The sequence below is a fragment of the Rhea pennata genome, chromosome Z (assembly GCF_028389875.1).
Source record: "Rhea pennata isolate bPtePen1 chromosome Z, bPtePen1.pri, whole genome shotgun sequence".
Lineage (NCBI taxonomy): Eukaryota > Metazoa > Chordata > Aves > Rheiformes > Rheidae > Rhea > Rhea pennata.
Genome location: NC_084702.1, coordinates 81,282,096 through 81,570,453, shown reverse-complemented (window position 1 = coordinate 81,570,453; position 288,358 = coordinate 81,282,096). Strand labels below are relative to the sequence as shown.

The 288,358-nt window shown below is 43.6% G+C and overlaps 2 protein-coding genes and 1 long non-coding RNA gene across 10 annotated transcripts; 2 read left to right on the top strand and 1 right to left on the bottom strand.

The window, feature by feature from the left end:
• Positions 1-75,018: 75,018 nt before the first annotated feature.
• WDR7 (WD repeat domain 7) lies at positions 75,019-229,749 on the bottom strand. Of its 5 annotated transcripts, XR_009961145.1 has the most exons (28): positions 229,591-229,749; positions 228,280-228,386; positions 227,145-227,223; positions 226,351-226,525; positions 224,663-224,739; positions 223,903-224,022; positions 223,313-223,458; positions 222,113-222,215; positions 220,797-220,938; positions 219,693-219,941; positions 217,910-218,130; positions 216,210-216,405; positions 214,857-215,071; positions 205,664-206,433; positions 204,985-205,073; positions 201,625-201,714; positions 199,658-199,776; positions 195,373-195,496; positions 182,909-183,022; positions 154,451-154,672; positions 135,188-135,374; positions 119,008-119,125; positions 117,538-117,687; positions 116,476-116,558; positions 109,587-109,686; positions 81,455-81,559; positions 75,873-77,947; positions 75,019-75,509 (listed from the first exon to the last, which is right to left on the bottom strand). XR_009961145.1 is itself a non-coding variant. In XM_062599366.1 (27 exons), the coding sequence occupies exons 1-27, from the start codon at positions 229,747-229,749 to the stop codon at positions 77,744-77,746; spliced, it is 4,464 nt and encodes a 1,487-aa protein (XP_062455350.1). In that variant the 3' UTR covers positions 75,019-77,743. The 5 variants fall into 5 exon arrangements, 4 of the variants coding, with proteins under 4 accessions (XP_062455350.1, XP_062455352.1, XP_062455351.1 ...); XM_062599366.1 differs by having other exon boundaries at positions 75,019-77,947; XM_062599368.1 differs by having other exon boundaries at positions 75,019-77,947; positions 217,910-218,025; positions 229,591-229,731.
• Positions 229,750-243,446: 13,697 nt separating this feature from the next.
• TXNL1 (thioredoxin like 1) lies at positions 243,447-264,507 on the top strand. Of its 3 annotated transcripts, XM_062600069.1 has the most exons (9): positions 243,447-243,635; positions 245,462-245,558; positions 246,524-246,697; positions 250,946-251,068; positions 251,442-251,511; positions 252,122-252,294; positions 256,865-256,969; positions 262,465-262,505; positions 264,250-264,507. In XM_062600069.1, exons 1-9 carry the CDS (start codon positions 243,538-243,540, stop codon positions 264,251-264,253), a joined length of 885 nt encoding a protein of 294 aa, XP_062456053.1. In that variant the 5' UTR covers positions 243,447-243,537; the 3' UTR covers positions 264,254-264,507. The 3 variants fall into 3 exon arrangements, with proteins under 3 accessions (XP_062456053.1, XP_062456054.1, XP_062456055.1); XM_062600070.1 differs by lacking the exon at positions 262,465-262,505; XM_062600071.1 differs by lacking the exons at positions 262,465-262,505; positions 264,250-264,507 and adding an exon at positions 261,360-261,463.
• A 2,857-nt stretch (positions 264,508-267,364) lies between these two features.
• LOC134153720 (uncharacterized) lies at positions 267,365-270,672 on the top strand. 2 transcript variants are annotated; one of them, XR_009961208.1, is made up of 3 exons: positions 267,365-267,563; positions 268,263-268,373; positions 270,307-270,672. It is a non-coding gene; the product is annotated as an uncharacterized LOC134153720 (long non-coding RNA). The 2 variants fall into 2 exon arrangements; XR_009961207.1 differs by lacking the exon at positions 270,307-270,672 and adding an exon at positions 269,424-269,864.
• The last annotated feature ends 17,686 nt before the right edge of the window (positions 270,673-288,358 follow it).

Sequence of the window (288,358 nt, the reverse complement as noted above, 5' to 3'; positions counted from 1 at the left end):
GAGTACATGCAGGTGTAAGAAGCTGCACAGAACAAGCCCTGTACCTGTATCAGTGCGTGGGGAAGAGGTCTGTGTGTGGGATTGGAGCTGGGAGGCATTCAGGCTGGGAGGTGAAGTTTGGTGCATACAGGAAGAACGCTGACTCAGAGACCTTGCAAAAATGGTTGCTTGACATCTTTGCTTCTCCAGCACCCAACTGCAAAAACTGCATTTAAACATCTGCACAGTGATTAAGACAACCCTGCTGAGCTGGTCTTGCTGGAGGAGTCCCTTCTCCACACCCTATGACACTGTGGGCACTGAAACAAAAATCAGATCATCACTGTGAAGCATTTACTTTCACACTCTTTCTAATATATGTAGGCCTATGCAGGATGGCCATAAACAAAATTTATTCCGTTGCAAGTAAGGAAATAACATTCAACATGTGCATGTAATAGGATTTTATTGATGCTAGAAAAGGTTGTTGATGGGAAGAGTTTCCGACTGAGCTGAGATAGGGACAAGGATTCAGCCAGAGAAGGCAAGAGGCAACAGCTTGTCAATGGAGGAAAAACGTTGGCATACTACATAAAAGAAACTGGGAAGATGGCTTTGAAGCTCTGTAGAGGAAACACCCAGTGGGCTGAGCATTCACTTAGGAAAGGTTCCCACATTTTGACTTATTCATAAAAATGGGACATGGCCTTTTTAACTCTGCAGGAAAACTGTACTTTGAAGATTTGTACCTACAGAAATGAACCTTTTCATTGCTAGCTTTTCTGTTTTCCTCTCCTTTGAAACTCATGTTTAGGGTCTTCAAGCAATAAGGGGGTCTTGGTCTGACTGACAGCACCCAAAATAGTTTTAGAATCTCTTTAAAAACAGTGAGTTGTTAGCCTGCTGGTGTGTGAAGCTCTATGAATTTGTTATCAGAAGCGTTCTGATTCCTCAGCCTTGTTTAGCTTTGACTACTGATTTGCAACATTTCTGCTTTTACTGAAAATACATTCCCCTGGGGAAGAAGGTAAAGAAAAAGCCACCTGCTACTCTAATAGTGGTATTTTATTAATAAAGGACCCACTCCTGAAGTCCTTCAGTATTAAAGCAGTTGCGTGAGCCAACTAGTAGTAAAGTAGTAAAGGCTACTAATGAACAGAGCTAAAAAGTTTGACTCACTGCCAACAAAACAGCACAGAGAGTGGCGGTCAAAGGCCTAACCCTCGCCCCAGTGGCATCATCCAGAGCTGTGCTTGTGACTGCAATGACAGGACATAGCTAGAGGCAACTCTTCTGCCATGCAGAGTGTGCTGGCATCTCAAGGGCTTTGCCATCTATACCAGGGTGGGAGGACACTGCGTAGACCATAGACCATGACAACAGGAGATAAAATATGAACAAAAGAATGCTATTTATTGACCACGTAGGCACCAGGACACTCTGAAGTGGGGAGCTGGGCAGGCATGGACAACCTCCTGTCTGTGGCAGATTTGTTGTATCCACCTCTCCTTTCCTACTTATTTCCATCCCTCCTTCCAGCCCCCTCTGAGTGTAGAAGCACCTAGCTGGACCCCTCATCCACCCAACATGGATGGCTGGCCTTGACTGTGTCCCTTGAGGGCTATGACGGGTTGTGATGGGCTGTGATGAAGTTCAAGGGCTGTGACGGGTTCTGGTGGTTTGTGACAGGTGGTGATTGTCTCTGACAAATCTGGGGTTTGAGGTTGTGAGGGCTGTCAGAGGCAGTAGCCCCCATTTTATGCCCCAGGAACCAAACCTGAAGTCCCTCATGGGAGCTGGGAGCCACGACTGGGTGCAGAGCTGCTGTTTGGCTTCGTGCAGCTGCACACGGAGGGACGGGCCATGGCATTGCCGTGCCAGAATGGCTCAGATTTCCCTGAGTCACTCTCTTGAGCATGGGCCCTGAATTTCCTGCTGATGCAGCTCTTTGGGTCTCTAAATGCTTTGTTGAACGTCTGCCCAAGTATGCGTAAGTGCTTTCAGGTTAGGTGGCTGCTGATTTGGGTTTCCTTAGATAATAATTTTGAACATAAGTACCTAAAGTCTTCTTCAGTTCCCTTTTAAGTGCCTAAGGTATTTTGTTTTAAAAATTTGGCTCTGTATCCTTATACTTGTGGTCAGAACAGCCCCAGATATGCATTTATTTTAATTATATTTGCAAAACACTTGTTGGAGGTAAAGGGCATGCATCTCTTTCTGACTTTAGCACATACAATGTTTTGTATTAGTCTTTCACTTTTGCTCTCCTTGCAGTCCCAAGGAGCCTACCTGCAGAGGTCTGGCTCAGCCCTGCAGAGTGCCCTGGCTAAGGGTAGGCCTGGCAGTCTTTCCCACTGCACCAGTATCCTATGTAAACACCATCCCATGCCTCTGCAGGAAGGAAAGTCACAAGAAATGAGCAATTCCAGTGGGTGAGTAAAACGAGAGCACTGCACAAGCAGTTATCTCTTCCACTCCTGATATAAGTGCAAGACAAAGGTTAATTAAGCAGGGCTTTACGAGCAGTAGGATTGCTTAGGAGGTGAGAGTTAAACACAGAAGTAAAATCGCTGCAATGGGAAGAAACACAAATGCTCAGGGGACATGAACAAAAATGCCCTTGCATTTAGACCAGTACATGCTCCAGACTCTCTAGCAGCAGAGCCAGGCTTTCCTGGAGGGGCTGTAGAGAGGCAATAACAGCTAAAGGACTTTCTTAAAGCCTTTTAGTTCCTGGAGTGATGATGCAAGTGGGGTTCGCTCTAAGTGTTTCTGCAACACATTAGCATGGTCCAGCACTGGCCTCTCTTATTTTTCAAGTGCAGTTAAGTCAAGTCATTCTGGTCACAGAATTCCATGTTGTAGATTATTTCTGCTGTTTCCTGTGATGCTCATCCTGCACCTTGCGCTTGGAGGTGGGGTGCCTTTGGTGTAGGACAGTTTTGGGAGCAGACATTGCACAGGTTGAGCTCCTCTGCAGGTTTTCCCTGAGCTCCTCAGCCACGAGCTCTGTCTATCCCTCCTGGAGCGACACCTCTGGAGCTTTACCTCCAAGGAGCTCTTGGGAATGCTTGTGGGCAATGCAGGCCCAGAGGAAGTGTCATCTCCCAGATCATTATTCAGACCTCATCTAAGTAAACTTTCAGGAATTTAATAAAGACTTCAGGATTTAAGCTAGTTATTTATCTTTTATTTATTTATTTTATTTTTATTTTATTTTTATTTATTTTTTTTAAGATCCTACCAAGCCAATTGGGGCACTCCATTAAAAGATTACCATGCTAATTAGCGCTCCATGCATCTTCCCCCCAAAGTAAATGAGTACGATCCCAGAGGAAACCATGCAAGCAGAGACTTGTCTCCAGAACAGGAAAAGATCACAAGAGCCCAGCCAGCCCTGCAGGCACTCTGCTGCACTGATTCCACGTGTAAAGGGCTCAGACACCGTGTTGACGGCCTGTATACATAGAGGCACCTGTCAGCCTGACATGGGAATGTGGCCCTTGAAGTACGCTGGTGATAGTGAGCGTTGTCCTGACCTTACCAAGGACAAACATTTCTGCTATAGAAAATGCAGCTGAAAGGGTTAGAGCTGGAAAGAGTGAAGGAGTGATTAGTAGTGTGCATAGTGTGCATGCAGCTGAGCTTCCCGCAGATTACTGGTATTTAAACCTAATCCTTTGCATTGAAAAAAACCCCCAAATCTCTTCATTTTTTTTATGGAGTGATTATCATAGACTCCTGAATGATTGTGTAAAAATTAATCTTGGGGGATGAGGGCGGCTTGAGAGCTGCAATGTGGCGGTGGGCAGACATCTAAGGAGCTGGTAAACAAATGTCTCTGAAAGCCGTGGCGTTAAGCTCTTGTCGGATATGCTTATTTCTACCGTGCCGTTGATGCTGATCTAAGTGCTTTGACCTGCACATTGAAGAAGCTGCTTCATGGGGTGGGATGGGGCTTCCTCCCCACCGCCAGGTTTCAGAAAGGGTTTTCGTACTATTTCCAAAGCTGAGCTGTGATGGGAGGCCAATGGGTTCCTGCAATGAAGAGTTTGCAAAGAAATCAGCAAAGTGACCCGAGGCATTTGCTGGGCATCTGCACGGGGGAGTGCACGCAGGGGGGAAAAAAAAGCTACACGGTGTGGATGCAGCAATGCCTCATCAGCCTCACCCCCTTGCAAGACCATTTGCAGCTGGAAAAGTCTGAGAAGCAACTTCAGTCAGAGGACTCTCCAGACTTGCCCGCATCCCCCCGGGGCACCTTGTGGCTGCTGCAGGCATTTCTGTCCTTTTCTACTGCTTTCCAGGCCAAACTATGTGGTCATCCTTAGGGCTCTGGTTCAAAAAGGTGCTTAAGGATAACATTAGGTGTGTGTGCTGTGCTGCTGACAAGGGTGATGGATTTGTAGCTATTCTGAAATGATCCATGAATATTGCATGTGGATCCACTTATTGGAGCCTTCGCTGGATGGATGCTTTGGTCTAGTTTAATGGGGGGGCTGTCAGGAAATGCAAGCAAGGAAGAATAGTTCAAGATAAGCCCTTTTTTTGCCAGCACTGGAGGGCTGTTAAGAGACAGTGAATAGCAGGTTAAGGGAAGGGACTGCAAGACTAGAGCATTACTGCCCTTCGCAGTGCAGCCTACGGGGCATGTTGGCAAGGGTGGGCATCGCTGACTGCAATAAAACCTTCTTTCCCCCCCGGTGTTCAGTGTCTAGCCTTGAAGGGAAGCCCCGCTGGTTTTGAGAGGGCTCCTGGCTCTCTGCACGCTGTTTGCTTGGACAAAAGCCATAAAGTCCAGCCTCTGTCAAACTCGATGGCAGAATTGCTGCTGATTTCTATAGAGGCAGGGTTTTATCCGAGCATCTTAATTCAGTTTGGTCCACCTTTCTTGGTGAGTACGAGGCACCTACAAGAGGAAAACAAGCAAGATCTTAACTGCACACATGAAAGCCACACAAGTTGGATTTTCTCCAATATTTACTCCGTGACATTTAGTCAGCAGCTGGAGATTATTCTTTGTTCTAATTTTATTCATTAACCAACAAGAGAGGGGAGCATTTTACTTATATGTAAATGGTCACAGTTCCTTGCTCATTTACACCTGTGCAGCTCTCCTGGTTTCATGTGGCTCAGCCAGGCACAAGTGAGAGCAGAGCTTGGCCCAGTTAATTAAGACAACTGTTGCTAAAGGCAGAACAATGGAAAATAATTATCCCTGTGCAAAAATATATGATGCTGAAAAGGAGAAATGCATAATTTAGGAATCAGGAGGCTGTTATGCAATATTAATTGCAGACAGCATGTCTGAACAGCACGACATGCCGAAAGTCTCACTGCTCATTACAAAGCTGCTGCAGAGGGATAGTTTGGGCTTGATGTTAAACGCAGAGCCCACAGGTCGTGTCCGCGTGGTGAGTGGTGGCGGAGGCTGGCGAGGGCATCCAGGCTCCACTGGAGATGAGCTCAGGAGCCAGGCTGTGTCACCAGCGTCCCACAGTACGAGGCATTTACTACTCGGTCCATGGGTCCTTGCTGGCCAGGGACAAGCATGCTGCCTCTGCCAGTGGAGGTTCAGCCAATTTCGTTAATTAAAGTTGTAATTGTGCTAAGGGAGTGTTGACCTCCTAGGAAGACCTCTGCCCTCCTCTGCACAGAAAATTGGATTATTTCTACCAGTGCTGATTGCTGGTGCCTTCTTTGTTGCTAAAATATTCTCTCTACTTCCTAATCAAATGGCTTAAAAAGGCCAAATATGGAACTTTCAACAGCAAATGCACATATTTATTCAAACAGACACAAGAAATAGCAACACAGAGATGATTTCTAGAGAAGGTCATATATGAAGGTAAACAGAAGGTCTGCTTGTCTTTGTTGATGCTTGCAGAGTTTGACACTGGATTTAACAGTTCCGTCAGTGCTTTATTTTAACACAAAAATGTTACTTAAGACCCACTGGCACAGCGCATGTCAGCACGTGGGGAGAGGACTCACCACCGAGGGGTGCCCAGGCCCTTCCATTGCACCGGACCTGAGGAAGCAAACCCGAACCGTGCTGTTACCTGAGCTGGCTCTGATAAATTCAGTCAGGTACAAGCCTACATAGCAGATGCTTGCCTGTAAACTCTCAAAATTTTGTGAAAATCCTTGTGATAATTGAATTTTTTCCTGACTTCTGTGATTATGCAGGACTCCTGGCTCCCACTGATGTCCTGCCCACAGAAAAAGGTTGAGGATGGGATGAGCATGGAAGAGCAGATAAACCAGTAAGAAAATTGCCATTTTAAAATCAGCAGGTTTCAGGGACCTGAATCAAGATTGCTGAGCAATTTAATTTGGTAACTCTGCACCTCTCAACTGCCTTGGGAAAAGGCAGCTTTCCCTTTTAGCCTAGGGAAAAAACATTGCCTTTCACGTAAACGCCAGCTGCAGAAGTTGGCCTCTATGTGGAGTCCCCCCTGGTTTATGTGTTTTTGGCATACAACAAAAGCTACCTTATTTTAAAATGATCCTTCAAGGTCATCTTTCCTCATCATGCTGCAGTGCTGGTGCGATGTTGTCCCAGGCACTGGAAGCAGGAGCACCCCAAGGAGATGGGTGACACACAGCCACGTAAAACCGGTGTCAGCAGCTAGTGACGATACAGTATGGAATAACTTCATTATGCAATTGCTTCTGTGAAGCTGTGACATGGAGTTTTCCTCCGCCAAGACCTCCTGTCACTGATAGCCTTCCTGCCGAAAGCTTTGAGGAGGCTACAATGACCTCATCAGCTGAAGCGTGTTGGGGCTGTTTAGCGACACGTAATGCCAGGGGATTTTGAACTTCACAGCGCCGAAGGCTCTGTGCAGACGTCTTTTGAGGCAATGGCCATTTCTGTGGGCTCTTGAAAGGCTTTCGGGATTGTTCCACACCTTTTTGTTGACATTTATAAATAGCAGGCCAAACTTCAACCAGATAGAGACGTGCCTGTACATTCAAACGTTACAAGTTATTATCTGCAAGTTTTAACAAATTATTTATGGTGGTTTTATAGCACAGGTAAGTGCAAAGGTGGGATAAAGCAAACGTTTTAGGGTTTTAGCGGCAGTGACTCACTGCAAGTCTCGCAGCTAAGGGAACTTTGGAACCGAGGCTCTGACTGTCTCGGCTGTCGTTAGTGCCTACGTAATTAGCGTAGCTGTCTTTTATATGTGAGCCATTATGTCTAAAATAGGCATAAGTTCAAGCCTACCTAGAAAAAGCTGCAGCGAGGCAGGCGTTTTTCCGCACGCCGATGCCTTTTGCTTTGCGTCCCCCTCGCTTTTCCTCTCGCTTCCCCGTGCAGCTGTCTCCAGGCAGATGACATGCACTTTGTCTATCCTGCAGCCTCCTTTTTTCAATCACTAAATCAAGGAATTATTTCTTAAATGACTATAATGTTATTTTCTAGCCCAAGCTAATGAGCTATTTGTGTAATGAATCATAAATTACTTAGAGCAAGACCTTTCTTTTACTTAAAATGGGTAAAAAATATGTGGCTTCTCTAGTCTGTGCTTCTGACTGTGCCACAAGGCAGTGGATTTTTCCAGCTTAGGCCTTAAATAAGCACAAGCCCTAATTTTGCAAATAAACCACTGCTATTTCATTAAATGAGTTTTGTACAGCATGTTTGTCTTAGTTATTTCCAGAAAAATTAATTCATAGAATTTAATCTGTTTAGCATCTGATTAATGGGATTTTTAATCACCCATAATAATAATAAAAGGCTTAAAGCAATAACAGAGGAATGGGGGTGTATTTGTCTTGCTATTCCCATCGTCCTCACAGTCATCAGTGCAGTACAATAATTCATGATATTTGGCATTGTTTCTTTCAGATCTATTGATCAGATGAAAAAAACAGATCTTGTTTGAATCTAATTCATTTAACCATTTTTGTAAAAATACCTATTATCAAGAGAGGTTGTTTTAAAGCAAGCATTTCAGTCTCCTTGAGTCAAGATACATCTGTACTGTTCACTCCTGTGACACAAATACCATTAAGCCCATGTCTCCAATAATTAAATGCCTGCTGCACGACACCTAAAATCATATTTGCTGTCAGATATGGCACCAGGTACAATAGTGATATATTATAGCAAAAAATTTAGTATAAAAGTAACCATGCTGCAGCAAAGAAATTTACCTTTAGAGTGTTATTCTGGTTGTACATTTGACTTTTTTGTTAACTATCTAAAAAATATATGTCATACAATTTGGCAAAGCAAACAATGCCTGCATTGTTAAAGGTTCTGCTCTGCAGTAAAACCGTACAGAGCAGTTAAAATCAAATACAATTAATTGAAGACAGGCCAGCTCCCATACTTTTCCTTTAACAGATTTAATACATTTACTAAATCCTACCTCTAATTCTATTGTGTTGTCAAATGCAAAAATCCATTACAGTAATCACTTTAAAGTGTCACCGTAGCAGAAGTTCTGCGAACAGCTTCTGAAGGGAATTTAAATACAACAGAAGATGTTTGCTGTGCTTTTCACAGTCCTCTCTCATTCTTCCCTCTTGGGATTGCCGTATTTGCAGGAACCGCCACCAAGAGCGAACCAAGCCGAAGGGCTCGCTCTGATCACTCTTCCCATCGAGCACAACGGGAATTCCGAATCTGAATGTTTTTTTACTCAGAAACTCATGAAACTCCTTCCATAAATAAGTCAGCAGCAAAATTTCCACAGACTTAATTGGGGCTCAGTTGCTATACATAGTATATAGAATAAGTAAGTACTGACCTAGTTCCTTCTCAGCCTCGATGAAGTCATGTTTAGCTGCGTAAGATGGGTATGGGATGCTATGAAACCAAAGCTCTTAAAGTACAAGCACTTGTGGGGTCTTGTCCAGGTTGCACAGATGAGAATGACTGGCCAACAAACATGCTTATTTTGTAATAGGAAAGCTGCTTTAGTACAATTAATGTTTTTCTTGCACTTACATGTAAATATTTCTTGTATTTCATTAGGAAAATGGAACAAAATATTTCATTTGCACCACAGTTGTCCATATCCAATCACTGTACCTGGATGAGCAGAACTGAGTTCCCTGCACACCAATGCAGCGTTTCTGCCTGCTGTGCCATTGCTTTATGGGTATTGTAGTTCACGTGCCTTTGCCAGACGACATCTCCCATGACACACTGTGCTCTCTCTTCTGATTCCATGCTTGGCTTGTCATGAGAGTTGGCTAGTTTGGGTTCCTGGGGGAGATGCAGGCTGATTAGGAAACCCCCTTGCAGGCGGCTGGGGAGAGACCCTGATCTAGAGCTGTGCAGCTTGTTGTGGCAGCCCTGAAGGAAGGAGTACAGTATCAAGGTGATGCAATGTTTTTAGAATCATCTTTCCACATTTTTTTATTTTGCAGTATTCTGAGCTTGCATGCCAAATTGCAAGAACTTCCATGGGATAAAAGTCTACGTTCTCAAAAGCTGATCCTCTGGGATGTCACTTTCTAATGACTGCTGTAATGACTGCTGTGCATTCTGCCAGGGTGACACATGTTAATGGTCAGGTCCATTTATACAGACGTGAGACCACGCATGTCCAATTTCACCTTTGCTTTCAGGTTTACCTACCTTCTTCAACTTCTTTCATGACCTTCTCTTCTCATTTCTTCTCTTTGCTTCCACTCTCGCCTCCATACTCTTTTCCTTGGCCTTCAATTCCGTTTTTCATAATACTGTTTCTCTCTCCACTTCTCACCTGCTTTCAGTTTAACTTCTTCCATGATGCTCTCTGGGAGGTCAGGATTGCTGTTGCCTCACAGTTTGATCGAGCATGCATTTTATTCATTTTCTTTTCAAAAGCACCGCCACAGGAAAGCATTTTACTTGAATATCCAGGTTTTCAGGTCCAAACAAATGCTCTAATTACCTACCATGTGGGATTCCAGCTGGGAAGTGGCATGTCCACACAATTACTGCTACTTCTCTGCAAGAACAAAAGAAATAACTAGAAAATAGCTTTGTTTTCTCTACCCTATGCTGATGTCCCCAAAGGTCTCCCCACCGTCAGTCCCGAAGCTGTCATGTTCACCTTTTCTGTTGAAATCCTCTCCCCTTTGCTGCTACTGCTCCTAGCCAGAATTAATGAGTGGTGGGTGGGAAGAGCCCATCTTTGAAGTGCTGACCTGCCCTGTCAATCACATTGCATTTGTATTGATCAGGTCCCTCTCCCCCAAACAAGAAGGCAATCACTGTGTCTTTGAACCACAAGCAGGCGACTGTGGACACTCAATGGTGAAATGCCCATTCCCAGCAGCAGCTGCACATGTGAGAGTGTGGAGGCTCTCCACGCTGCCTGCTCTGGCTGAGAATATCATCTCTCTCTCATTTGCAGTCCCACATGGACAAAGCATCAATAAAATGCTACTCTTCCTCAGTGAGAGAGAGGAGGGAGCTGGTCCTGCGGCACTGTCATGGCATAGCATGTTGAATGCCACTTTAAAGCTTTGCAGAACTCTCCAGGACAGGCTCCTCCTCAGAATGTCCACTGTGGCTTCTGCTTTAACCCCATGGTCAGTGGTTCAGCGTGAAGCTGGACAAGTCATTTCATTGCCTTGGTCCACAGTGTCCCATCTCTGACAGTGTTTTTTGGGCATGTCTCCTGTATTTACATAGCAAAGTGTGAGGTGAGCATCACTGCCAATGAGGTGCTCCCACTGCACCGATGTGGGGTACCCTGCACATGCCACTGGGCAGCCCTGAGTACGGCAGCACTCCCTGTTGAATGTCACCAGGAGAAGCAGGAATGTCACTGAAATACAGAAATGAAGGAAAGATGGGTGTCACCTGCGTTGCAGGCATTTGTGGCCACCTCCTGCTGTCCTGGGACCCCGGAGGGCTGGGTTGTGCAGCTGCGAGAGAAGGAGACGTGATGTGAGAGTGAGCTCTGCTTTATTCCTTTGGAGAGTTTTCACCTTTTGAGGGGGAGCTTCCCCGTGGAGAAACTGCATTTTTTCTGTCTTGCAGAAACTTGAAGTTGTGTGTTTTTTACTCTGGAAGGGTGAGTTGAAGGTCAGAGTGTAAACTCTGCCTGCCGCACCTTCTGCGAGAGGAATCAATACTCTCCTGACCATCCGCATTCACACACCCCTCGCAGGGAACATGCGCGCGATCGGTGGGGAGAAATACTGAAAGGCGTGTGCTGAGAGTGGTGAAAGGCATCCTCTGCCTTTCAGTGGATTCCTTCCTTCTCCCACTTGGAAATTGGAAAGAAATGGATCGATTTTTTACTCTTTTCGGGGAGAGGGGAAATTGCAGAATGAAGATGACTTGAAAGAATTAGATGGATGGGAGTAACTGAAGCTCATCCTCCACGGGGGAGAAAAATGCAGCGAAAATGACTGTGTTAGCTATCCATCCTTCAGTCAATGTTTTTATATGGAGGTCCATCACAGAAGTACCTTAGCACCAGGATTAATGTAAGCTGTGCTAATTTAGATGACTGTGCAACTTTAATAATTCATCATCAACTAATATTCACAAATGGTAAAAAATCTAAAATCACCACCGAATTGTCCTGGGAAGCAGGTTAACTATTTCTCAGACCCTTGACTACTCCATGACATGTTTGTATTTGTGACAATGATGTAAGCAAAGTAGCAAAATGATACTGAGTTGTAGCGCGATTTTGTAAGGATTCATTTTCATAAGGGGCTGCAAATGAAGGTGTCAAAGACTTATGATTCAGTCTTTTGCTGAAGTGCATGGAAGTGCTGCAAGAAATATTATAATTGGCCTATGCTTTGGCCACTTGTGGCTTAAAGCATCTGTAGTCTTTGCAATGTGTCATGTGGGTCTCACTGCTTTGTCAGGAGTGAGTTTCAGTAAATGCAATCAATCAGCCATAATCATCATTTTTCCTTCCCCAACTGAGAAAGTGCAGAACCGGACAAGACATGCATTTGTTAAACGTAGGATTTCCCTGGAGAAATTCTTGGGGCATGTTTGGCTGCCTGACTGTTTTGCGTGGACACCCCCTTTCTGCACAGGCAAGGAAACACCAGAAAAATGGTACTGTTTCCGTGGGGCAATGCAGACTCTGTGCATTTTTGTGCAGGTTTTTGGTGGCTGTGTGGGAAGGGCAGCAGCCTGGTTTTGGTGCTCGCAGTCGCCCCGCATGGCCTTCATGACCATTTCTGCTCGGGGATGGCTGTGGCCTCCCACTGCATGTGATGTGTCCTGCAGCAGTGGTTGGACCTGGGCATTGGTCTTTCCTGAGACTCCTCTCAACCACAAACGTATCATTCTGCAAACTCTTCTCCGCTGGAAGAGGGTGGCCTTGTGAAGCCTTAGGAGTTACACAGAGGACTCTCACATGCATTTTTTCCCCATTTCTTTTCTACCATGGAATTACTTTTTACCCATTAGTGATCAGAAGATATATTCTTCAATGAGATGCTTCAGCAGCATTGCCAGCAGTTGTTAGTAGGTCCACCTCCTTTTTCAGAGTTGAAGCATCATGGGAGGGAGCCTGGAGACGCACGGACAAGTCATGAGAGCAAATGACCCTCTGAGCTGCTTGCTGCTGAAAAATGCTTGCCCTGGAAATTTGGGGGGTTGAGTGGAGCTGAGAGGGCTGAGCAGCACCTGTGTCACTTCTGCAGGGTTGCCCATATGTGGGATGTCCCATCCGTGAGGTGTCCCATCTCCCAAGGCCACCTGGCATCTCGTTGCATCCTGGCCTCCATTTCAGTCCCTGCATCTCCTGCTGACAGGACTTGAAACAAGAGACAACCTTTCCTCTGCAGAACAGTTATAAATTCACAGCTTAGCAGATTTCGAGCTGATTGCCTTTTCTCATGTTGTCCCTCTGTAAATGAGGCTTTTCACCGATGACAGATAGAGCTTCTCCTCCAAAGCATAAATTCTCAGCTAACTCAAAGTACCACGGCAAACTGCTTAACAATTTTGCTTTCCAGCCAGCCCAAGTTCAGGTCCTTTGGATGATACAGTCAACTTGATGATAATTCTTAATCAATTATGCTTGTCTCCAGAGCCGAAGTCCCCCTCTATAATATTTTGTTATAAAGTCGCCCTGGCTTTGGGCTGGTCACTAAACTCAGCTCCTGAATGAACATCATTGCCAAAGGTCACTCGTCTCTTTCTTTGGTCAATCCTATACGAGCCCAAACAAGAGGATGAATTTCCATTAATCTCTGTAACCTTAAATGCATTTTTCCCTTGTCTTCCGGTTTTCCAGGAGAGCTTGTCACCCGTCTTCCATATTCCCTTCCAGGGATGTCACCAGTGCAGTCATATGCATTTCTGGGGCACTGGCGTCCCCTTCCTGAAGCACCGCGGTGCCCGCTCCTGGAGCACCGATGTCCCTTTCCCGGAGCTCCCTGTTGCCCACTCTCCTGGAGCACCAGCGTCCCCTTCCCAGAGCACCGTGTCCCCTTCTGCAGGGGCTCCCCGATGGCCCCTTGGTTTCGGGCAGCCTCTGACCCTTGCTGCTTTTGGCCCGTTTCTGCATTTTGAACGAGGGTCTCTCTCCCCGACTGCCGCCGCAGCTCCAGGCCCAATGCTCCCCAACTCCTGTATTTTTAATGACTTTGAAAATACCCCTGGCTTAGGGAAGGCTTGGAAGCTAATGACTGCCAGCCCTGCTCCACAGAGCACCTGCAGCTTTGCAGCCTAAGCAGGACATTAAGCTCTATATTTCTTCACATTATAATTTACTGCCATAATTTATACAAGTTTCATCTTTTATTTATTATTTGCGTGTGTTTCCTCCAGAGGGTTTCAGGGTACTTTTAGTCTCAAGGCCTATTTTTGCAGGCTTTCCAAGAGCTTTTCCTATGTTATTGGCCTCATTTATTATCTTCGCTTCTTCTATTGGCAGACATAGATTTTCCCCGGGGTTTCAAAATCAGCTGCTAGATGAGAAATCTCCGGTGCAAGCACCGAGATTGGCTTGTTGAGCACATGCATGGCTTGTGTAGAGCAGCCTACGCACTCCACACACAGACAAGCTCTGCATAGGTGTATTCCCGAATTACATGTCACCTTAAACTGCCAGTTCATGCATTTAAATCCACCATGTCCTATGCCATACAAAGCCTGATAAGACCAAGGTGTAAAAGCTTTGTAATTGTTCTATAGTGGAAAAGTGGACTGATTTCACTTTGTCTTTGAGAATCAAACCATTTCCATTAAATAAAGGTACACAGCAAGAGACCTGAAACCTGGGGCTTTGTGGCACCTTGAAGAGGACGAGATGCATCCACAGCAGTGGGAGACATCTCCCTCCTGCTGTGTTAATGGATTTATCCCCAGTGAGGGCATGAGCAGGGTGGCACTAAAGGGCCAAATCCCCCGGCAAAGCCCATTCCCGCATTACACCTTGCATCGTGGTCCCACATCGATATAAAACCCTGGGCAGGACATGCAGCATGGCCCGGTCCCTCCTCACGCTGGTGCAGGACGGGAGCAGCTCTAACGAAGTACGAGCTGGAGAGGGCAAGTCCTGCAATTCCCCCGGTGGTTCAGCATACTGCTTTCTCCAGAACTGTGTCACAAGCAAAGTTTGCAAAGGAAGACAAACACGCATGGAATAATGTCCGCTTTCAGACACGAGCTGGTTATTAACCTGTTCGAGAAGAGGCTTGTGTTCCTGCCGAGGCCGGGAGACGTGGGCTGATGCTCGTTACGCTGCTCCCAGATGAACAGTAAGTCTCTGGAACGGTACTTACAGCCTGTAATAATATTACTGCTCGGGCGGCTACATGGTCCCTCAGTCATTTTTTCAATTAAAAAAGGACCAATGCTCTATTAACCTTTTGCCTGCTACTCCATTCTTCATACAGCCGTTGGACTGAGATTGCAAGCCGTGTATTAAAAAAAGCATATATTACTGTAAACCATCTCCAAGTTTTTTGTCATTAGAAAGACGAAGTATCATTTTTTCGTTTAAAAATATGAGACAGTTTATCAAATTCATAACCTCTGAACTCGCAATAAAATCTCTTTGTTACATGTGAAACACAAGGTGGCTCCTATAAACTCGGCTTTTAAAGTGCGGTGGAGACCACAACAGGCTTCTTCATGCTGGTGTGAACCGCTGCGGAAAGGCGACGGCGTTTGTGTTTGGGACGATGGGTTATCGATATTCTGACAGCCAGTCCGATATGGAAAGACATATTCTGCTTACAAAATGCTCTGGCAGGGAATGACAACAGCTCAAGTAAATAAATAAATACATCTATTTTAATCAAGAAAAGATACGGATTCTGGGGCCGTTGCTAATTGAGAGCGGCGGCGTTTCTCGTCCTGGCTCTTCCCGCCATGGGAGCAGCTGGGCGCGCTGCGGGGGCAGTGGGCACGGCATTCTGCACTCCCGCCCCACAGCTCGGGCGAGCAGCGGCCGCTCCGTGTGGCCGGCGGGGCAGGACCCCCTCGCCCGGCTGCTGCTGGGAGCCTGATACCCGAGCGGGGGTGCGGCCGCGTCGCCAGCCCTGCGCCTGGCCCCGCTGCCGGCCCGGCCCGGGGCGAAGGCAGCCGCAGTCGTGCTTTGAGGCTGATTTGTTGCTTTTATTCCTTTTCTCCAGGCACCAGCCGCTGGCGGAGGCTGCAGAGGCCCGTTGACAACTGCTCATCCGTAACAGTCCGAAACACCACCAGAGCTGATACATCACTGCCCTGAACCAGCGTCATATGCCCGCAGGGCAGTCTCGCCAGCGGCGCAGCACAGCGGGCGGCTCGCGCGCGAGGGGCCGCTCCTGCCCGCGGTGCGCGGAGCCCGCCGGGGAACAGCCCTGCCTCTGCGCTAAATCCTGGCGGGTGCAGCAGCAGCCTGAATTCAGGCTTTGCTCTTCCGAAGTACTAAAAAGTACTGAGCTAATTGTTGAAACTGATCATTAATTCTGCACAAAATACAAAATCTGGTTCAGAGCATGCAGCCTACAAGACTGGATTTTTTTACTTAACAGATCGTAAATGTTTTATATACTTACCATGACATTTTGTTTGATTACTTAATATTTTCCATGGCAAAGTATGTAAATTAATTGTAAAACTTCAGAGAAGAGAATTTTTTCCCTACTGAAACAGGGAACGTAAAACTGTACGAATTCCTGATTTGTGCTTTGTCTTTTTGCTGACACCATTATACCTATGTTTTCACCCTGTATTTTATTGCTTGTCCTTTTTGTTGCCATAAATTTCTGCTGGCCTCCTCCATGTTGATTTGCAGCGTGAGGAAATGAATGTGTTTTAAGCAATGCAGTTTAGCCCTATGACTATTATCTTCTCCTTTAACAATGTGTGCTTAATTTTTGAATGACTGTGTGTACTTAGAGATGTAAGTTCATGTGTATTGGCCATATACACTTTCTGCCCCACCGCCTCCTCCAGCAGTGACCATTCCCTTCCAAATTTTCTTTTTCCTTTTGATCTCTTCAAGCCTTTTGACTGACAAATTTCCGGATGCCCTTTAAGTCTTGTGTGATAAGTCGTGTTTGGTTTTCATTCCATCCCTGCCTTCTCTCTGCATTCATGGTTTTATAGTCCTCTATGGATACCCACTCTTACCCCATTTCTTTTCCAAGCTGAGTATTTGTTGCAAATCTTTGAGCTGTGGCTAAAACACTTCTGAAATCCACTCTCATTAACATGTTTTCTTTCTTTTTTAGAGGAGCCACTGGAAAAGAGAGAAACACTGACCTGCAGTTTAAGGCACCTGGGTGAGAACGAGGGGCAGAGGCCCCGATGCTTCCCGAGGACCCTGCCTCTGCTGCGGCTCGCGTGCTGGCTTGGAACGTGGGCAGTGCCAGGGTTGTGCTGCTGACCGGCGAGGCAGCCTGCTGGGCCATCACCATCGTGGTGGAGGAGATGGCCGCAGTGGCAGTGATGGAGGTTGTAGTGGTGTGGCAGTGATGGTGGTGGCTATAGTGGTGGTGGTGGTTGTGCCAGTTGTGGCAGTGGTGATTGTGGTAGCAGTGATGGTAGTGTGGTGGTGGCAATGGCAGTGCCAGTGGTGGCCAGAGTGCTGGTGATGGTGGTGGTGGTGGCAGCGTGATTTTGGTGGCAGTGACGGTGGTGGTGGCGGCGCAGGTGATGACCGTGGCAGTGATGGTGGTGGTGACGGCGGCAGCGGTGGTTGCGGTGATGGTGACGGTGGCAGTGGTGATCGCAATGGTGGTGGCAGTCAAGGTGGGGTGCCGCGGGCAGGCATGCAGCCCCCGGGCATGCAGCCCCCCACCGCTCCCACGGCCCATATGGTTGTGGCTGCTGGAGGAGAGCCATCCCCACCAGCCTCCCGCAATGCCACGTTGCCCGCAGGGCAATTTGGCACCTCCACCCGCAGCCGGGGACCAGTTTTCATTCCATTCTCTCTTTCTCCGTCTACACCCCTAAGCCCAGCATTCAAAATAAAACGCTCATCACTGTGTTTTTGTATCACCTTCATTCTTTCAAATTATGTGTCCGTGGCTCCCTTCGCCGAGCGGTGGTGGAAGCGGCCCCATCTAGCAGGTGAGACGGTGCCAGCAAGCCGTGTGCAGCAAACCGTGCAGCTGCGGGAGGCGGAAACATCAGGACAAGCCCCTGCTTCAAATTAAATGCACCATGAGACCTCTCGTGCCCGTAGGTGTCCGGCAGCGCTTTCTTTACAGCGTGGCCCAGCCCCGCGAGGGGCGGTGGGGTGGCCGGGGGCTGTCCGGGCGCCGGCTGACGCGGCCCATCCGTCCGCGCCGCCGCACGAGCGGAGCTGACCCGCTTCTAATGGGATTTGAACCCGGCGCCCCCCGCTCCTGCGCGTGACGGGACCATTAGGAGCCTGATGGATGGATGCTTCGGACCGCCGCCCTCCCCGCGCCGCCCCCCGGTTAGCGCTCGGCTCCCTCTCAGCCCTCGCGCCTGCGGTTCTGCCGAGCGCCAGGGTGCGGGACGTGGCGGGGCTGGACGGGAGGACGAAGCAGGGAAAGCAGAGGCGGGTGTCTCGCACGCGCACCGCAAACGCTCGTCAGCAGGCCTCCCTCTGGGCAGCTCCTGCAGACTGCATCAGCTGTAACTGACCCGGGAAACTTGCTAGATGTGTTTAGAGAAGAATATTGCAAGGGATAAATGATAATATAGGGGATATAATATAAGGGATAAATGATAATAGTTCTTTGCTCTGAACTCAGCCAGCAGGTTGCATATCAGAAAAACTGAAGGGGTGGGCACAGCAGGCAGTTCCTGGTCCGTAAGGGCAAGAGGAGACCTCACCCACCGTACCTGAAGATAAAATCACCTCCCCAGCCAGGACCAGCTTCATTTGCGAACCTTCCGGGGATGGGGACCCCGAGCAGCCGTGCTGGTGGTTAGGGCTGGCCTGGCTGCCTGGACTCGCCAAGCACAGAGCAGCTGGAGAGTCAAACACTTCGTTACCACCCTGCCGTGATAGGACACCTCCTGAATAAAGACCAGAGTGACCCTGTCTCACATTATTTATGACCGAGGCTCTGCTGAAGGAGCGAGCGCTCTCGTGGTGCTGTTGCCTTGGAGCCGGTACCGCGGCCCATCCAATTAGCCTGCTAACGGGGAAGCAGGGGTGCAGGGACAGCTTGGCGTTTGGCTTGGCCAAGCAGGGCAGAATCGTTCTGAAGGCACAAGGAAGACCCGCAAAGGTTTCACAGCTCCTTCCACGTGAGCAGGGAAAGCTACTTCATGCAAATAACGGCAGTACTGGAGAGACTCAGAGGTGCTTTCCCCTCTTTTATTTCCAACGATAAACTAAGGAGCAAACGCTAACAAAGGAAGGATGCATTTGTCTTATGGTAATCCACAAAGCCCTTATAAGTGAATATGTTGCATCAAGAGAAACATGTAAGTGGGGACCCTGATCTCCATCTGCCTTTTACCCCTTTCTTTCCTCTCCAGTGGAAAGTGCACAAAGCTGAACAAAATTAGCGCATGGAAAGCCAGCTTCGGACACACAATACAGACGCACATGTTGCGGGAAGGGCCGTGACTTGTTCGTGCCATTTTTCCTGGCCTATCGCCAGGGCTCTTTTAATTTTGCCTCACGCTCCCTTCACTGCCTGTCAAGGCAGTATAACCCTAATAAACCAGCAGGCCAATTGCTGCACACACTCACCCTAGTTGTACCGTAATAAATATTATGTGATCCACTTGACACTCACTGCATGTTCAGTAATGACATTGATTATTGCAGGGTGACCAAGGCTCAGGGGCTGCCTCTGCAAATCTCCTTCAAGCACCGCTGCCGCACAGCTCCCGCACCTGGTTGTGGGGACATGTGGCCATACGGCTCTGCGGCTCCCCGGCGCAGCTCACACCCCACACGCACGCCCTTGCCCCCATTTGCATTTCAATACAGGTTGCGTGCCATTTATTCACCCTCTTCCTGACACATAGATAATGATTAAAATCCCAATGTATGGTGCAGGCAGTGGGTAATTACACCCAGAAGACTGTTTTTAAGAGATTTTTCTTCCCTTGCCTCATCTCCCCTCACCTCTTGCTGCTGGGCTTTAGCATGGCTGCCCACCCATGTCGGAAGTGGAACCGTGTGAAGCTGATGTAACCAAAATCCAACTTTCTTCCTCAGACCTCTGCAAGGGCAAGTCCCGGTATAGTCTCTTTTTTTCTCCAGAATCCTGTGAAAGCCATCCCTCCCTCACGGACTGCTTGTGCACATGGGTAGAGTGGCCCTGACCATGGCTAGCAGGGATGTCCCAGTGAAGGTTTTCACATTCATACAACGCTCTTTCGGAAGAAGGGACTGGAAACATTTTCCACAGCCTCTGGGGTGGAGGGAGAATGAACTCAGATGGAGGGGGAGTTCCCAGATGGCAGTTACTTGGCCAAGTACAGACAGACACTTCTGAGCTAGTCTAGTCAGAGGAAGAGACCTTAATGTGCCTGCTCCTCTCTTGGGCTCTAGCTGGTCACTGGCACCTGTGTGGACATCTCAATGGCAGATATCTAAAGTTGGAAGAGACAAATCCAAGAGCAACAATCCCACCGCCACAGTGGACCATGGGGTCATGCTCCATCAGGACATCTCTCGTGACTGCCTGGACGTCCATCCCACTGCTCTTGCACTGCAGAGAGCAACCAGCGACAGGTGGAACTGGTGGTACTGGCGGTCCTCAACAGCCAGGAGCACCACTCAGGATGGGGACAGCAGAGCCAAGGGGAGAAAGCGATGTGGGAGAGGAAGCTCTGGGGTCCCCCGGGGCCTTGTGTGTGCCCAGCCTCTGGCACAATGGAAGGATTTACTCCTGTAATTAAGAGTAGCACAGAAGAAAGCGGGACTGTAAGAGTTCAGGTTTGGATTAAACAGCAGCTCAGGGGCAAAGTGGAGATATCCCTTTTGCACTTCTCCAAGGGACTTGCTTGATTCTTCCAGCCCTCTCAGTCTACACCATGCTGCACTGAGGATAAACGGTGAAGAGGGACCCTTCCAAGTCCACTATCCTCTTCATCCTCTGGATCCAGAACTCATGTGAGGGACTGGATATCCCCAAGTGACTGCCTTTCTGCCTTGCTATCAGCACTCCCTGGTCAGAGGGAAGGAGGAGAGTGGGACCTGCAGTCCTCAGTGATATCTCAGCAGTGCTTGCCTGGCCTCTGCCCTGTCCTGATGAGTAGTCAGGCACTCAACAGTCCTCTCACCTCCCTTCCTCCTATGTTGACCTCTCTTCCTGCTCTGCTAGCCCTCCTCCTGCTTCTCCTGTGAACTTCTCCTCTGAGAACTACCTCCACATCTCTGTCCCATGTGAAAAGCTATGCTGCTGGTTGCTGCCATCATAATTTTCACTGTTGGGACAGTATCACTTCTTTTTATGACTATTTTGTCAAGTTCGGCTGCTAGTTGTCAAGACCGATGCCACAGATGACTGTGATTTGGTGCTCTCTGGTGCAACAGGCCCCATTCCTATGCGCCTCTTGGGCACTACTGCAGTAAATGCCACCACTCAGGGACCAGGAACAAAGCCAAGCTTTTTAGTAGCTGCAGTAGGAATGATTTGGGAGGGGAAACTTAACCAAATAAAAGATGTAATCGATTCTTAATCTCTGATCTGCAGACCAGTGGCTCATAAGAGGGTCTCCTGAAAAATATACTTTGGAAATATAAAATATACTTTGTGGGTTCTAGGAAGAGAGGTGTCCCTCAGCAGGGCTTTTCTTTAGCCAAAGGTTTGGCAGGGCCTGCCCGTCCTGCCCCCCATGGCTATGGGTCAGTCCCGCAGAGGGGTGGGTTTTTCAGTGCCCCCTGTGCTCTGCATTGCCCACAATCAGTAAACCTGAATTCTGGAGATGCCCCCAGGGACATCTACCATTCAGCTCTGGAGCCTCCTATGGATTTCAAGGGGTTCAAAGCCAGGAACGATTCAGACGTGGAGTTTTGCTGGGGATCCCTCCAGATGAAGAAGTAGGAAGGAGAGGTGGGTACATGGCTTTGGCACTGCTTGGAGCCTGGTGCCTCAGTTACTGGCTCACAGAAAATGGAGGACGAATGTTTTATTTTCAGCTAGGGGTTATCTGCCAGGTCGTTCGTGCTTCGTGCCGCTGTTTCTGATGCCCCCAGAGCATCTCAGTAAAACAACAGCCCTGATTAAGGGCCTTCGTTTCATCTCTGCGTGGCCTTCTTGTTCCCTCCCAATTCCATTTTCAGACAAATAAAGCAAAGCATTCGTGCACCAAAAGAGCAAAGCGATATGCTCTAACAGTGACTAGCTTCTTGTTACTAGAGTCTTCTCTTAAATAAGCATGTACTAGAGAGACCTGGATGCTTCAGTTCGATTTTCAGGACCCACAAATAATGGTTTACAATACATTGTTTGCTAGAAATTACCCGAAGCTCAGCTCTTCTGAGATCGTTCTGCCGTACAGAAAAGAGACCCTGTTGCAATCAATAGGTTTTCCATGGTCTCTGACTGTCCACTGGCTATTATTTTGCTGGTTTTATTTTGCTTACAGTCCCAGCTGCATCAATACAAGCATTCAAACTGTTTCTGGGTTTAATTGCAGTAGAAGTGATCAGGGAGGTTTCTTGTTTGTTTCTTTGTTTTTAGGGTCTAAAACTCTCTCTGGCAAGGTTGCAGTTCCTTGATCTAGGGGGGAGGAGACAGGGAAATACAAGGAATGAGAAACTAATTCCCTGCATTTTGTCCCAATTCACATGAGTTTCATAGCTCCTGGGAACTGTTCACCTCCTGCCATGCAGCTCCCCCTCACCGTGTCTGCTCTGCTCCCACTGTGTTGTCCAGTCCCTTGGAGTAATGAAGGACACATGGGAATGAACAAGTTGAGGATATTTTGAAATGATTGTGCCCATACAGTACTGCTTTCTAATGATTAAGCTATTATGTGGCAAAATAATAGCATCTCAGAGATGGAGAGTGCAAAAGGACAGATGATATGCAGCATAATCTCAAATTTAGGTAATTTTTACATACATATTCTTCCCAAGAATATACGAAATGACTCAGATTAAATTTGAATCAAGCCAGTCAGTCTTAAGCACTATAAACTGGAAGATAACTCAGTAGGAATATTGCTATTGAGCTTTCATACTGCAACACCATATTGAAGCTCATTTATAAAAGGTCTTTGAATTTCACTCATTTTTCCCACATTGTGCCCAATAGCTGGTATCTATCTGAAAGGTCCATTTCAGAAAGGCATCCTGCCTTTGTAGAAGACACCAAATCTGTTGCTCCCTTGGGTAGTTTGTTTCTATGGAGCCCTTTTTTTCCATAGGTTTTTTCTAGTTCTGCTTTCTCTAGCGGATTAAAGATGTCTTAGTATCCCACACCTGCAGAAGTTCTCAACATCTTGCGATAAGGACATCTTTCATTCCTTTCTCAATAAGCTCAACAACTTAGGTTCTTTTAGTCTGTTTCTGTGCTGTATATTTTTGGCTTGCAAGTAATTTTTATGGCTATTTTCTGTTCCCTCCCCAGGTTCTCAACATCCTTTTGAGCTGTAAGTATCACAACAGGCTATGGCACTGCAATATCTGTCTACGTGTGCCACATACTGAGATAGGAGCAGCTCACCACCTTCTCGTCCCTGGCTCTTACATTTAGCCAGGGCTTCCATTAGCCCATTTTTCCACGGTAGCTTTTTGTGTATCATGTTCAGTTATTTATTCTAGGATAAATACATAAAAGCTAGATGTTTTTCAGAGTTGCTGTTCCACAGAATAGTCTCCCATGTGGCACGCTCCAATGTGACATCGTTTGCCCGAGACTATGTTAAAATGCATTGGTTTGAGCAACCTTGCATTAACAAGAGATCCAAGCTTTTACATATCTTCAGTTTTTTCATTACATTTCTTACCAAGCCACTGATAAAAATACCATAGTCCAGCCAAAACTAACTCTAAACCTTGTCTTCAAGGACAATTCCTTCCCAACACCTACTTACTGTTCTTTTTTTTTTTTTTTTTTTTTTTTCTGAAGCTATCTGTTTTCCATTTAATAGTGTTTTATTGATATTGCATTATCCTGGTATTTTAGTCAGTGTCATGTGGGACTAAGGAAAACGCTTTGTAAAAAGTCTGACCCGAGAGTGCTCGTTAGCGCTGTTGGCTCTCGCGGCTCCGGGGACATGGATGTGTGTCCTCCAGGGCGCGAGGGAAGCTGCGGTGTCACGTCCCAGCCAGCCTGGCAGAGCTCCTCCCTCCCAGGTCGTCTGAAATGCGGATGGTTTGGGTATGTTTTCCTCGATCCCGTGCGTGCCTTCCTGGCATTTCACAGCTCCACATCTGATGCCTTCTGGCTTCATTGGTGCAGAGAGGTCCCACAGAGCCCAGCCCCATGTCCGGGGGGAGCACTGGCAGGGCGCAGAGGGACACGGGCTTGCTCCCGTATGCGCTGCCACGCACCGGGAGCCAGCCCGCTGAAACCTGTGCAATTAGACCAGCACGATGCTTGTGTAAGACAAAAAACCAGGTCAACAGCATCCAAGGAGAGGGACCGAGGTAACCTGCCTGCCGCACAGCTGGACGGGCGTTGATTGCTGCCTTCACGTGGAGGAGCAGTTCCCGGCTCCTGCGCCAGCCGAGACCTGGGAGATGGGGCTCCGGCGGTGCAGGGTGCCGGCCAGCTGCCCGGTGGCCCACGGCAGGTCCCTGTCTGCGGCCCCACGGCTGGGGGCCTGGTGGCTGGCAGCTCCAGTCCTGCTCCGGGAGCAGAGCCCGGCCCTGCTGCCGGTTTCCCGGGAAGCGGCTGCTGGGGCTGAGGGCTGCACCCGACGCCCTGCTTGCTTGCTGATAAGGGTCTCTGAGCACCCATAAATATTTAATGGCATTTAGCACTTATTTTTATCTTCAGGTCTTATTGTTTCCCTTTCGACCCTCTGACTCTCTCCCTTCTTTTCCTCCTGCTGCCAGCCGGGAAGGGCGAATTCGCTGATGCTTGTGGGAAAGGGGTGCTGGACCCTGCTGCCCGGGGTAAGCTAAAGCACAACCCCACCAATTCACCGTTTCACCTGCAGGCTGGGGGTGTGCGTGTGCCTTTTTTAATTTTCCTAAGTTCTTGCTGTAACTATCAGGTGGCTCGCCATGAAGATCAATATGCCTGAAGGAAATTTTATTTACTTTTCCTCCTGCACGGGGAGATGCTGTAGCCAATATCCCCAGCAATAAATTTAATTCAGGTGCTTGCAAGGACTAACAGCGCTCCTGAGAGGAGCAGCTCACAGTGTGAGCGCTCAAAGGGTTTCTTTTAACTTTCTCCACTTGACAGCAGATTGCATCATGGCATTTTACATCACAGCGTGCTGGAAATCAGCATGACACGGAGCAAGGCAACCAAAGAGCGCGCAGGAGCACACAAAATCTTTGTTAAAAGAAAGGCCCCTTTCAGGAGTTGGCATCAGTTCAGTCCTTTTCTGCAGCTTCCATTTCCCTGCGGCTGTCATCTGCCAGCTCCCCTCTGCCTCCCTTTAAAGCGAAGCCCTTTTCCCAGCCCCTGCAATTATTCCTTTTCTGCTGCGGCCGCGGCGCTGCGCCGGGAGCAGCCCCGATGCTCGGCGGCCGTCAGTGGCCGATTCCCGGCAGGGTCACCTGGGCTGCACCTGGAGCCCACCGGGCGCTGCGGACCCGCACGCCCCTTCGCCCCCGTCCCTTCCCCAGCCCAGCGCCAAGGGCCCCAGGGCGCTCCTCGCCTCCCGATTTTAGTGGTATATCCCATTTCTTTCATGGCCTCTTCTCTTTCGGGGAGATTATTTGGATTACAGGTCCTGCAAACCTCCTTGATCCCTAAACGACTTCCCTAAGGAGTTTGAGCCCACCTTTTGCAGCCCGGCTTTATACCTTTTACCCTCAGGACGCGCTACCTCCTGCGCCCCTCGCAGGCAGCCGTGCCGCGCCGACCGCTGCCGGGGCTCCCGCGTGGGCGCGGGGGCCGCCGGCCTCCCCCTCGCCCGGCCCCGTGCTCCAGCTGAAACCCCTCCTCCCGCCTCCTCGCTCCTAGATTTATTATTCTACAGTGATTGTGTTGAATTGCATTTGAAATCAATTAGCACAGGTACTCAAAGATGAATGTTCATGCTCTGAAAAAAGGTGATGAAAACATAGCATTTAAATAGAAATCAATTTCCCTTTCATGTATTTCTTCCTAGCTGCTGCCCCAAAATTAATAGTTTTTAGATATTTGTGTGCAAAGAGGAGACTTCTCTCTCATAAACCACTTTCCTCTCCTCCTCCTGCCTACTTGGCCTTACCAGGCGTAATCCACCGCAGCAGCCTTTTATATCACAAACAGAAAACGAGGATGTTTTGTTTGACTAAGCAAGAATAGCTAGGTCAGGAACGGGTAAAATTGCCTCCTCCCTCCTCATATTTTAGTGACATCATTAGCCATTTCTCCATGGGAAACTATTTAATTCTAGCAATAATAAACACAGGAACTGCAGCAAATGAACCCCAGGCAGCTATAGTATTTGCCATTACCCGGTGGGCTTGATCTTTATCATAAACCTCAATGTACCAATTAGACTAACAATGAACAGAGATCCAAAAAGGAGAACAAGAGATGGATTAAGCCGTTGTGCCACTGGATCTCAGGGGCACTCCGAACATTTCCAAATTCTGCATGCAAAATCACGGTTGAGTTACAGAGATCACAGGAGTCCCACCAGATTTTCACTACAGTCCAGAGACATTTCTGAAAATTAATCTTAAAGATTTGGGTCTATGTTCCTACACTGGATTTAACTTTGATGACAGGCAATGTCACTCAGACCATTTCCAGACCCAAATCTCACCACAAAACCAATCAAAATCCATATTCAGACTAATCCATATTCAGACTACCTCAGAATTGCAGGGTCAGGTTAGTGCCACAAATCTAGGGTCAACTGAGCAGTGATTTCCTATGGCACAACTACCTCAACAAGCCAGTTGCTTTTGGTAAAGGTCTGGGTGTTGAACCATAGATCTGATTATTTCCCACCTATTCTTCATGTCTTGGGCAATCTCTGTCCTCCCTGTGGTGAAAACCACAGCAAGAATTGGCAGGAAGAAATCACTGAACCCCCTCACAAGCTTCACTCAGGCAGCAGACAGGCTCCAGGTCAGCTGGACAGTGTTGGCCACCCACCAGCTTTCCAGTGGCAGTCTGGATTTTGGCATGATGCAACTGCCTTTGGACTTGGGCTACAGCCAGCCACTGCCAAAGTGAGCCCAGTGCTCAGCTAGACAAGGAAAGTGTCACATCAAAAGTGCTTAGACTTTTTCTTTTGTGCCTTGCTTTTCTTTCACAAAGTATAACCTGGGAGCTCTGCTGGAGCACCTTCAGGAGAAGGGGACATGGAGCAAGGGCTGTGGGGAACAGAAGAGCAGCCAAATGCAGTCTAGGACCATCTTTTCTCTGCCTGCGTGCATGAAGCTGGAAGGCAAGGTATGGCTGGAGATAACTGAAGGTCCAGCTTTGGCGGCCCGGTAAGAACACATGCCCTGTCTAAGCACAGGTGGGGAGCTGGCCAGAAGAGTGAGGCCAAGAGGCGCTGGGGAGGGAAGGAAGCTGGCAGTGCCCTGAGACCCAGGCAGTTTCCACTATTGATTATGAGGCCCAAGAGCATCTGCACACTCCTCTCTTTCCAAGATGTGCTCATTATCGCCATCCTGCTGGGATAAAATGCGAAATGGCACGGGGAGGAGATGGACACTCCCGAACCACACCACATTGCAGCATTTCAGCTGCAAGGCAACAGATTTCTACTGCTGCTTAAATGAGCCTGACTCCTACAAACAACGTTTCTTTTTCCACTTACAAAACAAGGGCATTCAATTATAAAGTCCTTCGTTAATGTAGGGTTGAGGTTATCCTGTGGCATCTCATGCCCTTCCAGAATACCAAGTTCAGTAAAATACAAACCACTGGAAATGACGAGTTAGGATATGTTGTATATCCACATAGCCTACCTAAACTCGGCTTTACTCAGGTCAGGTCTCCACAAGGCCACTGCGCATGGTCTCTGCCTTTGGTTGCACCTGTAAGATGTTCTTGTATCTGTCTTGCAATCACGTACTTTGTCCCATTAAAATGACATAATATTTACTAAAGGCTAAAGTCCAAATACTGTAAAAGTTAGATAAAAAGAAGAAAAAAATGTATATTGTGCTAACATTTCCTGGAAAACTGTGACCAAAGGATTCTCTTTGGATCACACAGGAACCTTTTAGAAAAGAATTGCCTCTTCCTGTTTATTCTTATTTATTATTTTATTTGCAAAGGTCTTCCTATACTGCCTGTCAACTGGAAGACTAACATTTTAATACTGTAATCATTCCACTTATTATCTTCTATAGGCTATGAAATCTAATCCCCAAATTTAAGCAAGCATCTGTCCTCTTCATTTAGTACAGAGACATCAAATTATTGTCCAGCCCCTCTGTTATGTCCTGATCCCTTCGATCTAGTTTTCTCTCAGTATTATTATTAATCTCCTCCCATCATTTTTTTCTTACCATCTGTTTTACAGCAGGAGTCCTGTGCTTAAACTGGTTCAGGCGTGGGACCCGGTGCCATGAGGCTCCCGGCCCTAATCCAGGTGGTGCCACCAAGATGCTTGCCGGCGCTGAGCAAACCGGTCCCCGACCTCCTCGGTGCTGCTTGCGCCCAGATGAAGCCGACATGAAAGTAGGACAGCACTGAAAACATGGCACTGCATTTGTGCTAAGCTCTCTTGCACAAATAGAGTGCAAGGGAGATTTAGGTTAGTTTTTTTAGGAAATGTGGGGAATTTTTCTAATGGTAAGGATGGTTAGGCACTGGCATAAGCTGCCTGGAGATGCTGTGGCATCCCGTAGCCGGAGGGTTTGGGAACCTGCCACCAGTGAGTGGTGATCTCCTGAGATCCTTCCAAGCCCCATTTCATGTGATTTAAAGACAGAAATCTCCTTCTTCCAGAACATTTTTTCAAGAGTTTATCTGAATCCTGCTGCACCTAACTTGTACTTGGTGTTTTATTAATTCTCTAGCCATATTAATATTCTAGCTTAAACAAATATTTGTAGAAACAGCTGCATGCTGCAAAGTACAGATTCAGCTATGCGTGTCCTCCCATCTCAGTATTATTTGTGTTCAAGTTTTCCTTGACTTTTCTGCCACCTGCTTAATGAGACCAGATGGCAAAATCCAGCCCAGTACCTGCCTCCGGCGAGGGCAAAGAGCAGCCAGCTAAGGGAGCGCAGAGAGTGGGGCAGACGGAAAGCACTGTTAGCTCGCTGCCGTTTGAGGGAGTTCTGAGCAAAGACGGGGTCTCAGCCTTTGTATACGGCACTCCTTGGTGGATTTTGTTTCCCTGAATTTGTCCAACCCCTTCCTGAACACCAGTGAAGTGTTTAGTGCTTACAGCACCCAGTAACAAGTTGTGCACTTCTTTACTGCACACTTAATACGTGCCTTAACTGCACGCTGTGTGAAGATGCATCTCCTTCTGGTTTGATTCTTCCCCCCACTAGTTTCATTTGATGCCCCCAGGTCTTATGGTGGAAGAGGGGGGAGAACAAGTTTTCCAGATCCACCATCCCTAGTGCCCCTCAGGGTTTCATGTGCCTGCAGGCTAGTGATGATGAACCAACCACATGCACACCACAACCACCGTCTCTTGGCATCGCTCCTTTACGCCATCGCTCCTACAATGCCCAGATCATTTCAGGGGGAGCTTACGGCCAAAGTGAAGCCAGCCTGGGTGTGCTGTGGAAGGAGATACCTCTGCTGGACCCGTAAGGACCCATGTGCTGCAGAGGATCCTCCTCCTGCTGCCAGATGGGTAGATGGCAGAGCCAAGGATTAGCTGGGAGCCTGCAGGACCAGTGCACTTATCTCACTGACCTCGAGATTTACACGATACTTTTCTGTCTTGTCTTGGGAACTGGCTACAGCATGTGAAAAGTTTTTGCTGGGATATATTTTTCACCACTTCTATCTTTCATCTCTACCTCTTCTGTGGTATCACCTACATCTCCACCATATTATTATAAATATCCATCCATATTTCAAATGCCCCTTCCTATTGGCCAGAAAGAACCATCTTTATTGAGTGAATAAAAGGGGTTTTGAGTGTATATGAGTGAATGCATTAGGAGGATAAGAGCAAGGAACATTTATGTATGTGGGGAAGGAAGACCATGGCCAAGAAGAGATAAGTCTTTGCTTACTCCTTTAAATATTTTTTCTGTTTTTTAAAGGAAAAGGGAAAATAAATGCTTTCTTGTTTTCATATCTGTTTACACCAAATGTGGGTCAGTTCCGTGCTGTGTTTTCCTGCGTGCCCACAGCTCATGTCGGCATCCCCTAGTGCTGCAGCTCACAGATTCCACACTGGGGTTAAGTGAACAAGGTTTTCCTGATTAACTGCTGGAAATGGGAACCTCATCCAGGCTTGCGGAAGGGCCGTGCTGGTGTCCTTCCCCCACCAGTACAGGCACCCTGTGCCCTGTGGCATGTGCTCTTTGGGGACCATACCTGGCTCGTTAACCAACCAGACAGACAGTGGGACACGTCCTTGGGGCAAACAGACCCCAGGGACCTCTGTCTCAAGGCTGCCAGAAAGAACAACTTGGGAGCGCTAAACTCACCTGAAAGATGTTGCAGTCAATGCCCTCATTTAAATCCATTTCGTTTTTTCACTTTCATTATACTTTCTCTCTTAAAAAAAAATAGGTCTGCAGTGCAGGCGCCTTGCTGCATAGATCAGTAATAAAAATTGTTTGCAATTCTCTTTCCGTTTCTTTTCTCCAGGTATGGATCATCTCTCCCCTCTTTCCCGTTCTCTGCTTCATCCGTGTCCCGGGGTATTTTCGGCTGATGCTCCTCCCGAAGCCTTCGGCCAGGCGTCTGCCGCCCGGCAGCGCAGCCTCCCCCCTGCAGACCCCTCGGGCGCCCGGCCGGGCCCCGAGCGCCCGCGGGGCGGCTGGCGCTGCGGCTCGCTCCGACCTGCTCCGCCCGCGCAGCGCGCCTTCCCACCGCGCCCTGCCGGAGTATCTCAATCCCGGCATCGTCTGTTAAAGCTTTCCCTCACGCGCCAGCCTTTCTAACGCCTTAGTATCTTTACTACCTGCCAGACTTGCAGCCCCCTTTTATTTTTATAGGTAGATGTTTTCAAAATGTGTGGACCTTCACCTTAGACTTTCACACGGGCTGGTAACCACTGTTGGTTTTGGGTCGGACCACAAAAACCCAGCTGGGAAGCTTCTCTGCAAGAGCGGTACCATGTTAAAGGATATTTCTGGGTAATCACTGGGGTAATGTCTGTTTATTGGAGTTTTCTCATAAAGCTGAAAGATAACAGAGGCTGTGACTATATAACCAGACCAACGACAGTTTGTTACGCTGTGACATATTAATAAAATTCTCAAATGCAATGTATTTTTTGATGGCAAGTACCCTCTGTCTTGGTTAGGAGTAAGCGGTAAACCGGTACCTAAATATCTATTTGTCCTCTGTCTGTTTTGCTGAGTCTGTGCTTGATGCATTTGTTTTCCCGTGACTGCAATCTCCTCTTTTGATTTCCTAATTTTTCCTTCTCTTCTTTGTGTTATTTGTTACCATCTCTGGCCGAACGCAGGCTAGTATACTCAGAAATCAATTCAGCGCTGGAGTTTCAGTCTCAGAAGAGCTATACGGGAAAGGCCTGCCACCTTCCCGGGATAGCCTGTGACAGAAGATAAATCATAGCAGATTTTTTGCCAACATACCATATTTCAAACTCATAATCAGTCCGCTATCATCCCTAGGTTTCCTTCATGGCTATGCTATCCCGTTCCCGCTGCGTGTGATTTATGTTCCCAGGTACTGACACCAATTGTACATTTCTAATCCTCCCTTGTATAATTTCTCTTTGCTGCATTTCCTTAATTACCCTCTTTCTGACCTTCCTTTTCCTTTCTTATTCCTCCTCCCAGCTTGCTCTGGGGCTCCTTTGCCCTCCATTGACTCATTCTCTCAATTTATGGCGCGAGGACGACGCTCCCGCCCGGGCCTTCACCCGGGAAGCATTTGTAAACGCCGCGGGGCCGGGCGAGCGCCCTGGGAAGCTCCCAGGACGCGGCCTGGAGCCCCTCAAGGGTGCTCAGAGCGTCTCAGAGCAGGGAGAGCACCATGGCCGGGCCACTCCGCAGGGAAGCGGTGGCTGCTATAAACCATATATTTACTCTGTGTAAACCGGAGAGAGGGGAAGACAACAATAACATAAATTGCTGTTCCTGGTGTTGACGATTCTCAGCAGCAGAAGCCATGGAGACATCGAGTTTGCTGGTGTGTAGGTAGCTTGGGCCAAAGCGCCCAGCTGTTCCCAGCACCGTGGGGACACATCTAAGCCCGCAGCAGGCACCTGGGCATAGTTTTTGGCTCCTAAATCAAGGATCACATGTTTGATGCGTATTAAAAGAGTTGTGGCTGGTATTATGGGAGGGAAACAACATTATGGCCCTTTTTGACTACCTGAAATGAGAGGTTGGAGTGTCCTGTTGCCATGGAAACATGCATGGCAGGGAGTGAAATGCAGAAATGTTTGGGAGAAAGCAGGCATTTTTTGAAACAGCAAGTTTTCTCTCTTTTTTTTTAATTTCTTTTTTCTTTTGGTAAAAGCTTTTCACGAGAATTGAGCATCTTGTTTTGTTTTTGATGCCTCGTGCTCCCAGCCTGCTCTTGCATTTGGCCAAGTGGCCAGAGCAGCTCTCCCAGGACGCCCGCAGCTTCTCACAGCCAAAGTGCAGCAGGGTGAAGAGTCCAAAGTGGGAGCCAGGCCCGTTAGCTAATGCTGATGGGGCTATTTCCACATAACAAATCCGTTCCCAAGGTTTCCATTTTGGGACACAATCAAACACACACAGGTTTTGTTGTTCAAGGGTTGGACAGCCAGTCTGATATCTGAAAGGTGGTTTCCACTGAAAAAGGATGAAATTGAGAATGCAGTTTTCTATCAAAACATGGTTTTTATAAGAAAAAGTGCAACCTCACTCAATTTGAGTGAGAATATATCTTGCCAAAAAAATTCGGCTCTTCCTGCTCCCACTAACATCCTTGCTGTGAGTGCAGTTGAAGAAATTCTAATCTTTCTGCAAAGTGGAAAAGAAGGGCAAAACCCGGCGTTGATGTTTTCCTTACTGGCTGATTTGACTAGCAGTAATACTTATAAATAAAGGCACAGACAACCAGCAATTTGGGTTACTGGTATATATGGGACAAACCATCATGTGCTTTACCTATACAGAGATATATCACAGAGATTAGGTTAAAGAGTAGGCGAAAAAAAGGAGAAACAGGACCAAAAGCAAAAAAAAAAAAAAAAAAAAAAAAAAAAAAAAAAAGAGAGAGAGAGAGAAGGAAAGAAGAAAAGACTCTTGCACGTATCCTGCCGCGCATGCCGAAGTCATCCTCATGCGCCCTGGGCGTTGCAGGATCGGGGCAACCTCTTCTTAATTCACTGCTGTTGGCCAAATCACAGCATCTTGCTGTGGTCTTTCTGTCAAAGCAGACGCTAGCCGTGCTCCCTGCCTCATCCAGATAAACATGAATACTCCAGGGCGAAGGCTGTCTTTGGCTGCTGTCTTTCGTCTTGCCCTGGACTGTCCTGAGGTCTCCGAACCGGAGAGGGAAGCCCATCCTTGAGCGCTGCAGCCCCGTCAGGCCGCGCTCGGGTGGAGAGCGATGGGAGAGGAAAAATCACAATAGTTAACTTTAAGAAATCCCTGGAACATCTTCTTCATAATTAATAAATGAAAAATGTTGCTGCAGCTAATCAATAAAGTTGTTAGAGAGAATTGATCGGAGGGGGAACTCTTTTTGTGGGTACAATTTTTCACCTATTCAGAACAAAAGACTCCCTGGGGCGCTATCAAGCAGACAGACGCTTAGGAGCCTGACCCAAACCTGGGGGAGGGAAAAACCGAGCGGCGATTAATTAAGATGGGCGGGAGCAGCACGCTGCGCTGCATGGGCACCGCCGGACGGGAGAGCCGGGAGCGGGGCCGGTGCCGAGGCGGCAGGGCCGCGGGAGCCCCCGGGGCAGCCCGCACTCTGGCACGGCCCCGGACCCCTCCAGCGCGCCGGGACAGCACATCGCTCCGGCGCCTGACCCCGGCACGCGACCCACCCAGTGGGCCCCGGTATTTCTGCCAGAATAGGCAGAAATGTGATTTTTGATGCCCAGGCGCCAGCTGGCCAAGCACCTTTTAGCAATTTTCAGGCTTTTAAAAGAAAGCTAATATCCTGAGCTGGAGAGTTTCTCCCTCTTTGCATGTTCCAAAAGAGAGAGAAGGAAAAGATTTTGGAAAGGAAATTTGTTCTTGCTTCCTTAAAGTTTCATTTAAAAATGGAAAGGTGAAGAGGAGACGGGCTGTGGGTCTGGGGGCAGTCCGCTTGTCCCTCTGCCCTGGGCCAGACGGCATTAGCTTTGGAGCCAGCAGGCTCCCAGTTTAAGCCAACCCTTTAAGCCATCTGTCACGACTGCTTAATTTTTACTGCAACTTTTCCCTCTTTCAGGTTGGACTAGGATGTGTTGCGGGGGTTCGTAGCAGATGCACCAGTGGAGGGGGCTGGGAGGAGACACCAGGGGTGACAAGATGCAGCCACCGAGAGCTTCGCCATGGGTGGCTGGGCACCGAGGAGCGACCCGTTCGCAACGGCTTCTGTTGAAGGGTTAAAGGTGGGTTCAGCAGCCTGTCTACCTCCGGGCTTCGGAGGGAGATGTATCTCCACAGGCTTTCAGGGGAACAGTGGAGCAGTGCTATCTATAAATATTGCACTCCCTTCTCTTCCTGCATCTACCTAACACGCCAGTGAATCACAAGCCAAGCTTGGCTCTTTCTGTGACTTACAGGAAGCATCTCTCCAAGTGATAAAAATAATAATAAAAAAAGATGGTAAAAGGGGAAGTAGGTTTTGATGGAGCCAAGTCTGCCTTCAAGGACAGGCTGGTCCTGACTTTGTACAAACAGGCATTTAATGCACAAAGCAGGAATTGCAAACAGCAGCAAACACTGCATAGCATCCGGACCAGGGTCCACCAGGCAGTATTGGGCATGCACGCTCCCCAGTTGCTGCTGTTTATACGGCATTTTCAGTGCTCCATGGCTACATTCATCTTCCCGAAAGGATTCCCGCGTCCCAGAAACAGGGCGAACCGCAGCCTGGTCCGCCCCTGCGGAGAAGCCCATTACAGCCTATAAAGCCCTTTAAGAAACGACAGCGCCGGTGCATTGGCCAGCACCCAGCAGCCTCGCTGGGGAGTTTGGGAGCACTGAAATGTTCTCGGAAATGGCACGGGGAACATTGCTGTCACAGAGGCATTTCCACTGCGGAGACTCGTCCGTGCAGTGCCGCTACTGCAGTGCTGGCTCAGCTTTTCCGTTGTAGACCAGATAGTCTTGGCAGCAAATAACCCCTATTTAAGGGAGTTTATAGGGTGATAATGAACATCAAAATATGCTTGGCATTGACACTTGACATTCAAGTATTTCCTTTGGGAGACACATTTTAAAGAACTATTCAAGGTTCTTTTTTAAAGTGGTTTCACTGTTTTTCCTCTTGGAAAAAGTGTGTTTGGGTCACACTGAGATGTTCACCCATTTTAGCGTCAGCATTTTAGGCCTCCTTTGAGTTCCTGTGGCAGGCAGTTGCTCCCTGACTTCAGCAGGTATGGGAATGGCTCCTCTTCACATGGATGCTTTCCTCGCTGCTGCTCGTGAACCATCATCTCCTGCGGATCTGGAGCCTGCAGATGCCTGTGGGTGCATGGGGACTACTCACATGCATAGAGTTATGGCTGCACGTGAATGTCTCCAAGGTCATGACCTTTTCCTCGCTTTCTAAGGTATCTCTTCATTTTTCATGCGGTTTTAATTTTTCATTGTTTTAATACATGGAAAGATGAAGGGATAGAATAAAGATGGTAAATTTAAACAAGTGCTCAGCTGGAGCTTTAGTACAACAGGGGGGTTGCAGCGAACCATGCCGCTGAGCTGCCAGTCCCCTTTGGGCACCATTGCTTTGCTATGGGCCACGCAGGACAGAGCAGCGGTGCTGCCCAGGACTGCCGTGCTGACCCACACTGGGCTGCCGTGGGCGGCGTGGAGGCAGCTGAGCAGACCCCGCGCCAGCCTATGGGAATCGATGAACAATTAATTACTGTCATCAAGCGGTGCTCTGCTTGGGGAAGACAGAGCACTTATATTTATCAATTGCTAATTAGTAGCTCCTGCCTGGCTGACAGTTGTCTGTCAGCCAAGAGGAAAGCGGCAGTGTGCGGCTTTCAAAGAGGTCACTTTCTTAGTGGTAATTACGGATAGATAAACTTGTTTGGAAAAGGCTTGAAGCCTGAACTACAGCTGTGATTTGAAAAAAAAAAAAAAAAAAAAAAAAACAATTAAGACTGGGGATCTTTAAAAGAGCTCCTGGATGTCAAAGCAGCTAGCATTTCACTTGGGTTAAGTGCCTAACTCCCATAAGATCATGAAAATTCCAGCCTCAAATTAATTTTTCAGATGTGTATTGGCTCAGAAACAAGGTAGTTTTAAAATTCTTCTCTTTGCTTTTGTTTCACAGAGAAGACAGTCTACCGGGGCATCAGCAATGGGAGCACCCTTTGCTGGCGTGTTTCAGGACCATCGCTCCAGCCCCAACAATGTCTTCTAGCATCCCACCGCAAGTAGGGTTTGCAGAGCAGCTGCTCCATGTTAGTAAAATCATAGAATCATAGAATCAGCAAGGTTGGAAGGGATCTCTGGAGATCAACTAGTCCAACCTCCCCGCTCAAGCAGGGTCACCTAGAGCATGGTAGACAGCGTTGCATCCAGGTGGGCCTTGAAGATCTCTAGACAAGGAGACTCCACAACCTCTCTCTACGCAACCTGTTCCACTGCTCCGTCACTCTCACAGGGAAGAAATTCCCCCCCACGGTCAGGAGGAACTCACTGTGCTTCAATTTCTGCCCATTGCCTCTTGTCCTGTCACACGGGACAACTGAAAAGAGTTTGTCCCCGTCCCCTTGACACCCTCCCTTCAGGTGCTTGTCCACATTGATCAGATCCCCCCTCAGCCTTCCCTTCCCCAGGCTGAAGAGGCCCAGCTCTCGCAGCCGTTCCTCATAGGGCAGGTGCTCCAGCCCTCTGATCATCCTTGTAGCCCTACGCTGGACTCTCCCCAGTAGCTCCATGTCTCTCTTGGACTGGGCAGCCCAGAACTGGACACAGTACTGGAGATGAGGCCTCCCCAGGGCTGAGTAGAGGGGCAGGATCACCTCCCTCCACCTGCTGGCAACACTCTTCCTAATGCAGCCCAGGACACCATTGGCCTTCCTGGCCACAAGGGCACATTGCTGGCTCATGGTCCACCAGCACTCCCAGGTCCTTCTCTGCAGAGCTGCTTTCCAGCAGGGCAGTCCCCAGCTTGTACTGGTGGCTAGGGTTATTTTTTCCTAGGTGCAGGAAATCAGTCCAAGCAATGAAGTTCTGCAGAAAATTAAAGCCACATTCAGATTTTTCCAGTTCGATGGACTAGTATTCACTGCTGTAATTGATATCTGACATAGTGTGGAATTAAACATTAGACACAAAGGTAGTTACTTCATTGAAATTATGACTTTGTTGAAAAGCTTGGACAAGAGCAAGGAGATGACATAAAAGTTTTCTAATGTCATTATTTGTTGTTTATGGAAAGGCTGATCATGTTTTTGGTACAAATAGTACAATAGAGAAGGGCTGGTACTAGGGTGTTTATCCAGAAGGTCAGGGCTAGGCTGAGCTGCCCCTGGAATGGGTCATGCAACATCAGTTCTTCATTGGACTGCATGTGGCCATCCATCCTTGTCATTTTGCCACGTCTTGTGACACTTTGTGTTGTGTGTGTGTTTTTATAATGTGCCAGCTCCCATGCTTGCGTGTTGATATCTCAAGGTGGAAATGGGCTTGGCATCCTAGCTGGGAAATCAGACTTTTTCTGTGTATTCGTATATGACCTCAGCTCAGGAAGAGCTGAGCTAGTGTAATAGTTGCTGATTTGGAGAAGAACCAGCATGTCTTCTAGAAAGACTTGGATGACCTTGAGAAATGAGATGAAATTTAATGCTAGGGAAGAGCAAGACTGTACCCTTACTAGTAACAGGTATGTCTGATGTAAACAGGGCTCACTATTCGGAATAATAAAGAAAGAAAGAAAGAAAATCTGAGTGCAGAGGCAGATCCCTGGATACTGCCATTCTAGCAGTGTCAGGTGGCTGTATAACAGATAGCAAGAGTTCATGAATGTTTCAGCTGTATTATTTCCAGCAGGGATGGAGAAACTAGACCCCAACAGCTGATAACTGAAATCCAGGCTGCTTGGGTCAAATCTAGGCATTAAGAACAGGGCAGCAATAAGAGCTAGCTTGGCCAGTTATGGGTACATGGGATAAACGGGCTATGGATACATCTGGGCAACACGAAGGCCTCAGTGGAGGGAGAGTTGGAGGGCAGGAGTGGTGGGTCCAGTCTAGCCAGCTGTAAAACGGGGCTAGGAGGGTTTTCAAGGACGATTATATGACGTGTTAAGCCAGCAGAGGACTGGATTCAACAGCCCAGGGGATCCCTGGCAGTCCCGTCTTTATCTTTTAATGACCCTTCCCTGACATGCTCTCTGGGGTATAAAGAATTGCCGCTTTTCTCCTGAAGGGCTGGATTCGTGTGACCGGAACCACCATTTGCAGCTGTTTCTTCCTGGGTTGTGTCTAATATCGATGCTGCCGTAAGCCATCCCGCAGGTGCTTTTCAGGCAGTGTTTCACAACCATCTTCTAGTATTTCAAACAAACATCAAATTTCTCCAGTTATCCCTGTTCTAACCAAAAATGTGATTCCCCCCCTGTATTTTATACTACTGTGGATTACACAGTTTTATCTTGTTGAGTACAATAACTTTGTAGAGCTTCTTTTTTTGCTTGTGCAGAGTCATGAATAAGTTACCATTTAACCATCTCTTTTTGTTGTTTGAATGCACCGACCCAGCCAGTCTTAAGGAAACACTTCAGATCTCACTCTGCTAAATCCTCTGGCTCCATGTCAAGTAGATTATTGATGGTGATAGCTGTTTTATCTGCCACAGGTAAACGGTCCAAAACCACACAGGGGACCAAACACCAACGAGTATCTTATCACCTCAGTGGCGTTATCACCTCTGCAACAATGGGCTTCCCATGCGGCAAGTATAATAAGTTATTGTTTGTAATTAACTTGATCAAGCAAAACTCCTATAAATCAATCATGGCTTGGCTAATAAATAAATCTTCGATCAATTACTCTCTGCAAAATGTGTAGACAACGGTCAGTATCTCTGATTTACCACTTTTCTTGTGCTGACTTGTAAGATCAAAGATTAATGTCATGAGGGACATCAGTGATCTGAATGCAATGTATTATTTAAAACTTCAGAGATAATAAAATTTTTTAGAAGACTGGCCCATTAGTTCAGCATCATATTGACATTTCTTCCACTGTATTAGGAGTTTTGTTAATGATTTTATATTCCCTCCTGACTTCCTACTCATTTTTCTTTGTCCTTTTTTTTCATTTCTAATGGTAGAGTAGGACCTGTTCTCATAGTGACACCCTCCAGCAGCCAGAAGTCTCTGATGGCTAAAAGCTTCTCTTCGGAGCAGAGTACTCACAATTAATCCAGGCAGTGCCCTGCTCCTGCCTAATGGCACACGGTTGCTTAGTCATTTCCTCCTTTTTGTTTTCTCTGTGTGCCCTGGGGAGTAATTCCACTGATGTGTGGCCCCACCTCAGCATCACACACGTCTTTGCTAATTCCAGGGCTGCATTTCTTAATCTAACTACTAATTCCAGGAATCTAACCATGCACTGTAATGGGTTACTGTCACCAGGGACTTACCAAGGACAGTTTTATTTGATCTTGCACTGAGACGCAGAACATCAGGGTCTACCTCCAGAGGAGGAAAGTGCCAGGCTTGCAGATGCTGGAGAAAGCCAGTCCTAGTTGCCTCATTATCTCATTAGCTGGCAAATCTTGGGGCATTTGGTAAAACTCAGAAAATTTCCTGGAAATGTAACAAACAAAGGGAGTATCTGAACTAGGACTGCAGGCTCCCAAGTACTCTGTGACTTCCTGACTCCTCTGTGATGTTTTTCATTGCACCTAATGATGGACAACCCTCAAGAGCTCCAGGATCTGGTTTAGGTTTAAAGCAAGAGCCTCCAAATTCTTCATCCCTGGCAAAGGTGGTCATGGGGTCTGCTGCTACCTGGAGAGCCATCTGCAAAGTTGACATCACTTTTGTTTGTGAATGCTCTGGGGTGGAGAAGCCAAGTTCTCCAGCATCCTAATTACATTATTTGCTGTCCCAACCACAAAACAGGGTGATTTCAGCAGTTCTGGTAAGTGGCAGATTCTCTGGCACTGTGGCATGGTGCACATTTCCAGGAAAATGGAGAAGCAATAGAGAACTTGCTCCAAAGCTTCTCCAGGCTGCAGAAGTCCAGGATTCACCTGGAGCAGCCATGAGGCTTGTTATTTAAAGGGACTTAAAAGGACATGCTGCTGCTTCATTATCAGCCTGCAGTGGACACAGAGGACAGGATAGGAGAAAGATTTAGTTCTAGATCAAATGAGAAGTTTTTCCATGCTGCTTACACCCCAAGTCTGTGCCTATGTTCTCTCACTGTGTTTGTTCAGACACCACAGTGCATCTGTAGACACAGGACCAACTGGTCTGAGTGGCACCTCTGGGGCCTTCTGCCAACGATTTATTTAGGGCACCTCAGACTCAGCCTGACAGCACACACCACCGTGGGAGGATTTGCCTGTTGTGCCCGGACGTATTCTGGGGCAGCAAGGCTGCTGTGTTTTGTGTTGTGCCTAAGGCAAACTTGTGTGCAGTCCATCTGGGTGGAAAAAAGCTCGTCCTCAGGGGCAGGCTGGAGGTGACCTTGAGGGAAGAGCACGGGAGAAATCTCTGGCTTACATCGCCTGCTGCACTGTGAAATGGGTTCATTCCTCAGTATCTCCATAAACCCTGGGGCAGCACCCTATAATTGTGGGATCCCTTCCAGAAGAGAGGTCCTCAGCCTGCAGTTTGCAGACCAGGGAGGTCTGCAAAAGCCAAGTGAGGCAGGTCTGAATGTGCTGGACAGGAGATGGCAGCTGCAAGGGAAAATTTTGAAGAGGTCTGCTCTCAGAGAGGGAAATGCGCTGTCCAAGAGGGCTCCTGTGGTCACCTATCATAAGGATGGATGGTACCCACAAACAGGCTGTGCTTTGGCTGGCTACAGCATAAAATGGATGCCAATAGCTCACCTGGCATCTTCTTATTGGCAGAAATATGGACCTGTTCCCGGGTCCGGGAATGCTGGTCAATGTAGATGTATCCTGGGATGCTCAAAGGAATGGACCTGTGCAAGAACAGCATGTAGTAGGAGATTAAATGAAGAAAAAAGAGGGTGCATGTAGCAGAGATGTGCAGCGGATGAAGCCTGGCTTGCACGGGCACGTGGCATGGCCTTTATATTTGTGATTTTCCACCAAATCAAGTGCAAGGGGTCTGGGACAAGTCCAGAGCTGGGCGACGCTCGCCTGCCGGGATGCGTCGCTGCCCTCGCTGCCGGAGGCGTGGGAGCGTGCCGTGTGCCGCGGCCGGGCCTCGGAGGCGGCGCTCCGCGGTGCCGCGCCGGCACCTCCGCGCCAGCCGTCTCTTCCGCAAGCGATGCCGCCCCGGCTCGTATATTTTTCATTCCGGTTGAGGGTACCGTGTCGGCTGATGACCTTTGTCACACCCCAGTGCTTTCCGGGATGTAAATTAGGGGCTTTTTTCCCCCATCTGGACAGACAAGATGCACTCTTACTTGTGCGTCTTGGAAGTAGACATTTATTGTAGGCTCACCGCCGCTCTCGGCAGGGGACGAGGATCGTGCTGCCATTATGTGCTCAGAAAATGCTTTGTAAAATTTGGTAGAGTATGCAGCGGCCGCCGAAGCAGATAACGTCTGCTTTAAAGGGCCGTACCGCTGTAAACAGGGTTTAGAAAAATAGCACCCACTGCTTCTCCACAGGAGTATTGATTTTTGGTGCTGGAAAGGGTCAAATTCAAATTGCCGGCACAAAGAGCGGCTGCATCCCCTCGACTGCGTCCCTGTTAACAAAGAGCAAAGCCAGGGAAGGGGCGCGGGCCGGCGGGGCCGAGGGCGGCAGAGCCGCCGCGTTTCCCGCGGGAGCCGCCAGCTGCGCGCGGCCTCCGGAGCGCGGCGGCGCGCGGGGAGCCGCCGGCGGGGACGTTTCGTCGCCTGGCGCCCGGCAGCGCGCTGGGCTGGTTGGCGGCTCGCCGTCCAGCTGCGGCGGCAGCCCGGGGCAAGCGCTGCCCTTGGCTGAGCGCGGCCCCTCCGCGGTGCCCCGGCACTGGGGCCGGTGCCGCAGCACATGCATCTCAAAGAGCTGGTCCCACCGCCTCCTCCAGGCCCTGGACAGCTTTTTGCCAGGCTGGGTGTTGTGCCTACGACCTCAGACCTGGCTCTGGGATCTAGCCTTTGGCGTCACGTGAAACCGGAGCCAGCAAAGCGGCTGACGTGCTCCCCCAAAATTCTTCATTGCTCTTGAGGGTTCGCGTCGGAGGCTTTGCTTCAGGTTTCTTGTTGAAGAAAGGCATCCAGAGGACAAGAAAACAGTGACCAAAATCAAAATGATGGTAGCCTCAAGCTGCCAAGGGTGAAAAGCTTTGCTCTTGCCTTGGAGTCACTGCACCAGTCACAGCAGCAGTCCCGAGAGCCTGGTGTCCTGCACTGGTGTGTGGGATCCAGCGTGCTGGTCTGCCACGGACACAGCCCCGACCCAGCATCATCCAGCACTTAAACCTCTCCTGCAGGTGGAGGGACGCCTCCAAGTCCTGTTTGGTATCTTCCCCCTTCCTTTGTCCCACCAGTCGGGAAGGTGCTGCTCCAAGATGTGGCCAGTGGCTTCTTGAGCTCACCCACGGGTGTTCATTACTTTGGACATTGCTTCCAGGAGACACCTCCTTTCATGGACTATGCAGGAGGCCCTGCCTGAGGCACCCAGCTGAGGTGATGGCTGCTGCAACTGTGCCTCCAGTCTAGTTCGCTACCACCATTAGGTGCCCAGGCCATGAGACACCACCCTGCAGAGCACCTTCATGGTCACCTTACACGTTACTCTTGTAGACGCATGCTTGCCATGGTTTAACCCCCACCCCTGCCCCAGGAGTGAAGCATTGCCCAAAGTGCAGCCCACTGGGGACCAGTACTCTTCTCTGCCTCTGACGCTCAGGTGCAAAACCTGCCGGTGCAACAGCGTGGTTCTGCCCATCCTGTGCCGGCCCAGCGTGAGGCTCAGCACCAGCAGCCAGCTGTCTGCCGCATCACCCTCATGCAGAAAGCGAAGGCAGAGCAGGCTGCAGGTCCTGGAGCACTTACAGCGTCAGCTTGGAAATTCATCGTACAAGTTATCGTCCCACAGGAATGCCTTGAAAAGGTTTCCTAGACATGGTCTAACGGGAAGCAGCATTACCCGCAGCAGAAAATAAAATGCAGAAGCGGCACATGCAAAGGCTAATGCTTGAAGTAAAGAATTCTACCCAAAGAGCATGTGGCAGACCCAGATCCTGCTCATCAGAATGTCATTATTTATTAATATTCACATTGTGCATACTGTTGATTTGTCCAAGAGACATAATCAATAACCTGTGCCTTGCTACCTCTCATAAAGCACAAAAAAAAGGAAGCCTGCTGCAAATAGTTGGTCTAAAAAGTGAAGCAGGCATGCCAATAGACTATTGCAAAGAACATCCTAAAAGCTAGAAGTGACATTTCTGATTTTTTTCTGCAATTCCATTACTAATGCTGATGTTTTACAAAAACATAGAAAGAATAACTATTCCTGTCATTATTCTAGGTCTCCAGTCAAATCTAGCTAGTAACTAGGACCCTGCACATTATGAGCTTGTCAGATCCTGGGAGGTGGCGACACACAGCGTGGCCTTGCCAAGACACAGTGCGTTTGCTGCTACAGCTGTCCGAGCAGCCAGGAGACATCCCGGGGCCTCTGTGCTCCCTTCTGCCTGGCCGGGACCAGCTCGGAGGAGCCCTGCACCTCGTGGGTGCACGCCTCACCTTGCCATGGGGACACCCTTCAGGCCATCCAAGGAGACATGAGGACCTCTGCCCCAAGTGGCAAGGTGGAGATGAAAGCCGTTGTTTCAATGAGCAACAGCCAGCCAAGCCCCTTGCTCTCTCTGGGGTATCCGGTCTTCCCCAGGCCGAAGCGGATGCAGCAGCTGAGGCTGCGATGCAGAGCAGCCCCGTGTTCTTAGTGCGGAGAGTGCAGCAAGGGGTCAGGGACACGCCGGGCTCCCCGCAGAAGGACTTCTCCAGGCTGCCTTCGCGTGGTTGCCCTCCACCTCCACGGCTCTCGGACCTGCCTTTCCCGGTGAGAAAGAAAGCGTGCGGTGGCGATCTGCTAAACACAAACAAGGCGCTTGCATTTAATAAAGATGCGGGAAATTTATGATTTGGGGGCACTGCGATCATCCATTCCCATCAGCGGAGACCCTGTGCACCATAAAAATAAAATGGAAGGAGCACGCACTGTAAATGCGAGCAAGGAAATATGATTAGATCATTTAAAGCTAAATGCTATGCTGTCGTCTTCTCCTTGACAGATATATCGGCCGCAGAAGGAGGGGGATGCGGGGACCACGGCCGGCGCCGAGCGCCGCAGCAGACCCACGCGCGCCTGGTGACGCGCTGGGAGAGGACATGGAGAGGATGCTTGTTGTGGTTACGCGCAAAGGGAGTTGGCATCTTTTAAGGGGAAAAGTAAATGTCTTTCCCACTCAATTAAATGTAACTTAAGGCACTGGAAAAGAAAATGGGCTTCCATTTATGGCTTCAGGATGGCAGGAGGGCAAGTGCTGGATAACAAAATCGCGATGGGAGCCCATTTGAGTAGCGAGAGTTGTTTGTTTAGCATATTGATCGACTTTTATCATGCAAGTAATTAACACGCATTACTCAAATGCCACATTTTTTTCTCAAGTAAACTGCTGTATATGATATTTCCAAGCTATGCATGTTAGCAGCTGGCAGTGGAAACAGCAGGCGGGAGGGAAATAGTGAAGGTAAGGGAAACACATACAAATCAGGGCCTGGCAGAGGGGTGCGAAGCGGTGGTGGGGACCTGCCAGGTGTCCAAGGAGCCCAGTTCTGGGTGATTTCCTGCTCCTTTAGAGTGCTCCCGGTTCATAAGAGCTATGGACGACTGTGCTGGGTGGAACCAAGCCCTGCTACGGGAGCTGCAGACCATCGGGGAGCTGTGGGGGAGTTTAGGAAGAGGGTGAGCATCTACCAGAGCTTGTTGGACGTCAACACTGGGAGGCACCTCACGGGTTTCCTGAGCCAGGGGTCATCTCCCTGCTCAGGAAGCAACAACAGCTTTATTTTGTGTGGCTCCTCCAGGATTTCCTGGAATCCCTGAAACCTCTCCACCAGGACTGGGATGGAGATTGAGAGGAGGAGGAACTGGACTGGGCCCAGGTATCTCTGCTGTGCTTTAGGGCTGAAGGGTGATGATGCCATGCAGTGTGTTTGGTGGGATTAGTGATGAAGGGACAGTGCTGGGAGCCAAATCCGTCCTGAGCAAAGTCGAGCATGGTGCAGTGACTGGGATGTGGGTCTGGGATTTAGGAGATGCCAGGTTGATTTCCTTCTCCCGGTGGCTCCCTGTGCGACCTTGCTAAGTGACAAATGGCTGAACCTGCCTAAGGCGCGTTTAAGGGTGTGTGCATGCACGCGCGTGCACCCACAGGAGGGGGCTTCCTTGCTCCCAGCAGCACGGAGCCCGTGCCACGGTCACCCTGCGGCACTGGGGCGGTGGGGACAGCTGCTCCAAAAACGCAGTGCTGTGGCGCTGCCTTTTCCCTCCTCCCTCTCTCCCCCCTGGGTTTGGGGCTGAACATGCACGCACACACATGCACACGCATGCACACGCATGCGCGTGCCCCGGCGCCCTTGCGGCTGGCGCGGCAGCGCAGCGGTGGGGCACGGTGGCGGGAGCGGAAGCCCAGCGCGGGGCCGCGGTGCACTCTCCTCCTTTGGCGAGTCTGCCGCGGTTTCGTGCCGTGGTCCCGCTTCTTTCCCAGAGGTGCTGATGAGGCTTCACCCCGCGCGCTGCATCACCGCACACCTGCATCCCCGCCGGAGCAACCGCTTGCTGCCGGATTAGCGAAATCCTCCCCAAGACACCCACGGCGGCGGCTCCGCTCCGCGGCCGGCACACGTGGACGGCACCATTCGAATCCCAGCGGTACAAGACGCAGAACGGCCCGTTCGTCGGGTTACCCTCAAAATCAGACCGTCGTTTGCTGGCGGCTGCTTGCAGCTAAGCCTGTACTTGGCAGGATCCAGCCGCTTCTCGCTTTCCTGCTCGATAAGACACCCGAAGAAAGCAAAATCTGCTGCCAACTGACTGGAGAACAGCGATCTTTTAACCGTATAGAGCAAAACCCGACACGATCACCTTAAATTCCTCTTGCTACAGCAGCAGCAGTGAAGAGTGGTTTTAAGCCTTTTAAAAATCTATCTCCTGGCTCATTATTATGCAGACTAATTTTTCATTCATTGGGAATCTGCAGCAGCATTTTAATGTAAGAAGCTCCCTACTCTGTTTCTCTTCCCCTGAAGAAAAATAGCTTAATTTCTCCAGCTTGATAGATTTTCCTGATCCTTCAAACAGTAGAAAAAGACTCTTGAAAATCGGTCGTTGAACTATCCACAGGCATTTTATAATGGCCGTAAATAGGTCTATACTGAATAGCTCTCCAGGCATCAACTTGAATGGTGTCCTTGACACTGTTATTATTATCCCTACTGAAAAAAAGAAAAGAAAAAAGAAAAAGAAAGTCTGGGAGCCTCTTCACACTGCAGTTTGTTTGTCTCTGAGTTGCAAGAAGGCTAGAAGAGCTAAATTCCCCTTGCTGTATATATGCCCCCAGAGATCTGCAAACTGTGCCATTTTTCACTTCACAGAACTGTCATAAATTTCATGGAATTTCATGCATAAAAAAAATCAATGCACATGAGAAATTTTGCAAACTCCTGAGCATGAAGTGTAAGAAGGAGAAGTTTGGAGTAATTTATTTTCTGTCTTTTGCCCCTTTGTCCATTTTCAGTTGTCCATCTAAATCTCCATTTAGTTTCCACCGGAGAATATGATTTTTATAAGTTCTAGTGCTATTGTGTCATGCTGCTCTTTTGTTGACAAACAGCTACTGAACTTCAGCTTTGGTGTGGCTGCTCTTAAGGGGTAGTAATTTTATAGCATTTACAATATAACTCTGCATTTAACAGCTGCATGATATTTTCAGTTGTAAACTAGATTTTGACCCTCATCCACATGATCCTCCAACTTTCCCCCCAACCCCCTCCTTTTAACCTTGGATTTTGTGAGATCAAGTCTTATGTCATAAGAGATACAGTGGAAAAGCTTGAGGTTAATCAGTAAGCGCTATTTTCTTAGAATAAATAAGGTGCTTTCATCTCTTGAAAGCTGGTCTGATTTTTTTTCAGCCCACTCGCAAGGCAAAAATAGCTTGCCCTAAAAACGTCACCGTGCTTTTATAGATTTATCGCTATTGAACACGAGCACAACCGTCAGCTGCTGCTATCTCATTGTGGCCCATGAGCCCTGCACGGCCCCATGCAGCTGGATACAATCCAGCAAGGGGTCTGCACGCCAGTTATAACCCCTGGAGATACCGCTGGAGCTAGTGGGTGCATCCCCATAGACCATAATGGTAACAACCTGATGGCCACCTGACTGCTAGTAACGGGCACAGATATACAGCATGATCTTCATCCAGCCCTCGCACGCCTCTGTCTTCATTAAACTGGAGGGAGCTGATGCTCACCTGTGATCGCCCACAAGCAGATGTTTGCAGAACATCTTTGCAGAACATCTTTATCCACAGCAAGAAATAGATTATTAATATAAAATGCAATTTTAGGTAAGACTGCAGATGTCTGTGTTGTTTGGGTGCTTGCTTTTAAATTTAAGGACGTTACTAGTTAAAGCAGTGCTGAATTGTAAAGCCACAGTGTCACCATCTCATATTTCACATTTACTGGACAAAAAGTATTTTTAATAACTTTTGAAAGCCAGAAAAGTTAAAATTCTCCTTAAACTCCAGACTATACAACTATGCAGCAGTGACTCCGAAATCACCCGCTGCCGGTCGCAGCTGTGGCTCCCCTTATGGCGCCCGATGTGTCCAGCCATGGAGGTCCCAGCTGCCATCCAAGCTGGGGGGGCTCAGTGCTTGCAAATACGCTCAAAGTCCTCATATATCTAAATATACTTCTTGATACTGGAGGAGTGCAGTAGTATGGTCACACCATGTGCCTGAGAGCCAGCACGACGTGAAACAAAAGGGGGAAACAGAGACGGGGAGGAGGCTGCAGCAGGCAGGAACAAGCACGTGCAGGTTAATAGCTTTGGCAGATTGCTCTTCACCTACACATACTTGCATAAATGGGCTTTCATACCTGCTGACTTGCCTCAAGTCTGCAGAAGCGTTAAAGACTGTCGCCTGCACGCTGTTAACCCGAGTCACAAGCACCATACGTTGTATGTGCTTAAGCGGGAAAAACAGGCAAAAGGAATAGCTCAGTTTACATTTCACACACCCTTTGACTTTTAGTTCTTCAGAGAACCCCTCCACCTCCGCCACCCATCGCTTCTCACCCACAAGCCTGTGGTATGTTGCAGATCATCAGCTTGCAGTCTTCCATCTTCTCTCGTGCTTCTAAATAACAACAGTAATGCATGTTCGTATAAACGTCCGTCCATTTGCTACAGACTGTGATGGTGTTTTCTGCTGTATTACCTGCATAGCTTCTTTTGAAAAAGTTTTCTGGCTTTGAGACTTTTCCCTGGCATTTCTACATGGGGACCTCAATTTGAGGACTTCATGAACTTATTTTGAAAACATGGAAGTCAAATGAATTTCTCCAGTAAACTGTCCCTAGAAACATCTAACTCAAGATTTTATTTTTAATATGGGGACTACTCAGTCCTCACCAAATCTCTGCATTCACCTGGAGCTGGTTTTCTAGTTTTCCCAGAAGAAACAACATGTGAAACTGCACAAAGCCATGATTTAAATTTCTTCAGAAAATTCAAAGAAAGGCAAGTGTCTCTGGATTAATTTTGTGCATCATTCCCGCCCCCCCCCTTCCCTATCATGGTTTAGCTTTGGCTAAATGCTAAATATAAATACAATAAATAGCCCCAAGTATGGACGCTGTGTCCTACTTTCAGCAGAAGCACAGTGTGGATGGGTGGCTGTGAAATCCAGTGTTTGCTGCAGAATCCAAGAGCTTCTGCATCCCCATATTTTTCCATGCAAACCATTTAGAAACAAAACAAGATAGCAAACACAAATCAATTCAATTGTCCTAGAATATGACAGGTTGACTTGCGACCTGTCTCATCTGGTACATGACAATGTTGTTTGCATCCTATTAAAGTGGATGACTTGTGCACTATTTATACAGAGCAGAGGTTCCTTTTGATGACAGCTTTTGAATCATAGCTCTTTCTTCATCATATAATTCACTACAAAACCCCTCCACCAATTGACATTGTAACATGAGTGTCACTATACAAAGCAGTTTATCCTTCAACACCAACAATGCCATTGTAATGTTCTTATACCCTTTTACACTCCACAGCCTGCTCGGCCGTTTGTAAGAGCAGCATTTCTCAGCTATAGACAGTTCATTACTTTCTGGCACAAGCTGCACAGTACTAGTTCCTTTTCTTAGCAATGGTTGAGCTCTCGCAGGTGTCTTTATAAAGACAAGAGCTTCACAAGAGCTCCTCAGAGGATGTGATATCTTCATCTTTGAGGCATCTAAACTTTCTTTTATAATTGTTAGGTCTAAACAGCTTCTCGGGACATGGGTCCATGACTATAACCATTCTCTAAGGGGGCAACCTAATGGTTGTAGACATGGTTCCAGGTCCAGACAAGGACTCAGTGCATGTCCTGAGGCTTCTCTGTGCACTATCCTGGCGTGCAAAGTCTAGGTTGATTTCACCAGGGCAGACACCATTTCATGAGCAGCAATAGCACATGGAAATGCAGAGTGTGGGATTCTCACTGTGCAGGCCAGGAGGTTTTGGACCTGGAAGCTCATATTTCAGCTTGTCACACACTAACCCTGCATGCTTAGCTCCAAATGTGGGTTGCAGCTCTGCCTTTGTCAACACCAGGATCCCCTCCTACCCTGGGCACCTGAGAAGGGGGATGTGACCTCCAGGGAAAAGAGGAGAACTGACCATTTTCAGCCCTGTACCATGTTGGAAAGCAAGGCTGCTTAGACCTGATCTCACTGCAAAGATGAAACAGCAGAATCATGAATAGTTAAGGTTGGAAGGGATTTCTGGAGGTCTCTGAACCTGCTACCTACTCCAAACCCTAAATCTAACAGTAGAAATATAGCTGTAGGACAGATACTTCAAAACTTCTGCATGCACTGTATCTCACTGATTTGCAATTCAAGCTCTATTTTTTTTTTTAAAAAAAAGCTTTAGTTATTTTTAAATCTCAAACTGTGTTTGGAGTTTCTGAGCTTCCCTTAATTAGACATGATGAGATGTGAAAGGGGCTCCCATCTCCTTTGCCCCTCTGGTTCTAATTCCTGAACCTCAGCATGGATCATCATCCTAGGAATCACCAGCATGGTTAGCAAAGCCAAACAAATAATTCATAATCACTGATTATCTGACAAATTTTGACTGTTCCTATCTTCACAGGGCAGCCCTGAACTCAGCATGACTTGCACCGTTGGAGGTTACTCTGTGACAGATCTTTTGCATTTCATGTGCTGTTTGAAATTGGATCCATTGGGCTGAAATAAGGACAGAAATCAAAGGGAGTTTTCCCTGGCTAGATTCTGACTCCCTCGCTCATATAAAGCAGTTAATGGGCAGTAACAAATGCTAGTTAATAGATCTGGACCAGAAATATGATAATTAGATTAAAACTATTTAATTATTTTTGATAACTTTGCTAGAAGGTAGTCAAGCATGGGGAATGCTCCATATGATCTTCTTCCAAATGAAATCCTTCATTGAACAAGATGGGCAGGCAGCAGTTCTCACGAGTAAAACTGCCTCTGCCCCAGAAATCTCATCTTCTTTGGTGCTCTTCAGCTGTTCGTGCCCCTGGGCTTCCCAGGGGTTTCAGCAGACCCTGCCGCGAGGATGAGTGCAGAGCCATGAGAGCAGCCATGGCTGTTCTGCTTACCCGTTTTGAGACAGGCGAAACCATGAGCAGCTCAGGAGCCTTGGCTCTGTCTCCTTCTCCCTTCCCTGAAGGAGGGACATCAACAGCTGAGATGTGGTGATCCAGCAGGGCTGAATCCAACAGGCCTGCCTTTGGACGTGATCTGTCTCAGTCCTGTGTGCCTTTGGGCAGAGGGCAAGATCCGCTTCTGAAGGACACTGCTCTTCTCTTCATGATACATCAGTTTTATCATCTGGAACCAACTCAGTTTAGCAATATCTGATGACTTTTCAGCCTTTTCACAGACGGAGTAAAAATAAATAAATAAATAAAGGAATGCGGCGTCTACCTCACGCTCCAGAATTTAGAATGAACGAATGTGGCTCAGCCTGGAGGCTTAAACTTTATCCCCCTACTCCTAACTATCAGAGGGATGTTTTAAGCAGGGTAGTAAATAATGCTGTTAAAGTCATCATGGGACACAATGCTGACACTGCCATTTTATGATATGTCTCCAGACCACAGGCATAGAAAATGTTTGATTCTGCTCACATCTCTCAAAGTTTCTCCCTTTTTAAGTGGTGAAGAAAGCTTCCCTCTGACATGTTTGCTGTATCCTCTCCAGCATGTAGCCAAGGGAAGGGTTCTGCTCCTTGTCCTTGCAGTGGTGATGTGTCCTGACCATGCGGGTTTCTCTACTCATTCTGATTCTGTGGGCAGTAAGCCTCCCTTAGCCTCTGGCTTAGGGTAAGGGTGTTCTCCAGAAACCTGTTGGGACATTAGTTCCACTCTGTGCTCTGCTGAGAGCCTTCCCCTGCTCTTTCCTTGTTCTTCCTTGACTACTCTTCCCCTAAGAGAGTCCCCTCTGGCTGAGGTCTCCACTTTCTTTGTAATAGGTGCTTTATCTTTGTTTCTCATACTAATTTTTATCCTTTTCAGCTTCTTATTTGCCCATTTGAACTTTTAGTTTAATCCTTTAGTTGGAAACACCACTGCAAGGTGAGAACTTCCTCTTTGCCTTAGACTACCTATGACTTCTCCTTTCATGATAATCCTGCTGTTCCCCTCAACACATATTGGCTTGCACAGCGGTGCCCAAATCCAAATGAGTGCGCTGTCCATTTCCCTTCTTCTTGACGATCCATTTCATCCACCGCTGCAGCTGTCTACAACAGTTAATTCTCCTAGTAATGCTACTGTAACTGCTGTAATGTTCTTTCTCTTGCAAAATGCCCACGGACCTCTGCAAAGCAATGCCTGCTTCTTTCCTCTTACGACGTGCAGTCCTGACTTATCCTGGTTGTCACAGTATGTGCGAATCTGTGCGTGGTTCTTTTTCAGCTCTGATTCCAAGTTTTATGTGTCTTTCAGCTCTCTTGGATCTTTAGCTGCTTCACCCTCCCAGTCGGGTTTTGCTTTGTTTTCCTTTTTAATTCCTGGACCAATTCATTACTGTAGACCCAGGGTGCTTAAAAGCATTTCTCTCACATCTGCAACACTTCTCCCACTCTCTCCCTCCAGTTGGAAAGTGAAACCACCTGAAGACACGTTACTCTGCAAACCACACTGGGCTTCAGGGAAAAGGCAAAATCTGGCTAGGGGTTTTGTAAGTTCACACATTTCAAGCTGATCAGACCACATACACTGAGCATCTGATTCAGGACTTCTTGAGCACTTGGACAACCAACAGGAAAAATAGTCCAAAACCATTCCCAGAGTAAGTGTAGGTGATCACTGAACTATTGAACCACAAAGTCAGCTGAAGTAATACCCTATTCCTGAGTTCCGGAGGACTGTGGAAGGAGAGGATTTCAACAGAAGAAGAAGTGATCAGTAGAAGACCTGTTGCCAATATCTGAAAGCGTTGCTCTGAATATGATCCCAGCCAGCCTTAGCTATCAAGATCAAAGCTGGGCTCTAGCTGCCTAAGACCTTAAAATGTCACCTCTATATTGTATATACTGCAGAGACAGAGAGCATTTACTGTATTGTGGGCTTACAGCCCTTAGGCTGGAATGGCTTTGTGCAACCACAATAGAGATGAAGAGGGGTGGATGACACTTCATCTTCAGTATGTCCATGACCAATAAAGTGCAAAGACATGAGCAATGACATTCTGAGTAAAATAACTGCAAGCCCTTTGCCTTGTTTAGCATCTCCTGCCACATGGTTGGAGATGTGCCAGACTGTTCAGTGCATGCTGGCTGCCTTCAGTGGATCTCGAGACTGCATTATGAAAGAGGAGAAAATGTCTTAATGCCCCAATTTTTCTCTAGATAAAGCCAACACTATAACGATTCCACTGAAGTAAATTAGGCTAAACTAGTGTTTGAGGAAGAATTTGGCCAATTATCCATGCATGATTTGTTGTGATAAGTCCAAAGATGGAGGATGGCTAGGTTAACACTTCAAAGGCCCAGCAATAGCTTGCAATGTAGCCTTGCAGCGAAGGAGGCAAACAACATCTTAGGCTGCATTAGAAGAAGTATTGCCAGCAGGTCAAAGGAGGCGATCTCTCACCTCTCCTCAGCTCTGGTGAGGCCGCATATGGGGTGCTGTGTCCTCTGCTAGGCTTCCAGTACAAGAGAGACAAGGCACTACTGGAGCAAGTCCAGAGAAGAACCACAAAGATGGTTAAGGGACTGGAGCATCTCTCTTAACGAGGAGATGCTGAGAGAACTGGCACTGTTCAGCTTTGGGAAGAGAAGGCTCAGCAGGAGGGATCTGATCAACGTTTATAAATACCTGATGGGAGGGTGTCAACAGACCAGGGCCAGACCCTTCCTTGTGGTGTCCAGTGATGGGACCAGGGGATCTCCAGGGCTCCCTGTCAATCCCAACTGCTCCATGAATATCTTTTCTTAACTTGGCAGGGAGGAAGGGGATGCCCTCATGCTGAACTGTCATTCTGCATTTAAATTCCGTACCTACTACTGGGCTTCCCTATTCATAGGGCGTATCAATGTCACATCATGAAAAATGGACACAAGCAGTCTTTATATGCTAGTTTCAACTATAAGAACCTATGATGGGTAATTAATTACTTAGAGTTTCACCTATTGATTTGCAAGATAATATGATCTGTTCTATATATACCTTTTGAACATGGAGTAATTAAAAAATAACACTACTCACAAATGATTTGGAATTGAGTTTGCTCAGGTCCTGCTTACACAAGGTTTTCTTCCAGGTGTTAACTATGCTGGAAATATGCCTCCATCCTTGCTTCCAGTAATGCAGGCAAATTCTCTTTGTGCCCCAGCTTATAACCGCTGCCTTTGTCTCTATCTCTGCAGAGGTAGAAGCCAGCCAGCTTCTAGCTTCTTTTCACTGTTGGCTCCTTAGCCTCTATATTTCTTCTTTTGCCTTTTCCTCCCTGCAGGACATCTGTGTCTCATATTTCGTCTCACACTGAGTCTGACAACTCCTCAATACTTAATAACACATGAGAATTCTCCAGACTCCGGCTTCCATCCTGCTGCCCTCCAACACACCGTGTCTGTAAATGGAGAAGCTGAAGGACAACCAAGTCTATGTACATAGCATAGTCTCCTGTACATAGCATACTTAATATCATTTAAACTAACGATCGCTTAAATTTGTGGTTATCCCACAGTGAGTTACAGATTCTCTGTGGAGGAGTTCAAAAATTGTAACTAGCAGAATAGTGATAGAAACTAAGCAGTGGCGAAGAGGAGGCGCAGCAGAGCGCGCGGCTCTGCCGGGGCAGCTTCGGGGACGAAGGCAGCGGCGGGGGCTCGAGGGGCCACGGACGCGGCTCCAGGCGTCAGGTCCGCGGGCATCACCAGCGTGCAGGCTAACAGGGTGGCAAATAGGGGATACACTCTCCTCTCTGCCTACAGGCGCAGGCACCATTTTCAGCTGTGGCCTCTCCAGTCAACTTTGTATTTTAAAATCTACAACTTCTAAAGTGGCTGGAAGGACATACTTTATCTCAGGCCCACCTCCGCTGCCGTGACGAGAGTTTGGATTCGTTATGTCTCTGACGGGCGAGGAGGCATCGCAGGGGCCCCAAGCACAGCCCGTCTCTGGGCCTCAAGGGCACGCGCCTGACGGGGTGCACAGAAAGGCACGCAGCAAGGAAGCAATCCGCATTGGTAACTTTGCCCAAAGTGCTTTCATTTATTTATTTGTCGAGAAAATGCAAATTCAGCTTTGCTTTGCAGAAATACATTTATCTCAGTTAACGCATAACTGTAAAACGTCTCATACCCAAACGGAGCAGCCTGCGGCTCACGGCGGCTGCAGCCCGCTGCGGGGCGTCTCCGCGGCGCCGGGCCAGGCTCTGGCCGGCACTGCCGCTCCTGTGGGGGATCTCGGCTCCAGGCCGGGGGGAAGCGCGCGTCCCGCCAGCTCCCCACCACCTCGCCTGCTGTGCCGGAGCTCCCGGCCCTCGGCACCTCTCAGAGATGCGTTGCAAAGGCAGGTCCCAGGTGATGCTTCTCCGCTGTCCTCTGGCTAACCTGAAGACCTCTGTGTCCTTAAGGCAGCACGTCTCCCTGCCCTGGTTTCAAGAGGCAGAGCACTCTTAGGAAGAGTGTTGCCAGCAGGTCGAGGGAGGTGATCCTGCCCCTCTACTCAGCCCTGGGGAGGCCTCATCTCCAGTACTGTGTCCAGTTCTGGGCTGCCCAGTCCAAGAGAGACATGGAGCTACTGGGGAGAGTCCAGCGCAGGGCTGCGAGGATGATCAGAGGGCTGGAGCACCTGCCCTGTGAGGAACGGCTGCGAGAGCTGGGCCTCTTCAGCCTGGGGGAGAGAAGCCTGAGGGGGGATCTGATCAATGTGGACAAGTACCTGAAGGGAGGGAGTCAAGGGGACGGGGACAAACTCTTTTCAGTTGTCCCGTGTGACAGGACAAGAGGCAATGGGCAGAAACTGAAGCACAGGAAGTTCTGCCTGACCGTGAGGGGGAATTTCTTCCCTGTGAGAGTGACGGAGCCCTGGAGCAGGTTGCCCAGAGAGGTTGTGGAGTCTCCTCCTCTGGAGCTCTTCAAGGCCCACCCGGATGCAACCCTGTCTACCATGCTCTAGGTGACCCTGCTGGGCACGGGGTTGGACTAGATGATCTCCAGAGGTCCCTGCCAACCTTACTGATTCTGTGAGCATGTCTTTGGGTGAGGGATGCTTCCATGTTAAACCAATTCCCTCAAAATTGACCTTAACTGAAACTATATTAGGTTAAAAAAAAAAAAAGAAGGAAAAGAAAACATTATTTACTGCTTCAAAACCAGACTATATAATTGTAAATATGCATAAAGAAAAGGGGAGGGATGAAAAGAAAGAAAAGCGTAATCCAGTCACACTGAGAACACTTCCCTCTCTCTGGGCTGGTTCTTGTCATGAGACACTATTTCACCCCATCTGACCAGGACCTCTGTCTCTCTGACCCCCTGGCTCAGGTCTCGAGACCCACTGCCTCCTCCGAGCCCTCAAGGGATGCCCCTAGACTGCCCATAGCACGTTCAGCGGCAGCTTGTCCAGGGCAAAGAGCGATGCTCCAACAGACGGAGACCGCTGTGCAGGGTGGTGGTGGGCACCCAGGGACCCCTCAGCTAAGCGCCAGGCCGGCTGATCATGCCTCTGCTCGTCGGGGATAAAACCCCCTCTCTCGCGTGAGTGCGAGCCCCCTCCCCGTGCAGCTCGTGGCTGCGCTTTCCGGGAAGCTCCTTTTCCACTGGTCCCGATGATACTTTTGCATCATCCGGTAATGGACACCCGTGTGCAATGTCGTGCCTGCAGGTGCTTCTAGGGGCTTCACCAGGGCGGAAACTAAGCTCCGTCTCTGGCCTTCACGCGTTGCTCTGCTTATTCTGGATGTTGGACAAGGGGTAGCAGAAAAACAAATGAAACGTGGAGCCAAAGACCCACTGTGAACCCCAGGGGCTGCGAGCTGCCTGCCGGGACACTCAGTTGTCCCCACTGCAGTCAAACCAGTGCTGGGAAGAGCCCGTGGGCTGGTGGCTCTGGAAGGGCCTGCAGAAGCAGTGGCACTGCTGGGTTTCTAGGGGACAGGGGCTACCAGAACCACCAGAAAGGCCGGGGCACGCGGTCGGCCCCAAGGGCTGCATCATGCCTGGCTCCAGCAACGAGCCCCTCCAAGCGTCCCACAGCATTTTGTATGGAGAGAAGGACAGAGGCATGTAGACACACGTATGCGCACGCATACACACGCACACGTAGCCTCCAGTATGTTCACAGCTTACAGACGGGAGGTTCAGCGAGCGGGTGCGGTGGACGCGCTGCGCGGCAGCAGAGCGGTTGGGGAATATCGGCAATGATGGGTTTCTGGTTGCTGCCGAGTCCAGGGCTTGGAGGAGCTGTTTACACACCAGTCAAGCCTGGGAGATGATACTTGGCGTGCCCAGCGGTGCTGACATCTTCGGATTAGCGGAGGAATGACAAAGCTGCCTCCTGCGTGAGCTGAGGGGAATACGCTTTGGGAGAAAAAGGATGGAGAACTGCACAGAGACACCTGGAGAGTCCGATCTACCCGGAGCCTTCCTCCGAGAGGGGCCCTCCCAGTGTGCGCTCGCCCGAGGACCACCGACCCGGGCCACTTGCAGACGCGCTGCGGATGGCGCGTGCGGGCTCCTCCTCCGGCGTCGGCCTGATCCTGAGCTCCCATCCACGGGGTGCCTGAGGCGGTGCTGCAGGGCTGGTCAGTTAACTCCTTCTTTGCTTTAAGGGTTTTCAGAAGTTTTTTTCTGGTTCAGAAAACACTAACCCTATTATTACGGCTTGCTTTACAGACAGCCTGGAAAACCCCACTGTACAATCCAGCGTCCTCGCTACCACCGACGCGCCCGGAGGAGGCGGGTGCTTGTCTTAGTGCAGTCTGGGTGGGTTTATTTTTCTTCTCTGCTGAGCACGATTTTCCCCACTTACGCTGCTGTGGATTGAGCAGCTTCACTGCAGACGGCGGTGTAAAAGCGCCCCGAGGACCCAGAAGCAAGCGGTTTGCCTGCCGGCGCTGCCCTTTGCGAAGCTCGTCCCCACGGCGCGGGGCGGCCGGGGTGTCCAGGCCCCCGCCGCAGCCAGCCGCTCCCGGCGGGAGCAGAGTCGCCAGAGCGGCGACGCTTCACGCGAACACTCGCGCGGTGCCGCATGCTGCAGCCACCGCGTTTTCCGCAAAGCTCCGTCCGGCGGCCGCGGGCGGCGTTACGGCCCCGCGCGGCAGCCGCGGCGCCCGCCGGCAGGGACCCGGCCCCCGGCATCGCCCAGCCGCGCGGCGGGGGCCGCCGGAGGGAAGGGCGCCGGAGGATGCGGCGCCGGGATGTGGCTCTCCCGAGGGGCCGGACGCGTTCCCGGGTGCCGGCCGAGCAGGGCGGGAAAACCCGCGACGCGGCGGCGAGAGGGGGCTGCTCCCCAGCTGGTCCTCCAGCACCAGCTTCCCACTGGCAAAGGGAAATGCAAAAGCGAGCGGGAGGAGGAAAACGCGGCACACGCACAGGCGTGCAGGCACCAGGGAAGCGCAGCACAGCGCAGGCAGGGGCCGGGCTGCCCGTGCAACGCGGGCAGGGGCTGGGGCACTCGTGCAATGTGTGCAGGGCGCTTGTGCAAGGCGTGCAGGGGCTGGGGTGCTCGTACAGTGCGTGCAGGGGCTGGGGCACCCATGCAACGGGTGCAGGGGCTGGGGCGCTTGTGCAGTGAGTATCGGTCCTGCCAGCAGCCCTGCTCCAGTCCCCAGCGCCGGCCGCTGCCCGCGCTGCTCCCTCGCCGTCGGCCCGGCTTTCCCGGCTGCCCGTCCCGGGCGACCGGGAGCGAGTCTTTGCCCCTCTGTGTCTAATGCCGCGGGCGCATCCCGAGTTGGGCGGCGCACACGCGCGCGCTGCACGTTCACAGCAGGAGCGAATTGTCCGCCCCGCTCGCTGCAGAGCCGCGAATCGCACAGAACCACAGCTGGCAGGCGTAAACCCCATTTTCCTACAAGAAAATAGGGGAAAGAAGAGCGATTAATGAAAGACTATGAAGAAAAGATTTTATGCAGCAGATTAATCCTAAGGGCGCCGAGCTCCGGGGCCGGGCTGCTCCGCTGGGGGCTCGGGGGCCGCCGCGGGGAGCGGAGCCCGGCTGCCTTGCCGTCGCCTTCGGGGCGTGGGGAGCCCCGCGGCCCACCCTGCGCCCCCCCGGGCGCTCCCTGGAAGGGCTCACGTGGGAGACCGACCGCTCTCGGCCACGGGGCCGCGGGAACCGGGCGCCGCCGCCCCGACGGGGGCAGTCGCCTCCGAGAGCTCGGCCCCGAAACGCTGCTGCCCCCGGGGGGCATCTGCTGCTTCGTCCTGAATAATTCGTCACGGGTTTGGCAGTAACGCTGCCGAATGGCTTAGACGTGATTTGCAGAAGTTCTGGTTTTTGCCAAGGTCCTGCAGCTCAGGCGGAGAAACCCGCAGAGGGAGGTCGGTGCCCCCAGCGCGGGCGCCTGCCCCGCTCTCGGGTCCAACCCGCCGGGCCCCTCTCTGGGCGCCGGGGCCGGAGCGGCGGCTTCGGTCTCCGTCTGCTTTGCAGGTCCAACGCTGCCGCTGCCGCCTCCCGGGGCTGCTCTTCGGGGCGCGTTCGGACGCTTCCCTCCGGAGTTCGTGGTTTTTTGCCATTAGCTTCAGCAGGCAAAAATGAACTCTCTGCTTTTACTGTTCCCCCTCAGGCACATTTTCTTTTAATTTTTCCAGTAATTACTATTTTTCTTTGGAAAAATCTTTGTGACTCGCTCCTGCCCCACACTTTGGTGAAGGAAGGAAGGGATTTAGCATCCAATCCTGTTCTGAATTATGGTGATAGCGTTAACAGAAAAGACAAATATTTTTAACGTCCAGCCCGTGCTGAGAGAAGCAACAAGAGAACGAGACTGTGCAGGGCCTGTACGGAGGGCAGTCGTTTAAAGCTTTCGTGTTTAGGGAGCAATCAATCACCAGACCCCCTATTTTGGAGAAGAAGATATTTAATCTGTTCTAATCCCTCGTGACTCAGACCCTCGACCTCGACGGGCGGCGCGGCGCTTTGCCTCCCGCAGCACCGGACCAGGACCCTGCGGGCCGTGGGGCGGCACCCAGAGCCGATCCCGCGGTGCCCGAATCTGGAAGCTGATCCCGTGGTGCTGCGCGTACCTCGCCCGCGGCGTGCGGTCATCAGCTCTACTGACCTCGGTCCTAACTGCTGCTCTCGTCTCTCACCTGCACCCCTCACCGCTGACACTACCTCGTGCAAAACGAAGGAGCTGCGCTGGAGCGGGGGTGACTGCGCACCCCCGGCACCGCCCTGCGCTCGCATTCTGCGCTGTTAACTTAAAGGCCGGTGTTTGGGTTTGTTCTGTTTTGTCTTTTGTTCTTTGAAAAGTCTTTGATGAATACGAGCTCTGGAAAAGCCCCTCGCTCAAACATGGAAAGAAAAACCCACTCAAATTTTAGGCTAATCTCTTTTGAAATAATGAAAGATGGCATGATTGTTCTCCCATACATTATTTTTCCTGCATCCTCTTGATACTACAGCAACTATCTGAAGCCACAGGAAAGACAATTCCTTCCAAAATCGCTGAAAGACCCTTGATGGCGTCTAAAGCATGCGCTGGAGGTTCACGCGGGACCGTGGTGTTAACATCCGCACGGGTGTGAAAGGCAGCTGACAAAACCTGAATGATTACTGCCCCTAAACAGAGTAATTACTAGTCGCTGCAGATCGAATAAATAAGATGTCCCTGATAGGCTCTTTGTGGTTCCAAGTTCGTGAGTCCCATTTATGCTCCTTCCAAATATCTTATATCATTTGTAAGACAGCAGCCCATTAGGGAGTTGGTATTAGCCTTACCTGCAGGCTTATATGTGAAGATGAATTACTGTACATAGTCAAAGCACCTCCTTAGCAGGAAATACAATACCGGGATACAAGTAACAAAAATGAGAACACTGAGTGATGGTTTAATTTAATTTATCCATGGATAGTGCTACGTGCTCACGCTAGCCACAGGACGTGACAAAGATTGTGCTGGCAGTAATGATATTCGGCTCCTGGAAACAAAACCTGCCTCCCCCAGCTACAGCCCTACGATACTCTACGAGCAGGTGGATGTCTTCCGTGAACCGCAAAGTAGAGAAAATTGACACCGAAACAAGTAATCATGGTGGTGGTGTCCGAAGCTCTCTTTGCTTCCAATTTTCCATAGCGAGCATTCCCTGGAGAATACACATGCCTGACCCTAAACTTTCCCCATTTTCCAAGTCAATGCACTTGATGGGAACTCATCTTGCTGCTCTCACTTTGATTACATACCCCGTAGGTCTTCGGCTCTGGAACTGTTGCCAATTTAGAGTTGGCTGAATTCATTTCACTTACAGAGCTTTTAAAAGATTGGGTTTGGTTTTCCATTGCTGGGTTTATTTGTTTGTTTTCATCTCTTGCAGCTCACCAGACCTGGCCGGTGAATAAATGTCATCCAGCGTGATTCCTCGGTCCCTCAAGAGGCACGGACACATATTTTGTGTTTCCTTCCCACCAAACTGGTGGTGTGGAATTACCATTTAGAAAACACTGCTTAAACACCAACTTTTAAGGCTTTTTGCTCCCCCCTTTTCAGTTGTTCATAGGCTAGTAAAAATCAATACTGCAAGTTCCCATCTGCAAGCCACCTGACCTCCTTCGAGCGATCGGTGGGGCTGGCGCGGGGACTCGCAGCGGCCGCGGCAGACCAAAACCGCAGCGCTTCCCGCCGCGCGCGGGCGGCCGGCGCCTCCGCTCCCCTCGCTTGTCGCGGCCACGAAGGCGGCTCTCGAAACGCGGGCGCCCGTCGGTCCAGCTCGACGCGTTTCTACGGGTTTGCAGCGAAAAGGCCGTGGCGCGCCGAGGGGCTCGCCGCCCCGCCGCGCGCAGGCTCGGAGCCGCCGCGTCCCCTCGCCGCGCGGCCCACACTTCAGCTCTCGCCAGCCAAGGGTCGCCCGGGAAGCCCTGGAGAAGGGAAGCTGCGAGCCCGTAGCAGCTGCGGGCCAGCTGGCGAGAAGGCGCGAAAGGAAGGGAGACCCTGACCCGCGGGTCTTCCTCCCGGAGCACGGGGCTGAGCCTTCCTGCCGCTCTCCGGCCGAGTTCCTCTTCTGCCCCAACCTTTCCAGGCTGTGCGCAGGCCCCGGGGAAGCCCGGCACTAAACACCGCTGTAACGGCACCACCCCGAAAACACAGTCCTCCGGTCCGGCAGCGCCTTAAGCGCCCGAGAGCGAGGGGTGAGTCACGCGGCGACACACAGCACCGCCGCTGCGCGAGGAGCCGGCAGCGCGGCGGCCCCGGCTGTGGCGCGGAGAGGGACCGTGCCTGGACCCCCCTTGAGCAGAAGGCCGGGCAGGTGCCGCTGCGTCCCGGGCTCTGCGAACAGCGCTGCTCCTGGGTGCGGGTCACAGGAGCCTTCACGCTGCTAGGTCAGTAAAGATGGTTTATATTTCTCACCTGTCCTCCTTTGCTTTTGGCCCACGTGTGGGGCTTGGGAGTCTCCACGCTCTCTCATGGGTCAGCAGGAGATGTGATGCTCTGCGGCCGCAGGAGGGACAAACAGCGTGGGCAGACAGAAACGCTGCTCCCGCGAGCACCCCGGGACTCCTCCTTGGGGAATGTGTGGAGGAAGAGGATGCAGAGAGGCAGGTGGCAATGTGGGGCAGGAGCTGCAGGCAGAGCCAATTTCCACTGGTGCAATGAGGCAGAGTTTCCCTGAAGGTCCAGGCTCGCCTAATATTTCTGAACGAGCCACCATTTCTTCAAGGCCAGCGTTGGGTGAACTAGATTAGCCAAGTGGAGTCCAACCATGGCTCTCCAGCCTTCACTCAGTGCAGCCCTTGGGCGGGGAAACCTGGGTCCTCTCCTAGCCTAGGAATGACCTGGTTCCCGAAGTGCTAAATCTGGTTTTATAGACGAAACCTGGAAACTGCCATGATGGAGTTAAACAGTCGGAGCTACGTACAGTTAGACAGGGGAAAGTGAAAGGACAGGATTAGACTGGAATTTTGCAGCCCGTGTGATCTTTCAAAAACATTCAGCTTAACCATTTCTTTCTGTTAACAAAACCTAAGGGCCATGAAAAGCTTAAACACTTTGTGCAGAAAATCATTTTCAAACGGGTTCTCTGTTTACGTGGTTTTCACTGCTTAGCTTGTATGACTCAGAGATGGAGGCAGCAGCACCACCTCCCTAAGGAACACAAAACTCTGCGCCGCTGGCTGAGGAACGCGACTGCACTCGGAGACGGGCCTCAGAGCTGCAGGGAACTGTGGTCCTCGGTACCAGTCGCCTTGAAAGAGCTGTCTGAGTTAGGCGAACGGCACTAGCCCCTCTCCACGTGCTGGGAACTGCAGTATGGACAAGCGAAGCATTCGTCTCGGGGGGTTTTGATGGGAGAGTTGGGGCTGACAACACCTTTTACCTAACTGGTTCTGTATGACCTCCTCAAATAAGCAAAATGATGTTGGGGAAGGACCTGAACCTGGGTGTCCTTAGATCTAAAACAACATCCCAGCATCCCAGCATCATCACCCTTCCTCCCAGCCGAGGGACAGCACACGTTTCACCTACCCTACACTGCAGATAGATACACTTGCTTCCATCCAGAATGACTCTCCACTAAGCCACAGACACTTGCTGGTGGGCGTGAAGGACTGTCCATCCTGTGGTTGTGCAGCACTTCCAAGGGAAGTTGGAAGTTGCTCTTATTGCTGAGAAGCGCCAAGAGGCCTGCAAAAAGTCAAAAAGCACCTTAGGCTCAGCAAAAGCGCGGTGGCCAGAGCTCGCCTCGCGAGCGGCTGCTGGCGGCTGTCCTCCAGCGAGGCTTCGGGGACCTCCAACAGAAGGGACAACGAGGGGGATGCTGCTTTCCTCTTTCTCTTTCCGTGGAGATGAGCGGAGTTTTATTTCTGGAAGCAGTTTAATGGTTTGCTGATAACTCCGACTGGTTTTCTGTCAGGTTAGCTCTTAATCTGTGCTCTGCTCCACTTCATTCTTTAAAGTAACTTCATGTGATGAAAAGATGCCGCTGCAGCATCGCGCTCACAGGCGCACGGGTGACCACGTACAGGACGGACGTTTCTCAGGAGCTGACCCTCACCGCCTCCTAATTGGACATTTACAGTTTGAATCCTGACCGTGCCCCCTCTCTGGCTCGCTTCTCTTGGAGGAGGGATGGGGAGAAACCGGCCACAAAAGCTGCTCTGGCAGCTGCTGCAGTGACAAGTGCTGCTGCTCTGGCCTGGCGGCGGAGGCAGGAGGCGCCTCTGCCGGGAGCCCGGCAGCTCGCGGGGCTCCAGCCACGCATCCAGGCCTTTCCCCTGCGAGCAATGGCTGCAGGAAAAACAGTTTAACGCTACTCGGTGACAAATGCAGGTGTCCATCAGTGAAAAATGCCACCAAAGTACTTGGGTACTGCTAATCTTCAGCGGGTCGGGCTTGGTTGTGCAAGCTGAGGGGACAAATTTTAGGTCAGATTTCTTCAGAGCTCAGCCAAAAGTGAGATGGTTCCCGTGGCGTTTAGTTTAGCACGGGCTTGCACAGACATGCACTGGCCGATGTCCCCACCAGCCCGGCTCAGAGCAGGCAGAGCCGCTGTGCCGGGGCTCCCGGGTCACCGATCCGGGGCAGTGCCGGGCGCTTGCTGCCACTGTTCAAAACTGCATCTTCCTGTTACGCTGAATTTTTCCACCATCACCTGAACGTAGTTGTGCCTCAGCCATTAAATAAAACACTGCCTCCTACTACAGCCTGCTTTGCAGATAATGATTAATCTTCCCCCAACCTTCTCCCGGGTAAGCCAAGAAGAGCGTGATCCTCCAGCGCTGCCTGCAAGGCGTTGTTCAGGCTCTGTACTTCCCTTCCTGAGTATCTCCTGTTACTTTTTGGAACAGGTTGCCCAGAGAGGTTGTGGAGTCTCCTTCTCCGGAGATATACAGAAGTCATCCGGACATGGTCCTGGGCACCGTGCTCTAGGTGACCCTTGCTGGAGTAGGGAGGCTGGACTAGATGATCTCCAGAGGTTCCTTCCAATCTCAACCCTCCCGCGGTTCTGGGATTATCACCAGGCTAGAAACTGACAGCTCTGTTGAAATCAGCTTATTTTCTGTGGATTAATGAGTCAGTAAATACACCTCTAAGAGAGAAAAGCTCTTCAGATTTTATAATTTCTATTTTTGGTTATCCGCGATATTTCAGCAAATACTTTTTCTCTTTCAAATGGATTTATTTTAATTCAGCAATTCTCTGAGCTGCAAAATGAGATTATGAGAAAAGAAATATTCACAGCAAACAAATAGATCACTTAAGGACAAATATCTGCCCCTGTCCCCGGGGGACATTAGCGTGAATTAGTATGCTTCACGCAGGGCTGGCATTAACTCGATCGCATTCGCACCACGCGCCGGTAGCGCGGTGCTCCGTACCGCCGTCAGGCGCCGTTGCCGTCCGGGCCCCGGGTTGCCCGCCGAGGCTGCGGCGAGACGAGCGGGCCGGGGCGCCGCGTGCCCGCGGGGAGCCGGGCCGGGGCCCGCGCTCACGGCGCTGGCGGCCGCCACGGCGGCCTCGCGCCTGCCGCGCAGGCTGCGCCGGCACCGAGGGGCAAGCGGCTCCTGCCGCCCCCGAGCTCTTCCACGCTTCGCCTCCTCGCTCGTGCGAGCGCAGGGAAGCCCTCAGCCCCGCTCGGCCTTTCCAGAATCTCTTTCTGGAGATTCACACTCGGAGCAGAAAATGAACATATTCTTGATAAATGTGCTGGGAGGGAATAGAAAACCCAAGCCCCAAATCCCTGGGAGTGCTGATAGTTTCCTTTACTTCAGGGCAGATGCAGATTTAATCAATGAAATCAATGGTTAATGTTTGCTGGCTGTAGAAATGGTTAAGAGGTTGCTGGTGAGTGGCCGTAAGATGGATGACCGGTGGCAGAGGACTTCAGGAAGGTCAGAGGTGACTATCACCTTCAAATCCAATCTGCAGCTCGCTCCCGCCACGCCGGACACCGCTGGCTCGGAAAAGCAGCTTGGGTCAACTCGCCGGCATAACCTTAGGGAATCCTGATCTGCTCCTTCCTACTAATGCAGTGGCTTTACACACGGTCACATACCCTGGCAGATAATTACATGACACAATTACACACTCACCAAGCCTTTGTGTGACCTGGGATCTTTCTCACGCGGGGACCCCAGAACAATCACAAGCAGAATAAAGTGCGTTTTTCCTCAAAAGCTGCTCAGTTCCTGTTTCTCTGCTGTTTGTTGTGCCTTTTCCCTCCTCCACGGTGGCTGCTCAGAGGGACCTTCCCCAGAGCCATCACTATGGGAGCCAGGCTGGAGCTCAGCTGCAGCAGTCTGGCACATGGAGATGCCACATGCTACTGCCCTGCTCATGCAGAACCTCCTGACCCACGAAGTGCCTGCCCTTTTCGGCACAACACACACTGGAGGGCTCCATAGATGCTGATATTCCTGGGCTGTTTTTCACAGCTGCATGAACAGCCAAGGCTGTGATGGCAACCTCAAACAGACTCTCACAGAACAGTTGGGTAGGTGGGAAGCCTGGGAGATGGCCTGGTCCAGTCCTCGCTGCAGCAGGATCAGCCAGAGCAGCCTGCCTAGGACCATGTCCAGGCAACGTTGAAGATACCCAAGGATGGAGATGCCACAATCTCTTTGGGCAATCTGCTCTGATGTTCAATCACCTGCCCAGTGGCCTCCTTCTCTCTCTTTTTCCCTACAAGACACTGGTTAGGAAGCTCACTTGAAGGTGAAATTCAAGCTCAGACACACACTCCACCTGCTCTGGAGCAAGGATGAACTGGCCTGTCTTGTATTTCAGAGTGAGGACCTTAAGCATGGGTCTATCAGCTTTTCTCGAGGAGACATTTTTCAGTCTCTCCTTCCAAAGACATTCCAATAGGATGAAACACTTAAGTGTTCATTCAGCTTTACAGTCTTGCTGTGTGGGGGACACAGTCTTTAGTCCACGAGTCTTGTCCAAATTAGAAGGATGAAAACTCAAGACTCTCACCTCCTGCTCCAGCCTGGGAAGCTTCGTACCTCTGCAAAGCCCAGCGTCTGCCCTGAACAGTGCAGTTGGGATGATGTGCAAATATCTCATACCAATATTCCTGACTTTACCTCTGGTGTTGATGGTGAGAGCTATTTGCTAGAGTCACCTTGACTATGTGAGTAATCTGGCTGCACAGAATGCTCTTTCCAGGTGTGTGTTTGGGGGAAAAACCAAAACCCCGAGATTTGCTAAAATGATTTGGCCTATCCTGAGTTTTTTGGCAGTGCTAACATGAGAGTCCTAGTAGTTCACTCTAACCAAAAAACTCTCATTATCTATGTTTAAAAAATGGCTCAGTGAATACAGGGAAAAGGTTCTGCAAGTCTTGGTGTGTTATTTGGTCTGGGTCCCAGAGCATCTGGTGCTGACTAAAAGGCTCACATACAGGCCAGTCACAACTGTTTCTGCAACTGTTTCCTGATCGTTCCTGTTCTCCCTCATAGTGTCTTTTACTTCCAGGGTGCTCAATCCGTTCTGCTACGAGTCCTCTCTGTTTTTCCTTCTCTTTGAGGTGTACACTCCACAGGTTGATGGAACAGCAACAGTTGCATTTGTTTCTGTAACACATTTGGAACTGCTTTAAAATGAATTTTAACCCACTTTCTAGCTAAACTGCAAACAAAGTGATAATATGCAGCTTATTTTAATAACCTCTCTGTCCTTAAAGCTGAAAGAAATATTTTTGCAGCTTTGTAGTGATGCTATGCATTGCTAAACAGGATCTCATTTGACTCCATACTTCTTTGCATTTCATTGCAATTCTTTGCCATATAATCTCTGCTTTGAAATATCATAAAATCAGCCTTTGAGATCCTCCTGGAGTAACAAGATAATTAAAAAAGAGGTCACATTATTTTTCAAGAGAAAAAGATGGAAAACAGCCTCTTCCCAAGCTATCTACACTGACAGATGACCTGCTGACTGTAAAGCAGTCTACACAGCAGCAAATACATTCCCTTCTCCAAAGGTCACCTTCAGAGCAGCCTCTCTCCTTCTTACCCTTCTGTAACCAGAAAGCTCAAGGTGACTCAGATTCAAGTCTCTACCTACCAATACTGGGATGTCAATGGGATGACTAGTTAGACATCTTTATGAACTGAGATTACCATGAAATTGGACCTAAAGGCTCACTATTAATTTCAATCCTCATTGGGATCATGTGGGTTGCCAGAGAACACTTTATCTTTTAATAAAACCTAAATGAAAAAAATATATTATTCATACAATTATCTGACTGAATTTATAAACGGTGTCACCCATTCCCTCCAATGGAACAGCATGAAAGCTAGGGTTGGGTCCAGAGCCTTAAATGATTTTTAAAATGTCACCATTTAATTAGATATACAGTATTTCAGAAGGTATAGTACAAAAGTAGTTAGGTGGAGTGAAAATTGCAATACAGTATTGCTGATCCTCATTAACCATAATGTTAATGTCAGGTACTACTAGCACGATTGGTCAGAATACATTACACCTTGCTTTAGAGACAAGTATAAATTAGATGGTGGTATGACCATTAATTTCACTGATTTGAAATTCAGCTCTTTAGAGCCACGATCGTAAGGAAGATTGTATAAAAACTGATATGGAGTTATCTTGGTATCTACTTCATCAGCTATTTGAGACCAGCTTTTTTTCTGAAAGCAAGGGAATAGATTAGCAGCTTCTGGGGTCCTCCAGTGGCATTGCCGTTGACATATGCTCCCCAGACTGAAGGCCCACATAGGCCTGATATGTAATCCCACATATTGATAAGGTGCAATAATCTCTGCTGCTTTCCTGCATATCTTTTCTGATTCTTTTTTTAAGGAGGAAAATACAGGAAAACACTCAGAAACATTGCTTTTCTTTTAAATCACTGCAAAAGCTACCTAAGCTCCTACCTCCACACGCTAATGTCCCCTACTGACAGCAAGATATGAACTGCTTCTCTTCCTCACAAAGGCTTAAAGATAACAGTATACTTAAAAACAATATACTTATATTAAGTATATCAATATACTTAAAAACAGTTGCCATATTTTTCTTATTACTACCAATTCCCAAATGAGACTGGGAGAGAACAAGGACAAAGCAAAAAACCACAGGTAATACCATATGTAATCAAGGGTATAAGAACATGACGTATAAAAAGAGCAAGAGAAAAACAAGAGTCAGAAATTTTTGAGCTACTGAGGATTTAAATGCAACACTGCTGCTTCGAGTCCCATGTGGATCCATGAAGGGAAGCCTGGATACTCTTGTATTCGTGGCACAATTAACCTACCACTCAGATAATCCATCTGCACATAATTAGAGATGACCATATCAGCTGAGTATCTTCCCATCAGCTGTGTCTTTACAAATCAAACCAGCACGTGTATTACCTGTTACACACAGTGCCAGGACAGAGGCAGCTGGAATCTTGTGCTAACTCCAGCTAATGGTATCTTTGATGTCTTAGGCCATGCAGAAGATGGAGAAATAGATCTCTTAAAATAAACCAGGGAAAGGAAAGATCTGAATGTGCAAGCTGATAAAAATGGTAATGCATTTGATTTCCTTCTCTCCCCCTCAGTTCTAGATGAATACGTAAGAGGAAATAAAATGGCTCAGATTTAACTGCAACATCTGCTTTGATCACCATCGTGGAAGACTACCTCAAGATAGAAGAAATACAGCAGTTTTGCTTTAGCAGAAACTAAAAACTGTTTGCTTTAGCTTTAGCCTGCAGTATAATGCAGCTAACAGAAGACCAAATCCTTTTGTTAAGACGGCAGCAACCCTTGGTCCTTCTAGGAGCTTGGACAGTGACAGCAACTCAAAGATACATATTTAGCTGTGTGGTATATGGACACTTTGCCATGAACTTAAAGTGGGAAGTCTGCAGCTACGTACTGAGCCTAGGATGGACAGCACAGCTGGAGCTGTCCTTTCTGCATGGTGGACCATCAGGTTTCTGGGAGCAGATGGTCCTCAGGGCCTCTCCACTCCTCTGCCACCACCTGTGGCTGTGGGCATCGACGGCACAGGCTTGCCGAACACAAGTGAGGTGGAGGGAGCATTATTTGCTGCCAGATTTTTTTTTCCAGTCATGTTTAAACTTGCAAGATGTGCAGATTCCATCCTCATGTTTATAGGAAAAACAGTAGCTTGCTTCTACTTTATGGAAAATTGGGAGTAGCTATACAGAAGTGAATAAATTGCCTCTGCTTAAAATCAGTTACTTCAGTAAATAAATATCAATTTCCCCACATTTTAAGCTATTTCAGTCCTTTGCAAATCTGTTTCCAATTTACTATAATCAATTAAAATCATATATTCTAAATGTAGCTACCAACGATGATCTTCCTGCCGATGACATTCAGCCTTCATTTTAAAAACAAAATCAACATTCAAAAGGCTATGCTGTTGCAGCAGAAAGTTTTACCTTTTAATTTTTCATACAAGATTAATTTTTAATTTTCAGACATCAGAGATACAGGGAAGTTCCCCATGAGCCCTACTGTTCAAAGAGCACTCTAGGCAACTATTGCCATCAAGTGTCAATTTATCACACTGAAGGCTCAGACTGCTTGATACATATTTTTACTGATATTTATATTCAGGCGAAAGTACTATTAGTATGAAAGTCTTAAGTGTTTGTTTAAATCCAGGCACAGCCAGGACAGTCTGTTTGCAATACGCAGGAATTCCTATTTTGCTTTCACAGAACCCAAATCCAATACAGTCTCTGTAACCACAGATACTACCCAACATATGTTATTTTTATGACTTAACCTACCACCAATTATGCCAAGAATGTTGATTTGAAATTGAAGTAATAGTGGAACTGATGTTACTTAATTTGTACTCCTTCCACTCATGTTCAAACAGCTTAAAATTGGAAGAATCTCATGAAAGGTTTATGCACAACATACCATCTTGAATTCTCCATAAAGCGGATGTAGAAGTCCCAACAAGGTCTTCTTTTCAAAAATTTGGTCCTGACAGTTTTGCATGTCTCTGAACAGAAATTCAGACTTGAATACCTCCAAGAGTCCATCTCTGGATGTTTGCAGTTTGCCTTGCTCTGCTCTCAGCACCCAGAAACGTCCCTGAAGCTCCAGGGCAGCATCCTCCACCCCAAAGACAGCAAATGTGATTGTCACATTTGCTCCTTCCGCATGGAAGGAAACAGGGAAGAGGAACCTCTACGCTCCTTGTGGCTTCCTGGCGTTCCTACACAATGTCGAATGATGTTCAAAATGGGACAAGAGAAATTTAAGAGCTGGACTTGGCCAGGAATTCTCTTTTCTAAAGGGAAAAGTAATTTGTACACATAATTTGATACTTGCAAGAACACTGTTTTTGAGCAAGGCTATCTGAAAATGTCCGAATTGGGTCATACTGCACTTTGAATATGCCATGATCAAGACTTAAAATGCCACCTGATACCACACAAAAGTAGGTATTCAACCTATAAGAGATGAATTTTATACGTGAGAACTGCAGCAGAGGCTGTCAAGGAAATTCTGTACAGTGGGAATAAGGAAAATGCCTGAATTAAAGTTTGAAGTCAATATTGTGGAGTTGGCAACTGTACCTGGGACAGAAGGACCAGGACTGAATCAAACTGTACCGCACTGGGGAACGCTGCCTTGCTGGAGCTGATGCTCAGAGAAGATGCTCAGATTCATCTTGGGGTTCTTCTCCATGTGCCTCTTGCTAATCAAAGTTCCTGCAGCATTTGAAGATGACACAATACCTTTGGGTCCTATCCAATTCCTGCTAATAGTAAATCGACTTTTAAATATGCAAGCTACTGCTATGCATGTTTAAGGTCTTCCATATATATTGCTTTACTTGCACAAGACTCCTCTCATTAGTTTGATAAACATATTTTGGATACACAAATCATTATTTGAACCAAATTCAGTCTAACGTTAAATGTTCCTTATCTGACCTCTGGACTTACCCTGGCTGCATTCACAGGGAGCCTCCTGCATGAGATGAGCCCTTAGCAGGAACGTCCCGAGCGCTGGTGCATTTTATGGCTCAATCCATTTCCGCAGAGATGCAGGGATGCCCCATTTTTCATATGAAGGAGTCAGTGTGTTCCAAACAGACATCTATCTGGTGATTAGAGGACTGGGATCTTCAGGTGAACTGTCTCTAAAGGTAAGCCTAGAAAGAGCCTCTGCTAACCCTTCCCCACAGTTAATGTGCTTCACAAATGGTATCACGTCCTTCACATCCACTTAAATCCTTTAAATTGTGTTAAAAGGGGGTTCTCTACCCCATAGTTCTGCAAAATACCAACTACGTTGATATTTGCTTGAGTTCTGAATGTGCCCTAATGAGTATGGTGCTATCTCAATGTGTGGGGCATTATGCCAGACTGCAGAAGAGAACATATCCCTTCACATTCGACCAGAGAGAGCAAGATGTGTTTGAATGAATTTCTGAGTCAGCTGTAAGGAACGTTGATCGTCTGCAATGTAAAACTGTAACATTATGCTGTTTGGAAAAAATCTGTGATCAATACATCTCATGTAGTTTACACTGACCTTAGCGGTCTGCATTTTCAAATAGCTTTGTTTTTAAGCATGATTGACATATTTTGAAGAGGACATAAAACAAACACACACAGACGCTCGGAGTGAAACGCCGCTGAAATCAGCACGAGTTCGGGCACGAGGTGCCGAGGCTGGACCTCCTCCTTCGGAAGCCTTCAGTGTGAGAGGTAAGAGGTACCCACACAACGCCAGCAGAGGCTCTTTTCAGCCAAGTAAAGGTGCCACAAAGCTGGCGGCAGAAGAGCAACATTGAAAACTAGGGGAGTCTTCCTTCATATTTTATGCAACTAAAAGCAACAGATTTGAAGCTCCTGCTACAGTTTTTTCCATAATCTCCAGTGACCTCTCATTTCCAGCATCTTACTCCAAATAACGCTAACTAGTGGATAGACCATCTCTACTGCACCAACTCAAGCAGAATATTGTGTGAGTTTGGAGACAACTGTGCATATGCAATTAATAATGTAAAAGCACATTGCTCCTGGTCTCTATCACCTCCTCTCATACTGGCCCTTTTCCAAGGAGCCTTAATGTGTGCTCTTTCAAGCTTGGAGACGAGAACACCTTCTCATTTGATCTCCTCCGGCTCCTCATCCGCCTCCGCTTTTCCAGGTCAACAGCCGCCAGCCGTGCCTGCGCGAGGCCACCCAGGCGCCCCGCCACGAGGGACGTCCCTCCTGCTCCCACCGGGCACCGGCGCGGCCCCGCTCCAGCGCCGGCCTGCCCCTGCTCTGCCCAACCTCGTGCTTGTCCCTCGCTACCTTCGGCTGCAGCTTCCTCACTGCTGCCGTAAAGGTCCCAGGCTGTCCTTCGATTCCTGTTTGTAGCTGCGCGTGTCGTAGGCTCCCTCCTTCTCCCGAGGTTAGGCAAGATGCCGCTTGGCTTTAAGCGCCGTTTCAGCCTGGTGCTGTTCGGATCGGTATTAAATGAACGCGCTAAGGTGCTCTGATCTCATACACTTGCCCAAAATGCCACAATTCTTCACGTGCAATTAGTCTTGGTGCGATTTTGCACCTCCGAGTCACACGCGTGTCTCCGGTCCGTGCCGGCACTGGCGGCCCCGGCCGCACGGCATCGCGGCCGCCAGCCCCCGGAGCCTCGGCGCGCGGGGAGCGCAGTGCCAGCGCCGCGGCAGGGACCGGGCGGGCAGCCCGGCGCTCGGCGGCTACGACGCCCTGGCAAAGCAGCGAGAGGAGCAACGTTTTTGACCGTTTCCTATAGTACTCGAGCACAGAGCCAGATATTAAATTATCAAGAAATGATGCTGTGTAAATGAAAAAAAATATTGATCATTTTGCATCAAAATGCAATTATGCCAAATCAAAAACAATTAATGTCCTTGAATGCAGATATACAGCAGGAAGTAAGCGCATACTTTTATAGCTAAATTGCTTAAGGTACAATATAGGCTTTGGTCTATTTTCATTTCTATTAAACGAGAGGGATGTAGCAAATACTGAGATCACTACATTTAAACATATATCTATACACAAATCAGTCTTTATATTTTGTGAAGAAAACAGCAAAAAAAACCAAGTGCATCTAATTTTTGAAATTCTTCTGGCTTTTCTTTTTGACCTTTGGTATTTGTATGTATCGATGCTCTCTCTAAACCGTTGTACAAAAACACCTTGAAGTGTCAAGCTTTAAAAATGAGTCTTCTTTTCTCTTTCTCTTGTGCAGCTTGGATTATCTTGGCCTTGTCAAAATACATTCTCTAGTTAGAGGTTGGAAATATTTCCCTCCTGGCTCCTGCGTATTGATTTTGCAGCACTCAGCTCTGCCTGTCAGCCGAGAGGGGAAAGGTGAGAGTTCAGCCGGCGCTGCCTGGCTTTACCTTCCGATTAATGTCATGCCCTTTCCACGTTTGATCAGCGCACGGGACCGCCAGTACCGCTGCGATCAAGCAGATTTTACCTATAAGAAAATACTGAAGTCACTGACACTTCAGCACGTGCACGCATCTTGGGAACTGGGAATTCACACGCGCTGCAACCAATTCCTTTGTGTTTTTTTTGTTTGTTTTGAGGTCTTATTAGGTAATGTCTGGCTCAGTTCAAACTTTTCCTCAGCCACCGACAGCCCGCCATGCCAGCCGGCATCACGCACCTCTGAGCTGTGAGCTACTTGGGCTTTTTCTGCAGAAAAAACACTTGTGATTTTTATTTTTGTTTTTTTTTATGATGTGGATTGCAAATTCAAATCCAAGCACAACGTTCCGTTCAACACACCCAGCAACCGCAGCGCAGTTTTCAAAGGACAGCAGTCTACGCCAGAAAATCTCAGTGCTGGGTTTGTTTCCATCACTTCCTTCCTCTGGAGGAACCTGAACCCAGATGACGAGGAGGGAACATCACCTTGCGGACACCACTGCGCTGAGCTGATGAATTCGCGGCAGACGAACACTCCTTTGTTCGGCTTCGCTGCACTGTTCCGGGAGCCGAGAGGATTTTACTCTCGGCACCTTCCTAGCTTCGGCTTTTGCTACGAAGGGCGCTAGCACCTTTAACACGATTCCCTATCTGCACTGACGGCACGTCATTTATTCTGATTTTCGAACGGAAAAAATTGGCTATGGTGAAAGAAATAAGATTACCATCCAATAAATCAGCAATGAGAAATTATTTACATGTCATGAGGTCGATGCCTAGAAACCACAATACTCTTCAATACAGTCCAGTTTTATTTCACACGCATATTTACAGCAGGGTGTTGACCACGTACAGCGGGCTGGGAGCGGGCTCGCCCGGAGGCTGCTCGAGCGGCAGACATTGCAACCACTTGCCATACACAGGGGCTTCAATCAGGACAGCATTTTCATACAGGTGTCTCATCATGTCAGCTTTGGCTTGTAAACTGCCAATGAAGCCATATGCGTCTCTACATTTACAAGGACAACTCCAAATACAGTACTAACAAATCAATAAAACACTAAAAGCTTACACTGGAGTGACAATACTCATCTCGCTGCAGTGCTGAGAGCTCCAGGCTGCGGAGGAGCTGAGCACGGGGGTCAGCAGTCACCCACGCGGGTGATTTGTGCCTAACGCACAAATTCCACGGAGCATTTGCCGTCGCCTCGGCGCAGAGCCGTGCCGCCGCGCGGGCCCGCACCGGCCCGGCTGCTCTCGAAGCGCGCTGGGCTGAACGCCTCACCGCTCCTAAGCGAGAGCGGTACGAGAAGCTTTGAGGGACCTTTGTCCCCTACAAGGACACCTACGACAGCTTTCAGCATCAATGCTTTAGCTTTGCGGCGTTTAACGAAGTCTCAGGACGGAAGGTAACTGCCACCTCTCCTTTGCGACTGAAAAATGCACTCTACTGCTTGCTTAAAACAAACATTTTTAGGCATATATAATTCAAAATGTTCTTTCTCTGTCCCACCAAGAAACCATTTGAGAGGTATGGTCACACACCCCCACCGGGGCTGCACTTTGTTTCTGGATGTAAACACGCGCACACATAAATACCCGTATATATACCGGGAAACACAGCGTAACAGAAGCGACAGGATGCTGGAATACCTGTGGGAGCACGTTTGAAGTGCACCTCTCAGCTTGCCTCGTGTGCCGGGACCTTAGACACAGGAGTATAGGATTTCACCCTACAGATGGAGGGTCTGTCGGCTTTTCTTTCTTCTTCTTCTTCTTCTTTTTTTTAAAAAACCCTTGGAGGTTACACATTTACCTTTATAAACACAGTGTACATGCATGTTGTGTTATTTCACTTAAAACCCCCCCTGACAGTCTACTACACATTTTTCCACTATACACTACATTCTGACCAGAGTTAAAAAAAAAAAGAGTAAAATTTATGGCCGTTTGTGTTAAACATTCCTAATGGTCTTAATTTCTTACCTTTTGCTATTTTTTAAACAGTAAACAGATATGCAGCTTCTGGACTATAAATCTCACTTTCATGTATAGTGTACTACACAGACCACCTTAAAAATAAAAAAATCAATGCTTTTTATATTTAGAAGCCATTTTAGAAATTCATTTATTATTTTTTGGGGGAGGGAGGATTCTGCAAGTACCATTTTTACTTTATCATGTAAAGACAGCCACCTTCTGTGAGCATTTCAGACAAAAATGGCAAAGAAAAAGCTATACAAGCATATACATCAATATGTTTAAATAAAAGTATTTTATGGATTTTTTGTTTTTTTACTGTGAGCATAAACATTTTCACACTATTAAATATTTCACAAACTTAGATATGCAAGAAGAGGGAAACAGTTACAGCAAATATCACATAGGAATATTCCTACTTAAGAAATCTTTCAATATATCCGTTCAAATGACCTACCTTTTACATATTTTTTCATAATTTTTCTTGTCAGAATTGCTAAATACCAACGACACTGGTCCCGTCTCCCTTGAGGGTTTGCGCTCGCACCCCTTCATCCTTCCGCGAAGCCGAACCGCGAGTGCCTGACTCTGCACGCCGTACACAGCAACACGCCACGGCATACAGGCAGATGCTCATTTCCCTGCAAGATCCAGCACAAATGGGAACGACGTATGGAAGAAAAAGGTCTTTTTTTTTTTTTTTTAATAAATACCTGCATTCGTAGCAAAAAAACACCTTTATATATAAATATGCCTTTTTTCAAGTTTGCTATTCCGTCTTCAAGAGATTTTTTTTTATTTACATGTGGATTACTATTCTTTCTTCCAGATTAGACCAAACAGTGACTGAGGACATCAGCACTTCCCACTCACTTAAGAGCTTAAGCTTTCGAGGAGGAAACAGGCCTCTTCCGGCAGGAATAACGAGCACCCGTGCCCGAAAGCTCGATTCCTCCCGACTCCCGAGGCACTTGGGCCCTCAGCAGGAAACCTCACTGGTCAACTCTACCAGCCAGTGATCACCAATGGTCTCTAGAAGAAAGTACATGTAAACATGGAGCCTTTTGGTAAACAGGGAGACTCTCTAGGAATCTCCAGACAAACAAACACTATTGGTAATTAGGGCTGCTGCTGCTAACTCAACATGCAATGAGAAGGGAGCGGATCCAGCCCAGCTTCCCGGCCTGGGTTCTGATTCCCGCGAGCGCCGGTCTTGCCACGGAGGGCCACCTCCGGGCCACCCGTTTCTCAGTCTCCGTGCACCTGGCCCCAGGCCCGTTCCCCAAAGCCCTCCGCCCCCTCCTCCCAGCTGCCGGACCCCCACCCGGCGGCAATGTCCGCCTGCTGCCTGGCTGGCGCGAGCCCTGCACGGGCAGCTGGCACGGGCAGGGCTCTGCCCTGGAGAGCGGGCGGAAACGCGTGGCCTGGCCGGTGCCTCCGTGGGCTCGGGGGGCACTGGTGTTCGAAGGACACATGGGAAGAAAAAGGGAGAACTGCAAGGAACTGCAAAACAGAAACGCAGTGCTAACACAGGCGGACTGACTCTAGACCATAAAGCGATGCTCCTTGCCGTCGTGGGCCATGAGGATGACGTTGCGGTTGGACGTCCAGATCAGGCGGGCCAGCTTGAGCGCGTTGTGGGAGCCCGGGGAAGCGGGCTGCACCGGCGGCACCTGGTAGGTCTTGATGCAGCGGAGCTGGGGCGCCGAGTTCAGCATGCCGATGCTGCCCAGCAGCGAGGTGTTCATCTGCACAGAGAGCCGGCGGTGACTCGGCCGCGGGCCGGCGGGGAGCCGCGCGCCCCGCGCCCTTCCCCGCGCGCAGCCCGGCTCCAGCAGCGCTGCCCCAACCCAGTTACCTAGCTGCTGTCCCAGGCGAGGCCTAATTAAAACGGCTTTAGACCTGAGCCCAGCGACGCTGCCCAGCCGGACAGCGGCTGAGAGTTTAAGCAGCGCGCGCGACGTTTTGGGGGATGCTTACGGAACACAATACACAACTTGGCAAAACGAAAGATCCAACAAGCTGAGCGGGCACGTTTCGCTGTGCTCCTCGCACGGGGAACCTACAAAGTCAGCTCGACCGCGCAAGGGCACAGCACGGCACGCTGCCTGGAGGAACAGTCCGCACAGCTGTATTCGCCTTCATCCCTCCAACCCGAGATAATGGTGACTATCTTATACAGTTAAATGGAAAAATAAAGTACAGCCAAGAATCTGCTAAGCTTCCCACCTGTGCACAGAACTCAGTGAAGTTTAGCAATCAGTGAAAATTTCGATCTCTCAGTTTGTCCTGTACCTTTTCTTATTAAAGTTTTCCTTGATTGTATCTATTTCAAATTCAATTGTGAAACCTGAATCAATAAATTAGCTAGGAACAGTATATAGTTTATTCAGTACTTTGAAAACACCACCTATGTTTTATTTATGTATTTAATAATAAAGAATTTATTCAGAATTTAAGGAAAACCAATAAAATATTAATAAGATTTATGCTAGAATATTTTTATTTGTCAAAACCCTAATGACAATAGAGCTCATGGCATGCAGAACGAAGGAAGAATAGTCCTCAAGATGGGTACAAACTGAACAAAAATGTTCATTTTCTGCTCTATAAGTAAATCATTCAGATGTTAAACATCTGAAGAGAGCGGTTGAGTTACATCCTTCAGAAAGGAGGCTGATTACTGTGATGTATGTTGTCTAGTCCCACGTTTTTAAAAATGATATTCACTGGCTTCCTCTAACTTATCAAAATATACAAAATTCTACCCTTCCTGCAATGCTTTTTTTACTCTGGAAAACCCGTCCATCCTCACTGGAGTCCTAGAATTTAGGTAAAACAGGCAGACGACGGTCTAGCTGTACGCCTAGGATGTGACACACGAAACCTTGGCAAATCTCAGAACATTTAAGGTGGGTTATTGCTGATGTCCTGTTCTGAATTCTGATCAGTGGGAAGTGTAAGCCATTACTTTCTTTCTGGCTCTTCTCAGCAGCAGAACGGTGTCAGAGAGTGTAAATCATGGCATCTCTAGCAGGGAGCATGCAAGCACCACTGACATTTTCACAATTTAAATCATCTTGAGTAATAACCCTTTTAAGATGACTAATGTTACTGATTTTCCTGCATTAATAATAGTGCCAAATAGAACACAGAAGGGAAAAAATCACTAGTGCACGAGGTCACATTTTAAAACTAAATGTGTAGGTATATTTAACTCTTTATGTAAAAGCTAGTTTAACATGAATGTTTATACACCTGGAAGGAATGTGGCAAATTCACAGTTTAAAACTCATGCCTGAATACAGACTTTTTCTTTTCCAATTTTAAAAGATCTGGTAAAAAATCAAAATCAGTAAGTCTGATTGCTTTCTAGATTTTCCCTGAGTATTTAAACTGAATAAATGTAGCTGATGGATGAACATTTTTGCAGTTCTCGTTTACTGTATCAGAAAGCTCACTATATAGTGATGGATAATAATTTAATAATTTTTATGGTATCTGTGTAACTACTGAATGACACCAGAAAACTGGGGAAGTAGCTTAAAAAATATAACTGATAACCATGGGTATACTGAGTCCAATTTATAGTCTGATAGCTCTAAGACTCATGATGATTTTGATAGTCTGTGCACATTGCTCGATCAGATCACTTGTTTCCAAACACATTTGTAAGTCTAGAGCCATTTGAAAGTGGGGAAAACAAAACAAAACCAAATGCAGGCAACATCGCCTTGGTTATCTGTCTCATCAAGCTGTATGCATACCCACAATTGACCAAAAACACTCTTACTGACATCAGATTACAAAGAAAAAGATTGCTCATACATTAAAAACAAGAAACCTGTAGGTATTTTATAAAATGGTGGTTTCAGCTTCTTCTATTTCAGACCCTCCTTTCATTGCTTAGATCTCAGCTCTCCTTTCTTCAGCATTATTACAGACGTGAAAATCATCTCTGCACTGTGCGATACAGCAAAATGCAGAGGAAGGAGAGCAGTTGTGCCAGTGAGGAAGGAGGGCTTGGGCACAGCAAGAACAGGAACCAGTGATCAACTTAATAGCTTTACATCATGCTTAAAAAATAAATCAAACAAAATCTAAGAATCCCTTTCTCTATGTGAATTTACTAGGTTACAGAAATTAGAGAAGAAAACTACCTACTGAGGCAGAGAGTCAGAGCAGAAGCAGCTGTCTTGGCTTGTGCAGAACTAGTTGGGTGTCTCCTACATGGCTCTTAGTTTTATTGTTTGGACATTTTAGATATATGAAATTGAAATATTACAATAGCACCATATTTAAGTTGACTTATCAAATATGAAAAAGTTAAATATTTAGGAATATTCCTTGGATTGCCTAGAAGTGGCATACTGATTTGTATGCAAAAAGCCCAGGATAGATATACCTGCAAAGAATGTTTATATAAAAAGAGCAACAGAAAAAATCTTTATATAGAGGCACTGATATTCGAAGTCATCTCCCCAAACGTCAAAGAGGGAACAGCTACAGCTGACAAGCTAGCCAGGACTCAGGGATCAGCCCTGACTTCAACAGTCTGTCTCAAACACCTCCATGAAGCCTGGGCAGCCGCCTGGGACTGTGGAGAAGTTTCCAAGGACCTAACTTTGGGCCCCTGACGTGCCCAAGCTGCGTGGAGGAAAGGAGAAGTAGAACCCTACAGAAGCAAGCTGGAAGCTCCAAGTGCTGTGGCTTAGCTCTAGACAGCAGTGTTTGGACACAATAGGAACTATAAAATAAATTCAAAGATGGTTGTATGGTACCAAAAGAGCTCACACTACCAGAATGGTACCAGATGTAGTAGTCCATTTGTACACACCTTTGTACAACTCACAGCTGAAAAAACTCATAGTTTTTGTATAAAAAAAACTTACAAAGTCTGGCTGACCCTCCAGGAAACCCAAGCTGAAAAGTAGCTAAACTGAATTTAAAAAAACCCAAGGAAACTATACGATTTTGCCAATTTATTCCTCAGCTGAAGAGGGCGTGAGCAGCCAAAGGAGCACCCTAGCTCTAGGTAAGACCAGAGGCAATCGTGGTCAAGACGGCACAGCTCTATAGAGCTGTCTGCAAACAGAACTGCTGTGCTGAGGCTCAACTTTGAGGATTTTCCTCTTTGCAGTTATTTTCATTTCCTTATGTATTATACTATTAGTGAACAACGTAAAAACACATCCCAAATATTGTTTCATCAGCAATGTTTGTGCACACAGACTCAGGTAATAATGAATCCTTACCTGCCAGAAGGAGAGATGACTGTCCGAATTGGAGTATGTGGCAAGGTACCGGCCATCAGGAGCAAAAGATACAGCAGTTATGGGTCCTTTATGGCCATGGATAGTCTAATGAGAGGGGGAGAGGACAGAAACTTAGAAGCCTCATTACACACCTCCACAAGGATGTTGCACAGACCTTTAAGCAAACACAGATGTAGTCATATATGAACTTCTAGAAACATTTTTAAAAGACAGAAATAGATTATCAGTAAAAATTAACTACTATGTTCAAAAGCCCTGGAAGAAGAGGTCTTAAACAAGTACTGCAACATCTTCCTGCTATTTCACCATTGCACCTTAGAGAGCTTTGCAGCTAAGAAAGCATCTGCAACCTCTGTGTGGCTTATCTCTCATTCTAAACTTCAAGAAAGGGTATAGTCAAGATTTGTATTTAAGTCCTGAATTCTTTTCTCCCAGTCTTTTCCTTCAGTGTTTCCTGATAGAAGGATATGAAATATCCTTCTATCCTGGACACGAGGAGAAAGCACCTCCAGAAAGGGCACAGGTCCTTCCTTGCTTGCACTGAGTTCATAAGTTTGGCTTTTGCCAGGAATTCCAGTGATAATTTTTGTGCAATGTCAGTTGAGGAATTACATGAAAGACACCCAGGAATATTGTACCAGGATCACAGTCTCCTACCTATATACTTACTGGAGGCTTAGCAAGCGATCCTTGCAGAAATACAGAGAACAAGTTGTGCCTTTTCTGCTATGCTAGCATTAATTATTCTGACTGACATTCTGTTAATTGGCAAATACCTCTGAAAAGCAAAAGCAGCCTCATTTTCACCAAATTTTGCTTCTCCTGGCCAAAGGAGGACAGGATGATTGCACATATTGCTTCTGCTCGCTTGAAGCCAGGCCAGCAGTTTTTCCACAAGTCTCCAAAGCCTCCTCGCACCCCAGAGCAGAAGCCGCTCCTCTGGGAGGATGAAATGCCCATTTCCCTCTCACTGCTCCCCAACACCAGTGCCCAGTGCTCAGGGCAATCAAACGCCTCTGGCCAACCCAAAACATGAAAGTATCCCTTTAAAATCACTTATCTAGTAGAACATGCAGCTCCATTTTAAGTATCTTGACAATTTCTTTTAAATGTCTTAATAGCTGCTTAGCCAATAGACTTAATTAAATCATTGTATTAACAAATTTCCTGCCAAATTTCAGTTTTTAAATCAAAGTCATTTGTCAGGTATATGAACATAAATGTGCCTTTAACTGGAATTTTTAAAAATATAACACTTATGCACCAAAAGTAGGCTGCAAATTGTATGCTTATAAAGCATTCACTTGGCTAAGTGACAGGCAGGGAATGATCAGAAGTTCAAGCTGGAAAGAAAGAAAGAAAAAAACCCCAAAGAAATCCCACCAAAAAAGAGAAATCACACCCATCCTTTCAACTTCTGCCTTACCAAACAGTCTTTACAAAAACACAATCCAATTTAGAAATTTAGATTTGCCAACTTTTATGCTGGCTTCCTGGTAACAGCACCAGCAGTGTTTCAGAGCTCGGGGACGTAGCTTGGAGAGTGCACGGGACGCTCGCCCCTTCTCCACGCGCAGATGTTTACCTCCAGCTTTTCCATAGCCTGGGGTAACGTGGTCTTGTAAGGTATTGCAGTCCTGCTACCACTTCTTTAAGCTGAGCATCAAGCACCATGCACAGAGAAACAACAGTGAGAAGACCACAGACTTCGTTCAAATAGTACAGTGAATGCAACAGTACTTTTGCAGAAATGCGGAGTTTTTTGTTTCGGGGAGCAGTCCCGTGCCCGCGCCGGTGGCGCAGAGCCGGGCGCAGCGATGGCTGTGCTCGTCCGCTCCCGACCCACGGCTCTCTCCTTCAAAAAATAATGACGTCTCTCTATTGCGATATTTAAGGATCTATGCATACTTAAAAAGAAAATATACTCCCCAGTGCTAAACCACCGGCGCGCAAAACGAAGTAGCCAGGTGACCCTGCTGAAACGTGGGAGCTCTAGGAACGCGGGGGCTGGCAGCCCGCTCCTCCCGCGCTGCTCCACACACCCGGGATGTCCAATCTCCATTGAACTAAGAGCATGCAATTAAAATGCTTTGGACGACTGCCATTATAAATGTAATTAAAAGTTCAAACTTTATATGGGAGATGAAATGTAAGGGTATTTTTGTCAGAAATAACACTCAACAACTGGAAAGTACTTAGTGTTACCTTGCATATAGCTTAACCTTTACATAAAATAAATACTTTTCATTGCCACTGATGATACATTCATGATACACATCCTTTGCCATCAAAAACATTTCCCGAGGCCAAGTTATGGACTCCTAGCTCAGGACAAGCTTTCACAACATTTAACATGCCCAACCTGGCTGCTATTATTCTCCTAAAGCACATGCCTGCACCCAGCTTTATGGAAGCAATTCAGACCTTGAGGAGAACACAAGAGACCTATATTTTACTCCTGGTTCTGCCGCTGATTTCTCATGTGAGCATCTGCAAACAACTCTCATTCTGCACTTATAAATACGGTTTCCCAAGGGTTAAATGACTTGTTTAAAACTTCCAACAATATAAACACATATGTCAGAAATGCAGTGAAAAATTATTCCACGTCTCAACCTGTGGTCAGAGTCACAGTTAAGGTTTTTTTACTAGCTCCTTGAGATTATTGTTTAACAATTGCAAAAATATGCAGATGCTTTACACAGGATCAAGACTCATTCGTATTCTGTGCTTTCTAACGCTTTGGAGACCTAGCCCGGGCAAACCCTGCAGCTCGCTTACCTTCCCCACGGTACAGAGCTTCTGGACACCTACCAGAACTGGGATTATTCCTTCTCGTGCGGGAGTTTACTCCAGCCATTAAGTACCTCCAGCACAACAAACACTGTTTTTCTTTAGAAATCCTGTGCATAGGACTAACGGTACTGAGCTGTAGGAGAAGCTACAGACCAGACAGAAACGGCAGCAGCCAAGGTTGCGAGCAGCCTTACACATGGACAGAAGAATCTGCAGCTGCTGCAAGACAGCTAATGAAAGGGAGAAGAAACTCAGCTAAACAAACAGGAATATTGAGTGTAGGACCAACCAAAAAAAGGCTGTGGATTCACGTTTTTTTTTAACTCAAGATGACATATGCAATTTTTTTTGAAAATACGACTTTGTATTGGATTATCATAATTAATATTGCAGCATTAGAAGGGCACAAAGAAATCAAAGTATTTCTTCAAAAATACATAGTAGTTGCTCTTCCTGCATTAGGACACATTGTGCCAACCTTAAAACGGCATGATTTTAACGTTCTTAAAAAAGATTGTGTAACACTCAGAATTAGATTAGGCTTTGAGAATAAGAGAAGGGCCCCTTTGGCCAGCTCTGGGACACTGAAGACAAAGACCTACGAAGACAATACACTACTCTCGAAATGAATTTTATATTAAAAGTCCATTAATATATTTATTCTATATCATGTAAACAGGGAGTGAACTTAAACAGAACCTCAAACCACATCTTTAATATAATCCTTACTGCTCAGTATGAAAATTTGAAAGGGCAATTAATTAGATGATCCAATGCTCAGATCCATCAAACTCTTTAGCACTTAACAAGCAAGTAATACTTGTCAATAAAGAATGTTTTGGTAATACAAAGGTGGAAAATCAATAGGGACTAGCACACTTGTTGCTCTCTTTACTACTGAAAACGTGTTCCAATAACTACCGTCCTCAAGGGAGTTAGTGTGCTTTGTTATTTAAAACAAGTGCCTCTCTAATTGATGCTAATCCTTTAAAGTAAAGATTTTTTTCTTTTAGCGCACTACCTAAATGCCTGCTTTCCAAAGCTCAGCGTCCTTTTTCCTGGGCAAAGCGATAAGCACAACGGAAGATTTTGCCGTTGCTCGTGCAAGACGCTCTGCTTGCAGCCACCTCGGGACGGTGCCCGCGCGCGCGGCCCGGCTGCCGCGCGAGGCCTGCGCGCACGCGTCGCCGCCCTGACGCCCCCACAGCGGACACGCGGCACGGCGGCCTCCTCGCCGCCCTCCCAGTTACCGCGGATTTGCAGCTCTCCCGCTCCGAAGCGGTTACAGTGGAGCACAGCGAAAGGCATGCGAAGGGCTACGCAAGCCCGCGTTGGGAACAGGCGCAGTTTGGCACAGGAGACACGGTGGGAAAAGTGCAGCTGCTCGTCGCCTCCTCCTGCCCAACCAATTGTTTTTTAATGGGAGGATGCTCCTGAGAGACTATTTGACTTCTGCACCTGCCACCATCGTCGGCCTTTAACACATGATATACTGAAGCTGTGACAACCTAATTCTAAGTCCAATATTCGCCAAACCCGACATTGAACTGTATTTTTCTGTTAAAGGTGATGTAAAAAATAAACATTCTGTATTACTGCTGCAATTTTATTTCAGTAAGTACACTGAAATGTGTATTTTAAGCTGATAACCAGATGAATCATGTACTGCTATAGAAACATATTAATATTTGACTGCCCTTACTATTAGATATTTACTTCCCATATCTCAAGGGGTACCTTAAATGAAAGGAAACAAACTTTTCCTGACTGAGCAAGCAGCATGCCTAGTGCACCCCCATCGTGCCACAAGCACGATGTGGAAAAGGCAGAAAACGAGAAGTTTGTCACAGCTAAGCAAAGCCCCTAAGGAGAGCCCCCGCTTTCAGCTCGGACAGGCATGAAATTATCAGCTCCGACTTTGGCACGGGGTACAAATAACCTCTGAAGAAGCACCGGTTATTTGAAGATTAAAAAATATAAAAAAAAAAAAAAAAGGAAAAAAGAAAAAGTTAACATACTTCAGTATGTTTAATAAATAAGTTTCTATCATAGTTCCAAGTAATACTGACAACTGCAGTAGAAATTTCAGGACTGCGCTGAGAAAAGGGTACATTTGCATCTTTAAATTAATTTTCTTCCTGTCCTTCAAGCGTCTTCTCAATAATATCAAGATAAAGTCAAAGCCTACATATTAAATTTTTAAACTTAACAAAATATATAGCTTAATTTTTAATCTTACTGTAGCATAATCTTGCGTGAACCGTTACAATTGCTCGGTACTAAAGCGCAGCTGGCGCGTTTTGACGGCCAGCTCTGAGCGCGGCCGAAAGCGACCCGTCGGCACGGGCCCCTCGTCTCTGAGGACGTCCTCCCGCCGGGAGCCCCTCGCGGCAATCTGCCTTTACTTCCCGGGCAAATGACAACCAGAAGATGAGGCAGCTTCTTTCCCCGCTGCACTTCACCCAGACAGCGTCAGCCGAGAGCTGCAGCGAGCCGAGCGTCGCAGGCCGTTCCCGAGCGCGTCCCGCCGCGCGGCCCCGAGCAGCGCGGTTGCTCGAGGACGCGCTTGCACCTCCGCAAATCAGTCCGGCCTGCCGGACGCACATCCGCGGGCTTCCGAACACCCGGTTTACGCTCTCGCTTTGGCAATGGACTTGTCAGTTCAAGATTTTCACCTGGCACCATCAAAATCCATACGGCAATTAATTACCGCCATGCATATAAACCAGTCAGTCCTTAATATCAGCAGTGATTTTTCATCTCTGAATCTCATGTCACTGATCTTTATTTAGAGGTTTATAGTGCTGCAGCCTCATCTCAGAAGATACGCATTAGTATGTGTTAGACAACGGGGTATGACTACTGAAATTCAAATCTCCTTGTCAAGCACAGTTTTAAAAGAGATTTCAACAGCTACAAGGCCAAGCTTCATGCCTCAGCGTCTAGAAAATAACTGAAAATGTGAATTCAGAGCACAATTAGGATATTCACATCTACAAAAACGGAAGAAGAAAGTGCTAAATATTTTCTTCTGGTTCTTAAATAGTATTTTGTGAGACATGGAATTAAATATAATGGTTTTAAATTCCTACTAAAAAGGGGAAACTAATACAGGTTGTTTGCGTAAAAACCACGAGAACGGACCGGAATCCAGGAAGAAAGCTCCCGTTGGACACACCACAGACCTCAGCTCACACCGCTCGCTGCTGCAGAGCACCGTCGAGGCTCAGACCTGGAACCACAAATCCCTCAAGCCCGACACTCCACAGATGGGGGGAAGCTTGGGCCGACATCCCGGCTCCAGGGAGAGCTTCGCAGGACAGAAAAGCTCCGAGCGTTTTCCAGAACCCCGCCACGTGGAGGAGGCTACCGTGCTGGTGGGCTTCATCCAGCCTTCATCTAACCAACCTTCAACGCGCCAAGCACGCCTCCAGTGGGAAGGGCTGCACGAACTGCTAGAAAGGCGGGATCAAAACGCGGCTGCTCACACGGGGCCCGGCAGAACGGAGCTCCGCGGGGAATCCTACAGCTGCCGGCGGACCCGGCCGAAGCCCGGCGCCCGGCTGCACCTTGCAGGCGGGACTCGTTTCCAGACCGGTCTTTTTTTAAAAAACATTAGACACTTAGGAAAAGACAAACGTACATCTTGATGACAGGCTACGGCTCGTAGCACCGAGACAGCGGTAAGAGAGGTTCTATGCTCTCTTACAGACGCCGCTCTTCAAAATTCTTAATCTCATTAAAATCATCACTACTGAAAGAAAAAGGTATTAAAAATTCTAATTAGACTACTTGAATTAAAGTCTGACAGTGAAATAAGAAGAAACTGGGATACTGTATCTAAATGAACGGAACACCTTTTCCGACTTAATTGTTAGCAAATTGCATTTACTGTTAGTAAAATACTATTTTATAACAAGAGTTAAACTTACAAAAAGTTTTTCGTCTGCCTACGTTTTCTCACTTTTATTTGAAAGTTTACAATTGGAGCATGCAGTGGCTCAAACCTCTAAAACGTCTTAGTCCTTAAGTGATCTGCTAAATGTACTCTCAGAAAGCTCTCAAAATTCTTCTCATTTCCTATTTAAGCAGCTATCACTAGATTTGCAACCAGGTGCAATATTCCAATACATTTTCTACTTTTTCTACTCAAAGCATATTTTGTCAGGATACCTTTTGGCTAAAATTTATTCTAGGTTCTGTTGGTAGAGATGAAACCCTAATAGCTATGGGACTTCGTCGCAGCAAGAAGTCCTTGTGCTTCCACAGTTTTTGTTAGGGCGCAATGTTCCCTTTCAGCTCCACCTCTACTCATAAGAGCTTTAAAGAAAACTGGCTGGAACAATATCACGTACATATTTTGAGCAGTGGAGTATTTTTACCCTTTGACTTCATAGCCTTCCACGTACTCACAAAACACACAAATCCATAGTTCCCAAGTGACCTGAGACTTTAAACAAAAGCGTTTGCTAACTCACATGGAGCAGGCAAAGCTAACAAGATCAGCGTTTGCTGCCAGAATCGTAGGGTTTGGGGACTTAATTATCCTTCTAGTAGTGTCCTCCGCCCTGCGGACTCTGCGACAGAACACCACCGTGCCGTAATTTTTGAAGTCTGCCTTGATTTTCCAGCCACGCTGTTCCTTGCTCTGATTTCCTAACCATCACCTGCCGTTTCCACGTCTTCCGTAATTCCTGGCCACCCCCAGCCTGTCGCAGCACTTCCTGCTGCTGCTTATTCTTTCCACTTTCACTGTTTTCATCCAAGATTTCTATGCATTAAAATCACGATTCTCAAAACCAGAGGAAATTTAGAAGTCAAACTCCTCATAATTTTAAAAGCTTTGAAAAACCTTTCCTTAAAGCTTGCATGCAGCTATTTACGTCCAACGACACAATGTTACTGTGTTTGGAAAAAACGCATCAGCTTTTCAACTTCTTTTTAAATGTAGCTATTTATGCTTCTTTAGAAACAACAAAATGCAAGTGCAGCAGCGACCTACTGCACCTAAGCGGGAGTGACAGCCAGAGCTGTAGGTGCGAACACGTCCACGCCTCGACCTCCAGCGGGACACCGTGCCACGCTCGCAGCCACGTCAGCTGCACGATGACCAGCCCTCCTCATGCCTCCAGCTCTTCGCTAGTGAAACGTTCCTGCGCTTCTCCTCTGTCACAAGTTTGCCTCTGGTCATTATTTCTAATAAATGACAGCAAAACGCCCACAGTGAAAGGAGAGGTAAATAGGTGGGCAGACTGACCATGGTATCTGGCAACACTAAAATGCTCCAGACAAATCCATTCACAAAAGAGCTGCTTAATCCCTTCAAGCATCCCTTTTGGCAAAGCTTTAAGTCACTGCCTAAAATGTGGAAGTGTATTTAATGCATATCATTTTTTTTTCAATCGGTAATTTATTTTTTTTTAAATCAATGAAAAAGTTCTCACAATGATATTCTCTAAACGAGCTGCAACACGGGGCAACCAAGGGATTCAGTACAAGAGGCGGGTGTGAATTTACAGCACGACCGCTTTTGTTACGGCACTCACCTCAAGTTCCTCTCTCTTGAAGTTAGATGTTGAGCTGCAGTGTCCCATACTGCCAGGAAGCCCACCTCCAAACGGCGGCACAGCGACGCAAGCGGCAGGACGAGCCGCCTTCCCGGGATGCCGCGCTGCTCCCCCTGCCCACATCTACCCGACTGGTACCACATCTACCGGACCGGGGCAGACCCAGGAGCGGGACACGGCCTGCTCCGGGGAGGTGGCGTAGGTGCTCCGAGCACTGCCCACCTGCGCAGAGGCTGCTTGGGCTCTGCTCAGGCTCGGCACCAAACACAGAGCCTCAAGGCTCACCTGCCTTTCCCCTCCCAGGCGTCCACGAGGAGGGCTCCAGCCCCAGCGCCTACCGGGCCCGACGTCCCCGTTCATGGTGGACAAAATCCTCGTGCAACAGGAGCTTAGCTTTGCTGCAGCCAGGCACACGCTTGTGCATTAAACAGATCACATGCATTAACATCGTCCACATCGTTTTACACTGAGTAGCAGCAAATCCTTAAATAAACTGGCTAACTCATAGTGGGGGGAACGGACAAGGGCTAAGTGTGCTGAGCCTTGCGCACAGACTGCATCTGAGTGTTCTGAAACACGCACCGTAGTATCAAGCTCACTTATTCACACAACTGTTGTAAGTTTTGGGAAAGATCATTCGTTATAATAGACGGCAATAAAACTTAGTACAGGTAACTGTACAGCTATGAAAAAGGAAAGCAAATGAGTGATCAATAACTACTCAATAACCGACAAAGAATAAAATGCATTAGATTCATAATTTTTTTCTGGTTATGAATTTGTTAAGTATGAAGTGTTAATTATTGTTCAGCTCTCTCCAAAATGTACTTGGACATTCAGACTAAAAGCTTTAGTTCCACGCAGATTTTCTAAGTACCTCTGTATCCTCAGCTGGAGTGCCAGTTTGCAGCTTCTCGTGGCAATGCTCTCCGGGAATCACAAGAGACGTCCCGGTGCCTCCGGGAGAAACTGCGCCCTGGAAGCAGAGGTTCCCCTCTACCTAGCAGGGGGAGCACAGCAGCCTCTGCTTCAGCAGCACTGCAACCCTTTCCTGCACTCAGAAACCTGCAGCTCTTGCGCTTAAAGATACGAAAAGCAAAGCAGAAAGTAGTCACCTAAATCATGGCAGTGCTTTTCCCTAACAGAGAACGAAGCCTGCAAAGCAACGAAATGCATTGACAAAGGTGATGTCTAGGTCGGAGAAACAGGTCAAACAGCTGCACCAGCAACGTGATTTTAAACGCTTCTGTATATCTGCAGGAAAGGAAAAGAGGCATATTTAAATATATGTTTGTTGGCTGCAGGCAAGCCTGAAGGGAGAAACCTAGGTTTGACAACGACTATTTAACGCATTTTAGGCATTAGCAGCCTTCTTTATACTAGCCATGAAGTCCTGTGTAAAGACAGGCTTTATTAAAATCTGCATAGCCAAACTAATCTTTCTAAACTGTTTTTTTCTTTCCTTTCCTACTAGAGGACAATTTGTCATGCAAAAGGGACGTGCGAAACTCCATGCCTAAAGATTTGACTCCTCTTAGTTTCATAAGATTTTCCCAAACACTGAGGCACAACCCACTGTATTCAGTATTCTGCACCGTGAAAAGTAACAAAAAGTATCTGAAGGAAAACATCAAGATAGGGAACACCCAGCATGATTCATAAAACATGACTGAGTAGAAGAAGAGCCGTTGTTCTGGGAAGTGAAGGCTGTGAAGAGCCACGAGCACAAGAAACCTGAGTTTGTACTGATGGGAGAGAAGGAGCAATTGTGGATCTTCAGGGGGAGAAAATAATAGGGAAATTCATTTGTTTCTGGCGGCACAGAGGTGTGCTCGGGCAGCCAAGGGGACAGAGGCGCTCACTTACAGCTCCAGGGTGGGTGCTGGGGACTGGATGAACTTTAACTGCATGGGAAGAGAAGGCAGTGTCCTAAAGGTGGTGGAAGGCGTGAAATTTGGACACTGTCTCAATGCCTGTTGGAGGGGAGAGAGGGAATAGCCAGTAATGACATGCAGCTTGCAGAGAGGGGAAACCGGAGGACGATGCACACACAAGGTTTCGGGGAAGAGAGGGGGGAGTCGGACTTTGCACATTAATTTGGTGGTGATTGCTCAGGACATGCAAGAAAAAACAACATGGAAACAGTGGCAGGACCATGAGCAAGCATCCAAGGCCACTAGTCAAATCACACAAACAAAAAAGATCTCAACGAGGGATGCAAATAGAAGAGTCTTTCAAGTACCAGGGATATGGGATATGTAACAGGAGATGAGACAAGGAATGGAGGCAAGATGTTCGCCACTTCTTCTATACCGTCCGCGCACGCTCAGTGGTACAAATAAATCCTTTAATCCCTTTAGCACAGAAATAAAATACCACAATTATGCCTGTGTGTGTAATTGTAACCAGGAATGCACTATTTTGAAGCTGACGTACATAAAGCGTGTAGTAAGGAGGTGACCAATAAGACTCCACAAACCAATCCATTAACATCATTATGCTTGCACACATCTAGCTGTGAAACTCCTTAGACTTTCTATTTCTACTTCAAATATGGAAAAAAATTAAATATGATTTTGCAAGTTATGCATTGTGAGTTAACATTAGACTGAAATCTTATTTTTGTAACGTATTTGTATACCCAAATTTCAGATTGTCTTTAAAAGAAAGGATAGTCCTTTAGGTAAAAGGACTGCAGTTCTTACAAACACAGGTGTCTGACAACAGTTTACCTGGCTAAATAACGCCAAATTTTCCTGTAGTAATCTGCAGAGTCTCTCTTTAATGAAAGTATTACTTCTGAGAAATTATTTCCTAGAGAAGTTCCATGAACAATGAAAAAAATCCTCACCCCCTTCTCATCCGGACAGTTTCCTAGACAGCTCTCACAACCTGTTTTAGTAACATCTGAAGAGAAGAGCTCTTCTAGTGCGGAAAAAGGAGATTTGAGGCCACTTTTTTAATGGCCAGTACAGGAAGTAATAGCTAAATTAGATATTATTTTATGTGTTACATGGAAATTCAATTGTCTTTGCACACTTTGGTATAAAATCTGTATCAGTAACATTTCCTCCTCCTTTTCTATCACTGCTTCTAGAGAAGCTGGTAACTCAGTGCTATAATAAATCTGCAAACTCAGTGTGGGGGCTATGGGGCCTCAGAGGCTGGTCAGCAAGTTTAATATCTTTTTCCAGTCTACTTGATTCTTGTATACTGAACTGTATCACTCCAAAAAGAAAAAATCCCTTAGTGAAATCGATTATACTGTCAGCTCCCCACTTCAATAGCCAACAGCTCAGGCATAAGAATTAAACTGTAAGAAAGATCCAATTCAATCTATTTTTTATTTAATTTTTACGAACTTTGATTACTCAAAAGCACTGATACCTGGCCTTGGATTTACAGTCTACACTCGACATCACCCCTGCCTCTCCCCCTCCCCGCAAATGTTGCGGCACCGCTGTGCGCCCACGAAGGCGGAACGCGCGAGCTCCTTCGGATCAGCCTCCGGGTCACCTGGGAGAGGGCGCGCAAAGAGACATAACTGTCCTTCAGAAAACCAGCACTGCTGATCACTATCGTCCAGAAACCCTGTGGAGTAGTTCCCGAGGCCTCATTATTTAGCCTGTCGAGTCTGGAAAGTTAGTGTAGAGTTATGGTACGAATTTATGGTGCACTCACTAGAGCGTAAGTGAGGACTCTCAGTTTGCATTTGTTACTTGTAGCTTAATGCATATATTTATACGTGCAAAGCAGATTTATCTGTGATGCACAAAGGCAGACTTGGTGCAGATCAACAGCATCCAAGTGGAAAGTTAATGCAGAGGAGTTAGTGTGCTGTAAATCCACACCTTGGCCAAATTCCCACCAGCTTCCCAGGTAGAAACATATCAGCGCAGGTTACTCTCATAAACTACACTGCTAAATTACCACCAGCCTAACCAATAGGGCATAATTAAACACTTAAGTGAATAAAGTCCCTGAACTGTATTATTAGGCATGTTTACAAAGATTGGGTAAAGCTCCTGCAACCTCTGGGGAAGACGTCTGTGATATACAGGACACCTTTCCTCTTCTGCAAGCCTTGCACTACAAGCGTACTGTAAGAAAAGCTGAAGAGTGAGTTTCGCATGTGAAAACGCCAACTTTACAAGCGAGGACAGGAAACGTAAGCACATTTAAGTCCTGGAGCAGCTGAAGAGCATCCCCTTAAATTTCTGCCCCGCTTGCCAGTGAGGCACTCATTAGCGCTACCTTGTATTGCACTATTACGGATTTTCCCTGCGAACTTCCCTGCCGCTGATGAGAGTCAGCGCACACCCTAAGGCAACCAGGAGGCGTTCCCGGGCCTCCTCGCGCACCGCACGGCTCTGTGCCGCGCAGACGGCGCCAGCGGACCGCGGCCAGGGCCGAGGGCTCGCGCGCTCCCGCGCTGCAGCGCGACGGAGCGCCCCACCGCCCACCGGCTCCATCCCGCCCCTCGGCACCGCCGGCGGGGGAGCGATCGGCCTATTACGTTAGAAGGGGAGACTTGGCAATTACCTTCCATCGGCAATCTGAGCACGTGGGCTTCGACTAACAGTCCTCCTGGCTCACCTGACCTCGTCACTGCGACAGTGTCAGCAAATGCACGGATACGTTAGGTCGCAGGGCAGCTCTCTTTCTTTTCCTTCCTTTCTCCCTATTTGAGAACAGTGACTGTCATTTCTTTAGTGATCAGATTTAATCAAAACAAGGTATTTCACCTGGGTGGCTGCCCCGTGCTCCACCTGCTGCACCCCGCTCCTCACCGCTGACACCCGCCCGTGGGGTCCGGGAGCAACTGCAGAGAGCTGGTCGGCTTCAGACAGAGGAAAAGAGCTAAAGAATGAGATACCACTGCTCAGCTAAGCGCGAGGAGCCCTCTCCACGTTTTGCTGCTACGGGTTCAGAGCTGATTTACACTAAGCAGGACTCACTTCAGCATCAGGGGTTAATGATTATTCAGAAGCATCTCTATAAAATGTGATTCTAGACATTCAGGACAAAAATCAAGATTCAATCAATGAAAACAGAATATTTTAGAGTTTTCTTGACCACACTGTGTGTTTTTCTTCGCATTAATTTTCCCAATCCATTCCCTATTCATAGTGAATGCAGATCAGATGACAAATACCAACTAATGTCCAGAGCCTGTGAACACCTCAGCTCTGTCAGTAAGAGCAATGACATCGGTTTCAGGAGGCTGCGTTACAGTTGTCAAAGTTTTCAGAAATTACACATCAAAATATACAACCATCATCATCATAGCAATATCCAGGCTGGAACTGTGTTTGCATTTCACATTACATGCCTCCTAATGTCGGAATACAGATGATGAGCATGGGAATGAAGAATGGTGTTATAAATACACATGAAAGAAATAAAGCCAAACTGATGCAAAGAGATGCCTTCTAGCAGTTACTTGTTTTACTAAAATACACTAAATTTCATTTCTTCCTCCTATTTATACTCAACCTCAATCTTCCATAAATAACAAGTTCTAACCTTATTTCTATCATTCCCTTCATTTTTTCTACTTCAAATTTAACTGCTTTTATAATAACCTGACTACTCAACAGATGGATAAGGGGGAAAAAAAAAAGTAAGTGAATAGACAGACACCACCCTCTTCCTCCATAGCCTTGTATCCAGTAGGACATTACAGTCTAGATGAGTGGATAACTAGATGGATAAAAACTTGGTTGGATGATCAGGTTTAGAGAACAATGGTTAATGGGCCATCCTCTACCTGGAAGCTGGTGACAAGTGTAGTGCTGCAGGGGTCTATCCTAGGAGCTGTCCTGCTTAACGTCTTTCTCAATGACATGGAGGAGGTGACAGAGCATGCTTCCATTAAGGTCCCAGATAATACCAAACTGGGGAGCAGTCCGTATGCTCAAGGGCAGGGCTGCCCTCCAGGAAGACCTAGACAGGAAGGAGGAATGGGTTGTTATGAAGTTCAGCAAGGACAATTGCAAAGTCCAGCACCTGGCAAGCAAGAGCCCCTTGCAACAGTGCAGGCTGGGGACTGCCCGGCTGGAGAGCAGCTCTGCTGAGGTGGCTTTGGGTGTCCTTTGGGCAGGCACAAGCTGAATATGAGCCAGCAGAATGCCCTAGCAGCAAAGAAGGCCAATAGCATGTGGGCTGTATGAACAACATGGCATGTAGATCAAGGGAAGTGATTACCCCCCCTTTATCTAGAATACTGTGTCCAGTTTTGGGTTCTCAAAACAAGAAGGACCTTGAGAAACTGAAGTATGCTCAGCAGAGGGTTGCTGAGATGGTCTAGACACTGGAGCACTTGCACTGTGAGGACAGGTTGAAGGACCGGGGCTTGTTCAGCCTGGAGAAAAGAAGAATTCTGGGGGACCTAAAAGCAGCCATTCTGTATCTGTGATGTGGTCACTGAGAAGACAGAGGCAGGCTCTTTACAATGGTGTGGGACAATGAGAGACAACAGATAAAAGTGGAAACAAGAGAGATCCTGACTGGTAGGAGGAGAAACATTTTCCTCAGGAGCACAGTCAAGCATTGGAGCAGGTTGCCCAGAGAGGTTGCTCAGAGTCTCCATCTATGGACAAAGCCCTGAGCAACCCAGTCTGACGTTGTAGCTGACCTTCTTTGAGCAGGAGTTTGGACCAGAGACCTCCTGAGGCCTCTTCCAACCTGAAGAATCATGTTCCTATGATCCTATTATCCTATGACAACATGGACCAACATGCAGCTAGAGCTAGTTAACTCCACTGACGTCATAGGACAAGAAATGAACTCAAGGTATCACCATGCTGCAAGTACCTCTGCATACACTTGCAGCACTGAGGCTCTGATTCATTGTTTCCTTTAGATGACAGTATTCAAGATGTATTGCAGCAGCAAAATCTGCAGCTGTGCAGAATGACTTTGGTGTTGAACCATATTAAAAAAGGAATGGAGCCCTGATTTTGATCAAGTGATGTTTGTCTTGAATACTACACATATTTGACCAACACCAAAGACAAACATTGACTGATCAAAAACAACACTTTAATATCATTTTTTAAAAACTCATTATTTGGAGTTAAAATCATCTTGATTTTTCTTATGACAGCATCCATAATAAATTCAAAACAATCTTCATTTCCTCTCCAACTAAAAAAAGTCCCTGAACAAACTTAATAAAATTCGTGAAATAGTAAAGCTGTAACAACTTCAAGAGAAGTGTCAATGATCATATTCATGTGAAATATAAATTTACATGCTGAAGTTTGGTCGTGAATCCCTTAAGTACGAGAGCTTGTTCCAGTGCAACAGAGAGCCCTGCAACGCAGAGTGCAGAGTTAGGCCGCTCAGCAGGCACAGTGATGAGTCAAGAAAACTGGCTCACTAGCTTTGCTCTGGTTACAGCATTACGTATAAGATAAAATCTCTCCATAACATGCATTAAAACATCTGTGTAGCTGATACTAGAACTCTCTGGCCATAGCTTCACGGACCTTACAAATGTATAGCTCAGTCCGAATGAAGAGCTTTGCTTTCTGTCTGCTGTGAGAATTCCCTCTTCATGCTTTCAAGGTATAACAAAATAGCTAGCTGCAAGTCAATATCCAAAAACCACCTCAGAAACACCTCAGGAATTACGCTGATATTTTCCAGTAAAAATCATTGACTTAGAACATAAAACAAAGTGCTAAATAAATACTTAATTATTGTCAACAATACACAAATTCTTAAGATTGAATGACAGGGGAAGTTTAAAGGCACATCCTGAATTCACTTTTAAGCTAGAGGAAGGATGGCATTGATACCGTGAGAGTGCTTTCCGAATCAGTCACTACCACCATTCACTGTCTCACCTTGCTGAGCTTTGTTCCCATCTTTCCTACCCTTTGTGTCTCGCACCTTTACTCTTTCTTTGGCCTTCCGTTTAGTTAATCCCCACCAACTTAGTCTCAGGGAAAAGATTTACATAACAAATCCAAGAAAATTTTGAAACAATTCGCTCTACTTGTGCTCCATTCCTGGTGCCCTTCCTTCTTCTGCTGTGCCTACAGAACTGGTATGCTCTCTGGGGTAGGGTCTTTACTCGATGTTTCTGCAATGCTAAGTGTAGCGCAGTCCTGCTTTCGGGTCCTTCCTGCAATGTAATGCATTTGGTAAATAACACCTCACCGAATAACCTCACCGAATCTTTGTAATACTAAAAAGCACACAACGTTTGCTACGGTTTCTCTTTCAGTGAAAGCACTCTCCGTGGGAAAAGCAGAACACGCATTTTTGGGAATACAGGCCCCCACCCGTCACACTGCCGGGTGGTTAGAAGATGTAATGATAGCAGGCAGTTTTCACTCTCATGTTTTAATTAAAGTCTTGTGATTAGTGACTCAGTATGTATCCCAACACTAGAGTTTCTAAAGCAAAAGAAAAATAATCAAGTAACTAGTATGTACAAATTAATATGGGGATTTTGGACTAGTTTATGCTGCCCAGTTAGAATTCACCTTACACACCTTTAAGTACAGATAATTACATCGACCCCAAGTTTCTAGATTCCTCTTACAATCAATGGCGAGAAACAGATACTCGAGTCTCCCATGCATCATTCCAGGGTAGATCTCTTTAAGCTAAATGAAACACCTGATATTTACTGGTGCAATGAGGAGAGGTCCCCAAACTAAGAATGTAGCAGTTATCGATTACTTCATGACAATAATTAACAAATAATAATACTAAATCTGTGGTGACTTTAAAATACTGCTATAGACTCTGATGAACAAAATATTATCAAGCAACTTTCAGACATTAGGATTTCCCCATCATTTTGAAGCCAATAAAACCCACGTATCCTAAAATCTAGTTACTGGAAGTATACCTATACTTAACAACACCCATTTAATGTTAAATTTGAAAAAAAAAAAAAGTATTTTTTTTTACTTTATTAATGCACCTCTAAAGAAAGTTAATTTCAATTGCATATCGATGATAATTTGATAATTGATAGTTGATGATAACTTACAATCTTATGCCAAGTATCAATAATTTATGTTTTGAATTTAACATCAATCTTTTTCTTCAATTGTGTCCAACCTGCTGAGAGTGTTTTAACTGAGAAAAATTACTGCATGTATTTTTGTTCATGTACTCAAATAAATGTTTTTGTTTTCAAAGAAAACAAAAAAAGAAAGTAGTACATCTCCAGGGTCATGACTTTGCACAGTGTGTAAGTCACTTCAGAAAACCTCAAAATTGTCAGTTTGTAAAATCAATGAAAAAGCTGACGTTTGGAATGGGAGGTGTAATGCAGCCATAACTGCAGTGCCACGAGCGCGCTGCCGCGCTATCAACGAGCTGCAGCGTGGTACGTTGATCGTGAGATAATCGCGCCCCGGGAGGATTAGAGGCACGCAGAGGCACCCTGCGCCACACAGCAGCACACTTGGGGTGTCATTATCTCTTGATAACCCCACTCCCTGCCATCTCCTATTGCTTGATTAGGGGTTACAAAGGTTATAATAGGACTAAAAGAACTTGGGCGAACAGAACTCGCAATGAATGATACCTTAATCAATTCGAAACCGGAGGCTGAAAAGCGTGCAGTCAACACGGGCGTACACGGGAGACGGGAAGCACGCGCTGTTTCACATTTACGAGCTATAACTTTTGGAGAACAAAGAAATCCAGATCTACTCTGTGCTTTATTTTACCTTGCCAAATTTCAACTTCCTAAACTAGCATTTTCCTGATTAAAGAGACATGTATAGATACTAAAGAAGAAAGATCTTAGGATATTAGCTCATCTGAAAATAAATCATCAAGTGCATCCCAAACAGAAGGAAGGTTTTGTTGGGTGTCTCATCAGAAGTACACTAAGTTACACGCATGTTCACGAAACGTTATCTTGTCTTCAAAATTAGAAATTGTGCTCCTTAGTTTAAATGTTTTATTTGTGGTTTAAAACGTCCACCCATCCCAAACTAGCGTGTTCGTTGCGCGGTGGCAGTTAAGAGCGCCCCTACACTGTTATTTCTTTGTTACGGTGTGCAAACATTGGCCATATTTGCCGGTGGCACAGCCACAGATCTGGCGCACGCAGAACTGTTTTCCAATTCACTGTGAAACATCAATTATCTTTATCAAATAACAGTATCTCATCTCAGTCCATTATCAAGATGGAGTCTTATTTTAGCTGGACTGAAGCCCTATCTGTATATCAAGGCTGGCCGCAGTGCCAGAGTGAGTGAAAGGCTGTGAAATAATCAATAATCATCATCAAATTGTGGTCGACAGGTTGTGAGGATGGAAGTTTTTGATGAAACCTCAACCTTTTTTTGTGCAGCTGATAAAGCTTAACCTTTGCAATACCTGATAACTATGACTCAGTTAAAGGAAGCACTGCATACACTTAAAAGAGCTTTGACTGCTCAAAAAATCCACTGAAACAGCTTGGTGTAAGTGGATACCAACTTCACACCATCAAACATCTTTTTGTTACTGAACAAGCCAGAGGACAAAGAACATATTTCATGAATTTTTATAAACACATCACTGCACTGCCTGAACTTGGAGCCACGCTTGGTCTCAAAGCCGCACAAATGAAAGGTCAGCCTAAAAAGGACAATCTATGCACAACGACGAACACGACAGCAGGAACAACGGCAAAATTTCCACCAAGTATTTGTCTATTTAAATGTAGCTCACTTTAGGTTATGCAGGATATGAGAGAGATGACATCACATAGATAAAAGGAAAAAAGTATACATACGAATTAGTCTAATTGCTTAACACCTTTATTCTTATTCAACCCTTATCTTACGATAATTTATTTTCAAAAATAAAATTAAGATACAGAAAGAGGCTGCAAGAGATTTTTGGTTTGGGCTTTGTTTCTTTTTTAAGCACAAAATGGTTAATCTTCAACCTGAATATAACCTACCTACAAAAAACAGAGCTGGTTTCAGCCTTCCTTTTGCCCTTTTAGCTATCCACCAGTTTTTCTGGAAATTGGGATTTGGCAAAATTTGTCAGAAGTCACATGAACAAGCAGAACATGAATTTCAAGAAGAATGCAAATTTCAAATTTTCTCAGATAGAATCGAGTTTAGCTAGAGAACTGAAAGAGATACTTTAACACGTAAGCACAAAATTAATGTTAAATGTTTATATGTAATGCTTAAAAAAAAGAAGAAAAAAAAAAAAAGAACCAACAAACTGTGACCAGTTATTTCAGCTGACGAATACACTCAGTAGAACTGTGACAGTTTACTGCAGTTCAGACCAAGCCTAAACAAACACTTGGAAGGAGTTCACAGAACATCGCCAAGCTCTGCGAGGTTTGGTAACGCTGCTCCCTTCCAGCATGACCAGAACATCGGCCCCCGCGCTCCAGGCTACTGCAACACTCCCCACGGGACAAGTCCAGCACTCCAACTGTCTTATTTGGGTATATTGTAAATGTTAAGCTGTGCTCGCTTGCCAGTAATAATAACAACAACAAAAACATTTTAGGTTCTTGAGCATGAACTCCTCAAGTTTATCAGGCCATGAAAGCAGACAAAACCCCTCACCAGTTCAGAACACAGCTCTACTTCATCTCAACAAGCTACGGTAGAAACTCATAGTCCACCTCCTGCTTTGATTTTCTGTTATGTCCTTCGGTCCTTTACAAGATCTCAATATCAACCTTTAAAAGCCACACGAAGACACTCCGGGACTGAATCATAATTAATGCCTATTTCTGCGCAAAACCGAATGGATGAGCAAGATCAGGACTTACCTGTAAACACCACCAGATCGTTCCAGAGCCTGGCTTAAAACTACTGGATTTTTCTCTTCAGACAGAAGGTGATTTTGAATAGAATCATCTGCTTTTCCAAATTAAATAAACCTCACAAAGAAAGCACACACTTATGCAATCAAACAGAAGAGCTTTCATCAAACTAGCTAATGCACTTGCAAGACTGTTAACACAGACTTATTCCAAATGTTAGAGAAATGTGAATGCTCCCCAAACAGAAGCAAGCTAATCATGAGCTAAGCCAACGCTGTAACTCAGAGCAGTGGGAACAAGCTTGCCTGGCTCAGGCAAATCCTCCCAAAGGAGGGAAGGTTTCGTAGGAAATCAGGGCCAGGAGAACCCTTGCAGCAGTGCCACATGAACTGGATTGTTAAATGTGAAGCAGGAGCTACTGGTTAGAAGTTGAAGCTAAAGCACTGTCAAACTAGAAATAAAATGTGATTTTAATAATGAAAATCATTAACTACTGAAACACATTATTAAGATTCTGCTAGGTTTTCCATTACTGAAAAATCCATTGTCAAGATCAGATGATCTTCTGAGGCTATTCGCTGCCCACTGATTCCGGACCTAAATGTCCTGTCCTGCCGTTAAGCGAGACCTGATGATCTAGACCTCCCTCCCTCATCCCTGAGGGCCTTCAGTCTACGAGCCTAGGCCACTGCCAACTTTGCTTTCCTGAGACACACCTCACATGATGAATACCTATGAAACTATTTCAGGCACCTCTGGAGGATGTTGATACCACACTGATTAATGTGGTGCTAGACCCTAAAGAGAGATTTGCTCTTACAGGGAACTTGGGTCTTCCTTAGATGTTGAGGGCTCAGCATCCCTCCAAAGGCTGCTCATCATGTCGTGAGACTGCAAAAATCCTGTCCTCTTAGAGGTCTTTTATATTCTACATCCGTCTCAGAATACCATGTTTCGAAGCACATAAAAATATTCTGGTCACAAAACCACTACTTTTCTAGCAAAGAATAAAGCTGAATTAATTCAATAGTAGTTATTGTATAAAAACATTTCTAAAAATACAGCAATGTTTAACTAATGCATTAACTAATTCTGACCTTCAGAACAGATCTCCCAGCGTAGTTCTGAATATGGTGCAAAATCAAAATACAAAATGCTTGTTGTTGGACAATTCTGTTTATGAAGAAACAAAACAAATCTGCCCACAAAGCCAGTTTACAGCAATAATCTAAAGTAATATTAGCACTAATATTATATTGTATTAATATTGTAAATATTGATATTTATGATATAAAGTAATATTAATTAATATTAAACAAAATGATTCACACCACCCCCCCTCATAATCTCCAAGATATAGTTACTTTACAGTCAAATATAATTTAATGTAGTTGAAAACAGCTCATAACTTCCTAGCTAAAATAAAGTAGCTGAACTGTTGTATGTTTCCATTTGTAATAATTACTTTGGGACTTATAAAAGTATTTAAAACTGTAAAAGTGATCCTGATGTTTTATATTGTTTCACTTATCATAGCAGTAAAGCTTCTTTTCAATTGTTATTTGATTCTTTTGTTCTTTGGACTGAATTACTCAAAGATTCCAAAAGCAGCTTTGATCCTGCCTCATCTACACTTTTACTGTAATTTTTCAATATCATAATACAAAAATACATAAGCCTCTTTTTCTTTAAGTAAACTACATTATTACAGGATGGAGTCCAACCATGGGATACCGGTAGCTGTTAAAACAGAACACAATCTTAGAATTGCTCTGCGGCTTTGCCCCACGTATACTGCAACGTCCTCCAGAAGCGCGGCAGCAGTTCCCGCGGCAGAGCAGCGGGCTTCCCGCGCCGCGGAGCAGTACGGTGGCGTGTTTTATTATGAGTGTCATGGAGACGGTGTGAAAAATCAAGAGCCATAGGCAGCAAGCGGCAATGGGTCAATAATGTTCACCGAGACATTGTGTAGATAATCAACAACAAGGCCCTGGGTTCTCCGCGCGCTGCAAACAGCTGAAGGGCAAATCAATACTGCCAGGGAAGGGCACTGCCCTGCTCCACTTCCCGCAGCGCGCCGCTGCTCGGCCGCGAGCGCGCCCGGGGAGCGAAACCGGGGCCAACCGCGCGCGCACCGCGCACCGCGCGCCGGGAGCCCGAAACCGCGCGCAGGAAGTGCTCGAATAATTTCATAGAAAAAGGAGAGAGTGCGAGAATTCAATCCCTATTAAATTGTAAACAATCATTTGACGAGAAAAAATGATAGGCATTTGGAATGCTCCTGATGGGATACAGAAGAACTGCAGTTTTCATTCCCATTTAGTATTTTAAAAAACAAACTAAAACTCAAAGGCCTGAAATGAGCAAGACATAGAGTGGAAAGTAAGAGTTAATGTGGAATGATTCAAAAATTTAAAGTATCAAAATGACCTATGTTTTAAAATATTAAGTAAAATTCACATGCTAATAGATGCATCTGCACAATAACTTACAAGGCAAAACAAAAGGAAAATACTGAAATGCAGATTACTTTCGCTTTGAGGCAACGTTTTACTGATAGTATAAATAATTGACACCTTGTTAAACAAGTGATACTAATACAATAGTTTTTTCCAGAAAAATGTATCACATTAAAATGTTGATTTATGATTTGTTAAAAAAGGTGATTCTCGACATCCATCATTCTATTAATCATTAGATGTAATTTCTCAGTTCACTATGGACAACCACTGTTCTTGAAAACCATATAAAAATGTGCTGGAAGGAGAAAAAGCATTTAAAGTGTTTTTGCTTTATATTAAAGTTAAAATACTTCGCTGTTTTCTTCAAGCAGATGATAAAATTCCTATCATTAACACTCTATTTTGCCTATAGCATAGAAGTAAAATAACTTCTTTTAATAGAGTACATATTTAGGACAATAGTTTGTGCTACTGTTGATAATTATTAGAAAATTTTTGACAAATTGTAAGGAGGCAGCTAAATCCCATGTTAATTCTCTGACATAATTGCAGTCATATAAAAAGCCAGAGTACTCAGATCTTGCTATCAAATAAACTTAAAGAGGACTTTTAAAATTCAACATGGCTGTGTGATACGAATAAATAATATTTTAAGCTTTATTTTCATCCAGGATGATTAATTTAATATTCACAGTAATATACTATCAGATTACTTTTCCCAAGAATTATTCAAGGCGAACATCACAAAGCCAAAAGCAACTGCAAGTGAAGGTTTCTCCTGCTTTCCTGAGGATTTCTGATATTTTCTTGCAGGTCTCCAAACTGATGCTGCTTTGACCCAGCACGGCGGCAGGCTAAGCAGCAGCGGAGCACCGGCGGCCAGCCCCGTCCCATCCCCCGGCACGGGGCGCCACGCTCTCCAGTAGCTGAGCTGCAGCCACGCACACGTACCTGCTAACTCCTGCAGACACCCATCAAAGAGCCCGTCGGACGCATGGCTCCTGCAAGCTTCCACGGCCTGGCCGAGTTCTGCTCCTTCACTGCCACAGGGACAGGTCCTGCCCCCAGAAGCAGGTTTGGAGCTTGTATCACCATAGCCAGGATGCTGTGAGGATCACGTGGAGTGGAAAAAGGTCCAGTTCAACAAGAAAGGAAGAAAGAAGTCTTTTGTGGGCTTGAGGGACTGCTTGCTGCCACGCGCGATCCCAGCGAGCAGACGCGTGTTGGCAGGGCACAGATTCACTCGGCTAAGTCAGACAGTCCTTTACTGCCATCCAGGAGCACAAGACCGACCCACCTGCCTGTCAGGGATGGAGAGTATGAAGAACCTGCATGACCTTAAATGGAGATTCCCATCTGCTCGGCTCTTCGGGAAACAGGAAGAAGCCCACCTCCGTCCAGCTCTGGTTTTATAGGCTCAGTGTATTGAATTCATCCTTTCTAAACACTACCAGAACACCTCCTGCTCGGTCACCTGGAGCACTGCTGCTGCCCTGCAAAGGTTCTCCAGAAGCTCTTGCAGCTACCGGCCAAGAGCAAATACATGTCAGCGAACATGCACCAGGCTCGAGCTACAGCAACAGGGCTCCTTTGCACTACATGCCAACATGGAGCAAGCTGGCCACCCACTCCTCAATCCTCCTGCTCTGGAGCAAGAGAACGAAACAGAGAAGGGCAAAATCCCAAGGGTACTGCAGTCAACAGCAAGCTGTGCATCAGCTTCAGCCAGGCCAGGGTACTGCCCATGTGCCCCAGCCAAGCAGAAGTGCACTGTCTACGAAGCTTTTTGGTGTAACCCAAGGTTTGAAGTTAAACTGAAACGCTTTAATTGACAGAGAGCTGCTATTCTCGAATGCTCTTCATAGCGGATTCCCTCCCCAAATACTATCTGAAAGCCTGGAAGGTAAGAGCATGTTGGACTGGTTCTGGTACTAAAGAAAAGCTGGCTATAGAAAGCCTCAGCGATGCAAGCCCACGTTCAAATGTCAGAGCCACAGGTCACAGAAGATCTGCCCAAGATCTGCATCCTAAGGTAAGGGATGGTGTCCCAAGCAATCTGGTAACACACCATCAAAAATGCATTAGGAATAAATAAAGAATTTACAAGAAAGGAGGGGAAGTTAAGCATTAGAAACGTTTATGGACATAACAGGCATGGGTCAAAAATGTGAGACTTGACAAAAGTCAAGTAGAGTTGCATCTTGTAAAATAATACTCAAGCAGATAGCTTTCTGAATTTCTACTTTCATAGAAGGAGAGAAAGGAAAGTAGATTGGGGAAATGAAGCAGTATGATTGGAATAAACACCTAAATCAATTTATGTGACACTCAAAACAAGTATTTTTTCTCAAGATGATTAAGGAAAACAGAATCTATTATTGGAAAGAATTTTTTAAAAGTCTTCAGTTCTTTCCAGCTTTCAAAAACAAAGGCTGTAAGGCAATTTTAATGCTGCCCATAAATAAGGCAGAGGAGTAAAAACCAGGAAAAAAACAAACCGTGCCCCCCACAATATGTAATTCTGATGTCTATTTAAAAATAGCTTCCATGTGAATTATAATTGGGTAACTAACAAAACTGTCATACATACTTCAAGACCTTTGCTTATGAAACTCTAACACGTTCACTAAATGCAAAATTATTTTTATGGCTTCAAAAAAAGATTCAAGCATTCATTTCTTTTTAAAGTAGGAATGATTAAGTAACTTTTTGATACTGTATTTCTGGCAGCATCATTCAAGAAATGTGAACAGAAAGAAATTGAATGAGCTTAAGATAGAAACTGGTATGCGTTGGAGAAATATTATTCTTGGTAGAAATATAGAAGTAATCAGGACAGAAAATGCAATGGTTCCAACAGGAACCACAGGAACAACATTAAAAACACCTGAGCTTTTTTGAATTTTGAAACATTATTTTCTGCTATACAACCCTAAACTTACTTTACGTCTGCTGAGTGGTTTGAAACTTGCAGCGGTGAAGAATAACTGAAGCAATCAGAATCTAAATAAGAAACCTGTATCCAATAGATGGCGTTGCCCCCTAATAATCATGCACCTGGCACTCACCAGATTTACCCGATCTTCCCAATAACAACAGAAGCTGCAAATGACGCTGCCCTCATTACCCTCAAAGCCCATCTCCTCAGCCAAGCCCCTCTCTGCCTTCTAGGACCTATCTAGAATCTTATTAAGAAAGTAAGAAAACAAGTGTTTGAATATTCACTAACATGTCAAACCAGCTTACAAAATTATTCAGACAACTTACTGATGTAAATCTGGACTTAGTTTAGGAGCCTAATACAGTGAAATGTCAACTAACATGAAAAAGTGAGCCCTTATGGATAAACAGCTTGCAAACATCAGCTATACACACTCTCCTACAAAACAACCAGTGGTTACTATACAGAATTCATTTTAAAAGCACTGGAGGGGAAAAAAAATTGGAAAGACGAGAAAGATAAGGTATTTCAGCATGCCCTCCAAACTAAGGGCAGATCAAGCCAGAGGGAAGATCTTCGCTGAAGATTCAACCACAGACACACAGGTAGCTCCAAGCATACTTTACTGTCCCATCTATCAGCACCTCTGGTCTTCTGTAAACAATTTTAGACCACTGGATTGTGTAAAACGTTTTATGGAATCACGTTGAATTCATCCTATCAAGAAAGACGCCCCAGAATTACCCCATATATTAATACACACCTCTGCTTCCCTTGGAGCCATTTAATAGATGAATCTGAAGTTCAAAACACAAGGATGCCAGTAGAGCATAAATACAGTAGCTACATGGAAGAACAGGTTATGCACCATCCTCCTTGTCCAAGGAAGGGTACAGTTGTGCTTTTTCTTTTCTTTTTTTTTTTCCTTTCTCCCAAAACATTAGCTAAGGATTAGCTGATTAGCTTGAGATACCAAAATTTCCCAGCCTTATCTGGGTTTTGTGCCCTCAGTTTTCAGGGAGATGATGCACAGGGAAAGGAACTGTGGTCCCTGTCTCTTAATGGCCAGAAAGAGATGTTCAGTACGTGGCTGCCTCATCGCGTGGGTTGCTGAATGCTTGGGAAAGAAGTGATGCAGCAAGCACAGCCCCTTGGTGCACAAAAGCACGAACATGTGCTTGGAAAGAGGAAGAGGAGCAGCTGGGCGCAGCACAGGGCTGACCTTTGCCAGGGCCTGATGGCTGGACCTCAGGACAGCAGTTGTTGACATGAAATGATATGAACTCTGATGAATGAGATATAGTAGGAGTTGAAAATAATGCAGCTTACTGTAATGGAACATATTGGCCATCAAAACCAGGCCAGCTGTCCAAACGTAACCAAAGGATCAGGAATCCGCACACTCAGAACACAAGTCATTTTCTTAATTTTCAGTTATCTCAAAATAATCATGTCAAAAATACTCCCTGACACCTAACATATCAATACGTACCATTTCTTGTGGACTGATTTAATAGTTAAATTAAAACACAATCCAGATCTGAAACAAGATGGAACCGACTACTGATACTACTTGCTAGCAATAGACAGCTATTTGTAAAATAAATGTGGCCATCTCGGCTTCCACAGGATACCCGTCTAAACAAAAAATACCAAAGCATATAACATTCGCAGCTACTACACATGGGAAATAAAACTCAAAAGTTAGCAGCAGAAAATGAACTGCCCACGCAGACCTAAGCCTGTGGTTCTGCCAGCCAAGGACTGTCGATTCAGCTGCAGATACAGCTCTCCTATAATGTGCATTTTGCAGGGACTAAACATGGAAGATTTTAGTCTAAGTTTAGAGAGAAAAAAACATTACATTTACACAAAAAACCCTAGAAAGAACTAATAAAGTAGATTCAAAATATGGGTATTTCAGTATGTATATATATATTCTAAATTTTATACAAAAAGCTATTGAAATTCATTGAGAAGTAATAGTTGACCACATATCACAAGGAATAAGAAAGAATATTACCAATACATTTTTCTGAAAAGATGATGGAAGATAAATGCTTTGTTATTTAAACATTTTTACTGTCAAGCAAATTCAAGTAAAGGAATTATTTCAATGTTATCCTTAGATATATCCAGTTCTAGGCCAGTGGTAACTGTTAAGAAAACATGTACCTTGTTTAATATCACAAGAGTGAAAATACCTCAAACCTAAGCATCACGTTGTTTCACAGAGAGGAGTTTTAGGAAAGAAAAAAATAACCATGTTTTCCTCATACAGATAGATCTACTTCTAGAACATCTTTTTTCTTAAAAAATCAGATCTTTTATTTATTTCAGGGCCGAGGTATCACCTAACTTTAGGCTTTTATTATTAACCCATCTGTGGCACCCATTCAGTTCCAGTGAATGAAGACAGTAGGGCTCCATATACTTTGAGTCCTTCATTAAACTATTGATCCCCTTAGCATTATCCATAATGTTCCAGCAGCTCGGCGTGTCAACCGATGCCGCGCTGGCTGCTCTTTCCTTTCAATAACTTGCACACTTTATGGGGAGGAAGTCACAATGATTTATTTACCTGACATTTCCCAGTCCGGATGTCGTAGAGGGCCACTGAACCATGGCGAGCTCCAACCGCTATTCTGTGACTCCGCTCATAATAGCTGACCATGTAGAACCTGAATTGAACATTATAACAAGTAACAGGTGAGATCCGACCTGCCTGCATGATGTTAAAATTAATTTGCAATGCCACTGGGTAATTAACATTAGTGCTAGAACGGAGATTTGATGCACAAATCCATCAGCTTCCAGTTTTCATTCTTGGCATTTAGCAAACAAAGCCAACCAATATTTGATATTATTGCAGAACCATATAAAATACTTTTATCACAGAGAGTGAAATACTTCTGCTGAGTTTAATAGAAATCTAAATAATAATTTTAAGCGCTCTGAATGTCCATGTGTATATGTTATTTATAGCTTAATACCATCACAACGCTGGATGTCAAATGGTTAAATAAGACAATCCTAAAGCCCTGAAAAAAGTTCAAAACATTTCTCCTTGAAAATCAAATAAGACAGAATGAAAGAAAGGGCAGGAAAAATATGCAAATTCATAAACTTTTGTTTGGTTTTAAAGAAAGGACAAGTTACCAAAGTCTTACTAATCCCGTAGCATTCTTCCAGGTGAAGAAGAACTGAGGAGTATGCGATACCCTTTAAAGTTCAGTGCGAGTACATGGCATTAATTTGAATTCAGGTAATTTTAAAATTCAAGGGATTTGAAACACAGGAGAGTTTTAAAATCCTTATTTCCATTCAAGTGTTTGGGAACATTAATGTGCCTTTTTTCTAAGTGGGATCTTTGAAAAGCATCTACTGTATTTCTGGTAAATTTTAATTTTACAGTTAGTTTTACAGTAGCAAGTTCTGCCAGAGATGGCTAGAAACAGTCTATAAAAATACATTGCTGACCATATTTATGGCTTGAAACAGCAACACCAGCCATATCTTACCATGAGCTACTGCCTTTTTTCCTTAAAGGACTCCCAGAGCGCTATAAAACCTGCTCTCCGCCGGGCACGCCGTTCCTCCCGTCCCGTTCCCGCGGCGCGGGGCGGCAGCCGGGAAGAGAAGCGGCTGCGGGGCTCGCCGCGCCTGCCCGGGAGAGCTCGCCGGCACGGCGCCCCGGGGCCCGCAGCGAGCCCGCCGCCGCCACCGCCGCGCGACGCGGTAAGCAGAGGACTGCGGTTTGCATCCCCGCGAGTTCCCCGAGGCCGCCGCACCGCGGGCACACGCCGCTCGGCTCCTCCAGCGGACTCGGGGAGACCATCCCCGACCGCTCTGTGCAAGCGCACAGCGCTTCCCCCTCGCTGCACCTAAATGCCACTTAGACAGAGAGCTGAGTCAGTGGTTTCCTCAAAAGGAAAAATCCATCAGTCCACAAAACAAGAGAGGGCTTGGAGAAAAAAGCTTCATGTAAACAGACATTTTTGAGTTTAATTTTCTACAAAATATTCCTTAGTCTGATATTCAGTTGTCAGCTCTCAGTCTTCACCTTTCACAGCTTAGCACTGTGTCAACCACCTATACGCTTAAACATTTTAATCCTTCACATCACTTTTTAAGCCTCTATATGGTACAATTTAATAGAGAATGATATGCCAATATATATTTAGACTACACCACAAATTCTTTTTTGCAAGTCTAGCTGATGCATCCATACCGCAGTTGGCACCTTAATGGAACCTCTGCTCTGAGTGCTGCTCTGTCAGTGCTTTTAAAAGAAACTTTAGTCAGCCAGAAGGCAATGTACTTCACTTAACTTTTTGAGGAATTCTGGTGGAGTGAAATTAATGGTGCTGCTACTGCTGATACAAGATAATGCTCCAAATTAAAGAATAAGCCGTACCTTGTGCATACCCTTCCCTCCCATATTCAGAAAATGAAAACTGGTGTATGTGAAGATGAAGGGCAACGCGGCCCAGCCTTCCCTTCTGATCCTTGTGCCCTCAGCAAGCTCTTCCACCCCTAGCTCCACTTCACCTGCAACACGGGTCACAGCTCCCAGGGGGCTGGGGGACCTGCTTCGATGCTCGCAAGCCATTAAAGCGGATGGTCATGGAAGAGGCTAAGCGCCTGGAAATCACGCTGCAGAGGGGGCATTTAGCATAAATCAACTGTGTTAATGACTGACTATGGAAATGATCTTCCTTCTTCCACCAACCATTTCGTAAGCATGCGGAAATGCGAAATACTTGGGAACAGGAGGGTTCAGGCTGGGCTCGGGCAGCCTGTGTTTGCTCACTGCATCGTGGGCTAGCAGCAGCCCGACTAGCCAGCAAAGACGCTGTAGGTCCAGCTTGCCACAGTCACGTTAACGTAGAACTTGACAAAACCAACGTATAACGTACAGCTGAAGTTCTCTTGCTTTGACACTTATGACAGAGCTACTTGATGAAAGAAGTGAGACCGTTCTGCTGCAGCACGTGAGCAAAGTGACTGCAACTGTGGAAAGTGCAAGAAAAGCCAAGCAGTCATTTTCAAAACAAAAATGTTCTGTGACTCTCTGCCAAAGATTTTTCTGCATCAATTATAGAATAGCAGAAAGGAAGATTTCTTTTGACACCCACATAGATGCCCAGGTCACCTTTAACATGGCACCAGGAAAGCAAACAAAAGCAAAGCCCCGAACAAAGCCATCTCCCTCAGCTCAAAGTTTCCTGGATGCTGGTTAAAGAGACTTCGTAAAGACGACTGCAGCCGCTCGACAAAGCCACTCGCTGCACCTCTGCGCCAGGGTCTGCCCACGCGGGCAGCGGCTGTGGGGCGGCAGGAGAGCGGAGGAGCTGGGCATTACGGACTTAACGAGTCCTCAAAACCAAACCCAGAGAAAACTCGACTCCCTTCCCAACTGCCAGCAGGGAACTGGGGGCAAGAAACGCAACGGAGACCTCGCTAGTGGCATGCTGCATCTGTGTTCAGCTGCAACAGCGGTGAATCTTTGGCTTCATTTCTTCAAAATTTTACGCAATTTTGTATTTTTAACATCTAATATCTTATTTTTTTATACATGCAGAACATCACAGAGCTATTGAGTTTATTTTCAGGGATCGGGACTTTTAAACACTGGGAGCCATCTACGAGGCATGGTTTACAGAGGTAATATTCTTTTGGCCTTCTAAAATTACAAATGTCATGAGTTCATCAAATTTCATTAAATTCAACAGATTTTAGCACTTTGTTCTAATTAAAGACTTCTGTTTGGATCCATAAAGAGGAGAAACAGTGCAAAAAAAAAGGAAGTTAAGTGTTCACTAAAAACAATTTGCTGTTTCCTATCATGACACCATTGTTAAACCTTAGTTTAGAACTGCAGTATCCTGGAATTAGTCAGAGGGGGCCTGGACTGCGCTTTAGCTATTCTGCAGTCACATTTCACGTTGTGTTCTTTTTTCTTCCCTCCTGTGGAACGAGGCTTTTTAGGCTTTCTTTGAGCACTACCATAATAGCACCTGAAACTGTTAGGCTATAACTTCCTGAATTTTAGTCTCCAAAACCCTGGCAATAATCACAATATACAATGTTAATGGGCAAGTTTGCTTTGGCTAATCCTTGAAGTTCTAATGCTTCCTGCAAGACTGCTCCCTAGCAGAAAGCAAGGAAAAATAGTTGTTGTTTTAGACTTAACGTAACTTCTTGTGTGAGAATATATAGAAGGCTTTGGATCAACAGTATATACTAAACACATGATGCTATCAAGCAGATTCCATCAGGGACCACTCAGATGTATGTAACTGCTGAATCTGGAAAATGATCAAGTTAAACAGAGTTATGCTGCCCTCAATATTATCCTTCAAAAATTTTTTTAAACCTCAAAAATATTTCATATTCACTGGATTCACTCAATACTTTGCTTTGATAAGAAATGAGTTTACATAGAATGTGCCAAAAGATAATAAACTTGCTTATAAAAAGTAACACTTACAGAGAAAGCAAATATACACCCTAATCATACACTATAAAATTCGTTGCAAAGTGATGGATTTACCTTACCACCACCAGATGGGATTGAGTCACATTCACAGCAATTAACAGCACGACTGCCACATTTGTACAACAGCAAAAAAGAGGAAAAAATTAGAGGAAAGATAATCTGGAGCTTTAACCCAGCACAACGCTGCTCTTGGCCCTAGGTTTTACTGTTCTACTAGAATTAGAACATCACTTCAAAAGATCCAGCATATGCACCAAACAAATGTTTGTCTTTATAGTTACTGAAATGGTATTTCCATAATCTTATATGAGCAAGAAGAGCTTGCACACCTAGTAAAAGTATTTAGACAGCTGAATGATTTAATCACAACATCTGTCCATATAATACAGTATAGCAGAAAGAGCATTAAGATATTAAAGAATTAGTAATAGGATTATGTCAAAGTATTTCTAGTTGGAATCCCTCCAGAGTTCAACAATTTGCTAAAATCTTATGAAAATTTCCATTGGGCTGAATGATCAGACCAGAGGGGTGCTGTATCATTTTTACAATGGCTATAACTATGTATAATAGGAAATATTGCTAGTAATTTAACAAAATTTTAAGACAACGTATCACTATAAAGGTACAACTGAAATAGGGAGATTTTTTGCGTTAATTCCCACTTGCCCTTACACTTATATTTTAAGTTAAGCCTTTTAAAGTATCAAGAAAAAGGAAGATTACCTCTATCAGTATCTTAGCTGTCAACAGGATAATAGTTCTTTTCTTGAAACTATTCAATATTTTAATAGCTTATTAAGTTAAAATGTAACACTCGACAGATGAATATTTTAATTTATTGGTTGTACCGGTTTAATAGTATAACCAGGATATCTATAACAGTCTAAAGATACTGTAAGTGTTCACATTTTATAAATCACATTTTATTATTTAAAAGTACCATTTTAAGAACTAAGTAGAACTATTCTAAGATAGAAATGGCTGATAATGCTCAGCTCCATTTGAAGGTCAGTGGGAGTCAGCTACCGAACTACTGCTTGTGCCTTCCAGTGTCCTCCAAGTTGCCAAGCCACCAGCAAGGTGAACACAAACAGGAAAGCTGCTACGCTTCGCCTTCCCTTTGATTTTATGCAATTAATGCATATTATCTCCATAGAAAATGTCCAGAGAGCAAGAATTTTAAACGGTCTCTAAACAAGTTACACACACAACAGACCGTGAGACAGCTTTAAAGCCACCAGCAGGGCTCTTTTGATTCGGGGAGGTTTAATTTCAATTGAATCCTACGCATCCACCGTGATGTGTTTTTAAAAAACAATCGGGTAATACCCTTTGTGTCCTACTTCCTGCCACATGAATTAGCAACCTGAGAAGGACAGGCCTGTCACGTATGAGCTTCTAGCTGAGGTCCAGCTTTTGTTCCCTGCACCCCAGTTCTGTTCATCTTTCAAAGATGCCAGTGGGAGAGTAGTAAAACCTTTACAAACTTAAAGCTACCAAGGAGCTTGCTCAAGTCTTTAGAGCCCTGTTCAAAAATGCTGAAGAAAGAAAGATGAAAAAGGCACTTTACAACACAATATCTAACCATCCGAGAGAACTAGGCAGATGGGCAGGCAAAGAAAACGATGTGGGCAATCAAGGGAACAGGACAACTACGCAGCATGGCGATGCAGGCCTTACTCATTAGACAGGCCAAAAAGTGCGGAGCACAGCATGCTCAGCTGGTGGACGCCTGAAAAATCTTTGCAAGGCAGAAAAACCAGAGCTCTGTTATTGGAAGGCATTTGGTACTTTGTATTTCTTGTTATCTCAGTTTTACTGAGCTTTCTTATGGGATGGCTGAAGTACGAAGCTGTGTGAATAGCACAAGAGGCTTGAAAAGCATGGAAGGCCTTAAAAATTCATATAACTGAGATGAGAACCCTCTCTTTTGCCTTACAGCCATGCTTACATATGAGCAAAACTGCACATCTAAGCTGTTATCTTACAACTGTGCCATTCTGTCCGCTGCTAGGTGGACTGCAGGAGTTGGTTATCGCCATAGAAAAAATAACATTTAATTTCAAAATTCTCCATTGGAGAAGGTTTGGGAGAGCAAATCAGTCAGGCTCAGCCCTCCTTCCGAATGCAATGTAGATCTGCTGTTTGGTGAGACTCCTGGTGTGAGAGCACGCTTTGCTGCGGGACGGTGCTGTGCCAACAGATCATGCCCTGGAAATGGGTGAACTGGGGCTTTGAAGAGCCCAGAGACCACAGCACACCTGGAAATCTTATTCGGGCACCTATCTTAAACCTGCCACTCATGGTTTACTCTCACCATACTAACAATCAATCACAGCTTCAAAGAGTTTATACAACTCTAGACACCTGTACTGCACTGGAAACACCCCACCAGCAACAACTCCCCCAAAATCTCCTAAACCAAACCCCTATTTAATGCTGTCAGAGGTTGACGTAATTTTATTTTCTTAGTTTTCCAATCTCTACTATGGTGGCAACTAACTCATTGAAGCAGGTTGTGATGATTGGAATCTAGAAGCTAACCTGATAAGTATATTATTATCATCAATGTTGCCTCAGGAAAAAAAATCAGATGTTTATAAAACCTTTGAAAGGCAACTATGGAGTCAATCTGGTCAGCTTCTGTGGCTGTTCCAGTGGTGCAGCTGGGAACTATGAAGGGGGAGTAGGACAGAGTTTTTCAAGAGATTGCACAACATTTTCCTGTGTTTAGATTTTTTAATACTAAAACTTCAAATAGCTGTTAATGCTTTTCTCTTCTGATCCACATCTCTGTGAGATGTGCAGATTCAGAAACCTATAAGGACTTAGAATTGTGCTAAAAACCTTCAATACATATGATGTTTGCAAGTATTATGCAAAAGATTGTTTCACTCCACAGGTAACCAAAAGGAAATATTTCTAAATTCTTTTTCTTCATGGTATTCTTGAAAGAAGAGTTTACCTGCAGATGGCTGGAAAGCATTCCTGAAGACCTTTTTTCTTAACTAAAGATCCTTCAAGGCAATACATGATGATGTCCATAACCTTGGAAACAAAAATTATGCTCATTTAACATATTACATTGTGTATTTCATAATAAAAGTTCAGAACAGGTAAAAACAGAGACTTTCTGTGGCTGAAAGTATCTTATACCTAAGTTTAAAATATGATTGGGATAAAACAGAAACCTTGTCTTGCATGTAATGGAGTTTACAACAACAGTGGTACTGGTGACTCGAGCAAACATTCAGAGTAGCAGTAAACAATTGCAGAACAACAGACTACTGGTAAACACGAACTGCTGGAGCCCTGTAAGTAGCTCTGTTGTGAAGAGAGCTTCTGAGCACCAATACCAGTGATAAGAATTGATTACATCACCTGTGACATTCCTTCAACAATATTCATCAGCACCAATGAATACAAAACCCCCAAATGTCCATGGTCCCTCAATGCATTCAAGCATTACTGCTACGAGCACACTTACAGCTCCAGAAAATTCTCCTGCTCATTTTTTTCCAGTAATGAACACCTATCTAAAATTGATCTAATCTCTTCCTCTTTTTTCACCTCCTTTTTACACCTTCTTTTTATATGACCCACAGGAGTAAGACTACTATTCTCCTCTTCTCTCTCACACACACTTCCCTATTTAGCAGCTTCTTTCACTTGAGCCCCATGCCTGGAATCCCGTCTTTAACTCGTGTTGAAAAGTATCCACCTTTTCTCTTATTACTTTCTGAAAAGATACTCTCTTACAAGCTCCTTGGAAGAACAGAGTTTCTCTTAACAGCAAATAAAGGCAAAAAACAGAACAGGAGGTGAGTCAAGCATTATCCCTTGGTATCACACTTTTGCTTCACCCCACTGAGTATTTCCTACAAGTGTTTCCTTCTCAGTTTTTAAGATCCCTGAGAAAAAAAACATGGCATTCCCTGCAGAAGGAAATTCTGCAACTGCTTTGCAGGCCAATACATTATTCACTGCTGCATCAAACCCACAGACAGACATGGCACACAAGTCTTACCTCCACAAGGAGGTCCACCACATCAGTAGGCATCTTCTCAATCAGTATTTCAATGACTCTCAAGATCTCTCCTTTAGCCCGGGCGAGGGTGGTGGTGTGAATATTCTGCTGGGACTGCGTGTTGGCGGCCAGGGCCGTGTGCCTGTGCACCTACCAAAGAGCAAGACCACATGTGAAAAACTGGACCCTCCTAAATGCCCTTTAGCCATGTTCACCGGGGTGCTGTTGGCTAATTCCTAACACACTTACAGTGTCTAGTGAGAATGCTCCTGCAGGGTATTACAGCCTCATCATGTATTTTTTTTTTCCCTCCACTTTTCTAGCAGTTTTATATATGTGAAAACAAAGCACGTGGGCAGTGACGATTTTTGTTTGCTCATCACCCCCAAGTCTGATTGCACTTTTGACTCAGCCAGTACAATGAAATAACTAGTCCAACATCTAATCTAATCAGATCAGGTCTGAGATGACGTTGGTAAAGAAAGACAGCCTGAAATATTTCAATTTAAATAGTAATTACTTAAAATTACATTTTGAAAACCATACCATTTATAAATAATGAAAGATCTTATGGCCAATCCAGAAGTACTAATTTGCATCCTACAGCATCACAAAATAAATATTTTTTAAGACATAAGTCGAACATAAAGCAGTATGTTACTTCAGGAGAATCTGTACTATGCAGGAGGCTTTGCTTTACTTTGAGACTTACGGGTTATCTCCCCATCGCCCTGTTACTAGTCCTCACTAGTCTTTAATGCTTATCCTCCAAACACTATTTAAATGAGGTTTAACTTCTTTGAATAATTCTTAATCCTGTAAAACTGAAGGTCAAGGTAAGCAAATGTCTGGGTCTTAATTTCTTTACATCATTTTCACATATTTGTACACATTTCTATAGGCAGTTGATGGCTGTGTTATAATAGACATTTTTTGGCCTGACACTGAACATCTCATGTCCTTGAGCGAGGCAGAAGCCCCAGCTGGGACTTGGGTTGCCTGGAGGGACCCTCAGGACGAGGATGCCTAACCCCCAGCCCACTCCCGCCGGGCCCTTCCCCCTCACCCTCCTGCTGCTAGGTGGCCGCTCCTCTTCACTCAACACTTAATATGCCTTCAGGTAGCATTGCCATTGCCCAAATAAGGGATAAACAAAGATCTAGTAGGATCTGACACACAACTATCCATAGGACTTTGAAGTCTGCATAGCCAGCATAGCAGGATACAACCAATTAAGCCCATCAGAGCTCATCAGATTCAGTTAAGTATCAGGGCTGCCATGGAGCAGGGGTGATTCAAAAGACCAGCGTTTGAGAATATAAGAATTCTTATATTCTTGTTTTTCCTGCTTTTTGGTGCAGAAGGGAAGGACATCTGATTATTTAGTTCTGTCCGATAATCTTGGACCATCAAAGCACACAAGAAAGCCTGTGAAACTTGAGATGGATGCTTGGGGCAAAGCTCCCTCACCTCCTTGGCGATGGTGGTGATGAAGGCGGGCGGCCTGGCCGTGGCGATGAGCGAGAGCGCGTGGCGTGCCGAGCGGGCCGAGTCGGCCGCGGGGCTCAGCGGCAGCCCCGTTGTGATGCTAAACAGGCGCCAGACAAAGAGGGGGAAGAAAAGAGGCATTAGAAATATAGAGTGCAAAGATTAGACACAGCTTATAATGTCAGCTCAAGGTCAACGGGAGCACTCGAACAGTTAGAATATAATGGACTGCCAACAATAAGCGGTGATTAGGGGCCAGGGTGTTCTATCATCACACACAAAATCGAATAATTAACCATGAAGATTGAAAACAGTATGTGCATCTGTCCAAAGTGTTAAAAAGGCCTTGTTAACAAATTATCCGTATGTATTGAATACATATCACAAAGCTGAGGGCAAGGCAAATAAAGAATGTCTTCCAAAGTGTTTGTTCTGTTTTATTCTTTTACAAAATTTTAAAAGCAGGCTGAAAAATATACTGTTCATAGTAATTCTACTTCATTTTGCTAAGCGCTGGTTACAGGAGAGCAAAGCAAGTAGCTTCCTGAAAAACTACAACCATTAAACCAGTTAGATTTTCTTTATTGCATGATAAGGGTAATAAGATGAAGACAGAGAGACAACCCCATACCTTATGCTTTCTACTTACTGAAATTATTCAAATACGCTTTATAATTTCTAATACAGCAACCCTCTAATTAACAGTAAGCGATTAATCTGCACAGAGCTTTTCCATACACCGTGTTTTCATTTGCTGTGACAAGGTAAATGCAAGAAACAATAAGTAATAGATAACTTCATTAACCAAAAACGAAATCCAGCATTTGGCTAACGACAGAATAAATTCCCCGACAAGATATATTGGCTATTTTTGTCTGACAGTTTCCTTCCTTAAGATGTGCTATTTAAGCCACCACCGCTACCCATGCCCTAGCAGATCGCGGGCCGGTTAGGCTGCTTGTACGACACCCAGCAAGGCTGCAGATGCCTCCTGCCCTCCCACCCCAGGCCATCCAGAAGGCGCCGGCCGCAGCTGCCGAGACGCAGGCGCCTCTCCAGCCAGCATCTTCCTGCACGCAGCAACCCCGGCTCGCACGGAGACGTGTTACCTGCCTCCAACAGGCTAAAAGCCTCTCGCCCAGCAACTCTTGAAGGCATTCGGGTGACGTGAGCTGCAGACTCCTGGCCAAGAAGGCTGTGCTGGGGCAGCGACGGATGGCCGCCACGGGTGCCTGCGCCTCCGCGGGCGAGCACCTCTTGCCCACGGCAGCACGGGAGAAAAAGGGCAGGGAAGGAGCTATGGGGCGAAGCAGGAGGAACACGCTCCCCATGGAGATCAGGGCTCCTACAGAAGAGGGGAGAACATCTGGGAAGCAGTGTTCATGGAGATCAGGGCTCCTACAGAAGAGGGGAGAACATCTGGGAAGCAGTGTTCACGGAGACTGACTGTAAACACTTAACCTACCTACAAAGAAAACTTTCTCTGACGTGACTACTGTAGCAAGGGAAGAGAGGCCAGAAACCACTGTTTGCTAGCTCCAGAAATCCAATGTAACGTAGTCTGACGAATGCTGTTACAGCCACACCTTCTCCAAGAACAGTCCTAGAAATCACTTAATGAAGCAAACACAGCGCAAATGGAAGGTGGTTTCTTACGCCCAGTACCTAGCTGCAGGCATCAGCCGGCCTCTGGAGGACACGGCAGCTCTCGCAGGTCCTGCTGCACCACCAAGCAAGGCTGCGCGCGGGCACGCATGGAGACCTCTGCTCCGTGCCCCTCTGCACAGAGCAGCCACGGGTTCATGCTTATTTGCCTGCTAGTTTGGGGACGAGATGAGGATTTTGGCCTTCGAGGCCTCAGCTGAGGAACACTGGGCCGTCTTGCTCTGCTTCTGGAAGAAGACCCTCAACAAGAAATCCAGCACAGCGTTACGTACGGCAGGGCCGTGTGAACAGGTCCCCCCTGCTTAGCACGGTCTTCCAGACCACAGGAGTGCAGGTCTCCAGCCCCCGGTCACCTCCGAGCCAAACAGAAAACTGCAAGGACCGATTCTGGGGAGGAAGCGGCAGAACAGGCACCAGGGCAGCTGCCAAGCCAGAGCGGGGGGCCCCTTCTCTTCGCTGCTCTACCCAGAGGTTAAGTAACAGAAAGGAAGTATTAACTTGTAAAGAACACACACAGGTTTGCTGGCTTTCTGTGAAAACATTTTCTGCATATAGCTATGCACAGCAACCAGCAATTACTGGTTTTGAAGATCAGAGATGAAGCCGAAATTCTCCTCGCAAGACTGCTTCTCCAAACATATAAATATATGTATGGGCAGCACTAATTGGCTAAACAAAAAGGCATCACAGTTTAAAGGAATTTCTGCACCTCAGCTGTTTACATTACAAGCATATGTGAATGCTAACTGTGAACAAAACTGAAGCTTTTTGTTACAGTAACTGTGTCGTTTAAGTGCACTTTAACAATGCAAGATAGCTTTTATTGCACAAAAAAAGATAAAATCTACAGCCTTCTCCACTATCAATGTGATTTCAGACGGTTTAATACCTTAACAGATGTACATGAGATAAAAATACATTCAGTAAAATCTGCACCAGGCCAATGAAATAACCTTATCAAGGATCTGCAATTTCAGAAAAATCCCGTGCGTGTCCAAGCAGAGGGGAGGGCCAGTTCCCCGAGCTACCACGCACCGCGGCGGCGGCAGCCTCCGCCGCCCGGCTCGGCTCGGCTCGGGCGCCCGCACGCCCTCCGCGCGCTCGCTGCCGCGGAAATCCGAGAGCGGAAACGCGCCACTGCAACCGCCCCGACGGGTGGGAAAAAGCATCCACACATTTGTTCAATCTCCAGAAACGTTTAAGTCAATCTCTCTAGTCTCCTTGCTAGTGTTCGAGATCTTTTTGGCTAAAGCAGAACAATATTTTGTCTTCTGCAGAAGATTAGCCCAGACTTTAGATCAACATTACTTGGAAGTGGGCCTGTAGGAAATCTACATTTTCAGAGTTGGGACAGAAAGTATGAAAGTGTTTTCTCAACGCTTTAACGAGAGGACACGTCAGAGAACGGAGGTAAGAGAAGCAAGCGACATGCCGCCTCCCTGGACGCACTGCAATTCCCGTTCGGCGCTGCTGGAAGGGGTCTCTTCTCCCCAGTGCAATTCTATGGATTAGAGGGAGGGAAACAGTAACATAAGCTTAAAAACAAAAATATCTTATTGAAAACTGTTTTTTTTTTTTGTAGAGGATTTAGGTGCCATTTGGTAAGTGAATAGCTACATTATTAACCTCCGTAATTTTTCTGTTTTTTAAATAAAGGAAAAGGGAGAGGAGAGAGAAAGAGATAGGGAGGAAGACGTGTCTATAGAGGAACATACGTCCTCTTGATTTTTTTAAATGTCTTTTAAAACTAATCCCATAATCAACCCCTGATTTTATGTTCTGAAAGCCTACAAATGAAACACGCCTGCAAAGAGCTTCACTGTGGTTTAAATGTTCACTGCCAAATTATTTTTTTCCTGGAGCAACTGCAACACAAGGTAGGTACTGGCATTAAACAGACTGACTTCACAAAAACACAAAGCAGTGTTTACCATCATTTTCTTTCCCCTTCCTCACCACCAGCATCTGCGTTAAAAATAGATTTTGAAAGCCAATAAAGTCTCTGCAATCACATTATAAAGATGTCCCCAAAACCTTTTACTTGTGTACAGCTTAAAAAATTACATACGAGCTATACCGGTAAAGGCACGAAACGCAGGACGAAGAACAAGACGGCACCCAGCCCGACCCCCGCGCGGACCGAGCGCCTGACGGCGACCGAGCCCCGACGCCGCAGCACTTCGGCGTGCAGGGGTCCGCGCGTTTCTGCCCGCGGGGCTCCCCCTCCCGCCGTGCCGGGCGAAGCGTGCACGCTCCTGAAAAGCAACAGGCTTCCTGCTAATTCATCAGCCTCGCTCCGCAGTGGGAGCACGCGGCCGGAGATTAACCCCCTGCGGCGCCGGGACAGCTGGCCGCCGCGGCGCCTCTCGGGGAGAAGCTGTGCCGCGGGCCGCGGCGAAGGCAGCGCGCGGGGCCGGGGCCGGCGCTCGCAGAGGGGATCTGCCGGCGGGCCGCGGCAAAGGCAGGGCCGCGGCGAAGGCAGGGCGCCGCGGCGAAGGCAGGGCCGCGGCGAAGGCAGGGCCGCGGCGAAGGCAGGGCGCCGCGGCGAAGGCAGGGCCGCGGCGAAGGCAGGGCCCCGGCGAAGGCAGGGCGCCCCGGCAAAGGCAGGGCGCGGCGGCGAAGGCAGGGCCGTGGCGAAGTCAGGGCACCCCGGCGAAGGCAGGGCGCCCCGGCGAAGGCAGGGCCGCGGCGAAGGCAGGGCCGCGGCGAAGGCAGGGCGCCCCGGCGAAGGCAGGGCGCGGCGGCGAAGGCAGGGCCGCGGCGAAGGCAGGGCGCCCCGGCGAAGGCAGGGCACCCCGGCGAAGGCAGGGCCGCAGCGAAGGCAGGGCGCCCCGGCGAAGCCAGGGCCGCGGCGAAGGCAGGGCCGCGGCGAAGGCAGGGCACCCCGGCGAAGGCAGGGCCGCGGCGAAGGCAGGGCCGCGGCGAAGGCAGGGCGCCCCGGCGAAGGCAGGGCCGCGGCGAAGGCAGGGCGCCCCGGCGAAGGCAGGGCGCGGCGGCGAAGGCAGGGCACCCCGGCGAAGGCAGGGCACCCCGGCGAAGGCAGGGCCGCGGCGAAGGCAGGGCCGCGGCGAAGGCAGGGCGCCCCGGCGAAGGCAGGGCCGCGGCGAAGGCAGGGCGCCCCGGCGAAGGCAGGGCCCCGGCGAAGGCAGGGCCGCGGCGAAGGCAGGGCGCCCCGGCGAAGGCAGGGCGCGGCGGCGAAGGCAGGGCACCCCGGCGAGGGCAGGGCGCCCCGGCGAAGGCAGGGCACCCCGGCGAAGGCAGGGCCGCGGCGAAGGCAGGGCCGCGGCGAAGGCAGGGCGCCCCGGCGAAGGCAGGGCGCCCCGGCGAAGGCAGGGCCCCGGCGAAGGCAGGGCCGCAGCGAAGGCAGGGCGCGGCGAAGGCAGGGCGCCCCGGCGAAGGCAGGGCACCCCGGCGAAGGCAGGGCACCCCGGCGAAGGCAGGGCCGCGGCGAAGGCAGGGCCGCGGCGAAGGCAGGGCGCCCCGGCGAAGGCAGGGCCCCGGCGAAGGCAGGGCACCCCGGCGAAGGCAGGGCGCCCCGGCGAAGGCAGGGCCGCGGCGAAGGCAGGGCGCCGCGGCGAAGGCAGGGCGCCCCGGCGAAGGCAGGGCCGTGGCGAAGGCAGGGCCCCGGCGAAGGCAGGGCGCCCCGGCGAAGGCAGGGCCGCGGCGAAGGCAGGGCGCCGCGGCGAAGGCAGGGCGCCCCGGCGAAGGCAGGGCCGTGGCGAAGGCAGGGCACCCCGGCGAAGGCAGGGCACCCCGGCGAAGGCAGGGCCGCGGCGAAGGCAGGGCCGCGGCGAAGGCAGGGCGCCGCGGCGAAGGCAGGGCGCCCCGGCGAAGGCAGGGCCGCGGCGAAGGAGGGGCCGCGGCGAAGGCAGGGCGCCCCGGCGAAGGCAGGGCCGCGGCGAAGGCAGGGCACCCCGGCGAAGGCAGGTCGCCCCGGCGAAGGCAGGGCCCCGGCGAAGGCAGGGCCCCGGCGAAGGCAGGGCACCCCGGCGAAGGCAGGGCGCGGCGAAGGCAGGGCGCCCCGGCGAAGGCAGGGCACCCCGGCGAAGGCAGGGCCGCGGCGAAGGCAGGGCCGCGGCGAAGGCAGGGCGCCCCGGCGAAGGCAGGGCCCCGGCGAAGGCAGGGCCCCGGCGAAGGCAGGGCGCCCCGGCGAAGGCAGGTCGCCCCGGCGAAGGCAGGGCCGCGGCGAAGGCAGGGCCGCGGCGAAGGCAGGGCGCCCCGGCGAAGGCAGGGCCGCGGCGAAGGCAGGGCCGCGGCGAAGGCAGGGCACCCCGGCGAAGGCAGGTCGCCCCGGCGAAGGCAGGGCCCCGGCGAAGGCAGGGCCGCGGCGAAGGCAGGGCGCCCCGGCGAAGGCAGGGCCCCGCGGCGAAGGCAGGGCGCCCCGGCGAAGGCAGGGCGCCCCGGCGAAGGCAGGGCCGCGGCGAAGGCAGGGCGCCGCGGCGAAGGCAGGGCGCCCCGGCGAAGGCAGGGCCGCGGCGAAGGCAGGGCGCCCCGGCGAAGGCAGGGCCGCGGCGAAGGCAGGGCGCCCCGGCGAAGGCAGGGCCGCGGCGAAGGCAGGGCGCCCCGGCGAAGGCAGGGCACCCCGGCGAAGGCAGGGCACCCCGGCGAAGGCAGGGCCGCGGCGAAGGCAGGGCCGCGGCGAAGGCAGGGCGCCCCGGCGAAGGCAGGGCGCGGCGGCGAAGGCAGGGCACCCCGGCGAAGGCAGGGCACCCCGGCGAAGGCAGGGCCGCGGCGAAGGCAGGGCCGCGGCGAAGGCAGGGCGCCCCGGCGAAGGCAGGGCCGCGGCGAAGGCAGGGCCGCGGCGAAGGCAGGGCGCCCCGGCGAAGGCAGGGCGCGGCGGCGAAGGCAGGGCACCCCGGCGAGGGCAGGGCGCCCCGGCGAAGGCAGGGCACCCCGGCGAAGGCAGGGCGCCCCGGCGAAGGCAGGGCGCCCCGGCGAAGGCAGGGCCGCGGCGAAGGCAGGGCACCCCGGCGAAGGCAGGGCCGCGGCGAAGGCAGGGCGCCCCGGCGAAGGCAGGGCCGCGGCGAAGGCAGGGCACCCCGGCGAAGGCAGGGCCGCGGCGAAGGCAGGGCGCCCCGGCGAAGGCAGGGCGCCCCGGCGAAGGCAGGGCCGCGGCGAAGGCAGGGCGCCCCGGCGAAGGCAGGGCACCCCGGCGAAGGCAGGGCCGCGGCGAAGGCAGGGCCGCGGCGAAGGCAGGGCGCCCCGGCGAAGGCAGGGCGCCCCGGCGAAGGCAGGGCCCCGGCGAAGGCAGGGCCGCAGCGAAGGCAGGGCGCGGCGAAGGCAGGGCGCCCCGGCGAAGGCAGGGCACCCCGGCGAAGGCAGGGCACCCCGGCGAAGGCAGGGCCGCGGCGAAGGCAGGGCCGCGGCGAAGGCAGGGCGCCCCGGCGAAGGCAGGGCCCCGGCAAAGGCAGGGCCCCGGAGAAGGCAGGGCGCCCCGGCGAAGGCAGGGCCGCGGCGAAGGCAGGGCGCCGCGGCGAAGGCAGGGCGCCCCGGCGAAGGCAGGGCCGTGGCGAAGGCAGGGCCCCGGCGAAGGCAGGGCGCCCCGGCGAAGGCAGGGCCGCGGCGAAGGCAGGGCGCCGCGGCAAAGGCAGGGCGCCCCGGCGAAGGCAGGGCCGTGGCGAAGGCAGGGCACCCCGGCGAAGGCAGGGCACCCCGGCGAAGGCAGGGCCGCGGCGAAGGCAGGGCCGCGGCGAAGGCAGGGCGCCGCGGCGAAGGCAGGGCGCCCCGGCGAAGGCAGGGCCGCGGCGAAGGCAGGGCCGCGGCGAAGGCAGGGCGCCCCGGCGAAGGCAGGGCCGCGGCGAAGGCAGGGCACCCCGGCGAAGGCAGGTCGCCCCGGCGAAGGCAGGGCCCCGGCGAAGGCAGGGCCCCGGCGAAGGCAGGGCACCCCGGCGAAGGCAGGTCGCCCCGGCGAAGGCAGGGCCGCGGCGAAGGCAGGGCGCCCCGGCGAAGGCAGGGCCGCGGCGAAGGCAGGGCACCCCGGCGAAGGCAGGGCCGCAGCGAAGGCAGGGCGCGGCGAAGGCAGGGCGCCCCGGCGAAGGCAGGGCACCCCGGCGAAGGCAGGGCCGCGGCGAAGGCAGGGCCGCGGCGAAGGCAGGGCGCCCCGGCGAAGGCAGGGCCCCGGCGAAGGCAGGGCCCCGGCGAAGGCAGGGCGCCCCGGCGAAGGCAGGTCGCCCCGGCGAAGGCAGGGCCGCGGCGAAGGCAGGGCCGCGGCGAAGGCAGGGCGCCCCGGCGAAGGCAGGGCCGCGGCGAAGGCAGGGCCGCGGCGAAGGCAGGGCACCCCGGCGAAGGCAGGTCGCCCCGGCGAAGGCAGGGCCCCGGCGAAGGCAGGGCCGCGGCGAAGGCAGGGCGCCCCGGCGAAGGCAGGGCGCCCCGGCGAAGGCAGGGCGCCCCAGCGAAGGCAGGGCCCCGCGGCGAAGGCAGGGCGCCCCGGCGAAGGCAGGGCGCCCCGGCGAAGGCAGGGCCGCGGCGAAGGCAGGGCGCCGCGGCGAAGGCAGGGCGCCCCGGCGAAGGCAGGGCCGCGGCGAAGGCAGGGCGCCCCGGCGAAGGCAGGGCCGCGGCGAAGGCAGGGCGCCCCGGCGAAGGCAGGGCCGCGGCGAAGGCAGGGCGCCCCGGCGAAGGCAGGGCGCCCCGGCGAAGGCAGGGCACCCCGGCGAAGGCAGGGCACCCCGGCGAAGGCAGGGCCGCGGCGAAGGCAGGGCGCCCCGGCGAAGGCAGGGCCGCGGCGAAGGCAGGGCGCCCCGGCGAAGGCAGGGCGCGGCGGCGAAGGCAGGGCACCCCGGCGAAGGCAGGGCACCCCGGCGAAGGCAGGGCAGCGGCGAAGGCAGGGCCGCGGCGAAGGCAGGGCGCCCCGGCGAAGGCAGGGCCGCGGCGAAGGCAGGGCGCCCCGGCGAAGGCAGGGCCGCGGCGAAGGCAGGGCCGCGGCGAAGGCAGGGCGCCCCGGCGAAGGCAGGGCGCGGCGGCGAAGGCAGGGCACCCCGGCGAGGGCAGGGCGCCCCGGCGAAGGCAGGGCGCCCCGGCGAAGGCAGGGCGCCCCGGCGAAGGCAGGGCCGCGGCGAAGGCAGGGCACCCCGGCGAAGGCAGGGCCGCGGCGAAGGCAGGGCGCCCCGGCGAAGGCAGGGCCGCGGCGAAGGCAGGGCCGCGGCGAAGGCAGGGCGCCCCGGCGAAGGCAGGGCGCCCCGGCGAAGGCAGGGCCGCGGCGAAGGCAGGGCGCCCCGGCGAAGGCAGGGCACCCCGGCGAAGGCAGGGCCGCGGCGAAGGCAGGGCCGCGGCGAAGGCAGGGCGCCCCGGCGAAGGCAGGGCACCCCGGCGAAGGCAGGGCGCCCCGGCGAAGGCAGGGCGCCCCGGCGAAGGCAGGGCGCCCCGGCGAAGGCAGGGCCCCGGCGAAGGCAGGGCCGCAGCGAAGGCAGGGCGCGGCGAAGGCAGGGCGCCCCGGCGAAGGCAGGGCCGCGGCGAAGGCAGGGCCGCGGCGAAGGCAGGGCACCCCGGCGAAGGCAGGTCGCCCCGGCGAAGGCAGGGCCCCGGCGAAGGCAGGGCCCCGGCGAAGGCAGGGCACCCCGGCGAAGGCAGGTCGCCCCGGCGAAGGCAGGGCCGCGGCGAAGGCAGGGCGCCCCGGCGAAGGCAGGGCGCCCCGGCGAAGGCAGGGCTGCGGCGAAGGCAGGGCCGCGGCGAAGGCAGGGCCGCGGCGAAGGCAGGGCCGCGGCGAAGGCAGGGCACCCCGGCGAAGGCAGGGCCGCAGCGAAGGCAGGGCGCGGCGAAGGCAGGGCGCCCCGGCGAAGGCAGGGCACCCCGGCGAAGGCAGGGCCGCGGCGAAGGCAGGGCCGCGGCGAAGGCAGGGCGCCCCGGCGAAGGCAGGGCCCCGGCGAAGGCAGGGCCCCGGCGAAGGCAGGGCCCCGGCGAAGGCAGGGCGCCCCGGCGAAGGCAGGGCGCCCCGGCGAAGGCAGGGCGCCCCGGCGAAGGCAGGGCGCCCCGGCGAAGGCAGGGCCGCGGCGAAGGCAGGGCGCCCCGGCGAAGGCAGGGCCGCGGCGAAGGCAGGGCCGCGGCGAAGGCAGGGCACCCCGGCGAAGGCAGGGCCGCGGCGAAGGCAGGGCACCCCGGCGAAGGCAGGGCGCCCCGGCGAAGGCAGGGCGCCCCGGCGAAGGCAGGGCCCCGCGGCGAAGGCAGGGCGCCCCGGCGAAGGCAGGGCGCCCCGGCGAAGGCAGGGCCGCGGCGAAGGCAGGGCGCCCCGGCGAAGGCAGGGCCGCGGCGAAGGCAGGGCGCCCCGGCGAAGGCAGGGCTGCGGCGAAGGCAGGGCCGCGGCGAAGGCAGGGCGCCCCGGCGAAGGCAGGGCCGCGGCGAAGGCAGGGCGCCGCGGCGAAGGCAGGGCGCCCCGGCGAAGGCAGGGCGCCCCAGCGGCTCGCACGGCGAAGCGGCGCTGCCGGGCAGCGCCGAGCTCTCGGCGCTGGAGCCCCGCGGCCCGGGGGCTGCCGTGCCCCAGAACGCACGGCGGACCGACCTAGCTGGCAAATCGGTCACAGAAGTGGAAAACCTGGATTTAAACACTTCACCGACTTTTACCTTCGGACTTTTTATCTAATTTCTTAAAGAAAAGCTGATTCTCCTTAGCAGCTACAGTTTGAAGCTCATTTTTAGGTTTTTGTCAGCTTTTCATTTTGTGTTCATATACCTTACTTAAGTAACTTTATTCATAACAGTTCATCTGAAAAAAGGTTAATATATTGGGATACCATGTTCAAGATTCACCCTCTTTTTCAGTCTTTCATTACTCCGCATTTGGATAGAAAGTGATACTCCTAAAATGTACAAAAGTATTTGAGGTTCTTAAGCAATTGTGCAGAACTGACTGAAAGACACATGGCCAAAAGATTATTTTAAAACACATTCTGATAATTTGAGTTGCTAACAATAATTATGCCTGCTTGAAGGGTGTGAGACTTGGTTCAATTCAAGAATCAATCGACTTCATCCATTCTCATATCATATGAGAGAAAACTCCTCCCCATAAGAATATTACAGAAATGTCCACTTCCTGACACTGAAATTCCTTGCAGAATTTCAGAATTGAAAAATTCTTTATTTGATCTTGGGGCGGGGGGGGGAAGCTGCTGAACTGAATGGCTTGAGCGGTCATACTCTCCCTGCACTCTTTCCCAACCCAGTAGCACAGTCATTCTCACCAGTAACCTCAGTAATTTGACCCACTTGGAATTTTTGGAAACTGATATACTGTTTGAACGATGTTTTCAAGGAAAACATTGAGTAGAGAGGCAGGATCACCTCTCGACCTGCTGGCAACACTCCTAATGCAGCCCAGGATACCATTGGCCTTCCTGGCTCATGGTCAGCTTGGCAATTGAATTGAATTGATGGCAAAATAAATGGAGAGGAATTCAAACGCAGAAGGGATGATGCAGCTCGCCCCTCGAGCTGGGCTGAGCTGGGCTGCAGCCTCCCGCCACTACCGGCCTCCAGCACAAGGTAACTTGCAAAGTCACCCCTCGGATCACGTACCCGAGGCACACGTCTCCTCTTCACATCTCAGTTAAGGCTGTGTCCTGAAGCTCTTCCAATGTATTTGCAAACGGTGGAAGTTCCCACTATATACCCCAGACTTGCATAGACAGAACCTATACAAATGTAGAAGTATGGCAAAGCTTTCCATTAAGCTAATGGGATGTAACCTATTTATTTTGGTGCACAGAGAGGTATAAATATACAGATAGATTAGAATTCAATTGTTAATTCTGATGCATTATATCATAATCTATATCAAACTGCAAGCTTGTAATTCAAAGAGAAAATTTTACAGACCAAATGATCCCTACAGTCACCCATGCCTCCAAAAATCAAAGCCTAATTAATGCTAGAGAAATACTGTTGACGCTCCTGAGTGAGCAGCTTCACGCAGCCTGGCTGCCTCGCGCAGCAAAACCTGCAGCCACTGGGCTGAACGGGGGAGTGGAGCAGCTATAAATACCAGAGCTTTGGGGTTCAGCTCTGGTATTTATTTAATTCAGAGGGGGAAAAAAGGGAAAACACTGCTTTTTTTGGTCAATAAGTGCAATTTTTGCAGTTTTGCTTTTAGAGGGACCAGCCTGACACAAAGCACCCGCTGCTGCTCTGCTCCGCGCCGTCGTGCTCCGTCGGCAGTCACTACTGTACCTGTCGCGAACGTAACAGGCCATTTTCAATCTAAATCTTGTTATGGATTAATAAGCAAACACTTTCTCGCTTACTATGCAATTTATCATGATGAAAATTGCACTGGGCTCCTCAAGGCTACACGCTGATACATTCATTTATTCAGTGCGCTGTGTATAGCAAGCCAAACTAATCTTTATGACAGCTAAGGATGCAACAGCAAGAGGAAAATTACTTTCTGAAGAACTGTATTCACTTGGTTTATGTAAGTCTGCATTCAAATACAGTAGAACTTATTTGACTCTCTGGGAAGGTAAAATATTTTGTCTTCTTGTGTCAAATTAAAAAAAAAGATGGAAGGTCAGCCAAACAACAACATTCACCCAATTTGTACGTATTTCTCCTTTAACCCCCAACAAAACAACCATTCATTCGTCAATATTTTGAGGAAATTAAATACGCTATTTAGCATTGGTAATGCCTACCTTTATACAATGTAAAAGAAAGTTATAAATCTTAACACTCCTATAGACTGACGATAAGAGGCATATATGAGAATAAGGCAACCCTGTCAGTCCTTATTGTACGCATCATTACAATTGTGTGCGCGCTTATCAGCAAATAATTATAAATATATTTAAAAAATGCAGTCCATTCGTAAGATAACACTGTAGAACTGTAAACTCTCAAAGGAGAAAAATGAATTCTAAGGTTAAATGATACAGGTTTCTAAAAGCATTCACAGTGTTAAATGTTATTTCTACAAAGGAATTTTTTGACAAAAAGAATCTAAAAATATGAATACATAGTTTAAGTGACAATAGTATTTATAATTAAAAATATTTCTGATTATAAGGCTATTTACATTTTCATATCATGTCACATAAAAGAACAACTTTTACTGTGATTTAGCAAATAAAAGGCTTAGAATAAAACGCAAAACTGGCTAATTCTTTAAGGGTACAAATTCCCTCAGTCTCCTTTAGTACCCAAACTTATATTACCATGGTAGTACTGTACACAAGAATATATATAAGTGAACCAAATCCCCTCCGTATTCTAACCACACAATTATATATGCACATGACTATTCACTTGATTACTGACCTACTGCAGTTTAAAGTACTGCAGACATTTACTTCTTTAGAAATGTAAAATATCCTTCCCCTACACATTTCAGGATGTATCCAGAAGCTTTGATAGATAATAACAACGCCACAAAAAAACCTATTACTTGCTTAAAAGTGAACCTCTGTATTTATGAAAAGAAATACAGTAAAAATAATAGCTAAACAGCTATGACCTCTGCATTTTTAACTGTGAGGTTTGGTAGTATTTTTTTTTCCAAAGCAAAAATCTTTAAAAGAAAATTTCAAAGCCCGTGTATACAGTCTTCCTTTAGGAATGAAATTATTTCCCCACTAATGAGTAGTTTACAAATTAACACTTAATAATCTCATTAGTGATATTCCTTATTTAGAAAGCACTATATAAACTAAAAATTAAAACAGAAACATGTTTAAAATACCAATGAACATTCACAGAGTGCTTGGAATGCCAAATAGAAAGCGCTGTACTTTCAATTGCTGCAAGTTAGGAAAGCTTTACCAAAATAAACAGCGTCATCACAATTCACACGCCCTGAAGATTTTGTTTCTATTCTGCATGGAAACACAGCCCATAAGCACATATTCCAAATTCAGAACCCCAAATGCAAAAACTCTCTACGAATTTAAGAATATTAACTTATTTACTGACAAAAACGTTTCTGTGATTCTATCAGAAAGGCCATCAATGTTTTCTCCATTTTGTGCTGAAAGTTACTGCTTAATAGATGTAAATGTTTTTAGTAGTAGTTATTTTCTAAGTGGATGTTTGCAACACTTTAATACTATAATATTAATCCATACTAACAAGCAAGTAAGTACTAAATTTGTATTAGATGTAAATATTTTTAGTAGTAGTTATTTTCTAAGTGGATGTTTGCAACACTTTAATACTATAATATTAATCCATACTAACAAGCAAGTAAGTACTAAATTTGTATTTGCTCAATTTATATTTGCTGAAGAAGGGCAACACAACACGTCCAAAAGGATTCCAGGTGACACACAGAATAAGGCAATCCCTGTCCCAGACAGGAATGGGATAGTTCAGGGTTAATTTGTTCCTATGCAACAGCAGTTATATAATCAATATCTTTTTTGCTTTTAATGGCAAACCTTGACAAATCCCTGAGAATTTTATCTTGACAGCACTCTTGTACAGTTACTAATATTTTTCGATATTTGACATTAAAAGTAAAAAAAAAATGTTGATTATGTAAAGCATAGCATCATCGTTTTATTTTACAGAAACAGGCCACTGTGGTTGCTTCTTATATTTACTACATTTTGTTTAATACAAAGCACAACCCCTTCTTTTACAAGTTTATCTTGAGTGGTTTGCTTTATGTGATAAAAACTAAATTAAAAAAGATAGGAGGAGATGGGACTTTTTAAAAATAAAATCTATTCAGATAGAGATTTAGAATAAACTTGAGACAAGACGATCAATTTTACAACAAACAATAAAAAACAAGGCCAGGGTTCTGCTATACCGCAAAGCCCGTTCCTGTGCAAATACGCCGGCTGCCATTAATCACATTAATGGTGTGAGTAGAGACTGTTCATGTGAGAATCGGGTCCCAAATTGAAATTTATTGCATTTGGGCCTCAGATAATAAAGTCTGCGGATGCTCAGTAGAAATACTACCCAGCTCCTGCAGAAATACATACGTTGTAAAAAGCTAAAATTTCAGACTCCGGTCGCCCGACCGCGGAACGGGTCCCCAGGGCGCGGGCGGCCGCCCCGGGGCGGGGGGCTCGGCGGCACGCCGCGGGAACGCGTGCTGCCGGGGCGGCCGCGGGGCCGCTCACCCGCGAGGCTCTACCGCGCGCGCTGCTCTGCTAACGCGATCGAGCTGCGAGCGCTCCGGGGACGTCCGGAGAGCAGAGGAGGCAGGAGGCCCCCGGGCGCACGCCCCGCTCCGCGGCGCCGACCTCCCTCGCGAGCCGGCAGCCGCCGGCTCCCGCCGCCCGCTCCCCCTCTCGCGGCCCGCGGCCAGGCCCCGAGCAGCTCCCCAGCTCCCCTCGCCCCGGGGCGGGCGCGCTCAGGCGCCCCGGCCGTCCTCCCCTCGGCCCTCCCGCTGCGTTTCCCCCCCAGCAAAGCAACAGGTACCACGCTAAGAAATCGAACGAACAGGGCATTCGCTAGCAGCGTACTTACTTGGATGTTTACCGGGTAAAGACAAATGAAGACCAACTTTCAAACCACGTATCCTACTTGGAAAAGTAACTATACTATTTATGAAAGACTAAACTGAGTTTTTCTTAAATTTGTAAGCTCTGATCTTGTAAATTTTCTTTTCTTGGCCCTATAGCAGTGGAAAATCTGACGACCCTGGGAGAAGAGGAAGGTAACAATTTTCTGTGATTTAACAAACACGAAAACAGGGCAGGTATGGTAATGGCATTATTTGCCAATAAATTCAGAGAAATGATTCTTGTTTAATCTATCAGCATTAAGTTGAGTAAAACTACTTTTTTCTTTTAAAAACACTTTTTAGGAAGAACATACGGCTGTCCTGCATTTTACAGACAAGTTACATGGGATAGATGTGCTTTCAAGTTGTAGAAACCTAGTGATGTTTAAATGTAACGTACATGCATTTGGCGTTCCATGCACAGAAAACATAAGTTGTATTATGTTTTTAGTGCACACTTTGTGCCAAAGTGACAGACCTGAGAAATTTCTCCCCTGCTTTAGTCCCAATCACAGGTACCTAACTGAAAGATGATTTTGCCTGGGAGAGGTGGGAAGCCAGACAAGGCCACACACCACCGAAACCTTTGCTTAGGCCGCTGCAAGCTGTCCTCTGGCCCAGGAGACAAGTAGTGGTCTGCTGACTTTATGATTTCTTAGGAATCGTTAAATCCTCAAATTACCTTGATGCTGTTGTTTGTGAACTGGATTAAACTGAGGAAAGTAAAAATCTAGATGGCCGAGAATAGTGATCTCGTACAAACCATTCTGGTAACACCGCTAATGCAACGCCTACCTTTTCCAAAATACACTAGCCGAGGTAACTCACGTTCCAGCGTGATGGCTCGTAAAACCACGGAACAAAACTCCACGTGTTGAGACTTACCGGTGAAAAAAATACTGTCTGCAAGTACCAGTTTTATGTTTCAGAACAGGTAAAAAGATATTATGTTAAAAACGAAAAGGAAAAGAAACAGGGGAAAGATATTTTGGTTTCTGAAGGCGTCCAGCTCAGACCCGCTAAGGAGCCGCCCCGGCCGCCCCGCGAGGTACCTACTTGGCGAGCTGCTTCTCGGCGTCGGCGCAGAGCTCCAGCAGCCCCATGAGCACGGCGGAGACGTCCATGTAGGGCTCCCAGACGGTGAAGCCGCGGCCGATGAGGTCGATGGCGGTGCGGCGGATGGTGCTGTGCGCGGGCAGCTTGGGGCTGGGCGGCTGCAGCAGGAGGAACGTCAGCGCCTTGCCTGCCGCACACAACGGGAGAGAGCCGGCGGTGAGCGGGAGCCAGGGGCCTGCGCGCGCCCGCCCGCCCGCCCGCCGAGCGCGGCCAGCGCCCCGGGGCGCGAAACAGAACAGCGTCTCCAGCGTGCAGCTCCCCTTGGCAGGTGAAACTAACTTTAAACAGCATTGCTAGACTCCTCCTGAGGGCCTCCGTACGGGATGGGAAGTCCGACAGACAGGCAGAAACAAAACCAAGGCATTTTTTAAAAAATTAAGTTTTAAAGCACTGTTGAAAAACATGTCTTGCAAATGAGAAACAGCCTTCAAATAACACATTTATGAAGGAAGCAGTTACTGCTACTTCAGGTGCCCTAAACAGAAATTAGGCTTGAGGATTGCAGTTACAGGTGACAGCAGTTTTCAGGTGCACGTGAGCACGGGAGAGATGAGGTGGGACTGAAGGCGCTGCAGCCGCCAGCCGTGCGGCAACGCACGCAGCCTGCGCGTGCCGGCGTCTCAGGGCCGGCCAGGAGACCCGGGCAGGCGCCGCTGCTGCCGTTCCTGAGTTGCAAACGTGGTGTTTTCAGCATAAAAAAGCCCTGCTGAAGTCAAAGTACACAACGTCCACTGCTCTCCCCTCATCTACCCAGCCAGTGGTGTCATCGTAGAAGGTATCAGATCGGTTAAGCAGGAATTCCCCTTGGTGAATCCATGCTGACTGCTCCTGATCACCTTCTCGCCCTCCACATGCTTGGAGATGACATCCAGGATGAGCTGCCCCATCACCTTTCCAGGGATGGAGGTGAGGCTGACTGGCCTGTAATTTCCTGTCCTTCTTGTCCTTTTTGAAGGAGGACGCAGGAGATTACAGGCCTGTGGATTTGGTGGGAAAGGCAAGGTGGAGAGCAAATCTCAAGCACTTCTCTCACGCAGGGGAGGGAACTAAATTCTGGGCCATCTTTGTCATGTGTGAGGGCTCTAACCACTCAGGCACCAGCGGGTGGAGAGACTGCTACCTCCCCTTTGGGGACCCCTCGTATCTGAGCAAGCAAACAACGGCCCAGATCTCCTGCCTTTACGGAAAGGAAAGAAATGGCACTAGAAAGAGGGACAAAGCTATGATGCCCCAAACAAGGCCTACGTATATAAATTCTGATCCTGGTTCTGCCTTTTCAGAAAATGGCATTAATAACTTCACTTAATAAATTATTTTCTCATTAAAATAAAGGCAATCATACATTAATAAAGGCAAGTGACAGCTAAAACAAGAAATACTCCCAGATAAAGATAACTTATCATTATTTCTACATAGTTATATGCTACCTCTTTTAATAACGTTCATTCAGTTTTCTACTGTGATAGAGATAACCTATTGATTTTTGTAGGTTTTTGTTTAGTTTTAAAAGCCATCTTCTATGAGTTGCTTGTTTTGTGTATTACGTAAACTACCTGTCATATTTAGCAGTTAGAAAAGCCAAGGACAGACAGGCTTTTCTAACAAATTCACATTAAACCCTTAAATATGTAAAACAAAAGAAGAAATAAAAAGTTTCTGCTTACAACAAGCAGGCCACAAAGCTTTAATTTGCGTGACTTTTATTTCTCAACCACAAGGATCTTGCTAAAAGCCTGACTACTCAAACATTACTACAATGACATATGCCTACCTTTTGCACAAAACCCCTCCTGGTATTTCTCTTGTTGATGCTCACCTTGGATAAATGGAGCTAAAGAAAAAGATGAACTAAACAAAAGTCGTTCTGCTGCCCGTTTCTCAGTCTGGACATCTTTGTTTAAGCTTTGACTTGGCTTAAATGAACGAATTAATATTGACAAAAACATCAACTAAGCTAATGAGTTGTTAGTTAAGGCAATAAACATGTCACATTAGAGTCAGCGCAGTAAAGAGGTAATTAGCCCTGGAAAAGCCCTGCCGATCGGAGCCGTAGAGCTCCTTTGCGCTTCACCTTTGAGCGCGTCACTCGGGGCAGGAGCAGCAGTGCTCTGCTAACGCCAGCTCCCCGACGCCTTCACCTTGCAGCATGTCACCCAGGGCAGGAGCAGCAGCATGGTGCTAATGCCAGGTCCCCGAAACCTTCACCTTGGAGCGCATCACCCAGGGTGGGAGCAGCAGTGCTCTGCTAAAGGCAAGTCCCCAACGCTTTCACCTTGGAGCAGCAGCACAGTGCTAACACCAGGTCCCCAAAACCTTCACCTTGGAGCACGTCACCCACGGCAGAAGCAGGACAGTGCGAACACCAGGTCCCCGACGCCTCCACCTTGCAGCATGTCACCCAGGGCAGGAGCAGCAGTGCTCTGCTAATGGCAGGTCCCCGACACCTTCACCTTGAAGCATGTCACCTGGGGCAGGAGCAGCAGCGCTCTGCCGATGCCAGGTTCCCAATGCCTTCACCTTCGGGCACGTCACAATTCAGAAAAGACTGTTCCAGAACTGAGTGTCATTTGTCCACATATTTCTGTATTTGCTTCTACTTTTAAAAGGGCTGATATATTTTAATATATTTTGAAATTGCTAAATCAGATTTTTTTTTTTCTGTTTTGCTGGAAATCTTTTGGCTGGAACATCATACTCTTAAGAAAAGAAACCTGACCTAGATCATTTTTAACGTAAGTAACTTTTCATGATTTACATGTACCTTCTGCTATAAAAAGTCATTAAGAAAGAAACCTACCAAAGCTTTTTTCATTAAAATTAGGGTGTGATTTACTAGACAAGACCACTACAAGGAAGAACTTAGCAGCAATGTAGCTCAGGAAGTAAGTAACATTCCTGAATATATTTGTATTAAAATATCACTTTGTTTCATATGTTTTATTCCACATTGCTAAACACAAGCCACAAATACATGGAAATAAAGAAATGAGTTAAAAAGCTACAAGGAATTCTGTCACGCGAGAGAGGAGACCACCTTGTTCGCCTAAGGGAGCAAGTGCATTTATCAGAAATTCCAAATCCAGCCTGAAGTCTTCTCAATAAATACACATAGAAAGATAAAATTCTGGACACACGCTCTGAGGCGCTTCCAGAATCCAGGGTAGAGAGAGCAAGTCCGTCAACTTGCCGGCATCTACCTGGCGGCGGGGCAAGGAGGGCGAGAGCCGGCAAGGCACAGCACAGTAGTCCCAAGGAACCCCTGCCTTCTCTCCTGTGTTTGTGTGAACAGTAAAATAAAGGTCTTTGATACTATGTCATTTTTATTAATGAAAATGCAACCTGAATACTAATAAATATTCAGTTATTTTGAATGCATATACCCCCTTGGATTTCTAATATGTCTTTTCTTGCTGAATCTCAAGAGCTTTAAACATATTACAGTGGTCAGCACTGTTATCCCCATTTTGCAGATAGATTTAAAAAAAATTAAATAATTTGCTCAGGAAAATCAATAGCACAGGCACGAACAAGACACCGATACGCTGATTCCCATTCTCGTAATTTGCCACAAGATCAAACTCCAACTAAATAAAAATGATAGACACCAAGAATATGATTGAACTTACTTTGCATCTTTTTCTGATTTTGTAGAGGAAAAAGGAATTGAAGAGTCTTAGCTCTAACTAATTTTTCAGTCTTCCCTCTGTCCCCATTTCTGTGGGCACAGTATTTTTCTACAAGAAATTAAATCAAATTGTCACTTTTTCTGGATGATTTTTTTTTCCAATTTGACGTGTAAATGTGTGAAATGCCAAGAGAAAGAGAGAAATATAAATTTGGATAGCTAGGTTAAAAATCCATATCCCGTCATCCCTTCCTACTTCTGGCACACTAAATTTTTATTACATCTCTTGTCTCATCTTTAAGAGAGGTATAAGTCAGAGGATATTTTTTAGGCCTATATTAAAAAAATGACATGCTATATTATTTGATAATGTGAATAATTTGAAATTTTATAAAGATGTAATTATGAAAACAAATTTTTTTATACTCACATGCAATATCACATGTACTTATTTTAATAGAACTTATTTTCAGCATTCTTTTCTGTCTTTAAACACAATTTTCACACTTAATTCTTTTTTCAACTGAATTTTGCTAGGAGAAAATTCCCTTTTTGCTGACTATCTCCAAGTCATTTCTGCACCATCCTTGCAACAGGTACAAGGGCCCCAACTCCTATAGTAATTTCAAATTTGGCATTAATAAGTAATATTTTTATTTATTTTCAAAAGAGTGACCTTAGAGCATATTCAGAAGCAAAGCAGTTACTGTGCAGGACAGCAATGGAGCTGGCAAATTCAATTTGAGTTGTTCCTGTATGAGGAGCAAAAACAACCTCCCTGAACGGCAGCAGCCCGTAACTGCTAGATGTCGCAGCAACGACGCTACCGCGCCGCTGCACGAGTCCTCAACAGCGGGCGCGCGGCAATGCCGGGTGCCGCCGCGCTCCTAGCCGAGCGGCACTCCGGCTGCAGACAGACAGACGGAGAGTTGTGAACGCCGGGAACGCGGCGCAGCCGTTCTGCGGCTGGGAGCAGACGCGGCACCTACCAGGTCGATGCCTGCAGCGCCGCTCACGCAGGGGCTGCTCCGCTGCATCCATTCCGGCTGCTCCTGACGCAGCCCGCCGTGCCGCGTCCGGGCGCCCCGCGGACGTGCCCGGCGCGGCAGGGCGTCTGCCGCGCCGTACATCAGCGAGCGGTGCGGCGCGCGGCCCGAGCGGCCCCGGGCGCGAGCGGCGACGCTCAGCCGCGCCGCGGCCCGTCGCAGCCCCGACACCGCCGCCTTCGCTCTTCGGAGCGCAGCCCCTCCTAGCATTCGGACTCGATCGTCAATGCAACTGTGAAAAATAACTGCAGAACCAGGGAGAAGTAATCTCTGCTTATTTTGATGGTTTAATTAAACTGGTAATTGAGATAGTTCATTTTATTATCTGAAAAAAGAGCAGAACTTGGAATTAGCAACAATGTACGTTTAAAAGAGTATCTATGAACTCCTCTAGGTCCTTTTTCTTATTTACTTGCAAAAGGTAAATCCTTCTGAAACATTAGAACATTGGTAAATTGAGAAGGGTGAAGAGTATTATGAAAAACATACCACTAGCACCTTATTAGACCAATTCTACCTTTATGTTCTGCACCAGTGCGTCCAGCCACCAGGCAGTGAGTAAGGAACAAAATTTGTCTTGAAACTTATAACAACCTCTGAGGATACTGCAAATTAATATTTCCTTTTTTCAGCATATTTATAACTTTATTAGACAGTTGATTTTTTATTTAGCACACAAAATTTTGGGGGGGATAAGTTGTTTATCTGATTTGAAAGGAAGTTTCCTCGCTCACTTTGAGTATTTAAAAACATCAGAAATATTATTTAATCTCAAGGGAAACATTTGTATCATATTAATTATCTATGTAAATCCTAAAGATTAAAGAGAGGTTTAACAGGTCAGAACAACCCATTTTAGATGCAGTAAATTCATAGCATTTCCTTGAAACAGAATTATATATTGCTTTTTACATTAACTGAATGGACAGCAAGATTTTTGTAAGTCAGGCCAGATGAGCACTGCCTCCAAGTTATATGAAAAGTATGTAAGATTTTACATAAATCCTTAGGAAGAGAGAGAGAAAAGAAAAAGAAGCGTTTATAACAGCAGGTTTCCTCCTCTCTCCTGTCTGACTGTGGCCTAGTTAAACTGACCTAGCAATGCCATTTTTCTTCCTCTCAAAGCCCGCAGTGGAGGAATCAAATGTGAAAGCAAGATCAATTTTGCTCCAAGAGAGTAAATGAGTTTTAGATCAGACTTGTTTCAATTTATGGAGAGAACCCTACTATGGTGGTTTAAGTGCATTCTTGCTCTAACTCTGAAATTACCTTACAGTGCTATAGAAACAGTAAACTGCCGTACCTTTAATCTCAGATTTGTTTATAATCTAGCAGGGCGGACAAAAATCAACAGAACTTAGTTCGTAACTGTGCATACTTCACATTTTCATTCTGTTAATTGTGTAATTACTTAACTATATATATATAATGTAAATTCTTCAAAATGATTTTTGTAAGAAAGATCATCATTCTGTAGGAAGCAGCTGTCTTGTCGCAGTGCTCACTAAATAAGGTGTCCCTCTTTGAAATCTTTCCTGCCAGCCCCGAAGGCATCTGTCCCCTCGCGTGCGGTAACACACCCGGGTCAGGGTCTGCTGCACCTCATGCCATCATCACCGGGCTCTTGGCGGGGCAACCCCCTAATTAACTCAAGCACGTTTGTCTTTGGGGAAAACAAAACCTGCATAACATACTGGAGCAAGGTGTTATGTGTACGTGCACACGAGCAGGCTTTGAGGAGGCCATCAAAGCTCTCTCGAGGCAGGATGTAGGCTCCAAACTGCTCCTCCTTTGTGGCTGTCGTGGCACACCTTGAATGCAGCCCATGCAAGCCACAGCTTGAAACGGGAGCCCTGGCAGTAATGTACCTCATGTTAGTCAGCTAACTACAGCAACAGGAAAAGAGCCGTACGACACGCAATTAGTTTTCTAAGACTTCTGTCTCTGAACCTGCTTACTGTGGTGTCTGGTCAGTGCCAGGGCAGATGCAGGAGCAGTGTTCATGGACCACTTCCTTCAGCAGCAGCTAGCTGCTGTGAGAATGGCCCAGCCACACTTCAAGCTCTACTCTTAGACAAGCTGTCATCATCTTCAGGCTGCGGAGGACACGAGGACTTTTATTGCTTTTCTCGACACACATATCAACCATGCATGGACCATCATCTCAGACAGGAGCCCCAAGATGGTACTCAAGTCATACATATTTGAGCTGATTATGTGCTCTTGTGCTACGACCTTTCATGAAGTTAAGATGAATGCAAATACTTAACAAAACACGAAATTAAAGAAATTAGGAATTAACAAGGGACCTGTAGGCTTCAGCCACATTTTTTATTCTAAGTAGTAAGCACTGCCAGCTGCACAACACTGTGACGCGGTTGCCTACATGGAAAGGGCACATAAGAAGAACAGCTGGAAACTAACATTGAAACAGTTTATCTGAAACTGCAATACACCAAGATTTGTGGTCACAGATATGCATATGGAAAGAGGACAGAGCCAGATTCTTCTCAGCGGTGCCCAGTGAGAGGACAAGAGGCAATGGGCACAAACTGAGAGACCAGAAATTATGTCTGAATATAAGGGTTTTTTTTATTATTATTTTATTTTTATTTTTTAACAGTGAGGGTACAGAGCACTGGAACAAGTTGCCCAGGGAGGTTGTGCTGTCTCTGTCCTCAGAGATGCTCAAACTCGCCTGAGCATGGTCCTGGGCAACGTGCTCTAAGTGACTCTGCTGGAGCAGGGCAGGGTTGCACTGAGTGATCTCCAGAGATCCCTTCCAACCTCAAACCGTCTCTGATTCTGTGAATGTAGGAATTGTTGTTGTGGATTAGACAGAAGTTTACTTATCCAATCTTATCACTGTGAACCACTGGTATACCAACTACTTAAATAACTGCTGCAGACAGGTACATAAGGAAGTGCCTTAGAAAAGCATCTTCCCACTCCCAACCAGTCAGCAAGGTGGACTATATTACGAATTACACCCTTCAAGATTCTTAATATTTGCTGCAATCTTCACTATTTCTTCTTCCTCAATAAATGCCTAACGCTGGTTATGTCTTGGCCCAAAGTAACTTGCAGCAAGGAATTCCACAGGCGACGTGCTTGCTACTGGAGTAGCACAACGAGCCTGGGGGAAAGGAAAGTAACAGCGAAGCCTAGACAGCCCTCTGGCGTGGTTGTGCTCCTAACGCAAGCATGCCTCTGCCGCTGCGGCCACAGCGCGAGCGCAGCTTTAGATTAGAAATCTTGTTTTTAATTATTGTTTTGACATGAAGCTAATATTTCTCCGAAGAACAAAGGCAACAAAAATAAGACCATGATTTTCAGAAGTTTCTCACTCAAGCATATCCTGTGTTCTTCCCAAGTACTCCGAAAACTCCCAGCACAGAGGGAAAAACAAAACCAACCTTCAGAGAAACACACAAAAAAGTTCAGAGAAACTTCACGTCACAATAATTATAATATCAAGTATTAAAATCAATATATTGTAAATTTAAATCTCTGCTAGTTCTCTCTAAAACAAGATTGTAATGATTATTTTTTCATATCATCTTCCATGTTTCTCCTTCCCAAAATGAGCAACCCTAATTTTCTAATTTCCCAAATGTTTTCCTACGTTTGAGGTTATTCATATCATACATTTCTCTAAGACACTGTGGAACTCCAAATTCTCTCCTGCCATCCTATTGAAGGAATAACACTAATTGGTGCGATGAGCTAAATCACTTTCCGAGTTTCTTTTCATCATACTCATGATGAAAGCAAATACAAGCTGCTTTACTGACTTGCATAGTAAGCAGCAATTCATTAAAGAAAAAAAAACACACATATTTTGAGTGTTCATGAGTGTTCTTTTTAAACACCCAAACTATTGATTGACCATGTTTGGGCACTATTTTCTGAACAGCAAAAGGCATATGAGACTCTGTGGTTTTCCTACCTGGCATATCAAAAATACATACTCTGAAATAGTAACACTGCATGTAAATAATGAAATACAACCCTCAAATATCCTGTTGCTTGCTAATCCCTCTGTAACACTCAAATACTACCTTTAAATTTAATCATAATTTAAGAGAAGGTATCAGTCATACAAAACAGCAAAATAAAACTAAAATTCATCTCTTTTTCTGGAAAAAAATATTTTCTCTTCACTATGGACAGCCCAGTTAGGACACGTGATCAACATGGTGGAATAATGGATTGTTATACTAAAAATTGTTATTGCTTGTTGTGCCATCACCGGCACTCAGTGCATTTCATCAGCTTCACAACTGGTTGGCTATTTGCGCGAAATGGAAATTGTAATCAGAATCCAACAGAGAGGACCTGCGCTGTCCGCATCGGGAAGGAAAGAACGGATCGCAGGTAAGATGCCGGACTGCAATACTCTGTGGCCAGAAAACATGAACTGAAATTACGAACCACAGCTGCAAAACACAACAGAGTATCTAGCATAGCCAGTCGTTAAGCCTCCCTGTTTTCAGTCCCCTTTGACACACATCCCTGGAGCTGAATCTATACCTTCCCTCAGATATGCACAGTAAATTCTGTTTCTCTTATGATAAGCTTCTTAAGAACAAAAAGAAAAAAAATCCTGTATCAAACAAAAAATGAGTATATATTTTCCTGAATTTCCCACTTAAATGCAAAAACTGGTATCACAGAAACTGCTCTTAAATATCCAGCTACTCTTTTCAATATATTCTGATAAAGAACATTCCTTTGGAAGTCAATGCGGAGAGGAGAATCCAGGTGATGGAGCACAAACTATCTGTAATTGTCGCGTGGTGTCAGACTAAAGCCATTAACCCTGACAAACCTGCTAATCTCAGCACCAAGAAGCACCTCGCACTGAACTATCATCTTTACATAAATGCTTCTTCCAAGGAGTGCAAACATACATACTTGCAAACATGTGGAAACAAGCACATTCAGATTAATTGTGGTACATCCTGCTTGCCTGAAATTAAATTTACTCCCTTCCGGAACTACGACTGCTTCCTGCACATACATTTCTCTCAGGATGTAAAAACACAAGGTCTTAACTCTGAAGGTCTTAGCAATTCCTAAGAACCTAAATCAGGAATTATACTGCCCAGAAAGTGCCGTAAGCTCTTCATCAAGCCTACATCTTCAGCTTGCAGGACGCCTCACCCTGGCCCTAAGGGGGGCTACAAAGAGCAATGGAAAGCGCCCGGTGCTTGGGGCTGCACCTAGCCGCACAGGACATCGCCCTCGGGTCCTCTCCACGCTACGACAGGCTCAGCTGGGCCAGGAACGCTGTGGGCAACAACGAGGAGCTCAAGAATGGTGCGGAAGTGGGAAACTACTGGAAAAGAGGAAGGGATTCTTGTGGCAGCGAAAGGGAATTCTTAGTCCTTGTATACAAAGAAAGAAATTCTCTTTACTTGATTCTCATCAAAAACACCATCGATTAAGACTGCCAAAAGACATCTAGGGTCTCGGTTCTCCTTACCTTTCTCTTAGACATCAGCACAGTCTCTTTATCTACCCAGAGAGGAATTTTCACGAAAATGGCAGAAAATTAAACTCCTTGAGACCTTTACCCATCTAGAAAACTTTGGGGGCATCCGTAGTGGTCTTCAAGGTTGTCAGGGATGCTGTGCTCACACCGACAGCTAAACCACGTAAAATTTATTTTCTTAGCAGGTGACTGTTCACGCATACCCGCCATGAACAGGGCTAGTCTGAGAGCACTGCCCAGTCTTCGATCCTGGTCACCTTTCCCTCAAACGCGTCGTAAGGGCACTCACAACGTATTTTCGTCTCCTCCGCCTGGCCTAACGAAGCGTTCGCGTGCGGCAAGCCGCAGCCGGACGCGGGAGGCTGCCGAGCCGCAGCAGCACCGTCCTGCTGCGAAACCCATCTGTTTGGCTTTCTTCCACCTCAGACGGAAACGCGCGTGTTCGCTGGCGGAAGGCTTCACGCTTCGCCCGGTATTTTACAGGAGAGCCTCCGCCTGCGTGCTCGAAACGAGAAAGCGCGCGGAGGAAGGGCGCGCGGACGCAGGGGCCGTCGTCACCGGCGCTCGCGCCGGGCGCTGCCCCGCCAGCCTCCCCACAAACCACAATTTCTCCTCTTCCACCTCCTTTCAGGGATAAAATTCTGCTCGAGACACTGATCTCATCACAGCAGCTCAGGGTTGGAGGGATGGGGAAGAACACGGCAGGTTGCTAGTGCACTGAATTTCAGAGCATCCTGAGAACCAAAGTAACGACACAAACCATGTGATCCATGCAAATCTGCAAATCTTTCTGCCTAATGTAAAAATAAAGCCATTAAAGTGACATGCATTGTGAGCAATCTATTAAGTATTAATAATAAAATCTGTTCTTTGCTTTAATCACATTGTTGCTGGTATTTTTTTTAAATGAAGTTAATCAGCCATTTTGCTTAATTTGCCCCGAAAGGCTGCTATTCATGGGCTCAACTGATTTACTGCATATGTAAGTTAGGATCCTCGTGTATTAATTGCTGTTGCTAGTTCAAAGTATCAGTTACACAATAGGTGTATACAACTGGTGGGAGTAACATTTTGCTCACCAAGGACTGTTTTCTCATCATCTGGAGTGGCGATTAAAATATTTTCACAACATAGAAGAACTTAGGTTTCAAAAGACACTAGAAAAGGTTTCAGCTAGTTGATACAGCAAATAATCCTGTGTTCCCTGAGAATCTCAGGTTTAGACTGTGTTGCCTTTTACTTTCAGGTGAAGCACATTTGGTACACTGCAAAAATCCATAATGCTAGAAACCTCAATTTAACAAAGCATGTGAAATATCTGACTTCACACTCCACATGATCTTGTACCTAGTTTCTCCTTCTGTGCATAAATACACTTAAAAATGGATTACTGAACCACAGCAGAAGTATACATTTAAACGTGAACCTCTCTCAAACATACACAAACACACTCTAGTAGTAATAAATTTCATCTTTTTGAAATATTATGAAAATAAATATATAGTTTATAAAAGGCATTCATAGGCTGCAATGATGAGACTTAGAAGAAACTACTGAGTGGTCAAGTCTGAATTATCAGGCAGTAAATAATGCAAAAGAGCAAAAATCACAAATTGAGGATAACAGAATCATAGAATTGGTAAGGCTGGAAGGGACCTCTGCAGATCAGCTAGTCCAACCCTCAAACGAGTGGCCCATACGGGGATTGAACCTGCAACCTTGGCGTTATTAGCACCACACTCAATAAAATGTGGAATAATTTGTTCAGTGACTATAATCCATTCTGCACTCCATATGGTAACAGTCCTGTATTAGAATTAAAGACGACCCAGTGCATACCTACAAGCAAGTTGAATCCAAGTAGCACATTCAAACTTCATTATATTGTTTCTTCCTTAACAGAACTTGGAATAAACAAAAAATATGTTTTATTGCAATTTTGTATACATGAACACACCAACGCATGTAATTTCCTAGTCAGTCATAGCCAAATTCTTAAGAGGAATTGCACCAATACCTAAAATTGGCATCATCGGAACTCGAGCTTCAGCGAGGCCTCTGTCACTGCAGTCAATGGAGTAACTTATAGGAAGCTGCATGCCCCAGGCAGCCACACCAATCTGCAGGATCTATGATGGGTTTCAAAGGTAGTGCTAAGATCCAAGGAGCAGTGCGTCTTAGGTAATTACTACAGGTTGTGGAAACTGGGCCATAGACATCTTCCTGCTTTCCTCAAAGCTGAATTCTTCTGCCCAGCTCCCTCTAGCACTTGGTCTCATTCACACCATCTACCCCACTAAGATCCTCATCAAACCTGCTAGTCCTCTCCCACTTTCTCTGCGAGTAGTTCTTGTCCCATGTGCTTCTCACCTCCTCCTTCCTCCCTCCTTCTCCTCATCTCCACCTCCTCCTCACTAGCTGGTTTCCAGCATTCCTCACCTCTTTCCTATTTGCCCAACACAGGGTTCAGTCCAGTAGCTCTTCCCACAGCCATGAGGCTTCATGGTGTAAGGACAGTGCCACCGGCATGGTAAGCCCTCCTCACTCTTGTAGCTGGTGCTGTGTTGTGACTGATGAAAAGAGCTCAGAAGAAAAACCATCAGACAGACCCTCAGAGTAACCTCCACGTCGTAGTACGCGTGCCCAGTTCAGATAAAGGTTTAGAGCAGCCAAACAAGTCAGTCTTTAAGCAATGTATGAATCTGCCAGGAGCGAAACAAATCCTCCACAGGAACACAAAGAGATACACATTCTGAATATCCTTGCTCCCCAGGAACTTTAAATTGCTGCACTAAAATATGGAATAATAAAACTTCCTTGGCAATTATTACACAATTTTATTTTTTTCAAAGTAACATTAAAATCGTATCTTTTCCTCTACTCTTCTTGCAAATGATCGAATCATTTCAGAAGACATTTTCCAAACAAATTCATTCTGTTAAACATAACTAAAATCAAGTGTCAGGTTCAACACTTACTCTTGGCAGTTTTAGATAACTGAAAAGATGATCTTATAAAAAGAAATATCAGACAATTTTTTAAAAAAGTGTTAGTACCACTAATTACTGTCTGGAGAAAAGAGAAAAGCAGAGAATGCAATAGCTAAGACTTCCTGATGGAATTTAAAACGTCTTTGGGATAGTGTGGATGACAGCAGACATCGGTTTTATATTTCATCTCTCTCTTTTTTTTAATGTTCAGCTCAGTTATGCCTGTTTAACAATATCATCACTGTATTTGCCTTTAATACTTACTTTAAAGCAGTACTTTTAATTGCTTAAAAATCTGCCAAAGTATGTTGGTATCTGGTATTTTAGGTTGTAATTTTGGATCCTTTCAAAAATAACAATTTTGCTATCTCTATAAAATCAATAGAAAAATATGCACTGCTCATATTAATATGAAAACCCAGTCAATTGCCAGTCCCTCCTCAGACTAACAACTGTGCTATTACAAAGCTCTAAAAACTCACATTTTGGAAAGGAAGGTAGAGAACGGGGCAGGAGATGAGGCTTTAACACCAGGGACATATCTTTGGTTACCCACAGAAAACACATAGAAAGGAAGGTATTAAAAATCATTGAAAATTGAATGTGCTAGAGATTTATTGAAGGAAAAAGAAAACGAAAGCTGAAAAGACCTTGCTCAATAAGGAGGCAGCAAATGGGTGAGGAGCACGGAGAAGGCAGCTGGCCTCCCCCCAGGACCAGGGACAGGTCCGGGCTCTCCCAGCCGGCTCCGTGGCGGCTGCAGTGCGGTTGGTCAGGGCACCCAGTGCCAGGGGCTCGCTCGCTCCACGGTGGTGCTCCGAGCGTCTCTTCTCCTCGCCTCCGCCCACCATGGACCCTTGAGGGCCATGAGGTCAGCAGGGAGGAGGACAGGCTGGAGCCTGGGGCAGAGCTAGGGAAGGTTAAGCGCAGAGCACTCTTCTCTGTAGCCTGAAACGGAACACCAAATTCCTTACTTTCAAGTCTCTCAGTAAATCCTTCTGAAAGCTGTATCAGTAAACCTAGGAAAATGGGAAAATGTGTCTGTATGGGCTTTCTAACATACTCCTTGTACAGGAAAGAATTGTGCTGGGACTGAAATTCTCATACAGCAAAAGAAAATGAACCGCAAAAAAGAACCGCAAAAAGAAAATGAACCGCAAGAACCGCAACTTCTGATCAACAAAGTGTTTTAATTTAACTGCTTCTTATTAAGTTAATATAGAATAGTTAATATAGTTCTGCATTTGGAATCAAGACAGACTGGAGGAGCTAACTTAGGAAAAAACCTTCAAATAATACAGGCAGTAAAGAGCTGGAATAGATTTCTTTGGAAAATTATGGAGTCCCCACCACGGAGAGTTTAAGATGAGGGCAAAAACTGGGGCAGGGAAATGAAGCAGATGATCTCGCGAGGCCCCTTCTAACCTAGTTTCTACAGCTTTAAGAATTTTGCCCGGTTGGACAGATTTCCCTGGCAGAGGAGGGAAGAGGCACACCTCTGACACAAAAGTTGCTTCCTGACTGTCAAATCCCTGCTTCAAACATTGACGTGCTGAATCTCTAATGTTATTTAGATTATATTTGATTTGAAAAAATAAATCTTGTTTTCTTCATCCTAAGCTAATGATACAATTGTTTTGGCTCAGTGTTCCCAGAGACATAGCTAAACGGCGTAAAGGTTTCTGCTCAAAGCCACACAGAGTTCACTGACACGGCCCTGTACTGGAAAAGCCATCTTAATAGGAGCAGTATGACCCCACATAACTATGCACACATATATTTCTATTTCTGTCCAGAATTTTCACTTGCTTTCTCTCCTGGCCTGTGGCTGACAGGCAGAAGGTCAGCTGCTATGGATTTGGAAAATGGTAATTAAAAAATGAAAAATGGTTTCATGAGAGTTAGCAACCTTATTTCCGGCTAGCTTACTTAAACCGACACCCCTCCACCACCACAAAAACCTGGAGCGACTGCCGGGTAGCATGCAATGCTGACCCCCCAAACTCACTTTGGGAAGAAGTACGTACACGCAGCCTGCAAAAACAATATAAATAACCTGATGCCTTGAACATGTCGTCGCATATGACACTGACTGAGTTAAAGGGCAAAATGCTTATCATTAATAATTATGTTGATGGCAGATGCTTTGAAAAATATACTGCATTAACAATGGAATCAAGTATTTTCATATTCAGGACAGAACGGTCACTCAGCTTTATCAGCCCATTAACTTTATAAATACAGCATTAGCTGCAGTTTAAGTGTGATGTGGTGCATCTGTAATGAGAAATTCTTTGGGTGGCATTTTATAATTAAATATCTCATGATCTATCCGTAAGGTCAACAGAGATTAATGCAAGATGTCAGGCAAGGTCACAGTGTGAATTTCTGGAGAATTTCATCTTCTCAAAAAGACATTATCACAATTATTTTCTTAATACAGTAAATCACAATGTATAAAACTTATATAGCTAAAAATCATACATTGTAAAGTTAATGACATAAATAAATAAATAGCTTTGATAACTCCATTTGAATTAGGTAATATTGTAGGCTTTCACTACGTACCATCTTTCTCATTAATTTGTATAACTTGCAGCATAAAATTTCAGGGCATGATAATAAAATAAATATATTTAAAAGGCATCCCCTCTGAATAAAGTCACAGTAAAGGGGATGAAAGAATCATCAGAAACACTGTTTCTGGAAATGCTGCCACACAGGTGGGCAAAGGGAGTTGCTATAGCAGCTCTCCAGCCTAGTCTAGCTACAAGTAGGTGAAGCTGTATGTTGTGAATGGTTCAAAGGTAGGCAGGACTCTTCTAGTTTGAAGATCGCCATACAGCACCAGGCTTCCATCAGTATTTATGGCATGCTATGGCACTGAGAAAGAAAAAGAAATAAAACTTGAAGTGGAGGAGAACCAATAATTTCTTTATCTAAGCTTCTGTTGTTTCATGGGATCATTTATGTCCTACAGCCAACTTTCAGAAAGCAGACTGCACCTTACCAACTGCTCATCTCTTTAAGGGCCAAGAAATATTTTCTGTCATCGAAAGACAGAGCAATAACTTGTATGTATTTCAGAATAGTGCCTACAAGTCATAAGAAATAAAGAAAAAAATGCAAGCCCTAGTGCATACTAATAGTGTTGCTTTTGCACATTCAAAGAATTCAGTAGTTCAGGAGTTCAATTTCTGACCAACTGTTCAGTTTTCAAAGCAATTCCTATAGCAGTATTACACATGTGGAGTAAGATCAGAATGGACTTTTAAGAAATAAGATTATACACAGAAAAACCACCCCCAAAACAGCACTTTCTGGTAAGTGATTATTTTCCCTTTGGAGTGAGTCTTTCCATTCTCTCCCATTGGGGAGCACCTTGCTATTGTGCAAGCCATGTGTAGGTGAACTAAGGAGTCATGATTTTGTCAGGACTAGAGACTAGACCTCCAAAAGCAAACAGCAGTCCTTGGCATTATGCTGCTACCCTTCCACTTCATGACTATCCAAAAAAAACCCACCCATGCTGTAGATGCTTATGGTGAAATGCCACAAAATTAAGCTGTTTGTAACACTATAGCTCTGGTGGAATGAGCTCCTGTTACAGGTACTGATACATTACTACATAGATATGGCCAAATTTACAAGCTAACTAATCCAAGCGAAAGACGAGTTCATCATGCAGACATTTCCAAAGACTATCCCAATCTTCCCCACCTTGAAGAGCCTAGTCAAATACAAATCCAAAGACATTTAATACTTCATAAATCCTTAAGGTGAGTTCCGTAAGAATAGCATGCCAGAAAAAAGGTGGAGTACAATTATTTTATTTACTGTCAGCATACCTATGGATAGCTTCACACACATTTGGCTGACACGATGCAGAGCTCCGTTTCTGACAAAAACAAACTATTATCCACCCCAACTCACCAGCCCTACCTCTTTCTTAATTTAAGGACAAGCACTCTCACAGCCACCACACATGCACAGATCGATGCTGCCCTACCCTAAGCCCATTAATGCTCTCTGCCCCCAGCCTCCACTCCCTCAAATCACCTACCACTAATGAAATTTTTAACTTCCTCTTTCAGGCTTGCTAAGTTTCTTAAAGCACACAAACATGACCAAAACCAAAGAAACAAACATTGTTGTTATGATCAAATTTTCCAATTCAGCTTCCCCTACTTTAGCAAAACATCTGAGAAAATACTAACCGCTCACCTCTAAGAAAATGCAATGCTATACTTCAGCATCAGGGTAGATTACACCAGAAAGACAGCAACATTGACTTTAATCAACATTCTTATTGCACGTGTCATACATAAAATATGATGATGAAGATCCTTCTTCATCCCTTGACACAAACACAGATGAGAGTATTGCTAATGCCATCATCAACCAAAAATATAACCTAGCACCTCCTGTATGTGTTTCTCCAGCTAATCTTTATTTCTTGAGCATTGCAATGGCCTTCTCATTTGAAGAATTCTCGTATGAGTGATCCATTCACGTCACCTCCAGCTTCGTTTACTTCAATTTACTTGAACGGGAAGACAGTGAAGAGGCTCTCACTAGCAAACGATAAAGCACCTGCCTTCCACAATTCCAACTGTCATAGCCAAAGCTGCTCTGCTCTTTCTCTGGCCCTTGGTTCATTTCAAATATTACTTTATGGTCTTTGATCTAAATTTTCAATATTTTAGTGTGTCAAGCTTCATCCACATTAAAGACTGAAATTCAACCTATCAGTCAGCCAGACAGTTGTGTAGCGTTTCTAAGATTATGATTAATAAGAGTTCTAAGTTGGAGCTTATAACTCTGCTAAGGCTAAAAATAACAAAAATAACATGCAGATAGATGAACAAAGAACACTGCTTCTAACAGCTGATTACACAACCAACTAGCTCAAATCAGACTGGTATAAAGTGTGGGAACGCTAAAGACAAGGCATTCTTGATTGAAATAATCCACTTTCTTTTCCAGAAAAGATCAGGCAATTTCAGTGCTTAACAGCCTTTGGAACTGAAGCCAAGCAGAAGCTGACCAGGGTGTAGAATACGCCACTGAAAGGCCAGAGAGCACAATGACTCTGCATCACCAACACAGCTTCCAAGCAACATACAGAGCACCCAACGCTGCTCAGAGCCCAACTTCAGAGCGCTTCAGAGCCATTTCATAGAAGTGACAAAGGGGACTTTCACCAGGCTCCACATGAAAGAAACAAGTATCAGCCTGCTCAGGAACATGTCCAAAAAAGTTGTAGGAACAGTGTTCTTATTAGATTGCATCTAATCAAACAGTCAATATCAAATAGTCAACCTAAGGCATAAATATGTAACCATCTGAATATAAGATCATGCTTACTATCTATACTAAAGATAACTACATCTTAACTAATTCAGAATATGTTGCCTGAATGTAAAGTTTTATTACACAGAACACCATTTTCTCATTATATTTGTCTGTCTTTTTTACATTAGGCATCTTGCCTTTTTTTTTTTTTGCATAGCTAGATATGCTTTTGTGCAACCCATTGATCCACATTGCCAAAAGTATGCCAGGTGATGTAAACATACTTGTTTACATACAGAGGAATACCTCCATTAAGAGCAAGAGCTCTCATGTGATGAAAATGAAGATTAATCAATGGAAGAGGCAAGACTAAGGATAAGGTCTTCTCCCTCTTTCTACCAACTCAAAGAATGTTTTCAGGAGGAAAAAAGAAGGGAATAGTTACATAAATGCAATATTAGATGCAAGCACTTTAAGTGTAACTGGAAAGAGAATAAATTATGTCAGTAGGAAGTGCTCGACTATGACAGTAAAAATTTTAATGGTTCTCTTCCAGAGGCAGATGCCTCCCGCTCAACTGTACCACTGCAAACCTCACTATCTAGTCCCAAACTCAATTCTGCTCTGCTAGCTGTATCAGCACTAATTTCTTGGTAATTTATTATGCTGTTGCTTATCTGTATGTTCAGAACTTCTTCTCTTGATCTAACAAAAAAACCCACGAAGGATAACAGTATGCAGGATACTTACACGTATGCCTTGCCAAGGAATAATTTGATCCACCGCTAGTTAAACCAAATCCCTCGGGAATCTGACTAGAACTGCGTGGCCGAGTCAAAAGTTTTGGAGGTTCAATTTCAGCTCCAAATTCTGCTCCAATCACTCCAAGCAAAACAATGGCGGTAGCTTGCTTCCTTCTCTCTTCGTACGACGTGGATATTTTTTTCATTTGTGGGAGACCAGATAGACAACCTAAAACGAAAAATTACAAACATGAAGAAAATCCAAAGTAGGGTTGTTTATTAACACTCCAAACAAAATTGTCCTTTCTGGAGAAGAGAGAAGCAGCGGACTCCATTTAACTTAGGACGCATCTTAAGCGCTGTGCACTGCCCTCACCAGGATTTTCAGCTGCTTGATCGGACTCCACTCTACTTCTCTGAACCCCCAATGCATGACCAAAGTCTAACATCACCCATGGTAATGTTCATCTTCAGGGACACCCACCTATCAAAATCTCTCAAGGCGTCCCAAGGAAAAAAAAATAGAAAACTGTTTTAACTTCACAGAGTTTTATTTCTTCATTTGGAAGAAAACCATGGAATTCTGTATTTATTTAATCAATGTTTTCTGAATTTTGGTTTATTGTTTGCTTCTTGTTGATTTTAAATCTGAATAACAAGTTAAGCCAAAGAAGTATTCAGTTACTTCTTTTACAAGATGAAGATTTTAAATAACATATTTGTATTACTTAAGAGCACACTTTTGTTTTAGTGATTGTCATCATATTCCGATTTTTATCAATTTTAACATCAACAGTATATGCTATTAAACTGAATTAGTATTTTTGAACACTATTATGTTATGTACAGTATTTTAACAAACATTTTAAAAAATATTGGAAAAATCTCACTGCATTACAAGTGTTAAATAAAACTCTTAGTTTTAAATCATTAGTGAAATTGAGAATCCCTGGGCTCTATTAGACTAAATAGGTGGCGCTTTTTTGGAGTACAGAGACAAAATCTCGGAAAAAATTTACTGGAATGAAAATAAGGTATTCATTTACTCTGACATCTACTGTTCCCTTTTATTTATAACACTAATTCACAGTACGCTAGCAAATGCTCTGCCATATATTCTACAAAAATAATGAAGTCTTAATCCTCCTTACAGCACTCTGCTGCTAAACCTTTGCTGAGAAGTTAGAAGACGCCACCGGCAGCAAACGAGACGCTCAGCAGGGCTGCGGACGAACGGCTCGGCCGGGCCATGCGCCCGGCCCGCCGCACGACGCAGCACGAGGCGGTGCCCGCGGCGTCTCAGCACACGCGGCAGAGCCACCCCGGCGCAGGGCGGGAGCCCTGGCAGCGACATGCCAGCCAAAGGGGACGAAAGGCCCTAAAAGCTTAGCAATGGCAGGAGGGGGAAAAAAGAGAGAAATCGATAGCAACTGCGGGATGAAAACGGACCGAAACGGACAAAGCGAAATTCCGGAGTCGTACCTGCTCGGCAGTCACCTACCAGCGCCTCCCCCGGCGCGGGGGCTCCCGCGTGCCCCGGCGGCGATGGGCAGCCCGGCGTGACGCCTCCCATCGAGGCGAGCTGGCGCAAACTCCCCACCCAAGGTGGCCCTGTACCGTTCAGCTCGGCTGAGCGCGGCCCCGCTTGCGGCGGTGGCTGCGGAGCGGGCGCGCGTGGAGCCCGGCGCTCAGCCCGGCACAGAGCCCACCGCGCGGCCCAACGCAGAGCCCACTGTGCAGCCCACCGCGCAGCCCAGCACAGAGCCTGGTGCAGAGCCCACCGCGTGGCCCAGCGCGCAGCCCAGGGCAGAGCCCACTGCGCGGCCCGGCACAGAGCCTGGTGCAGAGCCCAGCACAGAGCCCAGCACAGAGCCCACTGTGCAGCCCAGCACACAGCCCGGCGCAGAGCCCACCGCACAGCCTGAGCAGAGCCTGGTGCAGAGCCCACCACGTGGCCCAGCGCGCAGCCCAGGGCAGAGCCCACTGCGCGGCCCGGCACAGAGCCCAGCACAGAGCACAGCACACAGCCCGGCGCAGAGCCCACCGCACAGCCTGAGCAGAGCCTGGTGCAGAGCCCACCGCGCAGCCTGATGCAGAGCCCGGCGTAGAGCCTGGTGCAGAGCCCACCGCGCAGCCCAGTGCGCAGCCCAGGGCAGAGCCCACTGCGCGGCCCGGCACAGAGCCTGGTGCAGAGCCCACCGCACAGCCTGAGCAGAGCCTGGTGCAGAGCCCACCGTGCAGCCCGGTGCAGAGCCCACCGCAGAGCCCGGCGCAGAGCCTGGTGCAGAGCCCACCGCGCAGCCCAGCACAGAGCCTGGTGCAGAGCCCACCGCACAGCCCGGCGCAGAGCCTGGTGCAGAGCCCGGTGCAGAGCCCACCACACAGGCCGGCACAGAGCCCGGTGCAGAGCCCACCGCACAGCCCGGCGCAGAGCCTGGTGCAGAGCCCACCGCACAGCCCGGCGCAGAGCCCACCGCACAGTCTGGCGCAGAGCCCGGCGCAGGGCCCACCGCGCAGCCTGATGCAGAGCCCGGTGCAGAGCCCACCGCGCAGCCCGGTGCAGAGCCTGGCGCAGAGCCCGGCACAGAGCCCACCGCACAGTCTGGCGCAGAGCCCGGCGCAGGGCCCACCGCACAGCCTGAGCAGAGCCTGGTGCAGAGCCCACCGCGCAGCCCGGCGCAGAGCCCGGTGCAGAGCCCACCGCGCAGCCCAGTGCGCAGCCCAGGGCAGAGCCCACTGCGCGGCCCGGCACAGAGCCTGGTGCAGAGCCCACCGCACAGCCTGAGCAGAGCCTGGTGCAGAGCCCACCGTGCAGCCCGGTGCAGAGCCCACCGCACAGCCCGGCGCAGAGCCCACCGCACAGTCTGGCGCAGAGCCCGGCGCAGGGCCCACCGCGCAGCCCGGTGCAGAGCCCGGTGCAGAGCCTGGCGCAGAGCCCGGCACAGAGCCCGGCACAGAGCCCACCGCACAGTCTGGCGCAGAGCCCGGCGCAGGGCCCACCGCACAGCCTGATGCAGAGCCCGGTGCAGGGCCCACCGTGCAGTCCGGCGCAGAGCCCGGCGCAGAGCCCACCGCTCAGCCTGGTGCAGAGCCCGGTGCAGAGCCCACCGCGCAGCCCGGCACAGAGCCTGGTGCAGAGCCCACCGCACAGCCCGGCACAGAGCCCGGTGCAGGGCCCACCGCGCAGCCCGGTGCAGAGCCCGGTGCAGGGCCCACCGCGCAGCCCGGTGCAGAGCCCGGTGCAGGGCCCACCGCGCAGTCCGGCGCAGAGCCCGGTGCAGGGCCCACCGCGCAGCCCGGTGCAGAGCCCGGTGCAGGGCCCACCGCGCAGTCCGGCGCAGAGCCCGGTGCAGGGCCCACCGCGCAGTCCGGCGCAGAGCCCACCGCGCAGAGCCCAGCACCCCGCGAGCGCCCGAGCAGCTGCCCTGCACCGCCGAACCAGCCCGCTCCCTGCGGCAGGGCAGCGGTCGCTACCTGCGGAAACAACCCTCCGAACTATCTAAATATTTTTGCCTCCGCTTTCTTTGAATTCCTAGTGGAAATGCACAATTAATCCCAGTGATTTCCTACAAATAAACTGACAGCCATATGGGAGACTCTAAAATGAAATAGTGTCTACGAAAGCAGTCCTTTCTACGGTTTCATTTGTCTCACGAAGATCTGGTATTTTCTCACCGCGACGTGCCTCCGTTTAATCATGCTAAAGGGTGACACAGAGATCCATTTTCTTGACAGGACGGTTGATCACCCTATCACAGCAAGAAAATTAATAACTTCAAATAGCTCTGTGTGGAAAACAGGAGCTGCTCTGGCGAAAGGACAAAAACCTTCCACGTTTTCAGCTGTAAAAATACCGTACTTCCTTCATACTGCACAGCAACAGAGAAACCTGTCATTTCCATGTATTTACTTAGCTGGTTTTTTTGAGAAAACAAGCATATTACAATGTTTCAAAATATAAGATTAGTTGAAAATGGAACATAAACAACTGCATGGAGGAAACAGCTTTAAAGATTCCACAAAGTGACGAAGCATATTTCTACACCATTTCAAATAGAGGTAAAATATTCCAGAAGTTTAAATTGTTTAAAAGGCTGTCAGATATTGATTACTTCATTTAAAAAGCAGTCAGAGAGTGCAGCCACGAGGTCAGGATAAATTTAACAGTTTGAAGCACTTTACTAAATAACACTAAAGATCATGTTAATTGGCTTTGCACAGTTCTTGGGTAAAATTAATTTTATCCTAGCTTACAATAAAAGGATTAAAAGACAAATTAAGTTCTTTAGGTTTAACTGGAATAGGAATCGATGGATTTGAATTAAGGCTGAAGGCGGTTTTATGAGAGATGGACTACTACCAGATACTTTATATCTGCTATTAGGCACATATTGATGGTACTCTGTTATTGTATTAGGTATTAAAATCCTACAGAAGTAGGTGCTAGACCAAGTTATTACTATCCTAACACACCACCAGAACACCCGTAGCCGCCGCCGTAGCTTCGACCACAGGAGGGCTGCCTCCCGGCGGCGGCGGCGGCCACCAGAAAGCCTCCCAGATGCTCCTTCGCACCGCTCGAGCTTCGGAGAGCCACTGCCTCTGAGTGCCACGGACCACAACGGATGACAACTAACTACAAAGCGGTAATTACGTCAAATAATTTAAATGTAAAAGTAACCACTGAGGTTTAATCACAACATCTAGGGTGTCTAAAATCCTTTAAAGTGAAAAACCTTGAAAAGATCTTGCTACAGCTCCATTTCCACGCGCATGTGTGTGTACGTACACACACACACACACACGGGTGAAAAACTACAACTTTCACCTCAGTGGGCAGAAATACAAGGACCGAAATCATTATCATTTGCCCAAGGCCAGAAACGTACTTTGCATCAAACTAGGAAGAGAATCCAGACCTTGCATCCGAATCTGGTACTTTGAGGATGCAAAGAAAACCAGAGCACGCAAGGCCTCCTGATTTTCGTCACCGTTCAAGTTTCACAGCACTGAAGGTAGCAGTTCAGAGTCAGGAGTCACTAAAGCACCGAAGCTTTTCCTTCCTGCTCGCTGGGTGCCTATCCCCACATTTCTTTTGTTATTTGTAACAGGGGAGGAGGTTGCAAGCGAGTGTGTGTGGGGGGAGAAATGACAACAATTTCTCTCCATCTATTTTTTTTTCCCCAGTACTGCTGAAAAAGTATAGTTAGCCAAAGTCAGAGAGTCCTTGCATCAGATGCCAGAGACAAACACATCCTGTGCTAACGTATACGTGCTAAAGGCAGCTGCTCCGTTATTAGCAACAACCACGGCAACTGTTCCAATTTGAGACTCTAAGAGTTTCTTTGCAAACACGGAACATTATAAAAGAAGGTGTAATAGTTTTGAGAGGGAAATGTGAATTTGTTTATACTCAGGTGGGCACAAAATAAATTACACAGTTGCATGATATTTTCCTGTCAGTAACTTTAAATATTTTTAAAATAATTGTTTCTTTAAGTAACACCATTTTCTTAAAGAAATTTAAATAATGTTCTCCTAGTGACCCAAAAAGGATACTGCAAAAAATTTAAGCATGCATCATATGCGTGAAAATGTATCATATGTGTTAAAATGCATAATATATACGAACAAAGGATATTTTTCTTCAGCTTTAACTGTTTAGGATTCTTAAAATACAAAGCTACCCTACATCTTTTTCCTATATTTTTTTTTGTTTATCATAGACAGAAAAATAATTTTAACAATTTCAGTGCTTCTGGAAGCTTACAAAACAGTAATAGCTACAATAAAATCAGACCTGAGAAATATTATAAAGAAATAATAACAAACCGATAATGTAAAAAATGTAGAAGACCGAGAAAATAATCTATGTTATCTAACCTTATGAAAACTGTTGTTACTCATTACTAGATTCACATTATTGAAAATGTTTTGAGTGTTTGCAAGATTAACTATTCCTATATACAGGGCTCCCTCCACTGGCTACGCAGGGATAAGTCTTCCACAAAGCCACCATATTAATGTCTGCAAAGCATGAAGGGTTATTTTGAAATGGAAAAAATTACAAATGTGCCTTAGGACCCCTACCGGTCCAAAAAGACCCTGGCTGGACAGGAGTGCACGCGTGTGTAACACTGCAAGGTGATCTGATGCAGCTAATACGACTGAGTTCTTTAAAGTTTACTCTTACACATTACTAAGAGAAAAAAAATTGACTACATAGCATCTCCCTGAAGCTTGGGTTAGTTTGCATTAAATACAATTGCTGTGACAGTTAATTTTCTAAACCCATCTTCCTCCCAAATCCACCCTGCTGCTCATTCACACACACACACAAAAAAAAAGGGGGGAGGGGGAGGAAGTGATTTTTGCATCACCAGGCAGTCTATTTAGCAAACCGATTTTTAAGTATTAGGCCCTAGTGCTAAGAGCGAATAAGTGCAATAAACATGACACAGTTTGGTCCAAGAAGAGGAAAAAGCAGCTGCACCTAGGGCTACCTCTCGCTTGGCTGAGCCCCTGCCGCTGCGCCGGCGGGACGGCCGCCGCCGCCGCCTCCCCAGGCGCTCCACCCGCCCCCGGCCAAGGCAGGACGCTTCCACTGCGCCTGTCCCCATCTCCTCCTTCCCTAGATGGGCCCAAAATGCTTGCACAAAAAAGATAACGCTCCATAATACAGAAAGGCCTCTCCTGATGAAACACCGTACACCAGAAAAAAACGCGAAAGGGCAGTCGGCCGGGCGGAACACAGCCTCCTGTGCTGCCACGAGCACGACAGCGCTAAAGCTAGCTTACCGAGATTTAAATCATGCACCCGTTCCTCTACCACTTAAAAGAAAAAGACAAATATATAAAAGTTTTTCACTTGGACCAATTTATTTATTTTTTCAGTCTTTTGTTCATTGAGGGGTAAAAACAAATCTGCAAAGATGGAAAATCCATGCACTGCAGAAGCAGCGATCTTTATCTCTTCTAATCTGGAGCAATTGCAGTTTTTAATGTATTTAAGAGATTTACGTAACCGTAAGAGAAAATGGAGAATCACACACGTGATGTGCTCCAATATTTTGAAAAACTAATTCTCTTCATCTCTTCTGTATTTTAAAAATTGAGTTTCGAGCTTGACTGCCATCGTGACAGTCAATATACAATTCAGCTCAGTGCAACACAGAAACATGGCAATTCCACGGCAAGTCAGAGAGACTATTTGCGACTGCTGTCTCTGAAACCCAGCAGTTATTTTCCACCCTCATTAAGCATTTTTAGCATTTTCATTCTGCTGCTTTCATAGTACTTCCAAATCGGGCTGACCTAGGAAGTATACATGAGATGTAGAAGTGAACATGATTTCATTAATGGGTAACTTATTTTGTAATCAGTCTTTTTATCATTCTAATAATTGGGACATAACTATGAAAGATTTAAAAAAGATACTCTGCAGCATTATTTATATAGCATTGAAATGCATGCTGTTTGAATTAAATTTGCTCAAAAAAAATAAGTGACGAGACAGGGAAGGGGTCTGTGCAAGAATAAACCAGTAAATTTTGTGAAAATTTCCTGTACATTTCTATTATTCTCAGTGATAAGGTATGCCCATTTTAAAGAGAGATGGGTACATATTTAGATAGCAAAAGAGCACGTGACAACAGCCCTTGAACATAAATTCAGGAAAGGACAAGTGAAACTATCGCTCTGGAATCAAAACAAAAGCCTCCACTCCCACCCCCCCTCCAGGCCCTGCTCCCTAGCAGCATGCTTTTCTGATTTATTTAATAATAGTTGCCTTGTTATATTCTTGTGTTCTCAGGAAAGTATTTGAAATAATGGAGCATTGCTGCTACTGTAAAAATTGGAAGTCTTTAAACTTTATTTTTTTAATAAAAGGAAATGCTTCATAGGTCATCTATGATGGATTAGTTTAATAATTTAATATCAGTATGTCGAAATAGCTTGCATTATGAAAAGCAGGACATTTTCTGCCTTGCTTTTTAATAGTCTATTCCCTCTGCGATGCCAGTAATATGGTTTTAGGCAGGTAGTCAGTGGCAGCAACTTACAGACAGAGGAAAGCATTAAAAATTGTCATGGTGAATAACAACATTATATCATTACAGAATAATATTTTTAGAAGAGACTTTTTCAGTCACCGAAATACTTCCAAAAATTGAACAGAAAATTCATCTTCATTAAATCTTTCATTTAAGAGCTTAAAATTGAATTCTGACCCCATCCACCAAGTCTGATCAGATAGCAAGACATCAGAACCCACATGTAAATCACTAGAGTTTATCCATATGGTGTGTTACAAAATACACATTACTGAAAAACTGCATGGTATTTGCTAATTAAAAAAGATAGTATTCAAGAGAAAATCTGTCAGCAATCTGTTAGCCTATAATCAAAGAGCAGCTATGCGCAGTCTTAAGGGTTAAGGCGCTGATTTTCTTCTGCATAGGTGGTGCTATTCTAAGCCAATAGTGTGCTTAAACCCACACCAATGAAATCAATACTGCACTGCTCTACTCAAGGTGAGACCAAATAAACCTGTCGGAAGCGCTGAGAAATAGGCTTTGCAGTACACTTTGAGTGCTAAGTGCCTTTCAGTCCAGAGACCTGTCATTAAATAATCATTAGCCATCATTCATTCTTCCTAAAAAGCTTAATGTCTGAATTTGTTTGGCATCCACTAAGCATTAGTGCAGACTACCGTGTGCTCATTAGCACTTAGGGATGGTTATGCCACTCTAACAACGTACGGCCCTGTTACAGCGCACCTGGAAACCGCTCGGCTTCGCTGCGAACACTGCGCGTGCACAGCCTCCGGGCTGCCACGGCCGCTAAGCCCGTTTCCCCCAGAAAGCATCCCCTACCAAATTTGAAAGTGAGCATTTGAACTTCTTTATTTTACCTTGTAAGCAAGGAAAAGAATAATTCATAGTACAGTTTATGGGTATTTACTCACATACTTAGGATTTCCCAAAAATGTTTCATAACTCAGTTGGAAATGCCGAATAGTATTGTCTAAATCAGTGCTTCAACTACTCCGATTAAAGCTAGTGATAGATGATATTCTAATAATTACTTCCTAGAGCCATAGATTTTTATAAGATCTCACTGCAGCTTTTTTTTTTTGCTGTAGGAAACACTGACTTGAATGCCACCTGTTCCTTTATAACGAGGCGACATTAAAACCAGTAACAAACTAATTCCACCTACATAACTGCAAACACTGAAGTTGCTGTTATCAGCCACCTTCTGTTCCCAATAAAGTAATGTAACAGAGAAAAAACATTTAATAGTTATTGAATACCCAACAGCAAGTAAAGCAGAAGTAAGTTTCATTTTGGGTATATACAGGCATACGTTAATCTATCTTTCCCTAGCATTAAGCTTTCCTTTTCTCACCAGAGCCCTGAGAGCTGTGTGCTGAAAACACCCTACTCCCTTTCAAAATGAAACGTACAGATCAGCTCTACTCTTCCGTGTGCACGTAATTCCACCAAGAGGCTTGATTAAGCACTCATCATCTTCAAATAAATACTGTAAGCCAAATGGGTTTCAACAAAATTAAATTATAACCTGGAAGTAAATTTTATCAAAGCAGTATCTGATTATTTCGTAATACATATATAAATCATAGTAAAACATAGGTTATAGAAGTATTAATTGTACTGCAACCTTGCAGTTTCAATTTTCATATGCAGTTTTGTGCTATAATTTCCAAAAATTTGTACTTTTCAACACCGTCTATATAATAAACATTTAAAATAATTTTATGACTCATTCATATATTTTCAAAATTTTGTTCATAATCATTTTAATGTTATTACTAAGAAGGAGAGTTTTGATGTATTAAGTCAGAGCTTTAAACAAAAGCACAAAGTATATTTAATAAAAACATGAACTATTCTCCTCCATCTGAGCAGCAGAGAACCCATTTTGTCTCAGGCTATTTTTCACTGCTCTTAACTCCCCAAGAAGAATCTCCAGCCTCATCCATTCCACGTTCCTGCACGTTCGATACAGTGAAAGAGTCTGTTGGAAAAGGAATGTTACAGCAGAGAAGAAAATTCTAGTAAACTGCAGTCCATTATAAGCAGCGTGGTTCCACCCTGTACTTACTAGAGGTAGGAAAGCCCATTTCCTACAGGAAACCAGTAAGCTTACGAAAATTACACAGTAATGTCTGTTTAACAGCTTTATGATAACTCTGAGTATTTAAATAACTCTACCATTAAATTATACACAATCACCATTCCATCATGCATACCAAATATTACAAAACAGGGAGAGATCATATCATTAATATTCATATTAGGAGCAATTAGTTTGCACATATCTAAAAAAGTCAGAAAAAAAAGTAAATGAGATTTTCCCCCCCCCAAAAAAAGCTTTTAATAAGTGACTTTTAAGAATCAATTAAAAAAAAAAAAAAATCATTCTCATGTTTCTGATGTCTCTAGATATAAGTGAAACTTTGATAAAGCCTCTACAAATCTAGACTTAACATTCTGAAGCACGATCACAATTTTACTGAAGGGAACACAAGAATAATGAACTTTTTAAAACACAGTAATTTTGAGACTGAATTGCAACTTTTCCTGATGCCCTATGAAAAGATATTGTTCCCATCAGAAATCAATAAAGTAGACAAGATTAGATAGTTATGATTTGCCCAGAAATTAATGAGGTATAGAGCAATATCAGAATCTATGCCCTGTATCTTTTATATATTAAAATTTGACTTTCACATGAACAAAAGTTTAAAAATTTACATTAAGAAAACCTGTATTATTCCGACACATCCATCATATATATCATGTCTGACAATTTAAAGTAATTTGCTTTTAAAATATTTCTGATTTTAATTGATTAAAAGACATTCCTCCTGCCTAAAGATATTATTTAATTTGAAGTGATTCAAATTACATCTTTGAGATCATTCTGTTACAAGAAAAAAATCTCTCTCAAATATTTACGTGCAGGCACGTCTATGGTGTTTTGAATCACTGTTACCACTGGGAAGGGTGGGGGGAAAAATTCAACAGCAAAGGCACCAAAGCTGCCCTTAATGAGCTATGACAGAAGAATGACATGTAGTTCTGAGCCTCTCCTCTGCAAAACAAGAACGTTTATATAAATATATACAAATCCAGGGGAAAAGGAAAGCAATCAGCAGCGTAGCAGAGAAAAATGACTTAGACCTAGTATTGCATTTCATTAGGAATTTTTTCCCAGTATAACACAATCAAAGCATTTAGGGACGCATTTTTCAGCATCCTTTCAGAAACTTAATCTACGATATTCACCTGTTACGATGAAGTAGGTGAACATATTTCAGCTCTTGCCCTGCACCCTATGGATAGAATGGAATTCCCCTGACTACTATGAAACAATTATTTTACTACCTATATGTTGCTTGTTTGGCAATATATTGTCTTCTTTAATATTCACACGAATTTTATTCAAACTATGGCAGACTACTTTCAATTGGATCATTTTAATCAAACAGCACAACCAACACTACATACTTCTCATTTTCTCGTTTATTATTATCCTTTTTTCATTTTTTGTCACAGTCCGAAACAGTAAAAGTCAACCCCTCGGGCAGGTGCTCGCGCACGTGCCGGGAGCGGAGACGCCGCGGAGGGAGCGCAAGCGTGGCCGGCGCGGGCGGCTGCCGGGCGGGAAGGGCCCGCAAGGCCCCGCGGGTGCGCGAGCGGGGCCCCCGCCGCCCCGTGCCCAGCCCCAGCGCGCCCCGGTCTTCAGCAACAGCGCCGGTGCTCAATGCAGGACACACTCTGTTTGCCTTTCAGTCAATTAAGCTTTAAGCTGTCAGCAAACAAGGCTTAAGTTAATTTTGAATCACCACAAATCAAGTTGAAGGTTGCGAAAGGGCGCGCTCACATGCCCGCATGAAAAAAGGCAGTTTAATTGCCTCTGAATAGCGATTATGTGCTGCAATTGGCCTATTGAATCTTAGATGATCTATTTATTTATCAAAGTGCAGAGACTGGTAAAAGGATGAGAAGTATGAACTCTAATCTTTTACTATATTGCATAAGTAGATGAAATCAAATTTTTTGGTATTAAAAAGTGCTCTTGAAACTATAATCTTTTCTAAAAGTTCAATATGGTTTACACTATATTTTATTTTTCAGTTATAGCTATCCAAAGTATAGCTACCTGAAATGTGAAAACAAGTAATTTCCAACATTAAAAGATATGGCTATTTATACATATTTTAAACTTATGTCAGGCTTTTCATGCATGATATAGATAACTTCTGCTTTAAATTACTACTTTGAAAACTTATCTGACTATGTAGAAGGACAGAGAAATATGCTGTTAAACACTATAAAAGCCAAGTGTTACAAAATACATGCTACAAGAAATTGCTATTAATTTTGTATCAGATGTCTTTATGGAAAAGTTTTGTTTAGATGAAAAGATCAGACAGCACCAACAGTAATAGTTTTTCATAGCTCTAAAAATCCTTTCAGCAAGCCACTTACAAAAGCTTCAACATCGATTAAGAAAATAGTATTTTTAAAATGTAGAAATATATCTAATTTTAAGAAGAATATTCTCTTTAACTTTGCTGCAATTAATCATAGGCTTAAAGTACAGAATTAATCACGTTTATGAAAAGGGCCCTAATTTTTCCTTAACACAGTACATATATTTGTATCGACTAGAAAAGGCTAGTATTCATAAAAATAAAATAATACAATTTCTCTTTATGTAATTAAGCCAAGCAGCTGCAATTCTTCATTTGTAAAACGATGCAAGATGCTGACTAGGTGTTCTCTTTCCTTCAAATTGCTACTTATAGAGCATGAGAGCTTGGGGGAATTCACATCATGTATTTTATATACATGAAGGACAATTCAGGATTCTAACTTTCTAAAATACTGGAAAGAGGAAGGGAAAAAAATTTAGAACACCTAAGTCAGAAGCTTAGAGTCCTATAGCGGCAACCAAGTCCCTCGGTACTTTTTGTTTATCATTTTAAATGTCAGCCTGGTAACTTTTACAGCTTTGGGTTTTTTTATTGCACCTATCACCCTCTGGGAAGATTTGCAGTCTGAAATTGCTATAGACCTACAGCTCCCTCATCCACTTAAGAATGACCCTCAAAGTTATGTTCTTCCTACCATCAGATCCTGTAAAACACGCACAGAGAGGGCAGTTTGCAAACAAGAGAAGAGCCATGCATAGCTAAAAAACACTTTTGAAAACATTGTAGAGAAGTAGTGAGAAAGAGCTGGAAAAAAGTAAAACTACACGAGCTTTTGAAAAATTGACTTACGGTACTTGGAAAGCTAGCATGTAAGGAAATGACATGGTCAAGACAACATCTCTCCTTTCATCTCTGCATTTAACCAAGATTTTGTTGTAACAAAATGTTGTAACCCATTGCAGAACAGAACGTATTGGTGAGCCAAAGCTATCTTCGCAGGGGCTCTCCTGTTGGGAGCTGACTAGGAAAACGTCACTGATGACGACCCTCTGAGCTCTGCCTTTCAGCCAGTTCTCAATCCACCTCACTGTCCGCTTGTCTAACCCACACCTGCTGAGCTTATCTAGGAGGATGTCAGGGGAGACAGTGTCGAAAGCCTTACTGAAGTCAAGGTACACAACGTCCACCGCTCTCCCTTCATCTACCCAGCCAGTCATTCCATCGTAGAAGGTATCAGATCGGTTAAGCAGGAATGCTGAGGCTCGGGGAGAAGGAACTAGAAGGGGAGAGGACAGGATGGCCAGGCAAGAAGGGGAAGGAGGCATAAAAGAATCACTTGCTGGGGCACCTTCAGACAAGCAAAATTCAACAAGGAAAACTTCTCCTTTGGAAAACAGGATAAGTGAAGGAATGGGTGCTTTCCTTCCTACCCAGGAAGGACTGGAGCTGAAAGACCCAGCACTCCTTCCTACTACAAGCAGCCACAGCAATGATGGGGGAGGAAGGGGAAGCAGAGGACCTCACACTGCAGCTCCCTCAGGAGGGCCACGTCAAAAGAGGGCACTCAGGAATAGGTTTCCACAAGTAGAACACACAGCTGCCCTAGATCTTCCATAGCTGCAGCATGGATAGCCAGAGAAGTGAAGCCAGGACAGCCTTACAGGCAACTTGCCTGTCTCCTGCTATTACGACCATCTCCAACTTCCTCTGAGCAGTGCAACTCCTTCTACAGCAAATGGAGTGAAACAAGGATGAAGATGAAGACAGAGGCCAGGAGAATCTCCTGGTGAGAGAACAAGAGCTCCATTCTGATTACACTTCGATTCACAGGAGAAAGATGGGTGTTCAGGTGAGTGAGATGCAACAGCTACTCACTATGTCCAGGTCACTTTTACAAGTCTTTCTCCTCCTCTGTCCTAAGGATATCACATGTATGGGAGTAAACAGATGAGGAAAAAATGTGTGATCCACATACAGGAGCAAAAAAAAAAAAAAAAAAAAAAAAAATGGACCATAATGTCACCCCTCTCCCTGCCTCCCTTCCCCAGGCTACAGACTCCCAGGCTTTCAGATTGGATGGCTAAAGGATGCTCTTAACAGTAGCAAGGGAACAAAGAATCCTATTTACAAAAGAGAGAGAGAAAAACAGCCCACTATAGAAGCATATTAGGAATCAAACAAGTCACTACATGTGCTGATTCTCAGCTAATACAAGGTAAATCAAGTATTTTATATCCTAAATTTGGAGGAAAAGCAGCTAATAATCCCTTAGACAAAAACAGCTGATATCTGGGCATTTAGATTCCACCTGACACATGACTGTGTTCTTTGCCAAGCTAGTAACTGCTTCTTTTAGGGTCAAAAAAAAAAAAAAAAAAACCACCTTATCAACACATCAGGAATAATGAAGATATTAAGAGACATAACAGAGGTATTACAGAGGATTTAGGGACATAAGATTCTTTCCTGGATTACTGGAATGGGATTTCACTAGAGTACACAGGCTGCAAAGAGGAAGAGGAGTTCCGGGAGGTTTTACACTTAGAGGAGATACATATCCAAAGAAGTCAGTGGGCTCAGCTCAGGACAGGTGTTAGGACACGTAAGCCTCCTAGAATTTGTTTCCACTTTGGCAGCACTGACGACACAGCCAGGGTCTGCTCTGAAACGTTCTCAGTGTGACAACATTAACTCAGCGATAGACTGCAGGATAAGACCTGTCTCCAGGCAGGCCAAAGGACTTTCAGAGCGTGCAATGACTGCACAAGGAGGGCACAGAGTTCCAGATACGCACGGAGAAGTGGCATGTGCCTCTGACACAGGTGGAACGGGCCTGGTAACAGGGTGGGATGAGCCATGCAATGCCTCCTTCTTCACTGCTCAGAGCAGTCCCTAAGGGACAGACAGACTTCGGTATTGTTTAACCCTAAGTTAAAAGAGCTGTTCTGTATTCAAACATTAGACACTATATTTAGTTATTTTTACAAAATCCATGTAGTTAAAAATGAAATTGCAGCTTGATATTCAAAGCCTTATCCAGTATGTGTTATTTTTAACTAGTGAGTCCAAAACTTTTTAAAATACATATATATATATACAGCCCCCCCCACATATGCGCGCACACACACACACACACACGTATGTGCATACGTAGGGGCGTGTGTGTGTGTGTTTGTGTGTGTGTTTCAGGTCTTTGCTTTACATCACTGCTTCAAAAATTAATATATCCTCAGGGCAACAGTATTTAGATACCTAAATAATCAACAAGCAAAATTCTGAACTTTTATTACTGCTGATGATGCAGAACAATGCTTAAATTCATATTCTTCAATGGATTTACAGAACTGCAGATAGAAAACAGCTTGCTTGTTGTTGCATAAAACCGTAGCCAGGGATTTTAGACCACAGATACAAACGCTCAGTGAAGTTCAGACAAAGACCTTCCAAGACCAAAGGAAACCTTTAAAAAATTGTACATTATATATTTAATGATGTATTGGTCATCAGGCAATTGATTTGTGTAATAACCCGCACAAGCTTCTGGGAAAGTGGTAATTTCCACAAAGAAATTCCTAGAGTAGAGAGGTAAGGCTTATCCCAATTATTGCTACATTCATAAGAACATTCTTCCACTGACGAATGGATAATTTGCACAAGTAAATACTGCTAGAAGTAATGGATACTATGCATGTTAACAGTAAAAACAGCTTCTTAAACCATGTGGTCCATGACTAAAGCTTACCTATCACAAGATGTAAACCTTGCCAGCACTGTAATATTTAGCAATCCCATTTAAACTTACTGTGGCAGACTAAGAAAAATCTGAGCAGTATTTGCAACTGTTCTTTACTATTCAAACTTCTGAAAATGCTGTACTTTAGGAGGAGTTGTATGCCATAGCTGCAGCTGAAAGCCGTCAAATATCAGGAAGCGAGCAGTTGTAGGAGGGAGTGCATTTACCTAGCTCAAACCTATCTTATCAAAAGGCCTCCAGATCTGCTGCACTCTGCTGCTGTTCCAGTGCATGCTTTAAATGACTTCTCTGGTAGCTATGTCTTCAAGGTATCACATATGAAGTAAAACTTCTATATAAAATAGTAAAATACCAAGACTTTCTGCGCCTTTGAAGACATTCTTCAGTGTAAGACAAACAGTTAAGGTAACATGGAAATTAATTCAGGCAAAACAACAGCTTAAGATAAGCTGACTAAGAATTATGCCAACATTGATGACCTTACCATTTCCTAAATACATCACCCAACAGTTTACCCACTGGATTATTGGCTTAAAATCACACTAAGCTCAAAAATATTATTCCAGGAAGAAAATCCTCCTTTTTTGGGCGGGCAGGAATGGAAGTGGAAGTCTTCCATCCCTCCCCTCTTCAGAGTATAAATCCCTGCGAAGTCTCCTGGAAGAAAGGAGCAGTCTAAGCCTAGCTCCCATGGACAGGAATCTCTAATATTCAACCCATTAATTTTCAGCATGATATCTGTATCAAGAAGGAAAGGACAGAAATAGTGTCTACACATTCTAGCACCTCTTGAGATGATCCAAACCAGCCCTAAGGAATGTTCTTAGCACCAAGGCAGTGAGAGGATGGTGCTGGGGGATACTACTGCTGTTACCTCTGCCATCAACATTATGATTCCATTTTCAGGACTCTCAGTGTTGTCTCTCATGCAAAACTCTCTAAAATAAGACTGAAAAGATATTAAGTAATTTTCCAGAAGTGCATACTTTAAAAATATAGCATGTTTTCCAAAAACATAATAATCTTCAACTGTTTCATAACTGGCAGACATCTCTACTTTAACTGTGTAATCTTTTCATGCAATTTACTTTAATAGTGCTATGCTGTTATAACATCTCTCTCATACTTGGAATTCAAAAGGTAACACTTGTATATTCGTAGACACTAAACAGATCATTAAATTAATACAGCAAATCTTGTTTCCACTTCAGACCTGAAGAGGGTGAGGTGTACTCAAATTTGACTTTTTCAGCTGTATTAGTTGGAACAAGTAAGATTTATCTCTGGTGCTTTACAACACGTAGATGCTGTAAAGAGAAATCTTGCCAGTTGACATGGCATTACTGCATGGGCCTTTAATACACAGCGGAGATCTGTCATATCTGTAAAAATCACCACCTATCAGATAGAGGGAATTAGAAACTGATTGTTTCATTCACCATTTAGGTAACTGGTCACTTTGAAAGTCCTCTTTCACTTTCCCCTCCCAACCTAGTTTTGATGATCTGACAACCATTTCCATGGAAACCACAGCAAAAAGGAGCAGCCTTCAAGTTGAAGAATTTGAGATTTTGAAAGATTCAGCTGTGGCTGATGGCAGTGACACAACTGCCCTCGCTTATAGGGGAGGGGGGGGGAAGCTCATTCACAGTATTTCAAAAAGAAGTAATTTGTGTTATGCATGAAGAACTATGACTCTTCAACTTCCATTCTCCTTAGTGCTTATATTCAGATTTTGTTACTGGATACCATGCATTAGCAGAAACAAACCACCATCTCATCATCTTCAAATGTACAAGGACCAACTGAGGCAGAAGCAGAAAGGAGAGTAGCAGTGGAGCAATGCCGCTTTACTTCGTGCTTATTCTGCACCTAACCTGGTTTGCTGTAGCAAAGAGGAAATCTTGTCCTACCTGTTTAATGAATCACTATTAAACTTAAGTGCCCTCCTGATCATAGATCTACTTGATAAACCTTTTGGAAAAAGATTCTTCCTATGGGTATTTCTGAAAACATTGTAGCTGGATTTCATGCTTTCAAAAGGCAATGTGAAACATGCAAAAATCAACATTATTAGCTCTCTTTAAGCCTTTCCTTACTCATAGTCCATAGGTTACATTAAATCAGGACTGCCATTAAGTCTATTATTTTAAAAATTAAATACTTTGTTGCATAAAAATGAAAATTTTTACCTGTACAGATAGGGAGTGTATCTACATATATAAATATTCTTATTGTACAAGAAGGTGGCACATAATGATTGCTTGCAAAGAACAATTATTGAATAAGCATATTAAAAATTAGACTGTTCTATAATATTATTCCCAGTCTATTATTACATGTTGAAACTTTTAAGGTTGAGTTAATTTATATATTTTTAGGCCGTTAAAAATTTTAAACCAGCAAAACCTACAGAATTCTAAATAAAGAAATGTAATTGTTTGAAGAATCAAAAATACGTATAATTAATTCCAGATTTCAATTGAGTATTTATTTTACTGTTCCTTCAGATGTTTTATTAGTAAGGTCAACTAAAAATATTCTTTTAAAATCAAGTATGAGAAGAAGACTTACTATATCGTCTATTTTTTCTTTCTCATAGATAAATTCTACCTTCTACCTAAGTCTTGCACAAAGCAGTCTATCTTATTATATACAGCTTTATTGTTTTAAATTGATACTTTGCAAAGATGACTTGTATATATGAAGAAATGGCACTGGTATACATGTTTTCAAACTTAGATTTTCAAGACTACTTTGAATGAAAATCTGTGGTTTCAGTTCCTTCTCTCTCACTATTTACTGATTCATACAACAAAGCCTTCACAACGGTTGCTGAGTAGTAACTAGCAGGGACAGGCAAACAAATGCTATTCAAACGCAGCCAAAAGGACAGGATTTTATTGAATCAAAATTTAACAAGATAACCCATAATGGCAACAGAGTACTGCTAGCAGCTGAAATAGGAAGAAGGTATTTACTCAGCCGTTTACTCAGTTCACTGACACTGGCCTCCCACCCTCCCTTTTATTTTTATTTATACATATAAAAATTTAAACCTATATCCACATCTCTATATTGCAAAGTTGTCAGTGCCTTCCCTAGTCGAGGCTTAAGCACATGCCTCCAACGCAGACTAAACCAGGCAGCAGCCGCAGCGAGAAGCCGCTTGCCGCGTGCCGTGGTGCGACGAGGCCGAGCGCCCTGGGGACAGGCTGGTGCTGCAGGGACAGCAGCGGAGCCACAGGAGCACGCAGAAGCCAGGGACAACTTCCCTTCGCTTTCCCGAACGCTGTCTTTGCTGACAGTCAGGCTGCCTGACCCACGCAGCGTGCTGAGCGTAGCTCCAAACTGAACGAGGCTGGGCAAAATACAGCAGAGCAAAGAGACGTTATACTCATGACTGGGAAAGAGGTGCAAGTGCCAGCAAAAGCAAAGGAAGGGCCGGAGACACACAGACAGCATTTGTGCACGGCACTGAGGTTAAGGCTTTAGCCTGCAGAAGTTTCACTGCATGCATTACCAGGGACGTGGCTGAGAGAGCCCAGCACAGGCCTGGAGCAGACATGAGACTTTGTTGTTCCTAGAGAAGTTAACAGAGCAGTTTCTCTTAAGTTGGCAATTTATATGAAAACTTCAAAGCTTTCTCTGGAGCTTTCATCTCACATTAATCAGCACATAGTAACATAGGACATGGTAAGAACGTGTTATCCTAATGAGACTCAGCTGATGGGATCTCTGAAACGGCAGGGCAGCCTGGCTGAAAGACGGAGCCAGTACCAGACTTCCTGAACGACAATGCAGGACACCTACCTGCCGGCACACACAGAGCATCCACTTACCAGCACTGGAGACAGCAAGCATGAACAGTTACACGAAGGAGAGGAAGAAAGGGAAAAAAGGTTGAGGCTAACATGTATGTCAGGAAAATCCAATCCATTACTCCAATTTCTAAGGCCAGTTGCCTAGTAAGTAGGTGACAGTCTACCAAAGTCCTTCCCCCCATGTCACCACTACTGAAAAGTAAACTGAGAATCAATTTGGCACAGATCTCCACAATAAAAGTATACTACAACACGCACCCTTCTTTCACAAAGTGGGGAGGAAAAAATGAAACAGAAGATAAGCTCTTTTTATCAATGTACGAACCCTAATGAAACCAGTCATCTTACGACTCTTATGACTGCAAAACACAATTACAACACATTGGCCAGCCAAGAGAGACACAGGCATGATTTCCTTTTTTTGTTCTGGTCAAATTCCCACTTAGAAAAATTGTGTTTTGCATATTTTCATTTGCATATTAAAGTCGATGATACTAATTTGTTTGGGATATCAAACTGTTTTGTTTCTTATATAACCACACCATCAACTAATTAACATTTGTTAGCAAATCTGGTATTTGACATTTTGCTACAAGACTAGCCAAAAAAAAAAAAAAAAAAAAAAAAAAACACAGACAAAACTACTTGTACTTACCAATGAATCTACTTTAACTGAACCAAAATTCTAAAATAACCACCAGAACTGCTGAGAAATACTTCAGCACATAACATTTTGCATAGCAGTAGACATGACAAGAGTAGGGGACACAACTGAATTCCTGACCCCAGAACTTAAGCACGAACTTAAAAACCACACCACACTTGCGGATACACACGGTTTGCATGTCATTACTTCATGGGCTGTATTTGGAAAACTGTTTTGCATCCTATTTTTTAAATCTTTCTAAAATAACTTGCCACCTGCACATTGGTTACACAAAATGAATTTTATTTTTTTCTGAAACAAACCTTTTAACTTGTGTGTTTTTGTAGGATCAATTTAATCAAACCCTGAGAGAAACTAGTGATCTCAGTTTATTCCCACAGCCTTTTCCACCGGGCTTGGATTTCGAGGCCCCCAGCAGTGCTGAGGAACCGACACCACCCAGAACGCTGCAGCGCGCGCTGCCAGCTGGGAACATCCCACCCCTTCTGCCGGGAATGGCAGCAGCCATCAAAACCTTATCTTTGCCTGCAAGCAGCTCAGGTACGCAGAGGACCGATTAACAGAGCAGAACGAATATTCAGGCTGGGAACGGTGGTCCGCAAATTCAACGTCTACCCTGAGGAAAAGCTTTTGAGTAGGAAGCTGTTTTCTAAGGTAGCTATTCCAAGTCTCCAGATTTACCTTTGCAAGGGCTAAGGAACAGCAGCAGTTCATCACCCTCTAACCCAGGGTAGACTCCACTCAGAATAACCTCGTCCACACCAGCAAATACACAACAGTATTTTTACATATAAAGCAAAACATTATCACAGCTTAATACTAGGCTGAAAAGATTATTGATTTTAGTCCCACAAGTTAACTTGCTAGAAAAAAATAAAATACTATAGCATTAAATTTAGTTTAAGACTATACAGAATAGATTCTTCTGCTCTGTCCATGATTTATTTATTTATTTATTTTTTAACAAGCCAAGGTCTGTCCCTTTCAAGGAACTACTCTGCATATTTTACTACTGATGAAATATCGAGGCATAATGTTCAGCTTTACGCACCATAAATGAACAAATTTTATAGCTCTACTACTGTGTTTGACACACTACTACAGTACAGAGAACTGTGTTGGTATATCTACTTACCTACTGTGAAAAGCCGCTAAGACTAGCGCTTAAACCAAACCAAGCTTTGATTTGCAGGAGGCTCATCCAAAATTCCCTGAATTTCACAGCCACCAAACCAGGACATATACCAAAATTAATTCTGTAGACTGACAGGAAGACCACAGCCTAATGGTAACATAGTGTAGCATAAAATGCTCCCATGCCTACACCTACAGGAAAAACATTTGATATCTCATCATCTTTCAAAATAAGGCAGATCCCAAAGAAAAGGAAATAACTGGGGGTTAAGTGACTTAACATACATTTTTTTTTAATTTGGTTCCTTATCTCAATACTCAAAGAAAACTCTGCATAGGTTTAAGCATTTTCTCAACTGTATACTTTCAAACTTCATTACATTAGTATTAGAATCAAAAAAGTGAAATTAAAAAGTATGTGAAAATCAGAAAGCATTGGTTGCAGTGGTAACTGAAAAATGAAACGTAAGTAGAATACAAAGAAAACGGGGAATGAAGAATCTCAATAATATTTTTAAAAAAATGCATTTAAAAAAATGATTTGTCTCTTTTGAACCACGCTTCTACATGTGAGGAAATTATTCTCAATAATAATTTAGAAAGATTCTTACAATCAATAGAAAAATCTTTAAATGAGTTGAAGAAAGTACCACAGTGAAATGTTTCTGCCTAACGTCACTGAAAAAAGATTAGTGAGAAAAAAAATAAAAACAAAAACTATGACCAAGACAAATGTTTTTCTAAGAAAAATAGAAAAAGCTTTTCCCAAGTTAATAATATTGGTCAGAGTGACTACAGAACAAAGGAACCGCACAAAGTTGGAAGAGGACATCTGTCACCAAAACCAGACAAAAGATCTTCAGCCCAAGAACCGCAGCTCGATTTGCACAAAGTACTGACACAAAGCACACACAATGATGCCAGCATCCCACCTGCACACGCAAAGATATAAGTACTCATACCAGCTAGTTACATTATGTGAAGCTTATATTTTAAAGCTGTGCATCATCAAGTAAATACAAATCTCAGAAGGTATACAAAATGAAAAATGAAAAGTGAAATTCCCAAGTAAATATTTACAGGTGATCGCATGTTAAAGACTGCTTTTCAAGCTACACTAAAGAAATCATTTTTAACTGATTCTTTCTTCAGAGCTACAAATATGGCTTTCACATAGTACACCTCACTGAAAAACACGATTGATAAGGCAACTACTTTTTTAAAGTTAGTTGTTTTTGTGATAAGCCTTGGCATCTGTATTAAAAATGGTGGCATCTATATTAAAAATGGTGTAAATAAATACACAGAGAAAGGACGATAAACAATTAATTTTTAACGGCTACGTTAAAACGCCTGTGCTTTAAACACGACAGCTCTTTCAAGGCTGTTAGGCTGAGCACAGCAGAGCGCTCTCGTCGCGCCGGGGCCGCGCAGCCCCTCGGCCCGCACGCCGGCGGCGAGCGACGGCCCCGAGCAGCGCCGACCCGCGAGCCGCCAGCCGCCGAAGCCCGAGGAGCGCGGCTCCGCACCCGGGTCCCCTTTCCGTCGCCCTTTCCGACGCGCGAGCTCGCTGAGTGGCGAACGCAACAGCTGCGGAGCAAAGCGAAGCCGGCACACATGCCCACGGGCGCTACTGGCTTTTCAGGCCCATAGCTTAGAAGCTGAGGAAGAACTGATGCTGCCTTCCACAGAGGACAAAAACACTCAAGAAAACAGCAATCAGTTTCCGCCGCTTGTAAAAATCTACATATGCTATAGTATGTTAAACAAATCTCAATTTTGTCATTTTTATTTCAATTTGTTAGCTTGTTATTTTTTTCTAAATCTAGTCATTTTTAAAAGCGTCACCTATTTCTAAATCAGTATAAATATTATAGCTGAACACAAACTGATGGACTGCTTTGAATTTGGCCCCTTAACAAGCCTTGCTCAATTCCTTAGGCAGCTGCCAGGAACAGGCTGATGACAGAATACGCCTGGCAAGCGCGCTTCAGCATCCGAACTGCTCAAAACAGAGTTCTCTGGAGCTGCTACGCTGCACACTTTCATATTAACTAGAAAAGCATCCCCCAAACCCCAAACCAACTAGTTTTCTTGAATTAGTACTTAACGAATACTCGCAGCACTCTCCCCGCACCGACATACGCCATTCAGACAGATGTCAAGCCCATAACCCTCTTACGGAGAGCAGATCTCTTTATAGAGTTTATTGGGTGACATCTGCTTGAATGACAGATGCCCACATCTTTCCAAAGACAGGCAGCTTCGCTGAAAAACCAACCGATCCTCAGTTTTTCATGAAGAACGCTTCCTTAAAAAGCAACAGAATTATTCTACCTAAAATTTCAGGCTTCCTTACAGACACTTAATGATAAATTTTAAAAACCTAGATTGAACCTAGATTCTAGGTTAATTTGATATATAATTATCTATTAATTAGACACATTTGTCAAAGTGCTCTGGAATGCTAGTTAGTGCACATGAAAACTCCATTAAAAATTAACTTTTACTTGTTAAACAGCCTGAATCCCTGAATTAACATTCCATTCTTAATCGTAACAGAACGGATCAGGTGACAGAGAAGAGACAGCCTGTACTTTTCTTAATTAGCATCTGAAAGAGATGAAGTTTGCTTTAACCGACAAAACCTCACTTTTCTGGAGTTTTCCATAATAGTCTGTATGATATAGTAGTTGGTTTTCTAATGAGTAACTAAATACAAATTAAAAGTGTCTTTGATCTCTCCATGACAGACTCTGGAGATACAAAAATGTATGTGACAGGGTTCGTAGAAGGTTCTCAGGTTTGGTCTAACCTACTTAAATGAAACCCAGCAGGAACTCTGTCCAGAGATTGACTCTTTTGGCACCCGTATTGTGCTAAACAGTGGGTCACTGCCTTGTTTGCTGGGGATGGCAGATGGCTGCATTTGTTGTGTACTTCCACTCCTCACCAAATTTTCAGGGGAAGTCTGGTCAGCAACGGGAGGCAAGTAATGCGCAACTGCACCTGGCGCTTCCACTGCAAAGACGCCCAGCTCCAACAGTAAGAAAGAACGAAGAGAAACCCAAGAGTAGGTCAAAACCTCAATGCATTAAAAACAAACAAAAAACAAACAAACAAAACCCCTTATGACTGTACAAAGCTTTCAGTTATCAGCTTGTTAAAATATTTTCTCCCATTAAATTGGAAGCTTTGGGGCTAGGAATTGTAATGCTCCATTGAAAAAGATTCACATATGATGTAGGAACTATATTAAAAATGAATTAAAATAGTTAGATAATACCAAAATCAGAAACTCCAAGCTGTGTGGGGAAAATAAGATTTACTCAAAATTACTGCAAATATATGCACCTCTGCACCTCCACAGTTACTATGGTGTGATGAAATACAAGATGAAACACAAACACAGTCCCTACCCATATATTCTTGAATCGTTAGGATAACACAGACACATATTTCTATTGATTAAAAGGCTATTTTAAAGTTTAGAATATGCAGTAATCTAGGGATATTTCTGACTTCTGGTTTTGCCACTTACAGGGTAACTATTGCTTAAAAAATAGTACTCGTGCTCAAAAATAAATTTGTGAATACTGAAGGAAAAGATTTAACTATTTAAACTTTAAATTTTCAAGTTGATAAAAATTTAGTAGAGTTCCTAGATTTTATTTTTCATATTACCTTCTGCATGCACACTGCTGTAATTGTGGGAACTTTCTCATCTATTCAGAATGGTAACTTTTGTACAATTCAGAAGTCAAGGATAAGAGTGTGCTTGATTGAGATTTTTTTTTTTTTTTTAAAAAAACAATACAGATAGACAGCCAGGGTATTTTTAGAGCATTCCCTTGTCTTAACTTGCTACAAGGATTTAGAGTGGGTGAACATGGCAGCGGTTTTCAAACAGCTATTTCTCTCTCTATTTAAGGGATCAGACTAGTACAAGGAGAAGGTTGACCACTATCTCTCCAGTTCACGTTCTAACAATTCATGACATTCTGCTGGAGAAAACAGACTATATCATAAACAACATTTACACAAAAAGAAACTCAAAGAAAGAGAGACAGATTTAAAAAAAAAAAAAAAAGGCAAGCAGTGTTCCTTCTTTGGCCTTTATTCGAAAAGAAGCACAACAACGCTCAGCTCTCCTAGAGAGGCCAACAGAAAAGCACGGAGCTGCAGGTGCAACGGGAAAGGCTCTTCCAGGCTCAAGACAGAGCTACCTCGATCGACTGCTTTGGCCAGGCGTATGCCAGGCTGCTACCAGCTTTACTAAAATCAGCCAACCCCGGGAATCACATCACTCCGTTAAGTTCAACACGCTCAACAAATACCAATCTCGCACAAAGCCAGCTCTGTACAAAGTCACCATACTTTATACATGCTCATAGCTACACATGTGAAGACCCAGCCTACTCATCTGTCTACCCCTCCACTCAGCACACCAGAATCTGAATTTTCTTATTAACATATGCGTTTATTTTATCATGCTTGAAACTAGGATTTTTTTGCTAACAGAATTTCTTAGACAAATAAGTAAAGTAGTCTTGTTTCTGCATTTAAAACAATTCAGAACCCCAATCTTTTAGGGTTTTGGAATTACAGATCCTTAGAATAAATTACATTTCAATTCAAATTCTCAGCTATTCTGATGCAGCAATTCACTATGCTGTATCTGAGTGTTTCCTATAAAAATATATTTGTATTGCTAAAAGTTAGATGATATCTAAGAATCTAAAATTCTTAAAATTTTTCTAAACGACTCCTGCTCACGTGTTTTTAAATGCTTAATAGACACTAAAGTATTACTGAAATACTTTCCAGAAACAGGCTTCAGTGTTTTTTAGCCAGCTAATCTAAAATACTTCAATCTTTAAAAGGACTGATATAGAAGTAATCCTTTTAAAAAATTATTTGGATAAATGAAAACATTTGGAGAATCTCAAGTTTAATTGAAAAAATTCCTGTTGACTACTGCACACTAGCATTACTTTGCGCAGTTCATCAATAAATACTAGGTTTAAAAGTACTGCTATAGAAAGAAGCTGCATCATGATCTAAACTCTACTTTGTCATGTTAAAAATATGTTTTTTCTTGGGGGGGGGGGAGGTATCCAATTGTCCAGCTGTTCTTTTGCAGATAGGACTATTCTTTTTGAACAAATATATTTGGATTCAGTTAAACTAACTGTATCCAACTGTAGACTAAATATTCAGCTTTGCTCGGGACAAAGCAAAAAATGCAAATAATTTGGAACTTACTCCATTAAAGAATATCTTACCCTTGAAAAGAACATATATAATTTTGAAGGGGGAAAACACTGTCCTAGATATAACACACACTTGCTCATAATACTGCTAGCTCTTAGTAAAAATTCCTGGAAAGGAATCAAAGGTGAGTCAAGGAGAAGGAAGTGTTTCTGTAAGAAACACTGATGTAAAGGAAAGGCTGAGGAAAAAAAAAATGTATTTCAGGGTACCCAGAGTGAATTCATTAATATATTTTCACTTTTTTGAGAGTCAATCTTCTATTGATTGTTTTCTTGACAGGTTCTGCATCCTCCTCTAAACATTAAAGGCACTCCCAGGACCATACCTCCCTCTTGGCTATTTCAAGTTAGCTTGTATCCCCTCGCTTATGTTAGTACTCACCATTCCAGACAGTCTGTTCTGCCACCAACCAGGAACCCTGTCTCAGTCTCCTTCAACTAGAGACTTAACCCAAAACTACGTCTGTCATGCTAACAGATTTCTGGTCAATAGAAATAAATGGTTTTGTTTCAGATTCTCACAAAAATCTATACAATGCTCAGTGAAGTCTTTGAATCTAAAATGTAGCTCTTGTACTGTATAACCTACAGTATGCTATGCTAAAATAAATGTTTTAGTTGTTCAGATTAAGAGGGTAATGATATTGAGGATACAGATATTTCCCTTATGAAAAATAAGTGTGTGGAGGGGAGGAGTCCAGACATACGTATTTCTAATTAAATGCATATTTCTGCATGGTCCATCAATGCATGTTCTGAAGTGATAGACCAGAAATTTCGACTTTATCTGCCCATCTACAAAAATACAGAACAATGGTAAAAAGTTGTATTGGTATTATAGAACCGAAACATACTTGGGTTCTGTGCATAACCAACCAACAGCCCTTACTTGTTGAAAAAGAGAGAAAAAAAAATCTCAGTTCAGTCAGGCAGACTGCGATGGTAACATACCATTTTTTTCACTGATGTAATTCATTTAAGTAGTAATCGTAATAGTAGTAATAACTAAAAACAATTAGCCTTTACTCTTCAAGAACTGCAAGCTAAACATGCCAGTTGTAGGCAGATTCAAGAACAGAAAACACATAATGAAATATAAATAATGTTTCAGAAGTAGCACAATAACACTGCAATAGTTACAGCAAAGCAAATATTTAGTTTTAATCTAGAGCTCTGCATTTTCTTTTAACTTTTTTCTACTCTTATTTCTAATTGCACGTTTCTTCATAAGCAGCCTTAATATTTCATTTTCTCATGAAAAATATGGAAATTTAGCATGAAGTATTGTCTCCTCTGCATTACACCTCATATGTCAGAAATAACATTGATTATACTTATGCTTACCTGCTGTGATGTCATCATCAACTAGATCATGCTCTTCTTCCTGAACTTTCGCTTCTGTTCCCAACGAATCTGGGCTTGCACTACCCGTTTGAATGGCTTCTGTTGTCACTCCAGCTGGAAAACAAAGACAAGCCTGAACACCCACAGAAATCAATGATTTTGGTATATAATGTCCTTAGATAAGGAAAAGGATAAAATAACTATCTTTTAAATTCTAGATCATGCAGTACAGCTCTCTATAAAATGCAGATAAAGCAAAGGACAACTACTTTCTGATTTCCTTTAAAACTGTATGCAGACCTTTCATAAACCCATCACTGAAAAAAATCTTTTGCACACCATACATATCCTTCTTACATGTTTTCGTCCTTTTATACCACCTTGTAGCTCCATGAAAAGTACCAGACATACATCCTACACACTAGCATCCCATTAGGCACAAAATACAAAGCTGCGTAATATGTAGTGGTAGAACTTCTATTACACCTACTCCTTGCGTTTCATCTCTCTCCAAAAAGAGAAAGGACTGAGTTTCCAAGTTACGTCCAGCATAAATCAGTTCAGCTGAGTCACTCTGCTTCATCTGGGTTGTGATGCATCAGTTAATTGCTATTAGAAACTGTATTATAAACACCAAATCTTGCCCCATAATACAACGTGATTGATGTTACAATTCTCTGGTTTACACTCCACCTAACCATAATCTGTAATTATTCCCCAGACGGGCCTTACCGCAATCCAATCAAGGCACTATCAAAATAAGTGTTTTGCTAAGGGTGGAAAAGTCCAGCCTCACAAATAGTCTTACCAAAGAGATTTAGGAAAGCTAAAAGAGCAGTTTGCAGAGAAAGCCTGATAAGATTTCTTTCCTCCTAATATATCCTCTAAGTCAGCCTATACTATCAAAAATCTTATTATATGAAGGGATTGCTGCTTTACTGATTGTGGTATTAGGTTTGCAATCTACAGAGGCATTAAGTCCCCATTAAAAAAGGACCCCAGCCCTTTGTCAGCATTGACCAAATTTCAACAAGAAATTATATCTCTGTAAATGACTTTGCCTTTTGAAAGCCAGGCAGCTCTAGACTGTGGTCTGAAGAATCCAAACCACCAGCAATTGCCTGGTACAGGAAGGTGGAGAACTGCCTACTGCACTTGCTTCTTCTCCTCTTTCATTTTTAAGTTGTATTTATAAAAACACTAACATGTACTACTTCATTTTCTCAGTATTTTTCGTGTAATAAGCTACTAGTCTTCTCCAAACATATAAATTCAATTGACAAATGAAAGAAAACAGTATAATAATTAAATCACAAGGGGAGAATTTCTCTCTGAGGGTGGGCAGTGTACAAAAAATGTCTGGGAATTCAAGTCTGAAAGCCATTCACTTCTCAGCCTTCTTTGAACCGGTTTCTGAACAGTAACAGTCTCATGAATACTCACAGATTTTACTTTTTTAGTCCAACTGGTAACTAGCAAATATTCACATAAAAGTAATTACTTTTATCTTGTGATAACATAGGACTTTCTGACATAGCAATTTCTATGTAGAGGTTCTGGTGTAACCTCTATAAAGACAGTAGTATTTTTTAAAATAACTTTCTGAATTTCCTTCTTGTTATGTCAATATATGTAAAAACAGTGACAGGAAAAATCCAAGAGAAAAATATGCACACTTCGAAGATGTATTAGTATCAGAATTTTCCCCTCTGTCATGGGAAAAACCATTTGCCAAACACTCCAGTTAGTACAAGAAGTTGCTAATCTCTACAGACATAGTAGACTTGTATAACTACTTCCTAAACATCACTTCCATAATCTAAAACTATTTATTTTCTTTTTGCACTCAGGAGAAGAGCAAAGACTTTGCATGCCTTTTAAAAAGTGCATTGTGAAGCCTCTTATGGATGACAGCTTTCGTCTCAGATGGTACATTTTCTGTGGTTAAATAACCAAGTCAGTAGAATCCAAGGGTCCAGCAGTCCCCAAAAGGCAAGTTCAGGCTGGGCAAAAATTCAAAATCTTCAATTCATTTTATTTATTACATCAACTCTTTCACTGTTTTCTATCCCTGAGATGCTGAAATGAGGCTGGTCTTCCATATGGGATATGCTACACCTTTCTAGAGAATTTATCAAGAGTGGTATGCAATGGGAGGAAATAATGCCTTGCATGAGCTGTTTCTAAGTACAGTATATATAAAAAATAGCAAAGTCTATTACAAGTGTATACAATTAAACTACAAGAACAAATCTATTTAACTGAAATAATTAAACATTCCCAGAAAACCACTGAATGGATAAAACCAAAAGGAAGAAAAAGTAACAAGCACGCTAATAAGTCAGGCAATATTCCTCTCAATAAAAACCCAAGATGAAGGAATGTATATTCCTGGATGCTAGAGCTTTCTTACATAATTGACCAAGAACATCTAAGAAACAGACTTTAGAAATGAAAAGGATATAAAAGTTGACACATAAATCTACTGGAAAATTAAGCAAGATACACACATACTAGAAACTTACAGAATTGTTATAATTTACTGTTTACTGTAGCATTCTAAACTAATTATTCATTTAATATACCAAAACATTGCAGTGCAAAATTGTGCTGCTTCTCTGTGCTCTTAACTCAAACCTTGTAAAAGTAAGATCAACAATACATATAAATATCAAAATCTTTGGGGTCCAATCGAACTAGCCTTACTCAATGAAAACTCCTGCTTAAATCAATAGAAGTTTAATTAAGTTTTACTCAATTAATCAGGCTTTAAATAAAACTAAGAGATGTATACATCTACCAGAAAAATATTAATAAAAAATGACAGCAAATTCACTATTATAGACCGATCATATTTATTGTTTTGCAGTGATAACATGGGTTACTATTTGAAGCAGGTTAAAGATGTACAGTTTAATGATATTTGAATTTCTTTAATGTCACGCTGTTACAGTAGTCAAGATTTTCACTTAAAATGGACAATAATTTGATATAAACATTTACCTGAATGAATTGGTATTTAATGATATGGGGAGCAACAGAAGTGTCTACACTTAATTTCTGGACAAAATTTATTGAAAACAGATTTCTGCAGTGACTGACCAGCACTGCCCTGCATTCCCTGCAATCCTTATGACAGACAGCCTGCTTGCCTCACATTAATTCACTTCACACCATTTCTATCGATCCTCAGCCAGTTCCCTAGTCTCTTTGCACACACTGCTTGTCTGGCTGCCTACATCCACATCAGCACACACACACAAAGGCCAGAGCAAGATAACCTTTTGCTTTCCATTAAAGACATAGTAACCATTTTTGTATCTGCAGTAACATCACATATTTAAAAATATATCATACTTTCCACTACGAAGCATACAAATCTGCTACCAGAAGATTTTAGGTGTTCCTATTGTGCGCAGTCTGGGAAATGATTGCTTCAATATTTTCAACATTTTAGGAAAATGTTACACTAACCAATTTTTAAGTGAATATAATATTCAGCAAAGAAATTCCTTTAAGAAAAGAACTTCACTTGCAGAATTTATTTTACCCTGAAGACAGTCTTCACTCAAAAATAAGTAGGTAAAACATGAGAGTATTTTCCTTTTTGAACATCACCTGAAAATACTTCCTCATGCAAAATACACAATGGACTATGGAACATTTTAGAAGCACAGTGTATTGTGAAAAAGGAGGAATAAATAAGACTATGACAAAAATACACTGTTGCATAAGCCTATCTCAGCAGGTACAAAATGAAGCTCAGAAAGACCAACTTTTCTGCTCCTTGTGGGAACCTGAAAAATATCAACGGCCGGAACGTCTCTAATACTTTTAATTCATAACATTACTTATACATCCATTCCCATTTGATTTGCAGTCAACAGGTTGACATGCTAATTTTGGGTTTAGAAGGCCCAAATAAAACAAAGATTTATTGTTCAACCTACAAGACACTGCGAAACTAAGCTTAATCTGTTTTCTAACATGTGAACTCTAATTCATTTGATGCAGAAACTGTGTAGGCAGCTATAACAGGGCTGTTTGGAGGAGCGATAGTATAATGGGGCCAGTCTGAGGCTGGTCTCCAGCATAAGCTATTGCAGTGCTGACAGACCCAAACAGGAGAAAACACGATCTACCTGAATTTTCCCTCCTCCACCAACCCATCGTCTTGGAGGGAAAAAAAACAGCTGAAGGGAAAAAGAGCATCACAAAGCATAGTTCTGTCTAACATACTTACCTCTTTCTCCCTATGTCTCCTAAGCAAGCAAGGACATCATTCAAAATTAAATGGCTTAAAGATAATGACAGATTTATCAAGATCCACAGCTGTTAAGAAAAAACAGAACTTCATATTCTTATTTAGAATACCTTTTATTTTTACTGTACAGCTTAATGGCTGAACATTATCACTAAAGAATAGTCCAATAAACAGGCGTTAGATTTAGAAACAAATTTGCTCAAGTATTGTAGAATTTTCCCTTTCTCTTTTTTGTCAAAACCAAGTAACAAAATTGTTGCACAAAATGGGACCTTAGTTTTAAGAAAAAGCCCATGATCCTGCTGTTTATTCTTTAATAAGAAATAATATTCTTTCAGTACGACATCACAGTTGGCTACTTAGAAATAAGAATGGGATTAGATAACACAATAAATATAAAAACACAATAAATATGAAACAAACAGACCATTATAAAACAGAATGATTAAAAGGTTTCCTGTAAGATAGCAACATTTTTTTTTTTAATATACCTATGGAAAGAATTCTTCATCATGACAAAGTCTGAAATATTTTTGTTTAACACCTCTGTATTCTATGTTCTTATTCGGACTCACCTAAAGACGAAAAATATACTGTAAATGATTAATATATTTAAGCCGTCTCAGATGCTTTATTTTTTTTTCCTTTTTATTTCTACAATGAGTATTCTTCCACAAATGCTGGTAGATCTGCCTGTCAAGGGAGACCTAAAATCGCACAATTGTATAACCTTCAAATGAAGTAATCAGGCAACGAGAATAAAAGCAATCATTGCTTATGTTTTTGCTTCATTAATAGGATGATCACCTACAACTGTAAGAAAATACTGCTGTTGAAGGGCAGTACCATTTTTCTCCAAGATACCATGAATCAAAAACTTAGCAGGATTCTGTGAAGGCTCTGGGTCTCTCTGCATAATGTATTCTGAGCTGGTAAAAGTTCTGCCAATGCTCTGAATTAACTAAAAGCACAAGATCACAACAGTGAATTGCAAACCCAGAACTAACACACCTTTTCCCAGCAGGATGCTTTAGCTTGGACTCTATTACTGAAACAATCATATATCCTTTGCATGGCTTAACTCTGCCCATCATGTACCACATAGACGAGAAATAAACAGCTTTTCCTTGGCCTATAAACTGCATACCAAAATCTTCTTGGGGCTTAAATTGATGAAAACACATATCCAGCACCAACGCAGGCTGCTGCTGGTTGTGTATTTGGCTGGAAGCCACATCTGAACAGCGAGCACTGCAGCTGGCTTGAGTGCCACACGCTGACTCCCCAGCACAGACACCCCAATCCCAGAGTTCTTCCACTTTGCTTTTACAAAGCAAACATAAAGGGCACAGATGACGATTGCCAAACAATCTGACTTCTAGCACTTAAAATACACCCAAGTACAAAATCATTAACAACAATAAAGCATACAACACAAACAGATTGCCTAAACGCAGCAAACTGCTTCTTGTATTTTTACTGTTTAGATTTTCCTGTCTTTTCAGCACAAAGATATTAAAGAGATTTCTTCTTGGAAAGCTTGGCAGCTTCTCGCTCATTGATGACCTCAATGTCCAATTGTTTGATTACAGTTTTCTACACTACAGGTGAATAAAAATGCTTAATTACCTTCCAGTGTTTGTTATTGTATTTTATTATGGGACAAGCCCTGGCCCTTAGAATCTATATTCACCAAAAAAGAACTGTAAAAAGGTAAAATAAAAGTGAAGGTCAAGGATGTAGCCTCAAATGGGTACTGCAAAAATACATATGCTAGCATATTACATATATTACAGTTGTCTGTGTAGAACATCATTACTGACTTCCACAAGTTCTAACATTTGTAAGCTGCTAGTCCGAGTTTAGCATCAACAATGCCTATGAATATTAAGGAATCACTAGACAATTAGCAAAATATATTCAGCAACTGCCATCATCTACATTTAATAGGCAAAGATCAGAAAATACCAATCTTTAATCCAGAGCTGCCTATTCCTGCCCTGATATGTGACTGCTGTAACAAAATGGATGCAGTAGGAAGGAATAGATTTTAAAACTCACTTTCTTTGTAAAATAATTTCTTTTCTTTTCCAGTAGATATCCTGTCTCCCTCCTAACTTTGATTTCCGTCTCACAGATTTTTATTTTTAATAGCCCTCCACAGTTTAACATAAAATTATCTCAGTGTATTTTATTGACTCAGTGTTCAAAACAAGTATCTATTTTTTGACCACATATTTCCTTCAAGTATCTTACTGAATTAGTGCTTGAGCCCCTAATCTCACAATATGACACCTTCATGAAATAGTTGCTGAAATAAAATCTATTCAGAAAGATCAGCAAACATAAACTGGGTATAAATTATATTGTATTTCTCAAATCTATTCACATTAATAGAATACACAGAAAATAAAAAAGATTTGTAGAAGTAATATAATTAACATAACATCTCTAAAAATGATCATCGCAATAGATGGAAAGTTTATACCAATATCCGTAACATATTTCTGTTGAACTACAGATGAATTATGATTTGTGCTATATGAGTAAGAAGAAATGTCCCTATTAGAACAAAGACTACTTGGATCTTACAAATTCCACTAGAGGTATTTCCTTATGGTGTAAGTTATACAAAACACAGAAGTTCCCATAAAGGCTAGTCTCATTCGTAAATTGTTATCCTGCATTGCAGGGAAAAACTGTGTTATGATGTAGCAAGCACGACATTTGAGGAATATCCACATTAGAGCGTTTGCTCTCCATGTAACATCTATGAATGTGTTTGGAATCCTAATATTCTGTGTAAACCTGTAAGGACTAGAGAAAAATATAAAAAAGGTCACAACACATTGAATCTTATCTGCTTCACCATCTTCCTACTTTTAAAAATTCTGTTTTCCCGAAACACATATTTAATTTCTCATGAGCAAGTTGGACTATCCAGATTTGAGTAACTGCAATGCCACAAACTTCAAGAAGTTGTAGACTTCTCACTACCCAAACAAGTTCTATCTGCACTATAGATACAACTGCAGATTTCAACATGGCTTCAGCAACATTGTTAAGACCATAAGTAAACCTCTATGAGGTATCGGTTTATATTAACACGATGCATATAAGCTACATGAGTTTCTGCAAGACATAAAATAGGACAGTACATAGCTGTAGATTAGCATATTCTATTGGATTTCAAAAGTGAAAAGCTTCTTTTAAACTGCATTAGAAATGCACATTCCAGTGCTATAATGATAGTAATAGATCTACAGTGGCATGCTGTTACTCCACTAAATCTCATAACGCATTTCAAAGGCCATTCATATCAAACAACTGATTTAGACGATAAAAAATGCTGTACTACCATAGGAAGCATTAATTACGACACAAAGTGGGGCTTTAAAAAAAATTAACTGATAAACATACAAAAATAATGAAAAATGAGAAACTGTTTGACAGATCTAGAAAGAATAGCTAAAGTAAGTATTTAAAGAGTAAAGTATTTTCAAAATGAAAAGCTGCAGAATAAAATCCAAACAGCGATACAGACATCTTAATTAGTGTTTTTATTAAAAAAAACCACACACACACAGACACACACATTCAGTCCTAAAACTCTCAGTTTCTTGTCGGATTGTTAGTGAACATCCAGACCTAAACTGGTAGCATGCATGAAAATCAGTTAAAAATACAGCTAAAACAGCTTCTGCTTTTATAATGCAGATGTCGAGTAATAATCATAGAAGCATAGAATCAGTAAAGTTGGAAGGGACCTCTGGAGATCATCTAGTCCAACCTCCCTGCTCAAGCAGGGTCACCTACAGCATAGTAGACAGGGTTGCATCCAGGTGGGCCTTGAAGAGCTCCAGACAAGGAGACTCCACAACCTCTCTGCGCAACCTGGTCCAGGGCTCCATCACTCTCACAGGGAAGAAATTCCCCCTCACGGTCAGGCAGAACTTCCTGTGCTTCAATTTCTGCCTGTTGCCTCTTGTCCTGTCACACGGGACAACTGAAAAGAGTTTGTCCCCGTCCCCTTGACACCCTCCCTTCAGGTACTTGTCCACATTGATCAGATCCCCCCTCAGCCTTCCCTTCCCCAGGCGGAAGAGGCCCAGCTCTCGCAGCCGTTCCTCACAGGGCAGGTGCTCCAGCCCTCTGATCATCCTCGCAGCCCTGCGCTGGACTCTCTCCAGTAGCTCCATGTCTCTCTTGGACTGGGCAGCCCAGAACTGGACACAGTACTCGAGATGAGGCCTCCCCAGGGCTGAGTAGAGGGGCAGGATCACCTCCCTTGACCTGCTGGCAACGCTCTTCCTAATGCAGCCCAGGAGACCATTGGCCTTCCTCGCCACAAGGGCACATTGCTGGCTCATGGTCAGCTTGTCATCCACCAGCACTCCCACGTCCTTCTCTGCAGAGCTGCCCTCCAGCAGGGCAGCCCCCAGCTTGTACTGGTGCCTGGGGTTATTTCTCCCTAGGTGCAGGACCCTGCACTCGCCCTTGTTGAACCTCAGGAGGTTCCTCTCTGCCCAGCTCTCCAGCCTGGCCAGCTCTCTCTGAATGGCAGCACAGCCCTCAGGTGCGTCAGCCCCTCCTCCCAGCTTGGGATCATCAGCAAACTTGCTGAGGAGGCACTCTGTCCCCTCATCCAGGTCACTGAGGAAGAAGTTGAACAGGATGGGACCCAGTCCTGAGCCCTGGGGGACGCCACTAGCCACAGGCCTCCAGCTGGACTCCACACCACTGATGACGACCCTCTGAGCTTTGCTTTTCAGCCAGTTCTCAATCCACCTCACTCTCCACTTGCCTAACCCACACCTCCTGAGCTTGTATAGGAGGATGCTATGGGAGACAGTGCCAAAAGCCTTGCTGAAGTCAAGGTGCACAACGTCCACTGCTCTCCCCTCATCTACCCAGCCAGGCATTCTGTCATGGAAGGCTAAATAGCTAAACAATTGAAAGACAATAGCAAAACAAGACTACTGATACTTTACTAAGTATGAAGCCTTAATTATTGTTTCAGCATGTTCTGAGAAATAGATTAAGAAAAATTGTGAATTGAAGATAAAATAATTTGTATAAAGTATTTCCTAAGCTGATACATTCAGTATGTTCTATGATGTGGCACGAGCTACCATTTGGACTGTGTTTCTCAAAATGCAAAAACAAGTCATAGGAATAAAATCTGGCTAACCATTTTACAATTGCACTAACTGGAAATGTTAAGCAACACAAAGTTCTAAACTTTGTATTTTTGTTGTTCACAATACTCTCCCTTGCATCACTAACACAGGATTATCTTTTGATAATCTTTTAAGTTTGACTGTCTTTCAAGTTCCCTGAACACATTTTATCAAAAAGCTGGGAGACACTAATCTTTATGAGCAAAGACATACCACTGAGTCTGTGCACAGAATATACAAATGGTGCAAAGATTTCATCTCTGTTTCCTGGTACCACACACTTGACTCATTTAAGAGTCAACTGAATGCATATAACAAAGTATCTCATTCCAGTAGCAGACTGCTATTAATGATTACCACTTCTTTTAATTGAAGTGAACCTGTTAGTGCATTAGAGAAGCATTTGGTTATATAATTTATATAAAACTATTGTGCAGTAATAAAATGTGCTGAACACAAAATACGCTGATAATGTTTTATGTTTCTCAGTCAAGAAGTAAATTAGGGAGCAGTGCTAAAGAGACTCAAATAATATTTGTAATGAGAAGTATTAGAAATAGCAAAGGTTTGGAATTCATACAAATTAACAGCTGTTTTCAAGAATCATTGAAAAAGAGGTTCCTTTTTTGGAAACAGACCACTGGCTGAAGCAAGCAGGCATTACAGAGCAGTTTATATAAACTTCACCAACACAATTATGTCCATAACCTTGCACACAACAAGGTCATTCACTATGACTGTAGAGAAGAGAAATTAGTAATCATCAGTAGTTGCTATAGCAGCTACTCCCTAGAAAAAAAGGCAACTGTAGCTGTATTCCACAAACTGAATATAACTGACCTAACAGAAGGATCAATTAAAAAATAAATCCAAGTATATAGAATGCCACAAGTATCTATCTGTATGAATCAAGGCTCTTTGGCATGTATATGCAACATGCTATTATTTATTTCTTATGGCTTGATTGCACGTCTAACAGTGTAACAGCATCCCAGTAACAAGGCAAATGCTACATGCCTAAAGGCTGTAATTAACAGCAGCTGAGTCTTAACAACAAATTCTTAACAATACTTTAAGATGCTGCGTTCCCTGCAATATATACATTCAATTTAGATTTAATAAGATTATTACACATCTCTCAAAAAAATCAATTGGTACTTAATAGAGGTCTTTCTCTGCACAGGAACTACATTCTTGCTGGGAAAAAGTAGCTCATTTTCAGAAAAATGAGCATCTATTATTCTCACTAGAAAGCAAACATTCTCACTAATGAAAAATACAAGTTTTTACTGATTTACTATATGTGGCAGATATTTTTGGATATGATTACATAAAGGCAAGTTTCTAGATGGATAATTGAATGAAATATCTTACAATCCTGACAGATCTTCCAAGAATGTATTCTAAGAGTTTGTAAAACATCTGTGTAAATAGCAATTAATAAAATGAAAATAGCCAGTTTGGAAGAACTTACAACAGACAAAACCATGGTCAGTAACTGTGTAACAGATTTGGAGGAGAAAAGGAATATTATATTGCAAATTCCTGACTATTACTGCAAGATATACATACAAATTACAGTCAGGAGCATAATTCCTCGGTAAATATATATTTGTGTGTAATAGTTAAAATTACACAAAAGACTATTTGCTCTGAGTCATGTTAAATTCAGTTAAAACTCTTCTTTATCCATGACCCACCTGCTTCAAACGTGGTCTATCATTTAGAAATCTAAGTGGAATCATTTAGAAATCTAATCTTTTTAGGAAAAGTATTAAAAAAATCCCTATACCATTCCATTCTCAATTGGAACATTTGAATGGATAGCATTTTACTGAAGAGGGCAAGACAATATTAAAGATCACTCAAATCAGACTCAATCAAGCAAAACTTTGTTCACCTTACTGCTTTAAGATGTATTATTTTCTAATTTTTATTAGGTAATACCATTTAAGTTCTTCAAATACCACCATTCATCTAACGAAAGAGAAAAAAAGCTGACAGGGAAAAATTGCAGAACAACTGTTAAGGAAAACGGTACTTTATTCTATAATTAAATCATGTAAGTATTATTACAGAAGTATATTTGTAGCAGTTTAAGCAGTTAAGTTTAAGTTAAGCAGTTAAGATGTATGTATTCTATAAATTAATAGACAAATCAAAAGGGAACAACTCTCATTCCTACTTGTACTTCTAGTACAGCTTAAGACATCTTGGTGCAACATTGCAAGAAAGATTTCCTCTGCTGCTCTTGCGTTCTTTGTAAACCAGGTTAAGCTTCTAATACCCTAAAGCCCAGCAATTTTTAATTTTAAATTTTTATTAATTTGCTGAAAGACGAGAAAATGCTCTTCATTTCAATATCAAGGGAATTCACCATGATCTCGTTTTCACCTAACTAAACAGCATCGTAAATTATTGCTTAATGAACCCTCAGTGAACTATGCTACAATCTTTGCCCAGTATCTCCTTGCAGCACTTGGTATTCACTGTTTTTGAATACTCATTGGCCAGGAGTCACATCAAGGGTTTAACTGGCACTGGTAGACAGATTCTGCACGAATCCTCGTTAATGCCTTTCAGAATCCTTTTGGTCAAAGGATAAATTATAGAAACTGTTATAATGTTAACTATACACTCTATGAAAAAGGACTTCCATCTCTTACTGCTAGAGGCTTGTAATTTTATCAGCTCCTTAGAAAAGTCTTTTCACACTAGGTTTCTTCCCTGAAACCTCCAAACAAGGCTAGCCCCTACAGAGAAGCTATAGTGTTCCCAAATGACACCACATTACCAGTGACACATACTGAAATGTTCTATTTACCTAATTAAAATTAATGATCTTAAAAGATTCCATAGTTGTGAAATTGCTGTTAAAACTTCAAGAAACTTTTATATAAAAAAACAAGTATTCCAAAACATTTTCCCCTTAGGTTTGCAGTGCTGTTCATATTGTTGCTTATGAAGTTCTTTTTATCTAATAACCAAATAATTTTCATATTAAACACAGAATTACTTACGTGATATAACACTGTCGATATATTGTGGTAAATATGGAGCCCATGCATCAATCGTTTCTTTCCGACCCGCCTGTTCAATTCTTCTCAGTTCTGCTAACAGCAAGGCCTGGGCAGCTTCTCTTACCTATGAGGTCAACCAGAGGGTCATACAAACTCAAACCTTATTAATATGTTTTAAATATAATTTAAAACCAAGAAAAAGTAACATTTAAAAAACTTACACGGAAACATGAGTTAAGATTTTCGATTACATTTTCTAACACCCCTATTTTAAATATAGGGGCAAAACAAAAATCAATACGACATGCCCGAACTATCATGACTCTCAATCGAGGACAGAGCATAGATATGCTGCCCTATTAAAAACCAGAAGGTGAACTTCACAATTGAGTCCCCTTGCACAAAAGCACTGCATAAACCAAAAAGGCATTCTACCTTTTGCTGGCCTTTGCTCACGTGCCCTTCTCAGGGCAGAAAGTCAGATCAACATAGGCTGCTTGCCCTGCCATCAGGTGAACAGTAACAGAAGTTGCTCACTCTCAGAAATAAGGTGACTCACAACTTAACTCCATGTTTGCAGTATAAAGTTCAACTCACATAAGTAAAACAGCTATCACTTTTCATAAAACAGAAGGTCTGATCAACAGATTAGATAGAAAGAATATCACAATTTAGTTTTCTAGAAGCCATCTTTGTGATCATCCTTCTCTACTACGTTTCCAAAATCAAAGATAAACAATGCTTAAATAATTTTTCCAAATGTCAAGAATGCTGGAATGTAGCAGCAAGACAAAACTCACTTAATTTTCACATGGAAGATTTGGCAACAAAAAACAAAAGAAAAACATATATAAAGTTTTTCCAAAGTTTAAGGGAACTTTGGGCTGTTTGCACCAAGAAATACAAAATACTGTCTTGCATTATTTGTCCTTATTATTTGTAACTTATTCTACCTGAAGATTACATAACACTTATAAATATACATATTAGTTTTGTCCAAAAGGATTTAACACTCAAAGAAGTTAAGCCATAGAATCATAGAATCAGTAAGGTTGGAAGGGACCTCTGGAGATCATCTAGTCCAACCTCCCTGCTCAGCAGGGTCACCTAGAGCATGGTAGACAGGGTTGCATCCAGGTGGGCCTTGAAGAGCTCCAGACAAGGAGACTCCACAACCTCTCTGCGCAACCTGGTCCAGGGCTCCGACACTCTCACAGGGAAGAAATTCCCCCGCACGGTCAGGCAGAACTGCCTGTGCTTCAATTTCTGCCCATTGACTCTTGTCCTGTCACGGGGGACAACTGAAAAGAGTTTGTCCCCGTCCACTTGACACCCTCCCTTCAGGTACTTGTACACATTGATCAGATCCCTCCTCAGTCGTCTCTCCTCCTGGCTAAACATCCCAGGACACCATTGGCTTTCCTGGCCACAACGGCACATTGCTGGCTCACGGTCAGCTTGTCATCCACCAGCACTCCCAGGTCCTTCTCTGCAGAGCTGCCCTCCAGCAGGGCAGCCCCCAGCTTGTACTGGTGCCTAGGGTTATTTCTCCCTAGGTGCAGGACCCTGCACTCGCCCTTGTTGAACCTCAGGAGGTTCCTCTCTGCCCAGCCCTCCAGCCTGGCCAGCTCTCTCTGAATGGCCGCACAGCCCTCAGGTGTGTCAGCCCCTCCTCCCAGCTTGGGATCATCAGCAAACTTGCTGAGGAGGCACTCTGTCCCCTCATCCAGGTCACTGAGGAAGAAGTTGATCAGGATGGGACCCAGTCCTGAGCCCTGGGGGATGCCACTAGCCACAGGCCTCCAACTGGACTCCACACCACTGATGATGACCCTCTGAGCTTTGCCTTTCAGCCAGTTCTCAATCCACCTTACTCTCCACTTGTTTAACTCACACCTCCTTAGCTTGCCTTGGAGGATGTTATGGGAGACAGTGCCAAAAGCCTTGCAGAAGTCAAGGTACACAACGTCCGCTGCTCTCCCCTCATCTACCCAGCCAGGCATTCCACCAGAGAAGGCTATCAGGTTGGTTAAGCAGGATTTCCGCTTGGTGAATCCATGTTGGCTGCTCCTGATCACCTTCTTTTCCTCCATGTGTCTGGAGATGACATCCAGAAGGAGCTGTTCCATCACCTTTTCAGGGACAGAGGTGAGGCTGACCGGCCTATAGTTGCCTGGGTCCTCCTTCTTGCCCTTTTCAAAGACTGGAGTGACACTGGCTTTCTTCCACCTCTCCAGTTCTCCAGGACTTTTCAAAGATGATGGAGAGTAGCCTGGCAACACCATCCACCAGCTCCCTCAATACCTGTGGGTGCATTCCATCTGGGCCCATGGATTTGTGGATGCCTAGCCTGCCCAGAAGGTCTCTAATCCTTTTCTCCTCAACCAAAGCAAAGTCTTCCCTTCTCCAGACTTTCTCCCTCACGTCCAGGCTGCAGGATTCCTGAGGGCTGCCCTTAGCAGTGAAGACTGAAGCACAGAAGGCATTCAGTAATTCTGCCTTCTCTGTACCCCTTGTCACCAGGGCCCCCGCCCCATTCAGTAGTGGGCCCACATTTTCCCTAGTTCTGCTCTGGCTACTGATGTATTTGAGGAAACCCTTCCTGTTGTCCTTGACATCCCTTGCCAGACTCAATTCCAGCTGGGCCTTAGCCTTCCTTGTCACATCTCTACATACTCTGACTGCATTCCTATAATTCTCCCAAGAAGTCACTAAACCAAGGCCAAATAAAAAATGGTGGACAGAGAGGAAATATGGTCAAGAAGCAATGGGGACAAACTGAAACACAGGAAATTCCATCTGAGCATAAGGAATTTTTTTTTTATTGTAAGGGAGGTTGAACACTGGAAAAAGTTGCCCAAAGGAGTTGTTGAGACTCCATCCTTAGAGATATTCAAAACCCTCTCTCCAGAGATCCCTCTCAACCTCAACCGTTCCATGATATAAATATACTACCCTGACACTTAAAGGTAGTCAGTAACTAGACTTCCACTGCTTACAAATTTTAAATTAGTTTCAAAATAATGACACACTCAGAAAACTATCTCATTGTACATACTATCTAGCAAAAAATAAATTCTGCAAGAAGCAATTAGGTAGCAAAAAACATTCCTAATTAAGTTACAAGACTGCAAAATATCTACAGTTCGCAATCCACTTCCGCTACTCTCTTCTTACTTTGAAAGCTGCACAATCAACAGAATTTTTGCCACAACAGCATAGGTGTAGTGTTAAGGCCAACTAGTCATTTATCAAACAGTTGGGTGACAAACTATTTACTGACTACTGTACATGCACTCCAAAAAAATAAAGCAAGTCAGCAGTCTCTTGGAAAAAAAAAAGAAAAAAAGGTAGAAAAAATTTTTGAACCTAATGAGATTCTCGATGGCATCTTGAAAAATTTAATCTAATAATTTTCTTTTTAAATATGTAGAGCAACACTTCTGCTTACTACACGACACACAGAAGGTAAGAAAATTTACAGATATGATTACACTACCAACATTTTGACACAGTAACTGCAAAATTAATCAACTGTATGTGAAATAAGTAATAACTGTAGAAACTCGCATCAGGAACAAATTAGTATACTCTAAGGGAAAACGGATTCATAAAAGAAAACAGCATCAAACAGTTTTTAAAAAGTACACTCTATTTGCATAAATAGACAAAAATCCAAAAAGTAACAAAACAGATGTTCACATATTCAGATTTTGTTTGCAGCATAAGGAACATTCCCAGTTCCTCTTCTACCCCCTCCCCGCACTTCTCCCTTCCTGCACCTCCAAATAGAATACAGTGAAACAAAATTCCCAAAATCAGGGAAATGATCTTTCTAGTGTCAAATAAGAATATTCACAGTTGCTCCTGTAGAACAAAGATGACATCCAGTGGCCAATTAGGTAAATCACAGATGTACATTATTACCACAGAATTGGTGAGGTTGGAAAGGACCTCTAGAGACTACCGATGTCCAGGCCCCCTTCTCAAAGCAGGGTGAACCACAGCAGGTTACTCAAGGCTGCGTCCAGTGCAGTTTTGAGCGACGGAGATACCACAATCTCTCTGGACAACCTGCTCCGTTGTTTGGCCACTCAAACCTCAACTTTGGGTGGTCCTCAGCTTTCGTTCCCCAATGAAATGCAATGTACTAGTTTAAACCAAAGACTCTAACATTGAAAAAGGTAGACTGAGATTTGAAAACATACTGTTTTACACCTTTAAAGTATAGCCTTAACCATAAACAGAAAAAAAGTGAATAATACAAAAGTACTACTAAAATCACCTCCAAGCATCGATCCTGCCACCTGCGAGCTAGCATCTCCAGAAGAGGAGGTCTGAATTTATCCAGTCCTAATAGGTCAGGGAGCATAACACAGTGCATAGCAGCGAGCTGGCTCCACCCTGTTAAAATACATCATAACAAGAAGATAAACATAATAAGCACTGAAGCAATTTTAAGTTTAAAATACCATCAAAGAAATTTTCACTGGCCACTAGGGGAGAAGAAGGGCAAGGAGAAGAAAAAAACAAAAACAAAAAACCAAACAATCCTCCCTCCTCCCCAAAAAAACCCCACACTACAGCTGTTTTCTTAAAACATTCATTTTCCAGAATTCCAGAACAAGTATTCTTTTCTTCTGCCATGGGATTGCAGGCTTCACCCTTATGAATATGCTTAACATATTAAATACAAGAAGAGTTCCTAAAAGTAGTACTATGGCTAATACTTTTAAAAGCGTAAGCCATGGTCCTCAGTTTAAGATCACTTTAGATGACCTGTTTAAACAATAATTTATATTACTTATCATGACTTTTAATGTTCTACTTTCAAGTGTGATATAATCCAGTTGCAGAAAACTGAATATATGAATCATCATTAGAAAAATTTTATGTTCAATTTTAAAAGTTATACAAAAGCACACTAGCACGTTTGCTTGTTATTCTTATCTTTCCATCTAAATCTTACTTCAACATGCTTACTTCAGATGTAGGCATACTATAACCCTGAAACTCTATGTAGTTAGAATCAGATAAGCATATCAAGTTCAAACAACATAACTTTTTAAATTCTTGTAATTTATTCCACACACAAAAAAAAATCTTTTATTATTATGCTCTATGTTGACTTGAGAAACTTAGTATTTCAGGTGAACATATAAGTCATTTTTTTAAAAAAACCGTCAGCATTACCAAGCATTAAAAACTCTGAACGTTTCAACCAGTAAACCCCTTAATTCATCGTATTATAAGAACAGAAATCTTTAGAGTCATTTTTATTACAGAAAAAATTGGGTTAAAAATTTATCCATATAAATTTTTATTTCGAGAGCTGTTTCTACTAGAGGTATATGAAAGTGGGAATTTATTGGTACATGATAAGGCTATCAAAATAGATATTAAAAGCAACTTACTAACAAATAGAAGTTGTGTGCACCCACGTGCGTGCACACGCACCAATCTTTATGAAGAAAGTCCTTCTGCCAAAAAGTTGATAAATATTGGGGGAAAGGGAGAAACCAAGAAAAGCCCCACACCACCAACCACAAAATTCATGTAGTTTAAATCCAAGCACTTTAAGTTTTCATAAGCATCAAAATTAGAATTTAAAATAACTTTTTTGTTTCTTTTCAATTTTTTTGTTTCTTTTTAAAAAGGACCATTATATGTTTACTCTTTCAGTTTGTAATGGAGACTACAAGATGTTGGTGTTCGTTCATCACAGAAGTGGAAACACTATCACATAGTCATACTAGGAGGTATGCTCAAGACTTTAAATTGATTTGAGCCTTCCTACCACAAACAGAAGTTATATCCACAATGGAAACACAGGAAATGGCACACAAAGAGAACACAAAAGCAAACACATTACAACTTCTTTCATTCATATATTACCACGTTTGTAGATAGAGGCATCCCAAAAAACACAGCACTATTTCCTAGTTAAGGGAACAGCTGATATTCTTCTGGAAGAACAAGCCCAAACTTGTTCTTATATTTGTCAGCTTAAAGGTTTACACTTTTCCTACTTGAAAAGACTGAGATTATTTGTTAAAAAAAAAAAGTTCTGAAACACACAAACCAGATCTACTCACCCTTTACCAGCATTAAAAGCAAAGTATACAAAATTAAACTCACTACCTGTTTCTTACAGAGAAAAATATCTACATAGATTAAATTAATGTCATAACAATGATAAAGGACATTAGTTGAAAGTAAGAGACAAATAGATAGAAAATGAGGAAAGAATACCTTCATTTACTAAGAAACAGGTATGTAAAGTAGGAGCAGTGTCAGAGCCAGAGTGACCAGCTTCAGTGCTAGAAGAAACAGCAGGAGCAACTTGCAGAGGAAAAAAGAAGAAATAAAGAGAAAAAAAATAGGAAAGTGAGGATAGCAGCTTCTGAAAAACAGATTAGTATTACTGAAGAATGAAAAATAAAATTGGAGAAAACTATGGTAATATTAAACCAAAAAAAAATTCTAGGTTTTACAAGTGCAATGTCAGTGAGAGAAAGACATGCAACTGCAGAAAAACAGATATACTAACATAAATTTGTATGTTTTGAAAAGACAAAGTACCTATAAACAAAAAGATTACAAATACGCTTTTAAAGGATTAATTTTGCAACACTTCATTACGAATAGAAAAATACAATTCCGCTATTTACGTGTTTTTCCTGTATCTAGATTGATTTTGAGTTTCCACTATTCATTAACTAGCCTAGGACCAAACATCCTGTTTATTTCTATTACTCTCAAATGGCATAGAATGTATTAAAGATTGTTAGTTTTAATATAATTCTGTTTAAATATGTCTCAGTATTCAAGTAAGTTTAAACCTAAATCAGAGAAAGCACTAAAATATACAACATAAACAACACACAGTATAAGACTGCAGACAAGCAGCTATAGAAGAACACAGTCCACGAGTGTTATTCAAGACAGGAGCTGTGACATTTTCTTTGTAAACTGCATAATTTCTTGGTGCAAATGCATTTTAAAAGCTGTTCTAAACATTACACTTCACTAATGCTTCATGACTTGAGATTATCACATGAAAAGATCTGCAACCTTATGGCACACACATGCTGCAACCAGAGGTCAACGTTAAGATTTACAGGTCACTATCTGACACTTCCTGCCTATAGAGAAATTATCATATGTCATGCACAAGCATCTTCAAATTAATCCCCCTCTTTTATTCCGTTGCAGAACAACAATGGGCTCGAGCCCCTGAACAGATTAAGCATTGTCTTCCGAATAGTATGTTTGCTTTTCACGCAGTGAACTTCTTCTGTCACTGTAGGACATCTGCATCAAAACTACTTCTTCCATACTTTCCACATGAATGCAGCGGGGCGGCACGTGTACAGTGACAGGACGACTAGCGTGAACCACATCATGACAACAAAAATTTGTTTCAGTAGATGTGAAAAACAGCTATTTAATTTATGAAAAAAGATTAATTCTTTGTAAAGAAGTCTTATTTTGAAGGTTTTTTTTCCCTCTCTCTTATTTATTTATTTATTTAATGTTAGCTCCCTTCAAATGCCACTAATTGTATCAACCACTGTAAGAGAAGCAGCTGGCCCAATAGCAGAGTAACACTAAGCTCTAGTGATCTCAGGACAAACACAGGTCAAATAGATGGAGATCAAGCATGTCATAACAGGCATCAACTGCAGCTGTACTATTTTTTGTTTTAATAATAGCAGTAGAAATCTGTAAGCAGCAAGATGCTGCACATAGCACATAAAGTGATGTACAGGTAGGATACCGAAGAAACTCAAGATCTAAGCATACGCTCAGAAACGAAAGCAATCTTCCCCCAAGCATATGTACCACATGCCACCAAATATAGAAAAAATGTGAACGTTTAAAAACTAGAGTGTTTTTCTGTACTTTCAACAGCACACGGAATTTCGTGTTTTTTTTTAATCTATTCTTTTCCCAAGTAGTTTTATACATTTCATTATGGTAACAAAAACATGTTTGTCTATTGTAATTAGCAAATCTATTTCAAAGAAAAGTAACATAGAATTCATTCTGCAGCGGTTAATCAAAATAGAACTATAGAGAAACACAAATCCTACCTGTGAGAAATACATTTTTTCTTTTAATATTGAATTTGCCATATAAACATGATTTCTGGGAAATCTTGACCTTTCAAGCACTTTTCTTTCAAAATAAAATGTAAAGGATTTTTTTTTTTTTTTTTTTTTTTAACTGTTTACACGTTAAAGACAACAGCTCTTCCTGATTTTTGGGGGGTGTATTTCTGCTTTTTGCTATTGCCATTACTTCTCTATTTATGTTAATCCCTGATCACAAAAAGAAAACTGGATGCATACCACTCTCGAAAATGAGTTTCCCTTTCCAACCGAAGGTCACAGTAAAGATCAATGGTGTAGCTATCTTTCCTCTTTCTCATACAGTGAAATGGCCCCCAAAGCCAGGAGTAATTCTGCAATTTCATCTACCGGCTTCAAAGCCCACACCTAGATGTTCTCCCCAAATCGTTAAAGCCCTCAGCTGCTCTCATCTTGGCAATGCTTTGATTCTAACGCTCTTAACTGCAAATGACATTTTCAGACAAGATTTTATTTACCTGTTATCCCCAATGGATAAACACTGCAACTCCTCTCTACCGGCACCGCGAATGCACTACCCTTCTCTTCCATAAACAATGTCTGGCCCCATCCCTAAGAGCGGCGCCACTTCATCCCTACTTCTCTTCTCTTTCCAACTATTCATTTGCTCCTTAATTTTGTGCTTGAGAGAAAATCGGCCACACCGTGACATTTTACATTTACTTTATTTTTGGCATTAGGAGAATTAGAATCAAACAGCAGGGACCTGATTTAGAGAAAGTGCAGAAGGAGCCACTTCCTCTTTTGGCTCTTCGCTCTTGGGAAGCCAGAATTTCCTTGGGGCTTCCAGCGTCCGGAGGAAGCTCTGTTTACCACTCCACTCTGCTCCAGTAGAAAACTCATGTCTTGTCTTGTGCACATCCTTCTCTTATATCACATTCTGTGTTATATCTGTATGCTTAATTGTTGTACTTACAAAAGAAAAGATACAGACTAGGAAAAAAAAACTATTGAAGGATCCTAAACTATCATCTATTGCCATCTTTTATAACTGCAACTCATGACAATAATAGCAGAGATAGAAATAGTGTTAAAATAAACATTTGTCTTCATCTTTCTTAAAAAGGAGGGGTAATGTATATACATTACTTACATGTGTTTACCTTTAAACTTTAGCTTAGACATATTATAAGCATTTTTCTATTAGGCCAGTCTGTGTACCCCTTAGTTATAGGCTTTACATGTTTGACTGTCACCTGATCCTCTACATCGGAATGCTTAGGAGTTCTTAAAATATGCAGAAATTCAATGTCAGAGAATGACTTCATGACAGTATCAGCATCTCATATAGATTTTTTTAAAAGTCTTAGTCATTAAAATTTTTGCCTAGAATATTACACTACGTTTTTCCCTCATATGGAAGCTAGCAATATTTCTTATCACTTGATAGTAAGTTGACAACTTCAGTGTCAAGAGCTCAAACGAGATATCAAATTGTTTTACAGAAGGTGATTTTTACCTTGCTTAATTTGTCCTTGAGCTGCATGACTTGAAATTGAAGGGGGTGCCTTCATTTTTGACATCTCAGGAGTTCCTGGCCTAGGAGGCCTAAATATAAACCATGTGTGAAGGGGGAGAGAGGAGGAGAAAAAAAAATTACTTGCTAAAGATATTGTAACTAAACAAACTTTGAAAGGCAACCTTGTAAGAAAACTCAGTTTAACATCAGAAAATAGATCTCAACTACAGATCCTAGGTAAGTTTACTCTTTGCTGAGATATGATGAAAAGTATATCTGTATGTTTTCATTAATTCAGAATTTCACGTACTAGTTATAAAAACTTTTTTAAAACATAAGTATTAAAAACAAAGGACAAAAATTGCCTCTCAGCCCTACCAGGGCAAATTATGCTAATTCTACATTGTATTATCATTTTAACTTATGTATCTCCCTTAAAAGCAATAAAGCTATCTTAGCATGAAAAATAATACATTGAAGAAAGAAGAAATAAATCCTGTTAATCTAGGTATCATCAAAGGTTATCACAACCATTTAATACATCAAACTCAACAGTAAAATTAAAAAAATTACAATCTGTATTAAACACAGACTCTTGTCTACATTTAATACATATATCTGTATATTAAATACAGAAAGCAAGTTATCCCTAGTTAAACAAAATGAATATTCTCCATACCTGGTTGGACCTTTTTTCATGTGGTCTCCAATAAAAGTTGCGTTAGTCATACTCATCAATGTGTTTGCCAGTGAAATAATAGACAGGAGATGCTGAGTGGTGACAGCACGTGATACACCGTATGTCCCCTTTCCTAGTCCTTCAGAAACAGACATTTTTCTTCCTAATTCCACACTGTCATATGACTGTTTACCTATAGACTGATTATAACCAGGAAGCATGAGAGACATGTGGCCACCTCTAGACAGCAGGCCAAAGGACACGGAACAGTGTGGCTTAAGCATCCCAAGACGATCAAGGCAAAGCTCATCTAGAACAGAATTCAAGCCCCAGGCATGAAGACAGGACATAAAAAGCTTTGCGGTATCCATGGTTAGATTATATTCTAACAAGGTTAATGGTTTAGATTTGCTAGAGCGATATTCTGGGTCACTGTCTTCTCTTCTCTGTCTTATTGATTCCTCATCCTCATCTTCATCATCAAGAAGATGTTCTTTTATATTCTCTTTGATGGTTTCCTTGACCTGCTGGAAGAGAACTGCTGCTCGTTTACCAGCCAGGAAGGAGCCCCCTTTGTCAGAACTGCCAGATGCTTTCTGTAAATTCTCTGGGGAAATAAGTGCTGTATTAGGCCTAGAGGCTTCTTCCGTCAGTAGCTGTATAATCAGTGCTTCTACATCAAAGAAGAGCACATGTATATCCGGATCCGTTAAGTTGGTCTTTATAGCTTGAACCATCAGAGAGTTATGTGAATATTTAGGTAAATTCCCCTGTAATTAAAAAAAATATATATATTATATATATATTTTGAAATTCTACTTGGATTACTTAACACTTTTCACAAAGCTAATTCATAAATTGAGGAAGCTCTGAAAACTTACGAGCATAAAAAGCGATGAAAATGTTAGTGAAGAATTTTACAACATTCTTCTTAGATATTTTACAATATGAAACTTGTGATCAAGTATGACATCCCTAAAATACAAAATCCCACTTACAGGAGTTCCAGAGAGCTACAGCTCTCTAGGTAAGAAGGAACTTCACATTTGTTATATAGAATGTGGATTCTAAAAGGTAAATTATACTCCAAGTTAAAAAAAAAAATCCAGTATTTTGTTTTTATTAAAAAGCACCAAACAGTTTATATTTGGATATAAGGACCACTGAAAAAGTAACATAGTCAAAGCTCCTATCTCTCATCTCTTCTGTAACTCAGTCTTAATTTTAATATCAGGTCTTTCAGTTTGGTAGTCTCTTAAGTGGCCCTATTATTTCCATTCTCTATAGTCTTTTTTAACCACAAATGCACACTTAACAGCAGATTAGGTATGTAGACATTAACAGTGTTTGACATTTTTATAAATACATTGTATGTGTGTGTACACCTATACATATATTATACACATATTATATGTGTGCACATTATGTGTGTCATATATATAATAGACATACACACAATGTATTTATAAAAACATATATACATAAATACATACTAAAAATATATATAAGTAATTGATAAACCCTCTATATATTGTATGAAAATTATTCAGCCATTTTCATTCTATTTCCAGAACACTAACAAATACATTTATCAGCACAAATCATAGAAACATCTGCATATTCTACTTAAAGTCTTTTAACCAGAAAGCTGGACATTGTGTCCATTTCTTCCTGCCCTCAAGGACACACTCTCTCAAGACACTACATATTTCAAATCCTATGACTACTTAGCCTCCTTAATAATTTTGTACAGGATTTCACAGCAGGTATTTGAAAATTGAATCTACATATATGTGTGTGTACATACATATATGTATGTTTATGTGTGTATATACATATATATATATATGCATATGTGTGTGTGTGTATATATACATATTTACATATATTCCTCTTCCATTAAGCTACAGACTCTAAAAATGGTGTTACCTTTAAAAAAGCCCATCTGCCATATCTGGTTCAGGGACTGCTTCAGTGTATGATGCCGTCTATGAAATAAGCATGCTATTGCAGTTCCCAAGGGTGTCTCATACCGATTTTCTTGCCCATAAAGCGCACTGCTTTCTCTATGGCTCTGATATCTTATATTCTTCAGGGATACAAGATTTTTTAACGAGATCCCTTTTTTACAGGAGAAGTCTTCAGAAGAAAAACTGGCCTCCCCAAAGTTTTACATCAGTTTTATATTTGGAAATTAATCTCTCCAGAAGACATTAAGTTATACTGTGCTGCAGAGTCAGGAGCAGCTGATGATCCAACCACAGTTTCTTCTGTGTTCATTTCCAAGGATTACTGAGTGTTCAGTTACGAGTATTTTGAGTATTACTAAGTATTATGAGCAATTCAAAAATAACCTAAAAATAATCTAATTTTTAAGGTGCTAAGACACTGCTGCTTTTATTTTGCCTAAACATAATGTACAGAAGGTTTGTTCGAGTTTAATTAGAAAGTGAAATAATGAATTGTTTTAAATGACTTTGTAATCTTAAATTTTCCACCACATTGATACTTTAATTTTTACTTTGCAGATTGTTAACTTAAAACTGCTAATGTTTTGCTTACTTAGAATGAATGTCCACACATATTATATGGTGTTGCAGTAGAAGAGCATAGGTACTGATTACCGGTTTGCTTGCCACACTCACCAGTTCTTGTTCATTTTTAAAGGATGATCCCCAATGAATATACAACGACTGGTCCTTGATGTTTTCACAGCCTCAGCTGTAGTTTCAGGCACTAACTCCACCAATGACCAACTGTCTTTTATAATTAATAACCGTATTTTTTTTTCCTCTGAAAAGACAACTTATTGCCTTGAAGGAGGCTCTCTCCTTTGACACCTCCTAACACCACGATAGAGGTTTTCTCTACTAAAATACCACCAACAACAGTTCTGAAGAGTGCTTTTTAAGCAATTTACACTATTCCAACTGATATTGTAAAAACACCAACAAACAAGACAACAAAAGCACACACACACACACATCGAAAAAGACATAGTCAGAACACATAGAAAGACTCTCTACCAATGAAATGCAGACCTGGCAAAATCTTCAATGACAGGCTGCTCCACAGGAATCAAATTATCTTAATTTCTGTCTTTCCTCAAATTAAAATCCATTTCACTTATGTAATGAAATTATGACCCTACCAGAAGAAAACTTCACATTCGGTCACAAGGCTTATAAAAGAAAATCTAAATGGAGACCATCATCTTCTCTCTCTTTTCTTACAGAGAAAAGGTTTCTTAAAGAAGGTGCAGTGCTGATCAGTTCAGAACGCTGCATAAACAGCCAAGGGACCTAAACTCAGCACGAGAGCAAATACCCAAATTCTATTCCTTTTTTTTCTGTGGTCAATTCTGAGAATAAATAAGTTATGCTTATCTAATAAGTTAATAAGGAGAAAATTATGAGTAACAGGAACCAGAATAGAAATAAGTTGCAGTTACTATTTATTGACATTTAATTATGTTCTACAATGCACCTCTTTATTCACATATTCCTTATTTATTACAAATCTAATTATTATTTTCTCAGAATGTAATGTAGGTACCTTTTTATACAATAGTCTCTGGTTATGGTCAATGATAACATCAGAAGCAACAATGTAACAAACATATTTTAGCTATTAACTATCATTGCTCTCTTTTTTGCTCTTTTTGTCCTTTGTCTGCTGTGTACTCTAACAGAATTGCTGCCTTCAGCAGCCAGCAATATCCTGATCAGAGCTAAGATATCTACACGTAAAACATTGAGGTTTACATACGTCATTTAATGTACAAAGAAAAACACTGATACATCCTGGAAGCAGATCACTGCTCCCCTCTGCTGGTTCATAGCCAAAACTACCAGCATACTGGAAGTCTGCACTAATTAAAAGAAAGACAAAAGCAAAAATGCAAGCTCTTTTTCTTAGGACTCAGCTGAAATTTTAAATGGCATTAATAGGCTAATCAAATTTACTACCTGCATAACCTACTCTGACAGGTCATTTTTAGGGGAAAATACAGTTAGCATGAACAGTAGCATACTGGATAATCAGCAAGAACACATTTAAGCAGGATACAGAACTGGAAGGAACCTCTGGAGATCATCAAGCCCAACTCCCTGCTCAAAGCGGGCTCCGCTACAGCAGATTGCTCACAGCAAGGAAAGCTTCTAATATACTTCCTTAACACACAGCTCCAAGGGTATTTTTCCCAGTTTCCTTCAAGATAATTTTGCACTTCTTTGTATTAAAATTTTATTTTAATAAAAAGATAAAATTAAAAAAAATGTGTCATAGTCTCTCTGTGGCAAACTTAATAAAACTCTCACAAGGCCAGAAGTCATCTTTTCTCTGTATTTTGCACCTTTAACAAAGATGCATGATGCAAAGCCCAGGAGAAGCTCTTCCTTCAAGTTCTCCTCTGACGATCTGTACTGATAGGCTATTTAGCCCATCAGCTAAGCTACCTTTGATACTTAAGCCTATTTCTAAAATTTACTTTTTGCTTTTTTTCCCTCCTCCCACCCATCTCCATTGTCTCTGCTGTTTGCAAAGACTGACAGGCAGCTGTGTTCAGCCCAACTCCATCAAAGGCTGAAAAATTTGAGCCAGAACCTAGGACTGCATCTAAGCTCTGGGTCTCCTTTCACAACTATATAAATAATTGTGTTTTTAAACTACTGGAAGATTGATTAAGCATATAAAATGAGAATATATAATTTGAAAGGCTTAAGGACTGAATTATTTTAAAAGATTTACTACTGTTCATATTAAACTAAAATTAAGAGGATATTCCGCATCAACTCTTGCACTGTACAGTCTTCTACACTGTAGATCCTTAAGAATTTTACATAGTACTGCTTTTTCCTGGGATACATCCTACATTGTACTCTATTTGATCTTCAGAATGTTAAAACTGATGTTAAAATATTAAAATTACTCTTTACATTACATAATTTTGAAATTCAAGATATTTATGAGATATCAACTCAGGAAAACAGCTCTTGTTGCTAGTCATTATTCCTCATTATTCAAAATATTTTAAAGTTGCTTCCTACATATGCAATAATTTTAAATTAGAACCAGGACAAAGAAAAACAGTCATCCTTTGACTCCAGAGACTAACGTGCAGGCTAACCCTCTAGCTGTTAAGTTAACACCTGAACAATTTACTCCATCTTCAGTAGAGTATTAACAGAAAGGTCTGCTTAGAGTTCTTAACACAAGCACTTATTTACTGCTCGCACTGATAAGTAGTCCATTGCTGTATTGGCTCAGTAATACCCACATAAATTGAAACTTGTGTGTCTGAAGGTATACACATAAACATGTCATGGCTACGTATGTGTAACTCAATAACAGTTAATGAATGCTTTTAACCAGTTACTACAGACATTCCATTTGAATTTATCACATAAACTGAAATATTTAGGAATGAGCCAAGCTCATTAAAATGTTGCTTTAAACACTGTTAAAGTCCTTCTAAACCCATAATTAATTTTGACTATTTAAGTTATCCTGGTTCCATTTATATCTGTTCCTGGGTATATTTTACTAATACTTTTTCTGGCCTGTCATACAGCCACATTTTTAGAGGGGGGAGGAGGTGTAGAATCAAGCTATGGCTCCATATAGCTCCATCTTTAGAAAGGTCTGCAGAACATATCAAGCATGTGTAATATGATGGGGGGGAGGGCCGGTGGAGTCGATTCCATTCCTCAAGGCTAGTACACAGCAAAAAGGATAAGTCTTCCTTGCTATGCATAGGGAGCATAGGCTGGACCCTGCCTACATATCAAATTAACAGAAAGTATATAATTGAGCAAATACTCCAAATGTATACAACGGTACTAAATCCAGATTTTTAAAAAACTCACATCAAAAAACAACAATATAATATACATTGAAAGAGGAGAAAGCACCCAAAACAGTAATGTAAACTGGGGAACAACATCCAGAGGAATACTGAAGGGACTGTTTTTGTTGATGATATTAGATATTTATTATTACCCATCTGGAAGGCAAAACAGTTTACTTGGTGCATAACCCTACGCCCTTGCTAAACTTAGAGAAAAGACAGTGAGAGTAGTACCAATTTACAGAGAGTGAAAAGGAAGTTTAAAGTGTCGGACTCCAGAAAGGAAAATCACTATCATTGAGAGCACAGAATGAACACAGATAAATCTATCCATCATTAGTCTGTTGTGAACGTGAAAGGCTCAGACTTGCATTAAAAAAAAGTAAAAATTTATCTGAATAATTATTCTTCAGATTGGAAGGCACAATTATGACCATAGCTGAACTACATAATGTGCCTAGATTTAATAGTCAGCATAGATTAGGCTCCAAGTAAAAATTTAGCCTGCAGTAGCAAGTTAAAAAAAAAAAGAAAAAAGTACTCTGATCACTCCATTTCACAAGGTAGATCTTTTTAAACAAGCTTCAAAATAGAGCATGTAGTCTTAGCTTGGTATTGCAAGAGGTCATTATGCTACAACTTGAACGAGTATTTCCAGTGAACCTCAGGAGATGATGGTACGTTACTAATGTAATACATCAAGAAAAGCAACCACAACAAATTTACAGCCCTTAAGTCTTTAAAATATAACTTTGATAAACAATAAAATTTACTTAGCTGTTTCCAAGCAAAAATATCCATATATTTATATTCTTATTCCATGGGCTGAAGCCTTTAAATTGAAGAATTTGAAAAATTCTTGTCATACGGGACAGTAGTGACTCCCAACGCATGAGAACAGCTCCAAGTTCAAATCTCTTTGGCTTGCCACTATCCAGTCCCTAACACAGCTGACCCATGCCCTCACCTTTGCCTGCTTGCTGTGTTGGCATGAATGGGAGGAAAAGGAGAGCACAGGCTGTAGCTAATTTGGTGTCTACACCACTGGCATGCTATGAAGAGCCCAGTGTCTGGTAATTCTGATCAGCTGAAGCCTTAGTTAATAATTGTTTGTGGTCCTTGCCCTTTCTGAAATAACACACCCAAGTTTAGGCTAAACACTGCCATGCTGGAGGGGCAAACACCCCAGTAAGCAGCGTTATCAAGAAAGGCCAAGGGCCACAGGATGCAAGAGGATAAAATTCAGTTAGTTCACCTGAAGTGCTTCTTTGGAGCCCGTGTTCATTCATTCAGCAATGGGAGAGGCTTCCACAAAAGGTTCTGGAAGCGGAACAGGAAGGAAAGCCTGCCACAGCTTTCAGCACAATATTGAGCAGGGTCAGGGGAAAGGAAGAAACTGCTTCCCCAAGCTCTCTGTCCCACAACACAAAAGAAATAATCCTATACTACAAAGTCTTCAGCAAGCACAAACAAGGTGGTCAGCTGACAATGAGCTTCTGATGAGGCAAGGTGGTCTTCAAAAGCCCCCTGCAGGCTGGTTACACTCAAGTGGCACAGATGGCCAAGGTGCTGGAACATGAGATCAGCCGGGCAAGCGGGTGGTCGTGGACGAGCATGGGCTCTGCCCAGTGATGCTCCCCGAGGCAGCTGCTCAGGCACCGCTGATCTGCCGCCCGTGACTGCACTGTGCCACAGCTGCTTTCTCTCTAACTGAGATATGTTGGGTGGAGGCCAGGTGGGTAAATAATCCAGCATTTAATGAAATACAGTTGGATTACCTTTTGGTAGAACAGGCCATGATACCGGAGAGGTGCCAACGCCACGGGCGTACAACACGTCTAAGGGAACAGGGGGATGGATCTAACTTGTAAAAAGAGGGATGGAAAGACTAGGGTTTGGAATATTTGTTTTGGCACATATCACCATCTTGTATAAGCTATGTATTTGTGAGCATATAGATCTGCAAATTGCACAGAAACTAGAATAACCTTAAAGAAATCATCAATACTTTGGGGTTTATTGTTTGGGGATTTTTTTATTTTTAGTCAGGCTAGAAAAACAGCATCTACATATATTACTCAGAGAGCCTCTATATGTGCATGCCAGAGTTGTGTGATATTCTGACTGTCAGAATACATTCACACCAACCAGATATTTCCTGTTTATAATTAAGCTCTTTGTTAATTTTATTACAATCAAAATGAAGGAAATGGTGTTTTGCACAGTTCCATGCATTTATCATCACATTTCAAATTTTTCCTCAAATTCCTTCATGGTGTTTGTTAATATGTTATCAATTCTGAAGGGAATTGAAATTGTTGTGAAATGCAAAACATTTTAAAATTAAAAATCCTCCTCGCACACCCTCTCCCCCACAGGGAGGGTTAAAACAAGGATGGTGATTCGATACACGATATCGCTGCATTATGAGATTTGTTTATAAAAATTATAACGGTTATGACGATTTAAATTTAATAGACTGACCATCATCACCAATAACTTTCTATATTCATGACATAAAACACAGAGTTTTAATTCTCCCAACAGAAAAAAAGGATTAAGGAATATTTTGCTTCCTACACTGCGTATCTATGTCTACTCACTGTTTATGCCCACTGCCCTTTCCTCTCACAGCCTGCAGCATCCTGGAAGCTGAAGGCAGAAAGGTATTTCTGAGAGGGTTTCTCTGAGGCCTGTAATCTCTGTGCAGAAGAGTGGTGAAAGAAATCCCTAATGGGTCGACAGCGCTAAGAGAAAGCCCAGCAGCTCTTTCACCAGACATTTTTTATGAAGTGATTATTCCTCCAGCAATCTTTAACCTCTTAGGTTCTGCACATACATAATTGTTTTCCCTTATAAACTGTGTAACTATTACCATTGCTAAAGGACTCAATCTGTTTCAGAAGCAAAACACAGGACTAGCTTCATATCTAGAGCTTTTAATCACTAATTTCCTGCAGTTATAGAAGGAATCCACTACTTCTTTTAAATATGAGAAAATCTGGATTCAGATTCCTTCTTGGTAAGTAGAATTTATTAATTCTATATTAAAACAAACAAACAAACAAGAACCAAACAACAAAAAGGAACTGGCCTTGTGTTTTCAAAACGTATCTCTATATAGTTTCTAATGCTGGTGGTACTATCTAACTACACTGAACAAGGCTGAAACTTCTGAGACTGACCCTAGGCATTAAAGTCAGTCTAAGTCCTTCTATTAAAATTATAGAGTGCTTTGGATAAGACCCATTAAGTTTACAATGATGACAACTTTCTATATTATATTCCATTGTTTATGCAAATAAGTGTTCCAGATATTGCATTAAAAACAGAAACACAACTTACTTTGTCAGATGCTTCTGAAGCTAAAAGGTTAGTGGCAAGAGTCTGTAGTTTCTGATGCGCCACATTTTTCAGAGCAGCCAGACTACGTCTAGTCATGGCCTGCTTCAGGTTGACAGCCGGATGACTAAGGGAGTCTACAGCAGCTGGAACGGCCTCATCACAAGCATTCAAGATTTCAACTGCAGTTATTCCCATCACACACCTGTCCAGCGCACCTTCACGTATTTTGAAAAGCGTTAGTTTAGCAGAAATAATTCAGAAAGTCCAAAATATCAAAACTGCCATGTGTGAAAATAACTTACATCACAGGATGTTATGCCTAGAACTTTTGGTTGTATGAACAGCTATTTTTATAACTTATATTCCTGAAGAGATGTTTTTTTCCTAAATTTTCATTATGTCAAAGCATGTAAAGAAAAAAGAGCAAATACACAAATCCAAAATCATATTAAACATACACACACACTGATTTTCTACTGATCAGACAGTGATGACTGCAGATGCTTGACATTTTTAGTAAAAGGATATTTTCAAATCAGTTTGAAATCCTTCTCCCAGCCAACTATTTGTATGATTTAAACTGTCTATGATTATCAGGTTTCTTTTTGCTTTCTAGAACTTCAACAACAAAAATTTTCATCCAGTTCTTTTAAGCTGAAAACAATATTCAGACATTATTACATGTGGTTTTTTTTTTTTCCCCCTTAACTCATTAATTGAGGTAGAAGGTAGTTAGTTACTTAAGGTATACATTCGATGCATTATTTCTTGCCTTCTCTTTTTAAATACCACAGACAGCTTTCTACAACACCACCACTATTTTATGCCTTGTTACCCATTCTATTAAGGCATTTTCTTAGCTTCTTGACATCTTTCAAACTATCTGAAAACTAAAATTTTAACTTTTTTTTTTTTAAAAAAAAACTTATGATTATTCTTCATTCTGCAAGTGAAGAAACTCTTCTAGATTTAAGATGCTGTGTTTCTACACTAAGCTTGAAGTAAACTGCTCAAACACTAAATAATTTTAGAGGGCATTATGTGCTGTCAATATATGCATTTCAACTGTTCTCTGCATAACATAAATAGGAAATCATGTAGGGGATAATAGGGGATATAGCCTCAGCAAGGTACACTTCTCCAGAACTAAATGAGTTCTTCCAAATACTGAAATATGTATTTAACAAAAGCTTACACAATCTACAAATTTGGGGAACACCTAGAGAGTTAAATTTTTAAATATAAATACGTGAAAAAATTTAACTTGTCTCCCTGAGATTCAACTTACATAGAACTATTAGCAGATATATATATTTTCTTTTTTAAAATCAATATCTTTGCATTAAATCTTACCAGTATCCATTTGCCAGACATATACAGATCCATCTGAGCACCCCACCACCAGGTAGTCATCTGAAGGCCTCCATTTTATTACTTGGATAGGAAAAAGGTGACGGGATGCCAGCATGATACATTTCTTCTCCCGCAAACTCAGAAGACCTACTGAGTGATCACTGGCAACAGAGCAAACACAGTGCTGGACTCTTGCCTTAAGAAAAACAAAAGATACAAGAGAATTATTTTGATCATAATACAATTAGTTTACACTTAATAAAATATGAAAATACTCTTCAGACTGTTTGGTGATAAACAACCCATTTTATAAAGAAAACACAAGCACATCAGTCTGTGTCAAAATTCCTACTGACTAATGGTTCTGACTAGAACCAGAATTTCATCCATTTCACCAGAATTTCTTTTGAATCCAACCGCTTGCACAGGTATGAGAACATCCTGCCCTCTCAACATTATCAAGTGATATGGCTACCGCAGATCAATAACGTTGTTGGTTCAGTGCGTTGAATTTTTCTAATAAGGCAGCCCCATACTGCTACATTTCTTTGACCTTATAAAGTAACTATTAACGACATTTTTCAATTTTTACACAAAAAAGATCCCCCCCACATACTTTTCAAATATTTAAAAACTGAAAGGAAAATGACTGAATTGTTTAAAACAGTCATAAAAATAATAAAACAAATTATTTGAAAGACAGATTCAATCAGTTGATAAAGTAGTTTACCTCCAAATAAAATATAAAATACTTGCACTCAATTCTGTCACTTAAATTTTTACACTACAGATGGAAACATTTTAGCCAATATGCTGATGCACGTTTCTTAGTAAAATAAAGGAAAAAAGAGAGGCCAAGCTTTATGATTTATAATATAGAATATATGTTGCCCTGTACATACACTTAAACACTGCTACAGGTAAAGTTCTTCAAGAGAACTATTTATATACTATAGTTTTAAATTTTATGTATTTATTTTTTCCAGCTTTTCCTAGACTTTATTTGATTGCAGGCTAATAGATAAGCTTTTTTTAAAAAACGTACATCTACCTTTAGTTTACTTCAACATGCTAATTCTCAAGTATTTTTAAAGTTGAGATCCAGGGAGGAATAGAGCTTATCAGTAGAGCTAAGCAGAGCAAAGATAAAGCAAATAGGCTCAAGGAACAGAAGTAGTAAAAAAATGAGGATAATTAAGTTGAAAAATGTTGTTCAAAAACAACAATGTAAGACAAAAGGAAACAAAGAGCAAGGAAATTCTGTTAAGCAAAACAGAGAAACCAGAATTTTCTTTCAAACAAGATAATGGCAATTTGTTCATAAAATTTTTCCCATTCATCCAAATTACGAAAAACAAAATTGCATTTCAAAACTGTGTGTGAATCGCTATGGAACGTTTGCCTATCTCATTCCCAAGCACCTTCAGGACAAAGACTTTTTGTCCTGCAATTTTCTTTCGATGTTGTAAAAACCTTCTCCCACTGTTAACGCTGTGTATCATGTAATGCCAAACATTTCCTTAATTCAATATCCATTTTTTCCACTATTTTTAATCCTTTACCTAGGCAATGATGTAAACAAAAAAAAAATGAAATTAGCAGAGCAATTAAACTCTTGAAATATCTGCAAGTGTTATACTTTAGCTTAATTCTTCAGTGTTTTACATTACATTTGCATTCTCAAGAAGATTCAGACTTACACTACAGTTTTCTGGTGGAACTAGAAGCTGTGTAATTTCTCCACCATGTACACAGAAGATATGTTTCATCTCTCCAGAAAATATATCCCATATGATGACCGAGAAATCCACACCACCTGAGATCAAATACCTTTGATCATAACGAGAAGAAACCTGATGAGGATACAGTAAACAGGTAATTTTGTTTCGATGACCTCGGAGAGTCCGGTGAGGTGGCCAACCTGAGAAATTGTTGGGGGAGGTGGTGGGAGGAAAGGAATTTGAAGGGGGGAGGTGGGGGGAAGAAAAAAAAAATCACTAGAAGTCTCTAATATAGAATACTACACAGCAGTTTGCTCTTGATTAAAAAGACACAGACATATTGCAATTTGTCCCAATTTCTTTAAGCATTTGCCTTGTCTTATTTTAAAAGGTTCACAAATATTTAAGACTTCATATGGAGTGAATGATTCTTCTTTTGTCTTGCCACAAGATCTCACTTCAAAGTAATTCAGCTTTACTAAAACAACTGCCTCCTCCCCCCAAATTAAAGAACTAGAGATTTGTGGGGGAGGGGAGGGTAGAGAAACCCTCCTCCCAGTCAAACAAATTTATCCAGGGTTATAACCAGGAGGACAACCATCAAAAAGAATGCCCCCCCAAAAAAATCTTTCTTTGCACTGGCTGCAACAGTAGCATTCAAGTCTACAGTGTTTCACAGTTGTGTTTGTGCTGCATAGGTTAATGGTATCAAATGTAAATTTAGAAAGAAAATAGTCTTTGTGAACACAGAGCTGCCTGGTAAGCCTTTGATTTACTGAGGTCGCAGAGACCACTGAAGCCATTGCAGCTTTTTAATTAATGAAAAACAAGCCTAGAAAAACTGTCCAATTAAATGGCAAATTTGATAAAATAGAGCCAGTATGTTAAGTATCAGAAAAAAATTTGTTATTAATGTCTGCATGACACAGAGGAGAAAGTTGAACTATGATCATGCTTTCTAGCAAGCACAACAGTCAAAAATAGGATACATACAGGCACTTCTGTATTTTTATGAGGTTAACAGTCACCAGCAATGAACTGCAGAATAACGTTATTAACTTTCAAGCAATTGAGCTTTACATAAAAATTCACTGTTTAAAATTATATAAAGTAAATCAATTATATAAGGAAAATACTGTAACTGACAACCTCATGTATCCATATAAGATATTTAAATATCTTTTTTATTTACCACTGTATATAAAAACTTAAGACAAAAAACATTTGTTCTGAAACATCAGGATCATAAAGATATTAGGATAAAGTTATCTGGAACCAGAATGTATAGCATTAGGCCAAGGTATAACGTACTTTAACTACATGATACACAAGAAGGAATTGTCTTTTAAATTTATCATTTGCTCAAGGAGATCTTCATAGGCACACTACTACTCCAGCTGAATGTGCTGCCCAGAATGATTCTGGATAGAAGACATAGATATTCCCCACTATAAGTCTGCTACTACACCTCAAAGAGAATCCAGGAGAATATTTGAATCTTTCCAGTGAAGTGACATCCCAAAAAACTGACGCTAGCTGGTCGCACTTACGTAAGAAACTTAAGTGATAATTTAAGAACATCATGCTTACTAAGAATATGGTTACATGATTTCTCCACTTTCTCCTCTCCCCCCACTTTTAAAAGCATACTCGTAAAACGACTTAATGTTCGCTTCTTGAAACTATTTCTCATTGTAGTGTACCTAGTAAGATCAAGACATTCTGTAATTCAACTGTGCCTATCCAAAGCTTATTTACATACCTCTCCTAAGCATATGCTCTCCTTGCAGAAGCTGAACTATGGCAGTCTGTGTTGCTGGTACAATAACAATGCTCCCATCTTCACGACCACAAACCAGACGCCCATGCGCTGGGATATACACACTGGCTGTCACTTTAAGTGGTTCATTGATGTTTGGTATTAAGCTTAATTGGTCTATAATTCCAGCAGGGTGAGGACTAAGTTTATTAAAAGCTTCCTGTAGGGATATTGAAGTTGTTGCTTGTAGTCCTGTTTAAAAGGGGGGGGCAGGGGGGGGAAGAGAGAAAAAAGAAATAAGATTTTCTGAGAAGATCTCAAAGCCTGCTTTTAAATATACCATGTTACAACAGTTTAAAACAAGTAAAATACACATCCTGGAAATTAATTCACCAACTAAATGAGTGCTGTTACAGCAACACATGGAAACAATGAATATTTGTGAGAAAACTGGAAAAGTGTATGATTTATGATACAAGAGGAAGTTACACATGCAGACAGCAATGATCAGAGTTGGTATTTGGCAAGTAGAACATGTAAAACTAACCCCTGAAAAGTATTCAGGGTAAATTGAGATTTTGATCATATATTTAAAACTTAAATTACTATAACTCTTACAATAAGCTAACTATTAAAAAAAAACCCAAACTGTTCAAACACAAATTTTATTTAAAACTTTAGTAGTTCAGCTGAAAAAGTCTGAATTAGAGGGAAAGAAAATCTTTAGTAACCTGAAACTAAAGGCTGCTGAGGGACTGCCTGAGTGTTGGAAACAAAGTGGAATTTAGTGCAAAAACAACCCAAAAAGCTTCCTTCATTTCAGTTTATTCACATATTTCCAAGAAATTTCTACTTTACTCCTCAACACAGTCTGCCTTTCTTGATGTATCTCTTGACACAGAAGTGGGTTAAGCAAATGCAACGCAGAAAGTACACTTGCATGACCAATAAACTATGAAAATACGTCATTAAAGGCATCGGGAAACACAACTGATGCATCTGTAAGAAAAGCAGCAGCGTTTTAGCCAGCAACAAAATATATAACAAGAATTTAGATAGAGATGCCCATAAAAAGTTCTTGGTAGCAAGATCGTTAATTGAATGTACCTTCTGCACTGTCCTGTTGTTCAAATGTATCAGGCACACTCCAAATATACAGTCTCCCTGAAGAGTCTCCTTGGATTAAGAGTTTATTGAAAAACTCTCTACGTCCATAGAAGAATCGAGTAACTGGGGGACATATTAGTAACTGTTAAAAAAATAATAGTAACAATAATTAGACAACCTCAGGCACACGTAAATCATGTACTAACCTCAAAATTCACTTTCAATTCACATAATCCACTGCACTTTTTAAGAGCAGAATGGGAACTAGCCACTCTAGGCTTTAGCCTTTCCATAGGAGAAAGGATAAGTGTAGCAATACGAACCAGAGGAAACCATAATTGATTAAAAATATACCACAGATTTAGGGGAGATGAAATTTTTTATTTTATATGCAAACACTTAAGAATGTTGATATTTTAGAAATAACTTTGAGATATGCTACTCAGTGAAAAAGTCCAAAAACAAAAACAAGAAGTGTTACAAATTGACTGACAACATGAAGTTAAAAAAAAAATGTATAAAAGTACAACTGTTCAAATTTAGCAACAAATTAAATGGTTAAGAGTAAAAAAAATCCCTATAATAACCTTGTAATAGCAGTATTTTTAAGTTAGACTTAACTAGGTAATGTGCATTTAGACCAAAAGGCTTATTCCTTTTAAAAATTCAAACTCTAGAGTTCACTGAATATAATCCCCTGAAAATATATTGTCTTGAAGTGTAAGGAATATATTGCTCTATTTCAATACAACAAGATATAGATACTGCACATTACATTACATATAATTACACGATGGCCTGAAGCAGTAGTAGTTTATAGTACATACAGTTTACTGTACTACATTAAGAATGGATTATAATTCAAAGACTATTTGGGCTCAAAAATGGGATCTTACTTCCTTTGCAAAAATGTGGGCATTTAAAACCTAAGTTGTGATACTAAAAGCACTTGTTCAGTGATTGCCTAATCATTAAGCACATCACAGCTTGACTTCTAATTCTCCAGGCACTGAAGTATGATAAGCTCTTAGTACAAAAGTACTGAAGATTCACTGGACCAGAGACATTTATATGAAAATAAAAATATATATATATATATATATGAAAATAAGAACAACCGCCCCCCCCCCCCAAAAAAAGTCATCTCAAAACAGTTATTCTCCTAGATGCCTACTTCCATTAAAACAAAAAACTCTAAATGCCTACTTTGAAAGAGAAGAACAAATCACTTGGTATGCTAAGAGTGTTTCAAGTCTTTAAGAAACGCAGTACACAAGAAAGTACAGATAAGAAAGTCCAAAGGAAACATATTTTACCTGTTTAACTGCTCTGTCCAATACACTGTACAGCAAAGGCGGAATTAAATTTTCTACTGCTTTTCCCACATCACTACGAAATGAATCGCTAGCTGGTAGACAACTGGGTTTACAAACAAAAAGAATAAAATTCCTTACCTTATTAGAAAGAGATTACTCTATCACTAGATAAATAATATGTTGATTCCTTTTAGTTTCGAAAGCAAAAACAACCTCCCTTAGCCTCTAACCATTACATTTTCAATTGTTAATACAGTGTACAGCAGATCATTACAATAATTTTAATGTACATGATATTCTCAGTCAATAAATAACTGCTCCAAATGTTTTCAGCTCAGTCCCCACATACATTCATAACTGAAGAAAAGGAAAGGAAGGTTGGCTTTAGGGTCTACTCCACAGTTCAACATATTAACTTGGAATCAGATAGATTCAGGAGCAAATGCACCAAACCCTTCAAAAGATCACCAGACAGACCTTCTGCTAGTATGATGTGATAAGATATGAAGTGGCAAATAAGTTCTCATTTAATTTATCACGGAATATTCAGTGATCTTTAGGATAAAACTAACAGCACCCCCCTCCCCTGAACGAAGAAATATAAAGGAACTTTTTTGGTTCTCTTCTGGTATCTTTTACTTCTTGTTGTGTACATTTTACATTTGTCTTCGTAAATCTGCTTAATTCTTGTAATATCTGATTTTAATTTATGTTTTTGCATTTAAGTCCATAAACAACTGTTCCTTTTAAGGGAAGGCTGTATTGAATGCTTAGAGAGTACTCAGTTATACTATCATCATATACATTCCGCTTCATATAGCCAGACCCTATTTGTTCCTTATGGAAGAAAGTTTCAGGAAATATTTAAAGCATACTTTCAATTTCGATTTATGTCACTTATTCAACAGCAAAATGCAACCCTTCACATCACACATTCTCCAACCACTACCATTACGAAGTGAGTTATGGCAGTATCAGAAAATAACAAGACAATCTCTGATTTTAAATTACTGAGCATTATATATGATACATTTGAGGGGACACACACTTTAATATACGCTCATGGAAGATTAATTTTTACAACTTTCACATAGTCTTGTAACTAACTACAAGCCAAAGATATTAAGTATTTATTAAAGGCTCTCTTGTATATTTTTCCCCTCAACCAATAAAGCAATACAGTGTTTCCATTTTGAGTACCTGGCTGGTAATTTGTATATAAAACTTTGTCCATCTTCTGTCCATACAATCACTTTATCAGCTGACACAAAGTCACCACCAGTCCACGTCTGCTCATTCTCACTAGGGACTGAACATAAGAGGGAATAATCTCCAGCATCAAAAACCTGCAAAGAGAAGAGTATTATTAACTAACCACAGATTAAAATGCCCAGAGAGCAACTAATTACAGTATTTCAGCACAGATATATTAATTTGTCTTAGAACAATATTTACTTAAGATACAGAAAATTTATTAAAAAAGAAAAACACTAATGTCTACTTAATGACTACAGGACCATCCAAAACATTATAAATATGGTAGGATATTACCTTATTACATTATATCACATATTTTGTCTTGTTAAAAGTAATAGATCTTGTATTATTAAAATAAAGCAATATATTCCCTACAATGCAAGACAATATACTTTTAGGAATTTATATTCAATGAACTCTACAGTTTTAATTTAAAAAAGAATAAGCCTTTTGGTCTGAATGCCTTATTGGCATTTATCTATAGTGGAAAAGAAAAAAAAAAGTTGATATTTTAGTCAACAGGCTTTCCTTACCCTCCAGTATTTGGAGCACACTACCAACAATGACCGCTGGGTAAACGCACAAAAAGAAATGCTTTGACAGTTTTGACAATAAATAGGTTTAGACTCCTCTTCAAATATTGGCGTAGTATCCTAAGAAAAAGAAAGTTGCATTAAATTAACTACATTCTATCAAAAAAAAATGATCTGGAAATTAAACAGAGCCAAATTAGCTTGTCTTACAAACAGTATCTTCAAAGACAGACATTTCTTAATCATCGAAACTATCATAATAGTTTAAATTTTGCTCAAATCAAAAACGTTTCTTAACTGAACTAAGCATTTATGTTTTATTTTGATATACTCCTGGGTACATCATCTGTTGAATATCAATCTTCCTGCAATAGAGAGTCAGCTCTGCAGACTATCACATACGCAAGGGTAGCACATACACAGACCTGCAGAACCAGAGAAGTGATGTATAAGTAACTGGAGAGACAGACACAAAAACAAGAATGAGCAAACAAAAAAACAAAAACAGATAGATGCATCAACTGGAATAAACAAGATGTCAATGTTTTTACTCAGAGAACATTGGCATATAGCTGTAATCAGGTGCTAACAGCGTCCAGCATGTCACCAGAGGTGGGATCTGAACTGCTGAATAATCAAGCCCCTGTTGCCTGCCCCAACTCATAGACTAGCACACGTCTATTTTCTGCAGCAGTTTGATAGTTAACAGTTGATATTGGTGCATCCAGCAAATACCATCAATTCAGAAGGTTTTGTTTACCTGCATGTGACTGACTTCAGAGGTTATTATCCACACTTTCAGAATGCCAGTCACTGAAACAGCTACAACAGTATCCTCTGGAAAAAAATAAATACAAAAAAATTAGATCGACAAATACAAGACCTTTTCCATTTTGTTGCACATTTGTATATATCTGAGTATAAAAATACACAAGAATAACTAATATTAAAGTTTATCAAAACATTCTTGAAATATATGCTTCAAATCTGAACATTTTTTTGTGAATTGGTATGCTGTAAGTATGCATGCATGCACGCACACACACATGCACTCACTAATTTTAGGTTTAGAGGCTCATTCCCATCATGAGACGGTGCAAGTTCTCTTAATTAATACTTAAGGAACCAATTGAAAAGGGCAGGGGGATGGACAAGTAGTCCCAATTGTTTTGGGTTGGACGTTCCCAGAGAGCTTCTTTCAAAATTACTGTATCAGATTCATTACCTTCAGGAAAGAAGCATATTCTGTACTTGTCAAACTTTCCAGAGATTCCCATATTTCTGCCAACTTCTCCAGGTATATAATCCTACTGTGTACTCCAATCAGCAAACTCCTCACACATTTCCTACAATAGCTTCCAAAGTATTATGACAGTGCTTTTTACAAAGCCATTAAATGATCTTGATTCGAATTACACATCACACTAATAAAGCATTTAGAGTGCTTGCAGCCTTTCTTTCAACCCTGTGGCAGCACAGAAGCTCTTGCTAGCACAGTATTCTCATGAATTCTTTCTCGGTTCTCAAGGAGAGACCAAGGTTCTCCTTGTTCTCCGGGTTTCAACACAGGCATGCATTGAAGGAGATAACAAAACCATTCAATATTTATTAAGTGAACATGGAACCTGTTGTACACATGGACACACATGAGTGTACACATGTGCATGCACACACACGGAATTTGGCTAGAGCTGAGCTTCTGTTCATGAGAAAGCATTTAAATATAACCTGAGCTATAATTCTCATCTGGTGGAACAGTAACAGAGACAATACTAAAAATAAAGATTATCAAGTCTTCTCTCTGAAGAGAGATTAAAGCAACCTTAGAATCACAGAGCAGTTGGGGCAGGCTAGGAGCCCTGGATATCCCCTGCTACAGTCTCTGCTCCAGCAGGGTCAGCCAGAGCAGTCTGTCCAGGACCATGTCCAGGGCGTTGTGAAGAGAGCCAAGGATGGAGATGCCACAACCTTGCTGGGGAACCTGTTCCAGTGTTTGATCATCCTCACAGTACAAAAGTGTTACTTGTGTTTAATTTGATTTTCCAGTGTTTCAGTTTGTGCTCATTCCCTCTCATCCTGTCACAAGTGCTACTGAGAAGTGCCTAGCCCTGTCCTCTTCCCATCCTCCCATCGTTTATGCCCTCCAGACATTTATAAACATTGATAGGATCGTCCCCAAACCTTCTTTTCCAGGCTAAACAATCCCTCTTTCAGCCTCTCCTTGTATGGGAGATGCTCCAGTCCCCTTCTCAGGGACTAGAAATAAATACATATCCATTGCTTTTTATAAAAGGCTAGTACTTGATGGCTATTGGACAAGACCACCTTCATTACTCAAATAGGAGAAAGAGGCAAAAATTAACATGCTAGTTCCCTCCCTAGGTTGTTGAAAACAGTATTGCTCTTACAGGAAGACAAAGTCATAATAAAAGCAACAAAAATAATTACCTTGTGTTCTATTGGATCGAATGATACTCATGGAGCTGATCCAGTCAGGAGATATCTTTGATAATAAAGAATAAAGAACTTCAAGGCTGGTAGCGTCCACAACAAGAATTTCTGGATAATGTCCATGGCATAACAGTCTCCCCTCACGCTGAGTCCCAACAGTGAATTGGTAGAACTAAATGGATATTAACAAAATACAGAGGTTATTCTCCCTGTGAGGCATCAACTTCCTTGTTTTTAATCAAAATCATAATTTCATAAATGCATTCTAATGGCTATCTGTTTTTAAAAAAAAATGCCACTGAGAACTGGTAGGAATTCTATGTGTGCAAGCAATACTAAGGAAACTTTTTGCAGAGGTGCTCCTTTCTCTTAGCATCCTCTCAAGGCAATCCTTTGCCTCCTGTAGCTGACAGGAGGCTGTCTCGACCTTCCCTGCTAAGATCATCCTCACCCTCCCACCTCTTCCTATCACTACTCCTCTTAACATCTCTTCCTTTTCCTCTGCTCTATCCAGCCCTTCTGATTAATTGATTATATCTTCCTCAAAAGCTGAAGTAAAGCATATTTCCAACTTGAGGGCACTTGATAATGCAGAATACAGCATAAGCTACATTGGCATATTCCAGTATCTTACATATTATATATATACATATATATATATACACATATATATAAAAATAAAAGCATCATTAAGCTTCCAAGAAATTCCAGTCTTGTTTTAATAACAGAGCTGCAGTTTCCATGCTATACAACGTGTAGCATGGCTTCTCAAGCATACACAAAGCACTAACCTGTATGCCAGTATGTGCACAGGCTAATTTAGTGAACTCTATGCATCTCCCATCATTCACATCCCATAGACACATCTCCCTAAAATATAAAACACAGATTACAACTACATCCAAATTATTTCATTTTTCCAAGGATTTCAGAAACACTTGTATTGGGAGAAACTTAAACAATTGTTAATGACTAGATGAGTTGTATTTTTATAAAGGAAACTCAAATTTTACTTGAATTTCCAGTCCTTCCATCCTAATCTAAACAAATTCTGCTTCCCTGGTACAGTTGTAGGGGGAAATGAGTAAATTGCTATGGTTCATCTCTATTTCTATTATCTCTGATGATAAACCATCAACACTAAGTAAATGCAAGTATGTAACAGAATGCTTGATTTCTCTCACAAGTATTTCAAATTATTATACACTTCACTGCCTCCGCTGAGGCGTTCAAATATTAGCTTACTTTTTCCATTTTTGTAAGGAAGAAAACCGTATTATCAAAAATAGTATTTTAATCAAATGATAGTAAATACTTCACATATACGTATAAGTACTCTGAAGTTTACTCTGAAGTTTACTGCAGAGGTCCAGGAATCATTTCCTGCCAACCAGATATATTAGGACTTAAGCTTGCTTCTACTCAAGAAGTAGGCCTTAAGATAAGCAGAGCAAAGGAGTAAACACAGGTGTCTGTCCACAACTCAACTTACAAAGTCGCTCAAGCAAAAGGATGATATAAAACACAGAAGTACCTGTTCTGCAGTTGGCATCATCATACATTTCTTTATCTACCCAAATATAAATTACATCCAAGGCAGCACAGATTACTTTATATACAACTGTGCTGTGTCCTGCCACTGAATCCTGAAGTACAACAAACAATAAAGGCAATCCTCCAAGATCTCAAGCAGACCTCTATGCTCCTTCAGACCAGGGATCTAAAATTCACACCATACTCAGTATTTACATTGGAGAAGTCTCATCAGTTGGGATATCTATGAATGCGATAGACATTAGACTAAAAAAATAGTGTGAATGAGAAACCGAATGAAAAGAAATGGATGCAAACAGCCCAATCTCTTCTATATCCTCAATTTCCATTATTTAACAGATCTATGTATTAATAAATCTTCAGAAAACTCACCCACTTTCTGATGCACTCACTATATACTGCTTTTCACTGGAAGCAGAAGCCTTTGATAAACAAGTAATTGAGGCTGTATGACCAAACAACAGAGCTCTAGGATTAATCTAGAATCAGAGAAATAAAACAAAGCAGAAATAACATAGGCACTATTACCTACCTAGAACATACACATTTCAAATTTCTGTTTTATACAATATAGATCATATAAATATTCTATATATTGTATGTATATACATATACATATAAAAACACACACTTTATTAGCACAAGTGTAGAAATACAATCTTCAAGTTTGCATAGCATGCTGACACAGTATGTGAAAGAACCAGTTTCTAACTAATATTGTAATACTAAATTGTAGTAAAAAAGATCATTTTGTGTAAAATCAATTCTATTTTTAAATCACAGTCTGAATTTGGCTTAAGTCAAAGGAAAATTTGAGCTATACTGCAACAATAGACTTTCCCCAAATCAAGTATACTTCATGACCCTTCTACATTTCTAAATAATTTTATATTAAATTCCATTCATACATTAAAGATAAAAAAGAAAAATGACCCTTATTTGCCCTTTCTAGAAAAAAATGGTTCTTCTCCAGTTGTTTCTCATTAAATGAATTAGACACTAGCATAATTTATGGGGGTAACTCAGAGACTGATATTTTTTTGGTATAACCCTTGCATGAAACATGCTTGATTTTATAAGAAAGGACCTTTTTTCTCCTCCAATCCAAGGGCTTAAAACCATTTGTATCCAACCCGATTACTACCTCATCTTTAAGACGGACACTTGCAGATTTCAATTCAAGGGCAGAAACTGGCACAATAACCAATCAGTAATCTTCACCTCCAGAAACAGAGCTTTTTCCTCATTCTGTTTTCATGGGAAACAGCTCAAATAAAATAATAACCTTAAAAAGTCACCTAAATACAGTCAGTTGATCTCAAAAAAACTGTTTTCACAAAATACTAAGCAGCTAAACCTGAAAGTAACTATCAGTTTAGGGCATCTCCAATGCCCAGAAAAGAGGAAATAACTACTTCAAAAATTTACTAATGCAGCAGCAAAGTTGGAGTAAATATGCTTCTTTCTAATCTGAACTACTCACTACTAGAAGCATATAGCATCAGCTCCAGGCCTGATTTCAAGAGAGGGAGGTAGAATATATGAATAAGCGTAGGAACAACTGAACACTGGAATGGATATTCAAAGTATCAAAGAATAATTAAAAAAAAATCACTTTGGCAGCAATGGTTAATTTTTCTTTGTATTTGAAGCATTTAAGTTATACACAGAGTTTAGACTTACCTCTAAATCTAAGGAGAGGTCCCAGAGACATATTTGTCCGTCATGACATCCTGTGACAATCATCGACACGTCATCCATTAACAGTAACGTTGATATGCAGTGCGTGGGAGCTTTGCGGCCCCACAGGACGATGGGTAGAACAAGGCTATTTCCTGCCATTTTGCTTTCACACCTGTCCATTGAACCACGACAACAAAAATTAGGTCTTACCAGGTCTGCCTTTTCTGCATTTATTGCCGTCTCGTCCTCATGAAAACTTAAAAGATCAGGCTGAAACGATTGTAAATATTTATACATGAGAAACAGTCACTATACATGCTACTCTTCAAATAAAGTACAATATACAATCAACTCTTCTCATTAAGGAATATGTGCTTCTTCATAGCAAACACAGGGATTGAATAATATATTCTTTAAGCAGTCATATGTAAAATGCAATGAACTGTGATAGTATTAAAATTTCACAATGTTAGTTTCTTACACATTTGGCAAAATTTTCAGAATCACATTTCCCTACTTACATAGGCACTTTTTCCAGTATCAGCCTTCGTAAAACAATTCTGGAGCAGCAAATGCTTCCAGTCCCAGGGCTGTAACAGCTTTTATATGCCAGTCAGCAGACTCCATCCCCATTGGTCAAATGTGATGACCTTAGTCAAAAACAGGGCCTGGTGCTTTCGACACATCACTATATGCTTTCCAGAAATATTTTTCGGTTAGAATAGTGTCACATCAGCCTAACCTTTTTAATCGATATTTATGTTGGAATGCATAATATCTTGTATTAGCTGAAGTTGGAGCTGAAAATCTGTTCAAGGTTATTACAATCCCTTCATTAATTCTCTTTGCTGATTGTTTTTATCCTTTCACACACAGCTAAAGGGATTATCTAAACAAACAAAAAGGTAACAAAAAACAAAGATAGTCTAAGTAAAAGCAGCTTTGACTTTTCTCGTTTCTGGTTTCTAAGCCTTGATGGTAAATGTATTCAACTCTCCACCTCCCCAGTAATGGTGGCTAAATAGTTACTTATACAGTTTACCTAAGGAGGGAGAAGAAATTGGAACATGCAATATCAAGAGATGTGATGGTAGGTGGAGGAAAAACAAACAAACAAAAAGTCATAGCTGGTGTTATCAACACTGTAACTAAAGAGAGGGCAGGAATAGATAAAGCAACTGCAGATGACCTCTCACCACAAGCTAAACTTCAAAACAGATCTGCTCTGATTTAAAGATCAAGACTTTAAAGGTAGGAACCAAGTTTATCCCCTGATTTATGGCAATTCAAGGTTCACATTGTCAAGTTTTGTTTTATAAGGGTGATACATAATCCAGTCATTTGGTGACAACTGCAGCCATGCTGATTCAAGTGCTCTTCCTGAAGAATAACCTTCAAATTTTGCTGCTGTGTTCTACTGCAGGCTCAACTCCACTTCTCACTGAGGACAGAACTATTGTGCAGCTGCAGTAAAAGGCAGTAGTCTACCGTAAGATCTGGCACTTCAGTAAAACTGCCACCAAATTTACTGGCTCAGCTAGTAGATTTGACAATTTTTGTAATGTTCATCTATAGACTTAAAAGTTTTATTTATTTATTTAAAAAGTAAAGTTGTATTTAAAACAAAGTGACAACTAGCCAGCCACTTGAACAAAAGTCTTCCGAGGAACTATATTAATGCTAAACGTGCTTGTAAAATATTTGAAGGTAGTTTTCATCACTGTGGTTTGCCATAAGGACTAGATGTTGGCCACTGTCTAACAAGCAATGCTATGTAACATTCGGTCTTTGTGCCAATATTTAATATCCTATAACTATATTGACACAAATAACCTGGCCACTTTTTTTCATCTGTCACAAAGCCAAAACTTTCTTGGGATTGTGAAATGGAGAACAAAAGTGCTTGAATCATAACTTCAGAAAAACAGAAAACACTGCAGAAACTGAAATAGTAAAAAACTATTAGGAAGATTTGCAGCACGTGTAAGTGTAAAAACACAACACTGTTTATGCTAGCAATATTCTGGGCTCCAAGACCATTTCACAGAGTGTGTTTATAAGCTGCCATCCTTGTCCTGGCCAGAGTGAAAGTTTACTTATACTGAGCTTGTCAGTTTAGTTCCAGTTCTTTGGATGGGACAGGACTGATGTAAACGCTATCTTAACTGCCTATCTCCCCTTTGGCATGGAACACGTTTAAACCAATCACGCATGAGAAAGTCTACACAGAGGAAAAATAAACTGCAAAATACAAGATTTTCTTTTACTTCCCAGTGAAACAACTCAGCTCAATATACTTTTTAGGTATATTCTATATTTAATAAATAAAAATGTTAGAATTTAAGTTACATCTGGATCATACCAATGGTAAGTTTATAAATAAGTGACATATGTACGATCTGTTCCCCATGCTCTTACTTGCTAAGAAACAATTGAAAAATAGGAAGTGCAACCATCAAGTAGAGAAAATACATCAGGAATGACTGACATTGTTATTGATCTCTCATTCCAGATTGAAAAAGAGTTGCATTAGTTGCTCTCCTAAATTATAGTAAAAGTTTGAGTTACGGAAAGTTAATACTTGCTGTATTTTGTGACGAATGATTGGGAAACACTGTTTTGCCAAATAAAGGAGATGCTCCTTATGTGCTATCTTGAAGTGTTTAAGTTCTAAACTTACTATAACTATAGTTCAAACCAGAACAGAATTTCTGATTTACAGGAGTACAAACAAGACAGACACAGGCAGAAATTATTGAAGAAAGTCTTAAAATATATATTTCATATCTTTAAATAGACATATGTATTTTTCTTGCTTGTTTGATGTAGGAACATTTGCATTTGTGCACAGAGATGCCAGCTTTTTTTTAGAGCATTTCAAAAGCAGAAAGATAGTCTCATCTATGGGGGGGGCGGGAGGGGGAAGTCATCCTGAATCTAAGTCAGGTTTACTGCAACTCGACTTGCCCACTGCACTAACCAAGTTCTCCTCCGTGTGCCTGTGACAACCCTAGCAGACAAAAGCTACAGTTATCAGAAGCCCGCAAACCCCTACCTACAGCTGAGCTCACTGCCTGACCAGCTCCTGCCAGCCAGTACATCACAGATTAAGTCTGCCTGCTTTTTTTCTGGTGGAAGCACAAGTTTCAGCTTCAAAACTTCATGAAAGCTGTCAGAACTTATTTTAACAATCTTCAGTTCTACTGTAAACTATTCTTCAAGGTTAATTATCTCCTTTCAGATGAACTCAAATTTGATATAAACAGAGGCAACTACAGATCTTATTTGTACCTAACACGAATGTGACTTTTTTGATCTTACATATACCCCCATCATTCCTACTGTTGACTTCTATGCTTAAGTGCTTCTGCATCAAAAATCCTTTGTATTTCAGAACAGAAGTACAATTTTTACTAACATAGTTTTTCCTATGCTACATGAAGATCAAAAAAAAATTAGTACCTCTCACATATGTAAAAATTACAGTGCAATTTCTTCAAAAATGTAATTTCACATTAGTTTTGACAAATGCTGTCTATATTTCTAGAGCAAACAACCTCTGCAGCCAGAGAATCAAATATGATAATGTACATTGAAAAATGGGGGAAGGGAAGACAGCGAATAGTAGAATAATGAATAGCTAGGTATTAGAAACTATAAAAAAAACAAACAAACAAAAACTATGATTCTTGTAAAAGAGGTTACAGAACCAGTTGGATGTAGCAAGTCTCAAACTTCTGGAGAGAGAGATGCACTGTAGTTTTGCACAAAATCTAAACCATAAAACTAATACTACCACCTACAATAAAATGCCATTTTATGTCAACTCATTTCTTGCATCTGATTACACTATGTTTATTAGGAATTATTTTACAAAAAGCTATTATTTAATGAAAAAGTATAAGCAAAGACCAAAGATCAAGTATGCAATCTATTATAACATTCTACAAACTACAATTAGTATTTTAAAAATATGCCTGAAAATGTATTGCTGTTATGCAATAGCAGATCAATTGTTCCCTGCCTGGATGATCACAATACAGAACTGTAAACAATTAAAAATTCCAGAGGATACAGTGACCTTACTAATGACTGCATACCTGTTAACTGAAAAGTTGCAATTCCAAAAATACTTGATTTACAGTAATTTAATCAGAAAAATATGAGAAACAGACGTAAAACATATCCAGACATCATACAAAAATGAAATCAAAAAAAAAAAAAAAACTTAAGCTTTTTGCCACCCAATTTTTATACTCCTAAAATGAAAGACATGCTGGGAAAGGTGCGAAGAGATGGAATTTTCTTTATATGTATACACACACACACATCAAAGCCCTTAAATAACAACTGAGTTACAACTTCTTTTCCAAAGTGTTCTTCCCTCACTACTTCCAAAAAATTCCCCCCAGTAGACTAGAAAGGCAAAACCATGCCAAAATTAATCCTGAAAGATGCTACAGCTGCAGTCATCTGCATATAAAATGTTCAGTGCATTCTTTTTACCAGTGATTAAAAGACATACTGGTTTAGCAGTAACCTTAAAACCGCTAGTATCACCACACTTCCTCCGAGTGTTTTATTTTTTCATGACAGTAAAAGGTATTTGACCATTAACGTAATCTGTGAATTAGCATTTTTTTTAAATGGATAATATAACAATCCATCAACAATTTTAAAGCTGAAAAATCTAGGAGTGTATCACCTATAATGCTGATGAGCAACACAAAAACCTCTTTTCTCATCCATTTCATTTCTTATTATTCATAGTTCAGGGAACAAGTCACACTCTTCATGCTTATCTCAGTGATGCAAATAACTGCACTTTTGAATAAATACAGACACTCCCCTATCAGGGTACACAATTACTTCCTCTTTGCAGTAATTTTACAGTAAGCTTAATGCTTTACCAAACTATTTTAAAAGCTTTAAATTTGACAGTAGTACAGAAACATACTTAACAACAAACTGAATTTTCACATGAAGAGGATATTACAACATATAAAAGTGCTAGTACATACAAATAACCCAATGTACTTTATATTTTCCATACAGAAAAATGTGAAAAAGTACTGAAAACTATTAATATCAAAATACATTTTAAAGGCTTGCACACATAGATACTTCAAAACTTTTATCTAAATGAGATAAACATCATTCTTAGGATATTTAACATCAATCCTTGGGAAAGAGAATAAAAAGAAGAGCTACCTCTTTCCTTCTAGGTTTTTATTACGATATCGCAATGCCTTCACTAAAAACTTCATTTTCCGAAAGCACCACAAGTACCACATTTTAACAGATGAAGAATTCAGTCTACAAAGAACAACATTACTCTATCATTGGTGAACACCAAATACATTCCCTGTAAAAAAACAAAACTCATTTAATGTCTGTAACAATCAATATATAATTTTTTACGTCGATGACGACAAACCACAGCAGCAAATAAACACTGTACCTATTGACAAAAGCATGAAGTGAATCATCACATATGAAATTTCACGTTCAGTTATTTATGCTAGTGTCTTTGGGGACACCCAAATCCTTTCCTACAAAGCTGCTCTCTAGCCAGTCAGATTCCAGTCTCTACTCTCAGTTATTCCAATGCAGGACTTTCATTTGGTTCAACCGAACTTCATGTATTTCCTGTCAGTCCTTTCTCTAGCCTGCCAAGGTCCCCCTGAATACAGCCGTGCCTTCATTCCCCCCAGGTTAGCATCATCTAGGAACTTGCAGAGAACGTCCTGTTTCCCACTGCCCAGATCATTAATAAACACATAAACTGGTGTGGACCCCAGTACTTCTGAGGGGCAACACCAGTCACCAGCTGTCAGCTGGGCTCTGTACTGCTGATCACAGCCCTTTGCATCTGGTGCGAGAGCCAATCTTCCACCCACCTAATTGTCCACTTTGCCAGGCCACATCTCACAATCTTGGCTATAAGGATACTGTGGGAGGTTGCGTGAAAGGCCTAACCAAAGTCAAGGTATCCATTGCCTTCCCCTGTCCACCAGGTCAGCACCATCTCATCATACACGGAATGCAACCAGACAGGGCAGGTGTGATTTGCTCTTTGAAAGCATCTTCTTGCCCTTCATGTGCTTAAAGACAGTTTCCAGGAGGATCTGCTCCACAGCCTCCCCAGGGACTGACATCAGACTGACCAGTCTGTAGCTCCCCAGATCCTCCTTGTCCTTCCTGAAGATGGGTTTGACCTTTGCCTTTCTGTAGCCATCAGGAATCTCCCCAGACTACCAGGACCTTTCCAAGATGACAGGGAAGAGTCTTCCAGTGACACTAGCCACTGTCAAGCCCCATGGATTTTCACTTTAGTAGTGAAAAATAAGGGAAAAACGGTATTAAGTACTTTGGCCTTTTCCACATCCTTTGTCACTAAGTTCCCTGTATCTTCAAAATATAATCTAGTTAGTTATATACATGTAACAAATGTTTCAGTTGTGTTCTTCACATTTAAAGAGAAACTGATCCTTTAAATTACCAGAGTATCCAATAAAATTGGATTAAATTCACTATTTTTACATTAGTAAAAGAGAAGGATTTGAAAGACTATCACTATTAAATTCTCACATGGGTAAAAATTTGGAACACACTAATCTGGTAAACTAGTCAAGTGACTCTACAGCAGTGTTTAAAGCTGACACTCAGGCAAATTTGATAATCTGAGATAATTCAATAGCTTTACTCAAATAAAAATTTAAGTACAACATATTACTTTAATTCTTAATCAAAGACGCTCATATAACGTCATCAAGCTACAGTCCTCTAAACTTTCACCTTCATACTTAGTAAGTATGGCAAATTGTCCACAGCTAACTTATTGAACCAGAAAACACACAGTAATTTCAAAACAAAACAAAACAAAACAAAAAAAAACAGTCTGAAGATATCAGGCAGAGGCAGGATAAATTTAAAGTTAACAGTATCTTACTGTTCAATATGACTGGGGGAACAACCAGGTTTGACAGCCACAGCTATACAGACAAATATCAGATATGGAGGTCAGAGAACTTTAAATAGGTTTCTATGGCAGATTAAAAATAAAGTCATATAATTTACATGATTTGTCTTGTTTCATAAAATATAGATAGAGTAAGACTATCATCTAATCAAAACTATTCCATATACAAACCACAGCAGGATTCAAAACTTTGATCACACGGCTTATTACTTTCTGCCACAATTTACACTTGGAAACTAATTCTAGTATTTTCAAAAACCATTTCTGCCTTATTATTGCATACACTTTTTATCTTACCAAGTGGTAGCAAGAGACAGAAAAACGTACCAACTTTTTTCTGCTTGTATGCAAACTGCTCCTGAAACCTCATTTTCATTTGCGATTTCCTCAAGCTTTCCCGGAAGTTGCAGATAAGATAGCTGACTAGCAAGCTTAGAGATCTCCCTAAACCTTGCAAGACTCACGAATTAGCTATTTTCCCTGAAACAGCATTCAAAGTAAGGATTTTTGCAGACAGAAAAAGCACCCGAGCACAATTAATTTATGATAGGCCAGAAGCTAGTGAGAGTGACTACTGCCTTAGGACAACAAAACCAGTTTTGTGCCTGTCACTAGCAAGTGAATATAATCCTCTAGCTGGTACTATTTCTACGCCCTGTGTGCAGAAAAACAGTTGTGGCCAATACAGCATTTGGTATGCATGTGCTTTTTTCCTTTTTTTCCTTTGATATATTTCAGCATTTAGATAATAAAATATCAGAAAATACTTGAAAAGAAGCAAAGATAATGACACTACACACTGCACGAGCAGGGAATATAAGCCTAAAGGGAGGGGAAGGAAAATCAGAACACAGTATTGGAGACATCTCAAGGCAAGATAAACAAAAAGGTGTAATTAATGTCATACTTCAGCGTGACCACCCAGTGTCACTGTGCAATTCATTTGCACTGCTGATGACTCCCAAAGTGCAGACTAGACTGACAGAAGCACACAAATTTTTCACCTTCTTATCACACTTAGAACTAATATTTTGCACACGTATCTTTAAAACGTCAACTGCTACAACTACAAAGCCACAGAAGTAATACCAACTCTGACACCGAAAGGAAAACTGTTTTAGGTTTATTCTATGTGCACAAATACAAGTAATCATCACCCTGACTGATGTCACATGACATTGCTAGACTTCAGTTATCTGATCACTGTCTGAAGTACTGTACATCTAATTGCTATGGCTGTGCTCTGGACTACAGCAAATCACAGTGGCATCTCCCAAAAAGGACATGGGACGACCAAAAAAAAAAAAAAAACTAAGACTCACAGAATGCTTCGTTAACTTCATGTTCAAACACACTGCTGTTGCATAACATTAGACCTAGCATAGTGAGCCAGGTGCCCTGCGTGAGCCTATTTCCTATGATGGACGGAGTCAGGTAAAATACTTGCACAGAAAGGTTACAAATGCTTCTTTTAGAAAAGAAATATAAAAATAACTAAATCTAGCTTTGTTCTGACAGAGCAGAGCAAAGGCTAAGAAAATGTATACAAGAAGAAATGTATAAAACTCTTTTTTGGATTAAAGCACATGCATTTAAAGAATTAATCTTAGGATATATATGGATGCTAAAAGAATCTGTCAGGAAGAAACATACATCTGAGAAACGACTGTTTCTGTATCATATTTGGTCTCAGTGGTAAACAGCATTTAAAATACCTTATTGTTCAGATTTGTCAGCAATAAGTACGGAGATGATTGCCATCCATGACATTAAGTCAAATCTTCTAAGTGGATTGCAAATTTTCAAGTGAGCAGCAATTTTAAATGCCTAATACTTTTCACACTTACAGCATTTTTCATTGAAAGATGCAACACTAGTTGAGCATTTTAACACCTCTCCTAAAACCATATACATGAAGGCAATCACACATTTGCTGGAAAAGATCACCTCTGTTACAACATGTCTTCCATTTGAATAATCCAATGATTTTTATAAAATTTGAAATTGCCAGTATTGTTACTAGTGACCTTTTCCATTTAATACGTGGAGCTCAAGAAAAAGGGCTAAGGCAGGTAACAGAGTTGCAGAAATCTTTGGCAGTCAGGACCCAAACACTTACACATCTATAACTTTGTTTAAATAAATTGTGATTAAACAAACAATTCCATTATTAAGTGCAAACAGTCAAGACAGCTTGCAGTGTTAACTAAAAATTGTTTCTGAAAGTCTGTCAGTAATTTTCAGTCTTTTTACATTTTGTTTTTATTCACCGTACGTATCAAATGCAAAATATCACATTTCTGCTTTCCTAGCCTATTGTTCATCTAAGAAAATAAGTTTGAGAAAAAATTAAGAAAGCTTTTAAATATCACTGTTTTTTCATAAATAAATCCCTAAAGTTTTTTTTTTTTTTAACTTAAGAAAAAAGGACCCTACTGTCATGATATATGGACAGTTATTTATCAGGACAGTTCTTTAACACATGTAACAAATAATTAGCATTTCAGTGGATGCCTGATAAGTACAGAATACCAAAATTAGGGAATGATGACTATGCCTTTATACTTGATCCATCTGCTAGCCCAAGTTTCTGATTTGCAACTACAAAAAAAAATTTGAAACCTTGTGCTAAAATGTACTTACAAAAATAATTATTTAAAAATGAAATTGTTCTCCAAGGGATTATTATAGGTAAACAGGTGAAGTAGCTCTCATTTCCAAGAATGCAGTTAACTTTGCTTGCTGTACAGTACAACCAAGAAGTGAATTTTTCATGATGGTGATACTGCATTGCTGGTAAGCCAGGAAACTGGCTTAACAAGAAGACAGGAAGGCAGGCAGTTTAATGCCAGACCCACCTCATGCACGTACACGTGCATTCATGGACACACAAATACATAGAATCAGATAGCAGCTGGTGAGTTAAACTGTAAAGTGTATTTATGTTAGTATTCAACTTTACTCACGTGACAACAAAACAATCAAGCAGTCAAGGAGAACCAATTTATCCCTACATAATCAAGGGACATAAGGACTTTCTTTTCAAAAGCCCTGATTTTCTAAATGCAACATACTTAATTTTACTGCTATGAATATTGACATTGATCCCACTAACCCTACTCATTAAGCAGAACTAAGCCTATCTGCAGGAAAAAACTAAACCAGTATTCCAAACTTGATTAAAGCTACATGGAAACTTACGTGAAGTGAATAGGAGATTTCAAGCCAGGTAATAATAACAACAACTAGCAAACCAGACTGTTATTCTCATTTTGCTGATCATGGATTAAATGAGAAGGGGCAGCAGGCCTTCTTTTATCCCTATGTAATCTATTGATTCAAAATTCATCACTTCAAGTCTGCAATTCTTTAAATACACACACACACACATATATATATATATATATAAAATCAAAAAAATCGGGAACATCTCTAATAACATCATCCTGTCAGTATCTCTACATCATCCTGGTTCATCTGTCCATAACATCTATGATTAATTTGCACTGCTGCATTTTACAGCATATTTTATATTTCAAACTCTCTTAGACAATACAGTCTCCTGGTTATTTGTTTGCATAGGACTTGGCACAGCACTCCCTACCCTGATTTGGCCAGGATGTACTACTGTAATCTAAATAAAAATACTCTAATATTGCCAAATCTTCCAAACACACCCATAATCAAAAATAAATCCATCAAAATAAACAGTAATTTGCTTTCTAAAATGAAATTTGAAGAACTCAGCTAATTCAGAAACAAGTTCTCCCCTAATCCTTATACAGGAATAAAAACAATGACAAGATAACAAAAGATTTTTGCTCTCCCCAGGCAAATTAATGACCACAAAAGCCTAATTTTCAATGATTTAACAATATGAAGGTAAGACCAGTGACCACATAAGAAAAAAAAAAAAAAAAAGATAGCCCTATTCTGTGTATACACAGAAGTTTACAAAACATGAAAGAAGAGGAAATAATAATTCGAGAGTTAAAATACTTCATTACAGTCAATAATTACATATCTTTGAAAGTCGTTTGCAGATTTTTCTGGCACTTACTTTGACGATACATGAAAACCCCAGATATTTTTCCTACTTCTTTTTTTTTTTTAACTGTCATAATCACATTAAGGACAACAGATTCAAAGCAGCTACAAAGTGAACTCGAAATCACATCCCGGTTTGCCAACAAGAGCATGCCTTTCACGGGGGGGGGGGGAGGAAGGAGGACTAAGCAGGCCACGACAGGATGAAAATTTCGCCTGAAGAGAATTTCAAGTTCCTACGAGGGCCGAGAAAGGGTCGTCTCCCAGAAACGCCCTCAGCAAGAGCCGCTGCTGAGGTAACGAGCCGCCGCGGACCCCCCGCACAACATGGCGGCGGCGCCCCCACCCCCCGGCAGACCCGCGCCGCCGGCCCGGCCCGGCCCGGCCCGGCCCGGCCCGGCCCGCGCTGCGCGGGGAGCGGCGGCGGACGAGGAGGACAAAGAGGAGGGCGCCGCTGGCGGCCCCGGGCACTCACCTGCGCCCGCCGCGGCGCTGGGGAGGGCCGCCGCGGCGCCGCGCCCCCGCCCCGTCGCGTCTCGGCTCGCCCGCGGCCCGGTGCGGCAGAGCCGCTGACGAAGCCCGGCTGCCGCGGCGCCTCACCGCCGCTGTCGCAAAGCCCCCGCGCGTCGTGACTGACGGCAGGCGGAGGGAGCCGGCGTCGCCATGGCAACCGGGGCGGCGTTGCAAATCGTGGAGGGGGTCCCGGTCTTCGTTTGTGTTTTAACTTATTTTGGAATATATTAATGTAAACACTTGAGTGTCTCCTCTCTAGTTCCCCTTTCTGGTTCTGAGCATCGGTGACTTCCATTTTTCCCAGTTGTTATCGCCCACGCTTTGCTTTATAAAACTATCAGGAAATTAAAAAATAGGCAATTAATTGCTACCTACAAAAGAACTAAAACATCTTCCCTGTAATGTCACAAAAACACTGCCCACATCAGGGACAACTTTTAAGTTATCCTATTTTGAGAGAATCCATTCCCTTTGAGTTTTCCAACTCACAGATGAAACGAAGCCGAGGCCTCAGGCACAGCAACCTATCTAAGCCGGACTTGTTCTCCCGAAGCGGAAGGCGTAGAAGGCACTGACTTTATCTTCTTTGCCACTGAAACAGTATTTTTAGCGCTAGCTTTCTGTATGTGTGAATAATTGTTTTTAGCTGCATACGAATTCATCGATGATGATGATGTTCATGACATTACAGTAGTTATGGTTGATTTTTTCCTATCAGCTGTTTAACAAGGTACAGCAATTCCTCAGAAGTTTTTAGGAAAGGAAAAAAATACTTCTGTGTTTTAATGACAGCATTTTCTTGTTGCTAGAATTAATTAAAATAGTGAAATTCAGCTTTACTATATGTTGGCATATAACATGTTATCTAAATAGGGATTGGTATCAAATATATTCCATACCACTACTTCCCTGTAATGGATGGGTAAAGAGAAAGCTTATCAACTCAAAATTTTTATTACTGTTGGATTAGAAAGCAATTTTAATTCAACTCTAGAATATAAAACTACCTACAAATACTGTGATCATGTGGGTATGTTTCTGATATTAAAAGTAATGCTTTATATATATATGCAGATTACATACAGCCATGTGACTCCTGGCAAGTGAGTGTGAATACCCTATCATCCAAGAAGAACAGATGCCTGTCTGGAACAGCAGACTATTTTGCATGCGAATTACTTTCAGCTGGGAGAATAGGGATTTTCCTGTTGTCCTGTGATAACTAAATTTGTAAAGCCTGTGTTGGTCAAAATCATATGGAATTATATCACAATAGAAGTAGGTATTTTTTCCTTGCTTTCATGTTTACAGAAACTGTTTTAAGTTTAACCTACATACTATAAAAGGCCTAGATTTTTTTGAGTTGCAGAAAGCATTTCATTAAATTTTCTTAGAGTGATAATAAGATGTTCAAATATTCAATTTGATTAAAATTTGATTTTGAAATTTAAAATTTGAAAATTATGTTTTGTCTCATCAGTATACACATTGATGAGAAGACTCAGGGGGAAATCTCTCTGTGTAAAATACCTGATGGAGGGAGTAAAGAGGGAACCACTCTTCTCGCTGGTGCCCTGTGACAGGGTAAGAGGCAATGGGCAGACTGAAACACCAGAAAATCTATTTGAACATAAAACACGGGTGGAATGGGCAAAAATGCGGGATCAAAATACGCGAAATTCAAAATACAGGAGACTCAAGTTAAAGCGTTTCACTGTGGGGTGGGGTCGTAGAGGTATCCTGGCACCCCAGTGCGTTTCTTTGCTAGCATTAACAGTCGAGGCAGCTTCACAGCCAACTCTCAGCCAAAGTTTCTCCCAGGAAAAGGCTCTGTGCTTCTCTCCGCTCCCCTGAGCGGCCATGGCCGAGCGGCAGCACCCAGCAAAGCAGGCCCTGCCTTCCTCCGTGCCAGCCTCTACCAGCGGAAGACTCGCGGAACAAAACGTTGCTTATTTCTTATTTCTACTCTGCTGCGAAATGCCCCCTCTACAACACGCGCAGTCCCGCTTCAAAGGCGGAGCAACACCCACCCTCCCCCGCCGCCGCGCGAGGCGCCCAGCGCTTCCCGGCCACAAGAGATGGTGATGGCGGCAGCTCCTCCCTCGCGGGTGCCCCCAACTAAAATGGCCGACAGCCCCCGCGCAGCGGCTCCGCCCGCGACCAACATGGCGCTGGAGGCGCCGGGGCCGGGCGTGACGAGCAGGGAGGGGCGGAGCTTCCTGCGGCTGCGCCCGGCGCTCGGGGCCCGGCAGGCGGCGCGGGGGCGGTGCCGCGCCTGCGCGGCGCGGCGCGGTGCATGCCGGGCGCCGCTGCGCGCCGTGACGGTGCAGATCCGCAGGCCGCCGCCGCGCCCCGGCCCGGCCTCGCCGCTGAGGGGAGCCTGCGCCCGGCGCGGCCCGGCGAGGATGGTGGGCGTCAAGGTGATCGCCAACGACACCGAGTTCCAGCCCGAGCTCAGCGCCGCCGGCTCCCGCCTCGCCGTGGTGAAGTTCACCATGCGCGGGTGAGTGGCGAGGGCCGCGCTGAAGGCGCCGCGAGCTCCGTGCCCGCGGCGGGCCCGTGCGGCCGGAGCGGCGGCTAATGCGCCTTGCTGCCGCTGCCCCCGACCGCGGCTGTGGCGGCCGCCCGGGGCTCGGGCGCGGCAGTGCGCTGCGCTCCCTCCGGGCCCGGTGTTAGACCCTCCTGGCGCGGCGCAGCGGCGGCCGCATCCTGCTCGTGTTCCGTGAGAAGCAGCCGGTGCCTGAATGCCGCTCGGCTGCGTCCCCTTCCCCTTTCGCCCGGGGCGAGCAGACCGCCCTTTCCTCTCCTCTTCGACAGACCATCTGGAAATCTCTGACCTAATCTGGATGAGTTATCGACCCCTTCCCCCCCCCCCCAAAAAAAAAAAAAAAAAAAATCTCGAAAATTCAATTATTAGCAGTGGCTTGCAGAGTTGGTGAGAGCAGCAGCAGTGCTGGGGATTCCTGAGTTGGGACTGCATCTTGCCTTATGGAAGTCCTAGCTACTAGTGTCTTACTCTTTCTTTATTGCCTCATATAAACGTAGAGTTGAACCATTCCCCTTTCAAAGGATGTTTGGAGTCTGAAAGAATTCAGGTGGAGTACTGTGGAAGAGTAAGCAACATGTATTGTGCTCGAGAAGAGAAGACCACTAGGATTAATAGCTGTATCTCCAAATGAGTACAGAGAAGACATTAACGTGTGCATATTTGATGTCTGATTTCTAAGCTGTGTGTTTCTTTTTTTGTTTTTTTGTTGTTGTTTTTTGTGGGTCAAGCTCACACTTAACTGTAGAGATATTGCCTATTTTGCAATTACTAGTAATGCTAGAGCATGTGCACACCAAACTGTTTTGGCTACAGCTAATCCAATATATTAGGTTCCACTTAAAGCAATGCCTTGGTGTTTGCAGCATGTGTCTATAGGTTTGCCTAGTTATGCTGCTGTGGATTAATTTCTTCTCTCAAACAAGAGAATAGAAAGAGTGAATTAAACCTTGTTTGTGCTGTTCTATAGCTATGTATATTGGCAGATTTGCACAGTCAGAACTCTTTGGTTTATATTATACCCATATTATATATTGGAGGGAATTTCTACTTTTTTATAATGTTTTTGTTTTTAACTGCTTCTTCCACAACAAACTAAGTTGTAAAGTTATTCTCTCATCAACATAGGTGCATCTTTGCACTGAAGATAAGTTCATTAACAAATACATATTTTCACCCAAACTGAAAGTTACACTGGCAGAAGTCAGGTCTATACCATAGCCTAGTAAGTATGGTTGTAACTGGTAAACAATTCTAGTAGATGAGTCTTACCATAATAAATCTTTGGTAGGAGCCATAGAATTCTTAATATGTTAGTATTAAATATCTCGAGTCATCTGTAGAGATCTTGCTCTAGTTAATATTTTCACAGGTGCTAACCTGGATTATTAGTATTACTTTTCAGTTGGGAGAGTAATTTGCTGCTTTCAGGAAAACTAGGCAACAGTTTGCCCGCAGCAGTTACTTGTCTTTATTTAGAAGGATTTCCTAGTGAAAGGTGCTAGAGTTAAACACACTAGACAGAAAATGTGAAGTTAGTTTTAATTAACAGGCAAGGGTAAACATGTTACATTGAAACCCTCTAAAGAAACAGGAATTAACACTTTGTTTCTAAATGCTATACTGTATTGTATCACCAGGATTGCTCACCCTCTGTCAGCCAGATAGGAAGGGTATTTTAACATGAACCAAGGATGAGAACATAAACATGCATGTTCTGTTTGGGGCAGGTATTTTTCAAAAAAAAAGGTTGTGTTAACTTAAACTTTGTTTTGTTTTCACAGATGTGGCCCTTGTTTAAGGATAGCCCCAGCTTTCAATGCCCTGAGTAACAAATATCCTCAGGCAACTTTTTTGGAGGTAGATGTACATCAATGCCAGGTTGGTATTCAGAAACATATTTTTAGCTAGGAAATCAGACCTTATAAGAGAGCAGATAATGGAGGAAAAATGTTCAAACAGTATCGTAAGAGACTGTGGCTATTATGAGTTTTGTGAATCATAAAAAGTTGTATTGTAAAAATCTCCAAAATTAGGGTACACACAAAGATGTGAAAAACTACACTTTTATTTTAAAAAGTATTTTTGCAATTACCGTTTTGGTATCTTTCATTTAAATAATGTGCAGACAAGTTAACAGTTGCTCCTGTACATACTATTTAGACATTAAAGTGTGGAAGATAACACAAGTATGAATTAAAAGGTCTACATTAAATTTTTCTAAATAAACTCAGCATCATTATTGATCAAAATGAGAAATTCAATAAACCGATATGATTAGTAAGACTAGATGTCTCTGAAGTATTACACAAAACTATTTTAACATATGACAGTGTTACAAAGTGTCTTGAATTACTACGAATATTACTGATGATAATAGAGAGAAACGAATAAGAGATGGTAACATCATGTCACCACAGGCTGCAACTTCCTGTGTGTGCTTAAATTTGACCTGGGAGAGGGGAGGAGGAATACAGTTGTAAAGAAAAGCTTGTAAATTAAAGTGTTAAATGAAGCAGTCTTCCACTTTGAAACAGATACTGCTTTTAAGAACAAGGAAATATGGTGATTTTTATGAGGTACTAACAAATGCATTGACAAGATGAAGTCCATTCAAGGAATAGCCAAATTTGTAAAGAATTAGGAGAAACTGAAGAATAAACATATTTAAAATTTGTATTTGAGTTACAGCTGTTCATAAAATAGCAAAAATTGTTTGTGACATTTGAGGTGACAAAACTGGATTAACATGTGATACGTACATCCTTATCTAAATGAAGCAAGCTAATGTTTTTGTCTAATATTATTTTGTTAGGTAACACTTGTAACTAATTTATGCATTCTAGGGAACAGCTGCTACCAATAATATATCAGCAACACCAACATTTCTGTTTTTTCGAAACAAAGTGCGAATCGACCAATATCAAGGAGCAGATGCTGTAGGTTTAGAAGAAAAAATTAAACAGCACCTGGAGAATGACCCTGGAAACAACGAAGATACAGATATCCCAAAAGGATATGTATGCATCTCTTCTCTTAAGATTTTTTTTAGGTGTTTGCATAAATTTAACACATGCTTTCTAAACATACTCTGGTCAAACAAATAATGCTGCTTAGGCAACGGTGAAAGTTCTGCAAGGCTTTGGGAAGATCACCTTTCTGGGTTTCCTTTTTCAGACAAAATTCAAAAGTTAGCATGTACATATTGGCAAGTGTTGTTGTAGCATTGTAAAATGTATTAAGAAAAAATCACCAAGCATAGGTTCTTGTGGTTAAAGTAGGGAATTTCATGTTTCGTGAGGAAGTTTCTGCTACAGTTGCTTATTCTGCTTTTCTGTGCCCATTGGGCATCTCTGCCTCAAACGGTTTTTAATTTAAAGTGCAAAGACTTCCGGGGGAAATGGCATTGTGATACGTAACTGTCAAAAACTTTGGAAAATTTTTTTGCTGTGGTTGATTCCTGAGAAATCTTCTCTATTATTTTTGTGGCACTAGGTGGACACATTTTTTTCCCCTTTCTTCTTTCTCCCTACCCTTCCTTTAACCCTCTCCATCTCATCTGTCTCTTAAAACAGTTCCCTTCCTCCTCACCCCCTCAGACAAAAATGAAACCCCAGAAGTTTATTCTCTCTTCTTGATGCCTCTCAATAAAAAGGAAGTAATGGGTGTAGCGTATTGTAACAGTGATAAAAATAAGATATGATTTTGTTTAAGCAAAAAAGAAAATTACTATCTCTTTGCCAAAGGAATTAATCTAAGGGTGTGCTGTTCACAGAGTACTGTTAGATAAATGATACTGTATGATTTTTCTCATGCTTAATTTCTAAACTTTTCGGAAGTGGATGGTAATACAAAATGTTTTTTCAGATTCTTCCTTCTCCGTGAAGAAATTAAGAGAATATAGAATATGAAATGTAATATAAATCCTTGAGAAAGATGTTCCTAGTCTGAATGACATACAAAAATTACTTTTTTTGTTGAATATGAGCTTGCTTTCAAGTTAATACTGAATGCATCTCATTTTTTTTCCTGCTGAGATGATCTAAAACTCACCGATCAGGCGTTCACAGATAATCTAAACTAATTTGTTTTGCCTGTTCTAGAAAATGATTGCTTAGCATTATGATGGGTTCTGATTTCTGTTTGCTTGGTCATCATAAATGTTCGGTGACATCAAGACAAATTCCTGCAGGATTGTACTTGGAGAGACATTTAGCTATCCACTGGAAAAATGAAACTTTTCATCAATGACAGCTTGTCAGGAACTTCTTTTTCTGTTTTGATAAACTAAGGGTTTCTTTTCTTTTGAGATGTTAGTTGCTGATCCCAGTTAGAACACTTAATAAAGCTTTAGTAATTGCTCAGTGTGCAAGAGGGTGATTCCTTTCTCCTTATGTATCATTGCTCGCACTAATAGCAGCGTGAGATTTTTTTTTTTCGCTTAATGTGAAGGTGTTAAATAACCAGTAGAGATATGGATAATTGAAATGCATTTAACCTCATGTGGAAGAAAAGTAAGTTTAAAAAATGCTGACATAAATGTGTAACGTTATGTTAACACATTGATATTTTACCTATATTTTTAACTCTGTAGCTGTATTTTTCAACAGTTTTCTTTGCATTGCTCTACAGAATGATAAAATGGGACCATCTTAAGTGAGGTTGAATACTTTCTACCTCCTAGTTTGGTCAAAAATGACAAATACATTTGTTTCAAGTTTTAAATTGGTCTTAAATTCTAGCTTTCTTATTAGCACTTAGATGAAATTGCTGAATTGTTAGTGAATGAACTACAGGCTGAAAAGTGGGCACTCATAAATGTATGTTTGCAAATTAAATAGTTTTAAATCTTGCATCAAAGTCTTAACTAACTTTAAGGCTTTCTTTTAAAATTTTCTTCTGAACGTTTAAAAGGGCCTTAAAGAAAGAACATTTGTGGATAGATTTTCATGATGGCATAATATGCTCACATCTTCTAATTTAATCAAAACGTTAAAGGGATACTTGAAGTTTTGGCCAAAACTTTAATCATTGAGCAATCTGATTAGAAATATTTGGTGCTCTGAGGAAACTACTTTCACTGTATTCTGCATGTTTTCATGTTAACCTCAAGGCAACAGTGCATTGCAAATCATAAGCATGTCTGACAGCTGTATAACACACACATGTAAATGAGAATTGTAATGTGACAAAACACTTTTCTAGAGCTGTCATCTTAGTGCGTTCTCCAGGAAATCCTTGGTGTAATGTTCCTTCTCAAAATTAGGATGTCTATTGTTCTGACAAATAAAAACAGTTAGCTATATAGTGTATTACATTTCTTCTAGATCATATGTCACAGTTCACTGATGAGCTAGTTGCTGTACAGTAGTATGAACATTACTTTGCATTAGCAAAGATCTAATGTGTTTAACTTAGCTTTGAGGAGTTTCTAAAGAATCCCAAATTATGTTGTTAAATGTGAAACTAGATTCCTCTGGAGGTTAAGTATTCTGAATTCAAAGCTAGTCATATCCTCTCTGGCAAATGCAAGCAGGATACAAATCCAACTGAATCTGTCATTTAAATAAACTGCAAGAGCAGAGGCCACTTCGAACTGCTAGCAGTTCCACTGTTTGTTAAATTATTCCATGGTATGCATTGCACTTCATTTTGTATGTGAACACTGACATTTATAATTAAGGTGAAATTCAGCATGGGAATGTCAAAAGACAAAGGTTCGCTTGTTACTTTTGCAGCCCAAAATGCACTGAAATTTTTTTAAGGAAATGACAAATACATGAGGTTTGAGTGTATCTGTTTCTTTTTCTTTTTTTTTTAATTAAGTTGGTGTTGAGACAAATATCTTTTATTATAACTCAGACTTGTAGTAGATGGCATCTTCCCCATATGAATCAAACCCTGCCTAAATTCAGGACAATATGGAATTCCTGCTAGGCCTGTTTGACAGTCGGTGGTGGTCTGAAATGTTTTATTATATGCTTGATCCAATCCTGACTGCTGCCAGTTACAGTAGAGTATCCTACTCTTGATCAGCTGTGCATTTCTTTTCCTGTCTTACCTTGCATCTACTGGGCAGGAAAGTTGAAAGCTAAGCCTTCATTTGGATGCTAGGGGAGCAGTAAGCGTTACTTTTTGTGCAGAACAACTTAGTTGCTAGAGCTAATGGCAGTGAGGTATAGGAAACAAGCTGTAGGACAGAGAAACTGCAATTCCCTTAGCAGCCTCTGTTTGGATTTAGTTAATTTTCTTTGAGATGTATATTCTTTGGGATCTAATATGTAATGCTGTTAAGAAGGGCTTTTTAGGTCTTTGTACTTAAGAAAGTTCCTTTAGTTCTTATGTTCAAACTATTCCAAGACTCTGCATCCTGATGTTGAGATAATTTGTCTTCAGGCTTTAGGTCTTAAGATGTGAAATACTTGATTTTAGCCCAGCTTATTATGCTTAAGTCAAACTTGGCTTAACTTAGTTGCTAGACTAAAAATTCTGGCATTCTGAAGATTCAGGCTGTTCTGCCTCTGCGGTAACATCACCTTTTAAAGGGTTGAGGCTTTACAGCATGGATAGGGGCCACTTTAACCTGCGAGTACGTATCTGCCATAGCTTTTAGTTGGATGCTTTCTGAAAGAGCTCTACAATAAAGAGTAGTAGTTTATGGTGAATCAAATAGCTGTCTGTCTGAGCTTTTATGCAAATATATGGATAAAGGATTGGGAAACTTAGTTTCATAATGTTAATTGATATGCAGGGCTTGGGTAGGGAGGGAAGTGAAATGAGACTAGCTTTGCATATAGAGCTTAGCAATAGCTATGGTGATTGTATTTCAATTTATTCTACAAAATGAATAGTATATTTTGGGGGAGGCTTATTTCTGGATTTTCTGTTAAATTGATCATAGCTAATCTTAATGTCAATTCATGATGTTGTGGTGTGAGGACATAATGATACTACAGTCTGTTTACCAAAAGTGTATCTGAAAATTCTCCCTTTGCCCAATTTCTTACTCTGGATTTAGTAAACTTTTGTTCCAGGGATGTGGGACTTTGAATACAAGGGAAAAACTTCATTGAGTTATGAGTAGGAAAAAATGTCTGTAGGTTTTGTTTGAAAGGTCTTCTGATACGAACCCTGAGGTTTTCTGTGTTTGTGTTTGATTTTTCTGTTCTTAATATATTAAACGAATTCCATTAGTTAACTTACTAATCCATAGAGAGTTGATGGCACATGTATTATGTGCTCAGCAATATTCTTGTTTTTACTTTCAGATGGATTTAATGCCATTTATCAATAAAGCTGGCTGTGAATGTCTTAATGAAAGTGATGAGCATGGCTTTGATAATTGTTTACGTAAAGATGCTACCTATCTGGAATCAGACTGTGATGAGCAGGTACAGTAGACACTTATCTTAAGTCAGATATTTCAGTGATGGTCTGGTCTACAAGGATATTTTGAAGAATTTGTATCTTTATGGTAATATAAGTAAGAGTGGGAGATGGTAGTAGGATAGAAGTAAAACTTCTGTAGAAACCTTTGAACTTTTGTATATCATTTCCAATTTTCTGTGTCTTCATGTATAAATAAATTCCAAGCAGCATAGCACATACAGATGCTTTAAGGTGAGAGGCTTGTGTGTGTGTGATACAGTGAAAGTAAATAACTGGTTCTGTTTCAAAGCTCAGACTTGTTTCTGATTAACTATTGTGTTATTTGTTTATGAATGAAGAAAACAGTATTTAACAGCAGCTTTTTTTCCTCCACAGTTGCTTATTACTGTAGCTTTTAGTCAACCTGTCAAGCTTTATTCTATGAAACTTCAGGGACCAGATAATGGTGAGTGAAGTGCATCTATTCAATCATATTGTAAATCAAAGCTTTGCATTTGGCTGAAGTTCCTAAAAATGAAACTAGCTAGAACCTTTTGCCCTATGTGAATCCTGCAATAGTTTCCATAAAATTGATGTTATTGGATTGGATAATAATGATTTTGCATTAATATTATGCTGACCTCATACTTTAGTATTTGCTGTGACACAAATATAAATCTTTATTGTATTATTGACTTCCTGCAAGGAGAAACCTATAACTAATTAAAGAGTTAAATGTGAGACCTACTAAAAAGTGCAGCATATGTAGTATGTAGCAAAACTCTACAAAATGTTCAGATGTTACATGACAAAGTTGTTGATTTCAAACTTTTTTTTCATTGGATTTATTTTGTAAACTGTTACATAAATACAAATGAGTAGTACACATGCCAATATTCTACAGTATCCAGGGTGTCACTTTAGGATTGGCAGATTAAGATGCTGAAACTATTGAAGACTTCTAGAGTGGTAGCTAGAGACTTGGGATGTACAAGGGCTTCTCATTTTGAAAACTTACTCAAGTAACTGAATCCCACATGTTGCATTTTTAAATAAACTGATTAATTTTAACACAGGTCAAGGTCCAAAGTACATAAAAATCTTTATTAACCTTCCTCGATCTATGGATTTTGAGGAAGCAGAACGAAGTGAACCAACTCAAGCCCTGGAGCTAACACCAGATGACATTAAAGAAGATGGTATTGTCCAGCTTCGCTATGTAAAATTTCAGAATGTTAACAGTGTAACTGTAAGTAAAACTTCTGTTCTGAGATCTGTGCAGGCTGAAAACTTCATAGGTTTTAAAAACACTCTACATGTTTATTTGATTGCAAACATCCTTAGTTGCTCTCAACTGGCTGCATACTACGTGTTCATGCTAAACATAGATTTGTGGAATTTTGGGGAAGACAAGGCCATGCACATGCAATGTATGTTTTGGCCTATGTAACATGAGGTTTACTTTCATCTCTTTGTGAGCCAGTATGCTATGATTCTATGATTTAACACAGTGTTTTTACTAGCACACCTTCTTGAGAGGCATCTTGTTTATGAAGAGTTCAGGAGTCAAGCGATCCTGTTTTTTCCATAATCTGGGTATTAAAATGCGACAGCTATTTCCCTCTGAATATCAAATGAACTATTTACTATGACTTTAAATTCAGTACCTGGTCACTGTGGGGTTCTTAAAATGCTATAATGAAATTTATTTTGTCTTTTAATGAGTTTTCAAATTCTTTAGTTGTAAGATACTTTTTGCAGTCACATAGTTTTTATGCCTCTTAAATGCAGATGCAATTTCTCCTCTTCTGTTTAAAAAATATGTTCTAGTACAATATGTGCTAGGACTAAATTGATACTGGAATTAATTCATGCTGGTGTTGTCCTGGTACTGCATGAGCCCTATTTCTTCTAATATTATGTTGTCCAATATGACCCCTGACCTCTGTTCTAAGAAAACGCTTTCTATGGTCCAGTTGGACCGCATTTTCGGTCACATGGCCACTTTATATTTAGCATATTTTACTGATAATACTGATAAACCTAAGTAACTCATTTCCAACTCTGTTACATCCATGGAGTTACCTTTGCAATCAAGATAACAACTTTAATCTCCCCCAGATTAAATGGGCATCTGTCAACAGGCTTATATTTCACAAAGCTGTGCTGACAAGCACAAGTTATATATTTGTTCCTTAAGAAAATCCTGTGTCAACTTTATACAGGCTGATGTATAAGCACCAGACAAATGATAATATGATTAAGTAGATGTTATGCTTTTTGGTACTCTTTGGATGTGGATACCACAATAGCACACTCCTAGTTTCCTAGCTATACCTGAATTCTGTGTTTAAGACTTCCTAAAAATGAGAAGTCCGGGCATCTCATCAGCCATCTGGCTTTCCAGTGCAGGTTATGAAGTTTTGCTCACTTAGTGTCCTACAGATAAGTCTTCTGTTTAGTTCCTAATTAACTGGAGGAGATACAATAGTCACATGCAGAAACTATCCTGCTTTTCATCCAAGTATAATCAGAAATATTTATTGAACACTTCCATATCAGTATTGGCAGCTTCATACTCCTCTTATATATATTGCAGCTAAGTTTCTTTTGGTCCTAAGCTAGTTAGCATGTGTGTTTTCAGTTATTTATTTGAAACACCGTATTTCTAATGCATATGGTCTAGGTATGTTTTTTTTTCCATTTTTTTTTTGTGCTTCTCTCCACTACTGCTTCTTCAGTGGTGTTTTTTGCCATCAGCATAGATGTTTATGCTTTTATGCTCTTTGTCTCCTTATTTACTAAACTTTTAATATTGTTACTGAGAGAGAATTTTACTAAACAAATGACAATTCTCTTCAAGCTGGTCATTGACATGCTCTTCTATTTCTTTTTTCTTCAAAAAGTACTTTTTGTGGTTTTCAGTACTTCATCCCTGACCTAGTATAATCCTATTTTTATAGGAAGATACATGGTCTTTCAACTGTAGAGAGAATTCACTTGGAAGAGGAGTGAATGTCTGTACTGCTTTATATCAGCTATCTAGCTAGCTTATCAAACATATTCAAGCATTCAGTGTTGTCACAAAAATATATAAATACAAGGCAAACATGTAGTGATGTATACCCTCAGCATTTGGTCTGTGGCACAGAAAATTTCTAAGACACAAACGACATCTTAGTAGTTATTGCTATTGCTTATGAAATGGCCTTGAGATACATGCTGCCCCTTGCCCACCTGTTGTCATTCCTCTCCTTTTTCTTTTCTCTGCTGCTGACCAAACTACCCACCTTCTTCCTCATTCCTTCTTTCCCCATGCTCACAATAGTATGGAGAGATGCATAAACATCTCATTGCACTTCTGAGTCAAGGTTCCTCACTCCTACTTCTTCATGCAAAAGATTTTTGACTGCTTGCTTTCCTTTCAACAGGAAGGGCTTCCTCAAATACATCAGTAGCCAGAGGAGGACTAGGGAAAATGTGGGCCCAGTACTGAATGAGGCAGGGGCCCTGGTGACAAGGGATACAGAGAAGGCAGAATTACTGAATGCTGCCTTTGCTTCAGTCTTCACTGCTAAGGGCAGCCCTCAAGAATCCCGGAGCCTGCATGTAAGGGAGAAAGTCTGGAGAAAGGAAGACTTTACTTTGGTTGAGGAGGAAAGGATTAGAGACCTTCTGGGCAGGCTACACATCCACAGATCCGTGGGCGCGGATAGGATGCACCCACGGGTATTGAGGGAGCTGGTGGATGTTGTTGCCAGGCTGCTTTACATCATCTTTGAAAAGTCCTGGAGAACTGGAGAGGTGCCTGAGGACTGGAAGAAAGCCAATGTCACTCCAGTCTTCAAAAAGGGCAAGGAGGAGGACACAGGCAACTGTAGCTGCCAACCAGTCAGCCTCACCTCCATCCCTGGAAAGGTGATGGGACAGCTCATTCTGGATGTCACCTCCAAACATATGGAGGAAAAGAAGATGATTAGGAGCAGTCAGCACGTATTCAGCAAGGGGAAATCCTGCTTAACCAATCTTGATAGCCTTCTGTGATGGAATGACTGGCTGGATAGATGAGGGGAGAGCAGTGGACGTTGTGCACCTTGATTTCAGCAAGGCTTTTGACAGTCTCCCATAGCATCCTCCTATACAAGCTCAGGAGGTGTGGGTTAGGCAAGTGGAGAGTGAGGTGGATTGAGAACTGGCTGAAAGGCAGAGCTCAGAGGGTCGTCATCAGTGATGTGGAGTTCAGTTGGAGGCCTGTGGCTAGTGGCATCCCCCAGGGCTCAGTACTGGGTCCCATCCTATTCAACTTCTTCCTCAGTGACCTGGATGAGGGGACAGAGTGCCTCCTCAGCAAGTTTGCTGATGATCCCAAGCTGGGAGGAGTGACTGACACACCGGAGGGCTGTGCTGCCATTCAGAGAGAGCTGGCCAGGCTGGAGGGCTGGGCAGAGAGGAACCTCCTGAGGTTCAACAAGGGCGAGTGCAGGGTCCTGCACCTAGGGAGAAATAACCCTAGGCACCAGTACAAGCTGGTGGCTGCCCTGCTAGAGAGCAGCTCTGCAGAGAAGGACGTGGGAGTGCTGATGGATGACAAGTTGATCATGAGCCAGCAATGTGCCATTGTGGCCAAGAAAGCCAATGGTGTCCTGGGGTGCCTTAGGAAGAGTGTTGCCAGCAGGTCGAGGGAGGTGATCCTGCCCCTCTACTCAGCCCTGGGAGGCCTCACCTCGAGTACTGTGTCCAATTCTCGGCTGCCTAGTCCAAGAGAGACATGGAGCTGCTGGAGAGAGTCCAGCGTAGGGCTACGAAGGTGATCAGAGGGCTGGAGCACCTGCCCTAGGAGGAAAGACTGCAAGAGCTGGGCCTCTTCAGCCTGGGGAGGAGACGACTGAGGGGGGGATCTGATCAATGTGTACAAGTACCTGACGGGAGGGAGTCAAGGGGACGGGGACAAACTCTTCTCAGTTGTCCTGTGTGACAGGACAAGAGGCAATGGGCAGAAATTGAAGCACAGGAAGTTCCGCCTGAAGGTGAGGAGGAATTTCTTCCCTGTGAGAGTGACGGAGCACTGGAGCAGGTTGTGCAGAGAGAGGTTGTGGAGTCTCCTTCTGTGGAGCTCTTCAAGGCCCACCTGGATGCAACCCTGTCTACCATGCTGTAGGTGACCCTGCTTGAGCAGGGAGGTTGGACTAGATGATCTTCAGAGGTCCCTGCCAACCTTACTGATTCTGTGATTTCTCTGCTTGCTAAAGTGTAGTGATTGCTGTGTTAGCTAAGGACTGACCAAATGTGTTTTTAGTTGCTTAATTCATATTTCAAAATAAGTTTGTTTACTTGAAACCTTAAAATAACATCATAGATCTAGTTTTCATACTGAGAAACACAGTTATAAAGCCATTGTAATAAAGTTTATTGATGAGTATTCCTGTGGGCTTCAGCAAACATGCTTAAATCAATATTTATTTGAAATCAGAATGAAATGAATAGTGTCAAAATAGAAATTTTGACAACTTAAATCCATGGTTTCAAGTTTGCTGCATGTGGTCTCAGATTAGAAGTGGAAACTGGGGAAAACTTTTTATATGTATATAAATATGTGTGTGTGTGTGTGTATATATGTTTTAAACTTTGAAAATAGTAGCATCCTGTGTAATCATTTAAAATAAGTGGACAAAAGTGTCTGAAGGGTAACAAGGCCTTTGTAATTGAAAGTGTTATTTGGTTAGTTCAAAGATACTGGGAACCTACTAGATTTTATGTATTAATTGAGGAATGGACTGTTTAATTAAACTTGTGTGTTTATTTATATTTCTTTATTTTAGTTATTTGTCCAATCCAATCATGGTGATGAAGAGACGACAAGAATTACGTACTTCACATTTATTGGAACTCCAGTCCAAGCAACAAATATGAATGACTTCAAGCGAGTGAGTTCTCTTTTTAAAAAACGCTTTTGAATCTTTTTAACCTACTTGAAAATAGACAGACTGAACAAATATGCTTGGCTGTTATTGTAATTCCACAATTTAAAGTAAGGTAGATTTGGCCTCCAGAACAATACATCTTCCTTTATTTTAACGACCTTTTGACTCACTTGCAGGTTCTTTATTCATCAACTTTCTTAAAGTAACTAGTAAGAATATACATATGTGTATATATACATATACATATATATATATGTGTGTGTGTGTGTATATACACACCAAGTACTTGCAGCCTGAAGGTCACTCAAGTTTTATACACTACAGATAAGGCTGTTTTTTAATAGCTTTGAGATTTGTACCTCAGTTTTGAAAATTGTGTTCTGGAGGTGTTCATGAAGTAGAGAAGCAAGCACGCAGACAAAATAGACTTCTTGTGATTTTGGCTGTGATGAAGGATTTTTGTCCATGGTGTAAATTTAAGTAACTTCAGAAATCTGAAAAATACTTGATCACAAGGTATTTTTAAAACACATTTCTCTTCTTGTTTAAGAAGAAATGAAGAAGAGGCAAACAACTTGTTATAGTATAACTTAGACCCACTGGTACCTAACAGTAAGGCTCTCTCAATTCCTCTTGATTTTGAGAATGTGAAATGGGTTTGAAAGTATTGAGACTTTAAAGCTACTTACAGCTTTTTGAAAATTTAATGCAAATATTTTAAAACATACTGCTTTAAAACTTGCCAAGTTACTAGTCCTTTTACAAAAGCAAATACTGCCGTAACACTATCTACTAAGCTACTATATAGACAACATTAACACTGAGAGCATCACAGAACTTATTATACGAAATGCCTAAAAGTTAAAAACACTAACACTTGCCAACATTTCTTGTACCTGAAATTTTTTAACATCCAAACTTGATCTTAGGAATTTCTACATGTAGAACTTTAGTATCTTTTGCAGATCATAGTTCAGTTAGTAGAAGTTAAACAGATGTTATTACCTTTCTCTGAAACCTGAAGAGAGGTCACTGAAAAGTTGCTCTAATGTACTAAAATCATTTGGATATCAGTTTTTGACCTTTTAAATGCAGCACCCAGGTTCACTCAAAACTAGAAATACTCTAATTCATTTACAATATATTTACATGTTTTGATTTTGTTTTATACTGCTTTTTTGTAACTACTTTTGTTACTAGGGAATCTCCCTGTGATGACTTGTGCGGTTGCTATATTAACATCCTGGTATTGTTGGGTTTGGAGGGGGAAACAAGTGCACTCTTTAAACCCAACCTTCTGTTTATCTAACAACATAGTATCTGAACAGTCTTGATTAGGGCACACTTCGTCAAGCAGTTTAAAGTATTCTGGAATGTTATGCGGATTTGAAACTAACGATGAGCCTGTGTGACATTTTTTTCCTATGATATTTTAAGTTGCATGGACAAAGACTTAGTTTGATGGATGTGGTTCTGCTCAGTACTGCCTTAGCCTAAAGCTCTCTGCTGTATAGCAGTCTGAAGTCCAGTCAGTATTTTTGTGGCCAGTAGGTTTAATTCATTCATGCAGTTCCAATTCTATGTCTTTACAGAGTGGTTTGAGTACTTCAGTAGTGTGGGTCTCCAGGCGTCACCATCTGTAGTTTGAGGGACTGTATAAATCTTTCAGTTCTAGATGCAGTGTGGATGTTTGGAAACTGGCTATATAGCCTGATAAATACCATGCCACTTAACAGTTTTGACTTCCTTAAAGTTCACGGGTGAGTGTCTTAGCACCATCAAGGAATGTGCCCTTTTATCTTGTGACCCCATTTAAATGGGAGGGGAGTAGAATAAACCTATGAAGGCTCTATATACCTAGTAACATGGTGCTAACATAGTAATGTTAACATCAGGATGGTAAAGAACTTGTCAGAACTGGTTTAAATAGGAGTGTTGCCTACCTTACTGAGTTAGGAAGTAGCTAATTGTGTCACAATTCAGATACTTTTAAACACTGTGTATAATATTCCTATTTTGCTTCCTGAACATGTAGTTTTAATATTAGGCTGTTAAAATATCATAACAAATGGGATGTTTAGTCTGGCAGAGTTAAAGTGCTCTTAGGAATTTTAACTTTTGTTTCCAATCTTCCAGTGATCCTGTCAGCTATGAAACCTTAGTATAGTGTTGGGCATTAATTATTTCTAGGTCTATAGATTAACTGGGAAACTTTTTTTTTTTTTTTTTTTTTTTTTTTTTAAATCTCCTTCAGTAGTTACCCACACTGTTCCTCACCGCTTTCACCTGTCTCACTGCCTCATATCAGTCTGTCTCTTTACTGTTCCATATTTCTCCTCCAGTTGTGGTAGAAATCATACTACAACATGATTAGTAACATGGGAGAATGGTTTTTTTTCACCCTTGAATTTGACTTTTTGAAAAGTGTTTGTAAGAATCAGTTTATTATCTAATTTGAAGGGTATGAGTTAAGTGAGCAGGAACATGACTTCAGTCATACTCTTATGATTCATCGCATTACAGTTGAATCTATACATATGTAGTTTCAAAGTTAAAAAGTCAATGTATTAGACTACTTCTACTGAGGATCAGGCTAATGTACTTTGCTTCTCAGCTGAGGTGGGACCTTTATTGTGGCAACTCTCAGCTCAACATTTGATTATTAGACACATAGCTGAAGTAGTCTTGTCTTTCAGACAGTCAAGGAAAATTCATATTTGCTTGTGTGGTGCTCTGTTTTACACCATATAGGCTTTAAGAAAAAACACCTTCTCTGGATCGGAATGTAACTTCATGCATTTTAATATAAATGAGCTGTTGTTTCACTCTGGAGTAGGTGGAGTTCTATGGAGTAGGTGAATTCTACGATTCTGTGAAGTTCAGCTTCACATTCAAAGTAATAACAGAAGTGCTAAGCAGGTCTAGTTAAGGTCCTTCTATAGTAGTTCTTTCCTCAAGTTAATTTTTGCAGAATCACAGAAGGGTTGAGATTGGAAGGGACCTCTGGAGATTATCTAGTCCAAGCCCCCTGCTCAAGCAGGGTCACCTAGACCTGTGCACATTGCACAGGATCTTGTCCAGGCAGGATTTGAATGTCTGTAGAGAAGGAGACTCCCCAACCTCTCTGGGCAACCTGCCTCAGTGCTCTGTCACTCTCACAGGGAAAAAGTTTTTCTTCATGTTTGGGCAGAACTTCCTGTGTTTCTGTTTGTGCCCGTTGCCTCTTGTCCTGTTGCTGGGCACCACTGAAGAGAGTCCGGTCCCATCCTCTTGACACCCTCCCTTCAGGAATTTGTAGACATTGATAAGATCCTCTCTGTTTTCTCTTCTCCAGGCTAAAGAGGCCCAGCTCTTGCAGCCTTTCCTCATAGGGGAGATGCTTCAGCCCGTCTAATCGTCTTCATAGCCCTATGCTGGACTCTCTCTAGTACCTCCATGTCTGTCTTGTACTGGGGAGCCCATAATGGGACATAAACATGACATACATGTCGTGTGTGTCATACATGTAGTTTTTAGATTCAGTGAATATGGTTGCAAAAAGCTGCTTTTAACCTTGTTTTATATCCTATATATATTCTGTTCCTTTTACAGCTTGGATTTTGACGTAGAGGGAGGAGGGAAAATTTGGGAATTCCAGTAATATTTCAGTGGCAGAGAAGAGGGGAAACAAAAACAATACCTTACATAGAAGTGACTGCAGTGTCGGTTAAGCATGTAGCATAGTGGGGAGAGACCTAAGATCCTTTGCGCTGTTTAAATAAAGGGGTCCTAAACAGAAGACGACTATTCTGAATTTTCCATTGCCATACATATTAAATATATTCTGAAATGCTTTTGGAAAAACTTGTTTTAAAGGCATGTTTTTTCCTTTAAAAAGGAAGGGGAGTGCTTAACACTAGATATATTTCTATGGTTTTTGGCCACACAATGTCTGGCTTATGATATAACTTATGATATAACTTATAATGCCAATTACTTTACAGTAGTAAACTGCATTTGAGATTTAGTTTTTTTAAGTCAAATTACTATGTTGAGCAGACCACTAAAAGTATTGCATAAAGGCAAAGTTCTGTGGGTTTCCCCCTCCCCCCATTAATCTTAGGTATATTCCTGTTAATTCTGTGGTGAACTTCCAAATGTGCTTTTGTTTGTTTTTAGAAGAGCATGTGAGTCTTAATTGATGTTCGATAAGGTTTCTGTTTTTACTACTTTATTAACAAATAAAACAGATATTGCTCAGTTCTGAGGTGGGGGCACTGATGAATATGAACGGATTATGGGATTTTTGTCCCATCTTGAATGATGACTTTCTACTTAAAACTGCCTATTTGCACTCTGTGTGGCTTTTTTTTTTTTTTTTTTTTTTGTAATGTTTTGTTTGTTTGTTTTTCAGCTTAACTTCCCATCCCTAAAGAACTAAAAATGCAGAAGAAATTAAAAAAGTAATAAGATTGATCTGGTCTCGCACTACCCTCTCCCTTGCTCCCTGTGCTCATCTAGCATCTCTTTCACCCTTTCCACAATCTCAGCACTGATGCAAGAGCCTTCTTCTCAGCACCTTCTGTCATCTGGAACAGCCTTCTCTACCTTCTGACTCATCAATTCATGTTTTTCCAAATCTCACTTTAAACACTTCTCTTTACCTGTCAGTCTTACCAAATTTTTCTGTCCTCTAATATTCCTAACTATACAGTTTAAAGGCATACCATAAAACACTTTGCAAGCTGTTTGCTGTAATTCATTTTTCAGTGTGTATTGAATTTTGTAAAGCTGTTTGAAATGTTTTGTGGAATGCTTTACCAAGAATTGATTTGTTTTTGTTGTTAATATCTTACTAGGTTTTCGCATCCTTCCTTGATTTGATCCTTCAATAGGTAGCATACAGACATCAAAGTACTCTCAATTGTCCCATGAGTAGCACTGGGCACCTCCTCACTGTGGACACAGTGAGGAGTTGGTGAGCCGTTGTGCATAAGTGACTTGTTGAGGTTTCTCCAACAGCACCAAACGTTAGTTGTTTGAGCTTCTTAAAGTTCAGTTTCTTTTTATTTAAAGGGCTATCTGCTCTGGAATGTTCAGTGATAAATGTTTCCAGTCCTGCCATTTGTAACGAACCAATGGGTGGGTTATGGTTTTGGGGGTGGTTTTTTTGTTTGTTTGTTTGTTTTCTGTTTTTTTCATTTTTGCTTGTCGTCTTTTTGTTGTCACTGTCAGGCTGTGTACTGATTTTTGGGAAATTCATTTCCAAAAGCCTGCATCAGAACTTTCTTGTACTTCGTCAAAATTACAAACTGTTATCGATATCTTAGACTATACCAGATGATAGTTCCTTGTGTAAACAGAAGGAAGATGGATCTCTTTCTGAGGAAAGAATAGAGATAACTTTTCAGTTTATGTAGGCATTTTCTGTTTGGGAAGATGCAGCAAGATGATCAGAAAATGAGCTGCTTTAACCTGTGGTGATGAAATATCCATATCAGCGTGATTAATTTTTACAGATAATACACATGGGCGAGTTGTCAATTTCCACCACAGACTGGTACAGCAATACTTTTCATTGGTGTTAAACACTTGCTAACATCTAATCTTTAATGTTGTAGTTGTTTTTGCTTAATCTGAGTCTGAACACAGTTTGCGTTGGAAGCACATGAAGAATAAATATTGCTCCATGCTGAGTTTAACTGTATTTTTTAACTTGATTAATAGAATCTTAATGCAAGTGATTGGACTTCTGATTTTTTTTTCCTTCCTTATGTTATCAAATTGGAATTTTCCTCACCCCTAAGCATCAGATTAAATTTATGCCTTGGTGAAAATGTTGCTGGCCAAGCACCTTAGAGGTGAATGTTGTCTTTGAAAGTGCTTTTCATCAATAGATCTCATTACTTTGCAAAAATGAGAACTGAGATCACTAAAAATAGCTGAACAGTGGAAAACTCTCCCTCCTGAAGTTTGGCAAGAATTGGAAAAAGGGGAAGGATCAGTAAGAATACCTCTAGTAGGTCCATGAGGCTTGCGTAGTTTAGGGTTGTTTCTTTTGGGTGCCTCTCTCACTCTGCCCAAGTCTTTCAGTATTGACTGTATGAATCTTGTGTGGTGTATTGTCACTTAACTGCAAAGGAAATTAATCCTTAATACGTTTTTCCATATGAGTCAATTTGAATACAAGGAATATTTTACTCCTCAGATTTCAGCATTATTATGAGTAGCAATAAGAAATTCTATGTTCCATTAGTGTACATCTTCAAATCTCTTCCTGCTAATTCTGACAACACCTTGTCAGATAGGTAAGTGCTACTCTCTATTTAGATGGAGATGGATTGCAAATCAGTGCCTTGTCCAAGGTCTCTCTTGTAATTCTAAGGCTTAAATTTAAAGACCACCTTTTCAGTTCGGTTTGACTTAAATGGATGTTTTCTATGGTCTCCACAGAATTAAGCCTGAATTTTCTCTGAAATGTGACTAAAATGGCATCACTTTCTGCTCAGTGTCTTGTGTTGAGTTATCTTAATGAAGGGGACTGAATACCCTTCCTTTATGAACTCTATTAACTTTATATTCTAAACCTGCATGGCCACATATAGAGTGATGGAGTTGTATTTGCTGTTGGTTGGCAAGTCTACTCACCAAAGTCTGATGGTAGTGGTGGTCCTTTCTAAAAAGGAAAGTACCAAGCTAACTCTGATTCCAAGTGGAATTCACAAAATTGCAGATTGGAAGGAGCCTTGGTAAGGAGTAATGTTTTGAAATAACAAGGAAAATAAATGGAAAACCAGGTGACTCCTAAATTTGTTTTTAGCCTTGAACTTCATTATCAGGTAAATGTTCTCACTGAGGTACATAGCAAGGGTGTGGTGCCAAGGGAAATTAGTAAACTTAAATTTGAGCAACTAGTGGTTCTCTTCCCATTGTAGTATTTTATGTAGTATATTAAGGTCGGATGTTTGGTATGTAACTTAAATATACGTTTAATAGTGTGGGCTGTTCTGTTGCTGTTACTGTCTCCTAACTCTTCTTGAAGTGAGACTGATGCTTTGCTAGCTGAATTAATGCTGAAGATAGGAGTTCTGTGTGTGTCCCACGTCCCTCTTAAAGTTCTTTAGAGGGATTTACAGCTCCTTTTTTTTTTTTCCTCCTTTTTGCAGGTGCTACAATGCATGCTTTAAATGCATTAATTTAGTTGAAAGTTCTGTAGCTCTTACCTATATCAAGGCTTACTTTACAAAATATTTGGCAAGATGTTTTCAGTTAAACATTCATGATTTTGTTTTTTCTTTTATCAGGTAGTTGGCAAAAAAGGAGAGAGCCACTAGGATGCTAAAGACACTGGAAGGCCTTATTGCAATCAGATGAGATCTTCACTTTTATCTACAACTCCTGGATAATTGCTTGACCATAGCCAGAGACTGTCAGTCTGTTTCAATTAATGCCATTACCAATAAATCATTGCTTTTGTTGAGATGGAGTTTCACTAGTGTGTTTCTGTTGTAATTCTGGTACATGTATTTGTAAATAAAATTCATTACTTTTGCCAATTTAAATTTTGTTATTCTAGTAACTGTGGCTCTTTCATTGTTCCATTTAAACTTCAAAACTAGACTGGCTTATCTTAACAAACAGAAGACATAATGTAGCTTGCATTTGTTTAAGGACTTTAAAATGTCAAATATAAGTAAAACATAGACAGCTTGTTCACAGGCTTTTTAAAAATAAAATTCAGAGCTACTTTGTTATGAGACTGAATGAAATTATGATCATTGTTCCCACAAAATAAAGATAATTCTCAGACAGAAATAACTGCACCCATTCTGGACTCCCTTCCCCCCCCCCCCCCAAAAAAAAAAAAAAAAAAAAAAAAAAAAAGAATAGGATGAGGAAGCATATTTTAACTTTCTATTCCATTAACTTGCAGAATTGTCACAGACAGCATGCTGGTAACAGCTTTTCAGCACTAAGAATTCTTGAGTCTTCTGGATTTCTTTTTTTTTTGTTTAATATCATTAGAAAATATTGATCATCTTTCCATCTTTCCCAGGCAGACTCTAGCAGGCTATGCTGTTACGGGGAGGAATAAACATCTGTGCTGCCCCCCCAGTTTTAATTCCTTATTTCTTTTATTAAGCATTATTTCCTGTGTGCATCTTGATAAGGAAATGCTTATTGCAAATATTAGTTTCACATCTTAATTGGAATTCCTGTACTACTTTGGTACATTTTCTTGGAAGTGCGCCTAAGTAATTTTAATAAATTGGGCATTGATCAGCACCATATAAATATAATACAATATAAATTCCCAGTAAATTTTACTAAGTGTTTTAATTGACGTAATTAATTTCTTTGTAAAGTTACATTTCTAATTACCATAAATCCCATTAAGGCTTAAATCCTGTCCTAATTGGCATTCCTTCCCTGAACTCAGTAGGATGTTTTTTTCTAGCTTGGCAGATTTGTCTGTTAATACCAAGCTAACTTTCTGTTAGCATTATATATATATATATATATATATTTTCCCCAAATAGAAAAACATTCTCTCTGCGAGGCACTCTTTTTATCTTATCACTACATATTCCAGTTTACTCATCTACCTGTATACTTTTATCTAATGGCATGTGATGATGGCTTGATTTTTTTCATACTTAATGCTTTGCTTCAGTGACCTGTAAGACAATGTATATAGACTACAAAATCATTTTAAAATATAATTGAGGGCAAGATGAATAACTGTTCCTGATCATAATTTTGTACACTAACAACCTTTTGGGTTATTTTAAGTGCCTCATCTTAAGTGTTGCTTACCTCATAATATTTATACCTGAGAGAATTTGATAACCTAGTGATTCTCATCTTTGTAAAAATTAGTCAAATTTATATTTTATTTATATTGTTTATGAGACTTGTGATTCCACTGGTTGCACCATGCATACCTTCCATAATGATACTATGTAAATAGATTTAAATAAATGTTTAGAGATAACTGTTACATGTTTCACTTAATGGAAAGTGGGGTTAAAATATGCACAAGCAGCTAAAATAACAAAACTGAAGTTAGGATGTGATACTGTCTGAGTGATGTTACCTTTAGGTGGTGTTCCCAGGTGTGTGCATCTGTCTCACTCTCACAGGCCGAATGCATGCAGAGCAGGTGCTTACGTTGTTTACTGAGCTCTTTTCTTGATGGAAAAAGTTATGTGGTCAAGTTAATTGTTCCATAATTTAGCAGGAATCCTAAAAAGGAAGCCACAATCCTTCTCCTATTCAAATTATTCAAAGGCTGTGCCTGTTAGTGATTTTTTTTTCCCCAACCCAAGTTGCAGGTTACTAACATTCACTGCTTTTAATTTAACTCAGTTTTCTACTCAGTTTACTGCCTGTGTATATGTATAAAAATATAAGTGTTCTGTCTTGACATTATTTTGAAGGTAAGCAGGTGGAATAAGCTGAGGTATTGTTCATAAATCTTACTGAGGTCAGTGGCATGTGTGTGTAAAAATCAGATTTACATGTTTGTATGTGGAAATGTCTGATATAGCTTTAAAAGTAGTCTTATCCCCTTTTCTGTCTTTGTGCCACCCCCCCCCCCCCCCCCCGCCAGCTATATAATTTTAAGGAAGGGTTGATCCATTGAACTTGCAGTGAAATACTGACTGATGAAAATTGGTGGGTAGACATGTATTTCATAGTAAGTGTCCCAGCTTGATCTGTTAGCTTAAAACTACTTTCTTAACTGGAACCTTTTCTTACTTGCTTCTGAGATGATGAGGCTGGCCATGAGAGGATTGTTTTGCTTATTTAAATGCCAAAAAGTTCTTTAAATTGTCTCATCCTGGAGGTCCCAGAGGCTGACTTGTATTGGCTGCTAGGCTGTCAGGCTGCATATAATGATTTCTTTGCAGTGTGATACCATAGAATATCACAGTGTAAAACACTTCTGTGTGGATGCATTAAAAAAATGAGAAGAGGGACTTGGATTGCTGGCATGTATTGTATGTTAGGACCCTTTGGTGGAGGCTCAGCTTAAGATCATCCTTTATTTTACTTCTGTGTTGAGATTAATGAGTGTATATTACCAGAAAGCTGCTGGACGTGATCTAAAGATTGCTAGAAACAGCAAATAGAGCACTAGAAATGTTGTTTAGATGTTATAGTCCTCTCTGTTTTTATTTCTAATTTGAGTTTTAGATATTAAAGAAGTATCTCTAAGTACCATTTGGTTCCTAAATTAATGAAGAAAGTATGAAAGTAATAATGGTTAAAAGGATCTGGAAGGGGAAGCAAGTGCCCTGGTGCTCTTGGTGTGCTTCAGCTGACTTTGCAGAACTGAAACCAGTGAAACGGGCTCTGTAGTGGAATTTGTAGTTCAGGAGCTCGTGGCTGTCTTCCGTAATGTTTACAAAGACTTGGCTTGATGATAGGTGCTGCCAGCTGGTTAAGTTTGAGGTGGGGTGTGTGTGGATTTTAGGTTGACTGAACCAGCATAACTGTTTCTGCGGACATTGCTTTTCTAGGTATCGTCTGTATTTGTCCAACGCTTTGGTAAGGCACCTGGAGAAGGGGAGCCTGACTTGAGAATACTTTGAACATGCAGGAGATATCAAAGGTAATAAAACTCTAAATGAAGGAAGACTTGCTCTGTTCAGAGGATTAATACCTTATCCTGTGGCAAACTTGAGTTTTGCAGAAGTTACACTATCTTTTGCCATAGCAGCGCGTTTATAACTGGATTTAGAAGAGTACTTTTGAGATGTACCAATAAAATACTGAAGCACTGCCTCAAGTATCAAAGTTTTGTATAGTATAATTCACATGTCTTGGAGAACATAAGAAATATCTAATACTGAATTTAAGTTTTTGCTTAGTTTGGCATGAACTCAAGTGCATTCTGTGCATCTTAACTTTTGCTTCTAGACTTCTTCAAGATTTAGCTCCATGATACCAAATACATCCTTCTTTTTCTGACTGAACCTTTGGTGCAGGATCTTTTCCATTTGGATATTTCTTGATGAAATGTTTCCTTTTTTGCTATTCATGTGATTCCATTAAGTTATTTTTGCACTATTTTTAAATATACTTCATGCTAGAGTGCCAGCTCCTATCAGAAAGCTGTGCAGTCTAGAAAAGAAGTATCTGCAGTTACCTTTCATCTAAGTATGTAAACTTACCCCTCAAAAAGTATATATGAATTAGCTTTATTTGATAAAGCCTTATTTTCCGTAAGCCTTTGTCAACTGACATTAACTCTATTCCTTCATCTTGATTCTCTTTTGATCCTGTCTTAATATTTCTGTGTTTTGCACAGGGGCTGATGTCAAAGTAACTCCTACTTGAATGCTGGCACAATTTGGAATATCTGACTTCTGGATTCCTCTTTATTCAAATACAGAGTATTCCTGAGACAGAACTAACGCGGGTGAGCAGATCACACATAGAATCATAGAATCAGTAAGGTGGGCAGGGACCTTCGGAGATCAACTAGTCCAACCTCCCTGCTCAAGTAGGGTCACCTAGAGCATGGTAGACAGGGTTGCATCCAGGTGGGCCTTGAAGATCTCCAGAGAAGGAGACTCCACAGCCTCTCTGCGCAACCTGTTTCAGTGCTCCATCACTCTTACAGGGAAGAAATTCCCCCTAAGTCCCCCTAAGAGCACCCCAGCGTTCTTCTATTGCTTTAATTTATGCTCACAAGCGTTGCTTGTACACAACTATCTAATGCCTGTGGCTAGCTTGGGTCTGTCCCACTCTTGCGTAATTCTGCTGAATGAAGGTGGGTTTTTTTTTCCTTTTTTTTTTTTTTAAGTGGCTGTAGCGTTTTCATAATCATTGACCTTACTTGAATATTAAAAGACAAATTTTTCTTAGTGGCAGTCTTTTCTAAGAAACAGATTCTTCTAAGTGAAGCAAAGAGCAAATTCTGCGGTTGAGGGGAGCTTTGCAGGTAGCCCTGGGTGTCTGCGTGTGCAGTTTGCTTCTCGCAGCTGCCTTGCCCTGTAACGCTTTGTGCGAGACCCCGATGAAGTTCTGCCCTTTCTTCCTTCCCCTGCGAGCCCCAGTGCCCTGCTTTAGCAGAGAAGCTCCTCAGCCGCTTCGAATCAGCGCCTTTCACTTTGGTGAAGTGGCTCTGTTCAGAGCAAGAGACACACCTTCCATATAAAGATTGTGAGGTATCTCCATTTACCCTAAAGGGAGTATTTTGCTTGCTTTATTGTTATTTGGAAGCTTAACTCAATGTTAATGATACCTTACATAGTGATAAGGTATATAACTCTGCAATGTACTTCCTGCTACTATGAGAATAAAAATAAGTGTGTAGTATATAGTCAAAATAAAAAAGTAAGTGCAAGAATACAAAAAGTGCTCAAGCATGAAAATGTTTGAACACTTTCTGGAGTCAGAAGCGTGCATGTGCTGCATGTCTTGGTAAGATCTTTGGATGCATTGTGGTCGTTTGGTGTGGCTGCAGGAGCATCCTCGTGAAGGACAAGTCTCTCTTCCCTGCTTCTTCCACCAGATGCCAGTAGCAGCTCAGCTAAAATCCTCCCGCCGCCGCCGCGCAGGCCTCGCAGCCGGCTCCGCTGCCGCCCCGTCAGGCATGCCTCAGCTACCTGCAGCAGAAGAGCATGCCTCCGACGCGCAGCCAGCTGGCGCTTGTGCGGGCCGGTCAGCTCGCCCGCAGCCTGCCTTGTGCGCAGGCTTCCAGGAGGATGACGAGCAGGAGAATAGCTTGCCCTTGTTCAACCCAAGGAGTGAATCTCTTGCATCCTGCCTGAAGAAATGTGCATTAGTTTTCCTGAGGGTTGGGAGCCTTGCAGCTGGGATAAATAAAATTATTGTAAATAAGAACGAGTCAGTGGGTAGGAGAATCTTTTGTTAATTTTGCTCCAAATAAACAAATGTTTCTGAAGGGCTCTGTGGAGTGAATGAAGGGAATGTACTTTATTTTGCATAGGTTATATTTGCATAAGTAATGCTAAATGCATAATGTTAGAAAGTTAGATTCGGGGGGAAAAAAAAGCAACTAATTGACATAGACACAGGGACCTAATAATGAATGATACAGAAAGATTACTGCATTTTCCACTTCATCCAAGGGCCACTGGGTAGAGAGAAAATGAAAGAAATATTGCTAAGATCTCAGAAACCCTGTGTTACACGATACAATAAACCAGCAGAAGAAAAACTGCATCAACATCAAGGAAAATTAAGTTGCTCAGATTCTTTTGGCTTCCACCCTCCATGTAGCTGAGTAATTTCAAGCGAAATTTTAACCCTCCCATCTTTGGCAGAGCAAACAGGTGAGCTATGTGGTGAAAAAAAAAATCAAGTTCTTCCCTTTTTGTTTGCAGGTACCCCTACTTTTGAATTTGAAGAAGCTAGAGCAGGTTCTGATTATGGAGAGGAGCAACTACAGAAACTGTAAGATATGGATAATTCTGCTGGACAAGGTGTGACTTGTTTTGCTTCCTATCAAGATTCTGTTGGCATATGTAATTAAAAGCAAGTTTCACGTAAATTTAGGTAAACAGCAATGAGTAGTTGTTATGTGAGCTGGTGAAATACAAAAAAAAAAAAAAGGTGAAAATACTCAAAATTAGCATTTCATTCCCAGAAAGAGTAATATATGGTACATAGTGCTTCCACGTAAAGCACTGATTACACCAGTCTGAGTTCAGCCTCACATCCCATAAATGTGCGTAGATATACTTCTTTCTTGCTGTGCTCATTTGGAACAGCAGTGTTTCACACCAACAAAGGTTTAGGTGAAACCTAGGTGCAAGTTCAATTAATTACATTCCTTAAAAATATTATCCAAGTTTTTGTGTATTCTGAAACTTTGCAGCTATGAAATTTGCCATGTAATTTGTCTCCTCTTGTGTCAAATTTTGCACTTGCATTTGTTTGGTTTGCCAACTATTTGCCAAAAAGATTTTTCTCTGATAAAGTGTATTCTAACTTTTGCCGTTAATTTTAAGAGCTACAGAACTCAAAGGGGCAGAGATGAATACCTTGAATTGAGTAGCGGAGGGTTTTGCCCGTGGTTAGTGTCCTGCTACGTGCTTTAGGACGCTTCGCGCAGCTCCGCGGGTGTTTGCAGCCCGCTGCTCGGATGGAAACCCTCGGGGAGGCGGGAGCCTCGCCGCTCTGCCGGCGGCTGCGGCTCTGGCGCTGCGCGGGAGGCTGTTCAGCAAGGCCTGGTCGCCGCCTCGTGAAGACCCGATTCACTTGGGGCTTTTACCAGCGGTGGGTGTGAACGCCGCGCTGCGGCTGCGCGGGTGTCGATGTGAAGGTGAGCGTGTGCACGGCCGACGCCACAAAGCTGCTGGATCGAGAGAGCTGAGGCTCGAGGAATAGCGCCGAAGGCGCTGCGGATCAGCCGTCGGGCGCGTTTCTCGGGGACTTCCTTCGTTCTAGGTCGAAGTGTTGTTTTTCCCCTGGTGCATCACACACGAAAAAGCCTCTGACTGCAAGCGGCGCAGAGGCGCGAGGAGGACGCCGGAGGAGCGCGGCGAGGGGCAGCCCCGGCGCTGCCGCTGGGGTGCGGGAGCCGCGGCGGGTGCTTTCCCCGGGGTCTGCGCAAACGCAGCGCCTCGATCCCGACCGGCTCCAGCGAACGAGCGCTGCAAGCGCCGTGGTCCTGCTGCTGCAGCGCTTCCCTTCAGCTGTGCCGTGTTTCATGCAGGAAATTTCCGTGTCATTCAGAGAAGTGAAAGGGGCAGGAAAGACTGTGTTGGGCTGAAAGGTTGAATTGCGTGATGTGGTGCCTTTGTGATTTCGAATCCATTCACCTGAATTCCAGCGCCGTCTGCTGCCTGAACGGGTGTCTCTGTCCCTGCTAGGTCCTCTGGCAGAGCAGCCGATTGATGTTTTTGTTTCTGTGTAGCTGCCAAATGAATCTACCTTTGGACTGGGATCTCGGGCTTGGCCGTGCCGCCAGCAGGGCCCTGTGAAAGGGCAGTGGGGCGGGGGGGGCAACAGCTTTTCTTTGCGTTCCCGTATCTGCACGGGTAGCCGCGGCGTGCGTTCGGACCCGTGCGCCCCGGGGAGTCGCGGGTCGATGTAGCCGGTACCGATCTGCGTGCGTTTGGCCCCACCTCTGAAGGCAGCACAAGCTCTTAGGTTTAAGCTTTCCCTCTCTCTCTCTCTGTCTCTCTCCAGGCCCGGGACAGATGTTAGCTGCGCATCTTAAAGGCGGCTCGACCGCAGGAGCTGGCGCTGCGGAGAGGCAGCAAGTAGCAGGCGCTCTGCAGCAGCGTGTGCCTGTCGCTGCAGCGGCGCTGCGTCTCTTGCAGCAGAGCCTGCGCCTGCAGCCTGCAAAGGTCAGCTTAAAAATAAAATATATATTTTATAAGCCACGGGTTTGCAGAAAGCAGCTGGGCAGGTCCGAGCCGGCCGCTCTGCAGGCTCGCGGTTTGCCGGCGCTCCGCAGTCGCCCGCCGGCGGCGAGCGCGTGGCGCCTTCGCCCAGGGACGCTGCCGGGGAGCGGAGCGCGGCCCCTCCTCGCCCCGGCGGCACCGCGAAGGGAAGCGGCTCCGCGCCTCGCGGCCGCTCTCGGCTCAGCTGCGTGCGGCAGCAGGGCTCACGACGGCCGTTTTAACTCGCCCAGGTCGCCCTTCTCATGAAACCTTCATCCCGTCTTTCCCTGGCCTGGTCCTCCTGCTCCATCCCTGGAGAAAAGCCTTTTGGTCAAATTACACAAATATTTTAAAATTACAAATAAGATCAAATGCATTCAATGAATTCTATTAGTTGATAATTGTAATCAGATGTTCATTCTCAGCGTTAAGCATTACAATTTTTTGGGTACAGATGTTTGCAGGCCCCAGTGCTGAACGTCATCAGTTACGATGCAGTTCCCCCTCTGGCACGGAAAGCTGCACTGACCCTTTATCGATGGTCACCCGCTGGCAGAGCTGGGGCTCCACGTGCTTCGCCAAGGTCAGTCTCGTGCCCATGACCAAGGTAAAACAGAACCTGACTTTTCCCTGTTGTTTTATTAATTATGCAACTCTCACACCTATTATTTAGCCTTAACCTGGTCTTAACAAGCTTGCCCTTGGATAAGGTAAGCAAAATTGACCACTGTTGTTTTGGTCTGCAGATATGGGGTTCCCCCAGGGTTCAGGTCCATCAGCACCAAGTTACTCATTCAAGCACGTTTGGATAGAACGGCCTGGTGCAAGATTCATTGTATGTTGTAGATTTGAATTTCAGATTCACATTTGGGGTGGATGCAGGTTACACAGAAATATGGAATGCTGCTGCACAAAATATTGCAACTTCGACAGAGTTTCTGCAAAAGCATATTTAAATAAGCTACGAGACCCAAAAGGGTTGTTAACTGAGCAAGGCTTTGAATGCTGCAAGCAATTTCAGAAGATAATAGCAACCTTCACAAATCTCAATGAATTGAAGCTTTACTTTCCTATATATATATACCTACCTGTATTTTAGAGAACATATAAAATATAACATAAGCCATGCCTGCTCAGAGAGGAGCTGTGCATTGGCTGCATGTCCTGTTTGGCCTGTAAGCAGCTGGTGTGTCAGAGAGGTGCCTGTTCAAGTGCAGATGAAATGATCCTTGTGCCTTGTAAATTGTCCTTCTTAAACCAAAGTGTCCAGCTGGAAAGGCTTCCGCTATTCGGGAGGAGGCCTTGGCTGTGAGACCTGAACTCCAAACGTGACCGAAACGCGGACCTCTCTTCAGATAAAGGTATTTCTGTAATATGCACAACTATATGTGTTCTACCTTGTGGTCTGAATGTGTCTTTTATTTTTCACTCTGCCTTATGCCTCTATGCTTTCTGTCTCCCTAGTTCTGGAAAACTCATGTAAAAATATTGGAAATGAAATTTACTGTAGGATATAAGTATTTAGCCCACAAAAAAAGCAGCAATCCAGACCATGCAGGTGATCTCCTGGTAGTGTAGGTTTTAATGATATAGGTACATGCAGACACAGGGGCACTTAGAAGAATAAGCTTCTGTAAAAAGGTGAATTTTGCACTCTTTATAGCCTCCCCCCCTACTATTTTTTAATCTTTTGCTAGAAAGCTATCCTTTTTCAAGGAGTCTGATAGTTAGTAAGCCCTGGCTCTGACTACTCTGCAACCCTACTGTCCAAGTCTCATGGTTGTCTTGGCATTAAAATGTCTCCTTACTCCAAAGGGTCTTAAAGAATCAGGTGGAGTCTAGAAAAAGGCCAGTGAAAGAGGCTGTGATCATTCCTGCAGTAGATAGAAAATCTAACTGTGCTTCAGCTGTGCGTGTTGCTCAGGAGAGGTTTGGTTGATATTGATGTTTAGGTTAGGCAGGAGGAATGACTGGTGCTCATCCTGTAGATGCTGCATGTGGTGTCAGGGTTGGTAGATCTGGAAGGGACTGGGCAAATAAACATGATATAAAATAGATGATTTCTTTGTTTCTTGACAGTCTAATCCTATTCACAGTGCAGGCTCCCAGTAATAGCCTGATTCTTGGCACTGTTTTGGCAGCTGCAGCATGGATCCTCTCAACGGAGGAGAGAATCTTGGTCTTGGCTTGCTCTGCTAAGTGTTACCATATTTCTGCTAACTTCCATTTCCTCTGGGCTGAGTTTCAGCTAAGCTTTTTTCTTCCAGATGCTTGTATCTCTCAGACATTTGGTTACTTGTGATGGAGCTCGTTGAACCAGATGAGAAGGTGGTGTATGTTCAAACACTGATGTGAACTTGGTAGTATTGGAAATTGTAGTCCCAGATCTTGAAAAAGAGGAGGAGCAAGTGATTGCAGCACTTCACACATCTCTGTGGACAGTAAAAATCACCGTCTGTTCTCTACAGTCTGTTCAAAAGGAAAACCATAGAGAACTAATAGTATACCATCCCCTTCAGCTGTGTCTTATGTGGGATTAAGTAATATATATGGTGTTGAAAAACACAGGTCAAACTCTCTTTATCTTGGAGAGCTGATTGTCCTCAGCTGTAGATTGTTCACAGTATTCAACAAATGTTGTTAAAGGGTCCTTCACCCTACTGTATGAGCAGCATGGCACACAACATGGAGTAAGTGTGCTAATACACGCTAATGATACAATAAAATATTAATACTGAACCCTGAACTTTGTTTCCTGAGCAGATGCGAAGGGATGTTGTCTCCTGTGATGCTCTGCCCGTGGGAGGTTGCTGGCAGCATGGGGATGGATATGAACACTACCTTGTCTGTAGTAGAAAGGTGACCCTTGTGCTCTGATGGCTGTGCAGGCTTAATTAAACCACTTTATATGGTGGTACACCAATGTGATGTGATAATCAACAAGCTCCCAATGACCAGGTGCACCAGGAAGGACAAACACCTGCCAAATGGCTCTTCCCTCTGCTCCTGCACCTGCACAGAGGAAGTCCAATCTCCCGTTCATCATGGAAAGCCAAAAGCTCGCACAAGAGCAGTCTTGATTCACAGCCTTCATGTGGGCAAAACTCCAGGCACGCAATGCAAGTTTGTCATAAATGTAGGCTGGGGGAGTCGGATGAGAAGAATCATTTCACTGCCTGTGCTAACAGCCAACAGGGGCAGGAGTACATGGCCATCGGTGTTGCCTTCAAATATGGACATCTTGGTTAGAGGAGCAGTTGAGCTCCAATGGACCCCGAAGTGTCCGGGAAATCAGTTTACCTCCTGAGTCTCCGAAGCTCCTTGTCTGGAGGCAGATTTGGGCTCCCTCACCTTTTCCTAAATCTCTTTTTGCTTTCTCTGTATTGACAATGCTCAAAAGCACGTGCAGAACTGTGAGAGCTCAAACCACGTCAAAGCGCTGGTCACACAAACAGCTAATGTTTGCTATTCTGGACGTTAACTTCATAAAACTAATCTAACACATCTTTAGGGAAATTAGTACATGCAGGTGCTATCATTCATCACAATTATTTTAAAAGCCCTAATCTCGCACTTCATGGAACTCTTCACATACGCTTGAACATCAAGCGCTGTGTTTGCACGTGGAAATGCTGCATCCTGTCACCTGCCTGGTGGGAAGGAGCAGCCGTGGAGCTGGCCACAGCTGGGGGCCGCGGGCAAGCTCGCTTGGCGTGAACTCGCCTGCTTAATGCACTGACCCTCGCTGGAGGCTGGGCTGGCGCAGCGGCCGGCATGCAGGGCAAGAGAGAGGGATGTGGCTCATCTTGTTTAGAGTTCATGGCGGTTCTGGGTGAGCGGCAGAGCCATACTGGAAGGCGATGCACTGCTCGTGCTGGCCGTGGAAGGTGCCTGTCAACGCGCGGGCAGCAGTGAGTGCGCGCAGGGAACTGGGACTGCTGCTGCAGGGAAGCATCTTGCGTTCAGAAGGATGGATGACTGCACGGGGTAAATTAATGCACATCTGTAGCACTTCTGTTTTCACTCCATTGGGCTTACGGCAAGGAATGTCTTGATCCAAGTTGTTCAGTGCCATCAAAAATCCCAGTTTTGCTTTCAAGGGCTTTCCTGATTGGATTTGATGCTTCTTACTTGGAAAAAAGGCAGCTGCTTTGCCCTCGACTATGATACTACTAAAAAGAGGAGGTAGTTATGAAGAGTATCCTTCCATCTGATTTTGACTGTAGCAGGCTTTATGATTGCAAATATGCAGATCCTCTCTTTCTGGACACAACGTAGGAGTTGCCTGTCTTAATTTCTTTCTTCATGCTATAATGAGCAGTTTCAGGACAACTCTGGCTGCACGTAGGAGCTGTGGGCAGAAGCCTGGGCAGGGAACGTGGTCCTTGTCTGGTCACAGTGTTCTAGATCCTGAAGGTGGTGTGAATCTGAGCCGGACAGAAACTCGCACAATTTCCCAAGAATCACCAAACTGAAGGAAAAAGTTAAAAGCTATTGAAATGTTTCTTTGGTTTGTAATGCTTAATAGGAATTTTGATTCTCTTTCTTTTAGATCTCTGTTTAGAGATAAATATTCTAAATGCTGTGAATAGCTACTTGAAAAATCTGAAAACATGAGTTCTAAAAACAGACAGGAGACTCTTGAGAAATAACCTATTTTGTGAATCTGTCATTAAATGAACAAGCATTTTTCAGTGATTTTCATGTTTTTGGCAAAAATCTGGCTATGTTCAGTTTTTATGGCATTTGACGCAGTGAAAGATGAGTAATATTGTAAAGCAGAAAATGGAACGTGCAAGAAACGCTCTTCCACAGCACGTGGGATGACGGTTTTGGTCCGACCGGTGTGCTAGCAGCCCACCAAGGTAACCGGAAAGACCGTCACGGTTGGCCTCTGGGCCGGGTTTGGTGAGGGTTTGCCCGTAACAAAGTGCAGGTGCACTGTCGCACTCCTAATTTCCTGTGGCCTCCTTTTTTATCTTGTAAGTCTTTGGGGCTATAGGTAGACCCAAGAGACAATTACCTGGCACATAATTGACTCCTCCATTCAATACCATAAATACGTCAGGGCAGAATAACCATTTATTACTCTGGAATGAAATAAAGATGTGAGTTCCAAAGTCATACTTATATATTCCATCAGCACTTCCAATATCATTCATAGGCAATAAATTATAATATGATATAATTCAATATAATTTGCTTCTAGTATGAAAAAAAAATCAGAAACTCCATCAAATAGCTTGATTTTTCAAGCACACAAAACACCTGAGGGTTCCCAGGAACTTCTTGTGTTAACAGAGTTTCCTCTAGATACAGAACTTGTGATAAGAAGCCGTGAGGCTGAATGGTTAAAGCAATTATCCCCTAGAAATTCCCAGAGCTTTTTTTCCAGACAGTTAGAGCAGTGAAAGCAGGCAGAAAGGAAATTATTTGAACAATTTTTCACTGGAAAATGCATTTCTCTTGAAACTGAAATGGTCCATGAAAACATTAGTTTTCATGAAATTTTCCATGGAAGAATTTTGAAAGGATTGACAAAAAGTGAATGTTAGTGCTGACCTTAGGATTTTAGTCTTTTTATACTTTAAAAAATATTATATAGTTGTCAAAATGCTTCACTTCCAAAAGGTCATTCTGCTATTTTCAAATCAAAATATTTGAGGATTTCCATTTTGTAAATATTTTTGGTATTTGAATCTTACTGATTCAGAACAAAGCCAATTTTGTAATAGAGGAATTCTTTTAAAGAAAAAGATTTTGCTTTTCTTGGTGCATTTATTTTTATACTGTCATGTTGTCTGCCTTTTGCCAACATGCTGGGTGACCCTTGGACGATACTTTGAAGCTGGGCAAGAAAGTGGAGGACCATTTTTGATGAATATCAGATTGAACCCTGTTGGACCCTACCCTGCAAGCGCTCTTGAAAAAATAAAAATAAATCTGTCTTGATCACAAGAGACTATAAAAATCAATTATTTAGCACAATCAGTTGACCTGGAACTGTGAAATCAGCAGTGTGGAAGATCAAAGTTGATCTCCAAAATCCTAAGAACTAACGTAGCAGTGATGGATGCTGCTGCTTTAGGCCTTGTTCCAGCAAAGCACTTAAGCATGGACTTAACTTGGAGCTCGGAGCAGTCCCGTTGGCTTCAGAGGGCCTCCGGACTGGGTTAAGTGCTTTCCCGTGCTGGTGAATTAGCAGATCTGTTTCAGTTGCAGCTGCTGGCTCTCTGGATCACTTCTCTGAGCTCGTATTGGATTTCCACGTGTCAACCCCGTTGGTCTTGCTTGTGCCAACGTGTTATCTGCAGTGCTGGCACACTACGTATGGGAATGGATGGTCCCATTTAACATTAGAGCTCACGGAGAGACTCTAGAAGCAGTAGGGTAAAAATGAAGAAATTTGAAACCAAGCTGTATGCTTCCGAGCTGCGTAATTAAAGAACAAGTTGCTAACGTTCCTCAAAAACACATGTTGTTGCCTAAATGACAGGCTTTGTGATGGTAATTAATTTGTGTTTAATTATTACCTAACTTGGGAAGAAACGTTCTGAAGAAGTTGAGCAGAAGTCTCTCAACCTTTTTTCACGAAGATAAATTCCGTATTTAGAATTGCAGCATTTTATATTGTGTGACAACAACAACAGGAGAATCCTTGGCAAAAGCCACAACTTACAGTTTTTGCCTTTAAGGCTATCTCGTAATTGTGTTTAACTAATCAAAGCTCCAGAACTTCCAGATGCAACAGGTAGAGGATTTGTAAATGATTTCCCAATATACGTCTTAATTTCGTAGCGACAGCTGTAATTTAGGGGATTCCATGCAGAACAGCAGGGCTAAGGGTGAGCAAACGCGCGTTTGAAGTTGTACCAGACGTGAGTGGCAGGAGAGGTGAAAGCGGGCTCTCCCGGGAGCCGCACTCCCGGCTCTTTGCCGCGAACGCTGCCGGCGGCCGAGGCGGCGCCCGCCGAGCTCGGCTCGACCTCGGGGCTCGTCCCCCGGCGCGTTGGGGCCCTGAGAGCCGCCCGGGGCGACGCGTCCGTGGACGTGTCCCAGATCCTCTTGGACGACCTCATCTTCGGAGACGTGTCTAGCGCTCCGGGATCTCTTCTCTCTTCAGGGAATTGGTCGGTGCTCGTGAAAGTGGTGTCGTCCTACCGACTAAAGGGCACCTGAGTGCTCAAGTGAAAATTCCTTTTTTTAGAATTCCTTTTTTTTTTTTTTAACAGCAAATAACTTTATTAGATAAAATAACTTACAAATTAAATTTTTTTATATTTCTGTGAGTGAGGGAAAACTCCCAAATTTTTGTCTATGAGGGGAAAAAAAAGTAGGTGTTTTTGGCAGTGGGCGCTTTACAACTGAAGAGCGGGAGTTTTAGTGGAGATTTTCCATCCTGCCCTCTTCGCAGCAGGAGGGCGGAGACGGAAGGAGCCGCGGGACGAGCGCGGCCGCGCTGCCCTGGGCGGCGGGCGCAGGCGGCTCCCTGCCCCTTCCCGCAAGGGCGCCGCCGCCGCCGCGCGTCCCTCTCCGGGCAAAATCAGGAGCGGGCCCCGTCTCTGAATACCTGATTATCGCGTTTTAATGTTGATGGAAAAGGGAGGAAAATGCCCGTAGTGTTTTTGTGAAATTCCTTGTTTATGACGATATGAAATGAAAGCTTTTATACGCGTATAAAGATGCTCCAAAGAGAGCAAACGTGTTTTTCCTACTGAATCTGCTTTAAAGATATAAGAAATATGATTACACAGCTCAATATTTCATATAAAACAATATGCTATACCGTTTTAATTTTCCTGTGCAGAATTGCTTTTTTATATGAATTCATATTGCATTATTTTCTGATTGCAGCTAAATTAGAAGTATATAGATATAAATGATATACATTACATTTATTATACATAATCTAGGTAAATATTATGAACTAATTCATCAACTATATCTCAGCTTTCACCTAAATTATCTTTGTGGCATTATGCATTTGATACAAAAACTCTTGCAACTGAAAGCTTATTTGACTGTTTGTAACTATTACAGCATTTATTTAATTGCACTTCTATGTAAGAATTAATATTACTTTCTGATAAGAAATATGGAAAGCTGAATGAAAAGAGGTATAGCATGCTTGTATTTAGCTTGTATTTAGTTTTTTTTTTTTTTTATTATTGTTTCAGTTTTATGGGTATTTAGAGCAATTATGTAACTGTGCCACTTCTCAAAGGTTGGAAAGTATTACTGGTGTATCCGTGAAATCGGTAGGCGGGAGATCTGACCGAAAGGCATCACCTGGCGCAATGCACTGAGAAGAATACGGCTGAGCGCTGCTCTCGCCTCGTTTTTGTGTCCTGCACGTGCTCTCCATCGCCGGAGGAACACAGACGGCCCGGAGGAGCCGCTCGCGGACGCCGTGAGCGGCCGGATGAAGGGCGCGCCGCTTGAGGGATCTACCTCATGCCAAGGCGTGTGCATGGGTGGCTTTGAATGCAATTATTTGCACGCACGCAACAAAATTTAAGCTCGGGTATTGTGCTGGGCCTCAGCTTTGTGGTGAGGGAGGTGCACGGGTGCTGTCCGAAGCCAGGGCTGGTCCCCGAGCTGTTGTTTCAGGCCATCTGGACAGGGGCATAAAAGGAGGCGGAATTAGATAAGTGGGGATACCCTTACTCCGTTTAGTGGAAGTTAAAATACCATATGTGTTAGAACTTGCAGGATACTGTGTTATTTTTAATGTCCACACGCTTGTAGGAATTGTAACTAAATGCGTTTTTCCAAGAGGAATAAAAGCACAGGCTTATGTATTTTATGAATGGCAGCTGTGTTAGGGGTGATTCAATAAAAATATGTGCGCTGTGCTATTAATTCGCTCAGGAATTTTACTGGCGCTGTGCAAAGTATCTGGAGTGAAGTTAAAATATTTGGCGTTTGCTCCTCTCCGAGTTTGCGTTTCATGGGACTTCCTGAGAACAGAGGATTCAGCCAGGCTGGCTCTGCTAGCGAATACCACGGAAATTTGGGGGATAGTTTCAGAGTGCATTAGCTGTGCGCTGTCCTTGCAGAGACCCCGAGACCATCTCGCCTCCCGCTGCTGAGGGACCGCTTTGGCTCTGCGCACAGATAGTTTCCCTGCCAGTGAGTCCGGGAAAAGATGCTGCCCCTTGTCGACCTTCAAGCCGTGCTCTCTTTTAGAGCTTTTTCAGTGAGTCCACCCGAGAACTGGCAAATGACCCCAATGACACGTCCAAATTCCCAGGGGAGGCCTGCAGCCGGCAGGTTTCTGCTGTGCCTCGGAGCGCAGCCGAGGGCTGGGTGCCCCGTGCAGTGGGTGGCAGAGGGCCGGGTGCCGCCACGCTGTGCGTGGGCGAGGGCTGGGTGCTACCTCGAAGGGATGATGGAGATATTAATGCAAACGGAAAAACTCGGAAGGACGTGGCCTGTGCCTCTCCCAAGAAAAGCTGGCCGTCGCTGCGTGGCGCGGACTGCTGCCCCGCGGCTGAGCGCAGGGCTCCGCGCGCAGCGGAGCTCCGCGGCCGCCCCATCCGCGAGGGATAAGCGGCCGCTCCGAGGAATTCCGGCTGATTTGGCTCCTGGGCGGGAACGGGGGAAGCTGTAACGCGGGGCAGCGCAGTCCGGCTCGCTGTCTCCGTCGGTTCCCTTCGGCCCGGGAGCGGCGGCGGATCCCAGGACGTTTTCTGGCGCTGGGCTCGGCTCCGTCGGCGCCAGCGCGAGCAAGGCGAGGAGCCGCGAGGCTGCGCGCGCCGACGCGCCGCTGCTCGGGGCAGGCCGCCTGCTGCCGAGCAAAGTCCAAAAAGTTGTGTGGTTTTTTTTTTTTTTTCCACATTAGAACTTCAAGCTGATCAAAGAAACAAACACTTTTAATGAAGCATATGCAAGATACTTAGAAGGAGACGATTCACAATGCATCTGCTGCGGGACCAGAAGGCTTATCAGAAGTGTGAAGTAGGAGGAGAAAAATTACTAGTGTATGATGCCAGAGAGGATTGCAGAAATATTAAGCAGAAGGAACGTAAACAGACGCAGCGGGCGCTGCGCGGCGCGCGCCGCCCCCTGCGCAGGGCCGAGTGACGGGGGAGCAGCCCCGCTCGCCCCGCGCCCCGGCTTCAGCGCTTCCCTGCCTCCCGGCGCAGCGGGGCCCGGGGGCGCGAGCCCCCCTGCTCTGTGGTTCTAAAAGCTCGCAGAAGCAAGTTGGAAAGGAACGTAAATGGAGGCATGCAAACGAAATCCTTTCTGACCCCCTTTCCTGCCTCCCCCCCCCCCACTGTCTTTAGAAAAGCATCTGGCAAGCCTTCCTTCAAATTTATTGTAGCTAAATGCAAACAAACAACAGCTCTAGTAAGCATAGTAGCATATTCATTAACCGCTCTGGCTACAGCTTTTGAAGATAAGGTGAGGAAAGCAGTCTTTAATTTTACTCGGGGAAACGCACACGATCACCGTGAAGGGGATTTTACTCTTCAGTAACAGGAAGGTACGCAGGCCTGCGCGCGCTCCGCGGGCGCCTCGCGCCTGCTCCCCGCCGGCCGGCGGCCGCGCGCGGGGGACGGGAGCGACCCGGCCGGCTTGCGCCCGGCGGCTGCCCGGGGCTAGAGGGAGGCGAGGAGAAAAATGTGTTTGCACTAGTATAAATGAGCATCATTAGAAAGCGCGCAGATTAAAAACGGGGCTGATCTGAGACACCGGGACTAAGAGTTTCCCAGCTTTGTTTAATATTCGCCGAACGTATTTGCTAAGAAGTCACTGCGCGGTTGCAAAATTTTCGCAGCACACCTGCATATGGCAACGGCGCTTTCAGGCCTCGGTCGCGTGAAGCCTTCCCCAAACCATCGATAATCGCGTCAGGTTGCTCAGGAGAAGCCAATATTTTTGTGCAAAGCTCGGATAGTAGCAGGTAATGAGTATTCCCATCTCAGCAGATTTCTAATGCAAACTCGTACGGAGAAATATTACACATTAGCCTCCTTTAGAGGAAGCTCATTAGAACAGGAGTGCTTGCACTCCCACTGCTGTATGAAGACGGTGCATTTTTCAAATCTGATTCCTAAACCAATTAGTTTCCCATACTGTAAATGCCGTTCTTTATACGCTGCACGCTGTAAGGGAGAGCTGTCGTTTCTCCGGCGGAGTCACTATCAGAGCCGCACCGCTCGGTCTGGTGAGCCAAGTTCCCGGCTATCGCGCGCGTGACAACGTGGCTGTCGTCTGCCGGCTGCCTCCGGCCGCCGTGGTTGCAGGAGGCTCCACCTGCTCGGACACGCGGGCCTGAGCACGAGGCCCGGCAGGGACGGGGGTAGCAGCACGGCCCTGCTGCACGCTTCAACCCCCAGCCGTCTTCAGGGCACGGAGCTTGCAGGAGCCCTCGTTCGGTTTTCAATGCATGCGGCGCGAAAAGCTTGAGTCGTTTAAGAGACGTGCACGAGGAATCCATTAAATTACTTCTGCATTAAACTAAACTGGGTGGTCCAAGCGTTATCGAACATCTAAAGGACTGGAGAAAATGCATAGCTTAAGAAATCTATTACCGCGCCTGTTACAGCAGCGACCTGCTTAGCTGAAGTCGGGGCGTTTCCTCTCCTGGAAGACGCATTCACTTTTGCTCGCCCAACAAAAACGGATGAAAACATCCGCCCTCCCCGAGACGTCCCGATGGGCGGCTCCGAGCGCTGCTCTGCGCGTGGTCACCGCGGGCCGTGCCTGGGAGCCAGCCGACCCGCCGGACGCGAGTCCTTCCGCGGGGAAAAGAAACCTGGAAAATTCCCTTCATGTCGGCAGCAAAACCGAGCTCTTGCCACAGGATTGCTCGTTAGCAGTAAGCAGTAATTCTCTATTTGTCCACATTCGGTGCAGTTTTATAAAAAGTCGGCGCCTGATAGAGTACATCACGGAAACGAAGACAGCGAGCCAAATTTAGCTTCCATTTGCTGCCCTCAGGAGAGATGACCAGAATGTCATTAATAAAGTAAACAGCAGTAGGTGGCTTATGAGTAAAACACATTAATTCCTGAAAGCAGGACACACATGGCAGCATGTACATTGGCCAATACTTTAAAAATAATTACGTTGGTTTATAGAAATGCGGCTACATTTTGTTTTATCCAAACTGATCGTACTGTCTTGAAAACCAATCACAATTCTGGTTTCTATCCAGCCTAATGGTTCCCTGACCTGTATCTGTTGTTTATTCTGTGTATTGGACAGTAACAAAAGGGGAAAAAAAAGTATTGCTTGTGACAATGAGGACAGAAAAATGTTCTTTTTTGTGTGCACACCTCAAAGGCGGATCACGTCTCAGCTCTTCACGTGTTTTTATGGCACATGTGATGATGCACAATGTGGCTGGTGAACACAATGGTGCTTCCCACCACGCTCAGAGTGGTGGGGAAAGATGTCCTCGCCTACTCTGGTGACCAAGGAAGACCAAATGTCTAAAGCAGATCAAAGATACTTGCCTCTAGGGCAGGGAAGGTGGTTGGTGGTACGTAAAACAAGGTCCTGCAACTCTTCAAAGCTCGTGAACAGCATTCAGGAGAGCAAATCCTGTTCCTTAGATCCCGGGACCTTTCAGACCATGGTTCTCCACCTGAGAGCTTGTCAAGGCAAGAATGATCCCTATGGAGAAGGACCCTGGAAGAGCTTCAGCTGCAGTATTTGTGAGGAGGGCTTTCCTTCTGAGGGATGTCTAAACATGGATTTCTGAAAGAGTGAAGAATACAACGAAATAATGATTTAAAACAAGCCTTTGAACCTGCAACTGAGGAGAACATCCAAAAATCTTCAGAGAGAGAGAGAGGGAGGGGAGGTGGGACTAAGGGAAATATAGGTGCAGCCAATTCAAGCAAAATAATCTAAAGCAAAAAAAAAGGGGGGGGGGGAGGAGAGATACAAACGAAGATGGGATTTATGACAAAGAGATCCCTACCCTCAGGTAAGCAGGGTGTCCATCTCCTGCAGCCACAAGGCTGATGCTGCTGAATGGAGAGAAAAGTGTGATCTTGCACAGCATTCATCATCATCTGAAAAATTCTGGTGCACAGCCACAGTTTCATCACTTCATGAGATTCGACATGCGGCAGTGCTGGTTCATGGCCAGCCTGCTGCCGCGGAGGAATATATTCTTGTAATAAGAACACAGAATGGCTATAATGTACATGCTTTTTTTTTTTTTTTTTTTTTTGGAAACTAGTGACCAAACATACTGCTGCGTTTTGCACATGTCCAAGCACTGCAGAATCCTGCAAAGGGAAACTCTTCATCACCATGTGGATGTTTGCTGTGGCAAGTACAGCCTGAGATGAATTATGTGCCACATCTGACACATGAATGCCTCTATTTCTAAGCGGCATTAAGGTATTTTATTTGGTTTTTATCCTCTAAAATAATTTCAATAACTCTACTAACGTTCAAAAAGGGGAAGCCTTCTTTGATGGAAGACTTTACTCAGCAGTGAGACTTCCATTTTGCCAACTGTGAACACAAGGCAACTTTAATGCATGCTCCAGCAACAGCAGAAAGGCATACCTGGACTCCAGGGCATAGACTCTTGCTGGTGCAAGGGAGAAACAGCTGTGCACCTCCTGTGCCCCTTCTATGCTCAGCTGCATGTCTAGAAAAGATCTCTTGAGAAGTATTTTATATATATTTAGGATATACGGTGGTTTCTAGAGATCTTTGGACACTCTGTGGTGGGACACAATCATGTAACCTGTTAAGATCCTGTGAGAAGTATGCACACCCAGATCACCTTCCTTGATCACTTGCTATGGCTGGGTGGTTTATCAGGTGGTGAGATGTCTGTGTAACCTGAATGCCTGTCTGACCTCTCTTTGCAATGATAGCAAGAAACCTTTCATGAGTATGGCATGTTCAGCCTTGGCACCAGTTTAGACCTGAGACTTGAGAATGTATTCAAACATTTCTAAATAAAACTAACTTCTTCACAAAATTTTTGCCTTCTCAGTCAGCTTTGACTAGGGACATCTTCTCATTGAAACCATATTGATCTTAGTTAATGATCCATTGAGATGCACTTAGGGGTAGCGAAGAAGTCCAGTGCAGCCAGTAGTCAGCTTATGCTAAATACAAATGCACCGGAATGGTTAAGTAACGTGGTACCTGCGGAAGTCTGAACACGCTGGCCATCCTGGCAGAAACAGCGTTCCTCGCGCTCGAGGCCTGATGACCCTCCGCTCGCGTTCGTGCTCCGCCGGCTTTGCGGAGGAAGCCAGCTTGGTCCCGCTGCCGTTTACAACCACAGGCAACTGCTGCGGTTGCTTGGCCCTCAAGCCCTGCTGCTAAACGTTAACTAATGTTTCATGCCATGCTGACGAAGCAGTTTCCAGACAGCTCTGTGACAGTTCTTCCCAGGCTGGTCCCTTGAACTTCAGGAAACCGAGGACAGATCCACATGGCGTTTCAGTACTAAATATCCAAATAGCCTGAAAAGGGCTACAATAGAGATCTCTTGCTAGCGTCGTACTGTAAGAATCACTGCAATAATTAGCACCTGGGGAGAACAGGATACTCCCCAGCAACACGAAATCGCCAAGGCCTGTGTCAAGTTACCCTCTAGCAAATTCAGTAAAACTGTATATAATAGTCTGACCATGATGCCCCTGGACTCAGTCCTTAGATACCTTGACATTTTTGTTGGTAAATGTGTATGAGTATTTTGCTCCCGTTCTCTTGTGCAAAGTGAGAGCACAGACACCAAGGGTCAAGCCCAAGGAACCGGGCCAGTATGGCAAACCCTGCACTGAGGCGTGCACTGATACAGTATTTGGAGAAAAAGGGTTAATTGCTGCCAACTCTTTTTGATGGAGATATTTCATTCAGTGCTTTGAAAAACTGGTGGTAGGAACATTTACAGCAGTCTGCCAATCCTCCGTGCACCTGTTAGCGTGTGTAGGAAATGGCTGCTTGTAATTCAATTACCTCACTGCAAACTTGAAAAAATTCACAGAAGTAATTCTAATTATTCATTTAAGTGAATGTTTGATAATAAGTGTAATAAACTTGGCAACCAGGTATAAATAAAATATAGATTATTAAAGTACTGTAATATGGTGGTAAAGAGCTTATAGGTTCTTGTAATTAAATGGGCTGCATGTAAACAACAGCACTGATAGCTTTACTGCCTTCAAAGACTGCAATGGAGGAGATTTCTGGAGTAAACCAAGAGGAAAGATACTGTTTACTTTATTATCTCTCTTATTTATTAACTCTCAAATGCATAATAAACTCACCCAGTGTGTTAGTTTGCAATTGATCCTACTGTTTGGGCATAAAGGTTTATGTCTTTCTCTCCTGCCATTTGAAAGAAGAAGCCAAAATGAGTATGACGGCAAGGTCCATGCACTGAGTTAAGAAAGTCATTTTTCATTTGAGGAGAAGTCCTCTCCAATATTGGGGATGCTGAAGGTTATTACAATAATAAATGAGTTGGCAGTGTGATTTATATAAGAAACTAATGTATTTTCTTGCAGAACACTGTTTAATTCCTTGTAAATCTTGCACTTACTGGACAAAATCTGCCTCTCAGAGCCACTCTGCTGAAAGCCGGCAGAGCTGCGAGTTCATGTGGTTCATTTCTTGTTGTCCAAACAGCTGTTCTTGATAGTCCTCCCTGCAGGTATCTGTTTGGGGATTAGTAATGCTTCACATGGTCGTACATCACAAGAAGTGGATGTGTAATTACATTAAACATGCTTCATCTCCTTAGATTCACTTATCCTGAATCACTGATATTGGCTCAACTCAATGAGTTTTCTTCATAGGCTATTTTATTTTTTAGCATAAAAATATATGATTTGCAGAGAAGAAGCCCTACATCAGACAATAGCTTTTGACTTTCTCACTAGGTGCCTCAATTTTCAACATTATAGTCCCTTTTGCTTGGGCAAAAACAACTTAATTTTGCTTCTCCATTTTCTGAAAATGGCTGTCTGGATGTGATTGATGTTTTCCCAAGCAGAAACCGTGGTCAGACCCTCACCAGGGCCACTCATCTGCTCTGGAAGTGAGAGCAGAA

Bases quoted from the DNA above. Each gene is read 5' to 3' on its own strand.
- TXNL1 (XM_062600069.1), top strand. From the start codon at position 243,538: ATGGTGGGCGTCAAGGTGATCGCCAACGACACCGAGTTCCAGCCCGAG. The intron at 246,698-250,945 runs GTATGCATCTCT...TTTTACTTTCAG, and splicing joins CAGATATCCCAAAAGGATAT to ATGGATTTAATGCCATTTAT. The intron at 251,069-251,441 runs GTACAGTAGACA...TTTCCTCCACAG, and splicing joins AATCAGACTGTGATGAGCAG to TTGCTTATTACTGTAGCTTT.
- WDR7 (XM_062599366.1), bottom strand. From the start codon at position 229,749: ATGGCAGGAAATAGCCTTGTTCTACCCATCGTCCTGTGGGGCCGCAAA. The intron at 206,434-214,856 runs GTAAGTTGTGTT...TTTTAATTACAG, and splicing joins CTTCAGAAGCATCTGACAAA to GGGAATTTACCTAAATATTC. The intron at 154,673-182,908 runs GTAAGCATAAGT...TTTTCGTTTTAG, and splicing joins TGATGATGACATCACAGCAG to GTTGTCTATCTGGTCTCCCA.